This window comes from Pleurodeles waltl, chromosome 4_1, assembly GCF_031143425.1.
Source record: "Pleurodeles waltl isolate 20211129_DDA chromosome 4_1, aPleWal1.hap1.20221129, whole genome shotgun sequence".
NCBI classification, from domain to species: domain Eukaryota; kingdom Metazoa; phylum Chordata; class Amphibia; order Caudata; family Salamandridae; genus Pleurodeles; species Pleurodeles waltl.
In genome coordinates this window covers 837,232,237-837,520,594 of record NC_090442.1, presented here as the reverse complement: position 1 = coordinate 837,520,594, position 288,358 = coordinate 837,232,237, and the positions used below count along the sequence as shown (strand labels likewise).

The following is a 288,358-nucleotide window of genomic DNA, read 5'->3' as shown; positions in this document are numbered from 1 at the left end:
GCCATATGCAAATCAGTCTTGACCCTGTTCCTCATGGGAACAGTCCAGACCGAACTGCCAAGCCAGGTCCTCACTGGACCGGAAACAAGCATCCTGGGACAGGTTTCGGGGTTTCACCCCTCATCAGCCAGGCTAGCTTGAATCCAGTGGCATGGGAAGCACGGGACCCACATCTGGGCATACCCTTCCCACTTAGGGCAACAAAGCAAAAACAGCAAGTGATGGACGGAATGCTGAACATTGTCAAACACTCACCCCCAGTCATAGATCTGGGTTTAATCCATCATTCTTTTGCTCACCATGCCACCCCAGTTTGGACCCAGCCATATGCAAATCAGTCTTGACCCTGTTCCTCATGGGAACAGTCCAGACCGAACTGCCAAGCCAGGTCCTCACTGGACCAGAAACAAGCATCCTGGGACAGGTTTCGGGGTTTCACCCCTCATCAGCCAGGCTAGCTTGAATCCAGTGGCATGGGAAGCACGGGACCCACGTCTGGGCATGGGTTTAATCCATCATTCTTTTGCTCACCATGCCACCCCAGTTTGGACCCAGCCATATGCAAATCAGTCTTGACCCTGTTCCTCATGGGAACAGTCCAGACCGAACTGCCAAGCCAGGTCCTCACTGGACCGGAAACAAGCATCCTGGGACCGGTTTCGGGGTTTCACCCCTCATCAGCCAGGCTAGCTTGAATCCAGTGGCATGGGAAGCACGGGACCCACGTCTGGGCATACCCTTCCCACTTAGGGCGACAAAGCAAAAACAACAAGTGATGGACGGAATGCTGAACATTGTCAAACACTCGTGCTTCCCATGCCACTGGATTCAAGCTAGCCTGGCTGATGAGGGGTGAAACCCCGAAACCGGTCCCAGGATGCTTGTTTCCGGTCCAGTGAGGACCTGGCTTGGCAGTTCGGTCTGGACTGTTCCCATGAGGAACAGGGTCAAGACTGATTTGCATATGGCTGGGTCCAAACTGGGGTGGCATGGTGAGCAAAAGAACGATGGATTAAACCCAGATCTATGACTGGGGGTGAGTGTTTGACAATGTTCAGCATTCCGTCCATCACTTGTTGTTTTTGCTTTGTCGCCCTAAGTGGGAAGGGTATGCCCAGACGTGGGTCCCGTGCTTCCCATGCCACTGGATTCAAGCTAGCCTGGCTGATGAGGGGTGAAACCCCGAAACCGGTCCCAGGATGCTTGTTTCCGGTCCAGTGAGGACCTGGCTTGGCAGTTCGGTCTGGACTGTTCCCATGAGGAACAGGGTCAAGACTGATTTGCATATGGCTGGGTCCAAACTGGGGTGGCATGGTGAGCAAAAGAACGATGGATTAAACCCAGATCTATGACTGGGGGTGAGTGTTTGACAATGTTCAGCATTCCGTCCATCACTTGTTGTTTTAACTTGTTTAAAGTGCCAGGGAATTTGACAGAATGAGTTGGAGGATATCGCAAAAGGAAACAAACGAACCTAAATGGCCACAAATCTGTCCATCACAGCTTAAGGTGAGGCATACTATTAGTCCTATTTAAACTGGAAACATCTCATGGGCTTAATTTCATGTGCCCACCCCATTTTTTTCCTTTCTTTTAAACGTTTTCAGACCAGTAAATATGCATGCCATTTGTACATTTTTTTTGAACTCGGCTACATCAAAGTTAAACTTTTCCTAGCCCATTGAATGAGTCGGACATTATTTTCCTGCACAGACCTTTTTGTCTGGGTCAGCTCTATCTTTATGCACTAATTAACGATGATGCAATTGAAGAATACTTGCAAGTAAGATGAAAAGGATACCAAATAAAATTTCTGCTCTCCAATTAAATATCAGTATTAAAGATACTTGACAGGTGTGCCCTCGATGTCCTCTACTTTTTCATTTGTCTTTATCTTTGGAACACCTTGTAGAAAAATTACATAAAGGGAGATCAAGTAGGGGCACAATAATGCAAATACGCTTGTGACTTTCACTGATACCCTAATTTGTCTGCATTCATTTTTGGAACTATTTACACAAAATTGGCGAATTTTCAGGCTATTTAATTATTTGGTCTAAATAAAAAAAGAATGTCCATTTCAAGAATGCTCGATAATAAGATACAATATTCCATTTCATTAGGACTCTCAACACTAAGGGGGTCATTCTGACCCTGGCGGTCTTGGACCGCCAGGGTCAAGAATGACGGAAGCACCGCCAACAGGCTGGCGGTGCTTCAAATGCCATTCTGACCGCTGCGGTAAAGCCGCGGTCGCCCCGCCGGGGCCGGCGGTTTTCCGCCGTTTTTGCCGCGGCTGGGAGAATCTGCCAGGGCAGCGCTGCCCTGGGGATTCTGACCCCCTTACCGCCAGCCTGTTTCTGCCGGTTTTCACTGCCAGGAAGAGGCTGGCGGTAAGGGGTGTTCTGGAGCCCCTGGGGGCCCCTGCACTGCCCATGCCACTGGCATGGGCAGTGCAGGGGCCCCCTAACAGGGCCCCGGACAGCTTTTCACTGTCTGCTTAGCAGACAGTGAAAAGCGCGACGGGTGCAACTGCACCCGTCGCACGGCCGCAACGCCGACGGCTACATTCGGAGCCGGCTCCTGTGTTGCGGCCCTCATTCCCGCTGGGCCGCCGGGCGCTAACTTGGTTAGCGCCTGCCGGCCCAGCTAGAATGTCAGAATGGGGGCCGCGGAATTTTGCCCGCATGGCGGCCAAATGGCGGTGACCCCCTAAATATTGGAGATAATGTTCTCCAGTGTAATTTAATGATAATTTAATATCATTTAACTAGATTTCCAGACCAAAATGGTCTAGATATAGCTAGATGGCATGAGCTGGTCCTCAGGCGTTGCACCAGAGTCAATATAGTAAAAATGTATCTGCTGCACAGAATTTATTTTTATGTACTGAACTCTTTATATTTTGCCTTATAAATTTGTGTACAGGGCATAGGAGTAGTTACTTTTAAGTTTTTGTTAGTGGTCCAGAAGTTAAGCAGTCCTTCTCATGTAGCAAACTTAAAATCCCAGCTGCTAAGGGTGGATATAGTTTCCCTGGTATTAGGAATTACCATTGGAACTTTATTCTGCTAATTTCTGTCTACACTAGACTCTGAAAAACATAAATGGATGCACATAGCACCAACAACCATTCATTTTAATAGTCAACTTATTCAAAATCACTCCTCTGTTACCTTCTGTTAGATAAATGATACTTGTGGCCTACGAATGAGTTGTACACTTACAGTGTCTACACTGAGCAGTAGTGTCATTAATTTAGTAAAATGTCATACTGCTAAGCCGAAAAACCTACTGTACTGTTAAACTTTAACAACGTTTACTGCATAATTTACTAAGCTTTAGAGATATAATTCGGATGATAACTTGCAGTCTTCACAAATCTAAAAGTGATTAAGAAAAAGAACGTGAATTGGAACTAACAGAAGATATTTGGTTGAGTGAGTAATAGGAGAAGAATTCTAAATGATAGCACAAATAACAGTTACCTCTGAAGATATCAATTCTTGGATTAAAAGTATACTCACATTGTTGGAGATAAACATCACACCATGCAAATCTGTCTCACATGTTGTCGAAGTGTAAAGTGTCTGCCAATCTTTGCAGACTGTACTGGGGAGCATTGCATGTGCTCACGTAGTCCCCTCTCCCCAAACTCTACCCGTCTAAAGTCCCAACCAATGCTAGCATCAACTACCACTTTAGGACAAACCTCAGTTGTGTTTGGAGTTCATTCAATACTTGTCTCTGCTGTTCTCCCTCAGTGCATTGGCTATGTTTCCTGGGATTGTAACTCTCGATCTGTAGCCTTCTGCTGCTCTTCCTCCTTCTTATTGTCCTTGTGAAATGGCATCTTATCGTAGATAAAGATTTAAACTGAAACTAAACAAAGTTAGTCTCAGCATTTTCAATCTCCAAGTATGGGACTAATTGTTTTCACATATTACTCTTCCGTAGAGTTCATGATTTGACATAAGGAGTGAGTATCTTTAAATTAGTTACTCTGTTTTCCGGCAATACATCCCAGCACTGGCTGGAGATCCTTGTTTATTTGTCTCATTGATACTTGCCCAAGTTGAGATATCCTATGTTCCTTGACTCCTGAAAGGGGTGTCTTCAGCTCGTAGATTGAGAAGCTTTCACAACTTTCACTGCAGCAGTTTTAGCATCAACAATCAACATGAATCGGAACCCCCCTTAAGGGACATACATTTGCTGTTCTAAAGTTATTTTTAAGACTCTCCAGACAAATATCCTAAAATAATTGCTTTTTCATTATGCAGCAGTTTCATGAGACTTTGAGTCACCTTGCGCAGAGTGTACCAGGCAGGTCAGACAGTGTTGTCTCATCTGCGCTCCTCTCCCCAGTTTTAATCAGTGACTCGTACCCCATAGAGGCTCAGTAGAGTCACCTGAACCCTGTACTTCAGGCATCAGCAACCATCACTCGGTCTCATCTTAGAGCCTCGCCTCACAATATTTACTAGTTCTGAATATACTTATTATTTTGGGGTGTTTTAAGGGCTTATATGTGCTTCACAGGCGATTGTTCAGAAACAGCCTGCATTGCACAATAGTCTTAGGATGGAAGAAACTACAGTTTTCTCCGATAATGTCCTTTTAGATTGAGCCTAGATGGGGCCACTAAAGAATGAAACTGTTGTTTTAAGAGATAATCTACCAGATCAGTCCATTATGGTCTTCATTGTTAGTTTAGTAATACCAATTACTTCTTGTCTTGAAAAAAGGAAAGGTAAGGGATTCATGTCCAAACAAGGAATGCTAAAGTCAAAATCACCCACATGGCTCCTTTTGAAAGTGTGCCTCAAGTTAGCAGATCTCGGTTTGAGCTTGAGGAACCCAGGTGAATATGGCAGTTTCAACCAATAGAATAATCACTGTGTATGCATTATCCTTGTGTCTTGGAACAGATGGAAAGAATACAGATAGGCAGCTATCTTCTATTGGCGCAAAGGACTTCACAGGGTCTCAGAGGGCATTGGATAAATTCAATATGCAGCTGCTGCCTTCTTGATTTCTGACATTCTTCCTCTTTGAAGCCATAAAAACATCTATCGTAACTAGTAGTGATGTCCCTATGAAACCGAGTTTAACTTATCCTGTGATTGCTCTTACTTTGGTGGTGTATTTTGCTAGCTAGTGCTCTTGGCCCCTTAAAAGAAAAATGAAGCTCCTGAATCAGAAAACGTCATTGGTGGGTCTATCCACTTTAGGCCCTATGGAAATGCACTGTATTTACTTCTTTTCAGAAGTATTGCAGTATTTCAATCCAGACCTTTTTTCCTCTAAATATTGGTTTTGTTGTTGTTGACTTTTGTCATTTGTATAGATTTCCTCAATGTGGCTATGCAACACTGTAGCCTTGTTTTTTAAATTGCTACCGGGAACTCACATCCCTTGTCCCCTTGTTTGTATGAAGGAGATCCCTGCCTTGTTCGGTGTAGTTTTACATCAAATGCAGCTACGAGACCATTGATAAAACCACCCAGTTTCTCTTCAATGGCTTGTAGGCGAGTTACTATAGGGTGTAGTTTCTTAGAGAACTCATCTTTGATATGTTCTATTATATAATCAGCTGCTGAACGATCGTCAATAGATGCTTGAGCTAGTATGTGATCCTTATTCCGAGATAGTGCGCCAAGATTGGGGCCATGATTAGGGGAGCTCAAAATGCGGGCCCGTTTGTTCTTTTAATTTACCTCACCTCGTTTTCTTTTACCCTTTGTGATATGCTCTGGTTTGGGTACGGACCTGTCTAAGGGCGGCTGTGTCAATTCTGGTGGCTGGGTAGCATTGTCCTGGATCTCCACAATAGACTCTTGGGTAATTGGAGGTGAGATAGGCAGAGGAAGCTGTAAATCGGATGGGTAAAGGGGTTGTGTTGGAATTTGCAGTGGGGATAAAGACAGACGATTAGCTACCATCAGTGGCGGGGCAGTTAAACGGCGCTCCACCATTTCAATTTCCTTTTCTAATGCTCCAACCGCTTTTTGGAGAAATCCATCTAAGGTCTTATTATTACCGGCCTTCTCCAAGGGTGCCCCCCTTCCGTCTGCCCATCTTGTCTCTTTGGATTTCTTTTAGGCAGCAGGTGGTTCTTTCCCTTTTTTTTGGCTCCTTCGACAGCCTTTTACTATAGGCACTTGCTTCCCCTGTTCCCACCCTAATTCCACCCACTGGGGCCTTATTGGGAGGACTGGAACGTCAAACAGTACAAATACGGAACATCAAAAAGTGCAAATACGGCTCACCTATAGCAGTGTATTGGCCTCACGTCTGCGGTAGGTTCAAGCTACTCAGGTTAAACTGTGCAGTTTTTTTAGGTGACAGCTAGGCTCTTTGCTGCAGACGAAAGAGGGGGGGCCCAGCCCAGCCTCCTCCGGGCTCTGACGGGCACAGGATGGGCCCGCCCTTGGCCAGGGCTTTGCCCGGGCGCTTCCCGTGAAGCGGGAGCGCTAGTTGAAATTTAAAGGGCTCCTGGTCTTGAGGGTGCTGGTGCTGGCACTGGCGTTGGCTCCCTCTGCCCCCACGCGTCACAATCGGTGCTTCCCGCGAAGCGGGAGCGCTAGTTGAAATTTAAAGGGCTCCTGCCATTGAGGGTGCTGGTGCTGCCGCTGGCGCCGGCGCTGGCACTGGCTCCCTCTGCCCCCAGGCATCACGAGCAGCTCTTCCCCAGTTGTAAACTTACTAGTTGCCAAGAAATGCAAAGGAGCAGGGCTGTACCTGCAGACACATTTAGCTTGTGATGCAAACACCTCTCAAATCTCTTCCCTTTGGATTGTGAGGCACCTCTAGTATTTGCTTTGAACACGGGGTTCCCACTTGATAGCCCCTAAAACTCTCTCCATTGAGAATCATTTGTTGCCACTTATTCGTTATAGAATAAAATCCTCCCTTAAAGAGAATATTTGTCTGTATCTTTCAGTCTTGGTAGGAAGATGTGTATTCTTAAAGTTCCCATAACCACCCAAATTCTGAACAGTGGCTGCTTTGAATATTGTTTTTTTTTTCTCCAATTTTTGACCTATTAATCAACTGCAGGCATATGTTCAACTAACGTTTGCTGCAAGGGGTACAAGACATTCTAACATTTGGATATAGTTGAGTGTGAGATATAAACTGTGTAAGCTACTTTATATAGAGCATTTAATTAAACAAAAAGTTATGTTTAAGGTTAAAAAAGTATTGTATACAATTTGATATTTAGAGCTAATAGCATTGACTGAAACCTTAAAATGTTCTTGCAAATTTGGCATTGCTGATTCTGTCCTGTACTAAAGCGGTAACTGTTAAATCAGACTATATTAATTTTACTTTGACTTTTTTCTAGCCTTGGCTAGCCTAACATTATATGCTACAAACTGACACATTACCTTTGTCACTTGTTAGTTAACCCATCCAAAACCACTCTTCTTGGGGTTTTTTGGTGGGTTTTTGTTTTCTTTCTTGTTTTTTTACAGGCCACGTTTTATACTAGGGCCTTATGATTCAGTGATCCGGCCTATTAATTAAGCACACTGTGCTACTCTGTTTATCTGCCTGACTAACTAGAGCAAGGCAAATATTGTGACTGTATGAGAAGGGTCCTCCACCAATGAATGGGAAAGATGTCTACCGGGGTCTTGCACAGGAAACTGAGAGGTGAAGACCTTCAACAGACCCAAGCACCTTCCCTGGGTAAACAAAGTGGAAGACGAAGCAGATGAGTGGACTTGCTGAAGCTGAATACCTCTGAAGGGGGCTTCTTGAAGAGGTGTAGCGGAGACCTGAAGCAGACATCTTTATGAGACAGACAGGTTGGGACGAACAAAGACAAAAAGGGCATCATTCTAACTTTGGCGGGCGGCGGTGGCCGCCCGCCAAAGTTCCGCCGCCAGAAGACCGTACCGCGGTCAAAAGACTGCGGCGGTCATTCCGACTTTCCCGCTGGGCTGGCGGGCGACCGCCAAAAGGCCGCCCGCCCAGCGGGAAAGCCCCAGCAACGAAGAAGCCGGCTCCGAATCCAGCCGGCGGAGTTGCTTGTGTGCGACGGGTGCAGTTGCACCCGTCGCGATTTTCAGTGTCTGCCAAGCAGACACTGAAAATCTCAATGGGGCCCTGTTAGGGGGCCCCACGACACCCGTTACCGCCATCCTGTTCTGGCGGTGAAAACCGCCAGAAACAGGATGGCGGTAAGGGGGTCGGAATCCCCATGGCGGCGCTACTTGCAGCGCCGCCGTGGAGGATTCCCTGGGGCAGCGGGAAACCGGCGGGAAACCGCCGGTTTCCCTTTTCTGACCGCGGCTTTACCGCCGCGGTCAGAATGGCCCCAGAAGCACCGCCAGCCTGTTGGCGGTGCTTCCGCGGTCGTTGGCCCTGGCGGTCCATGACCGCCAGGGTCAGAATGACCCCAAGAGTGTCTTGCTGTGTTTTGTTTTGTGAGACAAACACGGCACACTAACGTACACAGTGGCTTGGGACGTTGCATTTGTAGTTTCATGTTACCAATCGGATTACCTTAATTGAAATGCCTTGGTAAATGTGACTTTGTTTCCAGTATGTTATAAACAATTTGTTATTTGGCTGCAGTATTTCATCACATCACACTCTTAATTATGGACTGATAGAAATGGGGTATTTGGTTGACAGTCAGGTTACCCCCTGTTCAAGCAAGGACCCTCACTCTAGTCAGGGTAAAAGAGAATCACCCTCAGCTAACCCCTGCTTACCCCCTTGGTAGCTTGGCAGAGCAGTAGGCTTAACTTCAGAGCGCTAGGTGTAAAGTATTTGTGCCAACACACACAGTAACTTAATGAAAACACTACAAAATGACACAACACCGGTTTAGAAAAATAGGAAATATTTATCTAAACAAAACAAGACCACAACTACAAAAATCCGACATACACAAGGCAAGTTATGAATTTTTAAAGACTAAACTAAAAAAAAGCGCTTAGAAACAAAAATGCTTCGATGAGATGTTAACACGGCGTCGTGACGGAGTCATTCCCAACAAGCCGGCACCAGCGGCGCTGGACACGGAGTCGTGTAGACCCCCAAGTACAGTACCTTTGGTGAAGAGTGAAAACAAGCCAATGCGCAAAGTCGGGGATCGCAGCATCTGAGTGAAATGTTGAATCTGTGCACTTAGAGCGGCGTCAGTCACGACGTGGTGCGGCGACTTCCACGGAGTCGCGGACTTCAGCGGGGCTGCTGCGGCCTCGGGCCTGCGAAGAGCATCGCGTTCCAGCGAAGGTCACGGCGTCGGGTGCAGGCGGCGTTACCAGATTCAGCAGCGGCGTCGGTCTGGAGTTGTCCGAAGTCGATTTCCTTGGATTTCCACCAGCTTTCCTTTCAAGGGCACAGGTACTGGATAGGGCACCACTTGTCAGAGCAGGAGTCTCTCCAGAGACTCCAGGTGCTGGCAGAGAGAAGTCTTTGCTGTCTCTGAGACTTCAAACAACAGGAGGCAAGCTCTAAATCAAGCCCTTGGAGATTTCTTCACAAGATGGAAGGCACACAAAGTCCAGTCTTTGCCCTCTTACTCTGGCAGAAGCAGCACTGCAGGAAAGCTCCACAAAGCACAGTCACAGGTAGGGCAGCAGTTCTTCCTCAGCTATCAGCTCTTCTCCAGGCAGAGGTTCCCCTTGGTTCCAGAAGTGTTTCTAAAGTCTGTAGATTTGGGTGCCCTTCTTATACCCATTTTAGTCTTTGAAGTCACCTTTCTTCAAAGGGGACTCACACCTACTTGTGAAATCATGCCTTGCCCAGGCAAGGCCTCAGACACACACCAGGGTGTTGGAGCCGGCATTGTCAGAGGCAGGCACAGTCCTTTCAGATGAGAGTGACCACTCCACCCCTCCCTCCTAGCAGAGATGGCTAATCAGGAAATGCAGGTTACACCCCAGTCCCCTTTGTGTCACTGTCTAGTGCGAGGTGAAAAACAACCCAACTGTCAAACTGACCCAGACAGGGAATCCACAAACAAGGCAGAGTCACAGAATGGTTTAAGCAAGAAAATGCTCACTTTCTAGAAGTGGCATTTTCAAACGCACAATCTCAAAATCAACTTTACTAAAAGATGTATTTTTAAATTGTGAGTTCAGGGATCCCAAACTCCACATGTCCATCTACTCACTAGGAGGATCTACACTTTAATCATATTTAAAGGTAGCCCCCATGTTATCCTATGAGAGAGACAGGCCTTGCAACAGTGAAAAACGAAGTTGGCAGTATTTCACTGTCAGGACATATAAACCACATTACTATGGGCCTCATTCCGACCCTGGCGTTCCTTGACCGCCAGGGCCGGGGTCGGCGGGAGCACCGCCAACAGGCTGGCGGTGCTCCTAAGGGCATTCTGACCATGGCGGTTTGGCCGCGGTCAGACACGGAAAACCGGCGGTCTCCCGCCGGTTTTCCGCTGCCCTGAGGAATCCCCCATGGGGGATTCCGACCCCCTCACCGCCATCCTGTTCCTGGCAGTTTTGACCGCCAGGAACAGGATGGCGGTGAGGGGTGTCGTGGGGCCCCTGGGGGCCCCTGCAGTGCCCATGCCAATGGCATGGGCACTGCAGGGGCCCCCGTAAGAGGGCCCCACTGAGAATTTCAGTGTCTGCATAGCAGACACTGAAATTTGCGACGGGTGCTACTGCACCCGTCGCACACTTCCCACTCCGCCGGCTCCATTCGGAACCGGCTTCCTTGTGGGAAGGGGTTTCCCGCTGGGCTGGCAGGCGGCCTTCTGGCGGTCGCCCGCCAGCCCAGCGGGAAACACAGAATAACCGCGGCGGTCTTCTGACCACGCAGCGGTATTCTGGCGGCTCCCGCCGGCACCGCAGTTACCGCGGCCGGCCGGAGTCGGAATGACCCCCTATATGTCCTACCTTATCCATACACTGCACCCTGCTCTTGGGGCTACCTAGGGCCTACCTTAGGGGTGCCTTACATGTAAGAAATGATATTCAACAGATATCAAATAGCACACCAATATTAGACTCTCACCTACAAATGGTCATACTTAAGGGACAACCTAGACAGAAAGTGCTTATCATTATGCACGGTTCCAAAGCCCCTTAGCTGACTAATCTACAGCAGTAGTGTGACATAAAAAAGTAAAGACACAGACAAGCAAATCTACTAAAACTTACCCCACCATCATGCAAATAATATCGCATCATACACACTCTTACGAAGGATACTTCTTACTGCGGATTTCTCATCTTGTGATTATTCACCCCCTCAAGTGTCTGACTGGATCAGTAAACTCAAAAGCAGTAGTTCCGATTGCTGGTAGGTGGTGTTGTGTGGCTTAGCTTTGATATATTTTGGCTCCAGAAGTGACGAGTGAGAAGACTGCATATAAGCACCATCTAGGTGCGCTGAAGTCTGTTCTTTTCTTTCCTCACCTTCAGACGAGGACCTGGAGCTGTACTCACTTCTCTGATAAGTTATTTTTTTCAAAATGTATCTTTTCTTTCCAGTCTGCAAGGGAAATAGGACTTCTCACAAAACAGGGTTTAAACTCTGTAGGAACTGTTGCAAACAACTGTCTGTGACAGACTCCCAGGAGGTATGCCTGTGGTACCTGGGGTTGTCACACAACTCCAGGGCCTGCGACAGCTGCGCCCAGTTAAATCCAAAGGCCTACCTGAACTGTGAAGGTAACATCAGAAGATTCTGCACTGCAGTATGTCACTGTCAAAAGTTGGGTCCTGCTCTTGCTCCTCAATTTATCCCAGGAATAGATCCTTGTGGTTGACGTTTTCTGGTCAGTCAAATAAAAAGCTCAAGAAATCGGGGGGAAGTTGCACCTTACTGCTTGAAGGCCAGAGAGCACAAGGGGATCAACATGACATACTGTCTTGCTTCCAAACTTCTGAAGAGCTGATTCGGAGTTTGGTCCCGGTGCAACCCAAGTTTACAAGTCCATCAGTGACGTTGCTGCAAATCGAGGCCCCAATGATCTGTAGAGTCCTCCAGTTGGTGTCCAGCTGGCAGGTTGGCCATCCATGCCATCTGTGCCTCTTGGACGTGCTTTGGGTTCTGAACTGGCTTTGGTTTCAGCTTCAGTTCCCTGGGCCACTTCCCTAACCAGTTCCATTAACATCGATATTGAAAGTGGATCAACAGCCTATAGAGGTTTACGGCTCTAAGCCAGCCTCATCTCAACATAGGCTGCATTCTGATCCCACCTGAGCACAGCCCAAATCTAACACTTCTGACTCCGTTACACTGCATTAACCATGCATCATACTCATACTTTACCCCAGCTGTTTGTCTTTAACTATTACTGAGACAGACAGATTTGTCCCACAGTATGATGACAATTGGTATGCAGAATTATAGGTTGCCAGTGGTCTAGACACCTCCCCAGAATGTGTACTTGTCTCTTCGTCTGGCCCTGCCTTAGAAGACAGTGTATTTTTTGTCATCGGCATGTGTCCTTGACCTGCTTCTCCCTGCCATGAAAGTAAAGACTAATACCCTGATAGAGGCTCTCCAACCTGGCTAGGCATAGACTGAACTTCTGCCATTCAACATGGCCCCTATAGAGTCTGCTTTGAGCAGTAGAGTTGAGGAATCAGCAGTTAGAGTAGCCACAAGAAAGTGCATTACTGAATGTAACTTCTTCATCTGAATTGTGATGCAAAAATTGAAAATGCGATGAACGAGCTGAGCCATGGACAGCTGACCCCCCAATATAGAGAAAAGTGGATTAGTTTTTAGTTTTTGTACATATATGCACCCAAAACACCACAATGTGCTTCCAAAATAGAGCTCTCTTTACTATGACAAACTCACACAAACCTTTTCATACATAGTGAACAAAATTGGAGGAGAGGTGCAGGGGGAACAGAGCCTAGCCACCGTGCCTTGAGGCCGCGCATGGCTTGAGCTCATGGTCGACTGCAACCCCCGGCCACTAGCAGCCATTGCGCACCTCCCATTCACCTCACAGCATTGGACGCGGCACAAGCTGGCAGCCCTGCATTGCTAGCAGGGACGACAAAACAGCCAAACGCGACCTTGCTACAGCTGAATTGTGTCTCCGCCCTGGGCACAACAGAGTATCACCTGATCTGGGCCTTAATTGGGGGGCGGGTCACTTTGTTGGGAAACGACGGAGCCCCGTTTGGGGGTGCGACCTGCTGCAACCAAGATGACCGCACCGCTGGAACTGCGGTGGCCATGAAGACATCAGATGCAACTCCCGAATGAGGCACCATGCCAGATGGAAGCCCCTAGTGAGACAATAGCTGTAAGTACCATCGATGGGGTGCCCCATACCCTTGAGGACTTTGGGAGAGTCGCCGGGGGCCATTTGGCAGCATCTGTGCGCTGGGTGGAGTCCTCTTGCATCCCTAACGTCTGTGCTACAGATTGCTGGTGATAGCACCGGAGACGTTCCCAGGCGCTCTGGCTGTCAGGGGGGGGATCAGGAGGATCGGGGGTGTGGGAGAAGCATCTGGAGTATCCTTAGTTATTATGGCCTTCTGGAGAGCAGGCTGTTAATACTAACTTACCTCTACTGGGCTTTGGTCTTTTCCTTCCCACTATTGTTCTGGTAGCGTCTCCAGTTTAACCCCTGCACTGCCTAGGGTCAACCCTTCAGGTTGTTGTTAGCTTGAACTCTGGCATTGCTCTTCACTGTCTTGCTGGTAACTGTTGTTTTGGGGGCAAAAATCGCTTGTTGTGGCCAGCATATACTTTGTGGTTCATGTTGCATGCCTGGTGCTGGGGGTGATAGGGCTGCCGTTGTCCACTGAAGACTGGGGATCGTGGTTGGTGGCCAGGGATACGATCATCTGGCACTCCCAGGTGGCTGTTAGTATCTTGCCGGTAGCCTTTGCTGCTATAGAACCGCTTGCTGTTGGGCAGTGGTGGTCTGACTGCCCTTTATCCTTGTACCCTGCGGCGGCTCTCCTTCCTTCACTTTTGGGGCTACCATGGGTCGTACATAGCAGACTAAGGAGGATGTGTCCACGAGCCCCTCCCAGGAGGGGACCAGGCAGGGTGCCAGTGGTGGTGATTTGTCGCATATTAACAGTAAGTAGACCTAATCTGAGAGAACTCTAGGAAACTATCTGAGAGGATTAATGCACTGGAGGTCACTGTGCTGCAATCGTTGGCACCAGCTGTTCAGTCGGTAGATCTCCACCTTAACAAATTGGAACCTTAAATACATTGGTTGGCCACTTGGCTAGATGATCCGGAGGGGAGGGACCACCGGAACACTGTCCTAACTTTGGGCCTCCTGGTGCGTTTTGGGGGTGACTCTGTGCTGGCCTTCTTGGAGGACTGGCTCCAGGAGGTGGTAGTCCTGGACGGGTTCTCCAAATTCTATGCCCTGGAGTGGGCTCACCAGGTGCTGGCACAGCTACCCCGCCCAGGGCTTCACCTGGTGGTTGCCTGCCTTCTGTATTTTCGAGACTTTGTGGTGGATAATGCCAAAGTGTCTCTGTATCCTGATTTTACCCACCAGGTACAGGGTGTTGTTCCTTGCAGATAAGAAAGGATTGTGTGAATTGGATTTGCTGTTCGTGGCCCGACTGAGAGTCAAGATAGATGATCAGATGCACTTCTTCACAGATCAGGCTGTGGGATTTGCTGGAGTTGTATGACAAGGGTACGAAGCAACCGGAACTGACAGAATAGCAGCAGCCTCGTGCAAGATGTGCCTTTGAATTGGATTTTCTTTTTTTCCCCTTTCTCCTTCTTTGTCTGGCAGCTCTATTCCCCCAAACATACCTTTTCAGTATGGAAAAAGTTGGTCTCATCTTGGGATTTAGTCTGCTCCTTGGCGGCCCTGGATTGCTTGTTACTTGGTCAGGATGTTTCTATGTCACAGTCCTGGGGACATGTTAGGGGCTTGCTGTTTGGTTTTGTTTACTTTTCTTTCATATTGTTTTCTTTCAGTGAGGTGAGTATGGCCACACAAGTTCTGTTGTGAAACTAGTGCGAATGGATAGGATCGACTGGGTGGGGCTGTGTGAATGGGACTAGTGGGTCTCTACCTGGTGTGGACTGAATGGCAGCCAAGATTAAACTTATGCCATGGAATGTGTGGGACCTCTCCCCCTCTAAACATTCTAATGTGTTGGCTTATTTAAAGTGTACAGGAGTACAGATTGCATTTTTGCTGGAAACCCACCTTATGGAACCTGATGGCCAGACTTTCTGTAGGCGACGAAGGGGACAGTTGTACAATACTACTTACGCTGACAGAGCGCCCTCATTTGGGTCAGGCCTGGTGTCTTTTAATCTACATAGGTCAGTTATTGACCCAGAGGGTTGTTATGTGTTGGTGCTGGGTCGATTGGATGGTAGAGATGTTGGCCTGCTGAATGTTTATTCCCCAAATGTAGACCAATCTGACATTCTCACTAGCTTTTCCCCCTCTCCTTCTGTTGATTCTTCCCTAATTGTGGATAGTGGGAGGCGACTTTACCTGCGCAGCGGACCTGGGTTTAGATAGATTGCACCAACCCTGCATACCGCACCAGCGTTTAGGTTGGCAGAATCTACTCGAGTCTGAGCTGCACAGTGGGACCTTATAGATTGGTGGAGGGCGTGGAACCCAGAAGCCCAGGTGTATTTCTATTGCTCTGGAGTTACAGAGGGCACACCACCCAGCCCCTAGAGACAGTTTGGGGAGGGGGTGCACGAGGCTGAGGGGACCAGGCAAGCTGGCCATCTCAAGGTCCAGATGTAGCAGTAGCATTTCTACTAGTGCCCTAGCAGGTCCCTGGTCAGCACAACAGGGCAACTAGTGTCCAGTCCTTAGAGTGTCCATCAGTGTCTAAAAATGTGGGGGAAGACCCCTGGTGCTTTTAGTCATTTTGCGCAGCCTCCACATGAGGGGGAGAAGGGGTTCCATCCAGTACTAACTAGTTCCAGGAGTGTCCCCTTTCTCCTCCATTTTTGGCTCCAGACATAGTGTGGAGTACAAAAAGCCCTTAGTGTGAGACCAGGGCACAGCCTTTACAAATGCAGGTGCTCCGCCTCTCCCTCTTCTAGCCCAGGAAGACCATTCAATATAGAGATGCACTCTTGTGACCCCTCCACCCTCCCTGTGTACAGGCTATCTGAAAGGTATGCACAAAACCTAGCTGACCCTCTGCCCCAGACGTGGTTTGGAGGGAAGCAGCAAAATACCAGAGTCATAAGCACAGAGAAATGATCACTTTCTAAAAGTGGCATTTCTATAATGGTAATAAAAAATTCACCTACACCAGGAAGCAGCATTTCTCACTGCTGTTACAACCATACCAAACATACCTACACCACCCCTCATAGATCAGACAATACCACTTAGACTTATATTAGGGCATTTCCAATGCAGTCTTATGAGAGACAGCACTCACAGTAGTGAGAAATCAAATAGTCTGTCACTACTAGGACATGTAGTACATAAAGACAAATGGCCTTCCTTTTACATACACAGCACCCTGCCCATAGGGCTAACTAGGGCCTATACTAGGGGTTACTTAAATGTAGTAAAAGTGGAGTTCCAGGTCTGGCAAGTAAATTGAGATGCCAGGTCCCTGTAGCAGTAAACTGCGCATGCAGGCTTTGCAATAGCAGGCCTGATACAGGTTTGAAAGACTACTTCTGTGGGTGGCGCAAGCTGCGCCACAGGCCCAATGGTAGCATTCAATTTACAGACCCTGGGTATGGGGATACCACTGTACAAGGGACATACAGGTAGATGAAATGTGCCAATCAGGTGTAAGCCAGTCATGCCAAGTTCAGGAGGGAAAGCACGTGCACTTTAGCACTGATCAGTAGTTTTTTTATCAGGACAGGTGAGGAATCACTAGGAATTTTGTGGATCCCAGCATATTCCTGTAGTTTGTGTGACAGAAATGCAAGAAAAATAGTTTGTATTCAACATTTCAGCTTTGCAGGGTATTCTGGATAAGAAAGCTTTGGGGAATCCTCATAAGTCACACCTCTGTGGACTCCCCCCGGATGTCTAGTTTCCAGAAATGTTTGGGTTTAGTATGTTTCCCTATTTGGCCGCCAAGTCCAGGACCAAAAACACAGGTGCCTGCCTTACAAAACCAGTTTGTTTTGTGATAGATAATTTTGATGTCTCCACAATACGATTTGGGCGGTGGAATTTGGTGCTGAACTAAATTGGGGAGCTCCAAGTCTGCGCCATTGTCCTGTCCCTCAGATGCTGTCTCAGTATCTGATCCTATGTCAGAGCTGTCCTCTATAACACGAGTGAGGGCGTCAGCAGCAGTTATCCAACGAGATGCCATCTCTGCTACACGCTAAACTTTTGCTCTAAAACACTAGCCTACGTAGGCAGTCACAAAATTGCTGGTGTGTGTGAGATAAGTGCAACAGTAGAGGTCACCTTACCTGCGCTTCTTCCATCAATCAGCACATTCTTTCAAGACACAAAAAACACCTTGTCACATACCATTCGTCGCAGTCTTTAGCACCTTCTGTGCCCAGTCCAACAATCATTATTGGTGCTCCCACTCCCATGTCCTCCTCCTCCGATTCCCTCATTACCACCCATCAAAAGTGCCCTTCATCTTTCCATAGCTGCCCCTCCACCCCCGCACATACATTTCATTTGTATTATAGCGCAGGTAATGGCTGACTTTACTAATGTACTCAGCTATTTACATAAAATACAGATTTGCTCTTTGCAGTAGGCATATAAACCTTCTGCGCTTCTTTATGGCACTAAAACTGCCGCTGTATTGACCTCAGTTTCTTCTTTTTCAGGCCATCAGCGTGGATCCGGATCCAGATCCCATCAACCATTTTTTTGCCTGCCCTTTTTCAACTTTTCTGTCAAATTCGACCAGTGTGCCTTTTTTTGCACCTGTTTTTTTAAAACTATGTCCCCAAAGAAACTGACTGGTTTCAAGCCTTATGGTGCCTCTCACAACAAAATGTCTGTGATGGACTTCCACTTAGTATGTCTGTGGTTCCTGGAACGGGACCACAACTCCACAACCTGCGCGAATTGCAGGACCATGAATCTTAAGGCTATCCAGGAGCGGGACATGAGCTTTTGGTTCCTTGCCATGAGATTCTGCACCTCTCCAAATCCTGTTCATGAGGGTTGTCCCGAGACTGCTCTAAGTCACTGGCACCCTTCATTGTCACAATCTTGGACTTCTTCAGGTAAATCCATAAGAAGAACTCCAAGAAGTCAAAGCCCTGTTCAACTTCTCCGCGTTGGTCCTGTTCATCAATCAAAATGCAGTAACAACAGCATGAATCCAGCCCCACTACCAGGTCGTCCCTTTGGCGTCTGCGCCAGACACGGGGCCCACTCCACTCTTCCCTGAGTTTCCCAGACTCGGAACAACCCCGACCCAACTCAAAGAATTTTATGAGGCCACTTGGTATGAGGACGTGGCAGAAGTGATCTGGACCCCTCACAAGACGCTGGCCTTCTCTCTCCCACTGCAGTGGTTACGGAGGAGGGGGCTTTCTTTGCAATTGTGATTTGGAGGGCGGCTGACGTCCTAGACCGTCAGCCTCCCAGGGTTGAGGTCAAGAGGTGCTTCAACCTGGGGTGTCCACCTCAGATCAGTTATAAGTATGTAGGTTAGACAGTTTTGACAAATGCTAAATGATGTTAAATTAGAGTAAATCTCCAGTAAGTAAAATGTTAACAGTGTGGTGAGTTGAAATTTATTGGCATGGTTTAAATTTTGTAGCCTTGAAAATGCCCCAGGCCTGCATGGTACACCGGGGCAAGAAACGTGTTGGCTGGCTCATCCGCTTGTGAACATATTTCTTTCTAGAGGTTAACTCTAATCTAACAACTTTAGCATTTGTTAGAACCGTCTACCCTACATACCTCTAACTGGGCTTTCTTCCATGGGCAATAGGGGTATTACTCACTTTTGGGGTATAACAATTCCAATTAAAATTGTGGCAATTGAGGGGTAGCGTTACTTCTGGACTTTATCTCTTGTTCCCCTCTTGAGCCTTTTCCTCCCTTTAATGAAGCCTTTAGTGATGTCCTGCTTGTGGGCCTGGGCCAAGCCCTGCACAGGCACTCCTGTACACAAGGGCTATCTCCTTCCGCCATCGCCTTGTGCCTGGGGACCTTGCCTTCCTCTCCCAGCATCCCACCCCAGCTGTCAACCTCCAGGGTAAATCATGGCATGTTCCCTAGCACACCACTGTAGAGGGGATCCAAGAAGCTGGATACCTTAGAAAAATATTTTTTTCCTTCACCAGCCTAGCACTGTGGTCCATGAACACCTCGTGTTTTTTGAGCTGTTATTCCCATACTGTGTGGGATACGTTGTGCAAGTGCTGCATATGGTTTCAAGGAAGCCATAGCCTTTCTCCCCCAAGCTATTGCTGTCTGAAGAGCTGCAGCAAAGTTCACCATCAGATGTGGATTGGATACAATTGACTTGCTGAACAGAGCCATTGCTTCGATGGTGGCTTTCAATGTCACACCTGGCTTTTCAGGGGATGTTCAGGCATCCCTTATGGGCATGCCCTTAAAATGGGGCTTGCTTTTTATGGTGACAAGGTGGATTCAGTGTTAGAGCGATGTAAAGACAACAGGGTCACTCCTTTGTCGTTGTGGATCACCATGGCCCTGCGATAGCTGCATTCCGGCTTCCAACCCTCCTATGGCTACAGTATCCGCCATGTCTCTTCCCCCTAGCCACCAGGCACCAAAGACCTTTTATGGTTGCGGCTTCTGCAAGCTTCAGAGAACCAGAGACAGTGTTGACCCAACTTGTTTCTCCCCCACTCCCCCCCTCCCCCATCCCAGCAGCCCTCCACAGCAGCCTCATACCTCAAAGGCTCTTTAGCTTGCTCTCATACCATCATGGGCACCCAGTTGGTGGCAGGATTGCACACTGCCTGTCCCAATGGTGGGAGATAACTTCGGACAAATAGGTGCTTTAGATTGCTTAGTAAGGCTATTTCCAAAAGACCCCACCACCTTTGCCACCGCCCATTGATCGGCCGACAGAGGACCATCTTTTGCACTTACGACAGGAAGTACTGGCTATTCTAGCCAAAGGAGCTACCAAGATGGTGCCGGAATCAGAAGTAGGCTGTAATTGCTATTCCAAACACTTCCTGGTGCTGAAAAGGATGGAGATCTCCATCCTGTACTCTGTCTGCGTCCTCTCAACTACTTCCTGAAAAAGGAAAATTTAAAGATGATAACTTTGACCTGAGGTACTTTTGGCCTTCGACCTTGGACACTGGATGATAATGCTGGACTTGCAGGATGCTTACTTCCATATCCCTGCCCTGTCTGCCCTCAGGCATTACCTCTGGTTCATGATAGGCCAAGAGCATTATCAGTTCGCTGTCCTTCTCTTTGGCCTTACTGGAGCTGCTCGGGAGCTTACCAAGGTATTGGTGGTGATGCAGCACATATATGAATGTGAGGGATTCCACTCTTTGCCTACCTTGGCAACAGGCTGTTGGAGGCAGAATCCCCCACTCCCACCTGCAGACAGCCTGCATTCGCTAGAGTTCACTATCAAATTGCCGAAGTCGCACTTAATCCCATCTCACTCTCTTTTATTCCAGCTATTCTGGGTATCCGGGCTATGATTCTGTTTTTTCAGCCTGTACCTAGGATTTCTGTGAGACTGGCTCATACCCATTGACATATGCGTGCTCTGCAGTGGGATCTGAAGTCCCAGTGAATGCAGCATCAGGGGAATCTCTCCGACCTCGCCCAGATATCAGAGGGAACTGCCAAAGATCTACAGTGATGACTAACAGGCCACAATTGGGTCAGTGGTATACCCCTCTCCCTTCCCCACCCAGAACTTTAAAGATGTGTTTCTACTGGGTTGGCACTGCCTTCTTGGAGTGGGGGAGATCAGAAGACTCTGGTCTCTGCCGGAATCACAGCCCCACATCAGTCTGTTGGAACTGCAAGCCAGTCATCTTGAATTTAATGCCTTTCTTTTATCCCTCCAGGGAAGGCTGGTCCAGGTTTTCACAGACTACCGGCTTGTGGCATTTCAACAAGCAGAGCAGTGTAGGGTTGTAAGCCCTGTGTAAAGAAGCCCTACATCTATGGACATGGCTGGAACATCAGGACATCTTCCTGATGGTTCAACACCTGTTGGGCTCTCTAAATGCCAGAGCAGACAAACTCAATCATCGATGCCTTGCAGATCACAAATGGCTGGGGGTTGTTCAGTACAAAACTGTTTGAAATAGTAAGTAAATCTAACGATAATCCCACTCCTGATTAGAAATATAAGACGGTCTGCATGAAGCTAATATGAATTTATTCAGTGCAGATAGGTCTTCACAATTGGCACACAAACTCCCAGTGAAAAACGGCCAACACGTATTTCGCCCGCTCCTGGCTTGGAAGCCTGGGGCATTTTCAAGGCTGACAACACATAGCACATGTTAAAGCAAAATCCAGGGACACAAAAATACCATATTAAACCATAATCCAAATGTGCACGGTGTAAAGAAAGGAATGAATAAAATAAACAATGAAAATCGGATCCAGATAGAATGTGGAGGACCCAACAGGGAGATAAGAAAGATAAATCTAACACAGAATTTAAACGGCCCATTGTCAAGCAGCATATAAATGTGTTAGGGAGACAGCATGTCAATTACCAGATAAGTACAACACAGTATATAGCTTGTAACTGCAGCACAGAGGTTAACCATATAGTTCAAAGTATTTTGTTGAGCAGTTTGTAGTGGCAATGACACCCATCAACATTTGCTCATAAAATCACATGCGTTAATATACCATAGTAATTTGTTCAATGCCAATAAGACACACATTTTCACAAAAGAAAGGTCAAAAGCAACCATAATCCAAATGTTCAGCTATCACTATGTTCCATGATTGAAAGTAATAGCACACAGAATCATAAAGACATGTATTAATATGTAAAGTGTATCGTCCTATGATAAATACCGTTCGATGTGAAGCCCAACAACATCAAACGAATGGTAGTGTTTATTGTCCAATCAAAAGGTGGCAAGCAGGAAATGCGTCACGAAAATAGAAAAATACAGAAAGGGATTTTAGTATAATCAAAAGGTCTTGGCGAACGCCAGGCCTGAGAATAAGTGTAAAGTAGAGCTTTCTTGCATACAGAATTAAATCCAGTAATAGGATGACAAGTGCATGGAGGCCAGTGAGTATATTTATCAGTTAGGAGCTGTTTGGTTGACGAGAGAGCACTTAAAATGCAAATGCAGCACTGAAGGAAAAACGGGTTAGGAAGCCATGTTAGTTTGTGAATTAGAAGCATTGCAGTGTGTGTCTTCGTGTACACCTGAGCTGCCACCCCTTATTTTCACAATACCAGGTCCATTTTCACAACCACAGATTTTGTGGTTGTTTTCTCCAGACGAGCTTTTTGTTGGAGAATTCCAGGCAGTATGCAGCAGCAGCCAATGTACGATAAGCTCGTGTATCCTCCCTTCAAACTGTGTACTGTGATGTGGACTTCTGGAGAGGGGTGGCATTCCAGTATTTCTGATAGCTTAAGGAAATCTGCATGTGCATCGTCTAGACCTGACAGCACAGAACAGAAAGCCTGGGATGCGGGGTACCATGCTACCACCCTCCTTCTGCCTCTCCAGGTATATGAGTTAGACCCTTGGTGCATGCTCCTGGTTTGGCTTCATGGGGTCCCCGTAGGTTTTGCGAAGCAGGTGAAAGGATTTACCTCTAAAGAGACTTCCCTTCTGCCGGTATAATGACGCATGAGGTACGCCTGAGTAAACTACAAAAAGGCTGCCCTCCTAGGGTGAGCTTCCCTCATTTTAGGAGTGGGCTGAAGTGGCAAAGAAATGTACTGATTGAAAAGTGGGGGATGTGACCTTTCCAGGACAGTCCCTTTTGATGTTTTCTAATCTTTCATCTCCAATAGTATATCTTCATTGCCTTTCTAAAAGTAGTTTCTAACTGCATGTTAACCAGTGCAACAATACACTTTTACTTACATTAAATACACGATTCCTCTCTTGCCTCTCCAGTTCTACAACCTTCAATCACGCGGGGCGTTTACTCACTTCAAACTATGATGACGCCGCTTCTGTAAATGATGGAAAATGTAGACCCCCCAAAAATCTTTATCTAAAAACACACACTTTTTAGCCTTGGACAATGCTGAGTCCTTCTTCACTCAGAATATCGTCTCCACACTGCAAGCTTGCCCCAGAAAACTGGCACGCACATTCAGATTGTGAGAAACGTGAACACGTCTGCCCTAATCACAATTACACTATTGTTTTATCTCTGGTGATGTTTTTTCGTCACAAAACGTTTATTGATTGAAAACTCAGTAGCCTCTCCGGTTTTTGTTCTTCATGGAAATCACTGTTTCATCCTGGCTCAATAGCATCCTAATTCTACTCTAATTAACGCCCCAAGAACAACCCAAAATCGTATAGACCTTTCAGTTTTGTTTATTGCAAATTATATTCCAGACTAATTATGAAGCCCCTTGAAGATTGAGTGGAGGAGCAGAACATGCTTAACCCTGTTGAAGGATGGTTCAAATGAGAGCTAACCCCGCTTGGCCAAACGTTTGTTCTTTTATACATTGTACATAAGTAGAGTACCCCGAAATAAATAGCACTAAACGTGTTTTTTTTCAATTTCACCACAGCATTCCCTCTGACCAAAACTTTCTGACATAAAAAATAATAATCATACAATGATGTATACGTTGCCTATTTTATGTTTCCTAAAATCTTTTGAAGAACATCCATTATCTTATCACCTTATGTAAAGTCGAACATCATATTTGCTTTTGGTATGTACACGAAATCATGTCATCACAGTGTTGTATTAATAACAAATGACAGCGTTTCTTAACCTTTTTACGTTTTTGGACCTCCACTAAATCCTTGCTGGAATCAGGGGACCCCCGCTGAGTCATCATTGGAAGCTAGAGACCTCTGGCCCAAACAATTTGAACCTCAAAACAATATACAAAAACATGTGTACACCAAATAAAGGGTCAAATATTGAAAACGTTTATTTAATTCACAATCAAATATAGAAAGGTTTTTCACATACATTTTCAATTCTGCTTCTTTAATTGTGTAAACTTTAAAAATTTTAATCTATTAATTTTAGTATTGTTTATTTTTGTAACAGCCACGGACCACTAGGGTCCTTGGACCAGAGTTTAAAAACCACTACTATATAATATAATTCTGACATACCTTATTTAAAAATATATATATTTCATGCTTCACTTAGCCTGCAGAAAAAGGTTGTACATCATTTTACATACAACTCGGTAGCTATGCCCTGCCTGCAAGTGTGGCCAAACCCTTGGTCAACTCCTTCCTAGCTACATTACATAAGAGGTAAGGTGTGGTAGGTGGTTAAAAGACCATATCAAATGTTGTTCCTATATTATTCTGCTGTTTGTGGTGAGGCCCATTCAGTACATTTATAAAATGTGGTTTACAACAGATATGTTGTGGTCGGATTAATACTATTAAATACTAACTATTGAAAGCTGATATTTTATTCTTCAGGTAATTATTACAAGGTGATTTTACAGTGATCACATTTATAATTTTTAAATAAACTGTCCTAAGCTAACATTTTTCTTATTAAAGAAAAAGTGTAAGAGCCTAAAGGGCACCCTGGTGCAAACAATATGATTTGCTGTGTAAACCTCAGTATGTAACTGACATACAGGCCAACCACAGAGCAATGAGAAAGGCTTAAATCCACTCCTATGCCATGACAATCAAGGAGGCACACCATTCTACTTCTGACATTTTTTCTATTATTAAAATCTTCCTGGACCTTTGGGTAAGGCTCCCTTTATTTCTACATCTGATAGCAGATTTAATGAATTTGCCTTATTCTTCCTGCAAACAATTACTGATATTTATAGTACTTTTTCTTGTGAGGCCAGACCGTTGTGGCACCCACAACTGACAAGCCCCTGCCTTTTTTCGGTTCTTTGTCCCTATTACCCTGGGTGTTTTTACTACTATGATTAAGTCCATCAAATTTGGCTCCCCACTTTACCCGGCCCCTGTGCATGTTACAGGGAAAAGAGCGCCTATAATCTATCCTGTTCTAGTTGAAGTTTTGAATCTTTCCATCTCCTCAGACCCACAATTGTGGGAGCATACTGTAGTCATACCACTGTTAACAAAAAAAACCCTTCCTTGGACCCCTCCAAGTTAGAATATTTCTGTTAAGGAGGATCTGCTGCACTAATTTTTCTTGATCTCAGCACAGCCTTCAACACTGTCTCTCACAGTTCTTCATTGCAGAGACAAAGCGATTGTGATGTATGTAAGGACTGTTAGACATTAGGGTGGTCTTCCCCTCAAAGTGTTGCCTGTCTCCCTCCATTTTCAGACCTTGTTTTTGCTGGGTTTAGGACTCTTTGCACTTTACCACTGCTAATCAGTGCTAAATTGCTTGTGCTCTCTCCAATTGGCATATTTAATTTACACAAAATTCCCTAGTTAGTGCACTACATGTGCCCACAGCCTGTAAATTAAATGTTACTTGTGGGCCTGCAGCACTGATTGAGCAACCCCCTCAAGTAACCCTCTAACCAGGTCTCAGGCCTGCCATTGCAGAGCCTGTGTGCAGTTTTGCACTGCCGTGTCAACCTGGCAAGATAAAACTCTTTATACAATGTCACCCATAAGGTAGACCTTATATGACACACATAACAGGGTTCAATGCATTTAAAAGAAAGGACATGTACTTCTAGGTTTGTACATGCGCTCGTAGTAAAAACACTAAAAAAAATCATTTTTCACTACTGCAAGGCCAATATCTCACCACAGGATAACATTGGGATTACCTTATTGGATCTTATAAGTGCAATTCCCAATCTGGAAGAGATAGGTTTCTCAAGTTTGGCGTCTCTGATCTCACTAACAATTTAAAATCACAACTCATAGTAAAATCAGATTTTAAATTGCAGTTCTGAAAATGCCACCTTTAGAAAGTTGGCATTTTCTTACTTTAGCCATTTGGTGCCTACTTCCTGTCTCTAATACACGTCTGGGGTGGGATGGCAACTGGGGTTGTGCAGTCCCGCTAGGCAGCCACACACCAAGGGAGCTTAGGTGTGACTGATAGGCTATCAACATCCTGATGGGCTATGCTGGAAAGGATGGTCTGACAGTTACACCTGAAAAGGCAGTGTCCTGCCATACACAAAGAACCGCATACCCCCCTGTAGTGAGTCTGGAGTCAGGACAGGAAGGAAGGGCTTCTGTGAACTTCAAAGACCCTTTTCTAAAGTCTCTCCCACTTTAAAAGCACTACCTCTGATACCACCAACTCAGTACACTTCTGGGCCTGTGGATACTCTCCCAGGAAGAAGGACTATTGTACTGCTATATGGACTGCAACTCTGCTGAGTTGCTACTCTTCTGGACTCCAGCTTTGCTGAGATGACCTGCCGCTCTCCTGCCTATAAGTGAGAAGGACTGGACCTGCACCTCTCCATCCCAGAACCAAAGTGATTTCAAGGGCTTGCCTCCTGTTTCGTGAAGTCTCGGGGACAAAAAATACTTCCAGCACTCATGCTACAGCTCCTAGACTTGTCTTCAACCAGCTGCAGACCCCCAAGATGTGCCCCTCCAGTTCTGTACCATCTAAGTATTTTTCTTTGGCTCCTAAAATCCAGCTTGTGGGCTCTTTGTAACCACGAATGGGCCTGCTAGCACCGGAACATCGCCTCTCGCAGGAAGGACTGTACCTGACCCACGTTTCATTATGATCGGCCTAAACCTTTGGATTTCGGCCCAGATAGCCCCAGTTGGAGCTTTGTACTATTAAGGACTATATTGCATTTTAATTTTCAGAAATTCATATTTCAGCTTCTACTTATTGAATTTTTGTTGTCATGGCCTTCCTTTACTTATAAAATTAAGTTCTATTTTTCTAACCAAGTGTGGTGTCTTTTTGTGTGGTGTTTTCACTGTTTTACTGTTTGAGGTGTTGCACAAATACTTTACACATTGCCTCTTAAGCTAAGCCTGCCTGCTCTGTGACCAGCTACCAGAGGGTGAGCAAAGATTAATGTATAGTGTGTATCTGGCTTACCATAACTAAGATTTTGAGTCCTGCTTGACAGGGTGCATAACTCTGCCAACCTGAAACCCAAATTCTAACAAGAACACATTGATTTTTTTTTCTTTCCTCACAGATCGCTCTTTTCAAGTTTCCATTAAGCTGTGTTTCTCTGCTAGGCTCCTGATCTTCTGTGGTGTGGCTCAGTGCATGTCCTTGAGTCCGATGCTATTAAACATTTACTTGCATCTCTGGCAGAGATTGAGTCGTTTGGCTTTGATTTAATGACTCATACTGAAGACACACAAGTTGTTAGCTCACTATCTCAAGAATAAAGTACTAACCCTCTCAGTTCCACAACTGCCTGACTTCAGCTGCTGATTGAATAGGCATGCATTGCCTCAAACTGATCAGCAGTAACTGTCAGGAGGATGGAAAGCAACTTTAGCTTCTGGACTGCTAGTTGGTAGCCAGGCTCCCCTATCCCAAGTCGTCAGTGAAAAATATTGGTTTTTGGTTGGATTCTAATCTCACTATCTACCATCGTATCAAGCTGGTCTACTGCCCATTGCTCTTCTGAGATGCCTAAGAAATCTGCTACCATTGTTCCCTCGTATAGCATAGAAAATCTTTGTCCAGGCCACTGTTACCCTTTGCCTATACTATAGCAATGTCCTCTAACTGGACATTTCTCAGACTCTTGCGAGGTGTCTCCAAATCATTCAAAACGTGGTAGCCTGCCACCTTCTACAAATTCAGAGGCACTGTTCCATCTCTATGCAGCTTAAAGCTTCAAAGGTCAGCACAGGTTTGCGTTACCTAACGGGCCCTTTGCTTCTACAGTGTTTAATATTTAATTCATTGCTAAATCAATTCTAGCGCTCTTTCGTCCTCCTACCTTTAGTTGGCTACTATTTCGATAATTCGGATGGCCAACTATGGTGATCAACCTTTCAGATACCTGGCTCCTAAACTGTGAAACAGCTTCCTGCCTCATCTCGGATGGAACCCTCCCGAAGATGTTTTCAGGAAACATCTGAAAACTTGATTGTTTTAATTGAATTTCATCTGGTTGGTGAAAGAGGTTCCATGTGGTTACACAATTTATAAATCCCAATTCATTGATCCATTCATTCATTCAAAACGTTCACTACGCATCTCAGGCTGTTTTTCAGCGAAAAAACAACTGAATAGTCCAAGTTGCATATTTTCAGACAAATCAGAGAATTTCCAGAATATGTTCAAATAATGTGTTGGGACAATATATGTTGGCTTCAGAATTTATTTTTATTTTTCAAATTAGTTGCCATTTACTCCACATTATGGTCCATGATTATTAGGGTGCATTGATGGGGCTCTGCTATGGAATTCATTTAATTCTGATGCCGGGGCATTTCATGGCTGTTTTCTCTGTTGTTTTTGTGCAAACTGGTTTCTTGTGACTATGATGCACTTAACTGAAGCATTTGTGAAAATTCATATGAAGATAATTTTGTCAAAGGGTCAGGAAAAAAAGAATGCTTTCAAGACCTTTGCAAATTTTGTAGCTTCTTCGTAAATCCTTGTAAATCTTACATAATCTTTGCATTGATTGGCCACCAGGACAGTTCAGTTGAATTGCGACTGTTGTCAGTGTATTATTTCATGTCAATCTAGAGAGGATCGTCATTCTGAAGGTCTTTAAGAGGTAGTCGATATTTTGCCAGCCATCGACTGTGCCAAATCTTCACCCCCTTGAATTAAGTGGTTTTTATATAAGAAAAAGGCAAATTGTTACCCTTGACCAGAAATTATGATTGCAAGATTGATTTGGAATCGGGTGCACAAACTCCTTGAAGTGGAGTATATGCACCTAATTATTCAGAGACAAAATATCTTAGTATCAAGATGGAAATCTGGCAAATGGGTTAATTATTCCATTAACTTTTTATATTCTACCCCATTATGTTTTGTTCCCAGGCATGTACAGACTACAGAGCCCACAATAGAATTACAGAGATGATTTGTAACCCTCTGCCATTAATATTGGTTCTATTTGATCAAATCGAAAACTAAGACACTTATGAAGTTAGAACTTAAAAGATTGTACCATGTAGTGTGGGTCCAAGAAGGTGATGTATGTGCATTGAAGTTCTATATAGTTTTGATAGTTCAAATACCAGCGTATGCCATTTAGAGACTGAAATGTTCCCTCAGCATTTCATGTTTCTATTCATGAGGCAATGAGGGAGTTTTTGGATGTCTTCTGTATTGTCTAATCAGATGATATTTTGATTTAATTTGACACCAGGCAGACTCGAATATCATATTTTCAGGCAGTATTGCAATGGTTAAGAGAACACTGCCTTTTTGCTAAAATATGTGAATGTCTTTTTCATGTCACAACATCATTAGCACTTGAGAACATTATAATGGATGAAAGGAAGGTAGCAGTGGTAGTTCAATGATCTACACTAACTTTGGTTAAGGCAATTCAGAGTTTTTGGTTTTGCCATTTTTTTATTGAAGGTTCATTCATCAGTTTTCTGAAATCATAAGACCCATTACCAAGTTACCACTTAAGGGAGTACTTTTTGTTTAGTCAAAAGAAGCAGAACAGGCATTTAGGCGGTCATTCTGACCGCGGCGGGCGGCGGTCGCCGCCCGCCATGCGGTCACCGGTCGCCGCCCGCCATGCGGTCACCGCCAAATGACCGCACCGCGGTCAAAAGACCGCATCGGCCATTCTGGCTTTACCGCTGGGCCGGCGGGCACCCGCCAAAGGAGCACCCGCCGGCCCAGCGGGAAAGACCCTGCAACGAGGAAGCCGGCTCCGAATGGAGCCGGCGGAGTTGCAGGGGTGCGACGGGTGCAGTAGCACCCGTCGCGATTTTCACTGTCTGCTAAGCAGACAGTGAAAATCTTTGTGGGGCACTGTTAGGGGGCCCCTGCACTGCCCATGCCATTGGCATGGGCAGTGCAGGGGCCCCCAGGGGCCCCACGACACCCGTTCCCGCCATCCTGGTTCTGGCGGTATAAACCGCCAGAAACAGGGTGGCGGGAAGGGGGTCGGAATCCCCATGGCGGCGCTGCAAGCAGCGCCGGCATGGAGGATTCCCTGGGCCAGGAAAAAACCGGCGGGAAACCGCCGGTTCCCCTTTTCTGACCGCGGCTTTACCGCCGCGGTCAGAATAGCCCAGGAAGCACCGCCAGCCTGTTGGCGGTGCTTCCGCTACCCTCCGCCCTGGCGGTTTCAAACCGCCAGGGTTGGAATGAGGGCCTTTGTTTTTTGGGTAAAAATACTTTCTAGTGCCCTAGTATTGCAGCACTTTGTAATACCCTAATGAAGAATGCCCTTCAGTTGTTGAGACGGGTGATTCTTATCAAGGTATTGGAGATGTAATATTTAATAGAACCCCAAACACTGCTCAGTTTCAACCAGTAGCTTACTTTTCTGACCAGAGCAGAATTAAATTATACAATCAGTGATTGAGAGCTTTTGGCCATTAAAAGGACTTTTAAAGAATGGTCGTGTTATTTGTTGGGCCCGATCACCCTAGAAGAAGTATATACTGATCAGAGAAATCTTCAGCAACTGAAGTCAGATAGTTATGTACACATGTTAAATTTCTGCCCAAATTATAAGCGCTTATATATTAAACCAATGGGATTGAGACCTTGCCTGCTCAACCTGGACCTTGGCGTACAGTGTAAATGTATTTTATTGTAGAATTCACATAGTAATTATAGTGGTTGTTGGTCATTGAAGATGGGCGATCTTACATACCTACTTGGTTTTCCCACCTCTGAAGAGTTAGTACAGAGTTTTTTCATAACCTATTATTTGAGTGTATGTTATTCCATAGATTTTGATTACTGAAAGAGTCCCAATTTTGTTCAAAATTCTGGTACGCCCTATGTAATGAACTAGACATGGAAATTCATCTGTACACTAGTTGTCATTTCTCAGATGGGTGGACAGATTAAAAGTCTAAATCGATGTGTGGCACAATATTTGAAGCCTTGGTACAAGAGGAGGATTGGAGCTAGATGTGATTTACAGGATTAACATGCAGCAACAGGGAGCATTCATCAATTGGAATGTCACCTTTCTTTTGTATATATGACCATCATCCTCATATATATTTTATTGATAATGTTTTGTATACATTAGTTCCATCTATTCAAGAACACTTAACTGTGTTAATTAACACGCAGAAAGCTGCAAGGAAAGCTTTGGGAAAAACGAAATATATGTATATGTTTTACACTGATGATATGTGAATTTCAGAACCTCAGTATCTAATAAGTGAGAGAATTAGTGGTTGCTCATTTGCATTTGAAAACATCTAAGTTGCAACCCAAGTTTGTAGGTCCATTTCTGATGGAACAGATTATGAATATAGTTAGTCTAAGACTCCAATTTCCTTATGCTAAGAAAACCACCCAGTTTGTCATATATCTTCGTTAAAACCTCTTGAAAAACATGCCCTGCTTCACATCCCCTGCCAGTACTGGTGAACTTCAAAAATGCATGTGTGGTACATAGTATTTTGGATGGATGCAAGAACTGTAAGTAACAGCTTGCTATATTCTGTGGATTGCTAGGGCTTAGTCCTAAAGAACAATTGCAGGACTCTTCTTCTAATCTCCATACCCCATATTTGTTGCAATACATTTATGCAAGATATCCTGATAAACCAGCAGCCCTATCGCTAAGAAGGCAGCCTTTGGTGGGGGACACTGTCAGGAAATGGGGCTGGTGACACTGCTTACCACTTAGAATGGATCGAGTGCATGCGAGGATACTTCAAGCATGCTTGCACCAATTGTGTTTTCAGGGAAGAAAGGGCTGGGTGTCAGTGCTGTCTGGACTGAAGCTGTTATTAAACAGTAGGTCTTTCTGACACAGGTTAGTAGTTTTTCTTTTGATGATACGGCCTGCTTCTTTCCAGGTCTAGTCTCGTACCTAGAAGAACCAGGACACATAAAGAAGCTTAGAAGCAGAGCAGAGCTAGAAATCAAGAAGGAAATAACTGATACGATGTAAAGACTGAGTCTGTTCGATTACTAAGCATGATAAATAATGGTAACATCAATTGCCTTCACCTCATGAAGATGCTCTTTCTTAATTATTGGAATATAACGGTCTTTTGCCCAATTCATATCCATATATATATTGTAGTCTCCGAAGTCCACCAATACAAGAAGAAAGTAATATTTGCTTAGAAAGATCAGTTTACCTTGTAAAATCAAAAATGCTTGATGATTAGGTCAGCTTTCTGGCAAGGCTACTTGCTTCTCACTAGTCTCTAATCCCTCCACTAGAGCGGCGTTGTTTCCCAGATTCTTCCTTGGGTGATTTGGATGAGCAGGACATGTGACAAGAAACTGTCACTTTAATTTGAAGTATAATCACAGACCCAACCTGCGACGTCTTTCTCTTTCCTCATCAGACAATGGTCCCATATTGAGACCTAATTGCATTGCCTCTTTCTCACTTGCAATTCCTTTGATAATGGGTTTAACAGACGTCTGAATGAGGGATAGGTATTTAATTCTTTATTTATTGCGTGCCTTCTTGGATTCTGTTGTCACTTTGAACTGATAAAGTTACTAAATCGATCAAGGAAGCTGGCCTTCACATCCTTGCAAGTTCATCTTTTATTTCCTCATTCAATCCATTTTGAAATAAAGTGAATGATGCTGAAGGGGGCAAACTGTAATACCCAGTTGAGGTCTTAAAACGACTAACGTAGGATTGCAAGGCCATAGATCCTTGTTTTAAATTCAGAATATTTTTCTGAGCAAGATAAATCTGACCATGTTGGTCACAGTTCTTCTTGAATTCAATTAAGAATGCAGGAACAGTTTGAAGTAAAGGACTTGCTTGAGGAACCAAGGACATGACCCAGGCAAAGGCAATACCGTGGGTATTGTAACTACAAAAGCTACCTTAGCTCAATCACTGGCATTGATATGGCCTTTGAACGTGAAGCTATGTGTCGTGAAGAAATAATTTGAAACTGTGTGGATTTCTGTCAACTGTTTCTTTGGTTAAGCCAATCAAGGAAGGATCCAAGGTACCTTACCGTAGTATTGATAAGGACTGCCTTAAGGCAGCGTTTTCAGTTGTAAGATTCTGAACTTGTGTGGTGAGAATTACCACTTCTAGTGAACCTTCTCCTTCAGCCACGCCTGCATCAAGATGGCATTCCAGTCTACCAAGAGCAGGTTTTCTTAGCAGAGCACGCTGGTTTGCTTCTTTCTAGGTCCAACGAACCCTAAAGCAGAGGAAATCTGGAGTTCAAGAAGGAAAAAAAGTATATCCCCATTGGAAAATAAACCCTTGATTAATACGGTCCTGTAAAAAAATAGAGTTCCTGAAGAACACAGGGACAGCAGCAGCACCGTAGAGTTCCAAAGGAACAGCACATAAGAATTCCACCGAAGCGAGCCAGGAGCTGCATAAACAAGGCTGTGATGCCCAAAAGACTCCATCTATCTTCCTTTTATAGGGTGTAAACGTAATGAACAACCTGGGTGTTCTGAAAAGGAAGATAGAAATCGTTATCTGCTGGCAGCTTAAACCAGGAATTGAGTAAACAGAAAGGTAAGGTTGAGAATATCTTCCAAATTACAAAAAACAGACATTGATTTCAACCTTCTTTTTAGAGCAGGAGTGGATTGTGGAGAGTATAGCCACACCTCTTAGGATGCTTTGTATGCTCTGAACCAGGAATGTGGAGACGGGTGAGCAGCATAGGAATTTTCTACCAAACAATGAGAAAGTCTTGTGTCCCAAAACAACAAGCTGACTGCCACAAATGATCCAAATCCATCCTTGAAAGCTAAAGCCCTGCAGTAAATTGTATTGCATGCAGGAGCTCTGGAAAATGTAAGCAGGAGTGCGTTTTTCTGTACAGTAGAAACAGGAGCAGGTCTCTGAAAAAAGCCTTACTCTGCTTCCTATCATATAAATGCTGTCTTAATCCTAATTTCTTCCCACTCTTGAAAGCTGCACGTGTAAGGCAAACACACCATGCAACAGCTTTTTAACAATGAACTACAATTCCCAGCTACAGTGTCCACCTGGCAAGAAGGCAAATTCTAGACAGTGACAGTAAAGATTCAGTACAAAGAGTCAAAATTCAGGACAAAAGGTAATTTTTATAGAAAGGATTGAAAAAGAGATACAGAAATATGACAGTTAAAGATGAAACAAGCATTTTTTCCATTATGCTTCTTAAATGAAAAAAATGTAAATATATGCAACAAGTTGATCAGCAAGCCTAAAAGCTACTGGGAAACCTGTCTTTTACTGTGTGAAGTACATTTGTAGCTCCAGCTTACCAACCAGTTGAAGAATTTGCAGGGGTCAACAGCTTGCCGTTGCTTACCTCTGGTTGTCTTTATTATCAGTCTATTTGCTCGCTTCTTGTTCAATGGCTTTCCTTGTCCCAGCTTGTCTAGCTTGTGCCTGTCCCTGCCTTGGAGCTTAGCCTGCTTACCATCTCTCTCATTAGCTAGCTTCTATTTGTCCACTGGGTACTTTCAGAGAACCTTTTTTTCCTTTTGGGTGAAGCACTCCATAAGAGTTTTAACTCTTTCCTTCTCACTTCTGTGTGCTTGCCTCATATTCACACCCTTGTGCTGTGTTTCTCTCTTCTGTACTTCTCACCCACCCTCCTCACACTCAGTATTGTTCTCACCCTTGGATGCTTCGCTGCCCCTGATGCTGTCACTTTTGGGTGCTTCTCACTTTCTTCAATGCTTTTCCCTTCTGTGTTATTCTCTACTCTACCCCCCTGTGCTGTCTTGTGTGCTTCTTCCCCAACTGCCAGTGATGCTCACTCCTGTGTGCAATGCTTCCACTTCCTCACCCCCACTCTCTCCTCTGTTTCCCCAACCATATGTAATAGGCTCCCTAAAAAGAGTCCCACATTTGCAGATTGCAACCTTTTGTGAACCATTACTTTGTTAGTAACAGGTGATTAATTTGGGAGAGCTTTGTGGTGAATAAAGCCTTTTATAACCTGTAGGCCAGTTATACTCAATAGGACTGAACACTTTCCACTGCACCTAACCTGCTGGCCTACTTACTCTCATCTGCAGGACCATGAATCTCAGTTTGCATGTGCTCACTCTCAAATCCTTGTGTCTTCTCTCTGTTTCTAGGTCCTGAAGCTCCTGTTCATTCATGGGGATCCCAATTGTCTACAGTTGTACAGACCCCAAATTGTGATGTTCATCCTTAGGACTGAATTCTATTCACTTTGAAGAACCTAAGACAGTGAGGCTTTTGCTCATCATCAATTAGTCCTAAAGGTACCCACTCATCCGCAGGACCCTAAGTTTATTTCCACTCTCCGGTCCTCTGAGACTCCTGCTCAGAGACACATCCCTGAGCATCCTACTGACACAAGGACCTGAAAAGAGTTCTGCTCAGTTGTATTTGTCTTTGCAATCCAGTTCACTCCGTGGTGTTAGTAAATTCTGCTCAACACTAGTTCCTCTCTGTTCACGGTTAGGTCCTGTATCTCTTGCTCACTCTTACCTGGAACCTCCTGCTTACCCCTAGGTTAGGAAAGACCATGAGATTCGCCAATGCTTCTGTTTACTTCCTGCTCTCCTGGTGCTCTTCACCCAGAAAGGCCCTGAAGTTCCCACTCACCACTAGATTTCCAAAGCTCCTGTTGATCCCTAATCCTCACAGGCTCACTCTTAGGTCCCCAGCTAATGCTATGCTCAGTATAGGTCCCCAAGGCTCCCGCTTACCTTCAGGCCTCAGAACTATGGCCTCAGTCTTAGCTCCCAGAGACTCCTGCTAACCTTTAGTTCCAAAAGGCTCCTGCTCACCCTACTTTACTTTATGTTTTGTAACACCCCTCACTCGAAGGTTCTGAATCTTCTTTTCACCTTCAGCCCCTTAGGCTACTGGTCAACTGTGGGTTATTAAAGCTCCTCCTGTTTTTCCAGTCCTTGAACCTCCTGTTCACACTGCAGATCACTGATCTTCCTGGTCACTTACATGTCCACAAACTCCATGCTGATGCCATTTACTCAAAGGCTCTACATAGTCTCCAGGGTTACCTTTACTCACTTTCCAGGTATTTAACAAAATGTCACTTCTATGCATGAAAATACCTTCTGCTCATCCTCATGTATAGTAATGTTGCAGGACCTCAGGCTGTTTGTCCTCTGAACAGGCTGTGAGATCTGCTAGGTTCTGTCATCAGCCCCTTATAATTGGCTGCCTGTAGATGGAAGCGACTCATTTCCAAGTCAGTGGAGTCACTGAGAGTGACCAAGAGTGATACTTGTCATCTTCCCATTTGAAGGTATGCAGCAAACTACAGAAATGCCTACTAATTGCAGTCTGATATACTAGAAAGTGATGAACATCACAGGTCACCCAGAACAGATTAATTATGTTACTGAACAAACATGGAAAAACCCAAAATAATTTGTGTCTGTTGCGGATGTTTCTGTGCACATTTTAGGTCGTAGTTTGGGCTCTGGCAGGGCCAACTCATCCCTTAAAGACTTAAAATTATTACCACTGAAGAGAGTACTGCCAATTAATATATAAACAAATTAATGATTGTCATTGTTAAGCAGCTGCATGTCTTGTAAGACACCTCTAGTTATGCTCCAAAGTGACACTTCATTAAACCCTGTCTCAGAATGCAATGCTCCAGGGGCATAGTAAAAAATACCAGGGCCAACCCCCTGCAGAATGTGGTGAGGGACCCTAAACCTCCCATATTCCACATATATTCACATACCTTGGGCTGAAAAGGAGCAGTCTGAAGGGAGGTGCCCCACAGGAACAGAATAGCCTTGCATTACTCCCCTGCAATGCTCTATTAGTTGAAAAACAGATTGACAAAATGAAACTAGGATGGCATGGAGACACCTAGCAGCTATGAAAGAGAGTGAAACCCGGTTTGCCCTCTTGCCATCCCTCTTGCTATACCTCCATCATCCTCAACAATCAGTCTCTTGGTAGCACTCTATAGTAAGATGAGTTATCTCAAGAATGAGGCAGATAAGCCTGGTCTTGCTAGCTTAAAGAAGCTCTTCTAGCACACATTGGCTCCAATCCTGATTGGCATGGCTTTGAAAAAAAAAGTAACACAATACAGTGCATAGCACTGCATTACATTACCTTCTGTCATGTAGGCGTTACATGGGAGGTGCATAGCTGTTCCTCTGCTTTCACCCATGCATTTTGATGTAAACCCATATTTACAAAGACTTGTAAAGATAGGTCTTTGCCAAAATAGTGCGTCTGTCTGAAGCTGGTGTAACAAGGAGAAATATCTTTATTTTTCCTCATTACTTTCTCTGTGCATGTTTGCTGCATTTTGCAGCACACATGCAGAGAGGAGATGCCCTCAAAGAATAGTTTTCTTTTTCTGTTCAAAATCTTTACTCGACCACCACATTTTGGCACTAGGCATCCACAAGTTCACAGTGCTAGGAGAGAGCAGAACTGCTCCAGATCTTTAAAAATAGGAAGCTGTTCGGCTCTTCCCATTTCACACAAAACAGCAACTTCACTCGCTCTGCTGTGTTGAATGGAATGTTAGTAAATATGCTCCTCAATGATTTAACACAGGTGTCCTTAAATAAATGTTGTCTTTGACCTTGTACAGCGTTCTGCTGCCTTTTGACTGGGGTCACGCTACAGAAATAACATATACATACAGACAGAAAATCCTTGTTTGTCAAGAAAAGGCTATTTTTCAGATAATGAGAAAGAAATCCATCCAAGTCTCCAGCTTGAGACATTTGTCTGGCAGGTGCAGTGTGGCATTAGAAGATTTTGTGATTAGTGCACACTGGATATTATTACATTAGGCATTCCTCATTGTCTTCTTCGTTTTCCATTAACTGGAAATGTTGAAATAAAAACTAGATAGAAACGGATTACAGTTGAATGAAATCCCTCCATTCATAGGCTGCTTACCTAACAGTCCGTCCCACAATCAGCTCCTGAAGTGCTCTTGCCTTAAGGCCTGGTGCACTGCACAGCTGCAGGAATGATAGTCATGCCCCCTGGCATGGCGGGCTATAGTGCTGGTTTCACCCAGTGCGACAATCTTTGTTAGCACACCCCTCCACCCCCACCAAAGACCTTTTCTCCAAGGATTCCCTCAGTACCACCATTACACAGTGCCCCTCATCTCTCTCCATAGACCCTCTCTCACGTGTATTTCATTTCTTTTATAGTGCTGTTCATCTCAATGTACGGTTTCAAGAGCACTTTACATCACACACATATTATTCAGAGACAATAGCATATAAGTGTGGTAATCAATCTATAGGAAATGCTACTTAAAACAATGTGGGTTGCAAAGTGTAGTAGTTACGTCGTGACATTTATACTGGTAGGAATTATATGCAGGGCCACTGGAATTACGTGGCATGGGAGGACCAATTTATGTGGCAGGGTTGACTAAATTATGCAACATAATGCGGCACATTTATGATGGTATTACTTCATTATTTAAAAAAACAAATAGACATGGTAATACTGTCTGGGCAAATATTTCACAGCATTAGTACAAGCTTAACAACTAAATACAGAAATAAGCAACTGAAAGATGACCAGGTAACCTTTGTAAAGGACCTTTCACTGTGTGCGAACACAAGTCATAATTGTTTTGGTAACTTTTGATCCATTTGACCTAGAAATTTTTTTTGTCAAAATCTGCAGATTATGCAACAGATGATGGATTATGTGGCAAATGTGACAAATAAAAAATTATGTGAAGAAGCTGCACCACAGAAGTGCATAATTCCAGTGACCTTGATTATAGGTTACGAGTGCTTGTTCTGGACAAATACAAACCCAGGGTTTAAAACATAACATAGTAATTGGGGTGATCCATACTAATAAATATGTATTATTATCCTAAGGAACCCACTGTACTATCCACTTAAAAACACTTCTTTGATCTGCATGTTACACTTTGTGCTTTGCCACACATTATCCCTCTGCTCTACTTTATGATGAGTCAAAACTTAGACTAAACTCAGATGTCTCTCCAAGAGTTACATTGACATTTTTATGATGCCCTGAAAATTCTAATTAGGCAACGAACTCAGAAATCTTTGCTTTTAGCCCTGTCTGATATTTCAAAATGCAGTACAATCGGAACCTCACTCCTCCCCTAAGCCTGGCTCCTGTTTCAGGGACACCGGCCCCTCGACTAGAGCAGGATGCCATGCCCTAGGCCATGCAGGAACAGTAGCAGCGCACACTATAACTACAGCATGATCTGTTGTTGTTCGGTATGTGACAATTGGCTGCAGACAGAATAACAATGGGCCGAGGAGCTGTTGAAGCCTCTTCAGTTCCCAAATGTGCGAGCTGACCCCGACTGTGAGTGCTTTAAAACTCATGAGGCTTCTTGGGGGCGGCACAGATTGCTGCCATCTCCAGAATTACGGGCAAAAGGGGTCCATAAAAGCAATTATGATGGACAACGGATTTGACACCCCAATAATTAACGGCCTATGAAAATTACAGATATAATTAATGTGTATTTATGTTGACGAACACTGGGACCACAGGGAAGTATGCAGTGGGCTGCGATAAAAACAAATTCCCTGAGCATTTATACGAACTCTTCCAAAACTGAGGGTTGTTACATTTTACTGGAGTTATTCTGTAATGGGACAGAGTATTTTGTGGAAGATGGGTTGACTTCTGTAGAACTGCAAAATAACCAGTACTGTTAATATCCTGGTGGTCCTTAATTATAGCAATTATATATGCTTACTTATATGCTTATTACTTTATACGTTACTTTTGTAAATCCAAGATGGTCACTGCCTCTCTGGGACATGTGAGAGTTCGTGGAAATCATAGTTCATAGCAAGTATGCTGCTGCAGAGTGTGTCCTCACCATGCACACAGCTTCAGTACAAAAGGCATCAGCAATCCATGATGGCGGCTAGCCTCTTCTTCTCTGAATGGAGCCTAGCGTGAGCAGACCTGGAGTACTGCCTCCAGTCCTGCCTCCTGACAACAGGGAGAAGTACTAGTGTAAATATATCTGCGGTACTCATTCTTTGGGTGTTTAGGTTTCAGGCATTACAAGTTCTACATCAAATTCCAGAGAGCTCCTTACAATAATATTTTACTAAAGTATTTACTCCAATAATTAATTACAGAAACTTCTGTGACAAGTTACTTAAGATATTCTTGTAGATATCCACTATATCCTTCAGATATCATTGATCAACAGAAGCGACGAGTCAGAGTGGTGGAGTTCAGTGTCTCTGTTGTCTCGCTTATGCCATTTTCTTTTCTTTGTTTCTAATGCTGGCCCTCATATCTCTGTGTATGTGATCATAGGTGGAGGTGTGAGAGACAGAAAAGTAGATCCCTCTCGATGGGATTCTAGCACAAAGGTTAGGGCACCTTGACAAAGGGTCTTTTAAATTCTTATGTATGCCTGCTTTTGCAAAATAATGTATCTAGAAAGACACCCCAGCCCTGTTAATGTTTTAACTGTTTTTGATCACCAGCATACACCAGAAATCCTTCACAATTTCCAATCAATCAATGCAACTCTTGTTGCCTGGCTGAAAAATCTTTCTGAAAAGCCCTTGAATAATCTAACACAGAACCCGTGAGCTGTACAATTTATTAATTTTTAGGATTGCCCATTAGGCAATCATACTATGTACTCATTTGAAAATGGAGTGGCTGTGTAAATGTGTGGATGAAAGAGGCAAAATCGTATTGCACCCTTTACCTAATGTCTCTATAATCCTACAGTGTGAACCCGAATTAGTGTTATCTCAGGCACACGTGCATCAGTAACTAACTTCCCTTTTGGCTCTGTTGTGAATGGCCACTGAGGAAGATATTAACCACAAGGGGCCCGGAAGGGTGAGCTTCAAATGAGAACCAAGAGATCTTTTTATTGGCTTTTGTTGCAGATAGACAAAAATGTACAAAACAAGTTGTCTGGTCCGGGATCCCATAGGTACAGGGAAATGGTGATGCAAAAAGAGGAAAGGGGCAAAGGCAAACAGGAAGGAAAGAGAGTCAAGTGGCACTTAGGTGTAAATGTGTTTGTTAGCGCGCCTGGTCCTTAGTAAGTAAACTTACAAGGGGACGCGTATAAGTCGATGAACCTTTTGGATCGCATGGAATATCCTAATCATGTAGTGACCACTAGTATCAATAATAAGCATAACCAACCATTAATAGTTATCGACAACGTCTAAAACCATCTATTCATGAATAACCACAACTCAGTAAAGAGTTAAACAATTTTATTTCCCTATTGGTTACAATACTAAATCATTGAGTTAGACCAAACTTTATTCAATCAGCTCAGAATTAATTTATTAATGAACATCAATAACATGATCTAATCAAAACGTAAGAAATCATATGCTTGAATGCTTTAACATAAGCATGTAAATGAATACGCAACATCAATAGCAGAGTTCAGAAATTAGTTTGTCAGTCAATTGTCACTGTCAACGTCACCCCTAGGAACCTAACTAAGATATGCATTTAGCATGTGGGACTCCATGCAAAAACAATTTAGGAAAACATGAATTTGGAAAACATCTAAGTGAAAATCTATAAAACAGCGCAGTTGGTACCTAGAAGAAAAGGTACACGTTAGTCAATCACATTTTCATAGCTACCTATCCACAGAATGGATCAGCAATAAAGTCAGTCTTCATCTTCAGGTCATCAGTGGATCAGCAATACATCAGGCCCTCAAAGTATGAGCCCAATGACAGAATCTCGAACAGTGTCTCTTGACGTCATCAACATCTCACTCCTAATCTCCTGCATTGGCCTAAATTCTGACATCTTAGCCCCTTGTCATAACTTTTTATTAGGGTCTCCCAGTCCATCCCCCTAATTCCCAATTGGTCAGTCAGTCAGCAGATATGCCTTTAACCTATATTAGAACATTCGAATGTTGGCATGTCCATTGAAGACAATGGACTGCTGCGGGCTTTTACAGGTCGGTAAAAGCCCGCAGCGCCAACATTCCAATGTTCGCTTTGTTCACAGCAACAGCTGTGAACAAAGCCTCATGGAGCCCGAGGGGATTTAAATCGCCTCGGGCTCCGTGAACATTTTTTTTTTTTAATAGAACATTCTGCCCTGTGTGGCAGAATGTTCTAATAGCCTTAGAACCCGCCGTAGGGGCTCTACCGGCTATTAAAGTCCCTCTCCCTTGTTAAATGCCCTCGCCTTCGGCTCGGGCATTTAACGCGGGGAGCGGGCATTTAATAGCCGGTAGAGCCCGCTACGGCGGGTTCTAAGGCTATAATATTAGTTTACTAAATCTATAAATGTTAATATTAGTCCTTTCACAAGACGCTGATTGGTCCACTATATGATTTCCTCATCATCCGGCTCTTCAGGTATCGAAAATGTTGCATATTCCTCTTCAGTCAGTGCTTCTATTCTTCAAGTCCTGGGAAAGTACATTTAGCCTACTCTACACATAATTGTATCAAACTGTCTTCATCATCTCCTGTCCGCCGGTACATTGCAGAAAATTCTAGCTAAGCAACTTTAACATTGGGTGGCTCAAGGACAGGTCATGCATCAGCTTCTCTACAGCGCGTTAGTGATTCAGCCTAACTCTACAAATCAATATAGGACATAGGTTATACATTTCAATATGACATATTACTACAATATTCTTATATATTTTCATTAATTCACACATCTTTAGTTGTTTTAGCATAATTTTGTGTAAATGGCTGCCACTTCCCGTGGTCACAATTTCAAACGTGCACTTTATTTTCTCTACAATTAATTTATCTATTAGCTTTTCATTAATCAAAACGCATAAACATCATTAATAATTTTCTAATTAGCATATTTGCGTCAGCAGTCCCTCCTCTGATGACTAAATATGTCATCACACCTTTCTTTTACCATATTTCATAATTCTGTCTCATTTGTATTTTGTCTTCTTCTCAAATTTCCCCTATAGATTCTTCCCCTGGGTTGTTCTTCCCTCCTCTGATTATTTTTAGATCTCCTCAATTTAAATTGTTGCCATAATTTGCATATACACCCCATAATCCTAATATACAAGCCATCACAGTTAATATTCCCTGTACAATTTTTAATACGTTCCAAATTTGACCAAACCAGTTGCCCACCGAAGCAAATCCTTTTCCAACCCCCCAAACCCCTGGTTCCTTCAATTCCTTCAAATCCTTATTTGAATTAGTTAAGTTACGGAGTAAGTCCCTTATCTCTTTATCATTATTAGGTATGAATAAACAACAATGCCTAGCAGTAATCATCCTACAGACTCTGCTGTCTTTCGCTAAAATTATGTCTAAAGCAAGCCTATTTTGAAGCGTCATAGCTCTATGCGCAGCTAGTTCAGTTTCTAACAGGAGTATTGCCCCTGTAAAATTTGTCAGTATGTTATCCACAACTTCCGTATCTTGATTGCATTCAAAATAACTCCCACAGATGGAATTACTGCACCAAAAATATCTCCCACAATTGCAGAAGAGGTTTTCATCCTCTGTCGCTTATGATGTAATTCAGTCATTTTCTGAAACTTCTTCAAATCATCTATCTGATAAATTTTAGGGAAAACTATCCCCAAATAGCATGTCCCATACCATCCTCTAGGAAGATGGTAATAAGCTTTAAGTCCACAAATATAATAGATCCCAGGAATTGCAGGGTCCTGACCATTCAGCATAAAAGTCCATTTACTCTGAACCAAAAACACTTGCCTATATTCACTCATTCCAACAAATAAAGTGGCAGTGCGTGATTTTGGCCTATATATGCAAAGCTTCCCTACATGTACTGCATCCAGAGCTAATTTCCCTTGGGTTTTAATAGCAGTGTAAGCATAATCATTTTTATAGGTTTGTTTCTCCAATCCTTTCTCTAATTTTTCCTTCAATGCCTTTCTCCTATCATCAGTATGCCCTATAAAGCTCTTTTCTAAAGGTGTAAGCAAGCATGTTAGATTTTTCTTGTGCGTGTATGCGGTTCCAAAAGTTAATGTCGGTTCAAAGAAACCTCTAACTAGTACTATATCATGCTCCTTAGTTATTTTACTCAGATAGCTAATAATAGGAACAAATGAAAACACTAAGGGGGTCATTTTGACCCTGGCGGTAAAATCCGCCAGGGCCAACGACCGCGGGAGCACCGCCAACAGGCTGGCGGTGCTCCCTTGGGCATTCTGACCGCGGCAGTACAGCCGCGGTCAGAAACGTAAAACCGTCGGTGTACCGCCGGTTTTCCGCTGCCCTGGGGAATCCTCCATGGCGGCGCAGCTTGCTGCGCCGCCATGGGGATTCCGACCCCCATACCGCCATCCTGTTCCTGGCGGTTTTGGGCGCCAGGCACAGGATGGCAGTATGGGGTGTCGTGGGGCCCCCGTAACAGGGCCCCACCAAGATTTTCAGTGTCTGCCATGCAGACACTGAAAATCGCGACGGGTGCAACTGCACCCGTCGCACCCCTTCCACTCCGCCGGCTCCATTTTGAGCCGGCATCCTCATGGAAGGGTGTTTCCCGCTGGGCTGGCGGGCGGCCTTCTGGCGGTCGCCCGCCAGCCCAGCGGGAAACCCAGAATACCCACGGCGGTCTTTTGACCGCGCAGCGGTATTCTGGCGGTTCCAGCCAGGCCGGCGACTTCTGCCGCCGGCCGGGGTCAGAATGACCCCCTAAGTCATTGTTCGAATAAAAGTATTGTATATACTCTTGGTTATAGAATCTTGTGAGTAGCAAACTACAGCTTGTGCCATAAGTTAGAGGGAGACTATGGTACGTAACTCCTTCCTCTACTGGTGAAGGAATTTGCATACACACAAGACAATTCCTCGCATCCATCGTCTCAACATACTCAACAAGCAATAGAAAACATTAGAAGAAAGCTCTCCTTGGGCATTAGTATAATCATGCAAGTATTTCTCATGTAGCTTAAACCTTTCTATAGCTGTTAATGTCGTAGTTTCAGGAGCAGAAGCAATAGTAGCCTTTTTCATATCATGAATAGACATTCTGACAATCATTACTATAAACATTATTCCACACATAACTGCCACTCAGACACTCAGATATCTACAGTACTTAATATTTCTAACTTGGTTATTTAGCTCAACCAATGTCTGTAAAGAATCAGAAAGCAGAAGTAACTTTTGGATAAATGCAATAAAAATCAAAAATGAAGAAAAATTATCTTTTCACAGTTCAGTTTCACATCCAGGAACCCCTTTTTTCTTTTGTCAAAATCGATTAGCAGCTTGTCACATCCGGGTTTTCAATAGTCATACCAGGTTTTCAATGTCTCTTTCAGTTTTATTTCAACAAACTCTTTATTAAGTTATTCAGATCAGCTCAGTGATTCAGTTATTTGATCACCTTCAGATTACATCAAAATACTGACTCGGAACTTCTCTATCAAAACAAAAATACATAAACTCGTGTTGCCATTCATTGGTAGCTGCATATGCCCACTCAGGACCTGCATATCTTCGACTTGCTATTCTCTTTCTTTTCAACCTTCGGTCACCACCCAATTCTCCTTCACTCAGTTCTTCCTTTCTCGTAGTATCCACTTCTTCTTCTATTGTTTTGTTTATGACCAATTCCTTTTTCTTCCCAATCTGTGATTCAGACCAATTATCTCCTTTCCGTCAATATTCTTCTCAAGGTTGGATTCTTCTCCTTTTCTTTCTCTATGGTGTTTTCTCTTGATGGACCTGCATCGGGCTCAGGAGGAGTCGAATCACCTTGACTTTGATCCGTCTCAACTCTTTCACTCTCTTGGTCTGGCACTTGCTCTGTCTGTTTTTCAGCACCGTCTACTTCTGGGAGAACCTCTGCTGCAGTAGGCTCTGCTGCTATGTCTGTTGAGATAGGTTCTTGCGCGCCCTCCTGTAATTCTTCACTTTCGTCTCTTATGGGGGTGATAGACCCATCTTCCACAAGCTCAGGTTCAGTTGGCTCCTGTTCTGGTTCAAGTGTGGCAACCTGTTTCTCTGTTGTTGGTGCTCTCAACAACACTTCTTCATGCTCTGGTGGACACACCACTCTCTTTGAATGACTTGCATGTATCCAGTTCGGGAGTCCTGCACACTTCACAGCTGTCGTAGTCATTAGCTGTCACAGTGTCCTTTCCTCGGGATCTGCACGTTGCTGAACAAAAGGCCCTCCTCCTGGCGTCACCAACTCAGAAAGCTATTATAGCAGAGAGTTATGATGAAGCCAGTCGGGGGGAAGGGAATTAGGGTAGGGAACAGCAGGGAGAGAGATCTGAAAAGAAATGGTTAGAACAAATATGCACTTACTCATTCATAGCAGTATAACTCATCAATAAGCTCTTGACTAAATGCGTCTCCGGGATATCAGATGGAGACCCCTTTTGAAGTGAGGGCAAAGCCCCTTTCTTTGAATCATGGAACAAGAACAAACTACAACCTCAGAACTAAGAGATGACAAGAGCTTTGGACTAGGATCATACTCTGAATATCAATCCTGTAACATCTATGTATTCATAACATAAACCTTTGATCATGGGCTAGAAAATCTCAAAACATTAAATGTGCTTTTCACGTATTATGCTTTCCAAAAAACAATTAAAACTATAATTTGCTTAGCTCCAAAAATGCCTTCACATTCACAACTATAAGGCCGAAATGTTTTTACTCATTGAACTTGAAGCGCTTTGTTCCTTATGCCAGATAGCGCTTTCATTTGTTTCATCTGAAGCGCTACGCTCGTTATGCTAAGGGGCGCCTTCCTCATGTGGCCTGGATCACTTTGATTGTTGTACCAAGAGCTTTTTATGCATGTGGATTGAAGCGCTTTGATTGCCGCACCAAGAGCAATTTACTCATGTGAACTGAAGTGCTTTGATTGCTGTGCTAACGGTGCTTTACTCATGTGGACTGAAGCGCTTTGATTGTTGTGCCAAGGGCACTTTACTCATGTGGACTGAAGCGCTTTAATTATTGTGCCAAGGGCGCTTTACTCATGTGGACTGAAGCGCTTTAATTACCGTGCCAAGGCTGCTTTCCTCATGTGGACTGAAGTGCTTTAATTACCGTGCCAAGGCTGCTTTCCTCATGTGGACTGAAGCGCTTTATTTTCCGTGCCAAGGACGCTTTACTCATGTGAACTGAAGCTCTTTAATTATTGTGCCAAGGCCGCTTTCCTCATGTGGACTGAAGCAATTTAATTTCCGTGCCAAGGCCGCTTTCCTCATGTGGACTGAAGCGCTTTAATTACCATGCCAAGGGCACTTTACATATGTGTCCTGAGTCGCTTTGCTCGTTGTACTAAGGGGCGCTTTACTTCTGTGCTCTGAAGCACTTTAATCGTCGCGCCAAGGCGGCTTTACTCTGAAAACTGAAAACGCTTTGCTCGTTGTGCTAAGGGGCATTTTACCTTTTGGAAGTAACAACTCCCTTCAAGATTTGGCCCATCAAAACCTTACTGCTACGAGTATGACCTACTCGTATCTGAATTCACCATGGAAACAAGGGTACTCCGATTTGCTGTCCATCTGCCATGCAGGAAATCTGCTCTTCTTCAGAGGAACCCCCACGAGGTCTGACTGCATCGAAGTCTTCAAAATAGTGAGCAACGTGCTTGGGTGTGTCTGGGCTTTATGGGCCTGCCACACCCCAAGATGGCTGCTGCCTCTAAAAACATGGAAATTGTAGTCTCTTCATGGAATAGCACTGATAAGTGCATCTTGTCTACCAATGTCCTGAACCTGCAGCTCTATGAGCTTTGCCACAGGGCAGATGACGCTGATGACCCCCTTTAGAACAAGAGGGGATGACAAGTGGTGTGCATAAAGCGCTGCAAAGCCACACAGTGCAGTTTCGGGCGGGACCTGGACCGCGCATGGCCTTATTCCTGACATTAGCACCACCTGGTAGGGGCCCTTCCAATGCGGTTCCAAACAGGTCTTGCAGACATGCTTTTTGATGACGACCCAGTCTCAGATTGTGACCTGGGTCATGGATTGGTGGCAGGGTGGTGGCCTGCACCTGCTGAGAGAAAGAGCGAACCACATCAGCCAGACCCTTGCAGTAGTCCAACACCATATCATCTGTAATATTGACAAGTGCATTGGCTGGAACTGCTGGCAATCTCATTGCTCTACTCATGAGTTTTGCGTTGGGCGACAGCCCTGTCTTCCTGTCAGGTGTGTTTCTGATTGACATCAACACCAAAGGTAATGCGTCTGGCCATTTCAGATTTGTAGCAGCACACATCTTGGCAATTCTTGATTTCAAGGTACCATTCATCTGTTCCACTAGTCCTGATGCTTCAGGGTGATAACTACAATGCAACTTCTGCTCAATGTTTAGTGCTGCACATAAGAGTTTTATCACTTCGTTATTGAAGTGAGTTCCCCTATCTGATTCTAATGAGATTGGAAATCCGAAACGTGGTATTAACGACCTAAGCAACAGCTTTGCTATTGTGAGACTTTCATTTTTTCATGTGGGGTATGCTTCAGTCCAGTGACTAAAGACACACACAATCACTAATACGTACTTCAAACCTCCACAGGGGGGCATCTCAATGAAATCCAATTGCATTCTGCTGAATGGACCTCCTGCTCTTCCAATGTGGCTCAGATTCACCACTGTCCCTTTTCCCACGTTCAGTTGCTGACAAACTATGTATCGATGACATACTGCCTCTGCTGCTTACCTGAATTTAGGATTAAACCAATCAATCTTGAATAGTATGACCACGGCATCCCTTCTAATATGTGCCTGGCCATGTTAGTACCTGGCTATCTGAGACAATAAACTATTGGGCAAGACCACCTGACCCTCCTCAGAAATCCAAATTTCATCAGGTCCTTGGACACATTTTAATTTAACCCAAAGTCGTTTTTCTTCCTTGTCTGAATTATCTTGCAATGTTTTCAATTCTTCGAAGGTATCAATCACTTTTAATGCAAAACTTGCACAGGTACTATCTTCTTCAGGCATCAATTCCCACTTCTCTTTAAACGATATACAGTTCAATGCGCAAAACCTTGCGACTTGATCTGCGTATCCATTTCCTACTGAAATGTAATCCTGTGCCTTTTGATGTGCACTGCATTTTACCATGGCAATTTCTTCAAGTAACTGTATTACATACAACAACTCTTTCATCTTGTCGCCATTTCTCACTGGTGTACCAGTAGAGCTCAGGAAACCTCTTTGCGACCACAATTGACCAAAATCATGAGCAATTCCAAATCCATATTGGCTGTCTGAATAGATTGTGACTCTCAGTCCCGCAGAAACATGGCATGCCCTAGTAAGAGCTACCAATTCCGCCACTTGTGCAGAATATACACCTTGAGCCAGGAAGCTTCTAATGTGCCTGTGATTGTGCATACCGCGTATTTCTGCTCTCAGTGTCCCTGTACCATCTCTGAGACATGAACCATCAACAAAGACAATTTGGTAATTTTCCTCCAATCGTGTGTCTCTAATATCAGATCTCGTTTTTGTACACAGTTCAGTTACCTCAAGACAATCATATTCAATCTCTTTCTCTTTTTCAGTTTCAACAGTATCACTCGGAAGCAATGTTGCTGGAGTCAACACTGTACATCTTTTCAGTGTTACATTTGGAGCACCCGATATGCTCGTCTCATACCTCGTCAGTCTTGCACCAGTCAAATACTGCGTTTTTGTCCTTGTCAGTAAGATCTCAACAGAGTGTGGTACTGTTATCGTCACAGGGTATCCCATCACTAATCCCTCACATTGAGAAAGACTTTGACCAACTGCGGCTACTGCACGCAGACAACCTGGTAAAGCTGCTGTGATTGGGTCCAAGTTAGCTGAAAAATAGGCTACTGGGCGAAAAGCACCTCCATGGACCTGTGTCAACACAGACAAAGAACAAGCATGACGTTCACGACAAAACAATGTGAATGGCTTTGTGTAATAAGGCCTTCCCAGTGCTGGAGCTCTGCACAAACTCTCTCTCAATTCAGTGAATACTTTCATCTGAGCTTCATCTAGGGTAATGGGGTCTGTAACTTCATTATGTGTCAATTGGGGTAATGGATTAGCAATCTCAGAAAAATATGGAATCCACTGTCGACAATACCCTACCATTCCCAGAAACATTCTGACATCTCTTTGTGAAGTCGGGGAATTTATCTGCAAAATCATGGTAATTCTCTCCCTGGAGATTCTCCTTGACCCTTTTTCAATCTGGTGTCCCAGGTATTTTGCTAATTTCTGACAATACTGCAATTTCAAAGGTGACATCTTATGTTCGAATTTTCCCAAATGGTTTAACAGGGCAACCGAGTTGTACTTACACTCATCCCTTGTCTTGGATGCAATCAGCAAATCATCAATGTATTGAACTAGAGTCGATTGGTACGGTAACTCCAATGACTCCAGATTCTTTTTCAGGATCTGATTATACAGTGACAGTGACTCCATGTACCCTTGTGGAAGCCTGCACCAGCTGTAGACTCTGTCTAGGAATTTGAAACTAAAAGGAAACTGACTATCCTCATGAAGAGGCACAGAAAAGAAAGCTTGTGACAAGTCAACCACTGTGAACCATTCTGCATCTCAAGGGATCTGAAACAGTATCACTGATGGATTTGGCACTACCGGACAACACTTGACCACCATGTCGCTCACTTTTCGCAAGTCCTGCACAATGCACACTTTTCCACATGGCTTCTTTAAGCCCATTATTGGTGAATTACATGGACTGCTTAACACCTCTTTAAAAACCCCTTGTTTTAGAAATCCTCCAATTATATGCGCCACTTTAATTAGGACACCTTGTATCATGTTATACTGTGGTAGCTGCGGGAATACTATGTTTGGCTTCAAAGTGATCTTAATCAGTTCTACTCCTTTAATCAAACCCACTTCTTTTCCTGTCAAGTCCCACACATTTTCCTACACTGTTCCTTGTAGATCTGCATGCAGTTCTTTCACAGTAAACATTGGGAAAAACTTGATCAATGGGTATTCCTCATTAACATTGTTAATCATGGTCTCAGACACCTGTGCTTCTTCATCATCACTATTAGTTTGTACCTGAGAGTGTAGCTCCTGTGTCCACTAAATATGAAACCCTGTAACCCATCACCTTTCCTTTCACAAAGGGTCCTATCTGATCTACTTCTAGGGACGCTGCAAGCATACACAGTCCTTCATCTGAACTGTCACTCATCCATTCTTCGTTTATTTCATCCTCACTATGGAATGGGAATTGGTGTACTGTGTCATTACTTCTGTTTTGTCTCTGACCTGTGACCTGCTGAGTAAGCACCATCTGTTGCTGTTCCATCGGGGCTTGAGGTATCTGCATTTGCTGTATAGGTACCATGGGAACCTGCTGCTGTATTGGTTGTAATTGTGTCAGTTTTGCACGCGGCACTTGCACCTGCTGCATAGCTTGAAAACTCTATACCCAGTTCTGAACATTTGGAATACATCCTCACATTTTTGGGACTTTCACAGTTTGAAATGTACTGACATCACCAATTTGCTGAACAACACCATCCTGCACCATCAACGGACACTCCCGCTTCCAGTGTCCCACGTTTCCACACAAGTGACACAGTAACATCTTTTTCATTCCCTGCATGTCATTCTGAATTACCATGGTACCCAAATCCTGACAACGTGTCATGTCAATTCCACGACCTCTACCTCTCATCTGAGGCTCGAACATAATAGTTCTCTGCTGCTGCGGCATCGGTTGTACTAAAGCCCCTTGCACTCCTGTCTGAGCTGGATTTATTTGCATCACCATTGCTTTTACCTTCAACTTTTTCTGTTTCAATTCAATCTCATAACTACAGTATTTTGCATGCTGCAACACCTCATCAATCAGCTTCGCTTGCCAACAAATCAGATGACTTCTAATCATCTGCCCTACCTCTGGTCTCAACCCTTCAACAAATCTGAATACAAATCTGAACACAAAATGCAACATGTCTTTCGGCTCAATTGCTTCCTTACTACTGTACTCTTGAAATGTTTTCAGCAATCTCTCATAATAGGTGTGTATCAACTCCTTAGTTTCTTGCACTGCCCTGTCAATTCTCTGCCAATCAATATTTTTAGGCGAAATTCTCATCTTCAGGAATTCAATCACCTTATAATAATGTTTCACCACCTCAGGTGAGGTTGCACCTGTAACTCTATCCCTTTACGGTTCACTTGTCGGCCAATCCACTGCCCTTTTGCATTCGACCCAAAAATCAGCCGGAACCACTATTTCCAACAATGTATTCAAGTCTTCCCACAGACATTTAGAGAGTTTCACCAGTCTGTCCCTCTGCTGATACCACTCAACCGGTTTCTCTCTCAGTTTTAGGTAATCATTTGTGAATGACAGTGTATTGCTCCTGTGCCATGGGACAAGAACAAACTGCCCTCCTGGAATTTCTCTCATTGGTAACATTTTTACCAGATCCTTTTCGTCCGGAACACTTTCAGACCCTTCTTGTGAGTCTCGTTTCCGTTTATCCTTCTTCTTTGCCCATCTACCTTCCCACTTCTCTAATGCTCCCCAGATCTGATCACTCTGCAACAACTCTTTTAAGTGAGCCTTCATTTCTGCCAACTTCATGTGCTCAAAATCCTTTGCCCCGAAATCTAACCTGTTTCAAATGTTTTGTTTTCTCAATCTCAATATCATGTTTTTCTGCCAGCTCTGCCAATTTCTGATGTATTCTACTCACTTCCCTTGTAATCCTTAGACTCAAGTACCTCCGCTCTTCTTCTGTGTAGGATCCTAACCTGTTCACTCCCATAGTTCCCTCAACTAGCTCTGTTACTTCTGTAGCTAGCCTTACATGATTTATCTGCTCTTCACCTTTGGATTTATTTGGAGGTGTATTTAAACTGACCAACCATTCACTCAATTGCTGAGCTGTCAATCCCTGTAACAAGATGTTACTTGCATTTGGCACTGGTACCTGTTGCATCGCTGCACCTGGAGTTTGCGGGGTCAAACGTTTCAAACTTTGACTCACACTTAGACCATTTACTGCATCTGGGAGCGCTACAAGTGGACTAAGATCCATTAATGGTCTAGATCCATTAAAGGTCTGACCCATAGATGACACCATCTGCACATGATCACTCACTCCCCTCCTCACGAGGCTTTGTGACATTTCACTCTGATCTCCTACACTCGCTTTCTTTCGTGCAAATAGAGGTACCGCTGGACCAACAGTAATCGGTAACGATATTGCAGCTGGAGCTGCCCTGACACTTGCAACTTGTGGAAAAGTTACCCCCATAGTCTGATTCATCACTGGGGTGACATCTGACTGTGTCCTTGTTATCGGTGTAAACTTTGGCAAACCCTGTGGCTGTGCCAGAGGCAATAACATTGGAGTCACATAGTCTGAACTAGCATTGGTCTCTGGAGCATTTGCTCCGATGGCACCACTAAGTTCGAGATCGTCTCAAGAATTGGTACATCTGGATAAATTCTCTATCAATGGTGGGTGCATCTGCGCTTGGACCACAGAAATAATCTCTGCATTAGGAGTACTCTGCACTACCCCTTGTACCTGCCCACTGTCTGCACTGGTCCCACTGTCCCTGATGCTTGTGCTGGAGCAGTTGGGGCAGAACTAGTACTTGGACCCCTGCATAGGTCGCATATGGCGGAGGTCGATCCCTCTCCTGTGTAATAAGATCCTCAACATTTGATTCTTCTTCTTCTACATAAGTCTTTGTCCCTGAACTCTCATTACCCTTAACAGTGTTTTCCTTATCTGACTCATCTTCTTCTGTAATTGCAGGAAATAATTTAATTCCTTGTAGTGTCTCTGTTCTCCACCTTTTCTGCTCCCAATCCCACCTTGCTTCTGCCAAAGATCTTTCCACCTTCTTTATTCTCCTCTGAAATTTTAACCCTTGTTGCTTTCTGGCTACCAGCTCCCAAACCGCTAATGCCTCAAACTGTGCTGGCCTCGGTAATGGCTTTGTCTCATATAATGTAATTCGCAATTGATCCAAAATTCTCAAATTAAACGTTCCATGCTCTGGAAATGCTAAAGCTTCCTGTTTCTCAGTCAGTATGCACCACTGTTTTAACTAACATGGCGAGACACCTCGCTCTTCCATTACAATATATGCTGGAGAATTTTCCGGTGTGGTTGGCTCCCCCACTGTCGCCTTAATGTAAGAATCACCCTTTATGGCACTTCTAAACGCATTGAAAAACTTCATTTTCTCTATTGTGTTTATTTCAATTCAATAATTAAATTACTTTTACTCCCAAGATTCCTTTCACCAGCTAACTCAACCAATTGCTTCTTGCGGATGGCTGCCAGTCCGCTCGCCACTCTTCTTACTAACCAACCTATCCCAGCGCGGCACACTCTGACGGCACACTCACTGTGGCTGACAAAGTCTTGCGGCTTGTCCTCCTAGACTTCAACTCACACAAAACTAATGCACAATATTGCGAGCACCAATAACCAATACAAATCAGCTGGTTTACTACAGGAAGGTACACAATCGCTTCAGAGACCTTATGGATTTTCACTAATGGCCCTTTTGCTCATGTAGCTATTCCTCTTTTTCGGTCTCCCACATTCGCAAGCAAAATTCGACCCGCGAATTTCACTCTCAACTGGTCAATGGGCCTGTCCTGGTGCACATAGGACTCGCCAAATCTCAGTCGAAAAATTCCTCTTACTCATTTAACTCCCACACCGACTTGTTGACCACGCCCAATCAACCTACTAAACCCGGCAGATTACAATATATAACCAAGTGTCTCTTACACTTGTCAATATACTCCGGAGTCTTAGACCACGCAGGGTCCATACATCACCAACAACCACATGGACAATTTTTTAGCACAAAGCGCCACACACATATGAAGTTCGACGACTTCCCTACTCAGACTGCGGAGTACGCACACTCCTACTAACCTCAACTGGACTACGCAAACTCACTCCTTTACCTCACATACATCACAATTCACCTGCGGTTTGCTTAAGCGTCTGCAAGCGCAACCTACCACTTTCATACTATCTCAAGAATACCGAGAACATACCCATCTTTACTAGCGGGATCCAGGATCTGGGAAAGTCATTTCTGGGCTTAGGGGGACATCATCTTTGCTACAATTGCCATTTCAGAAAAACAAAATTAGAATCTCATAAAATATGAACAACTAATCCTAACTCAAACTACCACCATAACCAGTAACCACCACATAACTAGTTTTCCAAGGAAACTAACCATCAAGCTGCTACAAAAAACTGTTAACGCGCCTGGTCCTTGGTAAGTAAACTTACAAGGGGACGCGTGTAGGTCGATGAACCTTTTGGATCGCATGGAATATCCTAATAGTGTAGTGACCACTATTATCAATAATAAGCATAACTAACCATTAATATTTATCGACAACTTCTAAAACAATCTATTCATGAATAACCACAACTCAGTGAAGAGTTAAACAATTTTATTTCCCTATTGGTTACAATAATAAATCAGCTCAGAATTAATTTATTAATGGACACCAATAACATGATCTAATCAAAACTTAAGAAATCATATGCTCGAATGCTTTAACATAAGCCTGTTAATAAATACGCAACATCAATAGCAGAATTCAGCAATTAGTTCATCAGTCAATTGTCACTGTCAACATCACCCCTAGGAAGCCTACCTAACCAAGATTCGCATTTAGCATGTGGGACTTCATGCAAAAAAAAATAGGAAAACATGAATTTGGAAAACATCTATCTAAGTGAAAATCTATTGAACAGCGCAGTTGGTACCTAGAAGAAAAGGCACAAGTTAGTCAGTCACATTTTCATAGCTACCAGGCCACAGAATGGATCAGCAACAGTCAATCTTCGTCTTCAGATCATCAGTGGATCAGCAATACATCAGGCCCTCAAAGTATGAGCCCAATGACAGAATCTCGGACAGTGTCTCTTGACGTCATCGTCTCACTCCTATTCTCCCGCATCTGCCTAAATTCTGAAATCTTAGTCCCTTGTCATGACTTTTTATTAGGGTCTCCCAGTCCATCCCCCTAATTCCCAATTGGTCAGTCAGTCAGCAGATATGACTTTAACCTATAATATTAGTTTACTAAATCTATAGATTTTAATATTAGTCCTTTCACAAGATGCGGATTGGTCCACTATACGATGTCTGATACTTTCCATGACCACCCTCTTTCAACTCCTCATTGTTAGGCTGTAAATTAAAACCCACTTCTTTCCTCTTGATATAACGATTACAGCACACACATACCGTTTTTTAATGTTGGGACATATGTAAGATATGGATGTATTATCCTTGGCTGTGCATTAATCTGAAAGTGAGGCTGAAAGAATGAATAGATGGATGTAACTAAATAGAAAATATGCAGCTTTTATATGGCATGGTAGGTAATCAGTTTGAGCAAGTGGCTTTCCCTTCACTCGATCACTTCACTACAAGCCTAGTATTGCACACAGATGTGTATACATTTAGAAAAGGTTTTGCATGGTTAGCCTCCCTACTTTGCAGGCAGCAGGTAAATGCAACAGTAGAAGTAGCAGCAGCAGCAAAGGAGTCATTTTATTTTTCAATCTGTGTTAGATGAGTTTGTGTGTGCACAGGGGCAGGAGGTGTTTATTAATGGGATCTGTGGCTACAATATTTCGTTACCCGCGGAGACAGAAAGAAGAGCCTTTTGCTTCGAGCTGAGCGCATTGAAACTCAGCTTATGTATTTACCAGTCAAGTAGCCTCATTTGATGAAATGTTACTTCTTAGGCTGAATACTTTTGAACGTGATTGCAGACATCTGTCATCAAACTAAAACCTTTGTTGTGGTAGGGGTGCCCAAATCCTCAATGGCCCCTTTGAAAGCAGTGGTACATACTTCATAAAACTGTACCCATATTTCCCAATACTAATCCATCACTAATTCTTGTTGGGTTCCGAAGTAGCGTGCTAATCGCCGAAAAGCGCTTCGCCGCCTCGTCAGGGGTAGTAAGCGCTATATAAATACTATTACGATACAATACAATACAATCAGGCTTATGGTGGGTGTCAACAACTTCAATCACAACTCCTATTCTGTGCTGCCTCCTTAGACCCCTCCATAAAATCTAGGGTTCTATTTATGTTGATCTGTTTGGCTTATACAGGCAACAAACACCCTTAACCAACGACCTTATTCTAATCAAACATGCAATTATAAGAGGGCAGACAGCACCACAGAACGAACACCTTCTCTGACCTTAGATACTTACTTTTTATAGCTGTATAGCTGTGGGAAAGCAACTGTGCTTTGGGTCCCTCCCTCCCCCAATTCCCCGTAGTCCACCGTTAACAGAATTATCTGTTTCACAGCTACATGATGATACCCTGATCCCTGGGTTGTTTGGTATCAAACTACGCAGAATGATAAATCCAAACTGGTACCAGCATTGGATTTATTGCAAAATGTACCCAGGGGGTCACCTTAGAGATGCCCTCTGCGAAAGCTAACTACCCTGGCATGGTTGCTGGCCAGTCACAACCAGCCTGCCACCACCAGACAAGAGTCTGACTCCCTAGGGTGAGAGATCCTGCTCTCTGGGATTTAGAACAAAGCTCTACCTGGGTGGAGGTGCAAACACCTCCTTCCTCAGGAATGTGCACTGCCCTAATAGCGAGCTTCAAAAGGCTTACTGCCCTTGCAACTTGACCCCCAGGCCTGCTGCAGGTAGCAGATGGCCGCCCCCTTTGTAGACCCCCACTTTTGGGGGGAGCAACAGCGGAAAACAGACAAAGGACAGAAGGAGTGGTTATTCCTGGCTTGCACCACCCCTAAGGTGTTGCATGCAGCGTGACCTCTCCATTTAATTTTCCCCTATCTTGTGTGGAAGGAAAATAGCTAATCAGGTGTAGGGAAGTAACATCTGCTGACAGGAAGTGGTCACTTAGTGGATGTAGCCACCCTAAGGTAGATAACCCTTTGGTAACTACTAGGTTCCCCCTAAAATGCCCACTAAATACAGTATTTAGTGGGCACCCCTAGACCAAGAAATCAGATTCTAAGGAGAAAAGAAGACCCAAAGCTTGAGAACTGAAGTCCTGCTGCACCAAGAAAAGGTGCCAAACTCTGCCTGCTGCACCCAGGACTCGACCATCACCGCTGAGGGTTTGCTTGGATATCAAACAGATTCTACAAAGCCCCAGAGCACTCCACTCTTTGAAAAATGACAACGATCTCCCTCCAGAGTAAAGGCATCACTCTATAACTTCAATGAACCAAAGACTTAGTGAAGGCCACTTCACTGACCAGCTGCTGAGCAAGGAACCGGATGCCGCAGCTGGTCAAACTTCACCTGTTACATCCTGAGGACAAAACCTACCAGTGTGCCAAATTTGGTGGCACTGTGACCCCCCAGTGGCCAGACTGTTTTATAGCCCCAGGTACTGGTCACCTAACGTCGGACACCCAGAAGGACAGTCTATTCCGGACTGAAAAAGGACCAGGATGAAGTCCCAGTCAAGGGACTTCAGGAACCACTGGACCTTCTACCAGAGTGCCCCTTCTGACCTGCAAGCGGCCCTCAAAGTGACCAATCTCTTTCTTCGAAGGGCACCTTTGCGCACAGCTCCTGGCTCAACAATTCACTCTGCACCCAGCCACCCTGCGCCCTGCACCGCATATCCGACTGTGCCCTAAGGGTCCCACACCCCTTGTGACCTCAACACCCCAAGGGGACCCACTGGACTTACCTTTAAGTCTGCCTGTGCAGTACGTTTCCAAGTGGTCCCTTGCAATGGCCTGGCACGAGCTCCATCGACTTTCTGCAGCTGCTTCCACCGGAACCGAGAGTCACCCCAACTTCTCCAGCTGGTCCAGGGTACCCTTTGATGACCTCGACATACCTGCAAAAGGAGACATTGGTCAAAACATGGCCTGATTTACTGTGAATTTTCAAAGTATTTCTCCATTGATTCCAATGTTGTGTATTTACGCACAAAAAAAGACTAACTTTATGAAAAAAATTCAAATTCATAACTTAAAAAGTACTTACCTGATTTTGATGATCTTGGTCTTAAAAACTTTATAAAAATCTGAAGTATTTTTGTAAATTGGCCTTGAGTTATTCTTTTGAATTTGTGTCGTGCTTTATTGATACTGTGAGTTCAACAAATGGTTTGCACTTCTCCAAAATTAGTCTAACTGCTCGACCAAGCTAACATAACAATTAGAGCATTAAGTGATTTAGTTTTTACCTCCCTAAACCAAAGTGTGGTTGCCTGGGCCCCTGCACAGTGTGCCTAGCTTTGCACACCACATAGAGGGCCAGCCTCTTACATTTGGTGAATCAGTGGTGGAATAAAGATTTTGCATTAGCTGATACCACTTTGCCAACGTTGTGAGCACATGAATAGCTCTCTAAATTGTCTTTAGCCTAATTGTTTTTATTTTTTAATTGTCTAGAAGTTTTTACACATTTTTAAAATAATTGTTAGGGCCCAGGTTAGGTCCCTACAACAATAGCAAAAGTTTAAAAGTCCTTACTTTAGTTGGCCTTATCCAAAAAGGGGTTCCACATTTTAAAAAAGGTCCCAGCTTCAGTAAATTAAACATGTCAGGTGCTGAGACCCAGAGCCAGGAACTCGACTTGGCCCCTTAGCAGGCATTTTCTTATGACCAGTTAAGGAAACTCTTCAAGCTGTACAACATTCATATTGTAAAGCATGCCAACACAGATAAGTTTTTTTGGTGTCTGGTGGCCCAGCATGAGAAAGAATACCAGACAGATAGAGTAACTGAGGAAACTTCTGGGAGGGGAGAAGACCCTGTGGAAAATGGGGATGAGGGTAGCTCCTCCTCCCAATCCCCTAATGCACCCCCAGAATAAGACATGGCCTTAGCCAGGCTGACCAAAAGACTGGCCTTAGAGTGTCAGCTTTTGCATACTGAAAAACAAATAAAGGAGTCAGGCATAGGACCCACTCCTGGTGGCAGCATCCAAATATTAAAAGAGAAATCTTTCGATATTAACCTCCAAAAGGAGTTGTACTTCCCTTCACAGAAGGGGATGATATAGTGAAATGTTTTTCTGCCTTTCAAAGAGGCTGCATTGGTTGAGAAATTGAGAAAAACACTGGGGCACACTGTTGTGGGAATTATTCTCAGGAAAGTGCAGGGATAGGCTCCTGACACTGAATGAGGCAGATTCTAAATCATATGACCTCATGACGGCTACCCTGATTGAGGGCTTTGGATTTATAACTGAAAAGTACAGCATAAAGTTCAGGGAGGTTAAAAAAAAAAACAGAGACAAACTTGGGTAGAGTTTGTGGACTATTCAGTAAAAATGGTTGGTTAGCTTGTAACAAGGTACAAGATTATGATAGGCTGTACAACCTATTCATGAATGAGCGTCTGCTAAGTAATTGTTACAGTGAGAGGCTACATCGATACCTGGTAGACCAAGGTACACTTTCCTCTCAAGAGTTGGGAAGAAAGGCAGGCCACTGGGTCAAGACAAGGGTGTCCAAAACTACCAATGGTGGGGAGACCAAAAGAAAGAGGCCACCCCCCCCCAAAGGAAAGATGGGAGCCAAAATAAAACTAACAAAGAGACTTCTCAAGGCCCCATAAAACCTGCAATGGCGGTTGGGTCTAGAGAGTCCTCCCAGTCAGGGGGTGGTTACAAAGGAAAACACTTTGATCCCAACAAGGCTTGGAGCTATTACTGTTGAAATATAGGGCACCCAACTGGAGATCCTGGCTATAAAACAAAAAGAATGCCTCTAGTCAACCTGCAGTAAATGCAGTTGCTAACCTCCAGATGGGATCAGAGGTGTACCCTGACCATGCCAGTAATCCCACAGCAACATTAGTCACTGAAGGTGGGGTAGAGTTATCCTGTGCTGCCTGATCAAGTAACGTGCAAAAATACAGGCAGCCCCATTTGAATAATGAGGATAAAGTGCAAGCACTGAGGGACACAAGGCCTAGTGTTACCATAGTGACACAGCACCTGGTCCACTCAAATCAGTACCTGGTAGGTAAGTCTTATCCTGTCCCCAACGCTGACAGTGAGACAAAGTTCCATCCCACGGCTATGGTAACCTTTGATAGGGGGGAGGAGTAGGAAGGCAGAAAGAAGTAGTTGTGTCCTCATCCATCCCAGTAGATTGCCTGCTTGGAAATTACAGTAGAATTGAAGACTCATGCAGCGATGCTTGGGATCCCAGAATGGGCATGTGTCAAGACTAGGGCACAAAGCAAACTTCAGAGGGAAAAAGGAGAGCTGGATCCTGAGATAGTCGACTAGCCTCCTAAGACAAAAGTCAAGAAGACGGGGTAACCAGTTTCACAACAGATCCAAGAACATAACCCCTCTTTCCAGGAAAAGGACTCACCCTTCCCGGAGAGAACTGAGCCTGCAGAGCTGGGGCCTTACCACGCAGAGCTTTTGGCCCCAGGGGGATCCTCCAGGGAAGTTCTGTGCCAGGGGAAAAGAACCTGTCCCACTCTTGAAGGCCTGAGGCAGCAAGCTGCACAGGAAGAGCCAGGAAATTTCAGCGGTGCTTGCAGGGTTTATTAGGAGGAAGAGCTCCTGTGCACTGAGGCCAGAGACCTCAAGCCTGGTGCAACCAGGAGGGTGGTAGTGCCCCAGCAGTTCATAGAATTTCTCTTCACTCTAGCCCATGACATTCCCCTAGCTGGGCACTTGGGCCAAAATAAAACTTGGAGTAGGTTGATTAACCACCTCTACTGGCGAGGAATGCCACAAAAGGTAAAGGACGTTTGTCACCCTACACTACCTGCCAAGCCAGTGGCAAAGCAGGTGGACACTTAAAGGCCCTCTTAATGCTACTGCCTATGGCTGGGGTTCCCTTTGAGAGGGTAGGGGTAGACATTGTTGGCCCTTGATCCCCAAATAGCATCAGAACACAGATATATACTAGTGGTAGTGGATCGTGCCACTAGGTATCCTGAGGCTATACCCCTTAGGACCATTACTGATCCTGCAGTTGCACAATCCTTCCTGGGTATTTTTACCAGAGTAGGGTTCCCTAAGGAGGTAACATCAGACAGAGGTTCAAACTTCATGTCTGCATATTTAAAACACATGTGGAACGAATGGGTTGTGTCTTATAAGTTCACTACCTCATACCATCCTCAGACAAATTGGTTGGTTGAAACATTTAACCAAACCCTAAAAGGCATGATTGGAGGACTCCCTGAAAAACTCTAGAAGGAGATGGGATGTTTTACTACCATGTCTGCTTTTTGCCTGCAGGGGAGTGCCACAAAAAGGAGTAGGATTCTCTCCATTTGAGCTTTTGTTTGGGCATCCTGTTGGGGGACCACTAAGTGTTGTTAGGGAAGGCTGAAAGAAGCCTCTCAAAGAGCTCAAACAAGGCATTGTTGGCTATGTACTGGGCCTACTTTCAAGGATGGCAGAGTGCATGGGCAAAGCCACCAAAATCTTCAGGCCAGCTAGGAGCTGCAAAAGCTCCTGGTATGAACAAAAGGCTGCTATGGTTGAGTTTAAACCAGGGCAGAAAGTTTAGGTATTGGAGCCTGTTGCTCCAGGGGTCCTTTAGGACAAATGGTCTTGGCCCTATCCCATACTTGAAAAGAAGGGGGAAGTTACTTATTTACTTGACCTAAGCAGTTGCAAAAACCCAAAGAGAATTATCCAGGTCAACCGCCTAAAACCCTATTATGACAGAGCTGATGTAACCATGCTCATGGTTACAGATGAGGGACAGTAGGATAAGATTGAGCCTTTCCCTGATCTCTTCTCCAGCAACCCACAAAATGGTTCTGTAGATGGTGTGGTCTTATCAGACACCCCCAAAGCACAACAGCAGACCGATTGCAGGCAAGTCCTCAACCAGTATGCTGAGTTATTCTTCCTGATCCCTGGAAATACAAACTGGTGTACCCATGATGTGGACACTGGTGACAGCTTGCCTGTCAAAAACAAACGTTACAGACTGGCAGAACATGCCAGGGACAGCATCCAAGCAGAAGTTAAAAAGATGCTAGATTTGTATGTTATTAAACTCCCAGAGAGTCCCTGGGCTATCCCAGTAGTTTTAGACCCAAACCTGACTCCAAAGGAGAGAAAAAGGAAATTATGTTTTGTGTGGATTACAAGGGCTTCACTTCTGTTACAAAAACTGATGCACACCCAATTCCAAGAGCTGATGAGCTCATAGACAGATTAGGGGCTGGCAAATATCTGAGTACTTTTGATTTAACATCTGGGTATTGGCAATTTGGCCTGACACCAGGAACAAAAGAGAGGTGAGTATTTTCTTCTCCTACTAGGTATTATCAGTTCACTCTTATGCCCTTTGTACTAAAGAATACATCTGCCACCCTCCAGAGGCTGGTGAATCAAGTCCTTGCTAGACTGGATTCTTTTAGTGCAGCTTACCTTGACGACATAGCTATCTGTAGTTCCACCTGGCAGGACCACCTGATCCACCTAGAGAAGGTCCTTGGGGCTCGGCAGAAGGCAGGCCTCACTATCAAGGTAAGTAGGTGCCAGATGGGGCAGGGTAAAGTTGTTTACTTGGACCACCTGGTTTGTGGAGGCCAAGATCAACCCCTCCATCCCAAGATCCAGACAATTCTGGCTTGGGAAGCTCCCATAACTCAAACACAGGTCAGGGCATTCCTTGGTTTGATTGGGTACTATATGAGGTTTGTGAAGGACCGAGGTACCATAGTTGCCCCCCTCACAGAACTTACTTACATGAAAATGCCCAAAAAGGTCAACTGGACAGTGAGTTGTCAAAGGGCATTTGACACTCTGAATAATGCTATGTGGTCAGCTCCAGTCCTACAAGCTCCAAACTGCGCTGGGTAATTCATAATCCAAACAGATGCTTCTGAAATAGGGCTAAGAGCGGTCCTAGCCCAGAAAAATTATGAAGGACATGACCAGCCAGTTGCTTTTATAAACAGGAGATTACTCTTTAGGGAACAAAGATGGAGTACCATAGAGAGGGAAACCTTTGCTGTGGTTTGGGCCCTAAAAAAGTTGAAACCATGTCTGAGTGGCTCTCACTTTATATTTCAGACTGACCACAGACCTCTCGGGTGGCTACTACAGATGAAAGGTGAAAACCCCAAACTGCTTAGGTGGTCTATTTCCCTACAGGGAATGGACTTTCAAGTGGAACACAGACCTGGGAATGCCCAAGCCAATGCATATGGCCTTTCCAGGTTCTTCCACTTAGATGATGAAGACTCTGTAAGGAAAGGGTAGTTTAATTCTCCTTCATTTGGTGGTGTGGTGTGAGAAAAGGCCTCTTTTGACATGGTTAGCCCCCCACTTTTTGCCTGGTAAATTATGTAGCCTCAAAGTTGTTAGTGCCCAGGGCCCCTGATAACCAGGTTCCCTGGGCCTGATCTCTTTCCCCAAAACTGTTGTGATGTATTGGCACAACTGGAGATACCTTTAGCTGCCACTGTAAGTCCCTAGTAAATGGTACTTGGGTACCTTGGGCATTGCGTACTAGGATTAGGCCCCTGAGGGCAGCAGCACTGATTATTCCCCCCTCTAGGGCCATGCATTCAGGTATACCCAGCACTGCCATTTGAGGCTGAGTGTCCTGATGCAAACCCAAAAGACAAACTCAACATGACACTCAGCCTGGGTGTCCTGTCCACCATACACTTCACACCCTATAGGTAAGTCACGCCTCTGGGAGGCCTTCCAGCCCTAAGGCAGGGTGCACTATATGGTATGTGTGGGCGTAGATGCATGAGCAATATGCCCCTAATGTGTCCTTGCCAAACCTGGGACATAGTAAGTGAACAGGGCAGCCATTTTAATACATGTGCTGTACACTGGTCAGTACAGGTTTCACGGCTACATGATGGCTGCCCTAAACCCTGTGTTGTTTGGTATCAAACAACTCATAATGATAAATCCAAAGTGATATCAGCATTGAATTTATTGCAATATGTACCCAGGGGTCACCTTAGAGATGCCCCCTGCAAAAGCTAACTACCCTGGCATGGTTGCTGGCCGGTCATAACCAGTCTGCCACCAACATACAAGAATCCCTGGGGTAAGAGATATTGCTCTCTTGGATTCAGAACAAGTCCTTCCTGAGTGGAGGTACTAACACCCCCTTTCTCAGGAATGTGCACTGCCCTCATAGCAAGCGTCAAAGGGCTTACTGTCCTTGAAACCTGCCCCCCTGGCCTGCTGCTAGCAGCAGATGGCCACCCCCATTGCAGACTCACACTTTTGGCGGGAGCAAGGGTGGGAAACAAGACAAAGGACAAGAGGAATGGTTAGTCCTGGCTTGCACCACCGTTAAGGTATTGCATGCAAGGTAACATCTCCATTTCATTTTCTTCCATCTTGCATGGGAGGAAAATAGCCAATCAGGTGTAGGGAAGTGACCTCTGCCCACAGGAAGTGGTCACTTAGTGGGTGTAGCCACCCAACGGTAGATGACCCATTGGTCACTACTAGGTTCCCCATAATACGCCCACTAAATACAGTGTTTAGTAAGCATCCCTATACCAAGAAATCAGATTCTATTGACAAAAGAAGACCAGCAACAAAAAAGACCCAAGATGCGAGAACTGAAGTCCTGCTGCACCAAGAAAAGGTACCAAACCTTGCCTGCTGCACTCAGAACTCGACAATCGCTGCTAAGGGGTTGCTTGGATGTCAGACTGACTCTAGAAACCCCTAGAGGACCTCCACTCTTTGAAAAGCACCAAATATCTCCCTCCAGAGTGAAGGCATCACTCTACAACCCCAAGGAACCAAAGACCCAGTGAAGGCCACTTCACTGACCGGCTCCTGACCAAGGAGCCGGACACCACAGCCAGATCAAACTTCATCCATCAGACCATGAGGACAAAACCTACCAATGTGCTAAGTTTGGTGGCACTGCGAGCCCCAGTGGCCAGACGGTGCAATAGCCACAGGGACTGGTCATCTCACTTCGGACACCCAGAAGGACAGTCCATTCTGGACTGAAAATGGACCAGTAAGAAGCCCCAGTCGAGGGACTTCATGAAGCACCCAGACCTCCCACCAGAGTGCCCCTGCTGACCTGCAAGCGACCCTCAAAGTGTCCTACCTCCTACTTTCATGGGCACCTTTGTGCACAGCTCCTGGCTTACCGATTTGCTCTGATCTGGCCGCCCTGCACCTTGCACCGAAGATCTGGCTGTGCCATAAGGGTCCCACACAACTTGAGACCTCAACACCGACCCCCTGCACTTACCTTTAACTCGGCCTGTGCAGTGCTTTTCCAAGTGGTCCCCTGCAGTGGCCTATCACCAGCTCCATGGACTTTCTGCAGCTGCTCCCACTGAAACCGGGATTCGCAGGAACTCCTCCAGCTGGTCTAGCGTATCCTCGACATACCTGCAAAGGAGACATTGGTAAACACATTGCCTGATTTACTGTGAACTTTCAAAGTATTCCTCTATTGATTCCTATGGTGCGTAATTATGCACAAAAAAACTAGCTTTATTACTATTTTAAAAATTCATAACTTAAAAAGTACTAGCCTGATTTTGATGATCCTGGTCTTAAAAACTTTATAAAACTGAAGTATTTTTGTAAATTGGTCTCAAGTTATTCTTTTGAGTGCGTGTCTTGCTTTACAGATTCTGTGAGTACAACAAATGCTTTGCACTTCTCCAAGATTAGCCTAACTGCTTGATCAAGCTACAATAAAAATTAGAGAATTAGGTGGTCTAGCTTTTACTACTGTAAACCAATGTGTGGTTCCCTGGACCCCCTGCACAGTGTGCCTAGCTTTGCATACTACATAGAGGGCCAGCCTCCTACACCTCAGGAAAAGTAAAGTCTCTGAAAATTGCACTTGATAAAAATCTCTTGCTCAAATACATGCAGTCTCAACATCATGCTCCCACAGACTGATTTTTTTTCCACAAAGTTCCACCTTCTTTGCCCTCTAAACTACAGGTGCAATTAGTGTCCGCTTCTATTATTTATAGAATTGACTACTGTAACATTTTGGGCCATATTTATACTTTTTGACGCAAAACTGCGCTAACGCCATTCTGAAGCGCCATGCGGGTGCCGTATTTATTCAATGACGTTAGCCGGCGTTAGCCGCCGGCGCTGCCTGGTGTGCGTGAAAAAAACGACGTACACCAGGCAGCGCCGGCGTAGGGGGATATGGAGCTTGGGCGCCAAAAAATGGGGCAAGTCAGGCTGAGGCAAATTTTTCGCCTCAACCCGATTTGCGCCATTTTTTTCGACTCCCAACCCCCATAGAAATGACTCCTGTCTTAGCAAAGACAGGAGTCATGCCCCCTTGCCCAATGGCCATGCCAGGGGACTTCTGTCCCCTGGGCATGGTCATTGGGCATAGTGGCATGTAGGGGGGCACAAATCAGGCCCCCCTATGCCACAAAAAAAAAAAAAACACTTACCTGAACTTACCTTAATGTCCCTGGGATGGGTCCCTCCATCCTAAGGCGTCCTCCTGGGGTGGGCAAGGGTGTCAGGGGGGGTCCCTGGGGGCATGGGAGGGCACCTCGGGGCTCCTTCCGAGCCCACAGGTCCCTTAACGCCTGCCCTGACCAGGCGCTAAAACGTCATTTTTTTTGACCCGCCCACTCCCGGGCGTGAATTTTGCCCGGGAGTGTAAATACGGTGCACATGCCTCGGAGTCAATTTTTTAGACGGGAACGCCTACCTTGCATACCATTAACGCAAAGTAGGTGTCCACGCTAAAAAATGACACAAACTCCATGGACTTTGGCGCTAGACGCGTCTAAAGCCAAAGTATAAATATGGAGTTAGTTTTGCGTCGGAATTGCGTAAAAAAAAACGACGCAATTCCGGCGCAAACAGAGTATAAATATGCCCCTTTATATCTTGGATTTTCAGACAGTTACATAGTTGCAGCAAATCCAGAATTTAGCTGTGCAAACCGCAGCACACCTTTAAAGAGAGAACTGTTAAAACCAGAATGCAGCTTCACTGGCTCTCAGTCAGACAGATGAACTCTTTCAGAACTCTGCCTTATGATTAAGATCTAATATGACAACGAGAAGTGATGCCTTTGTGATCTATTTAGACCCTAATTGCCAAGAAGAACTTAGCTACAACACTAACTTTCCTGATACTCACACCTCGCTTCAAGAGATTTCCTATGTGAGTGTGACTTCTCAATATTTTGGTCCCTCAAACTGTGGAACATCCTCACATCACATCTAGAACTATTCACTCACATCTGGCCCAGGGAAATTATTAACACCTTTTTTTATTTTGTTGATGTTCTTTGCAAAGGATCTATTTTTCTACATGGTTTTAGTCTCCTCTTTCTTTTTGGTGTTGCTGACCGCAATGTTTTTTACTTGAATAGGCTGCCCTGTGTTCTCAGTACTTAATTTGTAAAAATATAAGTGTTGAGCTCCAACCCTTTTGCTTACAATCCCACGCCCAGCGCATTTGAATGCCGGCACGCCATTGCTAACGCGTCCCTTTATGATAATTTATTACACATTAGGACTCGTTTTTAGGCCAATGACTATTTTGACCCAGTTGAGAGACACCTTAGGATGAGATAGCTAATCAATATGTCAATCAACACGTCAATAATGTCATCAATATTTATTACCACAATGCATTTACTTTAGTCAAAGGCATTAATCGATTCAAGACAACACCATGACCTTGCAGTCATGAATAACCACACCAGTTTAGTAGAATTTTACGAATTTTATTCCCTATTTATTACAATTATAAGAGCAAATGCGTTAATCTCAAGACCAAGAAACAAAACAGCATAGTCACGATATGGCAATTTTGATAAGATTTAATTAAATCAAGAATCGCAAACATCAGAACATAACACAGCGTGTACATAGATCAACTTTAGCAGAGTATCATCAATGCGTCAGTTCAACAAAGCATAGTTTCAGTCGTTTGTCAATTTGCGTCAATTTTAGTGAACCCCTGTCCTAACCACTGATTAGCATTAGCATGTTGGGCTTCATGCAAAACAATTTAGAACACCAATTTGTAAAACATCTAGCTACGGTCTCTGTCAAAAGTAAGGAGTTGGTACCTAGAAAGGAAAAGCATACAGACAAATCACAATATCATTGTCATAGTTACCCTCCAAGGTTTAGGTCAGCATTCAGATTCAGTCTTCGTCTTCAGGACATCAGTCGATTCACCATCAGTCAGAACTCAGCTCTGGGGCAAAAGGGGCACTCCCCTCATAAGGGGGCAAAGTGTAAATGGGCAAATCTAAGGAAAAGGATGGTTCTAAGAAAATCAGAAAAGTCACCAAACAGAGTCACAAAGTTTCTGGATAAAATCAATAGCATTCCCTAACCCACCTCCAAATGGCTCCCCGTGTCATGGGTTTTTATCCCTTTTTCGTTGTACATTCCCCTAAAATTTCATTGGCTTACGGTTTTACCCCACTATCTTTACCCTATTAGAAAACGGTTTATGTCATTAATTTTTCACCCCATCTTATTTTACAGACATTTTATTGGTCCATGTAATTGACGTCTTCGGAGGTCCGGTATGATTTCATCCTTCTGTAATTCTTTGCACATCTTTTGGTCAGTAGCTCCATTGTCTTCACCGGTTTAAACGACCTTGTACATTACAATAATTTACACTGTTGCTTTTTGTCTAATATTTTCTACAAGCAATGTGAATTTTCATGAGAACGGGTCCACTATGGTTACATTCAGCTTCTAGTTTAGAGAAAAACAAGAGGTCATGTCCTTTTGCGTGTCAGCACACTGCACGTTAGGAAAAATACATTTGATATGAGAGCCAGGCAGCTAATCTTCGGCTCATGCTAACTTAAGGCCTACAAGATTCATTTAGCATTATTGTAATAACATTATCATTAGAAATTAGTACAAAACCACACTTTAATATCATTTTTATCAACATTAGTAATTTCTATTAGTTCCCGTATACATTGACGGCCACTCCCAGTGGTCACATTTCATGTGCATGTTTAAGCAAAATGTATTAATGCAATTTCTATGCGGCATTATCACATATTAGTTCATAACATTTCATGTTAATATAGATTATATAAGCTACGCTCTCTCAGTCCCTCCTCTGATGACGCTCGTCATCACACAAACCTTTCCCTTCAACCTTTCACTTTTCATTTTTTACTTTACACATAATGCGCATTTCAACATCTTGTCGTTTGTGTGAACTCTCCCAAATTTCATTAAACATCTTCTCCCTTTCATGTTCTTCATTCCTCTTGCTACGATTGGTCCAATTTCTTTTAATTCTTTCAATAATTTTGCATGCTCCCCATAAACCTAATAAACAGAGTAGAACAATTAATAGACCCCCTAATATTTTTGCAAGAACCCATTCCAAATATTACTAAACCAGCTCCCTACTCTGGTAATTCCTTTTCCAACTTTCTCCCACACTCCTGGTTCTTTCAAATCTTTCAAATCTGCACGATATCTAGTTAAGTTAGTAAGCATATCTCTAATCTTTTTACTATTATCCGGTATAAATGAGTAACAATGACGCTCGTTGAGCATCTTGCAGACTCCGCTCTTTGCTAAAAGAATGTCTAAAGCAAGCCGATTTTGAAGAGTCATAGCTCTTTCCGCAGTAAGTTCATTATCCATCAGGAGTATAGCCCCTGTAAAATTTGTCAGCATGTTATCCACAATAGTAGACAACTTTCGAATCTTTATGGAGTTTAAGATAACCCCCACTAAAGGAATTATGGATCCAAATATGTCACCAACGACAGCAGCCGCTGTCTCTCTCTTTTGTCTTGCATGTTGTAATTCAGACATTTTAGGTATTTGTTTTAAATTATCAATCTGGTAAATCTTTGGGAAAACTATCCCAAAATAACATGTCCCATACCATCCCTTAGGGAGCGGTAATAACCATTAAGTCCACATATATAATAGATCCCAGGGATCGCTGGATCCTGTCCATTTAACATGAATGTCCACTTACTCTGAAACAAAAACACATGTCTGTATTCACTCGTTCCCACAAATATAGTGTCGTGATCAGATTTTGGCCTATATGTACAAAGTCTACCTACATGTAGTGCATCTATAGCTAATTTGCCTTGCGTCTTTATGGCAGTGTAAGCATAATCATTTGCATATGTGCGTTTCTCTAGCCCTTTTTCTAATCTTTCTTTCAGTGCTTTGCGTCTATCATCAGTGTGATGTAAGAAGCTTTTCTCCACAGGTGTTAATAAGCAGGTTAGATTGTTGCAGTGTGCATAAACTGTCCCAAATGTCAGTGTTGGTTCAAAGAAACCTCTAACTAATTTTATACTATGCTCCTTAGCTAACTTATTCAGAAACTCAATCACAGGCACAAAGGAAAATACTACATCTAAATTAGAATAAAAATATTGCACATGTTCCTGGTCATAGAATCTTGTTAGTAGCAGACTACAGCATATTCCGTAAGTTAAAGGAAGACTATGATATGTGACCCCCTCCTGCACTGACGAAGGAATCTTTGTACACACATAACAGTTTCTTGCATCCATCGAATCAACATACTCATTCAGCAAGCGATAGAAAACATTAGTGGAGAATTCCCCCTTTGAATTATTTCCCTCATGCAAGTCTTGTGTATCTTGCTCAAACCTTTCCCACTCAAACCTTTCCCACGGTGTTAGTCTCAGGTTTTGAAGCATTGTTAGTCGCTTTCTTATCCAACCACGGCATTCCCACAATCACACCCACAATTATTATTGCACACACAATACCCAATATAACACTTAACCAACCACACACTTTACCCCTTTTGCTACTACTTCGATTGTAAGCCATGGTCCGTAAAGAATCAGATAGCAGAATAACTCGAAGCAGACAATCAACTTAAAGACAATTTAAAAGCTCTTTTTTTTTCTTCTCAAAGTCTCTCTTTCTCTCTGCGTATATTTACAGCGTTACGCTCACCCCAGGACCCTTTTGTCAAATCAGGTTAGCAGCTTGTCACATTCGTTTTTTTTCAAAGTCAATTCAGGTTATCAGTGTCACATACGGTAATTTATTAGTCTCTTCAGCTTTCAGTTTTCAATTTTCAATTTTAACACAGTCTTTTTCTCAAAGTGAGTTCAGGTACCGTAGTATTGGCCTGGTACTTCTCAATCAAAACAGAATGCTAAGAATTCTTGTTGCCATTCAGATGTCATTGCATACGCCCATTCAGGACCTGCGTACCTTCTATTTGCAACTCTTTTTCTTTTCAGTCTGCGTTCATTTTGCAATTCTCCTTCACTCAGATCCTCCCTTCTGGTTGTGTCGATTTCTTCCTCTATTGTCTCACCTGGGACAATATTTTCTCTTGCAGCTTGTTTCTTTGGCCAGTTATCACCTTTATGCGTCTTCTTCCTGCTCGGCCTTTCAGGACGCTGAACAGCACCCTCCTCTTGTGCTATGGTGTTTTCTCTTGATGGACCTGCAACTGGCTCAGGAGATGCTGGTGTGCTTTGACTTTCCTCTATTATTTCCCCTTCTTCCTCAGGATCTGTAACGGGCTCAAGCTCTAACCCGTATCTGTCTACTTCTGGGAGAACCTCTCCTTTACTTGGTCCTCCTGCTGCCTCTACTGAGATAGGCTCACCGTCACCTCTCTCGGACTCGTTTACTGCTTGAGGGACTAAGCCGTCCTCAGTGGGCTCTCCTGCAGTCTCAGCTTCCCTTTGAATACTCTCCGGCCTTGCGACATCCCCTTCTAGAGCTGTTGTTTCGGGTACTTCAAGTTCCTCATAAGTCAGACATGTCACCTTCTTCGTGTGACTGGCATATATCCAGTTTGGAACACCTGCACATTTCACAGCAGTGGTTGTTGTCAGTATTGCTTGATATGGCCCCTTCCAGCACGGCTCCAAACACGACTTCCTCACGTGCTTCTTGACAACCACCCAGTCACCGGTTTGCAGGTTGTGACCTGGATCACTGATCGGTGGCAATGTGTTGGCCTCCACCTGGTGGGAAAAAGAGTGGACCACATCAACCAAACCTTTGCAGTAGTCCAACACCATATCATCCGTGATATTCACAAGAGCATTTGCAGGTACTGCGGGCAACCTCATAGCTCTGCCCATGAGGATCTCAAAATCTTTAATCTGTTCGCCATTTTTTTACTGGTGAACCAGAAGAGGTCATGAAACCCCTCTGTGACCACAATTGCCCAAAATCATGTACAATCCCAAATCCATATCTGCTGTCAGTATAGATAGTGACTTTCAGATTTTCAGCAGCGTGGCATGCCTTAGTAAGGGCAATTAATTCAGCCACTTGTGCGGAATACACTCTTTCGAGCCAGGAAGCTTCTATAATACCAGCCATTGTACACACAGCATAACCTGCTCTCAGTATTCCGACTGAGTCTCTCAACCATGATCCATCAACAAACATAATGCAGTCATTTTCTTTTAACTGCGTATCTTTAATGTCAGGTCTGGGTTTGGTACATAGTTCTGTTACCTCAAGACAGTCATGCTCCACTTCCTCTTCATTATTAATCTCAGTATTTTCAACAGGAAATAGAGTTGCTGGGTTCAATACAGTACATCTCTTAAATGAGACATTAGGTGACCCCAAAATAATTGTCTCATATCGGGTAAGTCGGGCATTTGTCATGTGCTGAGTCTTAGTTCGAGTCAACAAAATTTCAACTGAATGTGAACCATTACTGTTAAGGGATGTCCCATCACTATGCCTTCACACTGTGTGAGGCTTTGACCAACTGCTGCAACTGCACGCAAACAACCCGGTAAGGCTGCTGCGACTGGGTCCAAGGTAGCTGAAAAATATGCTACTGGGTGGTTTGCACCTCCATGGACCTGTGTTAAGACAGACAATGAACAAGCATCACGTTCATGACAAAACAGTAGAAAAGGCTTACCCAAAGCTGGTGCCCTGCACATGCCCTCTCTCAATTCCAAGAATGACTCAAGCTCTTCCTCGGACAAGACTATGGTATACGGTTCATCCTTAGTTTCCTTGCCTGTCAGCTTTATCAATGGTTTAGAGGTAATCGAAAAGTTAGGAATCCATTGGCGGCAGTAGCCCACCATTCCCAAAAACATCCTGACATCTCTCTTTGTTGTCGGGGGGGTTCATCTGCAGTATAGCTGTCACCCTTTCTTTTGATATTCTCCTGGACCCTTTCTCAATCAAATGTCCTAAGTATTTCACCTCTTTTTGACAGTACTGCAACTTCTTTGGGGACACTTTATGTCCGTTCTTTCCCAAATGGTTTAGTAAGGCAATTGTGTCATACCTGCAGTCGTCTTTTGTTCTGGACACAATCAGCAAGTCATCAATATATTGTACTAGAGTTGAACTGAAAGGCAGTTCTAAAGACTCCAAGTCCTTTTTTAATATCTGATTGAAGATAGATGGTGACTCAGAAAACCCTTGAGGAATTCTGCGCCAATGGTACACCTTGTCCAGGAATTTGAAACTGAATAAAAATTGGCTGTGACAGGTCAACAACGGTGAACCACTCTGCATCACACGGAACCTAAAACATAATCACTGCTGGATTTGGTACTATGGGGCAACATTTTACCACAATCTTGTTTATTTTTCTCAAATCCTGCACAATTCGAACCTTTCCACAAGGCTTTTTCAGACCCATTATTGGTGAATTACATGGGCTGCTCAATACCTCCTTCAGAACTCCTTGCTTTACAAAGTCCGCAATTATCTGCAACACCTGTATAAGGACATCTTGTGCCATTTTGATACTGCAGCACCTGGGGAAACACTGCATTCGGCTTCACCTGTACTTTAACCGGTTCTACTCCTTTTATCAGTCCCACTTCCTTTCCTGTTAAATCCCACACTTTCTCTGTCACTGTTCCCTGTAACTCAGCTGGTAAGTCAGTCACTGTAAGCATCGGGAATAAGGTTATCAACGGGTAATCCTCATTTGCGGTTTCTGTCTCTAACTCTGAGAACTGACCATCATCCCCTTCATCATCACTGTTTGTCTGCACCTCAATTCCATCATTAGAACAGGTAATTGAACACTTCGTTTTGCACAGTAAGTCTCTTCCCAGTAGGGACACAGGACTTGAATCGCAGACTACAAACTTATGCAGTCCCTGAAAGTTTCCAATCTCAACCTAAACTGGATCAGTAATTGGATTTGTCAAGTACTGGTTTGCTACTCCTACCACTCTTATGGTACGTCCTGATAGTTGCAATTTCGGAACCTCTGCACTTCTGAGTGTAGAACTTGTAGCTCCTGTGTCGACCAAGAATGAAACCTTGTGACCTATTACTTTTCCCTCGACATAGGGTCCCCTCTGATCTACTTCTAGGGATGCTGCAAGCCTGCACTCCTCATTGTCTGAACTATCATCCGACCATTCATCATTCATTCCATCTTCACCACGTAATGGGAACTGCTGTACTGTATTATTTTGACTCATCACTTGACCTGTGACCTGCTGAGGAAGCATCACCTGTTGCTCTACTATTGGAGCTAATGGCAACTGCATTTGCTGTCTAGGTACCATAGGAACCTGCTGTTGTACCTGCTGCATTTGTGCTGGTTGAACACGCGGCATTTGCATTTGCTGCATGGGCTGTAAACCCTGCATCTGTACCATGTTATTTTGGAAGTTCTGATTTTGACCTCTCATTTTTGGGCCTCTCACATTTTGAAATGTACCGAAATCAGTGCTTTGTTGAACGACACCATCATGCACCGAATTCGGGCATTCCCGCTTCCAATGCCCCACGCCCCGCATGCGTGACATGGTGACATCTTTTTCATCCCTTGTACATCATTTTGAACCACAACAGTATTCAAGTCTGGACCACGATTTACAAAACCTCGACCTTGGCCTCTCGGTTGTGCCTGAAACACGTTATTCCCTTGCGGTTGCTGTTGTACCATCTGCTGGATTCCATTCCCTTGCATACCTGCCTGTGCTGCCCTTATCTGCATCACCATCACTTTCTCCTTCAATTTTCTCTGCTTTAGCTCTATCTTGTCACTACAGTATTTTGCATACTGCAACACCTCATCAATCAGCTTTGCTTGCCAACAAATCAAATGATTCTTAATCATCTGGCTAACCTCTGGTCTCAGCCCTTCAACAACTCTGAACACAAGATGGTTAATTTCTTTCAGCTCAATAGTCTCAGTACCACTGTAATGTTTGAATGCTTTCAACAACCTATCATAGTAAGCATGGATTGATTCTTTATCCTTTTGTGAGGTCCGGTCGATTTTCTGCCAATCAGTCACTTTCGGCGACACCTTTTGCTTCAAAAACTCAATCACTTTATGATAGTACTTCATCACCTCCTCAGATGGTGCTCCAGTCACCTTATCCCTTGCCTGCTCCTGTGTTGGCCAGTCTACACCTCTCTTGCACTCAAGCCATAAGTCGGGTGGAACAATAATCTCAAACAAGGTATTCAAGTCTTCCCAGAGACACTTCGCAAGTTTCACAAACCTGTCGGTCTGCTGATACCACTCTATCGGTTTCTCCCTCAATATGGGGTAATCATTTGTGAAAGACAGAATGTCTCCCCTGGACCACGGTACATGGACTAAAACCCCTCCAGTGGTTTCTCTCATTGGTAATATCTTTACTGTCCCAGTATCCGGTGAAGCTTTAGTCGGACTTGATCCCGGACTGTCACCTTTTTCCTTATCTCTTTTCTTTGCCCATCTGCCTTCCCACTTTTCTAAGGCTCCCCAAATCTGTGCACTCTGCAATATTTCTTTAAGATGCGCTTTTATTCCGGCTGACCTCATGTGATCAAAATCCTTAGTGTCAAAATCTAATCTGCAACTCCTTTTCAAATGTTTAGTATTCTCAATGTCAATATTGTATTTGTCAGCCAGGTTCGCCAACCTCTGATGCACTTTGCCCACTTCTTTAGTGATTTTAGGGCACAAGTATCTCAATTCTGCTTCTGTGTATGATTCTAATCTGTTTACCCTTATTGTCCCTTCCACCAGTTCAGCAGCTTCCACACCCAGTCTTACAAAGTTTAGGTAGTCATCCTTCCCAGATTTTTCTGCCTTCTCTGCAGTTACTGCAGTCTTTTGTGAAACATATGTTTTTTCTAACCACTCATTTAATTGTTGCACAGAGAAACCTTGCAACAAAATCTTCCCTGCATGCATCATTGGCGACTGTGAAGCATTCGTACTTATTGTATGTGAGGTTAGCATACCTAGCCCTGCCTGTCTTATTGCCTCCAAAAGTGTTTCGACCGGGCTAAGATCTTGCAAGGACCGTGGTCCTTCAACTGATTGCTCTCCCGGGGCCATTAACTGGGGAGTTCCTATAGACCCTCCTCTTATTGCATCTTGGGTCATTACTCCCTGATCACACATACCAGGCTTACCTTGCGCATACAATGGCACCGGTGGACCAACAGTAATCAGTAGTGATATGGCAGCTGGTGCCTGACCAGGTCCCAAACCCCGTGGAGCAGTAACTCCTAAGGCTTGACTCACTGAGGCTGGGGCAGGTATTAACAGAGGTCCTGCTGCTGGACTATACCCTGGTATCAGCTGTTGCTGCGGCTGAGGCAGCAATTGTGGAGTTGGCTCAATCTGCACTAACCTCGATTTTGTATATATCGGGTCAGGCGGCACTACCAGATTCGTAGTAGTCTCTTGTACTGGGACGTCTGGATAGATTCTCTGTATCTGCGGTGGAGGTTGCAACTGTATCTGCATGTCTGGCGCAATGGGTACACTGACACCATTCTGTATCAAACTTGTATCACTAGTCTGTACTGTATCAGTAACTCCTTTCTCCTGCGTCTGGTTCCCAGGACCCGCACTAGTGCTCGGGGCATCGTCATCTACTGCATAAGGTGGCGGGCGATCATTTAACAACTGATTGAGAAACTCTTCATCATCTGAGTCGTCTTTCTCTATCCAAGACCTCTTAGTTTTCTTTGGTTTACTAGAGTCTATATCTGTCTTACAAGTGGCTTTCTTTCCCTGTGTTTCATCTCCCTGTGTTATTGCTGGGAACAATTTAAGTCCGTCGACTATCCCCCGTCTCCACATTTTGCTCTCATTGTCCCATCTAGCCTCAGCTAAGGTCTTTTCTGCCCTTCTCATTCTCCTCTCGAATTTCTGCTCTCTTTGTCGTATGGCCATTAAATCCCAGACTGCTAATGCCTCGTACTGAGCTGGCCTCAGAGGTGGCTGTTGTACACTTAACATCCACCTCAATTCTCTAGAATTCTTGTATTGAACGTTCGTGCTCCGGAAACGCCAAACATCCCTCCTTTTCTGTCAATTTGCGCCACTGTTTCATCCATAGGCAAGGCGCGACACCCTTTTCCTCCATGACTATAAAAGCTGGAGCACCCTCAGGCGGTGTAGGCTACCCTTCACTCGCTATAATGTATGCGTCTCCTTTCAGAGCGCTTATAAAAGCTTTGATAAAATTCATCTTTACGTCTTTTTATTCTTGTCTGTATTTAATCAGGAAGTGACTTTAATTCCCAGGACACTTTTCACCCACCTTTCTTAACCTATTGCCTCTCACGGACGGCTGCCAATCCGTGCATGACCCCTCTCGGCAACTGACCTATCTTAGCGCGGTACCACTGACGCCACACTCACACACACTGCAGCTGACAAGGTCTTACGGATTTTCCGCCCCTCACTGGATTCACACCAAACTAATGCAACATATTGCGAGCACCTTTAACAACAACAACTCAAATTTGCTGGTTTACTACAGGAAGGGTACACAACCGCTTCAGAACTTTACAGAGAATTCACATGAGGCCGCTACTCTCTCCTTCTCAGTTCCCACACCCGCAAGCAGAATTCGACCTGCAAATCCTACTCTCGACTTCTCAATGGTTTGCTGTGGTGCACTTTAGAACTTGCCAAATCTCCATCGAAGGTTCCATTCACACAATTGACTCAAACTCGACTTGTCAACCACGCCTGATTGACCTATTAAACCGCACAAATTACAACATAACCCCAAGTGTCTCCTACACTTGTCAATATACTCCGGAGCCTTAGACCGCGATGGGTCTGTACAATGACAACCAACCACATGGATAATTTTTTTGCACAAAGCGCCACACTCACATGAAGTACGCCGACTTCCCTACTCTCATACTGTGGAGTATGCCCACTCCTACTAAAACAACATTACCTGGCCTAAATACACACAAACTTCACAAATCACCTGCAAAATGCATAAGCTGAGCAAGCGCAAATCCTACACCACACATGCTAAAACGCCAAGAACATTCCCAACTCACTTAGGCAGGCTCCGAGATCCCGGGAAAGTCAAGGGGAATTTAGAAACACATCATATGTCCAGTTTGCATTATCTCTGAAAAACAATCTAAACAATAATTCTCCGTCCTAGGGCCCCAAGGGCCAAACTGTCGCTCTGCTACCAGAACTGCTAACGCGTCCCTTTATGATACTTTATTACACATTAGGACTCGTTTTTAGGCCAATGAATCTTTTGACCCAGTTGAGAGACACCTTAGGATGAGATAGCTAATCAATATGTCAATCAATACGTCAGTAATGTCATCAATATTTATTACCACAATGCATTTTACTTTAGTCAAAGGCATTAATCGATTCAAGACACTACCATGACCTTGCAGTCATGAATAACCACACCAGTTTAGTAGAATTTTACGAATTTTATTCCCTATTTATTACAATTATAAGAGCAGATGCGTTAATCTCAAAACCAAGAAACAAAACAGCATAGTTACGATATGGCAATTTTGATAAGATTTCATTAAAGCAAGAACAGCAAACATCAGAACATAACACGGCGTGTACATAGATCAACTTTAGCAGAGTATCATCAATGCGTCAGTTCAAAAAAGCATAGTTTCAGTCGTTTGTCAATTTGCGTCAATTTTAGTGAACCCCTGTCCTAACCACTGATTAGCATTAGCATGTTGGGCTTCATGCAAAACAATTTAGAACACCAATTTGGAAAACATCTAGCTACGGTCTCTGTCAAAAGTAAGCAGCTGGTACCTAGAAAGGAAAAGCAAACAGACAAATCACAATATCATTGTCATAGTTACCCTCCAAGGTTTAGGTCAGCACTCAGATTCAGTCTTCGTCTTCAGGACATCAGTCGATTCACCATCAGTCAGAACTCAGCTCTGGGGCAAAAGGGGCACTTCCCTCATAAGGAGGAAAGGGTGTAAATGGGCACATCTAAGGAAAAGGATGGTTCTAAGAAAATCAGCAAAGTCACCAAACAGAGTGACAAAGTTTCTGGATAAAATCAATAGCATTCCCTAACCCACCTCCAAATGGCTCCCCGTGTCATGGGTTTTTATCCCTTTTTCGTTGTACATTCCCCTAAAATTTCATTGGCTTACGGTTTTACCCCACTACCTTTACCCTATTAGAAAACGGGTTATGTCATGAATTTTTCACCCCATCTTATTTTACAGACATTTTATTGGTCCATGTAATTGACATCTTCAGCGGTAGCACGTCCGGTATGATTTCATCCTTCTGTAATTCTCTGCACATCTTTTGGTCAGTAGCTCCATTGTCTTCACCGGTTTAAACAACCTTGTTCATTACACTAATTTACACTGTTGCTTTTTTTCTAATATTTTCTACAAGCAATGTGAATTTTCATGAGAACGGGTCCACTATGGTTACATTCAGCTTCTAGTTTGGAGAAAAACAAGAGGTCATGTCCTTTTGCGAGTCAGAACACTGCACGTTAGGAAAAATCCATTTGATATGAGAGCCAGGCAGCTAAGCTTCGGCTCATGCTAACTTAAGGCCTACAAGATTCATTTAGCATTATTGTAATAACATAATCATTAGTAATTAGTACAAAACCACACTTTAATATAATTTTTATCAACATTAGTCATTTCTATTAGTTCCTGTATACATTGGCAGCCACTCCCCGTGGTCACATTTCATGTGCACGTTTAAGCAAAATGTATTAATGCAATTTCTATGCGGCATTATCACATATTAGTTCATAAACATTTCATGTTAATATAGATTATATAAGCTACGCTCTCTCACCATATACTAAGGCTGGTTAGCCTGTAACTTCCCTGCTATAAAGGGACCAAGACTACATGGAGTGGACCTTCTTTAAAGGTAGAATAAACTATTGTACTACGTTTGGAGCATCAAACACAATATTGCATAAAGGGGACACAGGCAAATTAATACAACACTTTTACACACATACCTTTGCCTAAACTTGATTAATGAGAGGAAAACGTACCAAAGCCCTAGTTTAAATCATATGTGCCGAGAAATATCAACAAGCCAATAAAGTATTTTTTCATAGGGAATAGCTGACAACTTGTAGTTCATCTGAATATATATATGGACATATTGATTGCTAGATTACAGCATTAATGTCTTCTTTTATACAGTTTTTAGGTGATATATTTATGTTTTGTTTCGTTTTAAACATAATAAGAATCTCCTGAACGTCTATTCAGTGAATCGAAAATATATTAAGCTAATTTTGGACAAGAAAAAAAGTGAATCCAGGGGCTTAAGTAATGTGCATATTTCAGTATATGTAGTAATTGAGACAGCTCTCACATTCACATTATGGTATTTTTGACCTTTCATTTTTAGAAGTGATTTATATTTTACTGTGATAGTATATAATACATTTTAATTAATCAATACATTTTATTACTAATTATGCACATTTTAAAAACCTGTAGCAGACAAATGGTGTTCAGCAAAATATATGGATTTTTTATAGTGTCCATTAAAACGTTTGATGGCATTCAGGCGTCTAATCCTACTCCATATGTAAATAAAACTATAGGCGCATGTTACCCCATATATTAAAAGTATAAAATTCATTGATGCAAAACTTACTCTTTTGTAAAGACATTTCTGTGTGCATTTGTTCAGATCACGTGTGAATATTCTACTGCTCCTCTATGTGAAAAAGACAGTTGGCTCTGATGGGAGTGGTGGTCCAAGACAGCTCCTTTGAGGTCCCTTAGAATATTTGTCATAATTATTGATTTTCCATTGTATTTCAGTGTGCCCATTTTTACCTTTCAGACGTGGTAGTGAAATCTTCCGTTTTCTCAGTCTTTTGAACCCTTCATTTTTTTCTCATTTTTCTTATTAAAGTTGTATATTTTATTAAAACATGTGGGCATTGTAAATTCGTTATTTCTTCCTGAATGTGTGTTTGGTTAGCTTGATAAATACCTAGATGTATTTTCCATTAGGATTGCCTTTTGCTTAGGCTGGTCTTCCTAAAGGGAGGCAAGGTTGTGCTCACTGAGCCCTATTTGCTGTCAAGTGTTCTCCTACTTCGGCAATGTAGGAACTTAACAGCTTCTCATACCAAGGCAGTGATATGTTTCATTGAAGGCGTAATTCCAACAATCCCTTTCTTAGTCACTGCCTACCTGAAGTTGAGTTTCCCAATATTATTTCCAAAGGCAACAAAGCTCACCTCCCTACTAGTGTGAATTTATTTGGCTTTGCCAGTACTAGTCCAGGCAGTTCCCCACAAAAGGTGAGGGGTCACGCTTTTAGTGCATTGAATAATTGTCTCCTTCCAAATGTAAAGAGTGCATGATTCACAAATAGGAAAGTGGGTACAATGACAGAGAATTGATCCATGGCTCTTAGTATCATGGTGTCCAACAATCACTCCCCAAACTCTAGTTCGTGTCACCCTATGTTTGCACCACATTTTATGTACCATTCGGTATTCACACACCTGTAAAAACACGTATTCATCAGCATTTATTGCTGGTGATAGGGTCCTTTATTTAAACCATGATGCTGCTTCTGTTGGTGCTTTAGGCAGGGAGGGCTGTGAGGCAACAACACATATCCGTGTTAATCACATTTCTGCTCCAAGCCTGCAATGCAGTGTGGGGGCAGGAATGACTGAATGAGAATAAGGTGTGCCAAAAATCCTGTAGGCCGATGCAGTACTGCAGAAATCATTCATGCACTAGATGTTCCAACACACACACTGAGATAGTGTCTCGAACAATATCAGCTGTCTTCGCATGGTCTCCTGGAGAGCTAATATCACACATGGACACAAAGTAAGATGGAAACCCCTGGAAAGAGTTGGGTTCGCTCTTGTGTTTTGAGGCTCAAGGCAATAAACGACCACCAACGGTTTTACAACCTCCCTAGAGTTATTTGTGTATGTGGTAGAGCTGGTCTGGATACTGCCAGGCTGTAAGCCTTGTTCCTTCCATGGTTGGCAAATCAGTGATGGGTTGAAACCTTTACAACCCACTCCAGACACTTCAACTTCAAGGCATTTCTCACTCGTAACATTATTCCAAAGATGGCTGGTTTCTGTGCACATCAGTGCAGTGTAACGTGTGAAAACAATATTGCAGCATAGGTGTTAGTAAAATATTTTAAATCTTATACCTCATCTGAGTATAACATTTTTATCTAGACACCAGAAAATGCGTATAGTTCAATCTTGTTTCTACATAGGATGGGCTTAGTTTCAATTCACAGAAGAAGGCCGGTATTTCTAAGCTGTCCTACAGGTTTGACAAGATGAAAAATGCTTTGATCTCACTGGGCCACAAAAAAAGGAAAACATTTAAATCATTTCTCTGTGTTACTGTCCTCACGTTAGATAAACAGACATTTACCAATTTAAAAGTGTGCTTGAAAACTTTATTATTTGCAGTGATGCAGGACAGAAATATATTGCAATATAAATGAAAGAGAATAACAGAATCAAGTCCAGCCAACACAGGACACATACGCAAAGCCAACATTTAGAGCATTGTAAAAGCAACCACAGCGCCTGCTAATGATCTGCACATAGTATCAAATCTGCATTATTGTCATCGCTTAAGAGGATGAAAATAAGCATCCAGAAAAATAGTTCAAGTGGGTATTCTTAAAAATGGTTTAAGGAATGATGCATAGCAGAATGATTATCATTTTGTTGTTTCTTGTAACAAACGCTTGTGATTAATATCCAGCAATTTATAGTTCACAGCCTTTGATCCATTCAGAGAGATCTTTTTCTTTGCAATACGTATTCCATGCAACCCTGTAGGACAAAAAATATGTCTGGTTAGACTCAATCACATGGAAAAAAACAGAGAAGAAATAGCACATAAAGAAATATCGTTGTACTGAATTAATAAATTCTATGAATACCTCAAGAGCCAATGAGAGGGCAAATTAAACACTTATTTTTAAAATGGGGCACATTGTAATGATGTACAGGACAATTCACAGACAAACTAAAAATAAAACAATGCTGCCTGCCTCCTTTCTCCTACCAAGTACTTATTCTCAACTCTTTCATATGCCTGGGATGAGCTAGCTACTCATACAATTGTTGGTGATGGAGCTGGTTATACGCATCATCATTAGATCCCTATCTAATTTGAAAGTGAACGTGCAGGCTGGTTCATTGTTGTTGCCAGTAGCCTGGGAAAGAGTCATGGATGGCCAAATGTAGGTTGGGCAAATAAATTCCTAGAAAAAGTGGAATTATTATGTAGTGGATGCGATGTGAAAAAGTGGGGCTTTATTACTGTAGGAATTCCCCATTTAAAAGATTTTTTGAATAAAACAAACTGGTAAAACACCTCATTACACACCGTGTGCTGATGCAGAGTTCTTGGATGAACTCAGTGAGTCATGATTTCCCGCACTGTTCTACTTACTGTATTCCTCTTCTTCAACAAATACATTTATGCAAATAAGAGAAATATCGTGTCATACCCTGGTTTGCCTGTGCTGTCTGTTCCCTATTGTTGTCACTGTTTTCTATTTGGGCACGTGCTATGTACTCTGCTGTGCTTTGTTCAATGTTTTCTGATTGGGCAGGTGCCTTGTACTCTAATACTCGTGCTTCACCTTTTTCTAGTTGGGCAGGTGCCATGTACTCTTCTGTGCACTTTTCACTGTTTTCTAGTTGGGCAGGTGCCATACACTCTGCTATGCACTATATTTAGGTAAGCTATGCACTTTAGTTGGAGTGCAATGTTACAAGATCCGTTGAAGTGCAAATACTCAGAATTTTTGTTTGAACAAACAAGTGGTGCTTTTTAGTTAAAAGCGCTGTTTCCTGCTGACCTCAAGCTTTCCTAGTATGCTTGCTTGTTGTTTATTTGTTCCAATAACCTGGATATCTTCACCTGAAAGTTGGAGTCATCAACCATTCTCGGGAACTCCGTCTCTTCGAGACAACTTTGAACTATTTTGAACCCTGGAACCTGATTGATCAGCTGGTGCCACTGTGCCCCCATTGCCTTGACTACAACCATTTTTTGCTGTTGTTTAAGGTCCATCTATTCCAGCCCGCTACACAGACCTGAGGTTAGTGCACTAACTGGGCACTTCTAGTTTTGGTATCCCCGTTTTCTTCAAGGACACCCTAGCAATTTGAGTTTGAATAAGAACGCCTTGGCTAAAGAAAAAGGACTAGTTGCGTGAAGTAACACAGCAGCAAGGAAGATAAAGATTTCAGTATATTCTGAGCAGAGGGGAAAAATATATAAGCTCAGGATTCAGCAAAGGGGTCAGTGCTCAAGGGCCCTTCACTCGAATTTCTTCTAGTAATTCCTGTTTGGTATGTTTCATTAAGATCTCACACTTTCAGGCTGACTGTAAAGCATTCATGTATGGTTGTCTAAAATGATTGTGTTCTTGCTGCAGATACCTCTCCTGGCTGAAGGAGTGTGCCTTGCCACTAGAACTGCACACCGATGAGGGACTCGCGGCCTGCTAAACCGTCACCCGCGACTGCAACTGGTGAGCGCGCCACTCAAGGCTGCGGGCCGGCTCCACCCCCCCGGCCCTGGGCTGCGGGGAGCTAAGAGGCGCTGGGGATCAATCGGACCCGCGCCCCGGAGGCTGCGCTGCGTTGAAGCACTCAAGTGCGCCCCCCCCGAGACTGTGGCTCCAGCGTAGCGCTGAACCCGGCTTGGGGCCCATGTTACTTTCTCTTCGGCTGGACACCGCCTCCCCTTTTTTTTTTTTTTGCCCGGTAAGCTCCGGTAAGGGTGGATGAGGCCCCCGCGGCGCTGGAATATCACACCTGTGCTGAGCTGGGCCTGTACAGGCTGAGGCCCCCCAAGACTCGACGAGTGGCCTGCGCGCTGCTGTGATGAGGCCACCAACGCGCCTGCACCGACCGGAGTAACCAAGTTGGAGGCCCCTGGCAGGGCCCCAAGCGCCTACACAAGGCTGCAGGGGGCTGCACACCCTTCGGCGACACGGACGAGTCGCTGTGTGGCAGCAGACAGCTATCCCTCCCCCTTTTGGAGCCTGCCCATGTGTAGTGAACAGCAGCGGAACTGGGTCGCGAGAGTCACTATCGCTGGCCTCCAAAGGGGCGTCTATCTCATCGCTGACCCGCTTCTGCACCGACAAACCACTGTATACAAGGCATGCTGAGGCACTGGGTTGGTGCGCCCACTGCCTACACAGAGTACTCCTCACATCCTGGACACATCGCCGCCCTGGCACTGGGTTTGTCATCACAGTGTGTCATAGCACTGGCACACGATATCCGTAGATAAGGTGAGCACACTGCGCAGCGCTAAAATACAGCACCAAACACTGGGTATCAAATAACATGCCTCACTAGCACTAATTTCTACGCCTGGCACCGGAAAGGTAAGGTGGTAACCCCACCCTCTGCAAGACATTAATGGCCTAATCGTGCTTATACTACTAGTTGCCCCCCCAGTGCTGTGGACACTAAATGGGTAAACCGAAAACCCCACCTGCACCCCCGGGCAATATGGATATCAGCGCCCCCCCTTCTTCAGAGGCCCAATGTGCCATGCAACTAGCTCTGCAGAAGATGGAGCTAACCTTGCAAACACACACAACACAGTTCGAAAAGATTTTACAAGCTATCCTTGACACTAAGTCCACCCTGGAAGCCAAAATTGGCTCAGTGGCAGAAGAATTCAACGTACTGCGTGCAGACCAACATGCGTTGGCTGACAGGGTGAAGAAACTGGAAAAAGACAATGTATCCCTCCCTTAGAATGTGAAAAACCTTCAAGCACAGGTGTCTCATCTAACAACTGAAATCGAAGACTTAAAACGCAGGGCAGAGGACGCAGAGGGAAGATCACGACGTAATAACATCCGACTAGTTGGGTTCCCTGAGCGTGCAGAGGGCCCTTGCACGGAACTGTTTGTGGAACAATGGCTCGCAGACACAATTCTCAAAGATAATATCCCGAAGTTCTTCTCAATCGAGCGTGCCCACAGGGTCCCGGGCAGCCCCCCCCGCCGGGGGTGCAACCCCGACCGCTGATAGCAAGACTCCTGAACTATCGTGACAGGGACCTTATCCTACAACTATCCCGTAAATTAGGGCCCATAAGATTTGAAAATGCCGAGATTACATCTTATCCAGATTACACAGGGCAGGTGCAAAAGAAACGTAGCTCCTTCTACCAGGTTAAGGAACGTCTTCATGAACATAACATCAAGTACGCACTGCTGTTCCCGTCCAGACTACATGTGCAAGACGACACACGTACACTCTTCTTCACTACACCAGAAGACGCTTGGACCTGGCTACATGCTAAAGGCCTGGCCGACCCTGTGGTCACCAATAACCCCATGGAACAATGGTCCTCTCCCAAAACTCGACATAGGCAAAGTAAAAAACACAGCGCCAAACTGACACTCGAACAATCTTGTACTGAACGTTCTCTCCTCCTGCAGGCTACGACCCGCTTTGTCAACACTTCACCGACAACCCTGTCCACTCAAACCGAAGGGGAACTAGACCGCGAAGTAAACTCAGATTCGGCGGATTCTGATCAAGGCCCTACTTTTACTCCACGCACGGCAGACGACATTTGTTAAACAACTAAGAACTAACCCCCCGAGTGCCTGGCGCTGTGCTCAACCCACTATGCCACGACCTGCTTGGTTGAGTTGTCTGGGGCCTGTGAGGTGAAGCCACGAGTCCCTTAACATAACATTTTAGTCAATCATGGTCCTGGATGGCAAGTCCCACAGCAAGTGCAACTCGTGCCAGGCAACCCAATGTCTTGGAACCAATATTCGCCAGCACCCCCCACTCCATATGGACTGTTCCTTCACATTGGCAACTACCAGAACTTTTTCTAGCCTTGCCACAACCTCAGTTGAAGTTATATATAGTTATTGTTTACTTCTTCATTCATTGGTCTAATCCCACACTGTTCAGCAGGGACCACGTTCATATTAAACCATGTAACACTTGCCATACCAACAAAACCATGCTTACCAATAAAAGAGACGTGATCTGGCTAACCCCGGAGGGCAATGGGCACATCATCAACACAAGAGGGGGGGATGGCACACATCACCGTCACCCAGCCAAACCTAAAAAACCTCCATGACCTTACAAACTCAACAATATACCCCAAAATATAAGATACTTACATGGAATATTAGAGGCATGGCAGCAACGCGTAAGAGGCATCCGATTTACACTATTCTTAGGAGACATCAGGTACACATAGCCCTAATGCAAGAGACACATCTATCTCAATCCAAACTGGAAAGTACAAGATCAAAATGGAAAGGGCAACTATATGGCACCACCTCTTCAACATTTGCTCGTGGGGTGGTGATTTGGATCGCTCCAGGGGTCCCATACGCCATGTCTCGAACGCAAATCGACCCAAACGGTAGATACGTGATATTAGAAGGCGACCTAGATGGCTCTCCTCTAGCACTGATAGCGCTATATGCCCAGAATACAAATCAACGTGACTTTCTGAGTACACTTACCACTGGCAATCTTAGTGACCCTATGGTGGATTGCATATGGAGAGGGGACTTTAATTGCGTCTTAAACACTCAAATAGACCGCTCATTTCCCCGCTCAACACTGCTCCGTCTACCCATGCATCTACGGATCTGTCTAAGTGGGTCTCCAACAATGGCTTGAGAGACGTTTGGAGATTGGGACACCTCACTAACCGTTTATATTCCTTCTATTCCCCTGTACACAGATTGTATACCAGGATGGACATGCTCTTTACATCCGTATTCGTAACTCCAAAAGTAAATGCATCCGAGTACCTAGCCCGCTCTATCTCCGATCATAACCCGCTTTATATAACTTTAGATTGGGGCAGCACCCACACTCGCATACCAACTTGGCGGCTGCAAACAGAAGCCCTCACTGAACCTCCCTTTCACGCGGAACTAGCCAAGTGTCTAGCTGACTATTTTTCCCTGAACAAAAACACAACATCAACTCATGCTACTGAATGGGATGCCCACAAAGTTGTAATAGGCGGACACTGCCTTGCAGCCACAGTGGGGGTTAGGAAGACACTAACCAGAGAACTGCAGGCACTAGAGACCAAGCTCCGCAAAGCTGAGGTAGAAGCCTCCCGGAATGAGTCTACATTAGCTGCACTCAACTCGCTCAGAGCTAACTACAGAGAGGCAGACTCTAGGTTAAGCAAACATGACTATAGACACTACATGACGAAACAACATGCTGAGGGAGAGAGGTCAGGCAGACTGTTAGCATGGTTGATTCGCCAACCAACACAATCCTCCCCCATAGGCGAGATACATTTGAATTTGGGTAACATCATCAACACCCAGGTAGAAATAAATGAGGCCTTCTTTGCATACTATTGTGCTCTATATACACCTCCTCCCCAGCCAACTGGACAGCAATTAGCTGAAATTCTGTTGGTGGTTCCCCTAAATCAACACATCATCGACAATATAGATACTAAAGATGGTCCCATTACTATAGAAGAACTCCGCCTAGCCCTATCACAAATGGCTCGCAGTAAAACCCCAGGATCAGATGGCTTGCCGGTAGAGTATTTTGGCTCCCATGCTGCTCTCCTCCTACAACCACTATTAGAGGTATTCAATGAAGCACGAAATAAGCTACAACTCCCTGATTCCATGCGCGAAGCCCTGATAGTCGTTCTCCCAAAACCAGGGCTGACCCCCTAGACGTGAAATCGTATAGAACACTTTCCCTATTAAACACAGACTGTAAATTGTTAGGGAAAATACTGGCTAATAGGTTACTTCCCTTCCTACCAAATCTGATACATTCCAACCAGTCAGGATTCATCCCGGGAAGGAGCACCTTTTTAAATATTAGAAGACTAATTCACATTATGAATCACGTTACGGAGGCAGAAGCAGTGGCCCTGTCCCTAGATATAGAAAAAGCGTTTGATACGCTGAGCTGGGACTTCCTCATGCGCACGCTTGAAGCAATGGGCTTTGGACACGGCTTCTCCAGCTGGATCAAAACGTTGTACTCTAAACCTATAGCCCGTGTCAAAACGGGTCAAATTATATCTGAAGCATTTCCTATAGACAGAGGCACTAGGCAAGGTTGTCCACTATCCCCCTTATTATTCGCAATAGCCATGGAACCATTAGCAATCAAATTACGTAGCAACGGACGCATATGGGGCATCTCAGAATTTAACTCATATCACACTATATCCTTATATGCAGACGATGCCCTAATTTACCTGTGCAACCATTCCACTTCCATGGCAGGGGTAATGTCATTACTGGATTCATTCGCGCTAGCCTCCGGATTGCGCATAAACTGGTCAAAGTCATGCATCTTCCCACTTACTCCAGTGACAAGCAAATCTCACCTAGCATTGACGCAATATCAATTAGCATGGTCACACACAACTTTCAAATACCTAGGAATACAAATTAATCACTCCACAGCCGACCTAAAAGAGGGCAATCTCGACAGAGTGCTGAGATCCACCTGCGGTTTGTTGCCATTTTGGTGCTCGCTCCCCTTATCCCCTATGGGTCGGGTAGAGATAGCCAAGATGCTCATCCTACCCAGATTTCTATACTACTTTACAGCCCTCCCGCTGTCCCTGCCTCGCTCGTTCTTCCATGGGCTGCACTCTCTGTTGACGGACCTGCTCTGGGGTAGGGACAGACGCTGAGTGGCGCTATCTATAACACAATACCCACAGGAGGTGGGAGGATTGGGCATGCCAAACTTCGAACTGTACTATGCTGCCGTACAGTTGTTCTGGCTCACTACATGGCTTAGTGCACCTCTATCCCCAGAAAGTGAAGCGCTGCGCGCATACACTGCACCTCTAACGATTCTAACTTCGTTGTTGGCTGACCCTCCCCACCCGCCGTTAAAATCCATTCTGCTAGAAGCTGCGAGATTTTGTTGGGACAGATACGTTCAAGGCAAGTCCCCCTCATCTCCTTACTCCCCTCTATTGCCGCTAACTCAATTACCGGGGGCCCAAGCTCTCTCACAACACCATGATACGCGAGTCGTACACACATTGAACGCAGGGGATTTCTACTCAAATTATACAATGCGCACCTTTGAGGAACTTGTAGCGGCAGGGATCATGCAATCAGGAGCCTTCTTGACATACAATGCCACCAAAAGTCTACTTATTAACCTATGGGGCACCGGCAATAATGAACCACGTGAGTCCCATCTGCTCACAGCAATTCTTTCTATAAGAGAAACAAAAAGCATCAGAACCAAATTATATAAAGGACTACTAACAGAGGCCTGCCCGGAACTGATACGTGCAAAAGCCCGTTGGGACGCCGTCCTCTCTACGCCATTATCTCAAAAAGCCTGGGACGCAGCCCTCACACTGGTTAAGACAGTGTCCCGCAACACTAGATTGGAGTACACCCAATTTATTTATGTCCACCACTCATACTTATCTCCGGCTCGCATACAACGGAGATATCCGAACACAAACCCAGTGTACCCTAGATGTGCCACTCCAGTGGCTGACTTTTACCATATGGTCTGGAACTGCCACTCCATTAATACGGCTTGGCAACAAATCACTAACATCACAGCAGATATTGCGAACCATACTCTCACTCCCACACCTGAATCCTGCTTACTCAGCATACGCCACCGAGCCAAGGATAGCAAACACCCACATAGATTTATAGACTTAGCATTCGCAGTTTTTAAAAGCCTGATTGCCATGCACTGGAAGGCTCCGCACGCTCCCCGACAGTCCGCCTGGCTTCGCGACTTGCTTAGTCACTCGCAGGCTGAGACGCAAACACTACGCCAATTACAACAGAAGGGCCTGATACAGTGTGGTGACGAAATCTGGGACATCTATGTGGTGAGCATTGAAGCCAGAGATGATACATACCCTCCCTTCCCCTTTCCACCCACCCCTCCGATTGACGTAGCCCATACCTACTTCCGAAATTGGTACGCGCATGTTGGTATTCAGTTGTGACTCTAACCACCAGTTACACAGTTTTAAGTTATATTTCAACACAACACAATGCAATAGCACCGTACTAGAGTATAAAAGTATGTAGACGGATTGTAAAATCTTGAATGCTTTAATAGTGTATTGTGTTGATGTTTATGCACAATGTTTAATAACCAGATATTTTTTTTAAATCATCATTCATCAGCCAGGGTAGCTTGAATCCAGTGGCGCAGCAAGCAACTGACCCACGCCTGGGCATACCCTTCCCACTTAGGGCAACTATAGTAACACAAAAGGATGATGGACGGCGTGTTCAAACTTTTCAAACACCCACCCCCAGTCACAGATCTGGGTTTAATCCGTCGCTCTTTTGCTCACCATGCCACCCCGGTTTGGACCCAGTCATATGCAAATCAGTCTTGACCCTGTTCCCCCTGGGAACAGTACAGCTCGTACTGTCAGGCCAGGTGCTCTCTGGACTGGAAACAAGCATCCTGGAACCGGTTTCAGGGTATCACCCTTCATCAGCCAGGCTAGCTTGAATCCAGTGGCACAGTGAGCAAGGGAACCACATCTGGGCATCTCTTAACATGCTGAAATTGTGATTTGGCCCGTTAAGAAATTCAAAAGGCCTTTGTACAACAGGCCCTATCTACCACAGTGTGGAAAACATGATTGCTAAGCTTTGGGGGTGAGAAGCTTCATCCTTAATATGAAAAGGCCAAGCTTCCTCAAAGTGAAAACAACATAATTCCTAACAAAAGAAGCAGAATTGTGAGAGGAATCTCAAGCTTGCCATTGGTTGCTTCTCAGAAGTGAAAAGCCCTTCTCCAAGGAAGGTGGTGCGTTAACACCAACATCAAAAGAATATTGCAGTTAAAATTTAAATATTTTAAGAAGGCCATATCAATTTCTGTAGTTTAGGAGGAATACAATCTAGTTAATAAATTTACACCAAAAATATGAATAGCAAGCAAAAAGAAACTAAAATGTCAGTGTTATCCACTGGCCCACACTCCATATTGTGCAAGTGAAACACAGTCACTGAATCCCCCAAAATGTATAAGCGACGAAAAAGTGGCTCTAAAACAGTAGCAGTGAACACTGCCCTTCGTTTGCAGTACCATAGCTAAGGCTTTCCTCTAAAACACGAAACAAAGTGGGCAAAGCACATTGGCTTGAGGCCTTGCCTTCTTCAAATATTCAATTATCTATAGATCAGCAAGAAAAGTATCATCTGAGGTGGTTAGCAATACGGTTGTAAATTTTGAGGGGGATTCATAACGGTTTTGTTCAGGTTGAATCAGACACTTACCTGGAAAAAGTGTTATTGTGACTGTGTGCACATTATGCATGAGTTGCACAACTATAATGTGATATTTGTGTGTAATGTATGTGCTGCATGCATTTATAACACACACTTACAGTTGTACTTACTACAGAAAAGTGCATTACTGGAGTATTGTTGGTGAATTGGTATTGGAAAATTAAGAAATGTGTGCATTCTTAGAGCAGAATCAGAGGATGGTCAGAAGCAATGAACCTCACATTACTTCACCACAAAGTTGTAATTTTTGGTGCACTGTCACACCTATCTGAGCACTTAACCTGCACACAAGCTGACTATATATAAATCATGCTGAAGGTGTGAAGAAAGTGCATCGTTGTGTCCAGCTTTACAAGATATCTGTTGGAAGATGGGCCATTTATGTTACAGTTAGTTTATAATAAAAAACAACAACTCTAAAAATGAAGTTATCTAGTTGTCCTAACCATTGCATATGGTGTGAAAAATTGTCATTATAACCTTACCTAAATGTACTCAGGAGCATAATTAAGCTTATTACCAAGAATTAACAAAGATTTGTTGCTCAGGGCCATTGCCAAGGTTTGCTAACCAAAAATGAACACCAAACGTTTAACAAGCATTGGCAAAGTCAAAAGCTCTGGCCTTTGCAAGATGTGCAATAGTTATTTTTTTCTTTTTCATTGCAAGCATATGCCACAAAAAGAACAAAATACAACTTAGTTGGCTGCCACATGTTTGCATTAAAATGTAAAATGAAAAAAGATCACTAATATGGCTATTTTACTAGTGATATTTTTAAATCAGCCGTGCAGTTGTGCCGTGGATTTTATCATTATTGTTATTAGTAAAAGAGGCATGAATAAAACACCTCATAATCAAGTACTCAAATTGAAGACAACTAAAACGTTACTTAAACATGGTATAACTTTAAAAATGAGACATATAATAAATCACCATCTGAATGGGCATCCAAAGTGCAGGCTTAATAAATAGCTGGTATTTAAAGTTAATATACAAAGTAAAATATAAAGCACTCTTAACAGCAGTTTAATCATGAAGAGAAAGAAATTATTTTTAGGCAGAAGTGAACAAGGTGCAGACACTTTTTATAGCCCCTCAGAGTGAAGGGAGCCACGGGGTAAAGTGGGCTGACCCACTGCCCCATATGCCCAATCCTGTTGTGGGGAGTCTCAAAATGTGATTGACAATTTAACGGGCTTCAACGATGGTTGAAGCCCTTTAAGCAAATGTCACTCTGTTAGACCTGGCATCCTTGGTGTGGTTTCCCCTAGACTTTTTGCCTTCTGAGCTCCTGTTTTGCTTGCTTCATTTTTGCTGCCTTTAGGATTCTGGGCACTTTACCACTGCTGACCAATGCTAAAGTGCATATGCTCTTGTCCTAAAATATGGTAACAACCAGTATATTTAATTTACTTGTAAGTCCCTAGTAAAGTGCACTACATGTGCCCAGGGCCTGTAAATGAAATGCTACTAGTGAGCCTGCAGCACTGATTGCGCCACCCACTACAGCAGCCCTTTAAACAGGACGCAGGCCTGTCATTGCTGACCCTGTGTGTGCAGTTTTAAACAGCTGTGTCCACCTTGCAAGTTAACCCACTTGCCAGGCCCAAACCTTGCTTTTTAATACATATATGTCACCTGTAAGATAGGTCCTGAACAGCCCCAAGGGCAGGGTGCAGTGTATTTAAAAGGTCGGACATCTACCTTTAGGTCTTACATGTCCAAGTAGTGAAAAACTCTTAAACTTATTTTTCACTACTGCAAGGCATATCTTTCTCATAGGTTAACATTAGGATTATATTATTACATTTTATAAGTGTAATTTCTAATTGGGACAAGATAGATATTTTGAGTTTGGAGTCTCTGGACTCACAATTTAAGATCACAACTTATGGTCACGTCAGATTTTAAGTTGTACGTCTGAAAATGCTACTTTTATAAAGTTGGCATTTTCTTACTTTACCCATTCTGTGCCTTCTGCCTGCCTCTGAGTACATGTCTGGGGTAAATGACAGCTGGGATTTGCGCATTCTCTCTAGACAGCCACACACAAATGAAACTGAGGACATCCTGATGGCCCATCACCAGGCTGATGGGTCTTCCTGAGCTAGATGGGAGGGAGGAACTGACACTTGCACCTGAGTAGGGTTGTGCCTCTTCCCACAAAAAGAGCTGCTTAACCCCCTGTAGCGTGTCTGGAGCCAGGGAAGGAAGAGCAGGGACTTTGCACACTTCAAAGGCCTCTCTTTGAAGTCTCCCCCACTTAAAAGGCACAACTGGGTATAGGTAGTGAACCCCAAACCCATCCCCATCAGTACACTTCTGCACCTGAGGACATTCTACCAGGAAGAAGGACTGCTGTGCTGCTGAAAGTACTGTGATTCTGCTGGACTCGGCTAGACTTGCTGGACTCCTGCTTTGCTGAGCCTGCCCTGCTGCCCTCCTTGCCTGGTACTGAGAAGAACTGGATCTGAATTCTTGTATCCCCAGAACCAGTTGATTTCAAGGGCTTAATGGCTTGCCTCCTGTTCTTCTGCAGTCTCGGGGACATCAAAGACTCCCTGAAAATCTACAACAGCACCTTGACTCTTCCATCTGTAAGTCCTACCCTGCCAAGAGGTGCCAAACCAGTACAGGCCTGTGCCCTTGGAAGTGGGTTCTGCAGCTGTAATATGAGAAAATCCATGCATTGCCATCACTGCATTAATAGAAACTGCTGCATCTCTCCTTGACGGCGAAGCATCACCGCTGAGGATGAGGACTTTGCATCACTGATTGCGTATCTCAGGATCGATGCATTACCATAGGCCCGGTGCATCAGCTTCGCATAGCCAGCTGTGCGGCTCAGCGACGACGTATCCCCTTTATCGCAAAGGGTTTGATGCCCCACCTCGAGGACATCGCATCAACGACTGTGCGACTCAACAATTATGCATTCCTGAGTGCACGGATTGGAACCTACACATCGTCTTTGCATTGCCTCTCCTGCTCCTCGCATCAGATCATTGACACAGCCCTCCATACAAGGTACTCTTTCAGTTGGACAAGTTTGGTCCCTGTAGCCAGCCCATGCTCCATTGCAGTCAGCCTGAACTTTTGAATTTACTCCAGGCTAGCTTGACCACATAGCCCCTATCGACACTTTAGGCTTTCAAGCATCCCTTAAGATTGCATGATGGGTCTGCTGAGGCCTTGGATGTGCTTGAGACAGGAGATGACCTGATGGGACAGGATAACACTAAGACCCCCTTCCTGCCCCCTCTACCACTTCCCCTCTCCTTCACCCCCTCCCCAGTGCCCTAACTGGATAGGTTGACACAAGCAGAGCCTTAGCAGATGATGGGCGGTCGGGATCATGTGAATGTGGTGTGGTGTGGCAGGTCCAGCCTCCCAGAGTGGTGTGCATGTGGATGTCCATGGCCTTACCCTGCCCCCCATATACTAGTTTGGTCCCAATCTACCCCCCTCTGCCAATAGACTGAATATGCCCCACCCCCCAAAAAGCCCCAAGTAGGGCAGGATGCTTTTAGCAGTAATATTCCAGTGCTGCAGTTTTTTCCATAACTTACATGTTAAATTTAGGGTTATACACTATGCAACACTGTTTGAGTGCACTATTATGAGTAAAGCCTCAGTTGTGTATTGTTTCAAAATGCCAATACAGATTTTTGTTTAATCGCCCTACAGATATTCTTTAAAAAGTCATATCTCAACTTCTACTTATTGGATGTTTGTCATTTTGGTCTTACTTTGTTCATTAAATTAAGATCTATTTTTCTAATCTTGTGTGGATAGTCTTGTGTGGTGTTTTCACTGTTTTACTGTATTAAGTGTTGCATAAATACTTTACACATTGCCTCTTAAATTAAGCCTGACTGATCTGTGCCAAGCTACCAGAGGGTGAGCACAGATTAATTTAGGGTGCGTATCTCACCTACCCTGACTAGAGTGGTGATCCCTACTTGGACAAGGTGCGCACGTCTGCCAAATAGAGTCCCCATTTCTAACACACTCTGAGTGTGTATAATATATATTAATATTTTGGAAAAATATTTTGCTGGTGAGACAGCTAAAGCCCCTCAAATTCCAGACATAAAAGGGAAGGAAATAAAGATATGGCAAGGAAATATAAAACATATGCAAATCAGGGGTTGAAGAAAAAAGAAGGGGAAAATGACCCATGCTGTTTTCTCAGAGTAATGATAGTTGGCAATGACTCTTGGAAATAATGTATGATAAAGATGCTTGGTGAGGTTTTTAAATATATTGCCCCAGCCCCATCCGTTCCCCCAGTTTGGTTTCTAGTTTAAATCATATTCTCCTTGCATCCTTTGCCTGATAGTATCCATGTTTCTGTAATGGATTTCAGTCACTTTTATTTGGAAGCAAGACATTATCAATGAACATTCCTTTTGTTAATGCCCATACTCAGCATTAGCTATGTGTTCCTATTCACACACACAATTAACATAGAGTGCAGGCAAACAACAGTAATTACCCACAACATTCTAGGAATTCTGTTTTTTATAGAGGGTGCTAACAGTATGTTACTATCAAGGATCATTACCATGGGTCATTAACAATCAACCGATGCTCATCACTGAAGCTGGTGGGAGATGCAGATTGAATGCTCATTACCATGAGGATGAACTATCAAGCCAAATACTTATTGTTTACATATTTCCAGGCGCCTGACCTATTTATCTAACCTTTTCAGGATACTCTAGCTTCTCAGTTATTTGGTGCTAGACTACTTACAATTGTGGCTGGTTATAATGTATGGCAACCTACCTCTGACTATACATACATCCAAAGCACTATCATATATTGTTGAGGCACATAGCATTATCCTAGCTACAAACTCTCTCATATCATGAAGGTCATCATTTAGATCTTCTTCTGTGGGTAGTGTGAGGTCATTGAGATGGTAATTTATCCTGTGGGGTTGTCTGATCCTTTTATTGGGAACTTCCTCATCAAGCTCCCCTAAATGACTAATAATACACATAATGAGGTGGGAAAGAGAGCATGGAGTATCAACAAAACATATATTAGATACGCGAATAGTGCACGGATCAGTTAGGAGAGATTATGTACATAGTCTATGGAGTCTCTTCTGCAATTCGTAATTGAGTTGCCCTGCTTAAGTTAGAGAAACCAGAATATAAAACAAATGCGTTGTTGCTTTCCCATTCTTGGCACTAGTAAGCACCAATGGAGTCTAGTTTTTCAGTTGAGAAAATCGTAGCTGGAAGAGGACTTCAGTAACCTTAATACAGTTTTGCAAAAGCACAGGAAAGCTATTTTGTATTTTAGAAAGGGTACTTATTTAAATAAAAAGATATAGTAGATAAAGAACCAGCCCAAATAACTCTTTCACCTAGTACAAACCTTTAATAATCTATGCTACCTAGTGCCTCAACCTACTCTTTCATTAATATTCAAGGTACCCACAGTTCTATAGCAATGACTCAAGATGTAATGGTGCTCTCATACTCTTGTAAAGGAGAGGGAGCTAGAAGGGACCATTGAAACACTTCACTTTAAGAAACGTTTAAATTGTGGAAATCAAAGTCATGCTGATAAAAAAGTCTTCATGTTACAAATATGATGCTTTAACAGCCATTCCTATTTCAAACATAGCCCAGCGTAGCAAGGTATGGTTCCTCAATGGCTGAAAAAACACTGTATTCTCCACTGTTATTAAAAAAAACTTAAGAGGTTTTTGCTATTATTAAATCTACAATGGTTCATTTTACCAAAAGTCCCTCCATGGGCATTTTGGCAATGGAATTGTTGGAGTGGGAAGAAACAGGGAAGCACAAATGGTTTATATTGTTCCAACTGCTGTTTACTGCCTGAATGATGAAAGCTAGGAACTGAAAGAAAATATCAGGCCCACCTTGTTTATGTGGTTATTGAAATGGTAGGAAACTGTTGCATTGGATAGGTTGGTTGATAGGAAGGACAAAAACAGTTTTCTAACAATGAGGATTCCAGTATTTAAATACATGACATGAGAAACCACAGAGTTTCCCAGCTCCTCTGAGACTTAGGGTGCTCAGATTCTTTGACTGAACTGCATCTGAGTCTGTTTCATCTGAGGGCTTCACAGATGCATGATGGATCATTGTTTTACTCAGAGTTATCTGTAATGGGGGTGGGATGGGCGAAGGAGGGATGGGTTTTGTTAGCGAAGGGGTCGAAGAAGGTTAAAGTTTTATGGGAGATGTACATACTTATATTTGCAATGTAATTTAACTACTTTTTGTTAACCAACATTCTTTGAATCAATGAAAACAAGTTACAGAAAAGTTTCACTTGACTCAGAAAACATTCAGAATCATTGACGAATAGCAGGTTGCCTAGATTTTAAAAAATGTGCAGAATATTGTAGCATTCTAGCTTCAGAAACATTTGAAACAGCACCAACAGTTGGACAATTACCGGTCAGGTTTTCAGCCTCAACATGGGACCAGATAAAGAAGAGCTTTCCTTCCTAATACTTCTTGATCAGCCAGCTGCATTTCATGTGGTGTATTTTGTACTCATACCTATCTTCAAACAATTTTAGGGGCCTTAATCAGGACTAAACTGGATTATGCAAATGCACTGATTTGGGTTGCCCCAAAATCTCAGATTGCTTGGTTACAACTGGTGCAGAATGTGGGCACTCATTTAGGGACAGATGTATAATTATTACCAATAGCGATTACCAAATTGCGAATCGCAATTAAGTAATCGCTATTGGAATGTATGAAACTCCAGGAGTTTCATATAGTGATTCACAAGGGCTCGCAAATGGACCTACCTCATTAATATTAATTAGGTAGGTCGCAATTTGTGACTCATTGCGAATGGCTACAGTCACAGGGATGGTGGACTGCTGGGCTCAGCAGACCACCATGCCTTTGGTTGCTTTTCAATAAAGCAATTTTTTTTTTTTTAATGCAGCCTGTTTTCCTTAAAGGGAAATGGAATGTGTTTAAAAAAGAAAAATTAAAACCACTGCCTGCTCTTAAAAAATGTTTTTCGCATGCATCCACAAAGGGGAATGGGTCCCTTGAGGACCCCTTTCCGTTTGCGAATGGGTTACTACCGACTTCCAATAGGCAGTAAAATGCGAATGTTTTGCGACCGCATTTGGGTCACAAAACATTCCTACATACGTCTGCGATTTGGTATTAGCAAAGGACACCCTTGACACACCCATTCCGAATACTGAATCAGTATATAGGGCCTGATTACAACTTTGGAGGAGGTGTCAATCCGTCCCAAATGTGAAGGATATACCACCAGCCGTAATACGAGTTCCATAGGATATAATGGACTCGTAATATGGCTGGTGGTATATCCGTCACATTTGGGACGGATTAACACCTTCCTCCAAAGTTGTAATCAGGCCCATAGTCATAAACCCAATTTGCAATTCGGTAACAACTTACCAAATCTCAAATTGGACTTGATACATACCCAAAATGCATTTTTGCGATTGCAAACGGCCCAACTATCGCAAAAATGTTTGATACATCTGGCCCTTAGTTCTGAACATCAGTAGGTTTACCAGTCTAGAGTGCTTATAGAGTTCTTGTAGAGCGCGTGGCTACCCAAAGGTCTACCAGTGCTAGAACAGACAACGCAGTATCTCATTAGGGCTTGAGACACTTCACTACATATCAGTTTCTAAAAGGATTACTTTTCATATCTTGTGCATTGTGTAGAAATGTGTGTATGGAATACCCCCTGTATTTATTTAGAAGAAAACACTGCAAGCTACCTGTTATCTGTTTTGAGATCAAATAGTATGGGATTACTACCGGCCCTGCATCAGGCCAAGGCTGCACTTGGATGAATGGAAGGTGTTCAGGACAAATTCATGGTGAATGAGAGATGTGCGGTATCTCCTCCTGCCACTTTCCTGGCATCCCCCCAAATGTAAAATCCACATGTGGGCAAAATGTATTTGTACAATGCGTAAACATTGAGGATGTTTCTTTTTCTTCTTATGTTTTTCTTCTGTACTGATGTTTATATTTATGAAACTTCTAAAGGAATGATATAATATGGAAAGAGTTGTTTATGGAACAATAACAATAAAGCAAGTATTACGAATGAACATGAGTTGAGACGCATTCTGTATTTTTCATTATAAGCAGTGGCGGCCGGCAGCTTTAGAAGGGAGGGGGGCGGGCGGGACACACACACACACACACACACACACTCATTCTTTCACACACAGACACGCACGCACATCCATTAACAATACTCATACCATTCAAACATGCATTCACGCACCAAACATTCATTTTAAAAGATCGCACACACTCATTCTTCCACACACGCACGCACATCCATTAACACTCAAAACACACAAACTTGCACGTGCGCACCAAACATTCAATTTAAAACATCACACACACACACATACACACACACACTTACCTTCAGCCTCCAGGTCTCAGGAGGTTTGGGATTGCTGCCTTCCCTCATTGGCTGACCTTAGGTCAGCCAATGAGGGAAGGCAGCAGTCCCAGCCTCGTCACAGAGTGGGATGGGGTCAGTGAGACTGCTGACCCAACCCCACTCTGTGACGAAGTATCACTGATTGACACTCGCCAAGGGCACTTCAGGGCTTAAACCTGAAGCGCCCTGGGAGAGTGTCAATTGGTGACGCTTTCCTCATCACCCAGGGGAGGGCCTCGAGGCACCTTTGCTGAGCCGAGGAGGTCACGCCCATAGGAGCTGAGACATCCTCAGCCCAGCAAAGTTCAGCTCAGGCAGCCAGGAGTCTGCGCAAATCGCGCATGTCTGCTCCTGGCTGCCTGAGCTGAACATGGAGAGTGTCTGTCAGGCTGACCATTGTTCAGCCTGACAGACACTCTTCATGAGGGGCAAAAGGTGGGGGGGGGCGTGGCCCCTCCGACCTGAAGGACGGGCCGCCACTGATTATAAGCACAAGGTTCGAAAAGGAGGAATCCATACTGAGGCTAATTAAGAGCGCGAGGAGAAACCCTATACCGAATCAGGTGTAGTGCATTCTACAAAACTTATGTGTGGCATACAAATTAAACACGCACAAGTTTCCCTGTGTGAATTTGTGCATGCAAAAATGCACTGCTTTTACTGACCTGAGCAGGTCGGGCAAGAAGAATTGTGGATAAGACATTTGGTGTTTATGATGCTCGGTTCTCTTTAACTGTAAAACTTTAATTAATTTGTTCAATTGTTTTGTGAAGTGCTTCCTGGTGACAGGACGCCATTTGTAAAGAAAGGGGTATTCTTTGGAAACCTTCCCATACTATGAAGCTATTTGTCGATCAGATTTGTCCTAAGAAGAGAGATTTCCCTTGACATATTATCTTTGACCTTTTAGTGAATCCTTGTTTGTGTAATGCCGGCCACCACCAGCATTATTTAGTGTTTAGTCGGCAGCCCGGTGTCTTGACTGTGACGTCTGCCATCCTGGCAGATGAGCGAACACCATATTTAGAAATCGCCCCTGTCCCACAGAGAACTCTGTGTCTGAGGATGAGCTGCTGCATGGCAGCTCTTGTTAAGGCACTGTTACTTTGCTGAGCTGCCGCCATGTTTAATGCATCCCCTCAACCATTTTATTTATAACAGACTTCCAAAGAAAGAGCTTGTTTTTGAAAAACAAAAAAAACAATAGCTGTGACACCCAGAAAGTCAGAGTGTGGGGATCATTTTAATCTTTTCCTGTTCGGGGTCACCAGACTTGATGGCCCGGAATAGGAAAAAATAATGTTGGATCATCCGCTCTAATGACCTCTATTCCCTGCTGGTCCCATAATCAAGGTTGCGTCAGCCAATGTTTTCTCCCGGCAGAACCAGAGGAGACTCCGCCAGTGGATCAACAGTTCGCAGGCGCAGAGGGTACTGCACCACGTTTTGCCCTGTCAGCCAATTCTAAATGAGAATGTATGTTTCCTATCAAGGCCGACTTTAAGGGAGTGTGACCGGTGCGGCAACACTGGGTGCAGACCTGGAGGGGGAGCGCTGACCTGGGGGTGGAGTTGGAGGGGCGTTGTGTTTAGCAATAACTTACGATATGAAAACACCTGAAGCAGAGTTTCATGTGCGTCTAGCTAAATAACAATAAAAATGTCAAGATAACTGATTAATGTTCCTGAGAGAGATATGGAGTTTTGTCCAATGGCAGTTTTGACTCGTCATAAGGGTTAATATGCCTGCTGCAAAGAACAGATTTGTATTTTATGTGTATAGCTGAGTGGCTTAGTAAAGCCCTGCTTTACCAGCTCTTTAAATCAAATGAAATGTATATGAGCGAGAGGCTTTGGAGAGATGAGGGGAACTTTTGCCCGGTGGTAGAACACAGTGCTTGAAATGGAAAAAAATAAGTGCAGGTACTCTGTATAAGAGTACCTGCTTTTTCTGAGAAGTGCCAGTACTCTCCAATTAAAAGTATTACGTTTTTCTTGAAAAGAGCAGGTACTCTCCCTCTCAAAATAAAAAAGTGCCGGTACTCAGTACCGGCCCATTTAAAGCACTGACATGGTGGGGCAAAAAAGATTGTCGCACATGGCGCCACCAGCGCTAAAGCTGACCCCGTTTCCTATTTTGTTTTCTCTCTTGACAATCTATAGAACCGTGAGGCCTTTACAGCACTTCGATATGTTATTTTTGCCATCACCAGGAGATGGCAATAACGTTCCTTCCTAATTTTATGAAAAAAAGTTGCTTAATTTAGGTCGTAAGGCAAGGCGATTTCTTGCAGCCCGCTAAAAGTGTACCATGCTATGCCAATGCCTAAAAAAATGTGTTGGAATAGAAAAGCCTTCTTAGGCAGGGACCACATAATCCTTATGTGTATACTGTCTATTGTTTTCTTCTTTAATATAGAACATGCCGGTTTTTGGTAAATTTGTAGTAGCACGTGTCAAGCACAACATATTCTGCCAGTCCTGTTGCATAGATGGTGGGAAAGCCAGGTGATGACTTTGTAGCTTAATGTTAATGTTTGTAGTGCCTAGATAACTAACCGGTTGCCTAGTGTTATTTCCTTTGCTTTAAGCAAAATCCGAAGTTAAAGCTTCTGAAACATCAAATTTACTTGCTCATTTGAAAAACTTAGTTTTTCCATAGTAGGGATATATACACACTTTTGTACCTACGTTTTCAAAAGCCACAGATAACACCGTCCTGCAGTTTCATATACATTTTAGTAGGAATTATTACCCAACTAAGTGATGTTTACGTCACCCATCCTATAACAATGAAACGCCTGGGTAATCCCCCAAAAGATGTGAACATGTAAACTTATGGTTACTCTCAGTATGCGGCATTAAGAACATTGACCATCAAGTTATCTTAATAGCTGTATCTGCTGGCCAAGTGTATTAGGTTTGAAGGCACCTGCTGCAGAGATCTCTGTGTATTCATCACCTTTTATGGTATATTTGCAGGTTTAAATAATCATCAGAATCTTAGAGGGTTAATATACCTGCTACAGAGCAATGTGTGCAAATCAGCTGGCCACAATCTTAATGAGATGGCACGGGAAGGGTCCAGTGTTTTTGCAGATATACTTGTCTAACATCTGAAAGTAAACATTTGTTACATCCGTGGCAACAGTCATGTCAATATCCTACCGAAAGATGCATGCATTAAAAAAATAAAGGGGCGTTCATTGCAGTGGCGTAGCGTGGGTTGTCAGCACCCGGGGCATGGCAAGTAATTTGCGCCCCCTAACCCGGGGCAAGGCAAGTAATTTGCGCCCCCTAACCCGTGGATTTTAGCACTCGAGTCTCTTCCAAGATGTTGCGCACGTTGCGCACGGTGCGGCCGGCCCCCCCTGCACCCCCCACGCTACGCCACTGGTTCATTGTACTGAAGGTCTGCGTTTTCCTGGAACAACAAACCCAGTAACCACTAAGCACTTGAGCCGCCCAGACCGATCTCATCTCATCTCTGCGTTCACAGTCACATGGAGGGTTGATCCACAAGTCACCTGGCAAACCAGCCACGAAAGGCAGCAGCTGGGACCTGCGATCCTGCATGAAAGAGTATGTTGAACCTGGATTCTCCTTTGATACCCAAATGAACAGCATGACCGTCGGAAAAGGATTGTGAACAAACCTAATAACCAGCTCCTTCCTATAGGACAGGAAGAGTTCAGTGGCTTGCTGATTTCTTAGATTCTCATGTTTCAGTCAACAGCTACAAGATTGCCAAGGAGATTGTTTCCCTTTTTATGGATTTTGCTTCCTCACTTGGAAGTTCTTAAGGAAATACTTGAAACCTTTCAAGTTTACTGTTCTGTACAAGGTGGTGCTATGGCTATTGAGAGGGGGGTAACATGCTGCCCCCACCCCGCCAGCAGCGGCAGCTGCAAACCTTTTAAAATAAAACAATAATGAACTACGGTTATTATCGTTTTATATTACAAGGGGCAGGGCATTGGGGGTGATGAGCCCTGAGGGGAGTCCACAGAGCACTCCCCTCAAAGCACATGAATGAATGTTTGGCTGGCCGTCTTGGGCCGGCCAAACACACATGCGCACTGGGTTCTCTCCTGCCTGGCACTGCGCTGCCGGGCCTCAGAGAGCAGGCACAGGCTCCCAGTCTGCCTGGAAGCGCCCTGGCTGGGCGCTCCTAGCCAATCCTAACGCTGCTCTGAGCAGCGTCAGGCTTGGCGGCAGGGCAGGCTGGGAGCCTATGCCTGCAGCCTGAAGCGACGACGGAGGAGTGGATCAGCACGGTGCGGAATTAAGGTACATTTTTATTTGTAATTTTATCTTATTCCCCCCGCACTGCCCTGCCCGCCACTATATTAGTCACCAATTGGCTACATACCAAATTGCACGCTCTTGCTGCCGGTGCCGATGGAGGAGTTAGCGACCAGGACACCCACAAATTTCTTTAGCAAAGTTAACCATCACACTCCAGGAAGTTCTTATATCAGCTTTTTATTGTTGTTTCATAAAACAGTGCTTCCACCACCCAACACGCTTCGACCTCAAGCAAGTCTTGATCACAGACCTGCTTGAGGTCAAAATGTGTTGGGTGGTGGAAGCACTGTTTTATGAAACAACAATAAAAAGCTGATATAAGAACTTCCTGGAGTGCGATGGTTAACTTTGCTGAAGTTATTTATATATATATATATATATATATATATATATATATATATATATATATATATATATATATACACATATATATGTGTGTGTGTGTGTGTGTAAGGGAGTTTTTACGATTTTGTGTGGGTAGGGGTATTTGGGTGGCAAAGGTATTTTTAGGGTTCAGGGTGGGTAACGGTATTTGGGTAGTATGGTTATTTTTAGGGTTTAGGATGGGTATGGGCATTTGGGTGGTAAAGTTATTTTTAGGGTTTAGGGTGGGTAGGGGCATTTGGATGGTAAGAGTGTTTTAAGGTTTAAGGCGGGTAAAGGCATTTGGGTGGTAAGGCTGTTTTTAGGTTTTAAAGTGGGTAAGGGCATTTGGGTGGTGTAGGAAAGTGCCACTACTGGCATACTTCCCCCCTCACGTTTTGCCTACGTGTTGATGCCAACTTTGATTGAAAGTGTGCTGGGACCCTGCTAACCAGGCCCCAGCACCAGTGCTCTTTCCCTAAAACTGTACCTTTGTTTCCAAAATTGGCACAACCATGGCAAACAGTTAAGTCCCTTGTCAAAGGTACCCCTGGTACCAAGGGCCCTGTGGCCAGGGAAGGTCTCTAAGGGCTGCAGCATGCATTATGCCACCCTAGGGGACCCCTCACCAAGCATATACATACTGCATTGCAGCTTGTGTGTGCTGGTGAGGAGAAAAAGACAAAGTCGACGTGCCCACAAACCACTTCCTGTGGCATAGGTAAGTCACCCCTCTGGCAGGCCTTGCATCCGTATGGCAGGGAGCACTATGCCCCTACAGCGTCTAAGTCCATTCTTAAGCATTGTAAGTGCAGTGTAGCCTTATTGAGTATATTGTCTGGGAGTCTGGCATTACGAAGTCCACAGCTCCATAATGGCTTCACTGGATACTGGGAAGTTTGGTATCAAACTTATCACCACAATAAACCTCCACTGATGCTAGTGTGAGATGTATTGAAAAATGCACACAGAGGGCATCTTAGAGATGCCCCCTATATGTTAGCCAAACTGCTAGTGTAGGACTGACCAGTCTGAACCAGCCTGTGTGTTTCAGACAAGTTTCTTACCACATGGGGTGAGTGCCTTTGTGTACTCTGTGGTCAGAAACAAAGGCTGTCCTGGGTGGAGGTGCTTCACACCTCCCCCCTACAGGAACTGTAACACCTGGCGGTGAGCCTCAAAGGCTCAAGCCTTGGATTACAGTGCCCCAGGGCACTCCAGCTAGTGGAGATGCCCGTCCCCCGGACAAAGCCCTACTTTTGGCAGCAAGTCCGGTGGGACCCCTGTGCACCTGACGCCCACAGCCCGTGTCCAGGTGGTCCACCAAGCAAAAGAGGGTCCCCAGGCAATTGCAAGCAAGTGCCCACCCTGGGTTGACTTCTCCACCCCTCCATGACAACAACTGCAGAGGGAATCCCGAGGACCCCCCTGACCTCGAAGCTCCGGACGAAGATATCCAATGCCTAAAGACACACTGCACCTGCAGCCCCCAGGCCTTCGAGAAACCGACACCCGGTGCATCTACATTCAGTAGGCGGTCCTCCTCCCTGTCTGACTGGTGGTGTGCTGGAGACACCCTCCTGGACCTCGCTTGCAGCCTCTGAGTGACCCGGGGTCTCCTCATAGACCAGCATTGGAAATCTGACGTCCTGTTTGCACCATGCACCCGGCTGCCCCTGTGTCACTGAGGGTGTGTGTTTGGTGCCTACTTGTGCTCCTTCAATCCTCCCTGGTCTGCCCTCTGAGCCGTGGGTACTTACCTGCAGGCAGACCTGATTCCAAGTACCCCACTGTCTCCATAGGAGCCCACGTTAAAATTGCTCAACTTTGACCTCTGCACCCCGCCGGCCCCGTGTTACTGGTGGTGGGTGTTTGGGGTTAACTTGAACCTCAACGGGTGAACTTCCTAAAATCCTGAGACTGAAACTGTAAGTGTTGTACTTACCTGTAAAACGATCTAACATTTCTTCCCCCCAGAAACTGTTTCTGAAAATTGCACTGTGTCCATTTTTAAAATAGATTATTACCAATAATTCAAAAACTGTATTACTTACCTATTTCAAACAAAGTACTTTTGATACCTGTGTGAAATACATATCTATTGAAGTACTTACCTGCACTTGAATCTTGTGGTTCTAAAAATAAATTAAGAAAATATATTTTTGATATATAAAAAACCATTGGTCTGGAGTTCAGTCATTGAGTGTGTGCTTCTGTTGTTTGTGTGTGTATAACAAATGCTTTGCACTACCATCTGATAAGCCTACCTGCTCGACCACACTACCACAAAAGAGAGCATTAGTATTATCTACTTTAGCCTCTGTTAAGCCTCTGGGGAACCCCTGGACTTTGTGCACACCATGGCCCTCATTATGACATTGGCGGTAAAACCCACTTACCGCCACACTGACTGCCACCAACATAGCTCCACCACGGCGGATATCCGTTCACCATGTTATCACACACACACACACCAATCCGTCACCATTCAGCCACATACACAATTCCGACACACCAAAGGTCAGTGATAAACTGGCGGTATCAAAACCCACACCTTTACGCCAACAGAACAACGGCCATCACATTATGACCCACGAATCACCACGGCGACATTCAATGGCGGTAAACCATTGGCGGTACATACTGCAAGGCTCAAAATGGACACAAACAAAACAACACCACATTGGACAATTTAAATAACACACACCAGACACCCATACACACCCACACCACTATAAAACACCCACCCACATTACCCACAACCCTTTACAACTCCAAACCATTGGTACGAGACAGACACCAATACCACAGATAAAACCAGAGCCACACTCTACTTACACCTATATACCACCCACGCACCCCACATCACACACCCCAACACATTACCCTACACACCCTCACCTACACACCTCACACAACACCCATGGCACCACAAAGACACCCCCGAATCACAGAGGAGGAGGTAAGGGTCATAGTGGAGGAAATCATCAGGGTAGAGCCACAGCTATTTGGAGCACAGGTGCAGCAGATATCGATAGCTAGGAAGATGGAGCTATGGCGGAGAATCATGGACAGGGTCAACGCCATGGGACAGCACCCAAGAACTAAGGATGACATCAGGAAGAGGTGGAACGACAGGGCAACGCCGTGGGACAGCACCCAAGAACTAAGGATGACATCAGGAAGAGGTGGAACGACCTACGGAGAAAGGTATGTTCCACTGCAGCACGACAGCAACTCCCTGTACAAAGGACTGGCGGTGGACCCCCACCTCCTCCCCCACAACTAACAGCATAGGAGGAGCAAGTCTCAGCAATCATGCATCCTAAGGGCCTGGCCGGAGTAGGAGGCGGACTGGACTCTGGTAAGTGAACTCTTTACTACTATCACCCCCCTACCTGCATGCCATCACAAACACCCACCCTCACCCTCACCCTCACTCCCATCACTCCACCACGTTCCACATAGCCCACCATCGCATCTCACTCATCCCAATGCCAGGCCCTGCATGCCATACCAATGCATGGACACCACTCACAGCCCTGCATGGACACCTATCACTAAAGCATGCACACTAGAGAGAATCTGCTATCCCACCATATACCAACTTACACAAATGAAAGCTGCCAGGGCAAATACAACCAAAGAGGGCAAGCCACGGATGCACAATATGCCAGACACAGAAACAATAACACATCATTTAAATCCCCACAGGTATCCCAGCCAATGTCACCGGACAGAAGGTGCCAGCACTATCCAGCCCCCCAACAGAAGAGTCCCACAGTGATGACAGTAACTCTGGTCTTCAGGATCTGGATGACCAACGTGGCCCAACAGGGACCTCTGGACAGCCTCCCCCATCAGGAAACACCACCACAGCACCCACCCAGCGTACCCATACCTCTGTCCCCAGGACACGTCAATCAGCAGTGTGTCCACCTCTACATGGACCCAGGCCACACCTCGCACACAAGACAATCAGGGACCTGGGGTCAGTGGCAGTTGGCATACGGTTCAGGGGGCAGAGGCACATACCACCAGGGACCCTGGGAGGAGTTCTGTGTGCCAGGGGGAGGACAGGCCCAGGGAACTGACTCTCCAGGAGGCACTTGCAGAGATCCTGGGAGCATATCAACATTCCCAGGACACAATGGGCCAGATCCTGGACAATGAGCAGGAGAACAGGCAGCTGCAGGAGGGACAGTACCAGGGGATCAGGGAGTACTTGCAGGCCATTAACACCACTCTGGTCTCCATAGCAGGGGTACTGGCAGACATGGCCAATATTATGAGGGAGGCAGTCACACAACAGCAGGCCCCTGCCACTAGCCAGACATCTGAACAGCCTTCCACCTCAGCTGCCACTAGTGGACAGGAGGCCATGCCACAGGACCAACAGGCCACCAGCACCCCTCCCCCTGCAGAAGGTGAACCACCCCGCAAACGTTCCCTGCAATCCAGACAGAAGCAAGAGATACTTGCCGAGACCCCCGCCAGGAAATTAGACTCTCCTGATTGTCACCCTTGTGTCTGACCCTGTCAACCTGTCCACCTTGATCTGCCATTGCTCCCCTTCCTATGTCCCCTTGGACAATGCACTTGTACTACAGACTGGAACAATACCCTGGACTTTCCTCCATTATCACCCCATCCCATTGCACTTGCCCCTCAATATTTTAGCACTTCAATAAACACCATCGGAAACAAAAAAAGTATGGAGTATGTCAAATGGTTCAAGTATGTATTCATTTAAACAGGTACAAACATTGCAATTCAACTGTACAGAAAATGAGCATAGGTTAATGACCTGTAGCTGGCTGCAGTGATCACACCAAGAGCATATATGAGGTCACCAACATCTGTAAAATGAATTGCCAAAGGGTACAGTAAGTGGCCATAGAAGTGGAAAATAACAGCATGGCAGTGCCACAGAAATTCCCAAAAATGTCATTGAAATGTGAAGTAACACTGTCTTACCTGTTTGTCATTGGAAGTATTGTCTGATGACTGATGTTCTGTTGTCCTTATCCTCATCCGCTGCCTCCTCATCCTCACTGTCCAGAGGGTCCATTGCTGCCACACAGGCATCTCCAGCCTCCTGCAGAAAATTCACATGGCGTCTCAGGGCAAGGATGTGCAACATGCAGCATGGCACTATTATCTGGCAGACCTTCTTGGGTGAGTAGCACAGGGATCCACCTGTTAGATGGAGGCACCTGAACCTGGCCTTTAGGAGGCCAAAGGTCCATTCTATAATCCTTTTGGTTTGCCCATGTGCCTAATTATAACGTTCTTCTGCCCTTGTCCTGGCATTCCTCACAGGGGTCAGCAGCCATGATAGGTTGGGGTAACCAGAGTCACCTGCAATATTGAGGGACAACATTTAGCCACACACTATCCCATATGGCCCACACCATACCCATACACCAACATATACTGGGTGGGGACCAGGGCTCACCTATTAGCCACACCCTGTGCCTCTGTAGTTAGCCCAGCACATTTTGGATGCTGCTATTCCTCAGGACAAAGGCATCATGCACCTACCCAGGATACTTAGCATTGACATGGGAGATGTACTGGTCTGCCAAGCACACCATCTGTACATTCATAGATTGGAAACTCTTCCGATTTCTGAGCACCTGTTCAATTTGACGGGGGGGGACAAATGCAATATGTGTTCCATCAGTCGTGCAAATTATGTTGGGGATATGTCCCATTGCATAGATCTCGGCCTTCACTGTGGCCAAATCTTCAAACTGGGGAAATACAATGTAGCCGCACATGTGTTTAATCAGGGCAGACAGCACTCTTGTCAGCACGTTTCAGAACATTGGCTGTGACTTTCCTGTTGCCAAGCCCACTGTCACTTGGAAAGAACCAGTTGCCAGGAAATGGAGCACTGATAGAACTTGCACAATAAGGGGGATCCCAGTGTGGTGACAGATAGCAGATATCAGGTCAGGCTCCAAATGGGCACACAGCTCTGTGATTATGGCCCTGTCAAGTCTATAGGTGAGGATGATGTGCCTGTCCTCCATTGCTGCCAAGTCCACCAAGGGTCTGAACACGGGGGTATGTCACCATCTCCTATTCATCCGCAGCGGTAGCAATCTATGGGACAAAAGAGTGAGGAGCCGGTCACAAACTGAACAATGGGGCTACAACAGAACTTTGCATGCTGTTAACTTGTAATGGGTAAGTGTGAATTGTCCCGTATGTCCAAATTTAACCAGTGACGCAGCAAAAATACTGTGCCTGCCACCCCACACTCCTGAAACGGCGTCCGCCTGTCCTGTGTGGAGGGACAGGTGGAAGTGAGGTAATTCCACTGACGTTGTATGCCGTTGTGGGAGGCGGTCGGGAAACGCTGTCCAACTCCTCATTGGTTATAATTAGGTCCTATGTGTTAGAGTGGCCAATGGTGATCTACGCAGGCAGTGACGGTATGCACTGCCGCTACCGCCGTTTTCTATCTGATTTCTCACTTGCTACCTGATCTTCAACAGGAGAGGACCTACACTGCATGTGCTGCTGTGACCTGTGTCTGAAACCTACCATGGACCGTGTGACTGGGGAAAGAGCCCCAGCCTTCAATTCGGCGGAGTTGGAGAGGCTGGTGGATGGGGCCCTACCCCAGTACGGACTGCTGTATGGGCCTCCAGACCAACAGGTGAGTACACTGTGGGCACGATGCATGTGGTATGAATGCATGGCGTGGTGTGTGAACGCCTCGTGTAAGGGGCATGGGTAGATGCCCTCTGGGCTGTGTATTGATTATGTGCTGGGCCATGTGTGTGCAAATGGTGATGTGAAGAGGTATGGTGGGCCATAAGTGTAACAGGCAGGACTGTTTGAATATTTTCCTGTGTGTATTTCCTTTGCAGATCAGCGCCCATCAAAAGAAGGGTATATTGCGTACCATCGACAAGGACATGTGGGCCCTGGGGGTCTAAGGCAGGCAGAGCACCCACTGTCGGAAACAGTGGGAGGACCTGAGACGCTGGGTACGGAAGACAGCGGAGGACTAGCTGGGGCTAGCTTCCCAATGAGGAAGGGGTGCCCGTCGAATCCTGACCCCCTGATGGCCCGCATACTGACAGTGACCTATCCAGAGCTGGATGGGCGCTTGAGGGCATCACAGCAGCCACAAGGGGGTGAGTACAGTGCCCATCATTACTACTTACACCTGGTGGGGTGGTATCCGGGTGGTGGATATGTGTCAGTGGGTGCCCCTAGGCCAGGCCTGACATTGCAGCGTAGGTCCCCTGATGCCTAGTGTTCTGAAGGGATAATCCTGCTACCTAGCTCGAAGGCATCCACTGGTCAGGGCTGCATGGGTCCCAGGTGTGCTGCATTTGCTGGTGTGTGCCCCTCCCCATGCCTTGGTGGCTAGCAATTTCTTCTATGCATAGTGCGTAGGCCTCTTCCCTGTATGTGAGGGTGCTGTGTACGCCAACGGTGGTGTTGGTGCAGCCACTGACCAAGTGTATCCTTTGTCTCTTCCCCCCCTTATTGTTTTGTCACCCTGCCCTTATGTGCATTAGCATCATCTGGTGGAGGAGCAGAGGCACTGGCAACAGAGGGGGCTGCATCCCACAGGACCCAGGAGGCAGAGTCCACGATGCTGAGGGCACCAGTGGGACAGAGGGCGAGGGGAGCAACACAGTGGAGACTGGAGGGGACAGTTCTCACACAGATGCCTCCTCCGATGGAAGCTCCCTGGTGGTGGCAGACACCTCTGTGACCACCCCAACTACAGGTACAGCCGCCACCCCCGTACCAGCACCACCCTCCCAGCAGCCCCTCATCGAGTTGCCCGTGCCCACTCACCCAGGAGGGAGGGCATCTCATTCGCCCTAGGCACCTCAGGCCCTGCCCCAGTGAGGAGGCTATTGACCTCCTGAGATTTATCTCTGTAGGGCAGTCAACCATTGTAAATGCCAGCAAGGGGCTGGCAGCCCAGATGCAACAGACTAATGCATTCCTGGAGGGCATTCACATTGGCTTGGCAGCCCAACAGAGATCGATCCAGTCTCTGGCCTCCTCTCTGATGGCAGCCATTGTCCCTGTTTCCACCCAACCTCTTCCCAATCCCATTCTCCTCAACTCCAACCTATCCCAAGGACACAGGCAGACGAGCATGCACACAAGACAACACACAAGAGTGGTACAGGCAAACACAAGCACCACACTTCATCTCACAGGCACTCACACAAACACCATCCAGATGCAGACATACCAACATCTACAATTTCCACTGTCTCCCCCTCCTCCTCCTCAACCTCCCCCCCAGTTCTGTCTACACTCACACCTGCATGCACTACATCATCATCCACTACCAGCATCACCACCACACCAAGCAGAACACACACCTCAGTGGCAGATACCTCCACAACAGCCATGCACATGTCCCCTGAGTCCTTTCCCACTGTGTCTGTCCCCACCTAAGGTACACAAACGCAAGCACTCAGACACCCAACAGCCATCCGCCTCACAAAGGCATCCAGCCCATGCACCTGCAGCAAAAATCAGCAGACACCTCCTACAACCACTCCCTCTTCCTCCACTCCCAAACTTTATCCCTCTTCCCACCCCAATGTCCCTAAAAAATTGTTCCTATCCACCACTGACCTCTTCCCTACCCCTCCCGCTCCCCCCCCATCCTGCATGTCTGGCCAGGGTGGGAAGAACTCAGCCAACCACCTCAGCCACCCAGTCCACGGTCCCAGTCGTCACCACACCCACTTGTGGTGGAAAAGGATCCAAAGCACATGTCCTGAGGGTGAAGGAGCCTGCACCAATCAGTCTCAAGGGAAAGGAGGCTGCCATAGCTGCCAGAAAGAGCAAGAAGCCTGCCCAAGCTGCTGCCAGGAAGACAAATGAGCCTGCCCCAGCTGCTGCCAGGAAGACAAATGAGCCTGCCCCAGCTGCTGCTAAGAGGTTAAAGGAGCATTCCCCAGCTGCCAGGAAGACTAAGGAGCCTGCTCCAGCTGCCAGACAGACTAAGGAGCCTGCCCCAGCTGCCAGGAAGAGCAAGGAGCCTGGGGCAGGAACTGTGACGAAGCCCCTACCTACAACCAGGGTTGTGCAGCCGTCAGAGGTTGCATGGGATGAGCAGGAGCCTTCTCCCCTGCAGCAGCACCACCACCACGAGTAAGCGGCCGTCTGAGGTTGCAGGGGATGGGCAGGAGCCCCCACCAGCAGCAGCATCACCACCACCAGTGAGCAGCCGTCCGAGGTTGCAGAAGATGGGCAGGAGCCTCCTCCCCCCCAGCAGCAGCACCACCATCACCACCAGTGAGCAGCCGTCTGAGTTTGCAGGTGATGGGCAGGAGCCCCCCCCAGCAGCACCACCACCACCACCAGTGAACAGCCATCCGAAGTTGCAGGGGATGGGCAGGTGCCTTCCCCCATTGGCAGCACCACCTCCTCCAATGAGCAGCTGTCCAAGGTTTGAGGGGATGGGCAGGAGCCTCCCCCCCAGCCGCAGCACCACCACCAGTGAGCAGCCGTCTGAGGTTGCAGGGGATGGGCAGGTGCCTCCCCCCCAGCAGCAGCACCACCACCTTCAGTGAGCAGCCGTTCGAAGTTGCAGGGGATGGGCAGGAGCCTCCCCCCACCAGCAGCACTACCACCTCCAGTGAGCAGCCGTCACCGCCGGCGGACGGTATGTAATCCTGTCTCCATGGGCTGCTGTGCGGCCTGCCCCCTGAAAATCCAGTGGGTATGACACCCACCTGAGAGACTGACCTTGCACCCCCCAGGCTCAAGAGCACAGGGCCCAATGCCCCCTCCAGAACCAGTGGGTAAGACACCCACCTACCCCAGACTCCCCGTGATCAAGAACACAGGGCACAATGCCCCCTCCAAAACCAGTGGGTTAGACACCCAGCTGCCCCAGACTCCCCAGGATCAAGAACACAGGGTACGATGCCCCCTCCAGAACCAGTGGATATGACACCCACCTACCCCAGACTCCCCGGGATCAAGAACACAGGGCACGGTGCCACCTCCAGAACCAGTAGGTAAGACACCCACCTACCCCAGACTCCCCAGGATCAAGAACACAGGGCACTTGCCCCCTCCAGAACCAGTGGGTATGACACCCACTCGAGAGACTGTGGCCTTGCACTCCCCAGGACAAAGCAATGGGCATGTTGCCCCCTCCAGAGCAAGTGAGCAAGTCACCCACTCGAGAGACTGTGGCCTTGCAATCCCAGGACCAAGCACAGGGCATGTTGCCCACTCCAGAGCATATGGGCAAGTCACCCACTCGAGAGACTGTGGCCTTGCACTCCCCAGGACAAAGCAATGGGCATGTTGCCCTCTCCAGAGCAAGTAGGCAAGTCACCCACTCAAGAGACTGTGGCCTTGCACTCCCCAGGGCAAAGCAATGGGCATGTTGCCCCCTCCAGAGCAAGTGGGCAAGTCACCAAGACTAAGCACAGTGCATGTTGTCCCCTCCAGAACCAGTGGTCTTGTTCCATCTGCTGGATGAGGTACCCGCCCATCCCCCTTCCCCCTGAGGTGCTTGTCTATTTCCCAACTGATGCCCCTGCAGCGTTCTCTCCGTGTTGAAGCAGATGCCATGTGTGGCCTTGGACTTTGGCCTGTGGCCATGTCGACAACGTACATTGTGGACTGGGCTGTGTCCCTTTTTACGTACATATGTATATATCTATTATCTTGCCTCACTTATTTATCTTGATGTGTTGCTCTCATTACATTCACTTTTTCAAAATCGATTTGTCCTTGCATTATTCATCTGAGGTACTGGGTAAAAATGTTTTAGTAATGCAGCTGATTGTGTGTATGGTGATGGGGGTGTGTGTGGTGCATGTGTGGGTCACTCTCCTTTTCCTCCCCCTTCCCTTGTGTGCTAGACAGCTGTACTTACCGTCGTCCTCTTCGTCAGCGTTGGTGTTCGTGGTGGAGCTGCACGTAGAAGATCATGGTGAGTTTTTTTCCCTTCTGAGCTCTGTTTCGCCAGGCTTTTGATGTCGTTGGTACTGCCCCTGAAAAGGTGGTGGTTTCCTGGGTCATAATATGGTGGACGGAACATTGACTTCCGCCTGGCTGTAGGCGGCTACCGCCGTGTTGCCTGTTGTTTCCGCCCTGGCGGTCGGTGTGATACATTGGCTGTCTATCAGAGATCTTTCCGCCATGGTCATAATTTGGCGGTAATTACCACCAGTCTGTTGCCGGTATTACCTCCACTTTAACACTAACTGCCAGGGTTGTAATGAGGGCCTATATCTCATTTTGATATAGGATATACAGAGCCAGCTTACTACAGGTGGTAAGGGTGTTTTTAGGGTTTAGGATGGGTAAGGGCATTTAGGTGGTAAGGGTAATTTTACAGTTTTAGGTGGTTAAAAACATTTGGGTGGTGAGGACATTTTTATGGTATAGGGCCAGTAAGGGCATTTGGGTAGTAAGGGTATTTTTATGGTTTAGGGTGGGTAAGGGTTCTTGGGTGGTGTAAAGTATTTGTGGGATTTAGGGTGGATAAGGGGATTTTGGTGGTAAGGATATGTTTAGGGTGGGCAAGGGCACTTGTGTGGTAAGGGTATTTTTAGGCTTTAAGGGTGGGTAAGGGTATTTGGGTGGTAAGGGTGTTTTTAGGGTTTAGGGGTGGGTGAGTTTAGGGTTCAATAAGGTGACATATACATATATATTCACTTGTATTAAAAAAACATAGAAATTGGGGGGGATTGTTTCAACACCATACAAGATGGCCAGCTGATGCGGGCGCTCCCACCGTGCTACGAAAAATTTTAACCACTGCGTCGCCTCACACTTAGAAAATGAGGTAAATAGTTCATACCTCTTGTCCTTATAACCTAGACAGTTCTCTGGTCGTACATTGGTGAAGAAAACGGCCACCTTCTTCATGGTATTCTTCAGTTCCTCGGTGGCTGTGGCGTTTTCACAATGCGCCCGCCATTTTGAGACTGCAAATGTTGCCAAGTAAACAGGAGAACTCTTCATTTGATCTGAACTCGCTAAGGAAGACGTTTTTCCCAATTATTTGAGGTACTTTCTTCAATATTGACCTAAGAGTTTGACATATGTGAGCAGTTTTTAAGTAGTAATGCTTTAAGGATGTAACTTATTAGGAAGTCCTTCACACATTTGACTGAAACTTATTCTTCATTTGGTGGGACTATCTATAGACAAGGAATTCTTTGTTGGTGGAGGTGCCTACTTGTGAGCTCCTATCTATTTACTAAAAGAGATACATTTTCTATGAAGAGATATTTTTGTCAAATACCAAGGATCTGCTACTCCTATAGTTTGGGATCAGTCATTTTGTACCCTTTGCCTCTAAATATCAATTCTTTGGTTGAGTGCCCTCATATAGGAAGATTGAAGAACTTTTCTCATACTTGTAATCTAAAGTATACCCAAAAGAAGTATACTTTTATTGGAAACTTAAAGATAGATAATCCAACTCCCTCTGAAGCTGTACACTCAACTGATTCTCGTAATGGTTCTTCAGCTGGCTCATCTAGCAAATCTCAATCACCAATTTCTACGAAAAAATACTAAACCCCCCAACACAAGACAAAGGGGGTCATTCTAACCCTGGCGGTCCAAGACCGCCAGGGCTAAAATGACGGGGGCACCGGCAACAGGCTGGCGGAGCCCCGCTGGGCATTCTGACCGCGGCGGTTCGGCCGCGGTCAGAAGTGGAAAACCGGCGGTCTCCCGCCGGTTTTCCGCTGCCCAAATGAATCCTCCATGGCGGCGCAGCAAGCTGCGCCGCCATGGAGGATTCTGACACCCCATGCCGCCATCCTGTTCCTGGCGGTTCTCCCGCCAGGAACAGGATGGCGGTTTGGGGTGTCGCCGGGCCCCTGGGGGCCCCTGCAGTGCCCATGCAATGGCATGGGCACTGCAGGGGCCCCCGTAAGAGGGCCCCAAAAAGAATTTCAGTGTCTGCTTTGCAGACACTGAAATTCGCGACGGGTGCAACTGCACCCGTCGCACCTTCCCACTCCGCCGGCTCAATTCTGAGCCGGCGTCCTCATGGGAAGGTAGTTTTACACTGGGCTGGGGGGCGGCCTTTTGGCGGTCGCCCGCCAGCCCAGTGTAAAACACAGAATAGCCGCAGCGGTCTTCCGACCGCGGTGCGGTATTCTGGAGGGGGGAAGTCTGGCGGGCGGCCTCCGCCGCCCGCCAGACTTAGAATCACCCCCAAAGTGGTTAATTATATCTCTATGGAATTGCTTTTGGAGGAAATTAGAGCTCTTCGACCATTTGTTGAAGAAACCAATAATCTAATTCAACACTGGGATGTCAAATGATCTCAAATGGATTAAAAAAATTCTGTATTGGAGCATCATGTGCCAGCTGTACAAGATAACATTAATAAAATTGCTGTCTTGGAAATGGAAATCAATCAACTTAAGCAACTGATGGAGGATCTGGAAGACAGAAATAGGCATAACAATTTAAGGATCTATGGATTACTAGAAGGAAATGAAGGTCCAAAACCCGTTGTCTTTTTCATGTCTTTTATACCAAAGATACTGGACTTTCCATTTTTAATATATAGAGAACACGCAGGCTAGGACCTCGTTTGACTAATTTGTCTTCCCCTTCCAAGCCTAGAGGAGTAATTTTATTTTTTCTGGAATTCACAGCCTTATTAATAGTTCTAGACACAGTGAAACACAAAAACAGGTTACTTGGTCTGGAAATAAAATCTTCATTTCCCAAATTTCCTAATGTCACAGCTCAGAGAAGGAAGGAATTTTTCACACTTCACCCGATGTTGAGATCTCTGGGTGCTCGTTATGGATTGTTCCATCCTTGTACATTCAAAGTCACATACCAAAATAAGACTACTACATATACTCATCCAGCTGAACTTAAGAAATGTATTGACCTACATATATCGTAAAAAACGAATACTATCAGTTCACCTTCTGATTAAGTCCTATTATATGATCACATGCATAATTGTTTATTACTGAATTCTCTTACAATATATTGATGTTCTACCTAAGATAAAATTAATTTTATTCTCTCTTGCAGAATCATTTCTGGAAGAGAGAATAAAATTTTCCCCTTCTACCTTTGTTTGGTTTTGTTGTGGCAGTGCTCCTTTATGTTAGTATGCCATCGTCATCTGTGTGTCACCACCCCAACATTGTGTGCGTTCTTATTTAACCAGGCACGTAAATCAGTCATCTTCATAGACATGTACTGTCTCTCTTTTTCATCTCTCTTTCCTGTTCTTTTTTGTGTCTTCTCCTATTTTTCCCTTTTCCTCCTTTCCTATCCCTCCTATTGTTTGAATAATTATATCTCATTGTTTTTCTATTTTTTTTATACATGGTGTTTTTTGCTTCTTCAGAATATATTAATCCACATTACTTATAAATGTTTTTATACTTTTATCATTCAGAGTTACTTCATGGAATGTGAAAGGTTTTAATAATCCTGTTAAAAAACAGAGAATTTTATCTCATTTAGCTAAGCTTGCCCCTGATATTGTGTCATTACGAGAAACACATCTTGATAAAACAGAAGATTTGAAACTTATACGTAGTTGGGCTGGTCATGTATTCGTATCCCCTGCTGACAATAAGAAAAATGGTACTATTATTTTATGTAATAAACATCTACAGTATAAGGTCCTCTCACAGGAAACTGATCAGAAAAGTAAATGGATTATTCTACGATTTATGATCAATAACATTCTGGTAATTATCTTTAATATTTATGCTCGACTCAGAATGATTTTAACTTTTGGCCTATGATCTCTCATAAATGTCTTCAATATTTTGGAACACATATGATTTTAGGCAGTGATTGTAATCAAATTATGGATCCCCTTTTAGATTGGCATGCTCCAATTAAATTTTCTTCTCATAAAATGTATAAACATTTTTTTTTCTACTATAATGAGCTCCTCATTTATAGATTCCTGGAGCATTGCTAATCTCACTTCACGTGACTACACATTTTACTCACATACACATGGCTTACTTACTAGATGAGACCATATATTCTTATCTAAACCTATAAATCAGCATATAATTCAATCTTTTATTGACCCTATAGTACTTTCGGATCATGCCATGGTGTTCACAGATTTGGACTTGGCTCCCTCAAATACTCAATCTCATAGATGGCGCTTTAATAACTGTTTGCTACATGACTCACACTTTTCTAATTTATTTCTTTCATTTACCTCAGAATTTTGAAAGATTAATGATCACCCTAATTTGTCACCCTCTATTATTTGCGACTAATTTAAAGCAGCTGATTATTCTTCCAAAAAAAGAAACTCCACATTAAAGAGCATAACTTCCTGATATTTAGAGTTTGGAAACTAAATATCACACATCTGAACCACATACAGATTTAAATAATTTTCTTAAATCTAAGTTACAATTTAACACTCTTTCTACAGAGGAAGTCTCTTCCTTTCTTTTAAAAAGTAATACCTGTTATTATGGTAGAAGGAATAAAGTTGGCAAGCTATTAGCTAATTATCTTTAAGATAGAAAACAATGATTTCAAATAGAGTCAATTTCTAGACCTGGTGGTACCATACTGAAGAAACATGATGATATTTTGAATGAATTTGTTAATTACTATCAGACATTATATTCCCAAGAAACACAGACTCATCATTCTCAAATTGATGAGTATTACTTGCACACTCATGTTGCTAATTCTTCTAATCTAAATTTTGCTTCCTTAGAAACTGATACTTCAACTACAGAACTTTTACCAGCCCTAAATACATTTAAAAAAAGGTAAAACACCTAGACCTGATGGTTTTACTGTAGAATTTTATTTGCATTTTTCACATATTCTTATTCCTCACTTGTCCTCTTTATTTAATTACTTTCTTGCATCTGAAAACACTTCAGGTACTTTTCAAGAAGCTACAAAATGTTTAAAACCGAAAGAAGGATAATACTCTTCATTATGTTAGAATTATGGCCTATTCCCTTGATCAATGTTGATTATAAAAGTTATGCAAAATCACTAGCATTAAGATTAGAATCTTTCCTTCTGCAACTTATTGGAAAGAAACAGTCAGAGTCTTTAAAGGGTAGGTTAGCTTCTGGCAATACCAGATTATTCCTTAATATTCTCAGTAAGGCCGTCTTTCTTAATAAACCTTTAGCTGCCATAACTATTGATGCAGAAAAAGCATTTGATAGAATTAATTAGGATTTTATGATTAAAACTTTATCATGGCACGGTTCTGACCCTAATTTTTTTTCTTTTATAGTGTTAATATATAAGTCCCCTCGAGCTTCGGTTCTAGTCAATGGTACAGTATCTCCGTATTTCTCTCTTAAACGTGGTGTTCGACAAGGTTATCCTGTCTCGCCCTTATTGTCTGTTTTAGCTCTTGAACCCTTTCTCACTCGTATTCATCTAAATTCTGATATTTCTGGTTTTCCATATGGAGAAAAACAGTTAAAACTGGCTGCATATGCAGACGATATTCTCTTTCTGCCCTATTAAATGAAATAGATCTCTTTCCGATGCCTCTGGTTATAAAAATAATGAAGATCAAACTGAAGTCCTTCCACTAAATACATTTACTTTTAAACATTCATTTGTTGATTCTGGTTTTCAGTGGCCCCCCTTATCTAAGATTAAATATTTAGGTCTTTGGTTTACTTCTTCTGTTAGAGAAACAATTCATATTAAGTTTAAAGAACTCCGTCATAAGATTGACCACTTAATTTCCTCCTGGAATCCTTTTTATTTATCTTGGTGGGGACGCTTTGATTCTATAAAAATTATGATTTCTCCATTATTACTTTATACTATTTCTATGCTACTGGTATCTATTCCAAATACTATTTTTAAACCAATATATTCTATATTGTCCAACTTTTTATGGAAAATAAAAAAAACAAGGATATCTCTTGCTTGCTAACAGAAATTGAAATCTAAAGGCGGGATGAATTTTTAAAATTATGCTAAATATCATGCTGCTTTTCGTTTATGTCAAGCTATTTTTTGGCTTTCTGAATCTGTTCATCTCTTTTCTCCATTATGGTTACAAATTGAATCAACCTTGTTGAACCCCTTCACGACGAATGAGATTTTGTCTTTTACGTCAAAATGTTCTCTTATTTCTACTCCAGTTTTTAAATATTCACACTCTTTATTGCTGTCATTCAATCAGCAATCATGTCAGCAATCATTAACTCCTCTTATTTTCTTCGCATAATCTTTATGGTAATATACTCTAGTTACAATCAACAATAGACCTATTTTGTTGGCGTACTTGGAAGTCTAAAGGCATTATATGGATTAAGCACTTTTGAGGGGATTGTTCCTCTCTCTTTTCTCAATTTCAGTAGAAATGTAACTGCCCCTCCTCATTCCAAAATCAGTTCAACACTTTAATTGATGTAGTTCTAGATTCTTTGCTTTCTATACAAACTGAACCTGCTGTAATTTCCCATCCTTCTGCATTCACTACTTTAGTTAGCTCAACACCTAAAGCTTCCACTATTTATAACGTTTTATTACCTCTTAATACCAATCGAGCCAAGTTTAAACCTGACCTCTCATGGGAACAAGATCTGGGAGTTGATTGGGATGTCATTTTTTGGAATAAGATTTGGTCACTTATTTGTAAAATATCTAGAACAGCTAACATCACACAAACTTATTTTTTTTATTTATCACAACCTTTACTTTACACCCCTTCAATGTTCAACATTTTTGCCCTCCAATTTACCTAAATGCTGGCCGTGTGACTTTCCCAAAGCGGATCTAATGCATTTTTATTTTGGTGCCCGAACACGTTATCTTTCTGGCATAAAATATGGTTACATCTGACTCAGATATTCAAACTAAAACACTGTTTTAACATTTAATATATTTTTGGGGTACTTTATCTAGTGAATTATTTCATAATGCGTCAGAGAACAAAGTATTTGATATTTTTCTTGCTATTGCTTTTCAACAAATTTTATATAATTGGAAATGTTCTTCTAAACTTTCATATATGGCATGGTGGAATAGTGTTTTGCATCATCATAAATTAGATACTTTATTTTTACATCAATGTTCTAAGGATCATAATGCTTACAAGTTATGCTCACCAATAACTAATTTTTTTACATAGAATAGCAAATTTTGCTGCTGTGACAGATTGCATATTGTCAGAAAATGTTCATCTTCCGTGAGCTTATCTCTCTGTCATTTAAACTTTAGTTATATCCACTACATTTCTAAGTTATTTTTCTACTATATTGTTCAAGTTTGAACATTTCTTTTAATCTGTTTCAAATGTGAGGATATCTTTTTTTTTGCCCCTATTTATAGTTACATGATTAATACGTTCCCTTTTTCCCTGACCTCTCCTTTCCTTATTTTCCCCAGAAAAACTCCTAAAAGACTTTTATTGTATTTTTCAATGTTTCAATTTAGATTGTTTAGTAAGAAGTCACATGACTTTTCTATGTTTTTCAAAATGTCTAAATAAAATCTTTTAAACACCTAAAAAACATAGAAATTCACTTTAGAAACCAAAGGTTACAGGGACGTTATAGTTAGGTTATGAATCTACTCTCACAAACCCATAGAAATTCAGCAGTTATATATAGAGTTATTTCAAGTAACTATAACTCGCCCCCTAAGGTAACTATAACTAGCATCCTCACCATGCACAGTTTTTTCATCAATTTTTTACTGCAAATGTTGCAGTGATAATATCAAAGATGCCACAGAAGGTGTCATCAATGATATAATATGTGGAGTGATTAGCTGTGCATGGCGAAAGAGTGGGTTGTAGTTACCTTTGGGCGTTAGTTATAGTTACTTGAGGTAACTCTAACTATAACTGCTGCATTTCTATGATTTTGTATGAGTAAATTCAGAACCTAACTATAACGTCCCTGTAACCTTTTTTTCAGTGAATGTCAATATTTTTTTAATGTGAAGTAATTTTAATTACTATGCATAAACCTGACCACTGACAAAGGGCGTGCGCGTCGGGGGTTGGCCACAGGGCCTTATAAACTACCCAGCCCAGTGCTGTGCACGATCTTTGGCCATGCGCAGCAGGGTTTGGCCATAGGCCTGTCTGTGTCAGTGGATCTGTGAGTTGTGTGTGTGTGTCCTGAATAGGTCTGAAAGTGGGTGCGTGAATCTATGAGTGGGTCTAAGTGGGTACACGAGTGTCCAAGTGGGTGTGTGAGTGGGCACATGAGTCCCTGGGTGAATGAATTAGTCTATGAATGAGTCTGTGAATGTTTCTATTACATTTTATTTCACCATGTGTGATATTTGCAAATTATTCACTAATATTCTCAAGTAATTGGGGAAAAAAATCATTTTAAACCCATAATTTGACTCTCAAATAAACCTATATAACACCGCTGAGGTCAGGTCCACCCTAACCCATTACTACTTTTCATTTAGTTTTTCAGTCCCAGGGACTGTGTCCCGGGACATAAAAATGGTGGCCACAACTTTCTGTTCAGGTTATGACCAGCCAATTACAGCACCTCTAGATAGCTATATTTCTTTTTCTTTTACTATCTCAAATACTACTGAACAGATTTACACCAAACAAGAAAAAGGCTTCTTTCTGGACCAAAAGCTAACTTTCTGCCAGATTTGGAGAAATTCCGTTCAGCAGTTTTTGCTTTAGTCATGTTCAAAATCCCCACTGGAATTAACATGGGAAACACAACTTTTTTGGCCACTCCTATTTCTCAGTCCTCGCTTGACGCATCACCCCGAAACCTCCCATGCATAACAAGATTCTCGAGAACACTTTTTGGGAAAGTTGGTGAAAATTTGTCAAATGGCGCCAAAGATGTGGGCAAGTCAAAAAATGCTTTTTCTATGGAAACATGGTCCTAACGATAACTACCTACTTGCGAATATATACATTTTTTTTGTTGTTGTTGAATATGTTTATTAAATTTTAAATGTTCACACAATTAGGGTTACACAGTTACATTATTGTGCCGCCTCTCCTCTGCTTCCGAGGAGGGGCGGTCACAACAGGATAATCAATAGTGTAACAGACAGTACTCGTGCAACAACATTAACATACTGAAATCCCACCACCTTACACATAGAAACACTTGGGTCATTTTTTACTACAATCTGTCCTGTTAATTGCCACGTGACTTTGGGTAAGCGTGTTTATTGGCACTAGTGGATCCTAACTCTAATATTGTGTGTTGTCTGAGTTGAGAGGATGGGGGGGCGCGTTTATTTCTGGGTATGTGTGTGACTCGGTGGTGTGCATTATTTGCATGTTACTGGTGCGTGTGTGCATTCCTCACCGGACCCCTATTATTACTTGTGCTGGCTTCACTGAGGGGGGGGCGGGTTCCATCTCTGCTAAGTGTTGTGCTCCGAGTTTGGTTGCTTGATCTGGCGCTCAAGGGGTGTCTAGTAGTTCTTTGCTTTCCCTTCCTCACCGTCTGTGTCATGGCGGCCTTTCATCATTTTTGGCAGCTAGTCGGGTGATCAGTGTTTCCCAGATCTCCTCGCCTGTGTGGTTTTGTCCCGCGCGTGCAAGTTTACTAAGCACCAGGGCCTCCGTCCTGGTCCAGCACAACGTAAGGGAGCGCCAGGCCTTCAGGTCAGGGGCCCTGGGGGCCTTCCAGTTCATTGCAATCAGCCTTTTGTATAGCACGAATGCTAGGTCTGCAAAGTTATGTTTGTGTCGGTATTTCTTTTCTCTGACTCTCAGCCCTAGCAGGCAAGATTTGGCGTCTGCTGAGAGTGTCAGGCCTGTTATTTCCGCTACCTCCTCTGTCAAGCCCCTCCATTCCCTGTGTATGTGGGCGCATTCCCATACCATGTGGTAGAAATGCGCTCCTGAGGCGCCACACTGCTGGCAGGTCGGTGTCGACCCTGGGAACATGCGGTATATCTTGGCTGGGGATAGGTATGTTTGATGCATATAATTGAATTGTGTGTAGCGAAACCTGGAATTTCTGGACACCCCCCTTATGTGATAGAGGGCTTTCAGCCACTCCTCTTGCGAGATCGGGTCGGTGAGGACTGCATTCCACCTGTCCCTTGGTCTCTCTTGGTTGAGCTCGGAGGGCTTGTTCAGAGGTTTGTACAGATTGTTTGGCTATCAAAATTCAACATGTGGTGAAATGTGGGGGAGCACTCAGGTTCCGAGTCCCCCGTGGCCCACGTCTTTTGGATCAGGTGGGCAATTGCATAATAGGACAGAAATTGTCCGGGGTTCACTGCTGTTAGGGCCTGGATAGCTTCGAATGTCATCAATTTCCCGTCTTCGAAGCAGTCCCCAACCGTCATTATCCCGACCTCTGTCCAGGTCTTGAGTGTATGTGAGCCCACCGTATCCACGCAGCCTGGTATCAATCCTAGTGCTAGGAGTGGCGAGTATGGGAGTGTCTTATGGTCTTTTTGTATGTATCTTTGCCCTCATAGTTGCGTTACCTCAGTAAGCGGGTTGCCGGGGGTCCCCTTTGGTGTCTTATTCATTAACCATGTAATCAGCGGTGCCCCGTCCAGCCGCGCTAGAAGCCATTTGGACTCCGCCTATGTTGGCCTGTGCAACCAGTATCCACTGTAATTGTGCAGCTGCATAATACAGTTCGAAGTTAGGGGCTCCCAGTACACCCGCATCAAGCGGGCACTGCAGGGTGGGAAGTGCAACCCTTGTCCTACCGCCTCCCCATATTAGTTGCAGTAATACTGTGTTCAGGCCTTTGAAAAAACTCCTGGGGACCCAGATAGGCAGGGCCGCGAAATAATATAATAACCTAGGCAACAGCAACATATTTGCCACCGCCACCCTGCCCAGGGGTGACAGTGAAAGTTTATTCCAGAAACTTAGTGACCCCTTCATGGAGGTCAGTGCCCTCCCTAGGTTCCCATCTCTTAGGTCTTCTTTTTTGTGGTATATATGTACCCCCAAATATTTAAATGTGTCGAAGCACCATTTCAGACAGCCAGCCGTGGCATTCTCTTGTCTTGCCGGGGACCATATGGTTAACGGAAATAGACATGATTTGTCCCAGTTTACCACCAACCCCGATAAGTCCCCGTATTTAGTTAGCAGTGACATTACCAAAGGGATTGTCTCAGGCCCTTTTCGCACATATATTAAAGCATCATCTGCATACAGCGATATGCCGTGATACAAACCGCTCCTGACTACCCCCCATCTCATCTGCACAGCACGTATGCAAATGGCCAGCTGCTCCATTGCCATGGCAAACAACAGGGGGGACAATGGGAAACCCTGTCTTGTGCCCCTTGTGATTGGGAAACTATCTGATATGACCCCGCCTGTTTTCACCCTGGCGTGTGGTTTGGTGTACAGTGTCCGCACCCACTGTATAAAATTCGGCCCTATTCCCATGCATTGCATTGTGGCAAACAGGAAGTCCCACTCCAGAGTGTCAAATGCCTTCTCGATGTCTAGCAATAGTACCACCTCATCATGAGCCTCCGGGGGGGTATCCCCCAGTACTCCCAGGAGTCTGTGGATATTTAAGAAGGTGTTGCGTTTTGGGATGAAGCCGTTTTGGTATTCATGTATCACAGTGTGCATTAGCGGGGCGAGCCTGTTAGCGAGGATCTTGCCTAAAATTTTACAGTCTAGGTTCAGGAGTGACAGTGGTCTGTAGGATTTAACATTGTTGGGGTCTCGTCCATCCTTGGGGAGAACCACCACCATAGCATCTCTCAGTGTAGGTGGTAGGGTTGTACTGAGCCATGCCTCTTCAAACACTTTCTTCAAGTGTGTTTTCAGGTGCAACAAGCATGTGGAGTAGTACTCTATTGGTAGTCCGTCCGTGCCTGGGGCTTTATTCCTGGGCATCTGCAGCACTGTTCTATCGATTTCCTCCATTGTGAGTGGGGCGTCTAGTTGCTGCCTGTCTGCTAACGATATTTGTGTCATTGGAGAGTCCTCCAGAAAGGACCTCAGCTGCAGGAGAGTGCACGTGGTGCATTTGGTGTATAACTTAGTGTAGTACTCCCTTAAAGCCCCATTAATTTCATCCTGCGTAGTGAGCATTTTACCTGCTTGCCCTTTTATAGACCCAATCGGAGAGTGTTGCCGGTTCTCGCGGAGGAGCCATGCTAGCATCCTACCAGACCTGTCTCTCTCTGCATGTAGTCGCATTAAGCGATATTTATGATCGTGTTTTCGGAGGCGGTTGTCTATTTCGTTATATTTCGTTTGTGCCTCTTTCAGTGTTGAGTAAGGAACTGCTTTATTTGCCATCGCTTTTTACAAGTCTCCCATTTCCTTCTCTAGTTTATTTATTTCTGAGTGCAACGTGCGCCTAACTCCCCAGCGGCGAATATATACATATATATATATATATATATATAAATATATATATATATATATATAGATATATAGATATATAGATATATATGTATAGATATATAGCTATATATATATATATATATATATATATATATATAATAGGGACTTTATATGGCAGTCAGTTCACAACTGTTTAGAGTGAGGGTAAGGACCCTCACTCTAGACAGGGTAAAGGAATCCAATACTTATATGCATTTCTGCCTTTGAAGTAGGCAAACGTCAAAGGAAAGCCTTTGTAGTGCACAAGACCCTTCCTCCTCTCCATGTCCTGACCCCAGACACACTCTAGAAGGTTAGAGACTGTATTGTGTCAGGACAGGCACAGCCCTTTCAAGTGCAGGCGTCAGCTCCTTCCTCCCACTCTAGGTCCAGGAAGATCCATCAGGAAATGCAGGACACAGCTCAGCTCCCTTTGTGTTATTGTCTACAGTGAATTCACATACAGCCCAACTGTCAGTATGACCTAGATGTGGATTCAGCAGCCAAGCAGAGGCACAGAATGGTTAAGCAAGAAAATGCCCACTTTCTAAAAGTGGCATTTTCAAACTGACAATCTAAAAAACAACTTTACCTAAAGATGTATTTTTAAATTGTGAGTTCAGAGACCCCAAACTCCACATCTCTGTCTGCTCCCAATGGGAAATAACACTTAAAATTTAATTAAAGGCAATCCCCATGTTAACCTATGGGAGAGATAGACCTCAGGACATGTAAAACACACCTGTGCATGTCCCACCTTTTAAATACACTGCACCCTGCCTATTCAGCCGCTTTGGGACTACCCCAGGGGTGACTTTTATATCGTAACAGGAAAAGTTTGGGCCTGGCAAGTGGGTACACTTGCCAGGTTGAACTCATAGTTTAAAACTACACAGACATACACTGCAATGTCAGGTCTGAGACATGTTTACAGGGTGATTATTTATATATATATATATATATATATATATATATATATATATATATATATATACACACATATGTATATATATATATTTATATATATACATATGTATATATAGATATATATAGATATATAGGTATGAAACAGAGGTTTTACTTTCCTGATATATCCTTACGATTTCACTATAAAGGCATGTGTGGTAAAGGCATATGCGTGGTAAAGACTTACGCAGTAAAGGCAATACGTGGTAAGGGCATGCATTGTAATGACATTTGTTGTAATGTCATACAGCCATTGGGAGAAGTCTGCAATCATAGAAGGGACTGTTGTTATTATGTACTATATAAATGGCTATTATAAGAAAGGTCATTATTTTAGAAGTGCTCCCTCCACGTTTACCTATTTGGTATTGCTGGCTTTAGGACTCTGTGTGCTACCACACTGCTAGTTAGTGTCAGAGCATGCATGCTTTCCCCCTCAAACAAGTACTATGCTTTAGTTTTGCCTAACTGGCTTACGTAGCGTGGAATTTAAGTGTCATACGTGGGGTTAGGTTGTATTTTCACACCCACATATATATGAAAAAAGGGTGTTAGGTGAGCACCATTGTGCTCAGTCTGGGTTGAAGTTTAAAAGCACTGGTTTGTTGCTTGTCAAGTAATAGTGCCTTTGCCAGATAAAAAAAACCTACATTGCTATATTAGCTATGTCACCTCAAAAGTATGTCTTTTAAGTCTTCTGGCTGGGTGCTCACTATATAAAAGTAGGGCATGCTAGAAATTAAGCAAACATATGTTCCTACAGGTAACAGTTAAAAGAATGGTTGCCAAAAGTGGGATGCGTGATGGCTATCTGGACTTCAGCTATCTGACATGGCTACCGGATCGCCACCCTGGAAACTCCCTGCGGTTCTACACCTCTTTCACCCCCTCCCAAATGCGAGGACACCTGCGGAGCTCCTGCTGTGCACGGCCCATCGTTGTTACCACAGGTGTCTGCGTCTCAAGCGTACGACCGTCCCTTATGCTCTGGCACTGGCACTATTGGGCACACAGCAGGGTTCCCGACTCACAACCACTGCTGAACTGGAGCCCTGGCACGCGGCTGATTTACACACACTGGGCGATCTCTATATTGAAAGTAAACTTACTCCATTTGACATACTAACAACGGAGACAGGCCTACCAGCAGGGCAGATTCTGCTGTACAACTCCCTGATAGCGAAACTGTCGCGTCGCTGGGGAGATGTGGCATCTGAACCCCAACACACTTACATGCAGGTCATGGGACAGGGCAAACACCTATTACAGTGTTTCACCGACGCACTCAGAACGCACACACTACACACTTGCACTGCGCTGCGTGCCAGCTGGGAGGAAGATTTACTTGAGCCCTGCACTGATAAAACATGGGATGCAGCGCTGTCCAGCCACACTAACGCAGCTCCAGATTCGACCTCATCCAATTTTATATTTTCCACAGAGCATACCTCACACCAGCCAAGATTAACAGATACTTTGGCCATGTGGATGCTGCCTGCCACACGGCAGTAAATTAGTGGGGAGGAACTCCTCCACATGCTGTGGTCTTGCCCCTCTTTAAGCACTTATTGGCAAGGCTTATCAGCTTGCACGTCGCGCCCACGGTTATCTGCTTGGGAATCTTGTATCCTGAGTCTTTTTCCCACAAGTTAAAAAACACAGAGCCTCAACAATATTTCTAGACCTTGGCCTCCTAATGGCCAAATGCTTAATCACTAGGAGATGGAGGGCCACTGAGCCCCCATCCATTGATGCATAGGAGGGTTCTTTCCTGGTATGGGCAGAGGCTGAGGGGGTGGCACTGAGATGAGAGGACACCTTGGGCTTGCGTAAATACCCCCTGTCCGCCAGTTGGAATGAGATGCTGTCTCGATTGTGAGAACCGGAGCATGGTACAAACATGGAGAAGGCAGGCGCCCACACTATGGAACTGGTGATGGAATAGGCCGTTCATGCGCTGGGTTTGCAGACTAAGCCCTTACTGCTGCGATCCCCTGTGATTGTTGCCTTTGATTGAAGCGGGTTCCCTACAAATTACATTAACAGTGGCCCCTGGGGCCGGGTGAAGGGAGGTGCGAGTGGATACGATGGGGGGCTCTTTTAGATTGCAGGGTGGAAGCGTTGCAACCGGACTCCAAGTTTGTTAACTGTTTTAGTAACCTTACAGTTTTATATAATGTCAATGCTGAATCTTCACATTTATAAGCGGTTATCTATATATGCCAATTATTATATAGATGCTCCATGGAGACTTGTTATCCATGGGAGTACACTTGCTGAGTGAAGGATGAAATCAACCCTACTCCCAGCTTATTTATATTTATCGTTGCATGTAAAATCCAATTGAGACTTGCCAACGTTTGCTAGTATAACCCACATGTGCTGTGAATATTCTCTTGACTATTCCACTGCACTGTATCCAAATGTTTTGGCAATGTATCAGTATTATGCACCTATACTGTAATTTCAAATGTTGGAACCACAAGGTACGGAATTCAAAAATAATAATAAAAAGATACACACAAAAAAAAATGAATGGTTGCCAAGGTTTAGGTAAAGTTACACTTTCAATAAAAATGGCTCGTTATGAACAAAACCCACTTTATTGTAAATTAGCCTGGGGAAAAATACTACAGTTCCCATTTATCATTAAAAGTCTCTATTAAAAACAAATTTCGGATTCCAGCAGGCAACCGTGGGCTAGAACTGCTCTCCAAGAATCAAGTGTTTGGCCTCTTGTTGCCGCTATAGGGACATGAGAAGCAAAAGAGCTTCTGGCCCCAAGAAGGACCAGCTGAACACAGTAAAATAGACCCTGCAAGAGTCCTAGATGACGTAACCTGGTGACTAGAACATTTCTGAGGACCTGGGGCTATTATAGTGACCAGGAGGTTCTTATCCAGTAATGTGAGGAAATTGGAACTTAGTCATTCTTTCCACCTCTCGGGAACTGACACAAGGTGCTGAGGCTTCTTGAGGGAGGGTGTCCCCCTGGAGAATAAGACATACAGGTTTGTACCACTCCGACCTCTTCACCATGAAGAAAAGTATTCAGCGGGATCTCACAGTGAAGTTAAATGACCTCATAGATGGCTGCACAGTTAAGCTTCCAGCCTTATCCCGCTGGAGGAATTTGAAAAACAAAAAAAGTCAGAAGGTGAAACCTTGGACTAGAGTGAGGTGGCAAATCTACTCCAGTGGTGACCTTGGCAGCTATGAAATCCTGCTTTATCCTGCTTGGAGTGTTTGGTGCCAAAACTGGAGGCTGACACAGGGGCATTGCTCAATTTATCTGACTGTATGGGTTCCTCACCAGTTTCAGAATTTTCCCTAGCTCACTCAATTAAACACTTTTGAGCTCCAAAAAACAGTGACCCGTGTGATTTGCTTCATTTACCCACCTCTGCCCCTTTGCTGTTGGCCTGAAAATGCACCTTTGTCAACCATGAACTGGGGCTTTCAAATGGCATTTTTAACTTTCTAGGAGCCTTACTGACATGAAATGTTCAAAATTTATATTTCGGTTTCCCCTATTCATTTTTTATAAATTTGGCATATTGTTGCGTAATACATTACACTTGATTTTTCTGAATTGGTAAAGGAATTTCATTGTCGTGCATTCTTGAGTAAGTTCGACTGATAGAATGTAACACATATTTCTCTGAAGAATTGCCTGCTGCTTGTGTCATTGCTACCGGGGGTTGAGTTAAGATTGTCTTAGAGCTGCATTGCAACCTAACTAGAATATGTTTATTAGGTTGGTATGGGTAACCCCCTCCCAAATTAATAGCCCATTTCTGACAGCTATTATTAGGCTTAAAGCTGGGCAAAAAAAAGCTGAAATTCAGGCTACTGTATAAAGCAATACAAATATGGCCAATCCAGTCACATTCTGGCTAGCAGGCAACTCTATTTGTAATTGACACTCAGCACATGAGTAGTAGGGGTAAAGGAGTTACTTTGGCAACAAGTGGATCCAGGTTATGTCAACTCTGCACAACAGGGGCCTGACCCACTAGCACTTCTCTTTTTTGTTTATGGGGTGAACAAGGTCTTAATATTAGTTTTTATGAATCACTAAGCAATTCTCATTTTTGCGCTACATTCACTTACCCATTGAATTGTTCTGGTTTTACCATTATTCACAGCATAAACATGCAATGTTGTACGGTGATTTTGAACTGAAAACTACAATGTGTAATTCCAAGGTCCAAAAAGTTACCCATTGTCAGGCCTATGTGTGGCATCTCCAGCTAATCTGTGCTTTTTGCTAAAAGGCCAGGACTGGCAGATGTTGTACTTGACATGGGTCCACATTGCAGTTATTAGTTAGTGCAGGTTTACATAGTATGCCTCCAATGTGTTTATAGCCAGTATCTCAGTAGCCTGCTGTAGTTAGAGTGGCAAGCCCTCTAGAGTCTACTCACACATGCCCTGGAGTCTGCTATGTTCATGGTACAGAAGGAAGATGGGAGGAGGCTAACAACAGAAAGCTACTAGGTCTACATGTCACTTATATGTTTTTGGACTACCACAAAATAAATTCTATGGGCCTGATTCACAAAAGTAAGGTTAGATGAAAAATCTATCTTAAACCAAAAGTCTAACTTTACTACTTTTCGGTATTCACAAAGATAAAGTTAGACCAAATGTCTAAGTTCGACCAAAAGTCTAACTTAGACCAAAAGTCTAACTTTATTACTTTTCAGTATTCACAAAGGTAAGTTAGAGCAAAACTCTAACTGTACTTGTAGTAAAGTTAGACTTTTGGTCCAAGTTAGGCTTTTTGTCTAACATTACCTATGTGAATACCGAAAAGTAGTAAAGTTAGACTTCTGGATTAAGTCAGACTTTTGGTCTAAATTAGACTTTGGGTTAACTTTACCTTTGTGAACACTGAAAAGTAGTAAAATTAGACTTTTGATCGAAGTTAAACTTTTGGTCTAACTTTACCGTTGTGAATCCACCCATATTGTTTAAAAAGCATACCTTTAGAAAGAGATGGACTCAAATTCAAACTGAAGAATTTGTGTTATTTTCACATTCTACATGCTATTATTTAAGAACGCATTGCTTGTCACCTTATACATACCATTCACTCATGCCTTGGGATGACACAACGGTCTTGGCACATTGCACAGCTTGAGTGATGTTATCTTGAAGAAATGCTACAAGTAAATCAAAATGGAAATTCATGTCAATACTTGCATTCAGAGTAATTGATCTTTGTTTTACTGGTCAATAATAGTTATAAAGTATCAGTAATAAGCATATGGGATGTATGCACCACTTCACTTCAGTGAAGTGGTGCATACACCCCATATGCTAAAATTTACCACAGGACTTCGTACTATAAGGGCACTGAGTTAGTTCAATTGAGCCTGTTGCCCTATGACACCCTTAAGTAACAATTTGTAAATGGATGTCCAGGACTTGAAAAGTGTGTCTCCATGATAAAGAATTATATAGTAACTCCACTCCCGATTCCCACATTGGGAAAGATTTGTACGTCTTGAAGGACAGTGACTCTCTTGGCCAGTATTGTGTCTCGCAGTTGGAAATCTTCTTTTTTTCTGCAACATATTAGCCTATCATCTTAAACCTTCTCATCACACTCCTAGGGACCATTGGAGAATGGGATTTCTTGGTATGGTAGACTCCCTTTCACAAGAAGTTTGCATTCCCAAGAGTGCTAACAAGTTCTCTCTAAACAAACTCCCCTTGACCATCACCTGCTACATGCAAAACAGCAGTAAGTCTTTAGGGGGACAGCCCCCTGTACCTTACCCAGGTGCTTCCCCACCAGTATCTAAGGATCAGTCTCAATTTAGAGTACTTTGGAGCCCAATGGTTGGCACTGGACCCTACAAAGCCATTTGTACTCCAGTGTATAATATACAAACTCTAATGCCGCTTTTTAATGATGAATTCTGCTATACTTTTAAAAAATATCTTTTTGACATATATTTTCTATAAGAAATCATATTTACTAGGTGCAGGTGCACATTTAAAATACTACACTTAATCCTGTCTAAATTGGTTGTAATTGTGCTCTGGGAAGATTAAGCCCAGCTACATAATAATCTAATCTGTATTGTAAACTGTGTACAAGCTAACATTAAGAATGTAACTTTTTATTGAAATGTCAACACAGCCAAAACATAAACAAACCCAAGTGAACGGTAGGGACCTAAAAAAGCAGAAAAGAATCACCTTCAGGTAAAAAAGACCCAGTCTTTAGAATCTGTTCACCAGTGTAAGTCTCTGGTAGGTAACCAGTGCAGTAAAGGCATTCCACACATATGTCTAGAAAACAGGTTTATTCCAGAGAAATGAAGAGCAGCTTAACATCCACATGGATTTATCAACCAATCTGCCTCAACTGAATAAAACCTCATTCTAAATATAATAATTCTCCACTAACATTCTAATCTTTAAATTGAATACCCCCTTGTTTTAACAAAAATAATGCAATAAATAAATAAACAAAGTTAAAGACAATACATGTACACAACTTAAAAATGAATAACAAATAACAATTAACACTTTAGATAGTTTTTAAACTTCCACACATGGGACTGGAAAATGGGTTTATTCCAGAGAAAGAAGAGCAGCTTAACATCCACAACGTTTAATCAGTTGATCCGTCTCAACTGAACTTAAGTTCATTCTAAAGATAGCAATTCTACATTTTACACTAATATTCTAATCTTTAAAGTTACATAGTACATAAGCAAGACATAAAACACCTTCCCCCTTTCTACAAAACAAAATACAACAGAAACACATAAAGAAACAAATATATACAGAGATGGATAAATGTACATGACTTGAAAATTAATAACAAGTAACAACTAACGTTTAGTTAGTCTTTAAACTTTAAAGTGACAGAGCACATAAGCAATACATAGCAACCAGCATTTGAAAGGAGGGAAGGAGAAAACAGAAAGCCAAATGACATCAAAGGAGATCAGAAACATAAACATATTGAACCCTTCATATGTCCTGCTAAAGTACCTGGGGAGTTGACACAGATGGAAGACAAATCCAATTTGATTCGCCAAGCATCTTCTGAGGCTGCTCCTCTGATACAATTGAAGAATTGTAGGCCTAGGGCCCTCCACTATTGCTCTTAGCCTTTTTGAGGAATAACTTAGCAGAGCCCATCTCTGTGTAGGAGTATCCCTTCTCCTTGTAGTCCACCAGGGAAAGGTGCACAACTTGAGCTGGTATTTTTTTCTCTACATTGAGCAGAGCCATCTTTGCCTCCAGCGTAGCCAAGTTCAGATCCGGGAACAAGAAGAAACAATGGCTGACAAACATATTACTTATCCACTTGATTGCCTCTTTCAGGATCAACTCCCACAGTTCAGCAGTCCATTATATTGCCATTACCTGTCCACTGACATCCTCCTCAATAACCAGGGCTTGGCAGGAAGCGTTCTTACTCCCTTGATCCATGTGAGAATCCTCTTCGCATTGGGCTCTGCACGATGGGTGGAATATGGAGCCTACCTCAGTCTCCAAATCAATGGATAGGACTGTGACAGGGATCCCCAAGATCTGTAGCACTGATCCTCACTGCAGGTTATCTAATGGCTCTATTTTGTGGTTCATTTGCAGCACGTTCTCTCCTAAACGTCTCTTGTCTGCTTCTGATTTCAAAGAGGAATTCAATTAACAGCATCTTGTCCTGCGGCAACAAATCGCATTTTCATTTTCTCTTGTGGTTTCCTAACTCTCACTGCTTCTCTGATAGTGAGAATACATTTATTTTCTGTGCATATACCCCTGTTGTGATATCCTCTGCCCTAACTCTGAGATCTAAATGAAGAGTGTTTGTAAATTGTAGTATTGCTTTTTTGATGTGTGTGAAATTTACCTCCTTCACCATAGATTGCAAGGCTTTTCCACACTGGCCTGTCTGATGTGTTGCAACTGGGTTAGGTTGTTGTGTCTTGTTTAACATGTTGATCAGCGATACAGCCTTCTAGGATGTCTGCTGCTTTAAAGAAATAAGCTTGGTAAGGAATGTTCGGAAATCCCCAGACTTGAGATGTCTCCAGATTACCTTGGAGGCGGGCAGTAGTAGACATAGGTGGCAGGGCTTTCTCCCTTTTCTGGGTGCCAGGTATTGAAATCCCTCAATTTCAAAATAGCATGTTGCCATCCTCTCCAGCAGCTATCTCATCTCTGTCATATGGCCTTGAAGAGGGCATGTGTTTTGGCTCTGTTCCCCAGGTCACTAAAGTCAGCAGTCTGTGAAAAGTTTTTATGAATGTACAAGAGTGAAAAACTAATGTGGAAAGCCATGCCGACATGCATTTAAATGTGCCATTTGATTATATTTCAGAATTTGACATAGGTGCCTTTTTATTTTAATCACATGTTAGAAGGGTAAAGTTGATGTTAAAGTGTAATTTAGACTCTAAACTAATAGCCAATGTCAACATTTATTTGCACTTCTAATGTTTAGTGAAAGAATAATGACTTTGAAATGACTTGCAAATGAGAAAATGCAGTTCTCTATTGTACTTAATGTAATGCAATATCATAGGTTTTACAATATTATAATGACATGTTTACCTTTACTGATGAAATATTGACAATGATGAATTTATAATGTTTGCATATTATGTGTCTTTCATTAACAAGTATTTTTCCAATACTTTATATATTTCCTTGAATTAGCATAACTAAGGCCTACAAAGCTTGCATTTCGCAGTAATGTAAGCATGGTGAATTGTTTTGTCATAACATGAATTCCTACTTTGGATTCCTTTCCCATGAGAAGCAAAGCCCTACTTGTATAAAGCCTACTGTTTAACTGTAAAAGAACTGTGTTGAGTTGTACCTGAAAATGGATATATTGCAGGAAAATGGCCTACTTTTGTTTCAAACCCATTGGAGTCACAAGGGAATAGGAGATGTTCTCATGACAGACCTGAGAAAATACAGACTGTTGCAACCTGAAGTTTCCAAATATTTGATTGGATGATGCCCATTTTTTTCGTAATATGAACTCCATGGAAAACAACTGGAAAATTTCATGTGAATTAAAATACCAATGGACATTGGAGCTTTGGTCAGTCCCAGTTCAGCTTTTGTTCTGTCTTGGCCTGAGAAAGACACTCTCATGATCCTTGCAGATGCCTTGCTGACCTAATACTTTACTAATGAAGATTCCCTGAATGCAGTATCCCTTGGAGAGGTATCTTTCTCTCTGCCATTTGCCCTTGCAAGTGGAAATGCCCTTTTTAGGTGAGACTCTCCAGGGGCTGAAGCTTATTTTACTTTTTCATAGTTAGTGTCCTGTAACCCGAGGTATTCTATTTCCCAAATTAGTTTTGTTCCTTTTTCTATTTTTATATTTTGACCGCATGTTTTACTCACCATACATGTATGTCCCTAATTTGATTAGCCATAGGGTTGACTTGTGCCCAGCCAATGTTTATTGACTTAATTAGTTTTGAATTGAGTATATGAGCACCACATGATTTCTGTGTCTCAGATTTTTTTGTTAACTTTATTTATCATTCTTCTTGAATGTTTAGTTTTGTTAATGTGTTAATGTTAGTAAGCCTGAACCTATTTCATCGCCTTGGACCACCCTTGATGATTATGTATCTTTATAACTTGGCTTTGCGTATATTCTACATGACTTTGAGCTTGTGTTTGTAATAAAGCTTTGAACTGTATTCCTGACTGGAGTTTTGTTTCCGTGGCCACATTGGTCATGGTGTCTAAATTATTGAGGTGATGTTGAATAAATTGTTTACGGTTCGCCATACATCTTACAGGGTAAAAAGGTTTGTCAATCTTGCATTTGATTCCTGCGAAGGATGAAAAGATGTGTTTGCATCCTCACATGCCATCCAATGTGTCTCCATGGCCCATTATCACCTGCGGGGCTCTTTCATCTGTACTAGTTCTCTCTACAACAGATGCCTCTGAATTGCTGGTGCTGTAAGCCTCCCACAAGCACAAGCGGGAGGTGCCACCACTACCTTCCTGCCCCCGAGCCACTGTTTGGCCTAGGTAGACGGTAGATGTGATACCTCTATGAGACCCTGAGGGACATGCCTCTAGTTGACAAAACTCACATTTGTATGCATCACACTCCAAAGCATTACTACTACCAATATCTAGGTTTCACAGGCAGTAAGACTGTTGCAGGGGTGGGGAACATAAGTGATATCATGAACGTCCCAAGAGTACACATGAAGAGTGCAGCCTCGGCAAAGTTGCATCTAAATAGTGTAACAAGATCTTAGATGCTACATTTCAAGTAAGATGCTCCAGTCAGACTTTTTAAACTACGTGAGATGCTCTAACCTATTTTTGTTGGATCCAGTTAGGAGATAGCTGTAGAAATAATTGCTGAAGCATACAAGCATTAACAGAAATAAACATTATTAGTCAACTCAAATGTTTATTACTTATTCTTCAAATGTGACTATTATCAGTAACCACATTTTGTCTTTACTTTTAAACATTTTACTGAAATTAATACAGAAAACCATAGAAGCAAACATCATTCAACAAATAAAGAAAACAAAACCCTTTTCTATATAACACCCCTCACATTTATGTATTTATATATGTATGTATGGCTTCATGTGAAGTGTAGCCAATACCCCATTTATCTTTTTTGATGCCACAATCGTTACTGCTACAATCTTATCTCCGCCTGGCTTCTTGAAAACTGCTTAAAAGACTTAATTTATGACAGGCCTAATACTGACTTGTCTTTTTTAGAAAGATGATTCTATAGAAGCTTGATATTTTAAACTCTTTTCAAATCCTTAGCCCAGATTGTTTTTATATAATGCACATATCTTTTAATTCAGTTAGAGTCTTACCAGCCCATGTTTTATAAGCAGGATGTTTTACCCAATGTCCAATTTACAGTGGCTTGACCTTTCAACGTTCTGCAATGTGTAGTATTGCATTGTTCAAATAATTTTATGAACTCTGTAGATTTAGAAAATTGGTCTGCATTTTCTCTCCCTCCAACTGAAGACTGTGGTGCTCATTCTGAGTTTGGCGGTCTTGAGACCGCCAGACTCGGGGTAGCCATCGGATCGCCGCAGTAGTGGCGGTCCGATCTGCCAAATTCCGACTGCAGACGAAACGCTGCGGTAATACTGCCAACACCGCCACACTTCCCGCTGGATTACGAGTTCCATTCCACCAGCCTTTCCATGGTGGTTCACACCACCCTGGAAAAGCTGGCGGAATGGGGTTGCTGGCACAGCTCCATTGTGCATTTCACTGCCCGAATTATGGGCAGTGAAATGCGTGACGGGTGCTGCTGCATGCGCTGCACCGCCACCTTGGCGCCGGCTCAATCCCCAGCCGGCATCAATTTTAAGGCCCTCTTCACCGCAGGGTCGGCGGGCGGAAATCCCTGTTTCCACCCGCCGGCCCTGCGTTGAAGTCATAATAGGGCTGATGGTGTCCTGACGGCACCAGCGGTCTGCCGCCCACCAAACTCAGAATGAGCACCTGTATCGCCTGTCTATGTTGGGGAGAAAAGGGTGACAGAAAGGTTGTCTACCTAATTTACCCTAGCTGATCCTAGTACATTTTCGGTATCATGCAAATATATAGGTTTTTAGGCTGCACTTCTTTGGGGAAGACAGTGCAGATCACAAAGTACCCCACATACTATTATCTTGTTGAGATGTGTATCTGTTTTACTTTTTTCCATATGTCCATATTTTAAGTACCCTCATGTATGCAGCATAATAGTACTTTAATGTCTGGGCACACTGGGCTGTCCCTTTACTTGGAAGCCATAAATATCTTAGAGACTGTAAAGGCAGCTATAGATATAGTGTATCTTAGCTCCGTTTCAAGCACTTCTAAAATTCCTTATCTTCTTTTGCAATTCCTATACCTCTTCATGGACACTGGTACTGGTAGGGCCTGAGAGTGGGAAATACTCAGTGAACAATATTAATTGTCATTATATTGATTCTCCTCTCGTATAATATGCATAAATGTTTCCATTTCATTAAGTCTTATCGCTTTTCAAGGTTGGCCAGTTAGCCTACACAAGTCACTTACTGAGTTAATGAGATTTACGCCTGATACAGATGATGGTCATCTTTCAGTTTCTCTTCCAGGTTATTGATGCCTTCTGATCCTACTCTTAAAGTAAATATTTCTATCTTGTAAACATTCATTTTGAATTACTTCGCAGCTGTAACCTGTACCAAACTCAGTAGTAGACCTGCAAATAAGTTTATTTTATGGGACTTCCTTACAAATTACATTTCCTTTATAGTTTTGTTTAATTTTGGATTCTAATTTCCAGCTGCTCTATTGAGGGGAAAAGCACAATAGGTTGGAGGGAGCACCCCTTAATGATTCACTTTCCCAGAATTGCCACCAGTGTCTTTCAACTATTTGCTTGGACCCTAACTGTTGGGTGTGGAAAGTCAACCATAATCGAGCTAATTGTTGGTCTAGTTTCACCTTCACCAATGTTGCATTCAGAAAACTCCAGATCACCATAACAAATTCTTCCTGAGTGTCTTGTGTCACTAGTACATTTGGCATTACTTTAAGCCTATTTTTTCCATTATAAGGTATAACACCCTAATGTTAAGAGGTTTTACTAAGTGAATTGCTTTCTTTACATTCTCCTCAGGAATAGGTTAATTTTGTTCTACACTATTTTATTGTCAAAGTTGAAGTGAAAGGTGGAAACTAATTGCTTAGCCAGACAGTAGATTTATTTGCTTGTGAAAATGTCCTTTTTTTAAAAAAATACCTTCTTGTAACTGGTTGGTCTCTTATTTATATTTTCTCCTTTCCAAACAGCCCATCACCTTCAATCCCCAACCCCACCCTTAGGCCCATGGGCCAGACACAACCTTCACACCCACACCCATTCCTGGTGGTTCTACTGATAAGTCATCTTTAGTATGTCCTATTTTTCAACTAGTATGTATCATGGTCTTCTGCATTTTCTATTTTCCCTAACTTGCCCCTATCTACTTCAATGTAAACTTTTACCAAACATACATGCCTATATGTTTTCTTGTGAACAGTTTTCTTTAAAATTCCATTGATTTCTACAGTTAACTTCCTCCTGTCTGTATCTTTTTTCCGTCATTTTTGTTAGTAACCCTTTTCTCGTCCTTCTTTTACATCTCTTGTGTAATTAACAGAAGATTGTCAGTGATGTAAAAAGGAATCGATGCATTAGTATTTACAAAATGTAGGTTGACAGAAGGCTTTGCTGAGCAGTCAACATTACATGAACTGAGATGGTCATTATTGGCCCCAAAAGGATGTCATACAAGATTCCATGATGTTGTGACAGTGCAGATCAGCAAGACACCACCAATACCTTATGTCATTTCAATTCCCTTCCACCTCTTACATGTTTTTCAGATCCGTTTGTAGCCATGTCCATCTATTATGAAAAAATATTATAACATGAGATGGATGAATACTTGTTTTTTTGAAATGTCAAGTAAACCTTTGAAAGAGATTCTCTTTAGATAGAAGATAGATACATATAACCTAACATTAGTAAATTGTTGTCTTTAAACTTGTGCCAATGGTTGCAGGTATCTAAATATGTGTGCTATATTTTTGTCTAGACCAAGACATACTCCAGGTGCCTGAGGAGGAGAAGATCAGCATCCTGTGGAGGGGTAATGAGCGACGGCTGGGACAAGTGTTCTCAATGTCAACTACTACATTTGTTAAGGAATTAATTCAAGCTCAGTTAGAAATCCCTTTATAATTTATGCTGACTCCTATATTCTTGTCTCATCCTCTCTTGGATTGGTGCAGAGTGTCCACTCAATTACCAGTTCCTCCTTTCTTTGTAGCCCAGCCAGCTCAACAATTATGTTTTAATAGCTCCCATTACTGTTCCATCTTCTACCTTCTATTAAATGTGTGACTAAGCCTACTAGTACATGATGAGTCTGCCACCCAAAAAATCCATATCCAAACCTTTACCCAATCAAAGCCCCATAATATTTATAAATTACATTTTGTTGAACATTATTAGGGGTGGAGAGTGTAGTATGTGACTTTGATGACATGACATTAACTATCCTCAAAAACATGCGCTGCCAACATGCTGGGAATTACCCAGAGTTCTCTCTTCTTTTTTGCATAATTTATGCGTCACTCTAACCCTGAAAGGGATTTGTTTTGACTTATACTGGGTGCTCACTTTTGTCTGGACGAAGCCCTCTGAAGACCTATAATGAGAGTGAAACATTGTCAGGAGTTGCTTTTACTCTTTCCAGGTTGGGTTGGATGGTATTTTACCAGTCTAAAACTATAATACTGTGCCTGGAGTGGAGAATGGCTTTTGTCATTTTACAACTCTGCGATGATGGCACTGGGTCAATCCTATGCTTAAAGATTTTGTTGTACAAATGGCAAAAATTTTGTCCATATCTAATTCAACGTGGACAGCACTGCGCTAATCCTATGCTTAAAAACTTTGCTAGATAAACAGACATTTGAGGTGAGCAAATTTAGAGTGTTGCTGGTGTTGCAGGGTGCTCCTTAATGGAGCTGCTCTCCACTTAAACTTGGGAACTACCCAGAGTTCCCTCTTCGTTTTTGCATATATATATATATATATTTCGACATGCGGGGGGACCACCCGGTCTGATCACGCCATATAATGCGTGGCAGCCTGTGCCCCCCCCACTGCCCCGGGGCAAAACTCTAATTGCAGCGAGGGGGCCATGCAGCCCCCCCCTGCTACCCTGGGGACCACTCCCCCCCCCCCAGGAAAATCTTTCAAAAAAAAAAAGAAAGGGTGTTCCTATGGAACCCCCACTAGCCCCAGGGACCACCCCACCGGGCTATCTTCACTCGCGGCCTGCCTCTTGGAGCCACTGATGGCACTGGGGATCACCACCCCACAGGGTCGGCTCCTGCTATGTCCTGGGGTGCCTACTTTGGGTTTTGACAGCACGACCTGTAAAGCAGGTCCCACTGTAAAAAAACTGATCTTTCATCTCTGTCCCCTGCACACGTGTAGCAGACAGAGATGAAATGCTTCAGCAAGCTCCCCTGCGCACGGTGAAGGTTGTGCACAGTGCAAGGTTGATCGCACCCTCGCCATGTACTGCTAATTACCCCACAAATTACGGCACTCATGACATCTTTGATAACACCGTTGATAATATCAATGTAACATTTGCAATAAAACTTTTGCTGAAAAAGCTATGCATGGCCGGGGTGCGAGTTATAGTTACCTTAGGGCCGAGTCATAGTTACATGAGGTAACTCTAACTATAACAGGTGAATTTCTTTGTTTTCATACATTTAAAATGTGAGCCTAACTATACCATCCCTGTAACCTTTGTTTTTTTAAGTGAACAGATATATGTATATAATATATATATATATATACACACACACACAGGAAAACCACGACAAAAGATGAAGTCGGCATTCCAACGGGGTGAAAACAACTACATTTATTTGACAAAAGGCAGGGGTGTCGGCTGAAACACATCAATGTTTTTTGGGACCTTGCTTAAATAAATTTCTCTGTTTCACCCGGTTTGAGTGCCGTCTTCATCTTATATGGTGGATTTAACTAATTTCAAGGTGCAGTAAGCTGAGACACCATTCTCAGCATCACCGGCAGTTAGGCGCATGCAGGAGACTGCTCCATCTTTGTAACATATATTATATATATAATCACTCGCCAAACTTGAGATGTCAGACCAATTACCCAGGTCATCCTCGGTTGTTTCAGAAGCACTATAATCTTTTAGTACGAAGTGTTGGTTCATTTTCTATCCATGTTTTGAAACAACAAGCTGGTAATTCTGACTGTGGTAACTGTGCCAGCTGCACAGAAAACATGGTGTTAGCATTGGCTACTGGGCATGTTTGATACTTTTTTGCTAGCTTGCTGGGCTCTGCCCAATGTGCCCTCTTCCCACGCCAATAGGTCAGTTTGTCTTGATCCAAGTACACCTCTGTTGGTGCATCTAGATAGTCTTAGACCATCTTCTCAATTGGCATTGGCGCTGCCATGTGCTGTGTCTGTGTTGTCTGCACCTCTGCAATCGACTTAAGTCTTGCTGATTGAAGGCATCCCATTGAGGAGGTTGGCAGGAACTTGAAGCGGTTGTTGCTGTGGTTTTTGGAGAAGCTTGTGATGGTGTTGGTTGCTGCTGCAGAGACTTTGGGTCAACAGGACCACTCTTTCTGATGGGTGAAGATTGCACCTTAGAACTTCTGCCCTGGACTCAAATTTACAGTTGTTCGTCATCTTGATCACTCACTTTATTGGGGAACCAAGTCTTGTAAACTAAGACATCAGTTTCTGTGAAAGAAATTAAAGTGGGCAGTTCTTTTTGTATCATGGATCCAGTATTGTGACACAGATGTAGTCTCTGTAGGACTCAGGCCCTCATTCCAACCCTGGCGGTCATGGACCACCAGGGTGGAGGGCCACGGAAGCACCGCCAACAGGCTGGCGGTGCTTCCAGGGCCATTCTGACCGCAGCGGTAAAGCCGCGGTCAGAAAAGTGGATCCGGCGGTTTCCCGCCGGATTTCCCCTGGCCCGGAGAATCCTCCATGGCGGCGCTGCTTGCAGCGCCGCCATGGGGATTCCACCCCCCTTCCCGCCAGCCTGTTTCTGGCGGTTTACACCGCCAGAAACAGGATGGTGGGAACGGGTGTCGTGGGGCCCTTGGGGGCCCCTGCACTGCCCATGCCACTGGCATGGGCAGTGCAGGGGCCCCCTAACAGGGCCCCACAAGAATTTTTACTGTCTGCATTGCAGACAGTGAAAATCGCGACGGGTGCAACTGCACCCGTCGCACCCCTGCAACTCCGCCGGCTCCATTCGGAGCCGGCTTCATTGTTGCAGGGCCTTTCCAGCTGGGCCGGCAGGCGATATTTTGGCGGTCGCCCGCCGGCCCAGCGGGAAAGTCGAAATGACCCCCGCGGTCTTTCGACGGGGTTACTTAAAGTCAGAATGACCCCCTCAGTCTCTTTTTTCAGCCTTTGATCAGTGTTCAAGAAAAGGATTAATCAATCCACCAAAGAAGCTGTTTTTTCATTGACATTGGTGAACATTTTTTCCACCTTTGACGATCCTGCTTCCATGTTGCACTCTCCCTTCCCCGAATGTCACCAGTCCGCTTGCATCAGAGGGTTGGCATTTTCAACATCTAAAAGCCAATCATCTGTATGTATTCCCTCTGTGGTCCCCAGGGGTATGATTCTTAGGGCCAGATGTAGGTAGCTGTTTGCATGTCGCAAACTGCGAAAAACGCAGTTTGCGCCATGCAAACAGCCTAACGTGATGCACATCCCCAAATTGCAAATCGGTACTGACTCGCAATTTGGGGATGCGACTCGCAAATAGTAAGGGGTGTTCCCTTCCTATTTGCGACCGCATCGCCATGCTGAGTTGCTTTGTGACCGCGAATGCGGTTGCAAACCAACTCGCAGTTACCACCCACTTGAAGTGGGTGGTAACTCATTCGCATGGGACCCTTTCCCCTTTGTGAATGCCAAAAAAAATGTTTTTTCAGAGCAGGCAGTGGTCCTATGGACCACTGCCTATGGACCACTGCCTACTCTGAAAAAAACAAAACCAAATGGTTTTGGAAGTTTTACTTTTTGCAACTCGTTTTCCTTTAAGGAAAACGGGCTGCAAAAAGAAAAAAAAAAACTGCTTTATTAAAAAAGCAGTCACAGACATGGAGGTCTGCTGTCTCCAGCAGGCCACCATCCATGTGAGTGCATGGACTCGCTATGGGGTTGCAAAATGCGACCCACCTCATTAATATTCATGAGGTGGGTCTTTGCGACCCCATAGCGAGTCGCAGGTGTCTGAGACACCTTTCTGCATAAAATGTTGCGAGTTGCAAATTGCGAGTCGGTATGACTCGCAATTTGCAACTCGCAAAATTTTACTTTGCTACATCTGGCCCTTAGTCCTGCAAGGGAAAAGCAGGACAAGTGATCGTCGGGCTCTCAGGGCCCTGTCACAATGTCATAATTTAAAAAGAGAGTAACATTTAAGATCAGGCAATCCACTATGCCCCTGTTTGTTCAACTCCATTGTCACGGCTTTGGAAGTTGGAGTCCCCTCTCCTTTGATTTACATAATGGTTGCTAGACTTGTACTACTGAAACAGGTGTTTCAGCATGTAGTAGGTTGTGTTCCAACATATTGGTACGTCCTGTATGAGAGCTTGTACAGATAGTTTATTAGTACGGTGAATAATTGTTATCTGTTTCCGGGCTTCAAATGAATGATGGAAATGAGTATATATATTCTTCAGCAGATGGCCAGTATGTTGCTGACTTCATCTTTTTTTAAAGAAAGTCCTGCATGATTAGGTTGATGGAGCATGCTATGCACATGAGACTGCAAAATCAACCGTCAGCCATGGCTTTGACTATATTACTGCCATTGTCAGTGGGAACAAATCCTATTGTGACATTTCTCAATGGCAAACATTGCAACTGTTACATGCAGCTGAATGCCCTGAAAAAGTATAATAAGGGGTAAGACCAGCAGCTAGTCTTTGCTTAGCTCCCTGGAAAGAAATCCAGTATGCAGTGATGCACATGGTCCACATGTGGGTCATGAGGTAGAAGGACTGAACAGCATTCTACTTCACAGCGTTCCCAACCGATGGCAGCACTTCATGGTGCAGTGCCAGCACAGGAACTGTGACAAAATAGGTCCAGCTGGGAACCTTCCATTTTGGGCAAAGGGTCTCTACAAATTCCAGAAAATCCAATATTTCCACAAAAGAAAAAGAAAGGAAGTCAAGCACTAATATTTTAGCCAGCTTCCCATTGTAGAAATGGGCTTTTTCATGGTTTTGCTAGTACAGCACCTCCTTGGGTACACCTAGCCTTAATAGTAGACTGTTTTTGTTGTGGTACTAGTGCCACAAGCGACATACATGTGCCAGCAGTATGTAGGCTGCTTGGGTGTTTTTCGGTGGAAGTCACTGTATCCCTTTGTTCCTTAACCAATGCAGAGGACTCCTCATTGTGCCCTACCCTTTTCAATATTTACATTCAGCCATTGGCACAGGTCATTAAATCTTCAGGGCTTGTGCTGGTGTCATATGCTGATGACACCCAGCCAATTCTTTCACTCTGAAAATTCCACGCAAGACAAGGACATCTTTCAAAAAGGTATGCTTCCTGCGGCAGAGTGGATGAGCAACAGCTGTATATGCATGAACGCAAATGTAACAGAAATACTGGTACTAGGCAAATATGTCCACTCCTGGGTGACCACCGTTGGCCTTCTTTCCTTGCCCCTCCCCCCCCCCCCCCCCCCCAAGCCATCCATAAAAAATTTAGGAGCCTGGATGGAAAACACCTTGTCTATTGAAGCTCAAGCCAAAATGGCGGGCAGTTCTTGCTTTGCACTTTTGAGAAGTCTCAAGCCCATCCTGAGCCTTTTTGACTCCCGCATCTGACAAACCATATTCAGGTGGTAATTTTGTCCCAATTAGATTACTGCAACAGTCTTATCTGGGAGCCAACAAATCAGTCACAAAAAGACTCCAGCTGTCCCAAAATGCTACAGCGTGGCTGCTATTCTTCTTCCTTAAAGTTTGCCCCAACCTCTGGTCTCCTTTGCAAGCTTCATTGGCTCCCTGTGGACAAGTGCATTCACTTTAAAACCATGTGCATCACTCACAAGACCTTGCACTCCCAGGGGGGCCCTATCCTGTTCAACCTCATATCACCATACCAACCCCTCCGACCCTTGCACTCAGCCGGTCTCAACCTGGCTATTGTACCCCGAATAAGGACAGCAAGAGCTGGTGGTTGCTCCTGCCGTGCTCTTTGGAACTCACTCCCTCTCTGCCTTGTGAAGACCCAAAATCATCTGCCTTTTAGGAAATCTCTTAAGACTTGGCTCTTCTCCATCTAGCCCTCCCCCGCTCCATTAGGTGCGGGCAGCTGCAGCTCTTATGTCGTCTGGGTCCAGTGCCGGGGAGCCGTGTATTTGGGGCAGCTATATACTTCACAAGCCCCTTAACATAACATACTATAACAGAGGTTGCTGTGTTGTTCACATGGGAGGAGACTTACAAGGCTGCTTTGTGGAATGCTGCTGGCATCCTCTTCTTCCTCCTCCCCATCTCCTTTAGAAGTTGCTTCTCTCTCACCAACAACAGTATTGTTTTTAGGGCTATTCCCACATGAGTGCATACAGCTATTTCAAATGGGATAGTTAGCCTCTGATACCATAGTGCCTACCTAGCTTACAACTACACGCTTTCTTGTGGCAAATGGAGCATATTGTGATGTTATCCTCATGCTAGTTAAATCAAAAGGAATTCCAAAACTGGAGATAAGAGCTTTCTTATTGTGCTGAAGCCTGAAGAACAGGAGGTTAAGCTAGGTGGTTGTGCAGTTTGCCTTTTCGTAGGGCATGCTTCAACTGTTGTAGAGGTGGTGGTGGAGGCTGCAGGTTTCTGGGGCTTTGCAAATACGCAAGCAAGGGGGCATGTGTGGAACCAAACACCTCTGAGCAGGTTGAGTACAGGAGAGCCGTGCTTCCCCTGTGCCACTCTCCAGAGACAATCTCTGGCTCAAAACCCTTGTCATCACCACCTTCCTCACCTGCCAGGCCTTCAGGTTACTTCCTTTTCCCTTGTCTCCCAGACTCTGCCATGGTCCAATCTATGTCCAGATCATCAGAAGAAGGGCTTGTAGAAGATAGGGGAGTACTCTTTCTTTTCCTTGCTGAAGATTGTGAATCTGATGAGGGAAGAGCCTTCTTCTCATCAACATTTTGCTCATCAGGAAGATGAACTTGCTCTTCTGCTCTTACTTCCAGAAGATCTGTTTTCTACTGTGGCTCCTGTTTGTGACTTTCCTGCAATGATTCTGTTTGTGGCTGGAACACTTTAATTTCAGATTCACTGCTCTCTATGACAGCAGTTACTGCAGCACTGAGAGGCATGGCTTAGGCTTTGGTGCTGTTGATGCAGGGAGGATCCTCCCAGCCTCTTTCCATCCAGAGAAGGGTGCAGTAGGTACATCATGTTCCTGAAAAAAGATGAGGGCTTTATACTACCAGTGGCAACAGGCTGCTTCTTCTCCTCCACGTAAGTCACTTTCTTGTCAGGAACCTCTTTCTTAGTGGGCATCTTTTTAGCACTCGCATTTGGCACCAAACAAGAGCAGAAGCACTTAGCAGAAGATAACCAAGACATAACTGTCAGCTAATTTGTATCAATACTATGTGTAATGTCTTACTGTGAACCTGCAAGCAACATAAAAAGTCAGTGAAACATAGGCAATCAGAATATAGCCAATGTAACAAGAGTGGAATCATCATCATAATCATCTCAAACACTTAACAATAGTTTACCAGAACCATGCATAAACTATTTTTTTCACAACAACATTACACAGGAAAAAGGTTAATTTGTGTCCCTCCAGAGCCATGGGATCCCTATGCGAGGCAGGCCATGCAGAGAAAATTAATAAATGATTTAATTAATTGCTGTTGTCCATCCAGGGTCATGTGACCCCCTATAGGAGGACGGAGGTGTAGGGAAAACATTATGGGGGTGATTCTAACCCTGGCGGTCGGTGATAAAGCGGCGGCCAACCCGCCAACAGGCTGGCGGTCCAAAAATTGGAATTCTGACCCTGGCGGGAACCGCCAACACAGCCCGCCACATTAACACTCCGACCGCCACGGCGGGACCGACAAACAGCGCGGCGGTCACCGCCAACAGCCAGGCGGCAGACAATGTACCGCCCACACTATCATGACCCACCAATCCGCCACCTTTTCCGGGGCGGGAGCCCCGCCGATAAAAACACGGCGGAAACAGACTACGAATGTGAAAACGCTCACCTCTACGCACTCCACGAGTACGGAGGACAGCATGGAACCCGAATATAACATCATACCTGCTCTCGTCTACCTGCTCATCTACCACGAGTACGAACTCCGGCGCAGACGTCAACGGTGAGTACAGCACCTACGACACACGGGAGGGGGGAGGACGAAAGGTTACGGGCACACACATATGCAACCCCCCCCCCCAATATGTACACACCAATGCAGAGCAACAAGTCACAGTGACACCAACCAAACCCCCGTAAAAAATGCAATGACATTTCAAAATTGACAATAAATATTTATGTCCAAAATAGCCTCCGATAAGTATTGGTCAACTAGCCAGAATATTTACATTTAAAAAGTCTATATACACAGCAGTGGACAACTGAAGAAATCAGTCCTGCACATTTTACGTAGTAACGATTTGTCCGTGGGACAAAGTGTAGCAACACAAGGGCAAAGCCCACACACGAGACCTGAGTCCTTTGGAGAGAACACTGCAGGGGCATCTGATGACAAGACTACAGGCACCTCAGGGGGAAGGGAAGGGGGGGCACCTCAGCCACATGAGTCCACGACGCCAGACCCACGAAGGGGCCACCATGCCCACTGCCATATCCTGGGGAGTGCAAAGCCACAGTCTCTCAATGTCTCTACAGTGGTTGGATTGCCCACTGCCATATCCTGGGGAGTGCAAAGCCACAGTCTCTCAATGTCTCTACAGTGGTTGGATTGCCCACTGCCATATCCTGGGGAGTGCTTGACAGGAAGGGCCCAGCGGAGCGGTGCTTGACAGGAAGGGCCCAGCGGAGCGGTGCTTGAGACGGCGGGGCCCAGCGGAGCGGTGCTTGACAGGAAGGGCCCAGCGGAGCGGTGCTTGAGACGGGTGCTTGTCAGGAAGGGCCCAGCGGAGCGGTGCTTGACAGGAAGGGCCCAGCGGAGCGGTGCATGAGACGGCGGGGCCCAGCGGAGCGTTGCTTGACAGGAAGGGCCCAGCGGAGCGGTGCTTGAGACGGCGGGGCCCAGCGGAGCGGTGCTTGACAGGAAGGGCCCAGCGGAGCGGTGCTTGACAGGAAGGGCCCAGCGGAGCGGTGCTTGAGACGGCGGGGCCCAGCGGAGCGGTGCTTGACAGGAAGGGCCCAGCGGAGCGGTGCTTGACAGGAAGGGCCCAGCGGAGCGGTGCTTGATAGGAAGGGCCCAGCGGAGCGGTGCATGAGACGGCGGGGCCCTCTTCAGCGGTGCCTGTCTTCACGGTGGGGCACTCTTCAGCTGTGCTCTTCTGCACGGCGGGGCCCTCTTCAGCGGTGCTCTTCTGCACGGCGGGCCCTGTTCAGCGGTGCCTGTCTTCACGGCGGGGCCCTGTTCAGCGGTGCCTGTCTGCACGGCGGGGCCCTGTTCAGCGGTGCCTGTCTTCACGGCGGGGCCCTCTTCAGCGGTGCCTGTCTTCACGGCGGGGCCCTGTTCAGCGGTGCCTGTCTTCACGGCGGGGCCCCCTTCAGCGGTGCCTGTCTTCACGGCGGGGCCCTCTTCAGCAGTGCTCTTCTGCACGGCGGGGCCCTCTTCAGCGGTGCCTGTCTTCACGGCGGGGCCATCTTCAGCGGTGCTCTTCTGCACGCCGGGGCCCTCTTCAGCGGTGCTCTTCTGCACAGCGGGGCCCTGTTCAGCGGTGCCTGTCTTCACGGCGGGGCCCTGTTCAGCGATGCCTGTCTGCACGGCGGGGCCCTGTTCAGCGGTGCCTGTCTTCACGGCGGGGCCCTGTTCAGCGGTGCCTGTCTTCACGGCGGGGCCCTGTTCAGCGGTGCCTGTCTGCACGGCGGGGCCCTGTTCAGCGGTGCCTGTCTTCACGGCGGGGCCCTCTTCAGCGGTGCTCTTCTGCACGGCGGGGCCCTCTTCAGCGGTGCCTGTCTTCACGGCGGGGCCCTCTTCAGCAGTGCTCTTCTGCACGGCGGGGCCCTCTTCAGCGGTGCTCTTCTGCACGGCGGGCCCTGTTCAGCAGTGCCTGTCTTCACGGCGGGGCCCTGTTCAGCGGTGCCTGTCTGCATGGCGGGGCCCTGTTCAGCGGTGCCTGTCTTCACGGCGGGGCCCTCTTCAGCGGTGCCTGTCTTCACGGCGGGGCCCTCTTCAGCGGTGCTCTTCCAGGAAGTCTAGGGAGCCAGACCTGGGCTGGACACCCTGCTCACTCGCCCTCCGACTGTGCAGTGTCAGGCCCCTTCGGGGACGGAGTCCTGGGCCCTTTGCTGTCGTCCCTTGCAGGCGGGATGGGGCTTGCGGGGCCCTCCAGCTCCGCGCTCCTGATGGATGACCTCTCCGCCCTGCTGCCCTTTCGCTCCTTAGATGGGGCTCTCGGGCCCTTGCCTCCCCTGGCTGTTGTGGCAGGTGAAGTGGCCGTTGTTGGCTCCTTGGGGGCAGCCGTCTCAGTCCTCTCACGGCGGCCCTTCAGTTTACGTGTCCTCTTGCCTGGGGGTGGGCTGGATGTCCCCTTGCTGCTCAGTGAAGTGTCACTGCCGCCAAAGGGTGGACTCCAGAAGCCATGCACCACTTGGACACTCGAAGCTGGGCTGGTGGTGGCTGAGGTGCTCTTGGGACTCTTAACCGATGGAGGGGGTGGGTCAGGGGAGGGAAAGAGGTTAAGATTAGAGAGGTAATATTTCTTAGGACCAAGGTAAAGGGTAGGAGTAGTGGTGATGGAAGTGGAGGAAGAGGATGTGGTTGTAGGAGAGTCAGGTGTGCTGTCTTTGGGTGCAGGTGACTGAGGCGTAGGCTGTCGTGAGGTGGTTGGCTGTTGTTTGGGTGTCTGCCTGCGTTTATGTGTCTTGGGAGAGGGGGTGACAGACACAGTGGGAGAGGACACATGGGACGTGTAGATGGCAGTGGGGGTGGTGACTGCACGTGTGAGGACTGTAGTGGAGGGTGTGCTGGTCATGGAAGCACTGGCTGATGGTGGTGTGCATGCAGGTGTGAGTGTAGACGTCACAGGGAGGGAGGAGGGAGACGAGGAGTAGGGGGACACAGAGGTGGTAGTGACTGTTGGAATGTCTGCATCTGGGTGTTGCTGGGGTGAATGCTTGTGTGTCCTGTGGTGCTTGTGTCTGGATGATCTGGCCTTGGGTGTTGAGGTGTGTGCAGGCTGGTCTGATGGTGTGGATGGCATAGGCTGAGGGACAGGAGACAGAGAAAGGGTGGAGGCAGTTAGAAGAGGGAGGCTGGAGACAGGGACAATGGCTGCCGTCAGTGCTGAGGCCAGAGCAGTGAACGATCGTTGAAGGGCAGCCTGACCCGAATGAATGCCCTCCAGGTAGGCATTGCTCCGATGAACCTCCCTTTCCACCCCCTGGATGGCATTCAAAAGGGTAGTCTGCCCAACAATGAGCGTCCTCACGAGGTCAATGAGCTCCGCACTGAGGGCAGCAGGGGTAACTGGGGCAGGGGCTGAGGTGCCTGGGGCGAAGGAGACGCCCGCCTTCCTGGGCGAGCGGGCACGGAGCGAAGGCTGAGGGGCTGCTGGGAGGGCGGAGCTGGAGCGCTGGGTGGCGGCTGTACCTGTGGAGGCAGGGGACCCGGATGTTGCCGCCCCCGCTAGGGAGCTCCCAAACGAGGACGTGTCCGTGTCGCTGGTGTCTTCACCGGTCCCCGTTGTGGTGTTCCCCTCGCCCTCCGGATCACTGGTGCCCGCGGTGTCTGTTCCAGTGCCCACCGGGGCATTGTGACTTGCAGCTCCCTCGTGCTCCGACGCCAATTCTCCTCCGCCTGATGATGCTAATGCACAAGAAGACAAAGAATAAGGGTGGGGTGAGAAATAAAACAAAGTTGAGTGTATGCCTTGTCAATACCGTTGGCGGAGAGGACAGACACAGGTGCCTCATGCACTAAGCCGCGAAACTGGGGTACACTACTCAGTACTTCTGACTAGGCCAACAGGTCTAGGGACAACAGACGCGCACATGGGTGATGCAGGACCATGGATAGCTGTACTTGGCACCCTACAGAGGTGGGGGGCGGGGGCACAGGGCCATGTCTAAGGGAGGGGACTACACTACAGAAAGCGCCCTGGCCTAGTGTCACCCACGGCCCTCCTCCCCCACCCAGACGCCTCAACTGCGCTTAAGGATAGCAGAATGTGCATGTACTTACCCCCTTGTGTCTGCTGTGATGTCCTCAAGCGCCCATCCAAATCAGGGTAGGCCACCGCCAGGATCTGGGACATCAGGGGGGTCAGGGTACGACTGGCACCCCTCCTAGGTCGGGAGGCCATCCCCAGCAGTGACTCGGCGGTCTTTCGGGTTCCGCAGCGGATGTCCTCCCACCTCTTGCGGCAGTGGGTGCCCCGTCTGGTGTAGACCCCCAAGGCCCGGACTTCCTTGGCGATGGCACGCCAAATGTCGATTTTCTGATGGGCGCTCACCTGTTAGACATGTACAGGGTGGGAAAGAGAAAACGTGAGATTTCGGCATGTTTGGAGTACATGCCCCCCCCTCCCCAACCTTGCCATGTGGCCCATTCTCTCATCTGTCGTGCGTTGCAGTCCTCATTTTCTCCCCACCCCAACAACTTACATCCACCCCACTCCACACAGGCATAACCCATTCAATGTGCACTCAGTGTACTCACCTGTTGGTCTGGAGGACCGTAGAGTAGCGCATACTGGGGGAGGACCCCGTCCACTAGTTTCTCCAACTCTTCAGACGTGAAGGCAGGGGCCCTTTCCCCAGTCGCAGCAGCCATTGTCACTTCCAGACCGAGGTCACAGCAGCACTTGCAGTATAGGTCCTCTCCTGTGGATGATCAGGTATCGAGTGATTAGGCAGATAGAAAATGGCGTACACGGCCGCGGCGGTGCGTACCGCTGCGGTGCGTACCGCGACCACCGGCGCACATCGTCATTGGCTCCTGAATCCCATAGGGTTCAATGTTAACCAATGCGGGTTCGTATAGCGGTCTTCAACCGCCTACCGCCACGGTGTGCCACAACAGCGCATTGACCTCACATCCCATTGTCCCACTTCACCGGTCAGGCAGCCGCCATTTCAAGGGCCCACATGGCTTAATTTCAACTGCGTCACACAGGCCTAGGCCTTGCATTGCCACACATCCAAACATAGCCATCCATACCTTTTCGTGTACTGTGCATGCAGTGGTGAACGTACCTGTGACTTGCTTGACTCTGTGCTCCATGTTGTCCTTCCTAGGCACCGTCCGCTGGGACTTGCGAGGAGAAGGATGAATCCTCGCGTGTACCGCCCGCTGGTGGACCTGTCAACAATGGAAGAACGCCACATCATACTACGATACCGACTTGACCGAGCCACTATACATGAGCTGTGTGCCCAGCTGGAGCCAGCCCTGATGTCCCCCATCCGCCAACCCACAGGAATTCCCCCTCTAGTGCAGGTTCTGTCAGTCCTCCATTTTCTGGCAAGTGGCTCATTCCAGACAACAGTGGCCATGTCATCTGGAATGTCTCAGCCTATGTTTTCAAAGATCTTGTCTAGAGTGTTGTCTGCCCTGACGAAACACATGCGGCGCTACATTGTATTCCCTGAGGAGGTCGATTTGGCCACTGTGAAGGGTGATTTTTATGCCCTTGGACATATTCCCAACATAATTGGTGCCATTGATGGGACCCATGTGGCTTTAGTACCCCCAAAAGACGATGAGCAGGTGTACAGAAACAGGAAAAGTTACCATTCGATGAACGTTCAGGTGGTCTGTTTGGCTGACCAGTACATCTCCCATGTGAATGCCATGTTCCCTGGGTCAGTGCATGACGAGTATGTGATGCGAAATAGCAGCATCCCTTATGTGATGGAACAGCTACAGAGACAACGTGTGTGGCTAATTGGTGACTCTGGTTACCCCAACCTGCCTTGGCTATTGACCCCAGTGAGGAATCCCCGGACCAGGGCAGAGGAACGGTACAATGAGGCCCATGGGCGAACTAGGAGGGTCATTGAAAGAACCTTTGGCCTCCTGAAGGCCAGGTTTAGGTGCCTACATATGACAGGGGGATCCCTGATGTACTCACCAAAGAAGGTGTGCCAGATCATCGTGGCCTGCTGCATGCTTCACAATCTGGCATTGCGACGTCAGGTGCCCTTCCTGCAGGAGGATGGTCCAGATGGTGGTGTTGAAGCAGCTGTGGAGCCTGCGGAGAGTGAAGAGGAGGAAGACGAAGAGGACGACCCAGACAACAGGGACAGAGTTATCCATCAGTATTTTCAGTAGCACACAGGTAGGAATCACCCACGCCATTTACCATTTACTGAATGCCCCCTGCATCTTTACTTTGTGTATATCCCCCCAGTTCTTTTAAACTGAAGTTTACTTTTCCCTTCCCTTTTCAGTGCTGTATGACCCTCTGCGTGACTTCTGCTTGGTTAGCCCATGGACTAATGCTTATTGACATCGGTATGTTGTCCACACATAAATAACAGAACATTATTGATAAGTAATGTGTTATACATTTGTAAATAATACAGGCTGACTCCAGAATGATTTATGTGCAATGAGTGATTTATTTTTAGTGCTATATTTTGGTACATGAGATTAAAACGGTGAAGGGTGAGGGTGGAGTTATGTCCATGGCAGCGTCCAGTTCTCGGTCGCACAGGTGCATTGTTCATATGGCTGTGGAAGGATGGAGCAGGGGCAGTTCAAGGTTGGACAGGGTGACACTGTGGGACAGTGGAATGACATCCGGGGGGATATTAGACTGGCGGGGGTCTTGGCATCCTACTCTGTCTTCCTTTGAGATCTCAGGTTCCTCTTGCGGGGTGGTTGTTCTTCAGCAGGAGGTGGGGTTCTGGTGGCCCGTCGTTCTGTGGGGGCCTCCTGACCACTAGCGCCGGCGGAGGTGGTAGGCTGTTCCTGGCTAGTGACAGGGGCCCTTTGCGGTGCCACATGCTCCCGCAATGTGGTTTCTATCCGGTTGAGGGCCTGGACTATGGTCCCCATTGCGGTAGCGATGTCCCGGAGTTCATTGCTGAACCCCATGTACCGTTCCTCCTGCTGTGCCTGGATCTCGGTGAACCTGGCCAGTACCGTCGCCATCGTCTCCTGGGAGTGATGGTATGCTCCCATGATGGTGGTGAGGGCCTCTTGGAGAGTCGGTTCCCTGGGCCTGTCCTCCCCCCCCTGTCGCACAGCAGCCCTCCCAGTTGCCCTGTTTACCCGGGCCTCTGTCCCCTGGACGGTGCCCACTACCAAAGCCCCCAGGTCCCTGTTGTTGTTGGGGTGTTGGGTCAGCCTGGGTGCCCTGTAGTGGCAGACACACCGCTGATTGACGCGTCCGCGGGACAGAGGCATGGGCCCGCTGGGTGGGAGCTGTGCTGGTGTTCCCAGAGGGGTTTGGGTCTGCTGTGGCCTGTGTCTGTGTGTGGGGAACCGACTGTCCAGAGGTCCCAGATGGTCCGGGCTGGTCGTCAGGTTCGAGGTCGACAGAGCTGCTGTCCTCGCTGGGGGCCTGTTCTGGGTGTGGGATGGACATCTCTGGACCCTCCGTGGCGGTGTGTTGGTGTTCGGGCCCTGCAGGGGTGAGGGAGTATGGTTATTGTTTCTGTGTGTGCCATGGCGTGCATTGTGGGTGCCCTTGTCCCCCAGTGCTGGCATTCCCTTGTGGGAGGTGTTGTGAGGGTTTGGGGGGGGTGTATGGGTATGTGCTATGGTCATGCTTTGGTGGTGGCTGTCTATGGTTTGTGTTGGCATTCAGGGGGTGGGGTTGTGTAGGGTGGGTTGTGCTGGTGAGACATTGGCAGGGAGGTTATGTGCTGGGGGGTGATATTGGGGGGGTGGGGGGTTGGCATGCTGGTGGTTGGGGGGGGTGAAGTAGTTGAGATTCGACTTACCAGAGTCCATTCCTCTGTGTACTCCAGCGAGGCCATCAGGATGCAGGATGTTTACCACCTCTTGCTCCCATGCTGTGAATTGGGGTGGGGTGGGTGGGGGTCCGCCGCCAGTCTTCTGCACAGCGATGTTGTGCCTGGAGATCATCGAGCGCACCTTCCCCCGTAGGTCGTTCCATCGCTTTCTGATATCTTCCCGATTTCTGGGATGCTGTCCCACAGCATTGACCCTGTCTACGATCCTTTGCCATAGCTCAGCCTTCCTTGCTATGTTGGTGTGCTGCACCTGTGTGCCGAAGAGCTGGGGCTCAACCCTCATGATTTCCTCCACCATGACCCGGAGTTCTTGGTCCGAAAACCGTGGGTGTCTTTGGGGTGCCATGGGGTGGTGTGGATGAGGTGTGGGGTGGTGTTTGTGGTGATGTGCGTGGTGATATGTGGTGAGGTGTGCGTAGATGTGGTGTGGGTGATGAAGTTGGGTTCCTGTGTGTGTTGGGGTTTTCTAATGCTGTTCTCGCTATATCTATCTCTCTCGCTCTCGCCTTCGCTCCGATTTCCAACTAGTGGGGGTTTGTGGGTGATGTGGGTGTGTGTTTTATAGTTGATTGGATGTGTGGGAGCGTTGTTTGTATGTGTCTCAGGTGTGCGTATTTCAAAATGTCCAATGTGGCTGTGTTTTGTAGATGTGTGTGTATTTTGACCGCGGCGGTGTGTACCGCCAATGGAATACCGCGGTTGAAAGACCGCCGCGTGGATTCGTGGGTCAGAATGGCATGGGCGTGTTTGTGTTGGCGTGACGGTGGAGGTTTGGTCATCTCCAGTTTTCCGCGGCTCGCTGATGTGGCGGCCTTCCTTGGATGTCGGATTTTTGGCGGTTTCACAGTTGGTGGTCAGAATGACCGTGGCGGTCTACCGCGGCCGCGGCGGTAGTATGGCGGACTTCTGACCGACGGTAAGGGCCTTTTACCGCCGAGGTCAGAATGACCCCCTATGTAATTATTTTTTTAATTGCTGGTGTCCACCGAGGGCCATGGAACCCCTATGGGAGACAGGGGAAGGCAGGCAAAGATAATAAAAACAATAAATAATTGCTGATGCCCCACCAGGACCATGGGGTCTCTATGGGAGGCAGCCCAAAATGACAAAATACAATAAATACTTGGTAGCGCCGCTTCAGGGCCCATGGAGACTCTGTGGGAGGTAGGCAAAAATAAACAATAAACATTAAAAAATTGCTAGTGCCCTTGGGGACTCTATAGGAGGTGGGGGGGGGAGGCAAAAATAAACACATGAATACAAAAACAACAGTGCTGTACTACAATCAGCCACAAGTACGCAAACAGAAAAATGAACAAACATAGCCCTTTTTTACCAATGTTCCAAAAAATGGCTTATAAAAGTTCAAGTAAAGGACTGAAACACACCCTGACTAAATAATGATGGTAGATAGCTCGTAGAGGCATGGAGAACAAGACAATATAGCTACCAAACAAACATACTTAACTGGCTCCACAAGATGGTGGCCAGTGCATGGCCAGGAAAGAAGGAGACATAAAGAACAAAAGACAAATTGGTGGCCTATGTTAAACACTGTACACACTGGCTCACATAACAGTCAATGCACCGTGGCCGGCAAGGAAGGAGGCATGGAAAACAAAGGAGACAGTTGCCCTGTCTTGCTTGGAGCACCTTCCCACTTATAAATATCGTGTAGCATTGCAGGGAAAGGACAGAGTCGATATTATTTACCCAATGTGTCTGGGCCCACAGTGCAACTGCTCTTTACCCAGCACCGTTAAATCATCAATGCCAAAAACGAAAATTAAATTAAAGTTTTAAAATTCCCCAACTGCAATATATCAACCATGTCACACATACAAAGTACAAGAAATATTGTGTGGAAGAAGGTAGCTGAGAACGAAGGAAGATATCTGGCTATAGTGCGGATAAAAAATAACACACATTTTGCATTTAATCCAAGGGTGTCCACCAAAATTCCCTAAACGTTTTAAACAAACATATAGCACAACAGCAGTGAGAAGAAAATATGAAAAAATACCGCCTAAGCATAATGCATGACAGACTAAACTCTAAACAGTAAAACAACATCACAGCAAAATAAGCAAATCACTGCAAAATTAACAAAGCCCACACAATGAAATGGATAAAAGTATTTATTTACACCTGACATCCATTATTAAAAAATTCAAACATTTTTGCTTAAAAAAGTTATTCTCACGTGAGCCCCTACTCCAGTCCAAACTCCAGACCACCCACCAACAAAGATGAAAAAAACAAAAAAGGAACAACATCTTCTGGTGCATATCCTCCCTCAAACACCATTTTATTCTTAAATGTGCTGCACTGAACTTACTTGAGTTTCCTTAAAAAGATATGATTACAAGGGTGTGGATGCAGCAGAGATTGCCGACAAACAGAGTGATTCTTTCCCTCCAAAATCTGTAACCATGCATCACAAGAGTAAAGAGAAATTACCAAATTACTCCTATTTCTCCAGCATAATTAAAATTACGACCAGGCCTATTATATACTTGGTAGGTGCTCCTGCTTCGTGGTTGCAGAAACGAAAAGCGGCTTTTTTCCTATTTATCTGTCAGCAGCTCACCCTTTTGTTCTTCATGGTCACTACATAGTCCTTATTCTGCCTTAGAAGTAATGTTATGAACCCAGCAACTAGTCTTATCATTCTCTTTTTTTTCATAAAAACATTGTTTCAACAATTCAGTTGTTCAGTTTGAACAAAGTGAGTTCTCTTCATCCTTAACCGGGTGAGTTGCTCCCTAATTTCATTAATCAGTCTTTGGCTTGAATGTTTCATTTTATTAGCGTGTGCCAAATAAGTTACAGGCATATTTATGGCCCCACTTGCTTTGCGTTTGCAGGACGCAACGTGGTGCTTGTGCGATGCAACTCTTAAGGCAGATTTAACGCAATGGAGTGCCAATTGCTGCATTGAGTTACTCTGCCCTGGCAAGGTGTTTCATGGGCATTGCATGGGTGTTCCCACACAACTCACATGGATTTTGATTCATTCCCAGATTTACCAGAACTGGTAAACCTGGAAATGCGCCAAAATGCTATGCTTTCCCAGGGGAAGTGTTACAAGGAGAATATCTGTATTGGTCCTCGTTACTTCCTCTTTCTATGTGTGCTGCATTCTGCAGCACACATTGATAGAGGAATAAGCCTCAGGGGATTCCTCAGGGGATTGTTTTTGTGCAGGAAGGTGCCCCTTACTGCACAAAAACAATCCTGCATGCAACAGAGCAACCCTTGCACCATGCTGCAAGGCTGCCTGCATTGGCGCTAGGCAGCCAAAAAGGCACCAGTGCAGGTAAAAAGGCAGGAATGCACCCTATTGCCTTAAATTCAGTGCATTCCTGTCATTTCCCTGCCATGCAGTGCAGCACAGTGACTTGCTGTGCTGCACTACATGACTTGGCCATAAATATGGCCCTTAATTCTTTAGTCAATTGCCCCCTACTATTGCTCTTTGGGCCCAATTTATGGGTTACTACCTTCACTCCAAAGTTACTCCACCCACCATATTTAGATATGTGTTAGGCCAGCGGACATATTTAACATTTCCAGGAACCACTGCCACAGCGATTCCTCGAAATCCACTGAAAGTTTGACTCTGTCAACAAGACGAAGCGGTACGTCAAACATTCCAGTTTTTTTTTATTTTCAATAACAAAACCCCAAAGTGGCATCTTGTTTTTTTAAAATAAGAAAAACAATACCTCCACCACTAGGGGCTATCTCCCATGGCGAGAGGGGAATTTTGCAGTTTTTACTGCACTTTGCCACAAGGGTATTCCTGGCTGCAACAGGCAGTGAAAAGTGACATGCATGTTCGCTCATCTAAATCAGGTGAACAGACATACAGGTCAACCTCGGACAGCTTTTACTCCATCCGAGGGGTGTATCCACAGCGCAACATCTGTTGGGACCGAGTACCCTTTCCGCCAACATATCAATTAGGCCCTTTGTCTTACTATTCGCTGCTAGGACAACAAATTCTCCCACTTGTACAGGCCTTCAGTGCATCCCAATTTGATGCTAGTCTCCCTTTTCTCATCAAGGTAAAAACAATCTGTAACTCCTGTTACCACCTTACATAAATTAGGTACCTCAGTATAGCCTCATTTAGCCTCCATTTATAAGGACCCTTACTGTGTTCTCCACCTCTCCATCTGATCTCCACAGGTGTATAATCAGATATCGATGTAAAGATAATTTCTGTTTTCTGAAAATCCATTATCAACTTTCCTGCAACAAAGATGTAATCTATCCTAGTGTAGACTATGTACTTATGAGAAAGAATAGAAATCTTTAATGTCAGACTATAGGTATCTACAAGAGTCAATGAGTTCCAACTTTTGGATGAGGTATTTTAATTTTTTTGATTGAAGCCTTGACAGAAAGGCTATTGTAATTGGATTAGTCCCCGTCAACAGTAAAATCCCACCAATTAAAAGCTCTCCTTCTGTCTACTGGGTTAGTTTAGGCAGAAGGTTTGTTAAGAACTTATCTCGACTGCCATTTGAAATGTATGAACTGACTAGCATCTATCCTCGTACCATTCAAATCTACAGTAATCTTTATACAGCTCCCATTTTGGACCCTTTCATATTGTTAGGCTGAATTACTTTCTGGGTACTTTCTTACCAAGCCTTATCTTGGGCGCAGTGCTATTATTTTTTTTATGTTTGCAGTCATGCTTGTTGGGAGGGGTTTGGTCTGGCCACGATCCCATACTCTTGTCTGGTTATTGGCTCCCGCGTTGACAGAGTGTGCTGTCTAGCCCAGCTCAACAATAGTGGCAGTAGGTAATTCAAGTAGGAGGGAGGCGAACAGGCCACACACACACATCTCACACATCTACATACACACTCACTCACACCCCCATGCATACACAAGCATGCAAACATACACTCATTATTCACAAGCAAACACGCACACACAGTCTTGTAAAGCCTGACATTGCGCTCCACACACCCATTCACAACAGGCACTCAGAAATACACATACATTCGTACATACACACATGCACGCACATATCAAACATTAAAATAAAAAAAAACTTCCTGCTTGCAGCAGATATTTTGGCCTCGAGGTACTTGCAGGATTAGGACTTCCACCTCCTCTCACTGGCTGACCTTAGGTCAACCAATGAGAGGAGGCGGTCATCCCTACCTCACCACAGAGTTGGATGAGGTCAGTGAGACTTGCTGACCCCACCCTAGTCTGTGATGAGGAGCCACTGATAGACACTTGGCCCTGGGCATTTCAGGGCTTGCTAGAGATGTCTGCGTTTTCATATTCTTATTTAGTCCAAGACACACTGGTTCTTGTTATTGCTAAACAAACAAATTGCTAGAGATGTCAACATTTTGTTCCTTTAATAGATTCCATTAGAGGAATACCCATTTGACATTCCCAGCAACTCATTCACCTACCAAGTTGCTGATTAGTTTCAGAGCACCTAGTAACTTCCTTGTACTTGCTGCTAGGTCCCTGCTGAAATGCTAATTCAGTGCATCTAGAAACTTTGGTAAAGACAATAAATCCAGTTTATAACTGCCATTTCGAGCCAGACCTATTGGATTTGCCAATACTTTTTATTTGGCGTTGAAAGAAAGCTTAACCTTTAATAAGAAATAGAGAAATAACACATGGTCCTAGCCAGACTTCTATTATATTTGCCTGTTTCTGTTCCTTACTCGTTTCCTGGTCTGCCCATCATCTGTCATCTTTCGTGTAGATACGCACTTCAGGCACTGCATCCAGATCCTTGTCACCTAACAGTATCAGTAGACCGTTCCCCACCTCTGCCGATGTTAAGGTGCTCTCTGTAATTCTACATTTCTAATACAGACTTCAGGGGAAGAGGGATCTCTAACTGGTGTGTTTTGTTCCACCACTAGGATGCAATACTGTCTTCTCTTCATGAGCCTGATGCTTACATGTCCTGGAAGAGCAACACTCGACTGTCTTCGAAGTGTACATGAAATATGGATCTCACATTCAGTATTATTCATTCTTCTTTGGATATCTTCACTAAAATGTTTCTGCAGCGATCTGTCTTCTTTATGCCTTTTGTACCCACCGTTTGTGCCCTTGAAGTTCCAATCTGGACTGATTCATAGTGTAGTATTGCTCTCCAGAGCTTACCAAGCCAGGTTTGGTGATCCCTGCCTTCTATGTGTCCTACCACACTGAGGAATCTTTTATTCTCCATTATTAGCATTTTCTCCAGGTCTTCAGATCTATCGAAAAAGTAGGCGGGGTTTCATGCATGCTATGGATGTCATGGCAGTATTTCCCCTGCACAATAAGTAAAGCAGAGGCCCCAACTGAGAGTTGTGCAGAACAACTGTGTGGAATTCAGCTCTGCACAATTATAAGTGCCACAGTGTACCTGCATCTGCACCTGCATTAGAGAGGAACTCTTGACTCTATTTTACCAACAAAAAAAACAGCCAGTAAAATTAGACTTTAAATGGGCTGCAGTTGAGCCTGGTTCCAGTGTCTCGCCCATGCCTAACACTCTACCAAAGCACAGGAGAGAATGTTAAAGCCAAGGAACATCTTAATGTTCTTTCAATCAACCTTTTCTCTCATCCTACTGCACTGCACTTCACCGCCCTGCACTGGACGACTCACAGACATTTGCCACTTACTGAAAGCAAGTTGTAAATGTCTACAATTACCCCCATAGAATTGTGAATTCCATGTGGAACACCACTGATAAATGCAGGTCCTCCCCATTCCGGGAGTTTAACTTTCCAGATTTTTTTTAATTGTATAGTGAAAACTTGACCTGAAGGTACTGGAGTGCTTTACATGACCATCAGTTATGTTACACAAAGACACATTAATTTTTGGTAGTCACGGGGAGATTAAGGGGGTCATTACGAGTCTGGTGACCACTAGACTGCCAAACTCGCGGATAGCTGTCGGACCACCGCCAATGCGGCAGTCCGAGCATTGGGGCCGCCAGGGAACCGTCAGCTCCACCAGACTTGCAGATAGCCGTCAAACCACTGCCAATGCGGCAGTCCGAGCGGTGGGGCCCCCAGGGAACTACCAGCTCCGCCAGGAGGTGGTGGCGGTTCTTATCTGCCAGGACAGCGCTGCAAGAAGAGCTGGCCTGGGGATTATGACCCCCTTCTCAGCCAGTGGTTTCATGGTGGTACCACCGCCATGAAAATGCTGGCAAGGAACGGGTGAAGATGGCCCCGGGAGGAGGCCTACATTGTCCATGCAGTTGGTATGGGCAGTGCAGAGGCCCTCCTGGCCAGCACCCTCGCAATGTTCTCTGTCTGCTTTGCAGACAGAGAACATTGCGAGGGTGCTGGCGCGCCCTGCAGGTGACAGCATTGCCGCCGGCTCGATTACGAGCCGGCGACAATGGTGTAGCCTGTTTTTCGCTAGGCCAGCGGGCAGAAACTCAGGTTTCAACCTGCTGATCTAGTGGGAAGCTCTTAATGGGGATGGCGGGGAGGTACCCTGTGTGGCAGCAACCTCCCCGTCGGAAGTCCGGCAGATGGTAAAAACCGTCCGCCGAACTCATAATGACCCTCAAAGTGTCTGATTTAGATCTTGTGGCGGGGTTACCCTGTCACAGTTCCGTAGGCTATAATGGAACTGTAATACAACAGACGAGATATCTGTCATGTTTGTGATGGAGTAAAGGCCGTCGCCAAGATCTAAATCAGGCTCCAAGTTATTTACTGAGAATCACAGGATGCTGAGTAAATGCTGAGACTCGAATTTAGTGCCCCAGCTCCACAGGAGGCATCTCTGTCCTTACCACTTCCTCTCCCTTTGTAATAAAGGCCATTATGTGCAGAGATTCCGGCCAGTAGCGGAAATTCCAGCAACCCAGAATCTCTGCACTTAATTCCTCCTTTGTAATAAGGCTCTTTGAGTGGCATTATCTTAAAAAGTATTGCTTAATAAACAAACATTTCGAAATCGATGTGTAGATGATAATAAATACAAAAAAAAACGAAGGGACACCAGGGAGTAAACAAAGAGGAGCAGATGCACGCCACTTAAAAAACGAGAAATGTAGCAATCAATTAAAGAAAAAGAAGAATGGCCTGCAGTATGACAGAAGGGTATCAGGACCTACAGAGACTGCAAAGAGAGGCGGCTCAAATATGATAAGGGGAAAATAATGCAACAGCACTTTTAAGTTTTTGTCTTTATGTTTTCCCTAGACAAACCTCCTTTCCCCATCAAATATGGGAATGTTACTAGCTTGTTCCCACAATGAAAATGCCATGCTCACTTAGCAGGAGCACTTTTTAAAAGTGTTTCCATGGTAGGAAACTAGACACAAGAAATATCTGAAAAATCACAACTCGTAAGGTTCTGGCGTTCACCTACTGTTGCAGTAAAGATCTCCCATAAAGGACCACAAACTCATCCCAATCCTAAATTTGTGATCGCAGTAATTCTGGTGGAAGTACTGATAAAGTTCTCAAAAATGACAGGTCTGCTCTTGCTCACCATATGTTGTTCTTATTTGAATAGCGTGGTCACTAGCCTCTGTTAAGCTACTTCAAAATACTGTGGATTGTTTTTCTCATTTTTATTTGCCACATAATTGACATTATTTGAAAAATACATCACACAAAAAGATGCATTCATGGCTTCAGTGCATGTACATAACACAAATCAAGAGAAAAGTAATTTTTAGTTGTTTTTCAGACCCTCTCCCACTTTATTAGTGGCATTTGTCATCAAAGGGAGTTATGGGCTCAACCATATTCTAGGGAGATCTTCTGATATTAATCCTCCAAGGTCTTTAGAATAAATATAGTCAGGGACACCATGATTTCCCTTTAATCTTAAGTGCCCTTGGTATGGTTAAAAATATGTGCGTGGATGTCCGTAAGATATAGGCCCTCATTATGAACACGGTAGTCGAAACCCCTGTGTTCATGCTGGCAGTCAAACTACTGACCGCCAGTGCCCCCTGATCCCTGCCGGCCGTATAATGAACATTCCTGTGGGCCGGCGGGCGTAAACATTGTTTCCGCCCGCCGACCCAGAGAAATGCCTGGCCGGGACATTGACAACGGCTCCACATGGAGCCGCCGCCAATGTCTCTGTGCGGCGGGTGCAGCTGCACCTGTTGTGCAGATCACTGCCCGTAAATCGCCAAATGCATGAGCAGTGCAGGAGCCCCCGGGGGTGCCCCGGAGCACCCCTTCTGCTAGCCTTTCCCTGGTGGGGTAACCCGCCAGGGAAAGGCTGGAGGCTTAGGGATCATTATCCTAGGGGCAGCACGGCTGCCCTGTTGGATAATGATTCCGACCACCGCCAGGCTGCCTGACGGGGGTTCATTATGTGGCCCGCCATGCCGGCTGGCTGGTTTTCCCGCCGGTATGGCGGGCCACACCGCCAGGTTCATAATGACCACCATAGTGTCCATTTCAGCCTTACCTAAGTGGCCTCTATGGATCCAACAAGCCTTTCTTCAGGACTGTCTCTAGACCATAGTTAAAAGCCGGACATACAACATGAAACATAACATGCATGTAGGCATTCTCCCCCCTTCAAATGAGCATGTCATAATGCCCTAAGCTAGTATTCTGTAATACTTCATAAGAAGTAGGGGGTGCATGACTCTGTAGTCACACTTTCCTCGAGGGTGGCATGTCCCATTATACACTTACATTCCACCCCCAATCTCTTCCGGTCTGCCCTCGTTATTTAGGAAAGTCAGAAAAGAAGCAATAAAAAGTGAGAGATGAATACACCAACCAAATATAGTGCTTGATCTGAGCCAGTGGTTGCTGGTAGGGGCCACCAGCGCTTATTTCTCCTCATCAGATGTTTCCGGAAGCCAAGAGAGGGAACAGACACAAAGGGGAAAGAACGAGGAAGAGAAAGATGGAAACACTGTCACAAAGGGAGAGAGCAGGACCCTGCAGTAGTGAGGTAAAGTGGGATGAGTGTCTGGTAGGGTATTAAAGAGGCCTGAGGTAGATACTAGACTATGCTGCCTTGGTATTTAGCGCACTGTGTTATACATTACTGGCCGTGGGCTTCTGTGCAGAGCTTTGGGCAGCAGCAATCACAAACAGAACTCCAAGCAGCTTCGATGTTTACTTCGATGTTTACTTAAGGCTTATACAGTTTTATCAAAATAACAAATTATCAGGTTGTGAAAAGTGACACGTTTCAACCTATACGGTCTTCTTCATTGGCCCAAATCGTTACAGAAGCCCCCCCCCCCTTAGAAAATATACCATTAACCATCATAGGCTTGAAAGAAATCCTTTATACCTCCAAACACATACACAGACTGGACCATAACCATTATTCTCAAGACTTTCTATATTGGGATACTATTACCAAAACAAATAAATTCAAAATTTATATTGATTACACTAATCTAAACAAACCTCCTGGTGACATCAACCCAGCCATTGGTGGCCACATTCTAGTAGGTCCCCTCTTTTTCAATTTTTAGTTTGGAGTGCCATTTGTGAACTGTGTTATTTTTTGGATTTATTACGGGTCCTGCGCCCGTAGATGTGCACCGACTCTGCGAGGCACAATCAGGAAGAACAGCAGGAACTGTGTATATATATATATGTATATATATATATATATATATATATATATATATATATATATATCTCCAAAACACAGCTTGCCGGTATATCCTGAGGCTGAGTCTGCAGTGATTTGATCAGGGTTTCGGCTACCCTTAATATCGCAATCACACTTTCCCAGCAAGAAAAGAATCACTCAAATCTCCTTATGAGTGCAAAGGGAGAGGCTTCATTAAAAAGCACCTTTGCACTCATAAGGAGATTTGAATGATTCTTCTCTTGCTATGAAAGTGTGTTTGCGAGATATATATATATATATATATATATATATATATATATATATATATATATATATATATATATATTTATAGTGATTGTGAACCTCTATGTTTTTTTTTATTCCTGAATTTTTTAATGCCTTCATATTGGCCACATGAAACAACAAATTAAAAGTTATGGCAGTTTTCTTGAACTTCCGTAGATTAAAACAATGTTTGGTGGGGGAAAATTAGACTTACCACTGCATGGGGTGCGGCAGATATTGTGACTTTTTGGCGTACGGTCATCTTTACACCACCGACGGCTATTAATTTGGAAAATTCCGTAGTCCGTGCTCTTGTCACCTGGATTAAAGTTTACTGCGCCTGTGTTGAATCCACTTTCATGGTATGCAGTGCACACCCCTGTGAAAAAGTACAACATTAAAATATACAATATATTTAATTGTGCAGTAGCTCCACGTTTACGGACTTTGGTGGCAGACTATGTAAGATTTGCCGCCATTTTAAGGTGTCTACATAAAAAAGATGAACGTTGTCTATTAATTTCAATGTACAAAATCGTTCACTGCTTACTGCTTATTACACATTCACACTGTGCTTCTGTAAGACCGAGTGGTGCACCTGGTGTGCCATTTTGTATCAGCAGGTTACACTGAAGGAAGCTAAAAAGATTTCCCATCTTGCTCATTCGCCCCTCCTGTCACTTGTTTGACCTGGGTCTGTGGCAGGGCTTAGGGGGTTTAGAAACAGTATTTCTCTAAGGCTTGAGTTAGTCCTACTCATTCTCTACCCTTGTTACCCTTGGGCAAAGGTAGAGATTAATGCCCACATCAAGACCGCTCCCAGGCAACACAATATCCTAACCCACCCCAGACATGCTACCTGGTCTTAGTGGGCCTTTGATCGAAGCTCCCCTCCACCCGCCCTTCTTTCAGTAAGAGTCTGAGACCCTGGGTGGAGGTGAAAGGTCGCAGTTTATTAACATTAAGTCATAAATCATTAGATGGTCATAAATCATCATAACAGTGATCGATGATTGATACACACCGTAAATCCTTCAAGAACATCATAAATCAATTAATAGTCCTAAATAATTGATCTCCAGCCTTAAACCAATTTGGCACCACCGAAAATCATCTTTGATAGCACCATCTGAAACAAGTTCCTGTACAGCCGCTGGATGTGAAGGACCCTCGGGTTGCATGCAGCAGCTTCTAGGCTTCCCTTTCTACCGATGAAGGCCACTTCGGGCTATGCCTGGGCTGCAAGTACTATGTCTGCTTTTGCGAGTATCTCCTCTGACTCTCTCTGTTGCCCCCCCAGTGTCCCAGCTGTGAGGCTTCCATAGGACCACTGTTGGCAACTCTTTCCTTTTTCACGGAATACCGGCTGCTCTTATGTGTTAGTGATGCAGTTGAACTGTGCTGTCTCCGCCATGCAGCCAGTGGTTTCACAACCAATGGCAGCTCCTCCTTTTATCACTAGATTTCCTTTGCTCCAGGGCATTCCCATAGTTTGACAGCACCCGTATGTCCGTAACTACTCTATAGCTTCCTCTCTTGCCCCATTCTGTTGACCCTGCCATCAGCCATCCCAAGGTCTACCAGTTTGGCAACCCTATTATTCCCAGGTCTTTTGCCCATATCGTGGTTCATTTACTTATATACATTATGGGGGTGATTCTAAGTCTGGCGGGCGGCGGAGGCCGCCCGCCAGACTTCCCCCCTCCAGAATACCGCACCGCGGTCGGAAGACCGCTGCGGCTATTCTGTGTTTTACACTGGGCTGGCGGGCGACCGCCAAAAGGCCGCCCGCCAGCCCAGTGTAAATCTACCTTCCCACGTGGACGCCGGCTCAGAATTGAGCCGGCGGAGTGGGAAGGTGCGATGGGTGCAGTTGCACCCATCGCGAATTTCAGTGTCTGCAAAGCAGACACTGAAATTCTTTTTGGGGCCCTCTTACAGGGGCCCCTGCAGTGCCCATGCCATTGGCATGGGCACTGCAGGGGCCCCCAGGGGCCCCGCGACACCCCATACCGCCATCCTGTTCCTGGCAGGAGAACCGCCAGGAACAGGATGGCGGTATGGGGTGTCAGAATCCTCCATGGCGGCGCAGGGGAGGATTCATTTGGGCAGCGGAAAACCGGCGGGAGACCGCCGGTTTTCCACTTCTGACCGCGGCCGAACCGCCGCGGTCAGAATGCCCAGCGGGGCACCGCCAGCCTGTTGGCGGTGCCCCCGTCATTTTAGCCCTGGCAGTGTTGGACCGCCAGGGTTAGAATGACCCCCTATATGTTGTTTCCCAAAATCACATAGTGCTGCTGCCTCCTGAGAAGGGAGGTGGTCATTTAAGGAAATGACTCGTTTGCATGTTCCCCCCACAATTTTGGACAGATGGTTTATTGAGTCTGAGTGCACTGAGGCCTGCTAACCAGACGTCAGTGCCAGTGTTCAAACCTATTATGAAGTATTAGTCAAATTGTCTATTCCCGCTTCGCTTAGACTGAATAACATATAAGTCCCTAGCATGTGTAAAACAAAGTGTCCACCCAGGGTTGCAGCACTGATTTGCTACCCTGTGTGCCTCAAAGAACAAAAATGGCTCCCAGCCTACCACTACAGACTAGCAGGGCAGTTTTTAAAACTGGTAATTTGACTTTGCTCGGTATCCGATGCAAGCGCTCACGCCCGTGCATAATGGCTAAGCAAATGTGCAATCAGCTAGGCAGCAGCGATTGGGAGTCAGTGATCATCCCCAGCTGTGTCCTTAGACTGAGGACTAATGGGCAGTTCATCATCCCTCCTTTTATCTGTCTGCTAAAGTGCTTGATTACTGACACTCCCTCCTCTTCAGATCCTAAGGCCCACCTGCCCCTGCATGCCATTATGGGAAAATTACTACAGGAAGGTGAATGCATTTGGTGATCTCAAAGCTGCTCTGTTCTTTCCAGCAATGGTAAGTTTTGTGTAATTGTACTTGTGAAAGCACATACCAGGGGCCTTATGTTTTATGGAATCACTTGTAAATAGGCTAGGGCCTTGTTACAACAGGCTTCAGAGCCACCCCTTGACAGGGAGTGAAAGGATGCAGGATTTTTCCTCATATAATGCCATATTTCGCGATGGTTGGATGAAGTTTTAGTACACTGGTTTCAATGTAATCCTGAATACCGCAAGCAGTGACTGGAAAGCAAGTGGTTAATCTTTGGCCCTTGATGTGCTCCTGCGCAGACATGGAAGGCTGCAACTTTAGTGACTTCTGTTCCATACACAGTGTAGCTTGCGCCAGAGATGATGCGTTATGTGGCAGGTGCTTGCCGTATAATCATATGGAATACAAGAGCGGTGCAGATTTGTGTAAGGCGAATGACCTTTGACACGGAGCTTTCCCGATGTCCGACTCTAGAACTAATTGTATTCTCATTAACCTAAAGGCATATGGATGTTCCTGGGTAGGCATCAAAGTTTAACTCGCCTGTGAGGCATTCATTGAGGTCATACTTCCCTCTGATGCTTGCATCAGTCCCCAAATTGAAGTAGCATGCGTCATTCTGACAGGGCTATTACCTGCTATTCCATTTCATCACTGGAATTCAGGATTAGTTCTGACACAGCCACTGAGAATAGTCTGCTGCTTACCATGCCAGCAGTTGCTCCTCTGTGTAAGCATCGCACTTTCAGTTATGGCGCAGTGCCTGCAACTCCTCTGACCAACTAGAACACTATGCATATGCCCCAGTTCTATAACAGCCCGAAACTACGGGAGCTAAGCATTCTTTGGCCGGTGGCATTTCCCCAGCTACATGTGCGAGTCTGTGCGCATTCTCTCACTTTCCATCGCGTGCGTACCGTTAAACTAATAAAAGGAGATCTTCATCTCTGTTGCCTCATCTCAGTACAATTCCCCATGGTTACCTCATTGGGTGAGTTGTTACATTTCTGGCCTAGACCATGGGTGGAGTGTGGTAGACCATTCAGCATGGGAGTTCACAGTGATGTGATCTCGGCAGAGAAGAAAGTGCCAGAGGTCAGACACCAGAAGGGAGCCGGGTGTTTCAATAATAGATGTTCAAATGAACCCCAGAATGTGACCCGCAGCATAACTCACTCAGCAAGTATCTAAGCATTTCAAGGTTTGTGGAGGAAAGGAGACAGGGGTCCGAGACTCAAAATCACTGAAATTAAGAAGTCTGGAAACATGAATTATTTGATGATACTAATGCACTTTCTTTCGTTGTGCATGACAAATGTTTTTTTTAAAGTTATTATGAATGGCTCATCCAGCAGGGAAGCAGATTTTCAGCCAAATTACTGACATTTAATGCAGAAGAACTCTGCAGTCAGAAACTTGAAATTGTACATAAGAATTAACGAGCGTTCGACACTAAAACAACCGGTCACCCTTTAGCAGGGTGCTCCGTCAATTTTAGGAGGGAACGTAGGATGGATGACTTGCTTCAGAGCAATATGAGACAAACTGGTATTGGAAGGACCCACGCTGAAATCAGTCCTCTTCGTCTTACTTGAGGAATAAATATTAGAGGCAGTAATTCAATTTGCAAAACGAGTGTGTTCACTATAAAGCATGCATCTAATTCCAGCAAGCGACGCTAACGTGCCTACGTATGCCCACCGTGCTTACATATATTTGTCCCTTATTTTCGCACAAACTGCTTTATGCTCAGCTTTATGGCAATCAGCGATTATGTTTGAACATAGACAGTCAAGGGTGTAGTAGTGAGTAATGTGTCAACAGCATAGTATGTCACACTAAGTCCTTGAAATCCTACAGTTTATGAAATTTGCGAATTTTGTAGTCCTTCGTTGAGGCATACAGGGTGTTACTGCACGTACCTGCATACATGCCAACAGACCTGACTGAAGCGGAAGACTCACGAATTTCAAAACCAAAATGGCTTTATTGAGCTGTCCACCATCTGCAATTGCATCTTCTTCAATAAAGGTCAATGGGGGAATAAAAAATGCTTTAGCTTATGAGATAAGAATTTTCAGTTCTATAAAGGACACAGAGACGAGGATTATGCTTCTCTTTTTTTTTACTGTAGACATTTCAGCAGCCAATCACAATACAATAAACAAAAAAACTACATTACCCATGTAGTCAATATATCACTCATATCACATGCCCCAATCATATTAGACCAGCCCATATAAGTACAGATAACTCCATTTTGCATTCTCTTTCTTTGCAGGATAAATCATATAAATACAGAATTCTCTAGCTTGAATAATAACCGTAACTTCTAAAAGTCAATGCAATCCAAACAGCGATCTTCAATTTGCAGATCATCCAACAGGGATGTCGAAGCAGACCCTCCCAAGACTTCTTCTGTTGTTAGTCTTGATTGTGACTAGACCAAGATACGTCTCGTGTGAATCAGACCACTTCAATTATGTTTCTAGTTGGTAACTGTGAAGCCAGGAAAAAAGCCACAATATCCATATCCATATCCAGGAAACGTTTGCAGAATGGAAAATAATGACATGAAACACATAATTATAAACTTAACATACAGGACAGGAACCCGATAGCTCACAATTTGACAATGTCATACATAACACAGATATCAGGATAGGATGATCCTCATCTCTGTTTCCTTAATAGAATTGAAAATTCTTACTGCATAAGCTAGAAAATGTTTTATTCTTAGTCAGGACCAGAGGCTCTGAATATGCTTGTTCAAAACTGTGCCACCACCACTGAAGCCACATCCACAATGGGTTTATAATAAAAGGACTTGAGAGTTGACTCAGGAGACCAGTCTGCTGCTTTCAAAATATCCTCTAACCGCGAGCCCAACGTGAAAGACTTTTAGGCCATAGCACTGCAAGCTGAGTGAGCTCCAAAAATGGAAACATCAATCCTGGTTTTGTCAAGTAATCAACGTATCCACTAGCCAAAGTGGCAGCTGAGACAGGTTTGAATGGCTTCTGCAGAGCAATGAGTACTTGTCCTCTAGGATCTCCCCTAAATTCACTAGTCACAGCTTCATAAGCTTTAAGGCAATATACCACGCATAGTTTAGTGTTAGTAAGAAATGCCGGATATGCTACTGTCCTAGTGTTAGACTTAGTCTGCCCAGAAATAGAAAAGGGAACGCCATCATGGGAGAAAACCCTACCAGAGAGCTGAACAGCATGGACGTCAGACACTCTTTTACAAGAGATTAAGCAAAGAAGCACAGTGAGCTAGGCAGAGAGATGCTTGCGGAACAGGTATTTATCCTCCGGCCATCTTTCTAAAAAAGGTAAAACCACATTAACATCCCAAAGAGAAGAATATCTGGAGTGTGGGAGCTTACACAAGTCTATGCCTTTCATGAGTTTGCACACTACTTTGTGTTATCCCACAGGCATCCCTACAAGGAGAAGATACCCCTCCGAGATGGCATATTTATCATTGTTAATGGACCTGAAAGTCAGGCTTGAAGATGCTAAAGAAGAAAGGGAGTTGATCACCAAGCTGACCTCTGCCCTAGCGGGATCTGAGTTTCATTCATCACACCAATGGACCAATCGATGCGATGCTGAAGCATAACGTTTGTGAGTGCCATACGCCCATGCCTGGTTGATGTAGAAGGAAGCCTGTGGAGAAATGGCTGCCACTTGCCTTCTAACACGAGAACCCTCCAGGCTACTAAGCAGAGTTGTCCCGGTAGGATCAAGGGAAAGACCTTGAACTCGAAGCAGCGACTGAGCCAAGTGAATTGTAGAAATCAAGGAAGAGGAAGGTAGATGGGGATCGTCAAGGATGCGTCTCGCAGGTCCAAGCAGACCATTTAATCGCCTTCCTGCAGAATATCCCGTAAGAGATGGACCCCCTCCATCTTGAAATGCGGGTATATTGAAAGGCGTTGAACTCCTTTAGATTTAAGACTAAGCGGGAACCGCCTCCTCTCTTGTGGACCAAGAATATGGCTCTGATGAAGCCTCGGGGATGAGGGGAAGAAAGGTCAATGGCCTCTTTCTCCAAGAGCAACTGAATTTCCTTTGAGATTACCTTTTGCTCTTGTAGGTAATAATGTAGTTCTGGGTGGGGGGTGATTCATTTGGGAGGGAGAGTGGTAAAACGCCAGTTTGTAGCCTTGGATAGACTCGTGAACCCAGGGATCCTGGGTCATCAGTTGCTAATTTATCAAAAACAACTTTGTCCTGCCCCCCAACGTTTCTTTGTCCTGCCCCCCAACGCTTCCTCGGAGAGAGGAATAATTCTCACCGGTGTAAGTGGAGGCTCCATGTTGACGACTGTTGTAATCTTTCAAAAAGCATTGTTGTCCCACATGAGATTGTGTGGGGTAGAAGGTACATTCAGCTGACTTTTATATTGCCCATAACCACGTCCGTGGTAGGAGAAATCTCGCTGGGGGCCCTGATGGAAGTTACGGCCTGACGATCAGCCTCTAAATCGTTCAGCCCTCCGAAAAAGAGTATTGAGGAATACTTTTTCCAGGGACAAGTGGGCTTTGCCCATACAGTTGAACGTTGCTGTGAATTCAGCTAGATCTTTAATAAAAAGACCACTGAAGAGGAGTCCCTGCACCACTGACCCCGCTTCGGAAAAGGCTAAATCGTTTAGTTGTGGTTCAATTTGCATCAAAATGGAGCAATGGCGTTCAGTGGGAAAAGCCACATTAGCATTTCCCATCTAGCAGATGGCATGCTGCACCCAACCAACAAAGAGCTCTAGGTCAATGGGAGTGCTGGTTTCTTTAGCATGGAAGGCTGACTCCAAAATGTTTGTAAGAGGTCCAGAGATGTCCAGGAGCTTGTTCTGGCAAGAACACCAGGCTCGATGGAGGCCCTTCATAAGGGTCCCTTGCACACTTTGTTTTAGAATGTCACCATTGTAGGGTCCACTTCTGGGGTCTCAGTGACCTTCCCTGCTATATCAGGCCTGGGGCAATCAGTGTGCAACCTGGCACACATCTCATTATCTAAGCTTTGCTGGATGAGTTCTTAAATGCACTTGGCAACCTCCTGTTGAGGGGGCCCAACTTCAGGACTGAGAATGTATGATCTCTTCAGGATTGAACATCAGCACTTAATGGAGTCTTGGAGCATGTTTCTGAGGGATGCTCGCAACATTTCCTTTTACTGGGCCCAGGGGTATTGTCTTGTTCACAATCACTGAGATCTGCGGACGAAGAGTCCGAATCAGCCGACTTGGAAAGGTCCACAGAATCTTCCCACTCCTGGGATTGAGGAACACTATGACCCTGGTCATCCATGACTGTCACTGACTTTTTTTGACTGTCTCTTTGTGTGGCTACCTTTTTGCCTGAGCTTTCCCTTTAGAAGGCTTGCCCAGAGGGACTTATGGATCCTCTGAAGAGTGACAGGAGGAAGCCAACCCTTTTGCTGGGCAAAACTCCTAAAGTGCTTGTTGAGGAGGCCCAAAGCCTTGGCCAGGGCTTTATTGACTGACATTTGGACACTATTATCCAGTGCACCTACCAAGTTTTCTTCCAAAGAGGGTTGAATGTCCTCCTAGTAATACTCCTTGTACTCAAAGGCTTCATATTGGGCCATGTTGCACCACATTTGATGTAAATAAGGCAGCAAGGTGCCACAGTAAGGATAGCCAAGGACTACAATCGGGGGAGTGCAAGAAACCAAGCAGGTGAAGTTTATTCAAATCATTTTTAAAGTGTGGAGGGAGCCACCTGCATCACTCTAGGCAAAGTCTATGCAATTTTACTACCCTGGGCGCACTCGGATGCACAAGGGTGTGAGGGAAGCATTAATATTTATAATTGATAATCTTTTTCTGGGCCCAGAAGTGGGAAGAAGTGCTGAACGCTGTAGGTAGGCATTTCTCTGAAAGTATTCAGGGCCAAACTCACCAGGCCCAGAAGCCGGTAGGAAGCGCCACTCTCGCTTTATTTGAAGTTGCAACCACGTTCAAATGAAGGACGGTGGCTCCACATAGGCGGGTGAGTGCTCGGAGACCTGCAGGGCTAGAAATAGGACTGCGGACATCAGGCTGAGGGAGGGGCCCGCTCCCACTCCACTTATGAGAGCCCAAGAAGAATCGCCAGCTTGGGAGGTCGCAGCTCTCCCTCAGTAAGGGAAAAAAGGTTAAATGCAAGTTATAATACTTCTTACTGAAAAACAGCAGGTGCTGCGTCTGACCAGCGACACTGAGCACCATGTACGTAAGCTAGCAGTACTTGTAAAACGCAAGCTGCGAAATGCACATACTCATGAAGTAATAAAACACAAATCCAGCAATATCATATGAGGTAATAAAAGCACCTAACTGTCTGTGAAGCAGGAAAGAAAGAGGACACAAAAGTGAGTCATCTGTACCTATACGGGGTGCTCTAATATGATTGGGGCATGTGATATGAGTGATATATTGGCTACTTGGGTAATGTTGTTTTTTGTATATTGTATTGTGATTGGGTGCTGACATTTCTACAGTAAAGAATGAGAAGCATAATCAGAGTATACGGTGCTGACACAGAATTATCTTCTCCTGATTCCTGTTTCAAAATTCTTCTACTTTCCTCCCCTAACGTTTTGGCACACATGCAAATGTCCTTGTAGTGAAAGGTGAATTAATGCTATGAAAATACACTTAGGTAGCATTCCAGCAGCCTAAATGAAGGTGTAATCTCTGTTCCAGGGCTCCTGGTCAACCCAGTCCTCCCTAGGTCACTATAACCATTTGGAGGACTTCATAAACTAAGAATATTGTGGAGGCAAACCAGCAGCTTGTGCACTGACTTCAATTACTAAATTAAGAATGATAGCAGCTAAGAAGAACCCTCGATTTTGCTAGGTTACAGCTGAGGCCGAACTCCACAGTCTGATATGTTTTGGGTATTGCACGCCCCTGACATTTTGTGGCTATAACATGCCCAATTGTGACACCTCAAAATCGCAAAAGTGCTTGCTGCATCATGCCTTAGGCGCTGACTACATGCAGCACTGCTGAAATCAATGGAATACAAACACATGCATAAAACAGCAATGAAATTAATTGATGCGGTGACTGTGGACAGATTTCTCTCTATTTTTTATTGTTCTACGGGAGTGAGAGGGTATTTGTTCAATAAATGTGTTGGTCTGGACAAAGAATAATTTTCTTTGCTGGCGATTGGAGGGAGAGGGGGGATTCCTGCACGCTCTAAGTAATGGATGCACTCGAGTGGTTATCCATTAGGCCCCAGTGAAACTCCAATTGTTTTCTTTACGTATAGTGGTGATGCTGAGAACAACATAGGCCCATGTCTGTGTGAGAGCGTGTATTTTTAAATATGTTTATTTTTGGTTTTCGTATTAATAACGAGTGATGAACTAATGTGTAAAACGAGAAAACTTTTAAAGTTGTTGTTTTTCTGTTCTTGGTTGAGCAAAATTATATTCAGATGCTGTAGTTATTTTCCATGATTCGAAGCTTCAAAATAATAAATGTTTTCAAGCTTGTGTAGATGTATCCACAGCTACCCCTAGCCGGTTGCGGTGACATGTCTTACAAGGTCATATATTAACTGAGCGTTGCATACGTTGAAATGTTCTATTGTTTGAGAATGTTACTAATATCTGGTCTTTCCTCAAGGATGGAAGTAAAGTAGCAGAGAAAGTTTCTTCCTGAGAACAAGATATGCGAGAGGCGAATGAGACAATGGGGTTACAGACGAGACGGAAGGAGAGTGTATCTACCGAAAGAAAATGTTATAGTTAGCGTAGGTTTGTCAAGTTTAGGTCATCAAATTAGTTGTTGATTGGCTGAAATGAAAACACCCCATACATTGACCAATCAGGAGTTGATTAGATTTTAGTATAATAATCTGTGTAGACTAACTATAGAGAGAGAGAACTTCGAGTTCGTTGGGAATGCGTGAACTGAGGGTTCGTTGTTCCTTGATAGCAGACAAGTGTTGAGATTAGCTGTCGTTAGGCCTAAAACTGTTGATGGTGTCCTCAAGTGGAAGCTGATCATTTGCTGTTACTACTATTGTGGTAATGTATGTTTTTAACTGTGAATTGTGTCTCTCTTGCTTTTCAGGTACCAACTGCAACTAATAATTATATTGCTGCACATTATTAGTTATATATATATTAACATAATTGAGTTAAGTATTTTTCTAAATGAGTGTTTCTAAATTCTTTTCACATGAAGCCCAACATGTAATGCTGATGTGTGGTTAGTTAGGAAAATAATCATCTATTGCTTTTGATCTGGTTTGAATTCATTTGATGCTGAACTTATGTATTCCGTACCACCATTACCGGTTTTTGTATTATTAATAGGTGTGGTTCTTTTGGAGATAATTTGTTTAACTGTATTAATCAAATTGAGGTGCATATGTTGTTTTAATGAGCTGCTATTGATTCTATATGCTTATCGTTTGTGTTTGAGAGTTATCTTTTTGACCTTAGCATTGTTAATATAGGGAAATAAATGTATGTATTCTTGTTACAAAACTGGTGTGATTATTGACTGGAGCTTTATAATATTGAATATTGTTGATTTGTTATTGATTTTTTTATTTTCACAATTCCCATTGGTGACATCCCCTCAAACCTATGTCGTTTTGATCCATCGTCCTCTAGCGAAGGATCCATTATATAGTATTGATAAAAGTTTGGATCCCGTAACGCGCTCGCACTGTATCACTTGAAAAAGAAGACTGAACAGGCTTTAAGTGAATGCTCGGTTGCCACAATAAGCAGCACAAGTTTCAACTCTTAGGTTACAGAATGGCAGCTTGAATGCCTGGCTCTGATAAGGACTTTTGATTGGTGCCCTTAAGTTAAACCATATGAGGCTACTTACAAACACACCTGCTTTCATATTATTCTTTATGCCCTCCTATGAAGACTTGGATGTTCAACTGAGCTGTATAACATACAATATGAGCAGGTTTACCAGAAGCTCACAGCAGCTTCAATTACAGTTGTGTTTCTGCTTCCACATCGCTACCGTTCGCCCAGCCAGCAGATGGCTGCCCTTGTGAATCCACGTGCATAGATCATGTATTCTAGTAACAAGACTGTATCGCTGGGACATTATTAGTTCAGGTAAGTGGCTCTCCATTTGGCATACCCACTTTAAAAGGGAGGGGCTAAACCCCGACAGTTTCAAAGGTGCAATAATCAAGGAAGAACCACAGCACTCAATATAATTTCAATGTAGTAAGATTAACAATGATGAAGTCACACAAATTCCAGTCTGATCAAGTCTCTTTAATTGATGAATGCCATTTTCTTCTTACAAATCTGATTAATATCACCAGTTTCAATAAGGTAAACAAGTCCTTCATATGCCAAATAACTCATTGACATCCAACATGTGTTTTGTCATGACATATGACATTTTCAAGGCAACCAGTAGCAAAATAGGATGCGGCAGACTGTATACAAGAATCATCCATATCAAAGCAGCTGTTCGCATAAGACAAGGTTCTCTGGGATAAGTTTTAGTGGTACATGTCGCCTCTTCCTGGGCACCTCCATTCTGGCTGCAGGTGTATGACGAGCCTGGTGGTCCCTCCTGCGCCATGTCTGCAACTCTTTATTTTATGGGAGGGTGGGGGTCACTGCCTGGGGCACAAGGCCCTGCATCATAGTGTTCGGGGACCACATTTGAGTTTGGCAACTGACTTCTGACTCCAGTCTCTGCATTTTGGTGTCAGACGGGGTTTACACCCTCCTCCTGGAATTGGTTCAGTTAATCATGCATGTGGGTTTTCCCGCATCAAGGTATGGCTAGCTGTGGACACCAAAGGGGAGGTGATGAAAGTGTATGCTTTCTGTTTCCATGCCCCACCTCCATGGCCTGCTCTTCTTCTACATGAGAAGCACCACATGACCATGGATTCCAGGACCAATAGATCAATGACATTAAAACTGCTTACACATAATGGTTTATACATCTAACACTGCTGCCGATTTCTGTTTTCAGGATTGCTGAAGAAAACTTTTCATAACATAGGGTGTGGTCTCTTTCAGAGTGCCTCGATTCCCTAGCTGTAGTGAGAGCCTGGCATTTGCTGCAAAACCCAACTTGTTCATTGATTTGGGATGGGTTTGGTCGACATGAGGACCAAGTCGGTCGCTGAGATGCCAGGTGTGATGGTGGGACTCAGCAATTTGTGCTGCAGCAACGAAAGATGAACCTGGGGCATATCTTCATGTTGTGGTTGCTTATACACTTTGCTGTAGCTTGAATCAACAGACAAAATCAGGTCCTGGATACAAAGGATTTGCTCGAATATTAGGCTACAGTTCCTCTACGATTTGTGGTGTAGAAAACCTACCTTAAGAAGCTCGTCCTTTCAGAGATGAAGTTTTGTTTTTGATTAATTGTTCATTTACTCATTTCAAATTGCACAACATTATGGGGTACATTTAACATTTCATCTTTTAATACGTTTTAACATTTATTGTAAAAAGGGGCGGGAAGTGCACAGTTTCGGTATGAAAGAGTATGTCCTATGGAAAAAATTATCTTAATATCCTGCCATACATCACAATCTACCTCACAGAAAACTGAGTTTCGAGAAGGGGAAATATTTTCTTATAGGTCAGAATTATCTGGTTTCTTTCACCAGAGTTGTGACTGATCAACCAAATATTTGTACACGTTTAGATACTTATGAAAAAGTAGGCCTGATGTTAAAAGTTAACGGTGGGTTAGAAGGCGTACGTTTTAACTTACTGAGGCTATAATGCCGCATTCCAAGTGCGTTCATTTCTATAATTATACAATATTCCACCAGCGAGATGAACCAAAACCATTTTCCTGCCGATCTGTGTATCAGTGAACGTCAGAGTGAACGCTGGGCTGGGCCTGTATATTTGTATCATACAATAATAGGACATCATAGCCTGTTGTCACACCCCATCACTGCTGGCAATGTCAGAGTCACTTTGTGCGTCATGATCACCACTAAAGTGTATTTTGGGACAGAGACCATAAAACCACATGTAAATAAACCCAATGACATATGTGCACACATAAAAAATAACTATGCAACAAGTTATTTGAAACCAGCTATAAACACAATTACAACAAGGAAAGTGTGCTTTTTTAGACTATATCATTTGATCATGAACAAAGAACAAGACGCAAGGACTCAGCACAATGAAATCTGAAGGAGTGACTGCACAATTACTCTAATGGTCTGAACTGTACAGACACAATGCATATCATCTTAAATTTGCAGGCATCCCAGAGAACCAAGAAAAAATAACTAATACAATTACTGCGCTAAATGTATATGCTTCAGAGCCTTCAGACTGCCCTTACTGTGACCTGCAATGTCGGATCTGGGGCTGACCCTACAGACGATAAGGTTACAAAAACATTAATGTTCAAAATGTCTGAAAAAAAGAAGTCTTCTATTTATTATGGAGATACGGTTGAGTGACACATGGTTTATAGAGGGCTGCCCTGTCTTAAGAACATTAAAGTATGCAGAAAGTGATGGATGGAATGCTTGAATTAAACTCAGCCACTGTTGATTACCTGGGCCGCAACTCCACCCATGTTATTTTGCACACTGTGCCACAGTTTCGACCCAGCTTGGGTTATGACTGATTTACACGTGTCGGGTTCAAGCTGAGGGGGCATGATGTGCAAAATAACGATGGAGTGGTATGTGGCCGAGTAACTATCTGGGGCTGAGATTAAATCCAGAATTCCATCCATCACTCTTTTGTATTCTTTAGTGTGTTGCCCTAAGTGTAATGGATATGCTGAGAAGTAAGCCCGGTGCAAATTGTCTCACTGGTTCCAAGCGATACCTGATTGATGAGCTCATAACTAGGGCGAAACCGATCCTGGGTTGTTTTTCCGGTTCAGGGAGAACATGGATTGGCAGTTCAGACTGGACTGTTCCCATTGGAGCAAGTTCAAGACTGATTTGCATTTGGCTGGGTACACACTGAGGTTCATTGTGTGCTAAATATCGCAGGACATGGATGCAGCCCCAAGAAATTACCACTGGCTGAGCTTAATCCAAGCATTACAGCCATCATGTTTTTCTGTACTTAGGTTTGTCATCTTAAGTGGAAAGGATATGCACATAAGTGGGTCCCATGCACACTGTGTTACTAGAAACAAACTATATCCGGCTCGTGAGCCCTAACTAGGCTAAAACAGGCCCTAGGTTGCTTCTGTTCAGTCAAGGGAGGACCCGGCTTGGCTTTTCATCAGGGCTGCTTCCATTGGAGCAGGGTCAAAGCTGATTTGCATATGGCTATGTATAAACTGAGGTGGTATAATGTTTCAAAATAATAATGGACTGGGAAGCACCCCAAGTAATTACCAATGGCTGCATTCCAGCATTTCATCCATCACTATTTATATACTTTAGTCTGTCTCTAGAGAATGGCAAAGGTGCCTGGGGAAATAAGCAGAGTTTTTTTTTCTACTAAGAAGTTAGTTCATATTATTTACTGCAATAGATTAACACAGTTTATATCATCTACCTATTCACACGTTGAATTTTGTGATATTGTAAAAGAGGTCACTCTTCTCTAGTCACTTAGAATGGCTCTCTTGGGGAAATCGTCCATCTATTACCATAGATTGATGATTCGGTGTTACTGATCATACACTAGTTGTGAGATCTGTAATTGTGAATACGTTATTCACATTTTTGCATTCTACTTAGGGTGCATTTTGAGTTTTGCTGATGTGGGACGTCTTAATAAACTGTGGAGCACAAGGGAGAGCTGTGCAGGCTTTCCTCATTAAATCTATACCAACAAACAGGTGCGGGCTTTTCCCGTTATACCTATATCAGCAAACAGGCCTTTGCAAGTAAGCAATGTCATTCATTTGAATAAGTACATTATTCTACCCCATAATGTCACCATCTAACAGTGGGACAAAAAATACAAAAGGTATTGTTTAGTTATTCGATCTTAGTCATAGCTTAGTCTGTTCCCTGCACCACATCTGGCATATTTTTCAAACAAAACCAGAACCTGCTTGCAAATTGAGCTGAACTGCTGGTGAGTGAGGATTCGAATGTTGCCTTCAGCTGAGCAAGGAACCTTAATGTGGGAAAACTAAATGATGTAAGTTCCTGACACTCCAATCCCCTAGCAGCAGGAAGGCGCAAACAATCACCAGGCACGCAGTGTCACAGTATTTCCATGTGTATATAACATACTGTGGAGGGAAGGATGGAAAAAGTAGAACCAGAGCTCATCCTACCCTTCAACTTAGTACCATAAACTTTGGGTGCCCGGGAAGGGAATCAAAAATAGTTAAACCTTGTGCAATATCTCATGGAAAAGTATGATATTTAAAGGGCGAGGGCCCTCACCCATCCAGAGGCAGCATGCTTCATCAGAAGATCCCTCCTCACATTGGTAGAGCATTCTAACCATGTGAGGTGCAACCTCTAGAAGGCAAGATAGTACTTCCAGGCCCAGCTGAACCAAGGTCTTTGCAACATGTGGCCCACTGCCAGTGCTTGTGTCTGTCCAATAGCAGGACAGCTTGGACCATCACGGGGATAACTGTGTAGTGAAGCTCCATCGCAATGAGGACCGGGCCAGATGCTTTGTTAAAAGCAGCTTGGTGCATAATCACCAAGCTGCTTCCTTGCAAGCCAGAGTGAATGGAAATCCCCTGAAACCATTCCACAGCAGCATTTCCTAGATTTCTCCCTGTGCCCCCAAAAGAGTAAATGGCCTCTCCAGGGACACCAATAGTTTGCCCAACGAACAATAAGCAGCAGAAGTCCTGCGCTTACATCCTGCTTCATTTGCTGGTAAATCTAGATGGAATATTGCAATCTGAGGGGCTGACTTAAATTTTGGTGGACAGATTACTCCATCTCAACGGTGGCAGATATCCCTTTGACCGAAAAAAAAATTGCATTATTTCCTATGGGATTTATATTTCGGCATACAGGTTATCCGTTACCGTTGTGATGGAGTAACATATCCGCCAAAGTCTAAATCAGGCCATAAATCACTGGTAGAGTCACTTCGGGTGCAAATAATGGCACATTTTCTGGGGATCCAAGAAGGCAAACAAATGAAAAATATATCAAGACATGAACATCAAATATATGTCAGACATAGTATCAACAAGGGATGCAGCACTGGCTTGCTCTACTTACTTTTTAAAAAAATAGATACAAGTATATATTTAATAATAATATTTAATTCGTAAACAAAGTGGCAAAATGTATTTTAAAATACAGTAGAGGCTGGTATTACTGATTGAAATTTGATATAAAGAGCAATCCACAATCTGCTGAAGGTTATTCCTAGGGAGGAGTTTGAAAAATAATGGCAAGTTGTAAATTCTAAGGCACACATGGCCAGCAAGAAATTAGCAAAATGTGGTATGCTTTTAAGATTTGGGAGATCATCTGTCCTAAAGAATTGTGACACAAGGTGTTTTTGAAGCACATTACATCAGAAATTCGGTGAAAATTGAAAGGACATAAAGGGGTAAAGTGGCCTCCCTCAACCCTGTATTTAGGAAATGTAATCAATAGTTTGCTTTTTAAGAGACATTTTGCTGTTAACACTCGTCAAACATAATAGGGTCTAAATTCTGTTACATAAGGAATTCTGGAGTTCTATCGATAATTGTTTGGTATACTTAGTGGCAAATGGCCAGCTGTTAGAGCAAATTTGAGAAACAGTGAAAGTTTGAACTTAGCTACCTCTGAATATCATGACATTACATCCCACATGTTAAATTAATAACATTTCATATGTATGTCCAATTATAGGCACCTGTAAATCAAGCGATTTGACCAGTATCATACTATTTCCCTGTAGCCGGGATAGGAGCTCAAGATCTCTGGGTTCCAAAATCAGAAGCTTAGCACAAGACCAGAAGAGACTACTATAGCAAAAAAGGGTGCTACATTCCATTCTTTTTTTAACTACTACAAAGCAGTTACCAGAAGTATAAACAATAAAAGAGTCATCATAAGGTGAGCAGAAGACCAACAAAATGGAAAGTTGGCAACAGGTTCTTAAGGTTAACAAAGGTATGGGATTCCATGTATGGATTCAGTGCATTTTAAGGTTGACGCACAGAAAAACCCATCATTGCACAAATAAGCCAAACACTTTCAGTCTCGGGCCATAAACGATGTTGGTACAACTTTCAAATCACTGGTGTTCACAATGCATGGGTTAGCATACTGTACTTTGCAAGCTTTCATAATACTCCTATTATGCACTTGTGCTAAACTCCCTAGTGGTCCAAGTAGAACATTGTATTGCATTATAATTGTATTTGCATGTGTAGAACACTACAAGTTTTCAAAAGGGCCCCTGTAAGCACATGCGGTAGTCTTCCAGAATTTCCCATCTAGTCAACTGTGGAGTTATAATAATAACAAATGTTGCTAATTCTTCAGTCAACACACTCTGAAAACTTCATTTTCAAGTTCCATTTTGTGACAGCTATCACATTTTGAAGTCTTTGATCCAACTTTTGCGCGGCATACTTTGCCCATTTTATAATGTTGCAGTTAGCAGAATACATCATGTTCCCCAGGCTGCAGGGCTGTGGCACACTTGATGTTCTATCAGACCACACCCAGATGTTAAATCAATGGATAACAGTGAAGAGAAACATAAAACTTAAATAATACAGCAATGCGTTTACAAAAATCAGTCCCTAGAGGTGGACTATATCTGCTGCATCACTGCATAGTCTCCTTCCGTACACAGAAACATGAAAGGGAGTTACACAGCCTTATAGTTTCTCACCTAATGGATCTTGCAGACTCGTTTGGAGACTTCAGCAGGAAGCTTGTGGAGATCACAATGCGACACTACAAAGGTTGCATCGGTGCTCTTTAGGGCCCCAGGATCCAGGAAACATTGGGCCCAATTTACAAAGGTAAACGTAAATGTTTGGTCTAAACTTAGACCAAACGTCTAAGTTTACGATTCGTGGTAATTCACTAAGGGCATTTACGAGAAGCATCTTTACGTCCACACTCGGGGCTGTCTTCAACTAAGTTTAGACCAAACATCTACGTTTACCTTTGTGAATTGGCCCCATAGTGTTTCTGCCTTATGTGGTCAGCAGAGGAGGCCTTACTGCTGATGAGACTGTGACTGTGGCAGATGCAGCCAATGGAAAAAGCTGGGTTTCACTCTCAGGTGCAAAGCTCAAGGGTCTCTGGACTGAAGTTTGAACTGGACCCTTTGAAACCTGCACCCAGTGAAACAGACTGTACAATTGGCAACTGATATGCAGCCCAGCGACCAGAATGAGAAGCTTGTGAATGGAGTTCCCAAGAGAAGCAGGCCTTGATTGAACTTAGTCTCTAGTGTCAGAGAGGTTTTAGTTCCTGTAGGGCCCTTACATCCTTGGACAGGAACAACATGGACTGGCTGGAAGAAGTTGTCTGGTACCAGGAAATAAATAGTCTTGCAACCAGGTACTTTCATCTTCCCTAAAAATACTTACAACACTTGTGTAGGTCCAGAGTAGGGGACACCTTGTGGCCTAGGAAGGGTGAAGCCTCTCTATCTCAGTAGTCGAAATGGTACTCTGAGACCCTGTACTTACATCCTCATTAGCATTCCTAGTAAAGAAAGAGTAGGACTCCTCTAGAATCTGTGCACCCTTACTTAGCATTCCAGGTCTGGTGCCTCACTGGACTAATACATCCACTCTTGGAATCTGTTTTTGATCTCGTGGCCACAGATTTGAATCCTGGTGGGTTCACTTAGCATATCATTCTTCCAAGGTTGATAACATGACGCATACTGAGTTGGGTAACTCTAAACATCTGTTAGTTCAGTGCCAAGATACCCCTTAGGGTGAGCTTGCTCTTTACAAATATATATTTTATACAAGATAGGGGTTTCTAGAGAGACCGCATACTAAATGTACCACAGAGTACAGGCTGCACTGGATGGCTGCCCCAAGTTATTTGTTTTTTGTGGTTGAATTGCTTCACCCAGAGAGTGACACAACATGTATTGCTTAATTCTGGAGCTCTATTTCATAAGCTCCCCAACCGGAGGAAATAATTGGCTGGAGCAAAATAAAGCAGACAAAAGGAATCCGAAAAGTTAAAGTGGTATTGTGGCAGGGACCTCCGTTTAGATTTTGCTGAGTGCAGAGGAAGCTGATTCTGAGCCAAATGGTTCAGTGGAGAAAAAACATAAACTAAGGGTGTGTAAATACAAAGGGTTGGGTCTATGATGTGAATGACAAATACATAGGGGTGCCGTACCAGCACTCAAGTTTCTGAAATTAACTGCTAAGGAAGTATTTTCTAATATTGGCCCTCATTATGAGTCTGGCGGTCTTGAGACCGCCAGACTCATTGTGGCCGTTGGACCACTTTGGTTGTGGCATTCCGACTGCCATATTACGACCGTGGTGGAGTCGTCATGGTCAGCCCGCCGACTCCGCCAGGGTGCTGGCAGCCTGGTGGTCCCGGCAGATGTAATCCGCAAGGGCAGCACTGCCCTCCAGATTATGAGTCCCCATACTGCCCACCTTTCCATGGCAGTTCCACCACAATGGAAAGGCTGGCAGAATGGGGGTGTCTGTGGCCTCCTGGGGTCCCCTGCACCTGGCATGGGCATGCACAGACCCGCTGCGTATTCCACTATCCCGAATTATGGCAGTGGAATGTGCGACAGGTGCTGCTGCACCCGCTGCACTGCCACATTGCCGCCGGTTCGATTACGAGCTGGCTGCAATGTTAAGGCCCTGTTCACCGCTTGGCCGGCGGGCAGAAACACTGTTTCTGCATGCTGGCCCTGCGGTAAACTCCAAATAGGGCCAAAGGTGTTCGGACCGCATAGACGGACTCTTGACGGTTTGAGTTTGGAGGGAAGCCTCTGCCACCCACCAAACTCATAATGAGGGCCATTGTCACCAAGCAGCAAGCAGCAGGATATTTATATATTTTTTTAAGTTTTTTTAAAGGGAAAGGGTCAGGATGTAAAAAGTAAAGGTAACTACACAGATCCATGAAAGTCAATTCACCAAACTGCCGGGGGTAGCAGAAGTGACATCACATGCCCTTTGACATCAGTTTCACTCACACACACTTATGCTTACACATAAAAACATACACACACACACTCTCTCTCATGTAAACACACAATCACACCGAAGGAAGCACACAACATACATTAAAAATCATTTTTGCTTACCACACCTGCCAGGGAAGGTTATGTTTCCCAGCTAATTGAACTCCATTATTTAATTACACGAATAGTGAAGAATGAAACATCATTAACTATAAGTGTAATAAAACATTGAGAGAAAAACAAAGAGAGTAGAAGCCTAACTGACGGACGAGCAGCCACTGTGTTAATGAAACTGATTTTGCTACCTCTGAGGGCAGAAGTCGCAACAACACTGCTAGGAGTCGCAAGGCGCAAGCCAGGGGTTGCAGGAGCGATCCCTAGGGGGCCTTAAATGACATCCACGAACAGATCCTGCACAAATATTTTGAGGTCTGCTACTGTGTCACTCTTGGGCCACTTACGGTGACCTCCTTAGAGAACCCTTCAAAGTGAACTCCTCAGAGCCCATCAGTTGCCCAGTCTGTTCCTCTGCAAATAGTTTACCCTCTTTTACCAGCTTTTGCGAGTAACTGTGCAGCATTGATCCACTTTTGCCTGTAAGGTTTTTGCACAGACAAATCGACGGGTGTAGCCTAACGCTAATGAAGTAGGACGTTCATCTATGGTGCTCCGGCCGAGCTTCACCATGCTATGCCATCCTGAGTCACCCAGCTGATCTGAGCCCCTGAGAAACAACTAGAAGTGACCCCTAGGTGCCCCCTGACCTGTGGCCGTGAAGTCCATGCTAAACCAGAGCAAATTTAAATGGCCATGGCTGCTAAACAAAATGGCAGAGCAGCACTGCCCTAACCGTGCTCTCTGGGTGGGACCTCAGGAGCGGTGCCGGCTGCAGTGAGCCCCCCGAGCCTCCCCTGAGACACACAAAGAGCGCAGGAGCAGGATAGCCGGGTGGGGGTGGCCTTGAGGTATTGGCAGGGTCCCTGAGAGTAAGTGAATTGGTGCGCCTGGGAGACATAGTAACCGGAATGCGAGGTTCTCTACCCTGCAGTGAAAGCAATCTGCGCTGTACGACCGAGGGAGGCTGCGCACTGCTGCTCGAGCCTCCCTCCTGTGTGCAAGTCAAGCGGACAAAGCCACGTGATTAGTGGCTCAGTAACAAATGAGCATCTGGCGCCTGACCGCAACAGCTGTGGGGCGAGAGGAAGACCCCCAGCTACAACCGGCGGACGGACCGGTGGCCCCCCAGAACTTGTGGCACACCTTGTTGGAGGAGATTGGAGCTGTAGGATGGAACACTGGCATGAGGGAGGCTATATTGCTTCAGGTCGGGCTCCCCCTTTGCCTCACTGCGGGAGTTGATCGGTGTGGTGCAGAACCCCATAAAGCCCCAAGCTTTGTGGAGATATGTGGAGCATATTAATCTAAACAACCACCGGGGCGAGGGCTAATACATAAAGTGTGCTCACTACCGTGCACCCGAGACCCCCCCACCACCTTTTTGTATCCACATGACTGTATTTTCATGCCATAGAAGTACGAAGCCTGAAAATTAATGATCCAGGGGGCCTTCCGGTGATTTTCCACTTCCTCGGCCCCAAAGGAATAACCTGCAGTGCTGTGAACTGAGCTTTGTGGGTGATACAAGTAGTGCGGGGAGACCCTTGCTACACATGCTGTATTGCGCTGCCGCTAAATGGCAACTCTCCCTTTGACCCAGAACTAAGGAATAGAAGCTTCAGCATACACTGGGAGCTCTTCCCCCTGGTAGATTGCGGGGTGTGTTGGAGTGGAACCCCCCAAAAGATAATGCTCTGCATGCAGCACCGGAGCCCACTACCTGGAGGGCCAGCGTCACCATGGGTCAAAGGTCAAGGTCAAAGGAATCAAACGACCCAGCCCGTTCCTAAGAAACTGTCCCCAATGTATCGGGTGACGTGACCATGGTGCCCAAGACGAGCAAATGGGAGCAACACTAAACACAATATTGCACACTACCGTGGCATCATGTAAGCCGCTCAAACTCAAGATAGACACCTTTGGCCTCCTGAGGGATGACCACAAACGGCTGACGGAATGAGTAACTACTGCGGAGCACATAATAGGAGATGTACATCCAGAAGTCAGTACCCTGTGAGAGACAATGGCCACAATGGAACATCATGTAAAGACTTTAGAAATACGAGCAGAAGACACAGGGCCAGAAGGAGCAATATAGACCTAACTGGACTACCTGAATGCATTGAGGGGCCAAGCGCAGAAATGACCTTGTACCTGGAAACATGGTTCTGCATTGAAATAGCTCCAAAGAGCCTCTCCCCTTACTTCATGCTTGAACACATACACTGGGTGCCTGCATGGCCTACGCAGCCCAGAGCAGGCCCCAGATCTGTAGTTGCCAAGGTTATTCATTTTAAAGATCGGGATCACATCCTCACTCAGGCCCGAAACAAATGGGAAATAAAAGTTGAAAATAGAAAAGTGATGATATTTCCCGACTTCACCGGGGACATGCAGTTACAACATGCATCCTTCAATGAAGCTAAAAAGCGTCTTCGTAAGTTGGGTATTAAATACGCCATGTTTTTTCCAGCTCTCCTTAGAGTTGCACATGATAGCACGAAAAACGTTTTCACCTCCCCACCCAGCTAAAAAGTATCTCCCCACCTAGACCTGGGACTGGATAGATCAATATCTGCCAGATTAGCCAGGCATGAACTGACCATAGTGGGGATCTATGTGCCCAACACCCACAGGAGGGTTCTTTGCAGACTTATCTGGAAATCTGGCTCTACACCTATTCCAATCTCTCCCATGGGCAGGGTCTACAATAACATGGCTGACCCAGTCATTGACCGCACCCACCCACCTCTGGCCAACTCCCCGGTGCTCAGAACAGCTAGGGTCTTTAGAGATTGGCAACAGAGGTTGGGGCCTTGTAGACTCCTGGAGGCAGCTGCACCCTGGACAGCAAGACTATTCTTTCTTCTCAGGGATGGATGATTTACATGTCCGGTTGGACACCTTTCTGTGTTCCCCTGAGGTACAGGGACATCTACATCATGAGAAATATCTCCTTTGCACGATATCTGATCACAACCTGATCATGATAGTGTTAGATTGGCACAGAGAGCATCCTCTGAGTCCAGCTTGGCGTCTTAGAAACCCTAAAGAAGGTCTCATCACCCTCCAAGAGATCATACACCTATTAAAACCATGGCCTGGGCAAAGTTCCAGGGATGATGGGTTCCCAGTGCAATTCTACACCATGTTCCTAAAAGAATTGATATTGATATATATGACTCTGCTCGAGAAGCTGGTAGACTTCCACCTACAACCAGGGAGGAGCTAGTGATCCCATTTTAAAGCTGGGCAGGTCCCTTCAGTATGTGTGTTACTATTGACTGTTATCATTATTAAATATGGACTTCCAGATATTGAGGTGCATCTTGGCCACTTGCCTTCTCCCACATATGTGCACACTTACTGATCAGTGTGGCTTCAAAGCTGGGCGCAATACAGTCTTAAATGTCCGTTGAGTATTATCGATCATGGAGACACACCCATCGGAGGAGGATGGAGCAGTGATTGTATTGATTGACATCAAGAAGGCATTTTATGCCTCCGGTGGGACTACTTATACTGATTACTGGATAGAATGGGGCTAGGTGGGGCTTTCAGCCAGTTGCTATATACCAACCATACTGCATGGGTACGAAGCGGAGAGGTGATATCGCACAAGTATTCAGTAGTCAGGGGCACAAGGCAGGGTTGTCCTCTCTCCCCACTACTGTTCGCAATTGTGATCGAGCCACTGGCCAGGGGAGCATGAATGGGGAACCTCTACTCTGGACTGGACTGTCCCATAAAAAAGCTCTCTATGTAGACAATTTGCTCCTCTTTTTGAAAAACAAAAAGTGGACCCATCTGGGGAGATTTCCTTGCTGAGGCAATTTGGAACCCATTCAAGTCTCTGCATTAACTGGCAGAAGTCACTAATTGTTCCACTTACGCACAACATGCCTATCCTGCACAAATTGCATGGATTGTCATGGGAAGTCTCCTGCATGAAGTATTTAGGAGTTAGAATGTATCTTGACAGGTGAAATGTCCTAGATGGCAACATAGGTGCAGTGATTAGAGGGTTACACTCCAATATAGGTCGAATATCAATGTAAAAAATGGGGACGCTCCCCCACCTGCTTCGTTTTTACACTACACTGCCCCTTGTTATCCTCCGCAAAATGTTCGCTGAAATGGACACATGTTGGTGGAACTGATCTGGGGAGCAGGGAGACACCGGTTGGCATTAGCTAAACTGTGACGGACCACCTCAGACAACACCCCGGCGGCACCTGACTTCAAAGCATATCACCTGGCTGCCCAGGTTCCATAGTTCAACTAGTGGCTAGACACTCACTTACATCCCCCACAGGTTGTGCCGATTGGCGTGCCTGAACTTTTGCTGCTCTCCCAACTCCTCTTGATCCCCACACACCTTACGCTGGGGTGCTCTGGGAAATACACACTGTAAGACATTCCTGGTGGCGCTGCTTGCAGCATACTCAATTCCACTGACCTTATTCACCAGTGCAATGCCTGGCCACGAAGAGTGACAATGGAGCATTATAGAGGATTTATGACTGGGTGGAGCTGGGAATTACCAGACTAGGAGACGAGTACCAGGGTGAAACCCTTCCGAATCGCTATCCAACCAATATGAATTACCCTGGAGACAGATCTTGCCCCATCGAGCGGTAGTGGCACCGCACTATTGGAAGCCCCTGCCCATTTCAGCAGTTAAGTCCCCTGGACCATTGACATTTTACTGGGACATACCCCATTTTAAATATTTTGTGTGCTTTCAGCCTCCTTCCAGTTAGTGACCAAAATGGGTGAGAAACCAATGCTGGATCCCAGAAAGCTAAACATTTCTGAAAAGTAGACAAAATTCTGCATTCAGCAAGGGGTCATTTGTGTAGATCCTACAAGAGTTTCCTACAGAAAATAACAGCTGAAATAAAACAATAATGAAATTGAGGTAAAAAAACAGCCATTTTTCTCCACGTTTTACTCTGTAACTTTTTCCTGCAATGTCAGATTTTTGAAAGCAATATACTGTTACGTCAGCTGGACTCTTCTGGTTGCGGGGACATATAGGGCTTGTAGGTTCATCAAGAACTCTAGGTACCCAGAGCCAACAAATGAGCTGCAACTTGCAATGGGATTTTATTCTATACCGGGCATACAGCAATTCATTTGCTGAAATATAAAAAGTGAAAATTGGTATCAAGAAAGCCTTTGTATTTCCAAAATGGCCACAAGATAAGGTGTTGAGAAGCAGTGGTTATTTGCACATCTCTGAATTCTGGGGTGCCCATACTAGCATGTGAATTACAGGGCATTTCTCAAATAGACATATTTTTTACACATACCTTACATTTAGAAGGAAAAAATGTAGAGAAAGACAAGGGGCAATAACACTTATTTTGCTATTCTGTATTCCCCCAAGTCTCCCGATAAAAATGGTACTGCACTTGTGTGGGTAGGCCTAGCGCCCACGAAAGGAAATGGTTCTAAACACAACGTGGACACATCACATTTTTTCACAGAAAACAGAGGTGTTTTTTGCAAAGTGCCTACCTGTGGAATTTGGCCTCTAGCTCAGTCAGCACCTGGGGAAACCTAGCAAACCAGTGCATTTTTGAAAACTAGACACCTAGGGGAATCCAAGATGGGGTGACTTGTGGGGATCTGACCAGGTTCTGTTACCCAAAATCCTTTGCAAACCTCTAAATTTGACCAAAAAAACACTTTTTCCTCTCATTTACGTGGCAGAAAATACTGGAATCTGAGAGGAGCCACAAATTTCCTTCCACCCAGCGTTCCCCCAAGTCTCCCGATAAAAATGGTACCTCACTTGTGTTGGTAGCCCTAGTGCCCACGAAAGGAAGAAATGGCCCAAAACACAACATGGACACATCACATTTTTTCATAGAAAACAGAGGGTTTTTTTACAAAGTGCCTACCTTTGGATTTTGGCCTCTAGCTCAGCCGGCACCTTGGGGAACCTAGCAAACCAGCGCATTTTTGAAAACTAGACACCTAGGGGAATCCAAGATGGTGTGACTTGTGGGGCTCTGACCAGGTTCTGTTACCCAGAATCCTTTGCAAACCTCAAAATTTGACCAAAAAAACACTTTTTCCTCTCATTTCGGTGACAGAAAGTTCTGGAATCTGAGAGGGGCCACAAATTTCCTTCCACCCAGCGTTCCCCCAAGACTCCCGATAAAAATGGTACCTCACTTGTGTGGGTAGGCCTAGCGCCCACGAAAGGAAATGGCCCAAAACACAACGTGAACACATCACATTTTTTCCACAAAAAACTGAGGTGTTTTTTACAAAGTGCCTACCAGTGGATTTTGGCCTCTAGCTCAGCCGGCACCTGGGGAAACCTAGCAAACCAGCACATTTTTGAAAACTAGACATCTAGGGGAATCCAAGATGGGGTGTCTTTTAAAATTTTACAAAGAAATACTTTTAGCACTCTTTATTTTTTTTTTTACATTCTCGTCGTTCATTTTCAAACAGTATCTAAGAAGTACATCGCAGTACAAGCAATAACAGAAGGTCAGCCCTAAGTCTGGGCATAAAAGCATCGGGGACTGAGGGAACTAGGTGGTCCAAATGGAGGACCCCCGTGTACCAGGAATCTATGCACATTACATATCATTTGTCAGCTGTACCAGAGCCTTCAGACTGCCCTTACTGTGACCTGCAATGTCGGATCTGGGGCTGACCCTACAGGCGATAAGGTTACAAAAGCATTAATGTTCAAAATGTCTGAAAAAAAGAAGTCGTATATTTATTATGGAGATGCGGTCAGGTGACACATGGTTTATAGAGGGCTGCCCTGTCTTAAGAACATTAAAGTATGCAGAAAGTGATGGATGGAATGCTTGAATTAAACTCAGCCACTGTTAATTACCTGGGCCGCATCTCCACCCATGTTATTTTGCACACTATGCCACCTCAGTTTCAATCCAGCTTGGGTTATGACTGATTTACATGTGTCGGGTCCAAGCTGAGGGGGCATGATGGCAAAATAACAATGGAGTGGTATGCGGCCGAGTAACTACCTGGGGCTGAGATTAAATCCAGAATTCCATCCATCACTCTTTTGTATTCTTTAGTGTGTCGCCCTAAGTGTAATGGATATACTGAGAAGTGAGCCCGGTGCAAATTGTCTCACCAGTTCCAAGCGATACCTGATTGATGAGCTCATAACTAGGGTGAAACCGATCCTGGGTTGTTTTTCCGGTTCAGGGAGAACATGGCTTGGCAGTTCAGATTGGACTGTTCCCATTGGAGCAAGTTCAAGACTGATTTGCATTTGGCTGGGTACACACTGAGGTTCATTGTGTGCTAAATATCGCAGGACATGGATGCAGCCCCAAGAAATTTCCACTGGCTGAGCTTAATCCAAGCATTACAGCCATCATTTCTTTCTATACATAGGTTTGTCATCTTAAGTGGAAAGGATATGCACATAAGTGGGTTCCATGCACACTGTGTTACTCGAAACAAACTATACCTGGCTCATGAGCCCTAATTAGGCTAAAACAGGCCCTAGGTTGCTTCTGTTCAGTCAAGGGAGGACCCAGCGTGGCTTTTCATCAGGGCTGGTTCCATTGGTGCAGGGTCAAAGCTGATTTGCATATGGCTATGTTTAAACTGAGGTGGTATAATGTTTCAAAATAATAATGGACTGGGAAGCACCCCAAGTAATTACCAATGGCTGCATTCCAGCATTCCATCCATCACTATTTATATACTTTAGTCTGTCTCTAGAGAATGGCAAAGGTGCCTGGGGAAATAAGCAGAGATTTTTTTCCACTAAGAAGTTAGTTCATATTATTTACTGCAATAGATTAACACATTTTATATCATCTACCTATTGACACGTTGAATTTTGTGATATTGTAATAGAGGTCACTCTTCTCTAGTCACTTAGAATGGCTCTCTTGGGGAAATCGTCCATCTATTACCATAGATTGATGATTCGGTGTTACTGATCATACACTAGTTGTAAGATCTGTAATTGTGAATACGTTATTCACATTTTTGCATTCTACTTACGGTGCATTTTGAGTTTTGCTGATGTGGGACGTCTTAATAAACTGTGGAGCACAAGGGAGAGATGTGCAGGCTTTCCTCATTAAATCTATATCAACAAACAGGTGCAGGCTTTTCCCGTTATACCTATATCAGCAAACAGACCTTTGCAAGTAAGCAATGTCCTTCATTTGAATAAGTACATTATTGTACCCCATAATGTCACCATCTAACAGTGGGACAAAAAATACAAAAGGTATTGTTTAGCTATTCGATCTTGGTCGTAGCTTAGCCTGTTCCCTGCACCACATCTGGCATGTTTTTCAAACCAAACCAGAACCTGCTGGCAAATTGAGCTGTACTGCTGGAGAGTGAGGATTCGAATGGTGCCTTCAAATGAGCAAGGAACCTCAATGTGGGAAAACTAAATGATGTAAGTTCCTGACACTCCAATACCCAAGCAGAGGGAAGGACGGAAAAAGTAGAACCAGAGCTCATCCTACCCTTCAACTTAGTACCATAAACTTTGGGTGCCCTGGGAGGGAATCAAAAATAGTTAAACCTTGTGCAATATCTCATGGAAAAGTATGATATTTAAAGGGCAAGGGCCCTCACCCATCCAGGAGGCAGAATGCTTCATCAGAACATCCCTCCTCACATTGATAGAGCATTCTAACCATGTGAGGTGCAACCCCTAGAAAGCAAGATAGTACTTCCAGGCCCAGCTGAACCAAGGTCTTTGCAATAAAATGGAAAGTTGGCAACAGGTCCTTAAGGTTAACAAAGGTATGGGATTCCATGTATGGATTCAGTCCATTTTAAGGTTGACGCATAGAAAAACCCATCATTGCACAAATAAGTCAAACACTTTCAGTCTCGGGCCATAAACGATGTTGGTACAACTTTCAAGGCACTAGTGTTCACAATGCATGGGCTAGCATACTGTACTTTGCAAGCTTTCATAATACTCCTATTATGCACTTGTGCTAAACTCTCTAGTGGTCGAAGCAGAACACTGTATTGCATTATAATTGTATTTGCATGTGTAGAACAGTACAAATTTCCGAAAGGGCCCCTGTAAGCACATGCAGTAGTCTTCCAGAATTCCCCATCTAGTCAACTATGGAGTTATAAATAATAACAAATGTTCCTAATTCTTCAGTCAACACACTCTAAAAAACTTCATTTTCAAGTTCCATTTTGTGACAGCTATCACATTTTGAAGTCTTTCATCCAGCTTTTGCGCGGCATACATTGCCCATTTTATAATGTTGCAGTTAGCAGAATACATCATGCTTCCCAGACTGCTAGGCTGTGGCACACTAGATGTTCTATCAGACCACACCCAGATGTTAAATCAATGGATAACAGTGAAGAGAAACATAAAAATGAAATAGTACAGCGATACGTTTACAAAAATCAGTCCCTAGAGGTGGACTATATCTGCTGCATCACTGCATAATCTCCTTCCTTACACAGAAACATGAGAGGGAGTTACACAGCCTTATAGTTTCTCACGTAATGGATCTTGCGGACTCTTTTGGAGACTTCAGCAGGAAGCTTGTGGAGATCACAATGTGCCACTACAAAGGTTGCATCCATGCTCTTTAGGGCCCCAGGATCCAGGAAACATTGGGCCCAATTTACAAAGGTAAACTTAGAAATTTGGTCTAAACTCAGACCAAACGTCTAAGTTTACGATTCGTGGTAATTCACTAAGGGCATTTATGAGAAGCATCTTTACGTCCACACTCAGGACTGTCTTCAACTAAGTTTAGACCAAACATCTACGTTTACCTTTGTGAATTGGCCCCATAGTGATTCTGCCTTATGTGGTCAGCAGAGGAGGCCTTACTCTTGATGATACTGTGACTGTGGCAGATGCATTCAATGGAAAAAGCTGGGTTTCACTCTCAGGTGCAAAGCTCAAGGTTCTCTGGTCTGAAGTTTGAACTGGACCCTTTGACCTGCACCCAGTGAAGCAGACTCTACAATTGGCAACTGATATACAGCCCTGCGGCTAGAATGAGAAGCTTGCGAATGGAGTTCCCAAGAGAAGCAGACCTTGATTGAACTTAGTCTCTAGTGTCAGAGAGGTTTTAGTTCCTGTAGGGCCCTTACATCCTTGGACAGGAACAACATGGACTGGCTGGAAGAAGTTGTCTGGTACCAGGAAATAAAAAGTCTTGCAACCAGGTACTTTCATCTTCCCTAAAAAACACTTACAACACTTGTGTAGGTCCACAGTAGGGGACACCTTGTGGCCTAGGAAGGGTGAAGCCTCACTATCTCATTCGTCAAAATGGTACTCTGAGACCCTGTACTTACATTCTCATTAGCATTCCTAGTAAAGAAAGAGTAGGACTCCTCTAGGATCTGTGCACCCTTACTTAGCATTCCAGGCCTGGTGCCTCACTGGACTAATACATCCACTCTTGGAATCTGTTTTTGATCTCATGGCCACAGATTTGAATCCTGGTGGGTTCACTTAGCATATCATCCTTCCAAGGTTGATAACATGAGGCATACGGAGTTGGGTAACTCTAAACATCTGTTAGTTCAGTGCCAAGATACCCCTTTAGGGTGAAATTGCTCTTTACAAATATATATTTTATACAAGATAGGGGTTTCTAGAGAGACCGCATACTAAATGTACCACAGAGAACAGGCTGCACTGGATGGCTGCCCCAAGTTATTTGTTTTTTGTGTTTGAATTGCTTCACCCAGAGAGTGACACAACATGTATTGCTTGATTCTGGAGCTCTATTTCATAAGCTCACCAACCGGAGGAAATAATTGGCTAAAGCAAAATAAAGCAGACAAAAGGAATCCAAAAAGTTAAAGTGGTATTGTGGCAGGGACCTCCGTTAAATTTTGCTGAGTGCAGAGGAATCTGATTCTGAGCCAAATGGTTCAGTGGAGAAAAAACATAAACTAAGGGTGTGTAAAAACAAAGGGTTGGGTCTATGATGTGAATGACAAATACATAGGGGTGCCGTACCAGCACTCAAGTTTCTGAAATTAACTGCTAAGGAAGTAGTTTCTAATATTGGCCCTCATTATGAGTCTGGCGGTCTGGAGACCGCCAGACTCATTGTGGCGGTCGGACCGTTTCGGTTGTGGCGTTCCGCCTGCCACATTACGACTGTGGTGGAGCCGCCATGGTCAGCCCGCCGACACCGCCTGGTTGCTGGCAGCCTGGCGTCCCGGCGGATGTAATCTGCCAGGGCAGCGCTGCCCTCCGAATTATGAGTCCCCATACTGCCCACCTTTCCATGGCAGTTCCACCACCATGGAAAGGCTGGCGGAATGGGGGTGTGTGTGGCACCATGGGGGCCCCTGCACCTGGCATGGGCAGTGCAGGGGCCCCCATGCACAGACCCGTTGAGCATTCCAGTGTCCGAATTATAGCAGTGAAATGCGCGATAGGTGCTGCTGCACCCACTGCACCGCCACATTGCCGCCGGTTCGATTACGAGCTGGCTGCAATGTTAAGGCCCTGTTCACCGCAGGGCCGGCGGGCGGAAACACTGTTTCTGCATGCTGGCCCTGCGGTGAACTCCAAATAGGGCCAAAGGTGTTTTGAACGCTCAGACGGACTCTCGACGGTTTGAGTTTGGAGGGCGGCCTCTGCCACCCACCAAACTCATAATGAGGGCCATTGTCACCAAGCAGCAGGATATCTATATATTTTTTTAACTTTTTTAAAGGGAAAGTGTCAGGATGTAAAAAGTAAAGGTAACTACACAGATTCATTAAAGTCAATTCACCAAACTGCCAGGGGTGGCAGAAGTGACATCACATGCCCTTTGACATCAGTTTCACTCACACACACATGCTTACACATAAAAACATACACACACTCTCTCTCATGTAAACACACAATCACACTGAAGGAAGCACACAACATACATTAAAAATCACTTTTGCTTACCACAGCTGCCAAGGAAGGTTATGTTTCCAGCTAATTGTACTCCATTATTTAATTACACTAATAGTGAAAAATGAAACATCATTCACTATAAGTGTAATAAAAAATTGAGAGAAAAACAAAGAGAGTGGAAGCCTAACTGACGGACGAGCAGCCACTGTGTTAATGAAACTGATTTTGCTACCTCTGTGGGCAGCAGTCGCAACAACAGTGCTAGGAGTCGCAAGGAGCAAGCCAGGGGTTGCAGTAGCGATCCCTAGGGGCCCTTAAATGACATCCACGAATAGATCCTGCACATTTATTTTGAGGTCTGCTACTGTGTCACTCTTGGGCCACTTACGGCGACCTCCTTAGAGAACCCTTCACAGTGAACTCCTCAGAGCCCATCAGTTGCCCAGTCTGTTCCTCTACAAATACTTTACCCTCCTTTAGCAGCTTTTACTAGTAACTGTGCAGCATTGATCCACTTTTGCCTGTAAGGTTTTTGCTTAGACAAATCGACGGGTGTAGACTAACACTAATGAAGTAGGACGTTCAACTATGGTGCTCCTGCCGAGCTTCACCATGCTATGCCATCCTGAGTCACCCAGCTGATCTGAGCCCCTGAGAAACACCTAGAAGTGACCCCTAGGTGCCCCCTGACCTGCGGCCGCGAAGTCCATGCTGAACCAGAGCAAATTTAAATGGCCATGGCTTCTGAACAAAATGGCAGAGCAGCACTGCCCTAAACGCACTCTCTGAGTGTCGGCAGAACTGAAGCGGCCCGACCCCACAAGTGGTACCTCAGGAGCTGTGCCGGCTGCAGTGAGCCCCCCGAGACTACCCCGAGACACACGAAGAGCGCAGGAGCAGTATAACCGGGTGGGGGTGGCCCTGAGGTATTGGCAGGGTCCCTGAGAGGGCCCAGACCACGAGATCCAAGTAAGTGAATTGGTGCGCCTGGAAGACATAGTGACCGGAATGCGAGGTCCTCTCCCCTGCAGTGAAAGCAATCTGCGCCATACGACCGAGGGAGGCTGCGCACTGCTTCTCGAGCCTCCCTCCTGTGTGCAAGGCGAGTGGACAAAGCCACGTGATTAGTGGCTCCGTAACCAATGAGCTCCTGGCACCATGACCGCAACAGCTGTGGGGTGAAAGGGAGACTCCCAGCTACAACCGAGCACCTCGACGGAGGGACCGGTGGCCCCCCAGAATTTGTGGCACACCTTGTTGGAGGAGATTGGAGCTGTAAGATGGAACACTGGCATGAGGGTGGCTACATTGCTTCCGGTCGGGCTCCCCCTTTGCCACACTGCAGGAGTTGATTGGTGTGGTGCAGAACCCCATAAAGCCCCAAGCTTTGTGGAGATATATGGAGCATATTAATCTAAACAACCACCGGGGCGAGGGCTAATACAGAAAGTGTGCTCACTACCGTGCACCTGAGACCCCCCCACTTTTTTGTATCCACATGACTGTATTTTCATGCCACAGAAGTACGAAGCCTGAAAATTAATGATCCAGGGGGCCTTTCGGTAATTTTCCACTTCCTCGGCCCCAAAGGAATAACCTGCAGTGCTGTGAACTGAGCGTTGTGGGTGATACAAATAGTGTGGGGACACCCTTGCTACACATGCTGTATTGCGCTGCCTCTAAATGGCAACTCTCCCTTTGACCCAGAAACAAGGAATAGAAGCTACAGCCTACACTGGGAGCTCTTCCCCCTGGTGGATTGCGGGGTGTGTTGGAGTGGAACCCCCCGAAAGATAATGCTCTGCATGCAGCACCGGAACCCACTACCTGGAGGGCCAGCGTCACCACGGGTACACATACAAGGTCAAAGGAATCGAACGACCCAACCCGTTTCCAAGAACCTATCCCCAATGTATCGGACAAAGTGACCATGGTGCCCAAGACAAGCAAATGGGAGCAACACTAAACACAATATTGCACACTACCGTGGCATCATGTGAGGCGCTCAAACTCAAGATAGACACCTTGGGCCTCCTGAGGGATGACCAGAAACGGCTGATGGAATGAGTAACTACTGCGGAGCACATAATAGGAGATGAACATCCGAAAGACCCTACCCTCTGAGAGACAATGGCCACAATGGAACATCATGTAAAGACTTTAGAAATACGAACAGAAGACACAGGGCCAGAAGGAGCAATATACACATAACTGGACTACCTGAATGCATTGAGGGGCCAAGCGCAGAAATTATCTTGTACCTGGAAACATGGTTCTGCATTGAAATAGCTCCAAAGAGCCTCTCCTTTCTTCATTCTTTAACACATACACTGGGTGCCTGCACGTCCTACGTAGCACAGAGCAGGCCCCAGATATGTAGTTGCCAAGGTTCTTCATTTTAAAGATCGGGATCACATCCTCACTCAGGCCCGAAACAAAGGGGAAATTAAGGTTGAAAATAGAAAAGTGATGATATTTCCTGACTTCACTGGGGACATGCAGTTACAACATGCATCCTTCAATGAAGATAAAAAGCGTCTTCGTAAGTTGGGTATTAAATACGCCATGTTATTTCCAGCTCTCTTTAGAGTTGCACATGATAGCACGAAAAACGTTTTCACCTCCCCACCCAGCTAAAAAGCATCTCCCCACCCAGAACTGGAAGGATCAATATCTGCCAGATTAGCCAGGCATGACCTGACCATAGTGGGGATCTATGTGCCCAACACGAACAGGAGGGTTCTTTGCAGATTTATCTGGAAATCTGGCTCTACACCTAATCCAACCTCTCCCATGGGGCAGGGTCTACAATAACATGGCCGACCCAGTCATGGACCGCACCCACCCACCTCTGGCCCACTCCCCAGTGCTCAGAACAGCTAGGGTCTTTAGAGATTGGCAACAGAGGTGGGGCCTTGTAGACTCCTGGAGGCAGCTGCACCCTGGACAGCAAGACTATTCTTTCATCTCAGGGATGCATGATTTACATGTCTGGTTGGACACCTTTCTGTGTTCCCCTGAGGTACAGGGACACGTACGTCATGAGAAATATCTCCTTTGCACAATATCTGATCACAACCTGATCATGATAGTGTTAGATTGGCACAGAAAGCATGCGCTGAGTACAGATTGGCGTCTTAGAATTTATGACTGGGTGGAGCTGGGAATTACCAGAGTAGGAGACGAGTACCAGGGTGATACCCTTACGAATCGCTATCCAACCAATATGAATTACCCTGGGGACAGATCTTGCTCCATCGAGCGGTAGTGGCACTGCACTATTGGAAGCCCCTGCCCATTTCAGCAGTTAAGTCCCCTGGACCATGACCGGTAGGAGTAGAGAGGTCAGCCTCCTCTACCAAGTGATAGGAGCAGATATCAACTTGCCCCTAGGAGACCTACAACGGAAGTGGGAGGAAGATCTAGGGATCCCTATCTCCGATTAAAGCTGGTCCACAATATTGAATCATTCATATAAGGTTTCCCAAAATGCTAGATTTAAGTTAATCAACTTTTATGTTCTACATAGATCCTACCTAACTCCAGGGAAAATTAGACGTACATTCAGCGCGCTCGATGCGGCATACCCTAGATGTGGAGATAGAGGTTCAGAAATGGTCCATATGGTGTGGGACTGAGTTGGGTAACTCTAAACATCTGTTAATTCAGTGCCAAGATACCCTTTAGGGTGAATTTGCTCTTTACAAATATATATTGTTAGAAATGGGGTCTTTGGTTGACAGTCAGGTTACCCCCTGTTCAAGCAAGGACCCTCACTCTAGTTAGGATAAAAGAGAATCACCCTCAGCTAACCCCTGCTTACCCCCTTGGTAGCTTGGCAGAGCAGTAGGCTTAACCTCAGAGTGCTGGGCGCAAAGTATTTGTACCAACACACACAGTAACTTAATGAAAACACTACAAAATGACACAACACCAGTTTAGAAAAATAGGAAATATTTATCTAGACAAAACAAGACCAAAACGACAAAAATCCAACATACACAAGTCAAGTTATGATTTTTTAAAGGTTTAAAATAAAAAGAGTCTTTAGGTAGTTGTAACAACACACTAGCGCTGCTAGCGTGTAAATGTACCTGGTTTGCGTCAAAAATAACCCCGCACGGGCTGTGCGCGTCGAAAATAACCCTGCACGGTTATATGCGTCGAAAACAACTCGGCACGGCGATGCGCGTCGAAACAGCCAGCCACGCGACGGTCCGAAAGTCCCGCGGCGCAGGTTGCGATCTCTCAGCCTTCGTCAGCGATGCTGCGCGTCGTTTCTCCTGCTCCGGGCGTCGATTCTCCGGTCGCGTTTCCTGCGGCGTCGTTTCTCAGCTGCGGAGCCGGCGTCGCGTCGTTTTCTCAGCCGCGATCGGATTCGCGTCGATCTTTTCTCCGCACGGCGCTCGGTGCGTGTATTTTTGTCCTTAGGCTGCCAGCCTCTCCTTTCAGGGTCCCAGGAACTGGAAGGGCACCACAGAGCAGAGTAGGGGTCTCTCCAGAGACTCCAGGTGCTGGCAGGAAGAAGTCTTTGCTATCCCTGAGACTTCAACAACAGGAGGCAAGCTCTACATCAAGCCCTTGGAGATTTCTTCTTCAAGATGGAAGGCACACAAAGTCCAGTCTTTGCCCTCTTACTCTGGCAGAAGCAGCACTGCAGGAAAGCTCCACAAAGCACAGTCACAGGCAGGGCAGCACTTGTTCCTCAGCGATCAGCTCTTCTCCAGGCAGAGGTTCCCCTTGATTCCAGAAGTGTTTCTGAAGTTTGTAAGTTTGGATGCCCTTCTTATACCCATTTTAGTCTTTGAAGTCACCTTCCTTCAAAGGGGACTCACACCTTCTTGTGAAATCCTGCCTTGCCCAGGCAAGGCCTCAGACACACACCAGGGGGCTGGAGACAGCATTGTCAGAGGCAGGCACAGTCCTTTCAGATGAGAGTGACCACTCCACCCCTCCCTCCTAGCAGAGATGGCTAATCAGGAATGCAGATCACACCCCAGCTCCCTTTGTGTCACTGTCTGGTGTGAGGTGAAAAACAACCCAACTGTCAACTGACCCAGACAGGGAATCCACAAACAAGGCAGAGTCACAGAATGGTTTAAGCAAGAAAATGCTCACTTTCTAAAAGTGGCATTTTCAAACGCACAATCTCAAAATCAACTTTACTAAAAGATGCATTTTTAAATTGTGAGTTCAGGGATCCCAAACTCCACCTGTCCATCTCTTCTCTAGGGGAATCTACACTTTAATCATATTTAAAGGTAGCCCCCATATTATCCTATGAGAGAGAGACAGACCTTGCAACAGTGAAAACGAAATTGGCAGTATTTCACTGTCAGGACATATAAACCACATTACTATATGTCCTACCTTATCCATACACTGCACCCTGCCCTTGGGGCTACCTAGGGCATACCTTAGGGGTGCCTTACATGTAAGGAAAGGGAAGGTTTAGGCCTGGCAAGTGGGTACACTTGCCAAGTCGAATTTACAGTGTAAAAATACACACACAGACACTGCAGTGGCAGGTCTGAGACATGATTACAGAGCTACTTATGTGGGTGGCACAACCAGTGCTGCAGGCCCACTAGTAGCATTTGATTTACAGGCCCTGGCACCTCTAGTGCACCTTACTAGGGACTTACTAGTAAATCAAATATGCCAATCATGGATAAACCACTTACATACAATTTAAACAGGAGAGCATATGCACTTTAGCACTGGTTAGCAGTGGTAAAGTGCTCAGAGTTGAAAAGCCAACAGCAACATGTCAGAAAAATATAGGAGGCAGGAGGCAAAAAAGTCTGGGGATGACCCTGCAAAAGCAAAAGTCCAACACGACCCCCTACCAGCCTAAAGCCAGGGGAGAACAATCAATACCTTGATGTACTTCCCTGATTGGGGCGATAGAACAGGGACCCAGGCCCACAACAGCAGGGGCATGCTCCAGTTCTACGCCTTCCTGACTCCAGTTGGATCCCTCTGTCCATACTCTCAGGGCCCACTAAGCTAACCCATGGGGAACCCTTCTCCACATCTACAGACACCATCTGTGCAACACCTAACTTTACTTTGCTCACAGATGTATTGCAATGGGCAGATAGTACCACCAGGGCCAACACAATGGTGTTGCCCACTCCACCCCTGGGGTGTGACTCTCGTCCTTCCCCCCCCAGGGGCAACTCTGTCCACCAGGACAGCAAGCCACAGTGGCCCCAGACAACTGTCAGGGATGAGAGCCCGACCTCAGGCCTCTCTAACCACTGTGACTGTGGAGAGTGGGGGGTGGTAGCCCCCGGTGCCTGGCACCCTTTGACCACTCTCTCTTCCACCAGGTCAGGGATGACAACCTGACCCTGGTCCTCCCCTCTGGGGCTCTGTACCCTCCCTGCAGAAGCGGCACCCCCAGAGTCAAAAACTGTCAGGGTGCTTGTAGAAGCAGTCCTGCACAATTCTTCCATCAGTGCAGGGATGTTAACCTGCAACTGATCCTCCAACCTGGGGTCTGTACCTTCAGGTTGGACCAGGGCCAGGGGTGAGGCTTCCCTCCCCCTGCCCTCTCTTCTGGGGTTCTGAACCACCCAACTAGGAGCGGCCCCCCCAGAAGACAACATGGTAGGGGCACTGTTAGCAGTAGCCCCTTCCTCCAGGTCAGGGGGGACACCCTTAACCTGGCCTCCCAATCCATGGCCTGTACCCACAGACTGGATCACTGCCTGGCAACCCAGGACTTCCTGGGGGGCATACCTACCCCCTACCAGGTCAGAGTTTACCCTCTGAACCTGGTCATCCAACCCAGGGTCACCACCCTGCGGTTGAACCACTGCCTGGCACACCAGGACTTCCTTGGGAGCACACTTACCCCCCATCAGGTCAGAGTTTACCCCCTGAACCTGATCATTCAACCCAGAGTCACCACCCTGCGGTTGAACCATTGCCTGGCACACCAGGACTTCCAGGGGGGCACACTTACCCCCCTCAAGGGACACACTGTCCCGAAGGGCCACACAAGAGTCTGGCTGGCGCAGGTCTCCTGACCTCTGCCCATCTGACAGAGTCTGGATTCCCCCCAACCCAGAAATGGTCTCACCAAGGTCATTCATGGGGGGCTCTGCTCTCAGAGCTGACCCCTGACCCTCCAGGTTCTCCACTGGGGTCCGCAACCCCCTCTCAACCCTCTGTCTGGACTTCTGCAACCCCTCACTAGGAGTGGTACTGCCAGACACCAGAACTGGTGGGACGCTGGCTACAGCCGCCCCCCCAAGTTCTCCTGACACTGTGGGGTCTCCCTCAACAGATGGCCCTATGGTACAGGCTAGGCTCCCCTCCTGGGGTTCCCGCAGGGAACCCTCCAGGACCTGGGACCGGATCTCGGGCACCTTGGGCCTCAACCCATCCCCATTCCCTCTCCTCTGAGACTGGACATGGGGTCCCTCACCCATCCCACTACACTGGGACCTACCTGGGACACTACAATCCTTCCCTACCTCACCTGGTTGGGAACTACCTAGACCACTCCTCTCAGGAGCACCCCCAAATGCCTCTTCAGACTCTCTGGTACTCACCCAGAAGTCTGCCTCCATTGTAAGCTCCCTGGGGTCAGAGAACTCACACTCCACCTGGTGTTGGCATAGCTCTGGAAAATAAGGACTAGACATCTGCTCTCCAGCAATTACATCACTCAGCCCCTCACATGAATTAACCAAAGTACCCTTCACCCAACCATCCAGTGACTCTGCTTTGACAAAGCACCCCACATCACCCTCCTGAGACTGGTGAGACAGTACCTGACTGTCCCTGACACTCAACCCACACTCTTCTGGGATGTCTTCACACTCCATAACCAGGACTTCTACTTGGGGGGAACCCCTCTCCCTGTCACTCTCACCTAGAGTCAGTAGAGTGTCCCTCCCACCAGTAGGAATATGACTCCCCATGCCAGTTCCCCAATCTACCTCAGAGACCCTGTGCATCACTGGAGCTACCTCATACCCCTGAACCTCCTGGCGTGTGTTAACTCCCTCCTTCAAGTAGGGCACCACCTCTCTGGGCATGTGCACTTCTGCAGCATCACTGGATATACAATTGTTGCTGCCACCATTCCAGCTGGACTCAGCCCTCATGACTTCCAGCTCTTTCAATTTAAGCTCGTAAGCATAAATCATTTTTTTAATCTCTAAGTCCCTCCTCCTTTCTGCCAGGACTAAGGCTCTCTTCTCCTCGGCCCTCTTAAGCTCTTCCAGACTCCGGATTCGAGCTAGGAGCCTATCATCTCTTTCTGTTCCCTCCTCAGGGCCACTGCCCTCCTCTTTGGAGTAGTCCTCCTCCTCAGAGTAGTTATCCTCCTCAGACTCATTTGGTGGTGTTGCCTGACAACGTTTCAATTCATCCTGAAACAGGGCTGACTCAAGATCCTCCCTTCTGGATTCCTTGTTCACAGCCAGTCCCCTTTCCATGCAGAATGCTTTAAGCTGCCACTTTTTATACATAGATAGGTGCCAGAAATTGACTTCCATTTCTGCAAAGGGTTCACAACCAAAAACCAAAGTCCAAAAATATTAGCAATACTTCCAGGAGGACATCAGAGAACAAAAAGCAGAATCACAAGACAAGTAGTATGTGGTCACGTAGTGGTCTGAGATCAAAAACAGTAGTGTACACTCAATTACTGTATGTCAAGTACAAATACAAGTCCAAATCCCGACCGCTGGTCACCAATGTTAGAAATGGGGTCTTTGGTTGACAGTCAGGTTACCCCCTGTTCAAGCAAGGACCCTCACTCTAGTTAGGATAAAAGAGAATCACCCTCAGCTAACCCCTGCTTACCCCCTTGGTAGCTTGGCAGAGCAGTAGGCTTAACCTCAGAGTGCTGGGCGCAAAGTATTTGTACCAACACACACAGTAACTTAATGAAAACACTACAAAATGACACAACACCAGTTTAGAAAAATAGGAAATATTTATCTAGACAAAACAAGACCAAAACGACAAAAATCCAACATACACAAGTCAAGTTATGATTTTTTAAAGGTTTAAAATAAAAAGAGTCTTTAGGTAGTTGTAACAACACACTAGCGCTGCTAGCGTGTAAATGTACCTGGTTTGCGTCAAAAATAACCCCGCACGGGCTGTGCGCGTCGAAAATAACCCTGCACGGTTATATGCGTCGAAAACAACTCGGCACGGCGATGCGCGTCGAAACAGCCAGCCACGCGACGGTCCGAAAGTCCCGCGGCGCAGGTTGCGATCTCTCAGCCTTCGTCAGCGATGCTGCGCGTCGTTTCTCCTGCTCCGGGCGTCGATTCTCCGGTCGCGTTTCCTGCGGCGTCGTTTCTCAGCTGCGGAGCCGGCGTCGCGTCGTTTTCTCAGCCGCGATCGGATTCGCGTCGATCTTTTCTCCGCACGGCGCTCGGTGCGTGTATTTTTGTCCTTAGGCTGCCAGCCTCTCCTTTCAGGGTCCCAGGAACTGGAAGGGCACCACAGAGCAGAGTAGGGGTCTCTCCAGAGACTCCAGGTGCTGGCAGGAAGAAGTCTTTGCTATCCCTGAGACTTCAACAACAGGAGGCAAGCTCTACATCAAGCCCTTGGAGATTTCTTCTTCAAGATGGAAGGCACACAAAGTCCAGTCTTTGCCCTCTTACTCTGGCAGAAGCAGCACTGCAGGAAAGCTCCACAAAGCACAGTCACAGGCAGGGCAGCACTTGTTCCTCAGCGATCAGCTCTTCTCCAGGCAGAGGTTCCCCTTGATTCCAGAAGTGTTTCTGAAGTTTGTAAGTTTGGATGCCCTTCTTATACCCATTTTAGTCTTTGAAGTCACCTTCCTTCAAAGGGGACTCACACCTTCTTGTGAAATCCTGCCTTGCCCAGGCAAGGCCTCAGACACACACCAGGGGGCTGGAGACAGCATTGTCAGAGGCAGGCACAGTCCTTTCAGATGAGAGTGACCACTCCACCCCTCCCTCCTAGCAGAGATGGCTAATCAGGAATGCAGATCACACCCCAGCTCCCTTTGTGTCACTGTCTGGTGTGAGGTGAAAAACAACCCAACTGTCAACTGACCCAGACAGGGAATCCACAAACAAGGCAGAGTCACAGAATGGTTTAAGCAAGAAAATGCTCACTTTCTAAAAGTGGCATTTTCAAACGCACAATCTCAAAATCAACTTTACTAAAAGATGCATTTTTAAATTGTGAGTTCAGGGATCCCAAACTCCACCTGTCCATCTCTTCTCTAGGGGAATCTACACTTTAATCATATTTAAAGGTAGCCCCCATATTATCCTATGAGAGAGAGACAGACCTTGCAACAGTGAAAACGAAATTGGCAGTATTTCACTGTCAGGACATATAAACCACATTACTATATGTCCTACCTTATCCATACACTGCACCCTGCCCTTGGGGCTACCTAGGGCATACCTTAGGGGTGCCTTACATGTAAGGAAAGGGAAGGTTTAGGCCTGGCAAGTGGGTACACTTGCCAAGTCGAATTTACAGTGTAAAAATACACACACAGACACTGCAGTGGCAGGTCTGAGACATGATTACAGAGCTACTTATGTGGGTGGCACAACCAGTGCTGCAGGCCCACTAGTAGCATTTGATTTACAGGCCCTGGCACCTCTAGTGCACCTTACTAGGGACTTACTAGTAAATCAAATATGCCAATCATGGATAAACCACTTACATACAATTTAAACAGGAGAGCATATGCACTTTAGCACTGGTTAGCAGTGGTAAAGTGCTCAGAGTTGAAAAGCCAACAGCAACATGTCAGAAAAATATAGGAGGCAGGAGGCAAAAAAGTCTGGGGATGACCCTGCAAAAGCAAAAGTCCAACATATATTTTATACAAGATAGGGGTTTCTATAGAGACCGCATACTAAATGTACCACAGAGTACAGGCTGCACTGGATGGCTGCCCCAAGTTATTTGTTTTTTGTGTTTGAATTGCTTCACCAAGAGAGTGACACAACATGTATTGCTTAATTCTGGAGCTCTATTTCATAAGCTCACCAACCGGAGGAAATAATTGGCTAAAGCAAAATAAAGCAGACAAAAGGAATCCAATAAGTTAAAGTGGTATTTTGGCAGGGACCTCCGTTTAGATTTTGCTGAGTGCAGAGGAAGCTGATTCTGAGCCAAATGGTTCAGTGGAGAAAAAACATAAACTAAGGGTGTGTAAATACAAAGGGTTGGGTCTATGATGTGAATGACAAATACATAGGGGTGCCGTACCAGCACTCAAGTTTCTGAAATTAACTGCTAAGGAAGTAGTTTCTAATATTGGCCCTCATTATGAGTCTGGCGGTCTTGAGACCGCCAGACTCATTGTGGCGGTCGGACCGCTTCGGTTGTGGCGTTCCGCCTGCCACATTACGGCTGTGGTGGAGCCGCCATGGTCAGCCCGCCGACACCGCCTGGTTGCTGGCAGCCTGGCGGTCCCGGCGGATGTAATCTGCCAGGGCAGCGCTGCCCTCCGGATTATGAGTCCCCATACTGCCCGCCTTTCCATGGCAGTTCCACCACCATGGAAAGGCTGGCGGAATGGGGGTGTCTGTGCCACCATGGGGGCCCCTGCACCTGGCATGGGCAGTGCAGGGGCCCCCATGCACAGACCCGTTGAGCATTCCACTGTCCGAATTATAGCAGTGGAATGCGTGACAGGTGCTGCTGCACCCGCTGCACCGCCTCATTGCGGCCGGTTCGATTACGAGCTGGCTGCAATGTTAGGGCCCTGTTCACCGGAGGGCCGGCGGGCGGAAACACTGTTTCTGCACGCTGGCCCTGCGGTAAACTCCAAATAGGGCCAAAGGTGTTTGGAACGCACAGACGGACTCTCGACGGTTTGAGTTTGGAGGGCGGCCTCTGCCACCCACCAAACTCATAATGAGGGCCATTGTCACCAAGCAGCAGGATATCTATATATTTTTTAAACTTTTTTAAAGGGAAAGGGTCAGGATGTAAAAAGTAAAGGTAACTACACAGATCCATGAAAGTCAATTCTCCAAACTGCCAGGGGTAGCAGAAGTGACATCACATGCCCTTAGACATCAATTTCACTCACACACACTTATGCTTACACATAAAAACATACACACACTCTCTCTCATGTAAACACACAATCACACCGAAGGAAGCACACAACATACATTAAAAATCATTTTTGCTTACCACAGCTGCCAAGGAAGGTTATGTTTCCCAGCTAATTGTACTCCATTATTTAATTACACTAATCGTGAAAAATGAAACATCATTCACTATAAGTGTAATAAAAAAATTGAGAGAAAAACAAAGAGAGTGAAAGCCTAACGACGGATGAGCAGCCACTGTGTTAATGAAACTGATTTTGCTACCTCTGTGGGCAGCGGTCGCAACAACAGTGCTAGGAGTCGCAAAGAGCAAGCCAGGGGTTGCAGTAGCGATCCCTAGGGGCCCTTAAATGACATCCACGAACAGATCCTGCACATATATTTTGAGGTCTGCTTCTGTGTCACTCTTGGGCCACTTACGGTGACCTCCTTAGAGAACCCTTCATAGTGAACTCCTCAGAGCACATCAGTTGCCCAGTCTGTTCCTCTGCAAATACTTTAGCCACCTTTAGCAGCTTTTACCAGTAACTGTGCAGCATTGATCCACTTTTGCCTGGAAGGTTTTTGCTTAGACAAATCGAAGGGTGTAGACTAACGCTAATGAAGTAGGACGTTCGACTATGGTGCTCCGGCCGAGCTTCACCAAGCTATGCCATCCTGAGTCACCCAGCTGATCTGAGCCCCTGAGAAACACCTAGAAGTGACCCCTAGGAGTCCCCTGACCTGAGGCCGCGAAGTCCATGCTGAACCAGAGCAAATTTAAATGGCCATGGCTGCTGAACAAAATGGCAGAGCAGCACTGCCCTAACCGCGCTTTCTGAATGTCAGCAGAACTGAAGCAGCCCGACCCCACAAGTGGGACCTCAGGAGCGGTGCCGGCTGCAGTGAGCCCCCCGAGACTCCCCCGAGACACACGAAGAGCGCAGGAGCAGGATAACCGGGTGGGGGTGGCCTTGAGGTATTGGCAGGGTCCCTGAGAGGGCCCAGACTACGGGATCCAAGTAAGTGAATTGGTGCGCCTGGGAGACATAGTGACCGGAATGCAAGGTCCTCTCCCCTGCAGTGAAAGCAATCTGCGCCGTACGACCAAGGGAGGCTGCGCACTGCTGCTCGAGCCTCCCTCCTGTGCGCAAGGCGAGCGGACAAAGCCACATGATTAGTGGCTCCGTAACCAATGAACACCTGGCACCATGACCGCAACAGCTGTGGGGCGAAAGGGAGACTCCCAGCTACAACCGAGCACCTCAACGGAGGGACCGGTGGCCCCCCAGAACTTGTGGCACACCTTGTTGGAGGAGATTGGAGCTGTAAGATGGAACACTGGCATGAGGGAGGCTACATTGCTTCAGGTCGGGCCCCCCCTTTGCCACACTGCAGGAGTTGATCGGTGTGGTGCAGAACCCCTTAAAGCTCTAAGCTTTGTGGAGATATGGGGAGCATATTAATCTAAACAACCACCGGGGCGAGGGCTAATACATAAAGTGTGCTCACTACCGTGCACCTGAGACCCCCCCCACCTTTTTGTATCCACATGACTGTATTTTCATGCCATAGAAGTACGAAGCCTGAAAATGTATGATCCAGGGGGCCTTCCGGTGATTTTCCACTTCCTCGGCCCCAAAGGAATAACCTGCAGTGCTGTGAACTGAGCGTTATGGGTGATACAAATAGTGCGGGACACCCTTGCTACACATGCTGTATTGCGCTGCCTCTAAATGGCAACTCTCCCTTTGACCCAGAACCAAGGAATGGAAGCTACAGCATACACTGGGAGGTCTTCCCCCTGGTGGATTGCAGGGTGTGTTGGAGTGGAACCCCCCGAAAGATAATGCTCTGCATGCAGCACTGGAACCCACTACCTGGAGGGCCAGCGTCACCACAGGTACACATACAAGGTCAAAGGAATCGAACGACGCAGCCCGTTCCCAAGAACCTATCCCCTATGTATCGGACGAAGTGACCATGGTGCCCAAGACAAGCAAATGGGAGCAACACTAAACACAATATTGCACACTACCGTGGCATCATGTGAGGCGCTCAAACTCAAGATAGACACCTTGGGCCTCCTGAGGGATGACCAGAAACGGCTGATGGAATGAGTAACTACTGCGGAGCACATAATAGGAGATGTACAACCGGAAGACCCTACCCTGTGAGAGACAATGGCCACAATGGAACATCATGCAAAGACTTTAGAAATACGAGCAGAAGACACAGGGCCAGAAGGAGCAATATACACATAACTGGACTACCTGAATGCATTGAGGGGCCAAGCGCAGAAATGACCTTGTACCTGGAAACATGGTTCTGCATTGAAATAGCTCCAAAGAGCCTCTCCCCTTTCTTCATTCTTGAACACATACACTGGGTGCCTGCACGGCCTACGTAGCACAGAGCAGGCTCCAGATATGTAGTTGCCAAGGTTCTTCATTTTAAAGATCGGGATCACATCCTCACTCAGGCCCGAAACAAAGGGGAAATAAAGGTTGAAAATAGAAAAGTGATGATATTTCCCAACTTCACTGGGGACATGCAGTTACAACAAGCATCCTTCAATGAAGATAAAAAGCGTCTTCGTAAGTTGGGTATTAAATACGCCAGCTCTCTGTAGAGTTGCATATGATAGCACGAAAAAAGTTTTCACCTCCCCACCCAGCTAAAAAGCATCTCCCCACCCAGACCTGGAAGGATCAATATCTGCCAGATTAGCCAGGCATGACCTGACCATAGTGGGGATCTATGTGCCCAACACGAACAGGAGGGTTCTTTGCAGACTTATCTGGAAATCTGGCTCTACACCTAATCCAACCTCTCCCATGGGGCCGGGTCTACAATAACATGGCCGACCCAGTCATGGACCGCACCCACCCACCTCTGGCCAACTCCCCAGTGCTCAGAACAGCTAGGGTCTTTCGAGATTGGCAACAGAGGTGGGGCCTTGTAGACTCCTGGAGGCAGCTGCACCCTGGACAGCAAGACTATTCTTTCATCTCAGGGATGCATGATTTACATGTCCGGTTGGACACCTTTCTGTGTTCCCCTGAGGTACAGGGACACGTAAGTCATGAGAAATATCTCCTTTGCACAATATCTGATCACAACCTGATCATGATAGTGTTAGATTGGCACAGAGAGCATCCTCTGAGTCCAGATTGGCGTCTTAGAAACCCTGAAGAAGGTCTCATCACCCTCCAAGAGATCCATACAGCTGGTAGACTTCCACCTACAATCAGGGAGGAGCTAGTGATCCCATTTTAAAGCTGGGCAGGTCCCCTCAGTATGTGTGCTCCTATTGACTGTTATCATTATTAAATATGGACTTCAAGATATTGAGGTGCATCTTGGCCACTTGCCTTCTCCCACATATGTGCACACTTACTGATCAGTGTGGCTTCAAAGCTGAGCACAATACAGCCTTAAATGTCCGTCGATTATTATTGATCATGGAGACACACCCATCGGAGGAGGCTGGAGCAGTGATTGTACTGATTGACATCAAGAAGTCATTTTATGGCTCCGGTGGGACTACTTATACTGAGTACTGGATAGAATGGGGCTAGGTGGGGGTTTCAGCCAGTTGACCAAGTTGCTATATACCAACCCTACTGCATGGGTACAAAGCGGAGAGGTGATATCCCACAAGTATACAGTAGACAGGGACACAAGGAAGGGTTGTCCTCTCTCCCCACTACTGTTTGCAATTGTGATCGAGCCACTGGCCAGGGGAGCATGAATGGGGAACCACTACTCTGGACTGGGCTGTCCCATAAAAAAGCTCTCTATGTAGACGATTTGCTCCTCTTTTTGAAAAACTAAAATTGGACCCACCTGGGGTGATTTCCTTGCTGAGGCAATTTGGAACCCATTCAAGTCTCTGCATTAACTGGCAGAAGTCACTAATTGTTCCACTTACGCACAACATGCCTATCCTGCACAAATTACATGGATTGTCATGGGAAGTCTCCTGCATGAAGTATTTAGGAGTTAGAATGTATCTTGACAGGTGAAAGGTCCTAGATGGCAACATAGGTGCAGTGATTAGAGTGTTACACTCCAATATAGGTCGAATATCAATGTCAAATATGGGGACGCTCCCCCACCTACTTCATTTTTTCACTACACTGCCCCTTGTTATCCTCCGCAAAATGTTCGCTGAAATGGACACATGTTGGTGGAACTGATCTGGGGAGCGGGGAGACACCGGTTGGCGTTAGCGAAGCTGTGAAGGACCACCTCAGACAACACCCCGGCGGCACCTGATTTCAAAGCATATCACCTGGCTGCCCAGGTTCCATGGTTCAACTAGTGGCTAGACACTCACTTACATCCCCCACAGGTTGTGCCGATTGGCGTGCCTGAACTTTTGCTGCTCTCCCAACTCCTCTTGATCCCCACACACCTTATGCTGGGGTGCTCTGGGAAATACACACTGTAAGACATTCCTGGTGGCGCTGCTTGCAGCATACTCAATTCCACTGACCTTATTCGCCAGTGCAATGCCTGGCCACGAAGAGTGACAATGGAGCATTATAGAGGATTTATGACTGGGTGGAGCTGGGAATTACCAGAGTAGGAGACGAGTACCAGGGTGATACCCTTCCGAATCGCTATCCAACCAATATGAATTACCCTGGGGACAGATCTTGCTCCATCGAGCGGTAGTGGCAACCATTAGAGGCCTCTGGTGCACCGCACTATTGGAAGCCCCTGCCCATTTCAGCAGTTAAGTCCCCTGGACCATGACCGGTAGGAGTAGAGCGGTCAGCCTCCTCTACCAAGTGATAGGAGCAGATATCAACTTGCCCCTAGGAGACCTACAACGGAAGTGGGAGGAAGATCTAGGGATCCCTATCTCCGATTCAAGCTGGTCCACAATATTGAATCATTCATATAAGGTTTCACAAAATGCTAGATTTAAGTTAATCAACTTTTATTTTCTACATAGATCCTACCTAACTCCAGGGAAAATTAATTCAGCGCAATCGATGTGGCATACCCTAGATGTCGAGATAGAGGTTCAGAAATGGTCCATATGGTGTGGGACTGCCCTGCTCTCTGTGACTTCTGGGACAGGGTGGTGGCCTGCATAAATGAAGTGACAGAACGGATGTGGCTGTAAAGTCCACTAGCATGTGTACTGGGAGACTTCCATCATCCCACTAAACACAAATTCATAGATCTTGCCCTGATATTGGCAAAACGTGAGATAACATTAAAATGGAAGGCCACTATTAGCCCCCAAATCCATAAGTAGAGAGAGACCCTACTGCTATGGGCGGGATATGAAGATGCAATCATATTCCTGGAGATGAGAAGGGGGGCACCACGGTGGATAAGGCCAGAGCTTGGGACACTCTGGTGAAATGCATGTGCATACAGTGCATACAGTCACTGATTCCCCTGATAACTCCATACTTATAGATCAAACCCTGGGAGACGACTAGTAACCAGATGAATGTATGAGATGGGCGCTGAAAGCTTAGGGTTGGTTGCACAAGCCTGTATGACGGCGCCCCTTAACCCAGGAACGGCTTTTGTCAAACTATTCCTGTACAAACTGGGAGGGGTTGGTTGGGGTGGGGATGAAGGGAGTGAATGTTTCATAACTAACTGTGTGGGGTTTGAATCATAATTAAACACTGAAAACTGACTGGTCTGTGAATACTCGAGTTTTCCAACGTATTCCGAATGATATAATAGCACTGGTACACCATATGCCTTCTATGTCGCAATAATTGGTTTAATCACACAGTCAACGATTGAATATGTTGAAAACTATAAAATTCTGTTAAAAAAGCGGTATCTAAAAATGGATTTGCATTGCATAGCGCCAAGTCCCTGTTAATGAGAGGAAGGGGGAGTAATTGGTCAATATATATTCAGTAGTACAACCATCGACGAGCAAATTTAAATACGGAATTGTAGTGGGGGGAGGCACACCAAGCAGTCTTTTTGATGGCACAATCTTACATAAAATATTATTATTATCATTATAAAAGCTCTTCCGGTATTAACTGCACTTAACAATAACGCTAGAGTCGCTCTCACAGACTCTGTGATGACAAAAGCACACAATATAATTACGAGTTATGCCACAGGATCCCCGCTGGACCTCAAACATAACCTGCTTTACTGTTAGATGTAAAGAAAAAAATCCTAAATGTCCTATTCACACCGTGCAGTTAAAGCATGTATAAGGAATTGAGGAAATGGAAAATTAAAAACAAAGAGGAACAACTTCTCTTTACTGAAACAACTGCAGTATCGTAAACGTTTCTCAGAACAAATCACTCCTATATTGAAATTTCTGCAACCCAACCAATTTTAAAGGCTGGGGGGTCTCCTAGTGGCATTTTTGCAGCACGACAGGTCTGACTCCGAGCCATGCGGACGATACTTACAGTTTGGAAGGCTGTATCCTGTGTATCCATCGAGCTCCATCCTCTTCATGATGCTTGCCAGCTCACACCGCTCAAAGATTTTTCCATGCGCTGCTGGAAGGGTGAGGCAAAGGCCCAGGATCAGTATCAGGGGCAGCATCCTTGGTCCAGCGGCGCGCAAATACGACCTCTTGGGAGTCTGTTTCCGGCTACTGAGATTTACCGTTTGCACTTTCTTTTGAGTTCTTAAATACGGAACTCCACCTCCTCTACAGTCATTTACCACTTCTTTGTCTCGTACTCTCTCACCAAGCATTATTATCGTTACTCATATTTCATGTTTGTTGTGGGAGGGGGGCTGGGGCAGAATGGATGCATCCTAAGAAGCGTAACTGGGAATCTTATCAGAGTGGAACGGACTACATAGTTAACCCCTTCGCTGCCAGACCTTTTCCCACTCCTGTGCCGAGCCTTTTTTTGGCTATTTGGGGCAGTTCGCGCTTAGGCCCTCATAACCTTTTGTTCACATAAGCTACCCACCAAATTTGCGTCCTTTTTTTCCAACATCCTAGGGATTCTAGAGGTACCCAGACTTTGTGGGTTCCCCTGAAGGAGACCAAGCAATTAGCAAAAATACAGTGATTTATTTTTTTAAATGGGAAAAAGGGCTGCAGAAGGCAGCTCGTGTTTTTTTCCCTGAAAATGGCATCAACAGAGGGTTTGCGGTGGCAAGATCACCATCTTCCCAGCTTTCAGGAACAGGCAGACTTGAATTGGAAAACCCAATTTTTCAACACTATTTTGACATTTTACTGGGACATACCCCATTTTAACTATTTTTTGTGCTTTCAGTCTCCTTCCAGTTAGTGACTGTAGAGTCCAGCTGGACTCATTCTAGTCTTTCTGCCAGCCACTCTGCTGAGGGCTGGTCTTACAGATGTAACCCACACCCACCCAACACAGGCGTCACCAGTCAGGTGACCCTGCCAATAAAAGGGGCCGGGCGCACGTGCCCGAGGCCAGTTCAGTACCACCCTTAAACCGTGTCTGCGTCCCTTTACTTACCAGCATGAGGGCCTAGGGCCCCACATTACATTGGCGACGAGTGGGATCTGAAACCCCACGTGGTCGCAGACATGGGCTCAACTTGGTGAAGAGGAGAAGTGAGGCCGTGCAGTCCCAGCCCCATCGGTAGGAAAGAAGGGGTGAGTGCTGTCGATGACAGCGTCCCGCAGCGCTGCCAAAACGGCTGCAGTGCTGAAAGTAAATAAAGCGCTGTGAGGCTTGTGTTCCCGGTGCCCCCAGAAGGAATTGCCCTGAGCGCGCCCTCCCCAGAGTCAACACATATGTAGAAGGCGCTGTTGCGCGCGACGTGAAGAAATAAATGTCCAAAAGAAAGGAAAAAATGATTGGGGCCGTCGCCCGTTTTATCTTAAATAATGGTGCTCCCGCGCACCGAAGAAAATAAAGAGGAATGCCCAGGGCCGCCCCTCTGCACAAGCGCTCGGTGCTGACCTGCACCGGAATGGAGAAAAGCCTAGGGCCGCCCCCCAACCCCCCCAGCGAAGAAAGTGTGAAAATGTGGCCGGGGCCGGTCGGCCCAGGAAAAGAACGCGGTCCGCAGCGTGTTCCGTGCTGCTGCGGCCGCGTGTGGTGAACATGGTGCAATCGGCACCGAGCAAAAAGAAAATTACCCGGGCCGTTTCTCCTTTTACTTTTAAAGTGGCGCTGTCGCGCGCCGTGCACCGTGAGAAGGTGCCAAAGTGTGGCCGGGGCTGGTCGCCCCTTTTCATTTAAGAATGGTGCACTCGCGCACCGAAGAAAATGCCCAGGGCCGCCCCCACCACAAAAATGCCGGAAAACGGCTGCAGCACGGAGGACTGCTGCGGCCGCAACGTGAGATCCCCGATGGTGCTGGAATGCACCTCAAAAGCAACGAAAATGCCCAGGAGCTGCCCCCCTTTGTCCCGGCAGGAATTCAACCATGAGGTGCAGACACGCACCATACGAACTAGAAATAAAATGGTGCATCCACGCACCAAAGCAACAGGTGCCCAAGGCCTCCCCCACCTCCAACAAACTTATAAGTAGAGAGGTGCTCACACGCACCTAGATAGAAAAACAAACAGTGCCCGGAGCCCCCACACCCCCACGCTGACTGAGCCCTCTACACGCCTCTTCAAACGAGGCTGTGCAGGTTGAGAAAAAAAAAATGGACAGAAAGAAAAAAAAACAAAGAGAAGAGAAAAGGGAGAGAAGATAAATAAAATAGCACTTACCGGCAGCCCCCACCAGCATGACGAAGTCCTCCCAGCAGCATGCCCTCCTCACCGGCATCTGTTGAAATAAACGAGGCCGGTAACAGGAAAGACTGTCTTGAAGCTAGAAAAAAAAGTGCACTACTGGCATCCAGTGGCCAGAGTTGGTATTGCACCCTATTTCTGTTTTAAAGGAAAAACAAGCTTGGAAGAAGGCAAGTTTACAGCAGTACCTTCAGAAAGTGACTGATACACATCAAGAGTGCGCCTGTGGACAGAAACGGCGCAGAAGATGGAAACAGCGAGGAAGAAGAAAGCGACGCGGGCGACGCTGCAAAAGGGAAGGAGAAGACTGCAGCTGTCCCAGCCAAGCTGCAACGGTGAGAAACGGACGCAAGTGCCACGTGAGGTACGAAGAGAGCGCGCATGGTCTGCGCAGCCCCTGGTGGCTGTCCGCCACCACTGCCAAAAGAACGCCACATGCCCCAGCAGTGATGGACATCACCGCAGGACAAGAAAGGGACATGCCAGGCGTTGCCACAGGACGCCCAGAAAAAAAGAGACTGACACGTGCACAGCATGCACAGAGAGCTGCGCCAGAGAATGTGACGACATGGGGAAAAGTGAAGATGGAGAGAGTACCCGAGAGCGTGACGTAACGCACGGGAAAAGAGGCCATGTCAGCTGGCCGCGCAGCGACGGAAGATGGCCACTGTTGGCCCATCAGTGAGCAGGTCATCTGAACTGACCGACCCTGCCAGAGCAGATGGCAGGAGTGAGCGCCGTAACAGCGCAGCCTCGAGGCGCAAGAGCGGCGCCCTCGAGTGAAGAGAAGGAGGAAGAGAGCGGGACCCTCCTGCCAGAGAGAGGTCCAGCGTGAGGATCCGGGAACGGACCAGACCGGGAGAGGTCTGCCTGAAGAGCAGATCATGTCCTACCCGCAGGACTCAGCCCGTGAGAGGCTGCGATCGAGCAAGATGCACCAGAGGAGGTGCAGTGATAGGTCCATGTGATGCAGCATGCGACCTGTGGCACAACGCCACATCGAGGACGAAGAGGAAGATGCACCAGCGACGGTGCAGTGATAGGTCCGTGTGAAGCAGCATGTGACCCGTGGCACAACGCCACGTCGAGGACAAAGAGGAAGATGTACCAGCAGAGGTGCAGCGCAAGGTCCATGTGCCGCAACATGTGACCTGTGGCACGATGCCACAGCAAGGAGAAGAGAGAGTGGCACGATGCCAACAAGAAATGAGGAGAGGAGTGTGACAGACCGGTCACACCACAGATCAACTCCATCGCAGGTGTGAAAGTGGAAGGAAGTAGAGTGACACAACTGAGGACTCGTGCGAGCAGATGAGGAGGTACCCATCAGTACAAGACAGTCACCGGGGTGAGTAGACGTCACTGAAGACAGCGATGCGGGTGGTCCCCCACGCTTCCCAGTACGACCGACCTGTCACCGGCTGCTTGGCTGTGATGGCATCCCTGACGCCGACTGCACAGGCCACACAAGACCCGCCGTGGCCACTATGTCCATCAAGTGGTCCTTCCGCTGACGAAGCCGCCGCCACCTGTTTGATCTGCATAAGGATGAAAAAAACATCATCATCATGATGAGGTGCATCGTCCAATCATCGAAGGAGGAGCACAGCACCACCTGAGTGGAGACAGTCAGCAACAAGAACCGACGCTGACAAGGCATGTCTGGCAACGTAGAAACTTATCATCTGAACACTTGCCATGAGCTCCGTGAACCAGACACCTGCCGGTGAGAGCAGACCAGATCATTTGGATCATCCACCCTTGGGGTTGCACAAGACTAGGACGTGGCCCTGTTGGGAGTTCAGAGAGACTCCTTTGGCGTGGCCGACGTTGGCCCGCACAGCCCACGCAGTTCCGCAGCAATCCAGGGACCAGGGCCTCCAACAAATTCCTGTGAGAGCGGAATATCGCTGAGAGAGAATGCATCTGACACAGCTCCACGTCAGGCATCCGGAAGCACGGAGGTCTCATATCGAGAGACTGGTCACCTGAAGACTTTGCACTATGGCCAGAGCACCTGAATCCAGATGGCTTGAGCAAGCGGACCCTGCATCAACAACCCTTGTGGCTCCATGCGAGACTAGGATGTGGTCCTGTAGGCTGTTCCTCTGAGACATCTTTGCTGGGCCTGAGATAGGCAAGCACAGCCCACACAGTCCTGTGGAAGCCCGCGGAAGGGCCTCGAGGAGACTCCTGCTTGATGGAGGTCGGGCACGAGAGGGAAGACTGCTGCTGCTCTGCCGCTGGACTCCCAGGCGCCCCAGGCCGTCACGTCATCTGCAGTCTTAGGAGGTAGACAATCTCCAGAGTCAGAATGCCGTCCAGAACTGTGTACAGTGGACTCACCACTGCTCCAGATGCACCCGCATCAGAAACTGTAAATAGACTTTGACCACATGAGCCCAGGCAGGACCGGATCGACTATATCCAGTGAACTGTGAGGTCGTGGACAAGCAACTGAAGTATCTGGACTTCATCCACACTGTGTTCGTGCCCAGCTGTACCTGGTTAAATTATGGACTCGTGCGGAGGTGACCGGATGCTCCCAGCTGCACCATGTCCACTGCAATTCTGCAGTCTGCCTTTTAGAGGCCGAGAGACTGATTGTGGTGCTTTGTTATTGTTTCTTTTACAGGTTGGACTTTTGTTTGGTTCCTCAATAAAGTTTGGGAGGGATGTAGAGTCCAGCTGGACTCATTCTAGTCTTTCTGCCAGCCACTCTGCTGAGGGCTGGTCTTACAGATGTAAACCACACCCACCCAACACAGGCGTCACCAGTCAGGTGACCCTGCCAATAAAAGGGGCCGGGCGCACGTGCCCGAGGCCAGTTCAGTACCACCCTTAAACCGTGTCTGCGTCCCTTTACTTACCAGCATGAGGGCCTAGGGCCCCACATTACAGTGACCAAAATGGGTGAGAAACCAACACAGGATCCCAGAAAGCTAAACATTTCTGAAAAGTAGACAAAATTCTGAATTCAGCAAGGGGTCATTTGTGTAGATCCTACAAGTGTTTCCTACAGAAAATAACAGATGAAATAAAACAATATTGAAATTGAGGTGAAAAAAACAGCCATTTTTCTCCACGTTTTACTCTGTAACTTTTTCCTGTGATGTCAGATTTTTGAAAGCAATATACCGTTACATCAGCTGGGCTCTTCTGGTTCCGGGGATATATAGGGCTTGTAGGTTCATCAAGAACTCTAGGTACCCAGAGCCAATAAATGAGCTGCACCTTGCAATGGGTTTTTATTCTATACCGGGTATACAGCAATTCATTTGCTGAAATATAAAAAGTGAAAATTGGTATCAAGAAAACCTTTGTATTTCCAAAATGGCCACAAGATAAGGTGTTGAGGAGCAGTGGTTATTTGCACATCTCTGAATTCCGGGGTGCCCATACTAGCATGTGAATTACAGGGCATTTCTTAAATAGATGTCTTTTTTACACACTGCCTTACATTTAGAAGGAAAAAATGTAGAGAAAGACAAGGGGCAATAACACTTGTTTTGCTATTCTGTGTTCCCCCAAGTCTCCCGATAAAAATGGTACCTCACTTGTGTGGGTAGGCCTAGGGCCCGCGACAGGAAATGCACCAAAACGCAACGTGGACACATCACATTTTTTAAAAGAAAACAGGTGTTTTTTGCAAAGTGCCTACCTGTAGATTTTGGCCTCTAGCTCAGCCGGCACCTAGGGAAACCTACCAAACCTGTGCATTTTTGAAAACTAGAGACCTAGGGGAATCCAAGATGGGGTGACTTGTGGGGCTCTGACCAGGTTCTGTTACCCAGAATCCTTTGCAAACCTCACAACTTGACCAAAAAAACACTTTTTCCTCTCATTTTGGTGACAGAAAGTTCTGGAATCTGAGAGGAGCCACAAATGTCCTTCCACCCAGCGTTCCCCTAAGTCTCCCGATAAAAATGGTACCTCGATTGTGTGGGTAGGCCTAGCGCCCATGAAAGGAAATGCCCAAAAACACTATCTGGACACATCAAAATTATCAAATAGAAAACTACCTGTTTTTGCAGGGGGGCACCTGCGTTTTTGGTCCCGGGCTCAGCAGCCTTCTAGGGAAACCTACCAAACCCAGACATTTCTGAAAACTAGACACCCGAGGGAGTCCAGTGAGGTGTGACTTGCAAGGATCCCCCAATGTTTTCTTACCCAGAATCCTCAGCAAACCTCAAATTTAGCTAGCAAATCTCATCTTTCCCACATTTTTGTGTGGGATCACCGCACTGGGACACATTTCATAGCACCCAATGTTCCCCTCAGTCTCCCGGTAAAAATGATACCTCATTTGTGTAGGTGGGCCAAGTGCTTGTGAAAGGGAAGAGCCAAAAACATGTCGATATTGAGGGGGAACAAAGGGGTCCAAAAGGGCAGTTTCAAAAAAACATTTTTAGGCTGACAAGTGCAGCATAATTCTTAGCTGTATAGATGAAACAATGCTGGGTGGTAAGAATTTTGTGGATTCCTGCAGATTCCTGGAAGGTTCCATCACAAAAACGTGGGAAAAATGTGTGATTTCCAGCAAAGTTGGAGGTTTGCAGGGGACTGTGGGTACAAAAATGGTGCAGGGTGCATGTGAAACACACCACCCTGGAATCACCCAGATGTTTAGTTTTCAGATGTGTCTAGGTCTTGTGGATTTTTCTACATGGCAGAGTACCAAAGTCCATAAAGTGCAGCCCTCACCATTCCAAGTGGTACAATTTTGAGAGTAAGCCAAGTTCTCATGGCCCAAATGTAAAACTAAAATCCAAAATAATCAAATGTCTTCTTGCTTGCTGTGGGACAAGATGTTTTAGAGTGCGGGGGAGAGCTGAAAGACTGTTACCCCCTTTAGTTGAGGTGGGGGCGTAACCAGGCCCATACTGGTTGGTAGCCACCACCCCAATATTTTTTTTTTTTTTTTTAATTCCCTGGCATCTAATAGACTTTCCGCCCCCCGGGGTGTGGATCAGGGGTAATTGCCCCATCTGCCCACTGGTGGGCAGAACAACTTTGGCCCCATTTATTTGGGGTGGGGGTATGGCCATACCCCACCCTCTTATTTTTTAAATAAAAACTTCCCTGGCCTCTGGTGGGCTTTCTGCCCCCCCTTGGGGGCAGATATGGCCAACAGTAATATGCCCCCATGGGGAGCGACCCTTACCCAAGGGGCTGCCCCCCTAAAGAAAACACACGCATACACACACACCAATTCCTAGTGCCTATGTGGTTTCTGCCCCCAAGGGGGCAGATTGGCCTAACATAATCGGCCGATCTGCCCCCAAGGGGGGCAGAAATGGTCTAAATACAATTTGCCCCCCAGGGGAGTGACCCTTGACTAATGGGTCGCTCCCCATCTCTAAAAAAACAAACAAACAAAAAAAAACACACACAAAAAAATTACCACTGGCGCCTAGAGGTTTTTGCCCCCCCGGGGGCAGATCGGCCCTATAACAATAGGCCGATCTGCCCCAGGGGGGGCAGAAATGGCCTAAAATATATTTGCCCCCTCAACCCCTCCGGGGAGCGACCCTTGCCTACCGGGTTGCTCCCCTTGTGTGACATTGGCGCAAAAAAAAGATCCCCGGTGCCTAGTTGTTTCTGCCCCCCTTGGGGGCAGATTGACCTAAAATCGGGCGATCTGCCCCCAAGGGGGGCAGAAATGGTCTAAATACAATTTGCCCCCCAGGGGAGCGACCCTTGCCAAATTGATCGCTCCCCATCTCTAAAAAAACAAACACACAAAAAAAAACACACAAAAAAAAAAATGCCCTTGCGTCTAGAGGTTTCTGCCCCCCCGGGGGCAGATCGGCCTAATAACAATAGGCCGATCTGCCCCCAGGGGGGGCAGAAATGGCCTAAAATAAATTTACCCCCGTGGAGCGACCCTTGCCTACGGGGTCGCTCCCCTTGCGTGACATTGGCGCAAAAAAAAAGATCCCCGGTGCCTAGTGGTTTCTGCCCCCCTTTGGGGCAGATTGACCTAAAATCGGCCGATCTGCCTCAAAGGGGGCAGAAATGGCCTAACTACAATTTGCCCTTCCAGGGGAGCGACCCTTGCCTAAAGGATCGCTCCCCTTATGTGAAATTCACGTAAAAAAAAAAAACTCTTCTGAACTTTCTGTCACCGAAATGAGAGGAAAAAGTGTTTTTTTGGTCAAATTTTGAGGTTTGCAAAGGATTCTGGGTAAGAGGAACCTGGTTAGATCCCCACAAGTCACCCCATCTTAGATATCCCTAGGTGTCTAGTTTTCAAAAATGAGCTGGTTTGCTAGGTTTCCTCAGGTGCCTAGTGGTTTCTGCCCCCCTTTGGGGCAGATCGGCCTAATTAAAATAGGCTGATCTGCCCCCCGGGGGGACAGAAAGGGCCTAAAATTAATTTGCTCCCCAGGGGAACAACACTTGCCTAAGGGGTCGCTCCCCTTACCTGAAATTCACGTAAAAAAAAAAACTCCCTGGGGTCTAGTGGTTTCTGTCCCCCTTGGGGGCAGATCGGCCTAATTAAAATAGGCTGATCCGCCCCCCAGGGGAGCAGATATGGCCTAAATATAATTCCACACAGGGGAGTGGGGGGTCGGGGGTGGAAGGGGAAGGGCTTCCCCTTCCATCCCTGCCTTGGGCCCTGTACCCAGGACGCAATGGTCAAAAAGATTGGAAGAAAGTGAGTGTAATACGATAAAACAACATGAATAAGTGCATCACAATACAAACATATATACATATTTACAAATGGAGGGACACAGCCCAGTCCTCAATGTCCGTGGACAACCAGGCCACATCACATAGGCCAGGCCCCACCTCACTCCTGCAACAACACAGAGAGAACACTGCAGGGACATTAGGTCGAAAATACACAGGCACCTCAGGGGGACAGGGAATGGGGGGGGGCACCTCAGCTGGACGATGGTACAATGCCACTGGTCCTGGAGGGGGCTACATGCACATTGCTCTGTCCTGGGGAGTGCAAGGCCACAGTGTAGGAAGTTGGCTCTGTATGCACTATTTCAAAGTAAGGAATAGTATGCACAGAGTCCAAGGGTTCCCCTTAGAGGTAAGATAGTGGCAAAAAGAGATAATACTAATGCTCTTTTTTGTGGTAGTGTGGTCGAGCAGTAGGCTTATCAAAGGAGTAGTGTTAAGCATGTGTTGTACATACACAGGCAATAAATGAGGAACACACACTCAAAGACAATTCCAGGCCAATAGTTTTTTGTATAGAAAAATATATTTTCTTAGTTTATTTTAAGAACCACAGGTTCAAGATTTACATGTAATACTTCAAATTAAAGGTATTGCAGGTAGGTACTTTAGGAACTTTGAATTAGCAAAATAGCATATACAGTTTTCACATAAATGACATACAGCTATTTTAAAACTAGACAGTGCAATTTTCAACAGTTCCTGGGGGGGAGTAAGAGTTTGTTAGTTTTTGCAGGTAAGTAAACCACCTACAGGTTCAAGTTTGGGTTCAAGGTAGCCCACCGTTGGGGGTTCAGAGCAACCCCAAAGTTACCACACCAGCAGCTCAGGGCCGGTCAGGTGCAGAGGTCAAAGTGGTGCCCAAAACGCATAGGCTTCAATGGAGAAGGGGGTGCCCCGGTTCCAGTCTGCCAGCAGGTAGGTACCCGCGTCTTCGGAGGGCAGACCAGGGGGGTTTTGTAGGGCACCGGGGGGGGGACACAAGTCCACACAGAAAGTACACCCTCAGCGGCACGGGGGCAGCCGGGTGCAGTGTGCAAACAAGCGTCGGGTTTGTAATAGAAAGCAATGGGAGACCAAGGGGTCTCTTCAGCGATGCAGGCAGGCAAGGGGCGGGGGGCTCCTCGGGGTAGCCACCACCTGGGCAAGGGAGAGGGCCACCTGGGGGTCACTCCTGCACTGGAGGTCGGATCCTTCAGGTCCTGGGGGCTGCGGGTGCAGTGTCCCTACCAGGCGTCGGGTTCTTAGAAGCAGGCAGACGCGGGCAGGGGAGACTCGGGATTCCCTCTGCAGGCGTCGCTGTGGGGGTTCAGGGGGGGCAACTCTGGCTACTCACGGTATCACAGTCGCCGGGGAGTCCTCCCTGAAGTGTTTGTTCTCCATAAGTCGAGCCGGGGGTGTCGGGTGCAGAGTGCCAAGTCTCACGCTTCCGGCGGGAAACATGAGTTGTTTCAAAGTTGCTTCTTTGTTGCAAAGTTTCAGTCTTTAACAGAGGCGCTGTCCTCGGGAGTTCTTGGTCCTTATAGATGCAGGGCAGTCCTCTGAGGATTCAGAGGTCGCTGGTCCCTGGGGAAAGCGTCGCTGGAGCAGTGTCTTAAGAAGTGGGGAGACAGGCCGGTAGAGCTGGGGCCAAAGCAGTTGGTGTCTCCATCTTCTCTGCAGGGTTTTTCAGCTTAACAGTCCTCTTCTTCTTAGGTTGCAGGAATCTGAGTTCCTAGGTTCTGGGGAGCCCTTAAATACTAAATTTAAGGGCGTGTTTAGGTCTGGGGGGTTAGTAGCCAATGGCTACTAGCCCTGAGGGTGGGTACACCCTCTTTGTGCCTCCTCCCTGAGGGGAGGGGGGCACATCCCTAATCCTATTGGGGGAATCCTCCATCTGCAAGATGGAGGATTTCTAAAAGTTAGAGTCACCTCAGCTCAGGACACCTTAGGGGCTGTCCTGACTGGCCAGTGACTCCTCCTTGTTTTTCTCATTATCTCCCCTGGCCTTGCTGCCAAAAGTGGGGCCGTGGCCGGAGGGGGCGGGCAACTCCACTAGCTGGAGTGCCCTGGGGTGCTGTAACAAAGGGGGTGAGCCTTTGAGGCTCACCGCCAGGTGTTACAGTTCCTGCAGGGGGAGGTGTGAAGCACCTCCACCCAGTACAGGCTTTGTTACTAGCCACAGAGTGACAAAGGCACTCTCCCCATGTGGCCAGCTACAGGTCTGGTGTGTGGCAGGCTGCTAGAACTAGTCAGCCTACTCAGATAGTCGGTTACATTTTCAGGGGGCACCTCTAAGGTGCCCTCTGGGGTGTATGTTACAATAAAATGTACACTGGCATCAGTGTGCATTTATTGTGCTGAGAGGTTTGATACCAAACTCCCCAGTTTTCAGTGTACCCATTATGGTGCTGTGGAGTTCGTGCATGACAGACTCCCAGACCATATACTCTTATGGCTACCCTGCACTTACAATGTCTATGGTTTTGCTTAGAAACTGTAGGGACACAGTGCTCATGCACTTGTGCCCTCACCTATGGTATAGTGCACCCTGCCTTAGGGCTGTAAGGCCTGCTAGAGGGGTGACTTATCTATACTGCATAGGCAGTGTGAGGTTGGCATGGCACCCTGAGGGGAGTGCCATGTCGACTTACTCGTTTTGTCCTCACTAGCACACACAAGCTGGCAAGCAGTGTGTCTGTGCTGAGTGAGGGGTCCCCAGGGTGGCATAAGACATGCTGCATCCCTTAGAGACCTTCCCTGGCATCAGGGCCCTTGGTACCAGGGTACCAGTTACAAGGGTCTTACCTGGATGCCAGGGTGTGCCAATTGTGGAAACAAAAGTACAGGTTAAGGAAAGAACCTAGTGCTGGGGCCTGGTTAGCAGGCCTCAGCACACTTTCAATTCAAAACTTAGCATCAGCAAAGGCAAAAAGTCAGGGGGTAACCATGCCAAGGAGGCATTTCCTTACACACAGTCTATCAAGTGGGTGGTTTGCCCACTGCTTTGTCCTGGGGAGTGCAAAGCCACAGTCTCTCTAGTGGGTGGTTTGCCCACTGCTTGGTCCTGGGGAATGCAAGGCCACAGTCTCTCAAGTGGGTGGTTTGCCTACTGCCTGGTCCTGGGGAGTGCAAGGCCACAGTCTTTCAAGTGGGTGGTTTGCCCACTGCTTGGTCCTTGGGAGTGCGAGGCCACAGTCTCTCAAGTGGGTGGCTTTTTCCACTGGTTCTGGAGGGGGCATTGTGCCTAGTGTGCTTCATCCTGGGAAGGATGGGGTGAGTGGATGGCTTCTTCCACTGGATCTGGAGGGGGCATTGTGCCCCGTGTTCTTCATCCTGGGAAGGATGGGGTGAGTGGATGGCTTCTTCCACTGGTTCTGGAGGTGGCATTGTGCCCTGTGATGCAGATCTTGGGGAGTGCAAGGTCACAATCTCTCACCCTGGTGTCACACCTACAGGATTAGGGGCTGCTGGGAGGGCGGTGCTGGTACGGGGGGTGGTGGCTGTACCTGTAGTTGGGGTGGCCACAGAGGTGTCCGCCACCACCAGCGAGCTTCCATCGGAGGAGGTATCACTGTCCCAACTGTCACCTCCTGTCTCTGTTGTGGTGCTCCCCTCGCCCTCCGTCCCACTGGTGCCCTCACCATTGGTGGATTCGGCCTTCTGGGCCATGTGGGATGCAGCTCCCTCCGTCGCTGGTGCCTCCGCTCCTCCGCCAGATGATGCTAATGCACAGAAGGATAGGGTGACAAAATAAAAAGGAGGGGAAGAGACAAAGGATACAGTTGGTCACTGGCTGCTCCAACACCACCGTTGGCGTACACCACACACACACACACACACACACGAAACAGCCTTACGCATTAGGCAATGCACTACCAGTCACAATACTAGTCACCAGGCCATGGACAGTAATACCTAACACCAATAACAGCATACCTGAGACCCACAGACCCCTGCCCAGTAGTGGATGTCTCCTAGCTTGGTTGAAGGTGGTTCACATCATACCCTACCCAACATGGGACCTACCCTGCAATGTCTGGCCTGGCCTAGGGGCACCCACAGGCCCACATCCCCCACCCGGAGACCACCCCACCACGCACAAGTAGTATATTGGGAAACTACTCACCCCCTTGTGGCTGGTGTGATGCCCTCAAGCGCCCATCCAGCTCCGGATAGGCCACCGCCAGTATGCGGGCCATCAGGGGGGTCAGGGTTCGACGGGCACCCCTTCCTCATTGGGAGGCCATCCCAAGCTGGGCCTCCGCCGTCTTCCTTGCCCAGCGTCTCAGGTCCTCCCACCGTTTGTGACAGTGGGTGCTCCACCTCCCATAGACCCCCAGGGTCCGCACGTACTTGGCGATGGCACGCCATGTACCCTTTTTCTGATGGGTGCTGACCTGTAGAAATATACATGTAGCAAAGGTATCAGTCAGGCCATCCGGCCTGTTACACTCATGTCCCACCATAGCCCTCCCATCCCCTTACGCACAGACATTGCCCACCATATATGCAGTACGCAGCCCAGGGCCCTTCCACCAACCCCCCCCCACACAAGGACCTCACACACAGCACTCCATGCATTCATGCCCCATGCATCCTGCTCACAGTGTACTCACCTGTTGGTCTGGAGGCCCATACAGCAATCGGTACTGGGTTAGGACCCCATCCACCAGTCTCTCCAACTCCGCAGCGGTGAAGGCAGGTGCCCTTTCCCCAGTGACACGAGCCATGGTCGGTTCCAGACACAGGTCACAGCAGCACTTCCAGTGTAGGTCCTCTCCTGTTGAAGGTCAGGTAGCAAGTGGGTCAACAGATAGAAAATGGTGGTCACGTCCGCGGCGGTGCATAACATCACCACTGGCCACTGTCACCCATAGGGCCCAATGGACCGCCTCCCGCAACGGCGCACAACATCACATGTCCACATGTCCCTCCATACAGGACAGGCAGATGCCATTTCGGGGGGGGGGGCAGGCCATGGCACCTAACTGCGTCACAGTACACATAGGCACCATTTGGGCATATATAGCCATATTGTGTTAGTCACAACATGTAATGCAGTGTAGTGTTTGGAAATATGGAAAACGGATTAGCTACTCACTGTTTGCCCGCTAGATTGCAACCGCTGCGGATGACTAATAGGTGGAGACATCCCCCCCTGTACAAGGCCCCCTGGTGGACTTCGCAACAATGGCGGACAGGCACATCATCCTCACCTATAGACTGGACAAGGCCACAATCACAGAGCTGTGTGCCCAATTGGAACATGAACTGATATCTGCTATCCGTCAGCCCATCAGGATCCCTCCTCTTGTACAAGTCCTATCTGTGCTCCATTTCCTGGCAAGTGGCTCCTTCAAAGTGACAGTGGGCTTGGCAGCAGGAATGTATCAGCCAATGTTCTTAATAGTGCTGACTAGAGTATTGTCTGCCCTGATTAAATACATGTGCAGCTATATTGGTTTCCCCCAGGTGGAGGATTTGGCCACAGTGAAAGCTGATTTCTATGCTATAGGACATATCCCCAACATTATTGGGGCCATTGATGGTACACATATTGCATTTGTCCCCCCCGAGAAATGAACAGGTGTTCAGAAATCGAAAGAGCTTTCACTCGATGAATGTGCGGATAGATAGTGTGCCTGGCGGACCAGTACATCTCGCATTGTCAATGCAAAGTATCCTGGGTCTGTGCATGATGCCTTTATCCTGAGGAATAGCAGTATCCCATGTGTGATGGCTCAACTCCAGAGGCACTGGGTGTGGCTAATAGGTGAGCCCTGGTTCCCACCCAGGGTTTGTTGGTGTATGGGTATGGTGTGGGCCCTAAGGGTTAGTGTGTGTCTAACAGTTGTCCCTCGATATTTGCAGGTGACTCTGGTTACCCCAACCTCTCATGGCTACTGACCCCTGTGAGGAATCCCAAGACAAGGGCAGAGGAACGTTACAATGAGGCACATGGGCGAACAAGAAGGATAATAGAAAGGACATTTGGCCTCCTGAAGGCCAGGTTTTGTTGCCTCCATCTAACAGGTGGATCCCTGTACTATTCACCCAAGAAGGTGTGCCAGATCATTGTGGCAAGCTGTATGTTGCACAACCTTGCCTTACGTCGCCAGGTGCCTTTTTTGTAGGAGGATGAGGCTGGAGATGGGCGTGTGGCAGCAGTGGACTCTGTGGACAGTGAAGATGAGGAGGCAGAGGATGAGGACAACAGAAGTACTATTATAAGACAGTACTTCCAATGACACACGGGTAAGACACTGTTATTATATGACAGTTTTGTATTTGACATTGTCACTGGCAGGCTGATTTTCCAAATTCTATGGCCACTTACTGTACCCTTTGGCATCTCTATTTTCAGATATTTGTGTCCCACTATCGCTCCTGATGTGTTGACTGCAGCCAACTACAGGTCATTCCTATGTATACAATACTGTACAGTTATATTGCAGTGTTTAAAGCTTGTTAAACGAATACATGGTTAAATGATTTGACAGACTCCATACTTGTATTTATTCAAATGGTGTTTATTTAAGTGCTAATGATTAGAGGGGGATGTGTAATGGGCTGGGGTGATGATGAAGGAAAGTCCAGGATAGAGTCCAGTCTATTTGTATCCCAGATGCATTGTCCAAGGGGGCATATGAAGGGGAGCAATGGCAGTTCAAGGTGGACGGGGTGAAAGTGTGGGACACAAGAGTGACATTCAGGAGAGTCTTATTTCCTGGTGGGGGTCTTGGCAATGTTCTCTGGCTTCTGCCTGGATCGCAGGGACCGTTTGCGGGGTGGTTCCCCTTCTGCAAGGGATGGGGTGCTGGTGGCCTGTTGTTCCTGTGGTGGGACCTCCTGTCCACTAGCAGCAGCGGAGGTGGAAGGCTGTAAATCGGTTTGGCTAGTGTCAGGGGCCCGGTGGTGTGCCACTGCCTCCCTCATGGTGTTGGCCATGTCTGCCAGCACCCCTGCAATGGCGACCAGGGTGGTGTTAATGAACTTCAAGTCCTCCCTGATCCCCAGGTACTGTCCCTCCTGCAGCCACTGTGTCTCCTGCAACTTGTCCAGTATCTTTCCCATCGTCTCCTGGGAATGGTCGTATGCTCCCATGATGTTTTGAGTGCCTCCTGGAGAGTCGGTTCCCTGGGCCTGTCTTCCCCCTGTCACACAGCAGTCCTCCCAGCTTCCCTGTTGTCATGTGCCTCTGTCCCCTGAATCGTGTGCCCACTGCCGCTGACCCCAGGTCCCTGATCATCCTATGTTTGTGGGGTGGCCTGGGGTCCCTATAGTGGTGGACACACTGCTGATTGACGTGTCCTGGGGACAGAGGTATGGGCCCGCAGGGGTACTGTGGTGGTGTTTCCTGAGGGAGGAGGCTCTGTGGTGGTATGGGACTGTGCCTGGGTTACCGACTGTCCGGAGATCCCTTATGGGCTAGGTTGGTCATCCAGATCCAGGCATCCAGAGCTGCTGTCCTCACTGTGGGCCTCTTCTGAAGGGACTGGATGTTGCTGGCACCTCCTCTCCGGTGACGCTGGGTGAGGGACCTGTGGGGATGTAAATGCAGTGTTATTGTTTCTGTGTGTGTCATCTTGTGCATGGGTGTGCTGCCCTGTATGGTTGTTATTGCCCTGGCAGCTTTGCCTTGTGTGAGTAGTGATTTTGTGGGCTAGGTGATTCTCTCTAATGTGCATGTTTTAGTGATGGGTGTCCATGCAAGTTTGTGAGGGGTGTCCATGCATTGGTGTTGCATGCAGGGCTTGGTATTGGGATGGGTGGGGTGTGTGTAAGGTGGTGGAGTGATGGGAGTGAGGGTAAAGGTGGGTGTTTGTGATGGCATGCAGGTGGGGGGGGGGGTAATAGTAATAGAGAATTGACTTACCAGAGTCCAGTACCCTTCCTACTCCAGCCAGGCCCTCAGGATGCATGATTGCCAAGACTTGCTCCTCCCATGTTGTTAGTTGTGGGGGAGAAGGTGGGGGTCCAACATCAGTCCTCTGTACAGCTATTTGGTGTCTTGCTGCTGTGGAATGTACCTTCCCTGTAGGTCGTTCCACCTCTTTCTTATGACATCCCTTGTTCTTGGGTGCTGTCCCACGGTGTTGACCTTGTCCACGATTCTCCGCTATAGCTCCATCTTCCTTGCAATGGACGTCTGCTGAACCTGTGATCCGAATAGCAGTGGCTCTACCCGGATGATTTCCTCCACTATGACCCTTAGCTCCTCCTTAGAGAACCTGGGGTGTTGTTGCGGTGCCATGGGTGTAATGTGAGTGGTGTGGGTGAGGGTGTGTGGGGTGCTGTGTTGGGGTGTGTGATGTGGGGTGCATGGATGGTGTATAGGTGATGGTGGTGTGTGTCTGTGGTCTTGTCTGTGGTTTTGCTATCGCTCTTGTCGCACTTGTTTGTAATGGTAAAGGGTTGTGGGTAATGTGTGTATGTGTTTTATAGTGGTGAGTGGGTGTGGTGTGTATATGGGTGTCAGGTGCGAGTAGTTTGAATATTCCAATGTGGTGGTGTTTTGTATGTGTGTGTGTATTTTGAGTGCAGCGGTATGTAGCGCCAATAGTTTACCGCCATTGAATGTCCGCCGCGGTGATTCGTGAGTCATAATGCTGTAGGCATAGTTCTGTTGGCGTAACGGTGTGGGTTTTGGTACTGCCAGTTTATCACTGACCTTTGAGCTGGTGGACTTGTGTGTGTGTGGCTCTATAGTGACGGATTGCTATGTGTGGGTCATAATATGGGTGGCGGTAATCCGCTGCGGCGGCAATACGTTGGCGGCAGTCAGCATGGCGGTAAGTGGGATTTACCACCAATGTCATAATGAGGGCCATTATCTTTTGTGCGCTGCATAGTTTTATCACTAAAACTGTATGTCTGTGCAAATGTAATGGTCATTTCAACTGAAGATGTTTTGTCTGTAATGGCAGTGCTCTACCACACCACGCATACTCCACTTTAGCCCACTCCACTCTACTCTGCACCAGTCGCGGCTCACAGTGCACGGAAGTTACGGGGTGGTGTGCAGAGGGGGGGAGAAGGGAATTATACATTAAACCAATTTTTTTTAAAAGCCCACTTACCGGCACACCGACGCCCCGCTCCTTCGTCTCCTCTGCTTTGGCACTGCAGGCACAGGCTCCCAGCCTGCCCTACGGCCAGTCCTGACACTGCTCAGAGCAGCGTCTGGATTGGCTAAGAGCCTATGCATGCTCTCTCCAGCCCAGCAACTGTGTTGCTGGGCTGGAGAGAGCCTACTGCGCATGTGTGTTTGGCCAGCCCGAGATGGCCGGCCAAACACACAAGTGCTCTGAGTGGGAGTGCGGTGCATTCCCCCTCACTGCTCGTCACCCCCATGGCCCCACCCCTTTACAAGAAAATGATAATAAATATTTTCTTTTAAAGGTTTTGCAGCTGCCTCTGCTGGCGGAGGGAAGCAACGCTCCTCCACCCTAACGGAGGAGCTGCCCCTGCTGTGCACTACTCCATGCCACTGCACTCTATCTCTGCACAACTCTACTCTGCACCACTCCACTCGAAACCACTTCACTCTATGCCACTTCACTCTGTGCTTCTCTACTCTACTATGCACAACTCTATGCAAATGCGCTCTACCACACTCTACTATACTATGCACTCTGTCACTGCCCTCTACACCACTCCAGTGTAGGCCACTTCACTGTATTCTGCTCTCCACTCTAAGCCACTTTATCCTGCAACACTGCAGTCTATGTCACTGCACTCTACTCTGTACTACTTCACTCTATGCAAATGCACTCTATGCTACTCTCATCTACTCTGCACCACTGCACTCTACACCACTGCACATTATGGTATACAATCCACCCTGCACCACTCCACTCCACTCTACTGTGCACCACTCCACTCTACACCACTTCCCTCTAGTCTGAAACTATCTACTCTATGTCACTGTACTCAGTGCCACTCCACTCTGTGCCACACCACTCAACTGCATTCTACACCAATGTAATCTATGCTGCACCACTCCACGTCACTCTACTCTGCACCACTCTACACCACTTTACTCAAAATGAATGCACTCTATGCCACTGCACTCTATGCCAATCTACTCTCCACCACTGCAGTCCACGCCACTATACTCTCCTCTTCAACACTATATGCCACTGCACTCTATGCTGCTCTATTCTACTCTGCAACACTGTAGTCAACACCACTGCTCTCTACGCCATTCTGCTCTGCGCCACTCCACTCTACGCCACTGTACTTTACACCTCTGCAATCTATGCTCTGCCACTCTGTGCCACTCTACTCTACACCACTGTACTCTATACCACTGCACCCTACGCCGATGCACTCTACACCACTTTAATCAAAACCAATGCACTTAGGTGGTCATTCCAACCTCGGCGGTAAAAGGCGCTTACTGCCGTGCAGAAGACAGCCATAACACCGCCGCGGCTGCGGTAAACCGCCACGGTCATTCTGACCTACAACAGGCAAACCGCCAAAATGCAGACATCCACAAAAGTCCGCCACACCAAAGGCCAGCGAGAAACTGGCGATGACCAAACCTCCACCGTCACGCCAACAGAAATACGCCCACACTATCACGACCCACGAATCCACGCGGCGGTCTTTCAACCGCGGTAATCCATTGGCGGTACACACCGCCGCGCTCAAAATACACATACACTTACAAAACACATCCACATTGGACAATTCAAAATACACACACCTGATTCACATACAAACAACACTCCCACACACCCAACACAATATAAAACACACACCCACATCACCCACAAACCCCCACTCCTAGAGATTCGTGAACACGCACAGAGAAAAGAGACCCGAGCACCCAGACGCGCAATTCACTGTCACCCAGCAATATTACCACGCACTTCAAGCTACACACCAATACACATCACCACACTTAGCACCACACAATCCACCCCACACATCACCCACACCACCCCATGGCACCGCAAAGACACCCCAGGTTTTCTGAGGCTGAACTCAGGGTCATGGTGGAGGAAATTGTATGGGTAGAGACACAGCTCTTCGGGACACAGGTGCAGCACACCACCATTGCCAGGAAGATGGAGCTATGGAGCAGAATAGTGGACAGGGTCAACGCTGTGGGACAGCACCCAAGAAATCGGGACGACATCAGGAAGCGGTGGAACGACCTACGGGGGAAGGTGCGTTCCATGGTATCCAGGCACAACATTGTGGTGCAGCGGACTGGCAGCGGACCCCCACCTCCTCCCCCAGAATTCACAACATGGGAGGAGCAGGTCTTGGCAATCCTGCATCCTGAGGGCCTCGCAGGAGTATCTGGAGGAATGGACTCTGGTAAGTCAAATCTTAACTACTTCATCCCCCCCACCCCACCAGCATGCCAACTCATACCCCCACCCTCACCCCCTCCCCCATCACACCTACTCCTTGCAAATGTCTCACCATCACAACCCACCCATCCCAACACCAAGCCCTGCATGCGACCACAAAGCATGGACACCCATCACCTAAGCATGCCCACTGCACATACCCATCCCCCCCCAAACCACCGTCACAAAAGCCCCCACACAGGAATGCAAGCACAGGGGTACACGGGCACCCACCCATTGCACGCTATGGCACACACAGAAGCAATAACCATACTTTTATACCCCTGCAGGACCCGAACGCCACATCACCGCGCAGGAGGGTCCACAAATGTCCACTCCACCCCCAGAAGAGGCCCACAGTGATGACAGCAGCTCTGTCTCCCTGGATCTAGATGACCAGCCCGGCCCATCGGGGACCTCGGGACAGTCGGTTCCCCTCAGACAGCCACAGGCCACAGCAGACCTTCCCCCCTCTGGGAACACCAGCACAGCACCCACCCAGCGGGCCCTTATCTCTGTCCCCAGGACACGTCAATCAGCGGTGTGTCCACCACTACAGGGCACCCAGGTTAACCCACCACCCCAACTACAACAGGGACCTGGGGGCAGTGGTAGTGGGCACACGGTCCAGGGGACAGAGGCCAAGGAACACAGGGGAACTGGGAGGGCTGCTGTGCGACAGGGGGGACAGGCCCAGGGAACCCACTCTCCACGAGGCCCTCTCCTCCATCATGGGAGCATACCACCACTCCCAGGAGACGATGGCGACGGTCCTGGCCAGGTTTCAGGAGATCCAGCTTCTGCAGGAGCAACAGTATATGGGGTTCAGGGAAGAACTAAGAAACATCAGTTCCGCCATGGGCACCATCGTAGTGGCTCTGAATCAGGTAGTCACCACATTGCGGGACACTGTGGCACCACAAAGGGACCCTGTCACTAGCATGGACCAAGAACTGCCTACCACCTCCGCCGGCGCTAGTGGACAGGAGGCCCGACACAAGACCAACAGGCCACCAGAACCCCACCCCCTGCAGAAGGAGAACCACCCCGCAAGCGGGCCCTGAGATCCAGGAAGAAGACAGAGTAAGATGCCAAGACCCCAGCCAGGAAAGGATACCTCCCTGATTGTCATCCCACTGTCCCACATTGACACCCTGTCCAACCTTAAACTGCCCCTGCTCCACTTTCAGCAGGCATCTGGATAATGCACCTGTGATACTGATAGTCTGGACTCTGCCATGGACAATCCTCCACCATCACCCCTCAACGATTTTCAACCACCCACCAATTTAGAGCACTGTAATAAACACACTTATTTCATAAAACAATCTGGAGTCTGGCTGTGATTTTGTACAAATGTATTAGACATTACCGTGCCAAATGACATATTCACATTGTGATGCCAACATACCACTGTCACACAGCTGTAGTCCATGGGGAAACAAAGCAGATGTCACGCAGTGGGGCCCACATCTCAGTTACCATACACTGGGGGAAAAGGTCAGACAGTAGAGCGGTAGTAGGGGTTAAGTATATGTAATATGCCGGTGTGGATTCTTACCTGTGTGTCATTGGAAATACTGCTGTATTACTGTGTTCCTGTTCTCTATGTCGTCCTCTTCGCCTTCCTCCTCTTCACTCTCCTCAGGCTCCACAGCTGCTACAACACCACCATCTGGACCATCCTCCTGCAGAAAAGGCACCTGGCGTCGCAAAGCCAGGTTGTGAAGCATACAGCAGGCCACGATGATCTGGCACACCTTTTTTGGTGAGTACATTAGGGATCCACCAGTCATATGGAGGCACCTAAACCTGGCCTTCAGGAGGCCGAAGGTCCGCTCGATCACCCTCCTAGTACGGCCATGGGCCTCATTGTACCGTTCCTCTGCCCTTGTCCTGGGATTCCTCACTGGGGTCAGTAGCCATGACAGGTTGGGGTAACCAGAGTCACCAATTAGCCACACACGGTGCCTCTGGAGTTGACCCATCACGTAAGGGATGCTGCTATTCCGCATGATGTACGCGTCATGCACTGACCCAGGGAACTTGGCATTAACATGGGAGATGTACTGGTCAGCCAAACAGACCATCTGGAAATTCATGGAATGATAACTCTTCCTGTTCCTGTACACCTGTTCACTCCTGCTGGGGGGGACCAAAGCAACATGTGCCCCATCAATGGCACCTATGATGTTGGGGATATGTCCAAGGGCATAGAAATCACCCTTCACTGTAGCCAAATCCCCCACCTCAGGGAAGACGATGTAGCTCTGCATGTGTTTGAGCAGGGCAGACAACACTCTGGACAACACCTTGGAAAACATGGGCTGGGACATCCCTGATGATATGGCCACTGTTGTTTGAAATGACCCACTTGCTAGGAAATGGAGTACTGACAACACCTGCACTTGAGGGGGGATCCCTGTAGGTTGGCGGATTGGTGACATCAGGTCTGGCTCCAGCTGGGCACACAGTTCCTGTATAGTGGCTCGGTCAAGCCTGTATGTCAGTATGACATGTCTTTCCTCCATTGTCGACAGGTCCACCAGCGGTCAGTACACGGGAAGATTTCTCCATCTCCTCGCATGTCCCAGCGGACGGTGCCTATGAAGGACAACAGCGAGCACAGAGTCAATCAACCCACAGGTACGTTCCCACAGCTTGCACATAACACGATTCCCAATGCATTGTATGGCTTGTATGAGTGAGGTATGTGTGACGCAGTAGAAGTTAAGCCATGTGGGCCCTTGAAATGGCGGCTGCCTGACCTGTGAAGTGCGACAATGGGATGTGAGGTCAATGCGCTGGCGTGGCACACTGTGGCGGTAGGCGGTCGAAGACCGCGGCGCAAAGCAGCATTGGTTAACATTGAACCCTATGGGTCTCAGGAGCCAATGACGATGTGCGCCGGCGGTCGCGGTACGCACCGTCGCGGGCGTGACCGCCATTTTCTATCTGCTTAATCACTCGATACCTGATCTTCGACAGGAGAGGACCTACACTGCAAGTGCTGCTGTGACCTCGGTCTGGAAGAGACAGTGGCTCATGCGACTGGGGAAAGGGCCCCTGCCTTCACTGCTCAGGAATTGGAGAAACTTGTGGATGGGGTCCTCCCCCAGTATGCGCTACTCTACGGTCCTCGAGACCAACAGGTAAGTACACTGGGACCATGCTTTGTGGGCAATGCCTGTGTTGAGTGGGGTGGATGAAAGATGGTGGAGAGGGGAGCGATTGAGGCATGCATCAAACGACAGATGAGAGCATGTGCCACGTGGCAAGGGTGGGGATGGGGGGGCCACTCACATCGAGCATGCAGAAGGTGATGATTATTCTTCTCTCCCTGTACATGTCACATAGGTCAGCGCCCACCAGAAAATCGATATTTGGTGTGCCATCGCCAAGGACGTCCGGACCCTGGGGGTCCACCAGAGACGGGGCACCCACTGCCGGAAGAGATGGGAGGACATCCGCCGCTGGAGCAGGAAGACGGCGGAGGCTCAGCTGGGGATGGCCTCCCAACGTGGGAGGGGTGCCAGTCAGACTTTGACCCCCCTGATGTCCCGGATCCTGGCGGTGGCCTACCTCGATTTGGATGGGCGCGTGAGGACATCACAGCAGACACAAGGGGGTGAGTACACTCAAATCCTGGTGACTTTGCGCGCAGTGGAGGTGTCTGGGTGGGGGAGGAGGGCTGCGGGTATCCCTAGGCCAGGGCGATATCTGTAGGCTAGGCCCCTCCGTAAGGCATGGCCCTGTGCCCCCGCCCCCCACCTCTGTAGGGTGCCAAGTACCGCTATTCATTGCCCTGTGTCATGTATGTGTGCAGATGTCGCCCATAGGCTTGTAGGCCATGTCCCACGGATTGCGTAGTCGACCCCAAGTGCGCGGCGTAGTGCAGGGGCTTCTGTGTCTGTCTTGTCCGCCAACGGTGTCGCCAATGTATGCACTCAACATTTCTTTATTTTTCCCCACCCCCCTTTTTTGTTGTCTTCCTGTTCATTTGTGCATTAGCATCATCAGGCGGAGGAGAAGTGGCATCGGAGCACGAGGGAGCTGCATCTCACATGGCCATGGCGGGCCATGCAACGGAATAGGAATTCACCAGTGAGACGGAGGGCGAGGGGAGCTCCACAGCGGGGACTCGTGCGGATGTCAGTGACAGCGACTCGTCCTCTGAAGGGAGCTCCCTTGTGGTGGCGGCAACATCTGTGCTCCCCGCAAAAACAGGTACAGCCGCCACCCAGCGCACCAGCACCACCCTCCTAGCAGCCCCTCAGCGTTTGCCCCGTGCCCGCTCAACCAGGACGGTGGGCATCTCCTTCGCCCCAGGCACCTCGGGCCCTGCCCCAGTCACCCCTGCTGCCCTCAGTGAGGAGGTCATTGACCTCCTGAGGATGCTCATTGTTGGGCAGTCTACCCTTTTGAATGCCATCTAGGGTGTAGAAAGGGAGGTGCACCAGAGTAATGCATACCTGGAGGGCATTCATTCTGGTCAGGCTGCCCATCAGCGATCGTTCAACACTCTGGCCTCAGCACTGATGGCAGCAATTGTCCCTGTCTCTAGCCTCCCCCCCTCCAACTTCCTCCACCCATACCCAATCCCCTGTACCTTTGCCTATCCCAGACACACCATCAGACCAGCCTGCACACACCTCAACACCCAAGGGAAGCTCAGCCAAACATAAGCACCACACATCACAAAAGCATTCACACAAGCAACATCCACATGCAGATATACCAACAGCCACTGCCTCCACTGTGTCCCCCTCCTCCTCGTCTCCCTCCCTGTGACGTCTCCACTCACACCTGCATGCACAACATCTTCAGCCACTACGTCCATCACCAGCACACCCACCAGAACCCCCCGCACACGTGTAGTCACCACCCCCACTACCATTCACACGTCCCCTGTGTCCTCTCCCAGTGTGTCTGTCACCCCCTCTTCCAAGCTACACAAACGCAGGCGGCCACCCACCCAACAGCCATCCACCTCACGACAGCCTCCAGCCCAAGCACATGCACCCAAAGACACCAGACTGAAAACTCCTACAACCACAACCGCTTCCTCCACTCCCATACCGACTACACCTACCCGTCCCTCTCTTCCTAAAATTCTTTTCCTTTCCAAACTTGACCTCTTTCCAACAACTCCCCCACCACGTCCATCTCATAGGACTCCAGTCAGCACCTCAGCCACCACAAAAGCGGGCCCTGTGAAGACAGTCTGCCATGGACTGTGGAGTCCCCCACCCTCAAGGGCAGCCAGTTCAGTAGGGAGCCAAGGCACGGCCAGCCCACCCTCACAAAAACATGCGAAGATTGTCAGTGGCCGGCGCAAGAGGCCTAAAACACCAGGGACCAAAATCCCTACCATGGCTCCGGCAGGGAGTGTGGTGCCAGCTGGCACACCGCCAAAGGTGGGGAAGGGCCACAGGTGAACAGGGAAGGCTGGGAAGGGCAGCACGCCCGACAAGACCGCCAGCAGCCCAGCTGTGCAGGAGGGCCCCGCAAGCCCCATCCCAGGTGGGCAGGAGGACACCAACAGGCCCGGTACTGCAGCCCAGGAGGGCCCCACCAGCCCCATCCCAGGTGGGCAGGAAGGCACAGCCAGCCACAGGTCAGGTGGCGAATGACCTCCACGCCATGGGCGGATCCGCTGAACTGGGCACTCATCCAAAGCACCGCTGAACAGGGCACCGCCGTCTCAAGTACCGCTGAACAGGGCACCGCCGTCTCAAGCACCGCTGAACAGGGCACCGCCGTCTCAAGCACCGTTGGCCCATTGGCGGAAGGGGCAGGCACGCATCTGTGACGGGCAGGGCTGCACAAAGCACTCTGGGCACCAGTCCCCCTCCAGTACCAGTGGAGACTGTTATCCACTTGTGAGACTGTGGCTTTGCACTCCCCAGGATGGAACAGTGGCCATGGAGGCCCCTCGTGGATCTGGCGTCATGGACTCATCTGGCTGAGGTGCCCCCCCTTCCCTTCCCCCTGAGGTGCCTGTAGTTTTGCTATCTGATGCCCCTGCAGTGTTCTCTCCGTTGGAGTCAGGTATCCTGTGTGGGCTTTGCCCATGTGATTTGGGCCCAGTGGTCCACGGACAATGCCTGGTACAAATATCGGACTAGACAATTTATGTATATAAAAGTTTTCGATGTGTGATATATTTTTAAGCCAGTGATACAATATATTCCAATGTTTATAATCATTTCCTTTTGTCTTTGCATTCTTCCGGGGCGTTTGTGGGGGGGGTTACTGTGATGTATTGTTATGCATTGATGTGTGTGTTGTAGTGGGTGAGGGTGAGGGTGGGTGTGTCACGTATGTGTGTCCCCGTAATTTTTTGCCTCCCCCCTCCCCTGTGTCGTAGGTGCAGTACTCACCGTTGTCTTCTGCGCCGGGGTTCATGCTCCTGGTAGAGGAGCAGGAAGACAATCGCTGGGAGGATGTGGAGTTCGGGTTCCATGCTGTCCAGATTCCTCGTGGGGTGTATGGAGGTGAGCGTTTTCCATTTGAAATGGCTGTTTCCGCCGTGTTTTTATCGGCTGGGCTACCGCCCCGGAAAAGGTGGCGGATTGGTGGGTTGTGATAGGGTGGGCGGTACATTGACTCCCGCCTGTCTGTTGGCGGTGACCGCCGCGCTGTTTGTTTGTGCCGCCGTGGCGGGCGGTGTGTTGAAGTGGCGGTCTCTGTTGGCGGTTTCCGCCAGGGTCGGAATTATTTTTTTTTCACCGCCAGCCAGTTAGCGGTTTTGCCGCCGCTTTAACACCGACCGCCAGGGTTGGAATGACCCCCTTAATGCCACACCACGGTACACCACTATACTCTACTCTGCAACACTCTACGCTACTGCACTTCATGCTTCTCTACACCACTGCATTCTACATCACTGCACTTCATATCACTTAGTTCTACTCTGCACCACTGCTCTCTACACCACTCTACTCTGCACTACTCTACTCTACACTACTGCACTCTATTCCAATTAACTCTACATCACTGCACTCTCTTTATACCACTTCACTCTACTTCACTCTACTCTGCGCGCCTGCACTCTCCGCCACTGACCTCTTGCCACTGACCTCTCTACTCTGCACCACTGCACTCCACGCCACTGCACTCTACTCTGCACCAGTCTACACAAATGCACTCTACGCCACTATACTCACCAACCTCTACTCTGCATCATTCCACTCTGCACTCTAAGCTACTCTAAGCTACTCTGCACCACTGAACTCTATGCCACTGCACTCTACGCACACCTCTGCACTGTACCCTGCGACACTCCACTTTACCATACATCAGTTCACTGTACACCACTTCACTCTACTCTGAAACAATCTACTGTACACCACTCTACTCTAAACCTCTGCACTCTACCCTGCACTCCTCCACTCTACCCAGCACCACTCCATTCTACTCTGAAACAATCTACTCTATGCTACTGCACTCTATGCCACTTTACTCTATGCCACCCTACACTACTATGCATCACTCCACTGTATGCCATTGCAATCTACACTGCACCACTTCACTCTACTCTGCACCCTCCCTATGCCACTTCACTCTATGTCACTCTACTCTATGCCACTGCACTCTATGCCAATGCACTCTACACCAATTTACTTAAAACCAATGAACTCTACACCACTTCACTCTATCCCAATCTACTCTACACCTCTGTACTTTATGCCAACTCCCTCTAGGCCTCTCTAGTCCACTCTACAACACTCCACTCTACAACACTCCCCTCCACAATACTCAACTCCATGATGCTCCATTCCACTGAACTCTAAACCATTCTATGATGCCCTACTTGACTCTATGCCACTCCACAACACTGTACTCCACTCTACAACACTACTCCAATCTACAGACCCTATCTACGCCACTCAATGCCACTTTACTCCACTCTATTCAATGACACACTACTCCATTTGATTCCACTCCATGCCACTCTATGCCACTCCAACACTCTATGCCACTCCACTCCACTCTACTGCATGACACACTACTCCACTCTATGACAATTTACTCCGCTCTGCTGTACAACACTCTATACAACACTGTCTATGCCACTACTCGACACTCTATGCCACTCTACTCCACTCTGACATCCTACGCCACTCAACTCCGTGCACAGAACTCCACAACAGTCTACGCCCTTCCACACCACTCCATGACACTCCACTTCACTCCCCGCCAATTAACTCTATTTTACACCACTCTTTGCCACTTCATGACACTTTATGCCACTCCATAACACTCCACTCCACTCCTTAATACTCCACTTTACCCAACTAACTTTTAGCCATGCTGAACACCAGCCATGCTGTTGTACAACATGGCTAAAACATTTTGGCAAACCCAATATCTCTTGCAAAGCTGAGACCTATTGGCTTTATCCATGCTTGTTTAAGCGCTTTACCATCCCACTTGGATTAGAGGTGATTTCTTCTAGTCTCTACACAGATTCAATCATCCCCTTTATGTCCTGTCAGAACGCATGCAGTTTCTTCAGGTTACATTGCTTGTGATTCAATTCTACTAGCAGGTATTGATTCCTTCCACTGTGTTTAACCCACCAGTGATTTATTCACTCTCTGAGTGTCCTTTTATTGAGCCCTCCTCCTGTTGGTACCAATTAATCCTTCTTGTGACTTCTTTGCCATGTCTCTCCAGGGTACGATTATTCCCCTTCTTCCCTCTTTAATATACATTCCTTTATTGGTCTTTTTAACTGTAGTAACCCTTTGGAACAGACAGGTGTTCCTTCATTCATTGTTTCTGATTTATGCAACTAATGGCTATTGGTCTCTTTCAACAGGTTGGACCCTCTAGTGTTTTTCTTACACTGTGTGATGGACTATATTGATTTCTTTAATTGATGGCACCATTGTGGATTTCGATTTCTGGTCCATATGTCCAGTATGAATTTTCTGAGGTAATAAAATGCCTCCCATTTGCCTCTACCACATCTGTAAACACATAAGCTTGATTTTCTCTAAATCTGCAATTTTTCCTTATAAGATAGCTCAAATGATTATCCCCCATGTCAGTAAAACCATTTTGGTTTTTTTCTTGCTTGGGCCTAGAACTACTCCTTTACTTTCTACTGATTCAGTTCCTCTCCCAAACAGAATTCACTCAGTTTGAACTCTCCATGGTTCAGACTCTTCCTCTTATGTACTAAAGCCTTGGACCTGGTGAGTTCTTTTGCCCTACTTATTGCAATTTCAACTAATTATCATATTTTATAAAAATAATTCTCCTTGTTATTAATTTTTATTTTTAGAACCAGTGCTCAACTAACCCCTTCTGTCCTGATGATGATTGATTTCATAGTAATTCTAGAGGGTGAAACTCTTTTGACAACAAACTCTAGGCTCTATTGACCCCTACTGACATAGGTTTTATTGACCCGCTATTATAAAATACTCTCAGGAGTTATGTGTCTTTTTTATGAGTAAACACTTGTCACTTCTTCAGTTTTTTTGCACTTTCTAAATTAAGCTGAAAAAATCTGTTCTGTAGAAATAAATGTATCAAATACTTCTTTATTTGGCTGTTCTTTAGCAAGGAAATAAGTAACTTACCTCTAATTGTAGTTCTCTAGTATTGGAATCTTTCATAGATTCACATGCTTGAATCATTGCCTGTCATCGAGATGGGAGCCTTAGGTCTTGTAATTTAGTACCATATCACAGTCATTATTGAAAAAGGACTAAACTTAACAGTCAACCAATCAGGAGACACCACCATGTAGAACAGTTTAGTTTAGTTTAGGAGAGGTATAGAGCACAGGATACCCGGAGGCTTGCCAGCGCTAAAAATGTAAGTCAAGGCCCAGAGCATAAGCCCAAGAAAATATCTATGATGAGAATAAAAATGTCTTCAATTTCTTACGAAACAGTAGTTCTAGATGATCTTGGCGGAGTTCTAAGGGGAGGGAGTTCCAGAGGTGTGCGGCTTTGACTAAGAAGGAGTTACCACCCCATATAGTTCTCTTTAAGCATGGAGTATGAGCCAGCAGGGCAGCAAAGGATCTCAAAGGCCTTGCTGGAACGTAAAATGAAATGCTTTGCCTAAGAAATTTGGGGTCCTTTTTATGAAGGGCTTTGTGTGTCATACATAGGGCCTTAAAGTTGATCCGCTGCTTTATAGGAAGCCACTGAAGAGAGGTTAAAGCAGGTTTGGCCGATATATATCTGGGAGTATTCTTGAATAATCGCGCGGCCACGTTTTGCCCTACCTGCAGCCTCCTTATCACATAACCAGGGGAACTGAGAAAAAGGGAATTGCCATAATCCAGTCGAGACAATATCAAAGCCTGAATAAGAAGTCTTCTGGTAAGAAAAGGCAGAAGATTGAGAATTTTCCTCATAGTTCCTAAGAGGCAAAAGCAGGATGAGGCAAGCTTTTTGGATTGATGATCCATCGTGAGGCGAAGGTCTAGCCACAAGCCTAGGCTCTTTATATTGTCTTTAGGAGGCGGAAGATTTTTAAAATCCTCCGGGAATAATGCCGTAGAGTTGGAAAGGGCGCAGTTGCCCACAATCATTACTTCTGACTTTTCATTGTTGATTTTGAGTTTAGACTCAGTCATCCATTTTGCTACATCCACCAAACAGGATGAAAGATTCCATTGGGAGGTATTCTCTGCATTTCAGAGCGACACTACTAACTGAGTATCATCAGCATATGAAACCAAAGAGAGGTCATGGGTTCCACAACTTTGGCCAGAGAAGAAAGATAGACATTAAAAAGAGTGGGGCTCAACGAGGAGCCTTGGGGGACACCGCAAGTGAGGGAACACATATTAGATAGGAACGAGCGGTCGAGAACTTGGAACGTTCTAGCTTTCAAGAATGAAGAAAAACAACTTAATACTGTGCCTTCCATTCCTATAGCAGAGAGTCTTTGAGGGAGAATGTTATGATCCACAGTGTCAAATGCGGCACTGAGATCTAATAAGATAATAGCTGCTTGTTCAACACGGTCTAACAGTTGGCAGGTGTTTTCCATGACCGCTAGTAAGGCTGATTCTGTGCTGTGCTGGGGTCTAAATCCCATTTGAGAGGGGTGCAGAAGTTCATGATCTTCAAGGAAACATGTTAGCTGGTTATTGACATGTTTTTCCAATATCTTAGACAGGACAGGGAGAAGAGCAATAGGTCTATAGTTGCTCAACTGCATGGGGTCGAGTTTAGGTTTATTCAATAAGGGTTTAACAACAGCATGTTTCAGAGACCGAGGTATAGAGCCAGAGGTTAAGAAATGGTTTAGTGTTTGCCAATATAGGAGATATTATGTTGGAGGCCAACGCTAGAATATAAGGTGGAGCGGGGTCTAGAGGAGATCCCGATTTTATACTGTGCAAGTAGTTAGTGACAAGCGCCTCAGTCACAGGATGAAAGACTGCGAGCTAGACGGTTGTGACTTGGGAGTCTTTGTGCAAATATCAATCCATTTCTTGACCGGGAAGTAAGAATAGATGTCAGTGATCTTTTTTTGGAAGAAGTCTGCCAAGTCATTCCTATGGACTATGGAGGCCTCTATAGGAGTATTGCCAGAAGAGGTATGAGTGAGTTCTTTAAAGATCATAAAGATCTTCTGGGGGTTTGCAGATTGTTCTATTCTAGAACTATAAAATATAGGTTGAGCAGATTTAATTCCCTCATGAAGGCTCTAATAGCTGCCCTATATTGTTTTTTTGAAGCAATGCTGTAATCTCTTCTCCACCTTCTTTCTAGCTTCTGAAACTCTTTTTTTGTTCAGACAAATGAGATGTAAACCAGGGTTTGGACTTATGATTAGCCCTTCTAACAATCGTCTTAACTGGAAGGAGAATATCTAGGGAAGTAGAGATCCAGTTATTAAAATTTTCTATGAGGCTAATGCCTAACTCATCGTGGTTGGAGGATGAAAGGTGAAGAGTGTCCTGCCAATCCCTGGAGTCCAATTTTGACCACCAGCAGGAAGTTGACTTTATGGGAGGTTGGTGGGGAAAAGGAGACCCACGGGGTAGTGTAAATGACAGTAAGTGGTGATCTGTCCAGATCAAAGGAAGAGGTGTGTAGAAGAGAAGATTAGAGAGGTTGCTGAAAACTAAGTCGATAGTATGGCCTTTGATATGGGTGGGTCCTGTAATGAGCTGAGTCAGATCGAAGGAAGCCAAGTTGGAGAGGAGCGTTTTAGTAGATGAACAGTGTATGTCGTCTACGTGAATATTGAAGTCTCCAAGTATGGTGAAATTGGAGGTTTTGCAAGAAATACTAGCTACAAAGTCTGGCAAGGCCTGTACAAAGCTCCCATAGGGGCCGGGAGGGTGATAGATGAGTATTCCAGAAAGAGTGAATGTCACATTGAAGGTTGAAGAAAAAAGCAGACTTTCAGAGTCAGGGATGTCTAGTGGTGTGGTAGAGCATTTGATGGAATTCTTGTGGATAATGGCAATACCTCCACCCCACGCATGGGATCTATCTAAGCGGATAATTGAATAATCCTGAGGTAAGGGCCTTACTACTTCGGAGGAAGAGTCTTCGTTGAGCCAGGTTTCCGTCAAAAACAGGATATCTGGAAGGCATTTTTCTAGCTGTGAAAAAATTTGTAAACTGTGCGCTGATAAAGAGCGGCAGTTAACCAGGAAAAATGTACCCAAATGTTCATTGATGTTCATAGAGGGGGGTGGCAGGTCAAAAGAAGGAGTCCAAGTGCAGTTGTGACATGCCCAGTTCGCAGAGTCAGGAGTGCAAACAGAGTGGACTGTGTCTAGATGAACATTGTTATAGGCCAACAACTGTTGGCGTGAATAAACTAACCTTTTGGAGTCCCCACCAGCAGTATATGTGGCCACTGATCTGCCGGGCACGGATGGGAGCAGATGAGCTTGCCTTAGGAATACCTGCTGCGCGCATCTGCTGCGCACCCGGCGTGTAGGGTCGCTTATATTGAGCATCTAAAAATAGATGCCGACAACTAGACAGCCAACCAATATGGCGGGCGGGAAAGGAACTACCAAGTGGAGCAAAAAGGGTGGGCAAACAAACGTGAAAAGGAACAAGAGAGGGCTGGGAAGAAAAGAGTTGTCTAGTAAGTTGGCGTTAAGGTGCTAAAAATTATTATGAGGTCTAGTGAGATCGCTGTTTAAAAATATGTAGAATTAGAAGAATGCTGCCGTGTGCCTCTGAACACGGGCACCGGCAGTGAAGAGAAAACATTGTGACAGCAATAAAGCGGCTAAAAGTGGTTAAAAAATACAACAAATATTGATAATAAAGTAAAACTGAGGCTATTAGCTAAAGCAATTACATACCTAGTGATATTCAAAGTACAGCCCGGGGGCAGCATGCGGCCCTCCTGACATTTACATGCGGCCCCCAGGTCAACAGCAGCACTGTGCTGCTGTTTATTCGATGCAGCACTGGCACTAAAAATTGTTAAATAAACTGGCAAGTATTTATTTGGGGTCTAATTGAAGTTAAAGAAAAGGTGTAACTAGGGTGTTCTGGAACTCTTAACTTTAGAAACCCCTTCATTATTAAAGACATCTTTCAGCAAAAATATAAAAGTATGGTCTGTATGAAATTCAAACAGTACATTTCATTAACATGCAAAACCATTTCACCTTGGTACACAATATTGTATCAGTGCATTGAGAAGTGTTTTTTAAAGTGATAGTTTTCAAAAATTAATTTAGAAACTTTCATCCCCTTCCATCCTACACACCCCGACAACAATGTGAGCTGTGAACTAAAAGGCAGTTGTTATTCGAATTCTTTGGGAGGGCTGGGCTTCTATAAAACTTGAACAACATTATAGTTTATTAGATCAGACAGAGAAGGATTTATACACCATACATCCTGAAGACATATTTTAAGGTTCTTATATGTGATGATGAAAAAAAAGGAAAAAAGGAGGTAAAGTGAAATAAAACATTTGCCTAGGATCACACAATATGGTTAAGTAGAGAAGCCAGGATTTACACCCAAGTTTCTGGTTTCACATTGGGCAATTCAGATCCTAGATGTATATGCTTCACTTCCCTTACACACACTTTACCACTACCCCTCCCAGCCCTACCCCTAGCCCTCCGACCGCCACCATGCTGGAAGCAATGCGGCCCTCGGTCACATCAAAGACCAAACAGTGCAGCCCCAGGGAAAATATTTGTGAGTACCCATGCTGTAGAACCTACCTGAGAGAAGCCCCAGTCCCTCCGATTATCCAGCACTGGTGCTTAGAGAAAGAACTGTACTGAGAGAGATAAAAGTGAGCTTCTAATGGGAGGTGAGTGGGTCGCATGTGAATCTATGAAAGATTCCAATACTGGAGAACTACAGTTACAGGTAAGTAACTTATTTCCTTTTATTGGAACGTTCATAGATTTACATGCTTGAATCAGAGTAGTATTGAACACATTTTCTCATGCACAGAATTTGTTATGAAGCAAAAATAATACATATAATTACATATATATATATATACACATCCAAGTAGAAAACAAAATGCGCATAATAGAATAGCTAAGCGGATGTTGGGTAAAAAGGTAATGGCTCACCTTTATTGAAATAGGTGCCTTAGAACTGCTTGTCCAACTGCTGCATCCTTGAGGACTTACGAGTACAAGCAGTAGTGTTGTGTGAACGTATAAGCATTCTTCCAGGTTGCTGCTCTGCAGATATCTGGTAATGCAGCCCCCAGAAACAACGCCATGGATGTGGACATAAACCTTGTGGAATGAGTTCAAACTTTTGAATCCAAAAGTCTGCCATCTTTTTGATGACAGAAGAGAATAGCACTAGAGATCCATCTGGAGATACTTTGTTTTGTGAGAAGACCCTTTCTAGGTGCGCTGTATGTACAAAAAGTTGGATGGAATCACGAAAATTCTTAGTTTGGTCCAGATAAAACTTTAAGCACCTTATAATATCCAGAGTTTGCCATGCTCATTCAGCCAATGTCTGAGGATTTGGCAAAAAAGATTTCAGTATTACAGGCTAATTGAGATGGAAGTCCGATGGGACCATAGGAATGAATTTAGGGTTTGTGTGTAGGATAACCCTATTGTGTGTGAATTGAAAAAAAGGTTCCTGGGTGGTGAAAGCCTGAATTTCACCAACTTGTCTAGCTAACAGGAGGCCAAGTAGTAGAGCTACTTTCCAGGAAAGGAACTTTATACCCACTTTTTGGATAGGTTCGAAAGGATGTTTCATCAATTGTGAAAGTTATGTGTTAAGCTGCCACAGCCGAGGAGGAGTCTTCACCATTGGAATGTATGGAACAATACTTTAAGGAATTCTTCAATGAGCCTCACTCAACAAGGAGATGGCGTTTTTGGTGAACTCCTGAGAAATGGCTGCAAGATATACTTTAATAGAGGAATGCGATAAGCCTGGCTGAGCAAGGTGTAACAGGTAAGGTAAAATCTGTTCAGGTGACGAAGAGATGAGATGTATTCTTGCTGTCTGACACCATATGCAAATCCTTTTCCATTTTAAATGATATGTCCTGTTAGTACTGCCTGCCCCGCTCTGGCTAGTATCTCCCTACAGTATGAAGGAATGGTCAGGTGTCTGAATTCTTGGAACTCAGGAGCCAGGCAACTAACCGAACAGACTTGGGGTCTGGATGTTGAACTTGTCCCTGGTTCATCCTTAATAACAATGGGATAAGTTTCAGTGAAATGTGCCGCCGTGTTGAAAGGATAGGAAGTTCCGTGAACCAGTGCTGGTGCAGTCATGCTGCAGCTATCAGTATCATCTTTCAGGGCTCGGCCTTCATCTTCCTGATGAATTTTGGAAGGAGAGGAATTGGAGAAAAGGTGTAGGCAAATACGCTAGACTATACTTTTGAAAATGCATTCTCTCATTGTAGGAAAGTCCCCTCTTTTCGCTTGATTTCAGTGTGCTTAGGCTATTTTCACTAGGATCCAAAGCTTTAAGGGGGCCGACCATTCTTCCCTTAATGGAAGTTATGAGAGTAAATATTACCCCTGCATTGGTCTATGGTCAAAAATTCTGTTGGGCAAAGGTTCCTGCCTATTTAATAGACTGCTTAATAAAATCTATAAGAGTGTCTTCTATGTTGCACGCTTTGCCTCACCTGCACAGGTACGTTGGAATTTGGGCTTCCGGATTTGGCAGAAGTTGGTGCCAGTGCTTTTTTGAACCTCTGTCATAAGCTGCGCAGTGCCACAGATGGCCGCTTAGATGCAGTCCTGTGGCAAGAAATCAGTAAGTCCAAAATCAAAGGGATCATACATTTTTTGGCCGAATGCAAATGTTGACTGGTTGTTGATGATCTATGGGAAAGTAACCCCTCCCATTCTCTGTTCAAATTAGGCGTAAAAAGGCTTGTTCAACAGTATTCGTATCACTCAGATCATTCCCTCCTTCTTCAACGGAAGCATGCCTGGTCAGTAATTAATTCCTTTAATCCCTTTGCTGCCTGGTCTTTTCCCCCTCCTGTGCCAGGCCTTTTTATGGCTATTTGGGGCAGTTCACGCTTAGGCCCTCATAACTTTTTGTCCACATAAGCTAGCCAAGCCAAATTTGCGTCCTTTTTTTCCAACATCCTAGGGATTCTAGAGGTACACAGACTTTGGGCGTTCCCCTGAAGGAGGCCAAGAAATTATCCAAAATACAGTGAAAAAAAAATCCTTTTTTTAAAAAAAATTGGAAAAAGTAGCTGCAGAAGAAGGCTTGTGGCTTTTCCCCTGAAAATGGCATCAACAAAGGGTTTGCGGTGCTAAGACCACCAGCTTCCCAGCTTTCAGGAACAGGCAGACTTGAATCAGAAAACCCAATTTTTCAACACAAATTTGGCATTTTACTGGGACATACCCCATTTTTACAATTTTTTGTGCTTTCAGCCTCCTTCCAGTCAGTGACAGAAATGGGTGTGAAACCAATGCTGGATCCCAGAAACCTAAACATTTCAGACAAAATGCTGAATTCATCAAGTGGTCATTTGTGTAGATCCTACAAGGGTTTCCTACAGAAAATAACACCTGAAAAAGAAAAATATTGAAATTGGGGTGAAAAAAACAGCAATTTTTCTCTACGTTTTACTTTTTCCTGCAATGTCAGATTTTTTAAAGCAATATACCGTTGCGTCTGCTGGACTCTTCTAGTTGCGGGGATATACAGGGCGTGTAGGTTCATCAAGAACCTTAGGTACCCAGAGCCAATAAATGAGCTGCACCCTGCAGTGCGTTTTCACTCTATGCCGGGTATACAGCAATTCATTTGCTGAAATATAAAGAGTGAAAAATAGCTATCAAGAAAACCTTTGTATTTCCAAAATTGGCACAAGATAAGGTGTTGAGGAGCAGTGGTTATTTGCACATCTCTGAATTCCGGGGTGATCGTACTAGCATGTGAATTACAGGGCATTTCTCAAATTGACTTCTTTTTTACACACTCTCTTATATTTGGAAGGAAAAAATGTAGAGAAAGACAAGGGGCAATAACACTTGTTTTGCTATTCTATGTTCCCCCAAGTCTCCTGATAAAAATGATACCTCAGTTGTGTGGGTAGGCCTAGCGCCCGCAACAGGAAATGCCCAAAAACACAACATGGACACATCACAATTTTTGACAGAAAACAGAGGTGTTTTTTTGCAAAGTACCTACCTGTAGATTTTGGCCTCTAGCTTAGCCGGCACCTAGGGAAACCTACCAAACCTGTGCATTTTTGAAAACGAGAGACCTAGGGGAATCCAAGATGGGGTGACTTGTGGGGCTCTGACCAGGTTCTGTTACCCAGAATCCTTTGCAAACGTCAAAATGTGGCTAAAAAAACACATTTTCCTCACATTTCGGTGACAGAAAGTTCTGGAATCTGAGAGGAGCCACAAAGTTCCTTCCACCCAGCGTTCCCCCAAGTCTCCCGATAAAAATGATACCTCACTTGTGTGGGTAGGCCTAGCGCCCGTGACAGGAAATGGCCCAAAACACAACGGGGACACACGACATTTTTTTAAAGAAAACAGGTGTTTTTTGCAAAGTGCCTACCTGTAGATTTTGGCCTCTAGCTCAGCCGGCACCTAGGGAAACCTACCAAACCTGTGCATTTTTGAAAACTAGAGACCAAGGGGAATCCAAGATGGGGTGACTTGTGGGGCTCTGACCAGGTTCTGTAACCCAGAATCCTTTGCAAACCTCAAAATTTGGCTAAAAAAACACATTTTCCTCACATTTCGGTGACAGAAAGTTCTGGAATCTGAGAGGGGCCACAAATTTACTTCCACCCAGCTTTCCCCCAAGTTTACCGATAAAAATGATACCTCACTTGTGTGGGTAGGCCGAGCGCCCGCGACAGGAAATACCCCAAAACACAATGTGGACACATCACAATTTTTGACAGAAAACAGAGGTGTTTTTTGCAAAGTGCCTACATGTAGATTTTGGCCTCTAGCTCAGCCGGCACCTAGGGAAACCTACCAAACCTGTGCATTTTTTAAAAGTAGAGACCTAGGGGAATCGAAGATGGGGTGACTTGTGGGGCTCTGACCAGGTTCTTTTACCCAGAATCCTTTGCAAACCTCAAAATTTGGCTAAAAAAACACGTTTTCCTCACATTTCGGTGACAGAAAGGTCGGGAATCTGAGAGGAGCCACAAATTTCATTCCACCCAGCGATCCCCCAAGTCTCCCGATAAAAATGATACCTCACTTGTGTGGGTAGGCCTAGCGCCCGTGACAGGAAATGCCCCAAAACACAACAGGGACACATCCAATTTTTTTAAAGAAAACGGAAGTGTTCTTTTGCAAAGGGCCTACCCGTAGATTTTGGCCTCTAGCTCAGCCGGCAAATAGGGAAACCTACCAAACCTGTGCATTTTTGAAAACTAGAGACCTAGGGGAATCCAAGAAGGGGTGACTTGTGGGGCTCTGATCAGGTTCTGTTACCCAGAATCCTTTGCAATCCTCAAAATTTGACTAAAAAAAACACATTTTCCTCACATTTCAGTGACAGAAAGTTCTGGAATCCGAGAGGACCCACAAATTTCCTTCCACCCAGCGTTCCCCCAAGTCAGCAGATAAAAATGATACCTCACTTGTGTGGGTAGGCCTAGCGCCCGTGACAGGAAATGCCCCAAAACACAACGTGGACACATCACAACTTTTGACAGAAAACAGAGGAGTTTTTTTGCAAAGTGCCTACCTGTAGATTTTGGCCTTTAGCTCAGCCGGCACCTAGGGAAACCTACCAAACCTGTGCATTTTTGCAAACTAGAGACCAAGGGGAATCCAAGATGGGGTGACTTGTGGGGCTCTGACCAGGTTCTGTTACCCAGAATCCTTTGCAAACCTCAAAATTTGGCTACAAAAAACACATTTTCCTCACATTTCGGTGACAGAAAGTTCTGGAATCTGAGAGGAGCCACAAATTTCCTTCCACCCAGCGTTCCCCGAAGTCAACAGATAAAAATGATACCTCACTTGTGTGGGTAGGCCTAGTGCCCGTGACAGGAAATGCCCCAAAACACAACGTGGACACATCACAACTTTTGACAGAAAACAGAGGAGTTTTTTTGCAAAGTGCCTACCTGTAGATTTTGGCCTCTAGCTCAGCCGGCACCTAGGGAAACCTACCAAACCTGTGCATTTTTGCAAACTGGAGACCAAGGAGAATCCAAGATGGGGTGACCTGTGGGGCTCTGACCAGGTTCTGTTACCCAGAATCCTTTGCAAACCTCAAAATTTGGCTAAAAAAACACATTTTCCTCACATTTCAGTGACAGAAAGTTCTGGAATCTGAGAGGAGCCAAAAATGTCCTTCCACCCAGCGTTCCCCCAAGTCACCAGATAAAAATGATACCTCACTTGTGTGGGTAGGCCTAGCGCCGGTGACAGGAAATGCCCCAAAACACAACGGGGACACATCACATTTTTTTAAAGAAAACAGAGGTGTTTTTTGCAAAGTGCCTACCTGTAGATTTTGGCCTTTAGCTCAGCCGACACCTAGGGAAACCTACCAAACCTGTGCATTTCTGAAAACTAGAGACCTAGGGGAATCCAAGATAGGGTGACTTGTGGGGCTCTGACCAGGTTCTGTTGCCCAGAATCCTTTGCAAACCTCAAAATGTGGCTAAAAAAACACATTTTCCTCACATTTCGGTGACAGAAAGTTCTGGAATCTGAGAGGAGCCACAAATTTCCTTCCACCCAGCTTTCCCCCAAGTTTACCGATAAAAATTACACCTCACTTGTGTGGTTAGGCCTAGCGCCCGCGACAGGAAATGCCCCAAAACACAATGTGGACACATCACAATTTTTGACAGAAAACAGAGGTGTTTTTTGCAAAGTGCCTACATGTAGATTTTGGCCTCTAGCTCAGCCGGCACCTAGGGAAACCTACCAAACCTGTGCATGTTTTAAAAGTAGAGACCTAGGGGAATCCAAGATGGGGTGACTTGAGGGGCTCTGACCAAGTTCTTTTACCCAGAATCCTTTGCAAACCTCAAAAGTTGGCTAAAAAAACACATTTTCCTCACATTTCGGTGACAGAAAGGTCAGGAATCTGAGAGGAGCCACAAATTTCCTTCCACCCAGCGTTCTCCCAGGTCTCCCGATAAAAATGATACCTCACTTGTGTGGGTAGGCCTAGCGCCCGTGACAGGAAATGCCCCAAAACACAACAGGGACACATCAATTTTTTTTAAAGAAAACGGAGGTGTTCTTTTGCAAAGGGCCTACCTGTAGATTTTGGCCTCTAGCTCAGCCGGCACCTAGGGAAACCTACCAAACCTGTGCATTTTTGAAAACTAGAGACCTAGGGGAATCCAAGAAGGGGTGACTTGGGGGCTCTGACCAGGTTCTGTTACCCAGAATCCTTTGCAAACCTCAACATTTGGCTAAAAAAATCAAATTTTCCTCACATTTCAGTGACAGAAAGTTCTGGAATCTGAGAGGAGCCACAAATTTCCTTCCACCCAGCGTTCCCCCAAGTCACCAGATAAAAATGATACCTCATTTGTGTGGGTAGGCATAGCGCCCGCGACAGGAAAGGCCCCAAAATACAACGTGGACACATCACAATTTTTGACAGAAAACAGAGGTGTTTTTTTGCAAAGTGCCTACCTGTAGATTTTGGCTTCTAGCTCAGCCGGCACCTAGGGAAACCTACCAAACCTGTGCATTTTTTAAAAGTAGAGACCTAGGGGAATCCAAGATGGGGTGACTTGTGGGGCTCTGACCAGGTTCTTTTACCCAGAATCCTTTGCAAACCTCAAACTTTGGCTAAAAAAACACGTTTCCTCACATTTCGGTGACAGAAAGGTCGGGAATCTGAGAGGAGCAACAAATTTCCTTCCACCCAGCGTTGCCCCAAGTCACCAGATAAAAATGATCCCTCACTTGTGTGGTTAGGCCTAGCGCCCGCGACAGGAAGTGCCCCAAAACACAATGTGGACACATCACAATTTTTGACAGAAAACAGAGGTGTTTTTTTACAAAGTGCCTACCTGTAGATTTTGGCCTCTAGCTCAGCCGGCACCTAGGGAAACCTACCAAACCTGTGCATTTTTTAAAAGTAGAGACCTAGGGGAATACAAGAAGGGTGACTTGTGGGGCTCTGACCAGGTTCTTTTACCCAGAATCCTTTGCAAACCTCAAAAGTTGGCTAAAAAAACACGTTTTCCTCACATTTCGGTGACAGAAAGGTCAGGAATCTGAGAGGAGCCACAAATGTCCTTCCACCCAGCGTTCCCCCAGGTCTCCCGATAAAAATGATACCTCACTTGTGTGGGTAGGCCTAGCGCCCGTGACAGGAAATGCCCCAAAACACAACAGGGACACATCACATTTTTTTAAAGAAAACGGAGGTGTTCTTTTGCAAAGGGCCTACCTGTAGATTTTGGCCTCTAGCTCAGCCGGCACCTGGGGAAACCTACCAAACCTGTGCATTTTTTGAAAACTAGAGACCTAGGGGAATCCAAGAAGGGGTGACTTGTGGGGCTCTGACCAGGTTCTGTTACCCAGAATCCTTTGCAAACCTCAAAATTTGGCTAAAAAAACAAATTTTCCTCACATTTCAGTGACAGAAAGTTCTGGAATCTGAGAGGAGCCACAAATTTCCTTCCACCCAGTGTTCCCCCAAGTCACCAGATAAAAATGATACCTCACTTGTGTGGGTAGGCCTAGCGCCTGCGACAGGAAATGCCCCAAAACACAACATGGACACATCACAATTTTTGACAGAAAACATAGGTGTTTTTTTACAAAGTGCCTACCTGTAGATTTTGGCCTCTAGCTCAGCCGGCACCTAGGGAAACCTACCAAACCTGTGCATTTTTTAAAAGTAGAGACCTAGGGGAATACAAGAAGGGTGACTTGTGGGGCTCTGACCAGGTTCTTTTACCCAGAATCCTTTGCAAACCTCAAAAGTTGGCTAAAAAAACACGTTTTCCTCACATTTCGGTGACAGAAAGGTCAGGAATCTGAGAGGAGCCACAAATTTCCTTCCACCCAGCGTTCCCCCAGGTCTCCCGATAAAAATGATACCTCACTTGTGTGGGTAGGCCTAGCGCCCGTGACAGGAAATGCCCCAAAACACAACAGGGACACATCACATTTTTTTAAAGAAAACGGAGGTGTTCTTTTGCAGAGGGCCTACCTGTAGATTTTGGCCTCTAGCTCAGCCGGCACCTGGGGAAACCTACCAAACCTGTGCATTTTTTGAAAACTAGAGACCTAGCGGAATCCAAGAAGGGGTGACTTGTGGGGCTCTGACCAGGTTCTGTTACCCAGAATCCTTTGCAAACCTCAAAATTTGGCTAAAAAAACAAATTTTCCTCACATTTCAGTGACAGAAAGTTCTGGAATCTGAGAGGAGCCACAAATTTCCTTCCACCCAGTGTTCCCCCAAGTCACCAGATAAAAATGATACCTCACTTGTGTGGGTAGGCCTAGCGCCTGCGACAGGAAATGCCCCAAAACACAACATGGACACATCACAATTTTTGACAGAAAACATAGGTGTTTTTTTGCAAAGTGCCTACCTGTAGATTTTGGCCTCTAGCTCTGCCGGCACCTAGGGAAACCTACCAAAGCTGTGCATTTTTGCAAACTAGAGACCAAGGGGAATCCAAGATGGGGTGATTTGTGGGGCTCTGACCAGGTTCTGTTACCCAGAATCCTTTGCAAACCTCAAAATTTGGCTAAAAAAAACACATTTTCCTCACATTTCGGTGAGAGAAAGTTCTGGAATCTGAGAGGAGCCACAAATTTCCTTCCACCCAGCTTTCCCCCAAGTTTACCGATAAAAATGATACCTCACTTGTGTGGGTAGGCCTAGCGCCCACAACAGGAAATGCCCCAAAACACAATGTGGACACATCACAATTTTTGACAGAAAACAGAGGTGTTTTTTGAAAAGTGCCTACATGTAGATTTTGGCCTCTAGCTCAGCCGGCACCTAGGGAAACCTACCAAACCTGTGCATTTTTTAAAAGTAGAGACCTAGGGGAATCCAAGATGGGGTGACTTGTGGGGCTCTGACCAGGTTATTTTACCCAGAATCCTTTGCAAACCTCAAACTTTGGCTAAAAAAACACGTTTTCCTCACATTTCGGTGACAGAAAGGTCGGGAATCTGAGAGGAGCCACAAATTTCCTTCCACCCAGCGTTCCCCCAAGTCACCAGATAAAAATGATACCTCACTTGTGTGGGTAGGCCTAGCGCCCGTGACAGGAAATGCCCCAAAACACAACGTGGACACATCACAATTTTTGACAGAAAACAGAGGTGTTTTTTTGCAAAGTGCCTACCTGTAGATTTTGGCCTCTAGCTCAGCCGGCACCTAGGGAAACCTACCAAACCTGTGCATTTTTTAAAAGTAGAGACCTAGGGGAATCCAAGATGGGGTGACTTGTGGGGCTCTGACCAGGTTCTTTTACCCAGAATCCTTTGCAAACCTCAAACTTTGGCTAAAAAAACACGTTTTCCTCACATTTCGGTGACAGAAAGGTCGGGAATCTGAGAGGAGCCACGAATTTCCTTCCACCCAGCGTTCCCCCAAGTCACCAGATAAAAATGATACCTCACTTGTGTGGTTAGGCCTAGCGCCCGCGACAGGAAATGCCCCAAAACACAATGTGGACACATCACAATTTTTGACAGAAAACAGAGGTGTTTTTTTGCAAAGTGCCTACCTGTAGATTTTGGCCTCTAGCTCAGCCGGCACCTAGGGAAACCTACCAAAGCTGTTCATTTTTGCAAACTAGAGACCAAGGGGAATCCAAGATGGGGTGACTTTTGGGGCTCTGACCAGGTTCTGTTACCCAGAATCCTTTGCAAACCTCAAAATTTGGCTAAAAAAACACATTTTCCTCACATTTCAGTGACAGAAAGGCCGGGAATCTGAGAGGAGCCACAAATTTCCTTCCACCCAGCGTTCCCCCAAGTCACCAGATAAAAATGATACCTCACTTGTGTGGGTAGGCCTAGCGCCCGTGACAGGAAATGCCCCAAAACACAATATGGACACATCACAATTTTTGACAGAAAACAGAGGTGTTTTTTGCAAAGTGCCTACCTGTAGATTTTGGCCTCTAGATCAGCCGGCACCTAGGGAAACCTACCAAACCTGTGCATTTTTGAAAACTAGAGACCTAGGGGAATCCAAGATTGGGTGACTTGTGGGGCTCTGACCAGGTTCTTTTACCCAGAATCCTTTGCAAACCTCAAAAGTTGGCTAAAAAAACACGTTTTCCAAACATTTCGGTGACAGAAAGGTCGGGAATCTGAGAGGAGCCACAAATTTCCTTCCACCCAGCGTTCCCCCAAGTCTCCCGATAAAAATGATACCTCACTTGTGTGGGTAGGCCTAGCGCCCGTGACAGGAAATGCCCCAAAACACAACGGGGACACATCACATTTTTTTAAAGAAAACTGAGGTGTTCTTTTGCAAAGGGCCTACCTGTAGATTTTGGCCTCTAGCTCAGCCGGCACCTAGGGAAACCTACCACACCTGTGCATTTTTGAAAACTAGAGACCTAGGGGAATCCAAGAAGGGGTTATTTGTGGGGCTCTGACCAGGTTCCCAGAATTACACAGAATACTTTGGAAACCTCAAAATGTGGCAAAAAAACACATTTTCCTCACATTTCAGTGACAGAAAGTTCTGGAATCTGAGAGGAGCCACAAATTTCCTTCCACCCAGCGTTCCCCCAAGTCACCAGATAAAAATGATACCTCACTTGTGTGGGTAGGCCTAGCGCCCGCGACAGGAAATGCCCCAAAACACAACGAGGACACATCACAATTTTTGACAGAAAACAGGTGTTTTTTTGCAAAGTGCCTACCTGTAGATTTTGGCCTCTAGCTCAGCCGGCACCTAGGGAAACCTACCAAACCTGTGCATTTTTGGAAACTAGAGACCAAGGGGAATACAAGATGGGGTGACTTGTGGGGCTCTGACCAGGTTCTGTTACCAGAATCCTTTGCAAACCTCAAAATTTGGCTAAAAAAACAAATTTTCCTCACATTTCAGTGACAGAAAGTTCTGGAATCTGAGAGGAGCCACAAATTTCCTTCCACCCAGCGTTCCCCCAAGTCACCAGATAAAAATGATACCTCACTTGTGTGGGTAGGCCTAGCGCCCGCGACAGGAAATGCCCCAAAACACAACGTGGACACATCACAATTTTTGACAGAAAACAGAGGTGTTTTTTTGTAAAGTGCCTACCTGTAGATTTTGGCCACTAGCTCAGCCAGCACCTAGGGAAACCTACCAAACCTGTGCATTTTTTAAAAGTAGAGACCTAGGGGAATCCAAGATAAGGTGACTTGTGGGGCTCTGACCAGGTTCTTTTACCCAGAATCCTTTGCAAACCTCAAAAGTTGGCTAAAAAAACACCTTTTCCTCACATTTCGGTGACAGAAAGGTCAGGAATCTGAGAGGAGCCACAAATTTCCTTCCACCCAGCGTTCCCCCAGGTCTCCCGATAAAAATGATACCTCACTTGTGTGGGTAGGCCTAGCGCCCGTGACAGGAAATACCCCAAAACACAACAGGGACACATCACATTTTTTTAAAGAAAACGGAGGTGTTCTTTTGCAAAGGGCCTACCTGTAGATTTTGGCCTCTAGCTCAGCCGGCACCTAGGGAAACCTACCAAACCTGTGCATTTTTGAAAACTAGAGACCTAGGGGAATCCAAGAAGGGGTGACTTGTGGGGCTCTGACCAGGTTCTGTTACCCAGAATCCTTTGCAAACCTCAAAATTTGGCTAAGAAAACACATTTTCCTCACATTTCAGTGACAGAAAGTTCTGGAATCTGAGAGGAGCCACAAATTTCCTTCCACCCAGCGTTCCCCCAAGTCACCAGATAAAAATGATACCTCACTTGTGTGGGTAGGCCTAGCGCCCGCGACAGGAAATGCCCCAAAACACAATGTGGACACATCACAATTTTTGACAGAAAACAGAGGTGTTTTTTGCAAAGTGCCTACCTGTAGATTTTGGCCTCTAGCTCAGCCGGCACCTAGGGAAACCTACCAAAGCTGTGCATTTTTGCAAACTAGAGACCAAGGGGAATCCAAGATGGGGTGACTTGTGGGGCTCTGACCAGGTTCTGTTACCCAGAATCCTTTGCAAACCTCAACATTTGGCTAAAAAAAACACATTTTCCTCACATTTTGGTGAGAGAAAGTTCTGGAATCTGAGAGGAGCCACAAATTTCCTTCCACTCAGCTTTCCTCCAAGTTTACAGATAAAAATGATACCTCACTTGTGTGGGTAGGCCTAGCGCCCGCGCCAGGAAATGCCCCAAAACACAATGTGGACACATCAACATTTTTGACAGAAAACAGAGGTGTTTTTTGCAAAGTGCCTACATGTAGATTTTGGCCTCTAGCACAGCCGGCACCTAGGGAAACCTACCAAACCTGTGCATTTTTTAAAAGTAGAGACCTAGGGGAATCCAAGATGGGGTGACTTGTGGGGCTCTGACCAGGTTCTTTTACCCAGAATCCTTTGCAAACCTCAAACTTTGGCTAAAAAAACACATTTTCCTCACATTTCGGTGACAGAAAGGTCGGGAATCTGAGAGGAGCCACAAATTTCCTTCCACCCAGCGTTCCCCCAAGTCACCAGATAAAAATGATACCTCACTTGTGTGGGTAGGCCTAGCGCCCGTGACAGGAAATGCCCCAAAACACAACATGGACACATCACAATTTTTGACAGAAAACATAGGTGTTTTTTTGCAAAGTGCCTACCTGTAGATTTTGGCCTCTAGCTCAGCCGGCACCTAGGGAAACCTACCAAACCTGTGCATTTTTTAAAAGTAGAGACCTAGGGGAATCCAAGATGAGGTGACTTGTGGGGCTCTGATCAGGTTCTTTTACCCAGAATCCTTTGCAAACCTTAAAAGTTGGCAAAAAAAACACGTTTTCCTCACATTTCGGTGACAGAAAGGTCGGGAATCTGAGAGGAGCCACAAATTTCCTTCCACCCAGCTTTCCCCCAAGTCACCAGATAAAAATGATACCTCACTTGTGTGGGTAGGCATAGCGCCTGCGACAGGAAATGCCCCAAAACACAACGTGGACACATCACAATTTTTGACAGAAAACAGAGGTGTTTTTTTGCAAAGTGCCTACCTGTAGATTTTGGCCTCTAGCTCAGCCGGCACCTAGGGAAACCTACCAAAGCTGTGCATTTTTGCAAACTAGAGACCAAGGGGAATCCAAGATGGGGTGACTTGTGGGGCTCTGACCAGGTGCTGTTACCCAGAATCCTTTGCAAACCTCAAAATTTGGCTAAAAAAAACACATTTTCCTCACATTTCGGTGACAGAAAGTTCTGGAATCTGAGAGGAGCCACAAATTTCCTTCCACCCAGCGTTCCCCCAAGTCACCAGATAAAAATGATACCTCACTTGTGTGGGTAGGCCTAGCGCCCGCGACAGGAAATGCCCCAAAACACAATGTGGACACATCACAATTTTTGACAGAAAACAGAGGTGTTTTTTGCAAAGTGCCTACCTGTAGATTTTGGCCTCTAGCTCAGCCGGCACCTAGGGAAACCTACCAAAGCTGTGCATTTTTGCAAACTAGAGACCAAGGGGAATCCAAGATGGGGTGACTTGTGGGGCTCTGACCAGGTTCTGTTACCCAGAATCCTTTGCAAACCTCAACATTTGGCTAAAAAAAACACATTTTCCTCACATTTTGGTGAGAGAAAGTTCTGGAATCTGAGAGGAGCCACAAATTTCCTTCCACTCAGCTTTCCTCCAAGTTTACAGATAAAAATGATACCTCACTTGTGTGGGTAGGCCTAGCGCCAGCGCCAGGAAATGCCCCAAAACACAATGTGGACACATCAACATTTTTGACAGAAAACAGAGGTGTTTTTTGCAAAGTGCCTACATGTAGATTTTGGCCTCTAGCACAGCCGGCACCTAGGGAAACCTACCAAACCTGTGCATTTTTTAAAAGTAGAGACCTAGGGGAATCCAAGATGGGGTGACTTGTGGGGCTCTGACCAGGTTCTTTTACCCAGAATCCTTTGCAAACCTCAAACTTTGGCTAAAAAAACACGTTTTCCTCACATTTCGGTGACAGAAAGGTCGGGAATCTGAGAGGAGCCACAAATTTCCTTCCACCCAGCGTTCCCCCAAGTCACCAGATAAAAATGATACCTCACTTGTGTGGGTAGGCCTAGCGCCCGTGACAGGAAATGCCCCAAAACACAACATGGACACATCACAATTTTTGACAGAAAACATAGGTGTTTTTTTGCAAAGTGCCTACCTGTAGATTTTGGCCTCTAGCTCAGCCGGCACCTAGGGAAACCTACCAAACCTGTGCATTTTTTAAAAGTAGAGACCTAGGGGAATCCAAGATGAGGTGACTTGTGGGGCTCTGATCAGGTTCTTTTACCCAGAATCCTTTGCAAACCTTAAAAGTTGGCAAAAAAAACACGTTTTCCTCACATTTCGGTGACAGAAAGGTCGGGAATCTGAGAGGAGCCACAAATTTCCTTCCACCCAGCTTTCCCCCAAGTCACCAGATAAAAATGATACCTCACTTGTGTGGGTAGGCATAGCGCCTGCGACAGGAAATGCCCCAAAACACAACGTGGACACATCACAATTTTTGACAGAAAACAGAGGTGTTTTTTTGCAAAGTGCCTACCTGTAGATTTTGGCCTCTAGCTCAGCCGGCACCTAGGGAAACCTACCAAAGCTGTGCATTTTTGCAAACTAGAGACCAAGGGGAATCCAAGATGGGGTGACTTGTGGGGCTCTGACCAGGTGCTGTTACCCTGAATCCTTTGCAAACCTCAAAATTTGGCTAAAAAAAACACATTTTCCTCACATTTCGGTGACAGAAAGTTCTGGAATCTGAGAGGAGCCACAAATTTCCTTCCACCCAGCGTTCCCCCAAGTCACCAGATAAAAATGATACCTCACTTGTGTGGGTAGGCCTAGCGCCCGCGACAGGAAATGCCCCAAAACACAATGTGGACACATCACAATTTTTGACAGAAAACAGAGGTGTTTTTTGCAAAGTGCCTACCTGTAGATTTTGGCCTCTAGCTCAGCCGGCACCTAGGGAAACCTACCAAAGCTGTGCATTTTTGCAAACTAGAGACCAAGGGGAATCCAAGATGGGGTGACTTGTGGGGCTCTGACCAGGTTCTGTTACCCAGAATCCTTTGCAAACCTCAACATTTGGCTAAAAAAAACACATTTTCCTCACATTTTGGTGAGAGAAAGTTCTGGAATCTGAGAGGAGCCACAAATTTCCTTCCACTCAGCTTTCCTCCAAGTTTACAGATAAAAATGATACCTCACTTGTGTGGGTAGGCCTAGCGCCCGCGCCAGGAAATGCCCCAAAACACAATGTGGACACATCAACATTTTTGACAGAAAACAGAGGTGTTTTTTGCAAAGTGCCTACATGTAGATTTTGGCCTCTAGCACAGCCGGCACCTAGGGAAACCTACCAAACCTGTGCATTTTTTAAAAGTAGAGACCTAGGGGAATCCAAGATGGGGTGACTTGTGGGGCTCTGACCAGGTTCTTTTACCCAGAATCCTTTGCAAACCTCAAACTTTGGCTAAAAAAACAAGTTTTCCTCACATTTCGGTGACAGAAAGGTCGGGAATCTGAGAGGAGCCACAAATTTCCTTCCACCCAGCGTTCCCCCAAGTCACCAGATAAAAATGATACCTCACTTGTGTGGGTAGGCCTAGCGCCCGTGACAGGAAATGCCCCAAAACACAACATGGACACATCACAATTTTTGACAGAAAACATAGGTGTTTTTTTGCAAAGTGCCTACCTGTAGATTTTGGCCTCTAGCTCAGCCGGCACCTAGGGAAACCTACCAAACCTGTGCATTTTTTAAAAGTAGAGACCTAGGGGAATCCAAGATGAGGTGACTTGTGGGGCTCTGATCAGGTTCTTTTACCCAGAATCCTTTGCAAACCTTAAAAGTTGGCAAAAAAAACACGTTTTCCTCACATTTCGGTGACAGAAAGGTCGGGAATCTGAGAGGAGCCACAAATTTCCTTCCACCCAGCTTTCCCCCAAGTCACCAGATAAAAATGATACCTCACTTGTGTGGGTAGGCATAGCGCCTGCGACAGGAAATGCCCCAAAACACAACGTGGACACATCACAATTTTTGACAGAAAACAGAGGTGTTTTTTTGCAAAGTGCCTACCTGTAGATTTTGGCCTCTAGCTCAGCCGGCACCTAGGGAAACCTACCAAAGCTGTGCATTTTTGCAAACTAGAGACCAAGGGGAATCCAAGATGGGGTGACTTGTGGGGCTCTGACCAGGTGCTGTTACCCAGAATCCTTTGCAAACCTCAAAATTTGGCTAAAAAAAACACATTTTCCTCACATTTCGGTGACAGAAAGTTCTGGAATCTGAGAGGAGCCACAAATTTCCTTCCACCCAGCGTTCCCCCAAGTCACCAGATAAAAATGATACCTCACTTGTGTGGGTAGGCCTAGCGCCCGCGACAGGAAATGCCCCAAAACACAACGTGGACACATCACAATTTTTGACAGGAAACAGAGGTGTTTTTTTGCAAAGTGCCTACCTGTAGATTTTGGCCTCTAGCTCAGCCGGCACCTAGGGAAACCTACCAAACCTGTGCATTTTTTAAAAGTAGAGACCTAGGGGAATCCAAGATGGGGTGACTTGTGGGGCTCTGACCAGGTTCTTTTACCCAGAATCCTTTGTAAACCTCAAACTTTGGCTAAAAAAACTAGTTTTCCTCACATTTCGGTGACAGAAAGGTCGGGAATCTGAGAGGAGCCACAAATTTCCTTCCACCCAGCGTTTCCCCAAGTCACCAAATAAAAATGATACCTCACTTGTGTGGTTAGGCCTAGCGCCCGCGACAGGAAATGCCCCAAAACACAACGTGGACACATCACAATTTTTGACAGAAAACAGAGGTGTTTTTTTGTAAAGTGCCTACCTGTAGATTTTGGCCTCTAGCTCAGCCGGCACCTAGGGAAACCTACCAAACCTGTGCATTTTTTAAAAGTAGAGACCTAGGGGAATCCAAGATGAGGTGACTTGTGGGGCTCTGACCAGGTTCTTTTACCCAGAATCCTTTGCAAACCTCAAAAGTTGGCTAAAAAAACACGTTTTCCTCACATTTCGGTGACAGAAAGGTCAGGAATCTGAGAGGAGCCACAAATTTCCTTCCACCCAGCGTTCCCCCAGGTCTCCCGATAAAAATGATACCTCACTTGTGTGGGTAGGCCTAGCGCCCGTGACAGGAAATACCCCAAAACACAACAGGGACACATCACATTTTTTTAAAGAAAACGGAGGTGTTCTTTTGCAAAGGGCCTACCTGTAGATTTTGGCCTCTAGCTCAGCCGGCACCTAGGGAAACCTACCAAACCTGTGCATTTTTGCAAACTAGAGACCAAGGGGAATCCAAGATGGGGTGACTTGTGGGGCTCTGACCAGGTTCTGTTACCCAGAATCCTTTGCAAACCTCAAAATTTGGCTAAAAAAACAAATTTTCCTCACATTTCAGTGACAGAAAGTTCTGGAATCTGAGAGGAGCCACAAATTTCCTTCCACCCAGCGTTCCCCCAAGTCACCAGATAAAAATGATACCTCACTTGTGTGGGTAGGCCTAGCGCCCGCGACAGGAAATGCCCCAAAACACAACGTGGACACATCACAATTTTTGACAGAAAACAGAGGTGTTTTTTTGTAAAGTGCCTACCTGTAGATTTTGGCCTCTAGCTCAGCCGGCACCTAGGGAAACCTACCAAACCTGTGCATTTTTTAAAAGTAGAGACCTAGGAGAATCCAAGATGAGGTGACTTGTGGGGCTCTGACCAGGTTCTTTTACCCAGAATCCTTTGCAAACCTCAAAAGTTGGCTAAAAAAACACGTTTTCCTCACATTTCGGTGACAGAAAGGTCAGGAATCTGAGAGGAGCCACAAATTTCCTTCCACCCAGCGTTCCCCCAGGTCTCCCGATAAAAATGATACCTCACTTGTGTGGGTAGGCCTAGCGCCCGTGACAGGAAATACCCCAAAACACAACAGGGACACATCACATTTTTTTAAAGAAAACGGAGGTGTGCTTTTGCAAAGGGCCTACCTGTAGATTTTGGCCTCTAGCTCAGCCGGCACCTAGGGAAACCTACCAAAGCTGTGCATTTTTGAAAACTAGAGACCTAGGGGAATCCAAGAAGGGGTGACTTGTGGGGCTCTGATCAGGTTCTGTTACCCAGAATCCTTTGCAAACATCAAAATTTGGCTAAAAAAACACATTTTCCTCACATTTCAGTGACAGAAAGTTCTGGAATCCCAGAGGAGCCACAAATTTCCTTCCACCCAGCGTTCCCCCAAGTCACCAGATAAAAATGATACCTCACTTGTGTGGGTAGGCCTAGCGCCCGTGACAGAAAATGCCCCAAAACACAACGGGGACACATCACATTTTTTGAAAGAAAACAGAGGTGTTTTTTGCAAAGTGCCTACCTGTAGATTTTGGCCTTTAGCTCAGCCGGCACCTAGGGAAACCTACCAAACCTGTGCATTTTTTAAAACTAGAGACGTAGGGGAATCCAAGACGGGGTGACTTGTGAGGCTCTGACCAGGTTCTGTTACCCAAAATTCTTTGCAAACCTCAAAACTTGGCCAAAAAAACAAGTTTTCCTCACATTTCGGTTACAGAAAGTTCAGGAATCTGAGAGGAGCCACAAATTTCCTTCCACCCAGCGTTCCCCCAAGTCTCCCGATAAAAATTATACCTCACTTGTGTGGGTAGGCCTAGCGCCCGTGACAGGAAATGCCCCAAAACACAACAGGGACACATCACATTTTTTTAAAGAAAACAGAGGTGTTTTTTTGCAAAGTGCCTACCTGTAGATTTTGACCTCTAGCTCAGCCGGCACCTAGGGAAACCTACCAAACCTGTGCATTTTTGAAAAGTAGAGACATAGGGGAATCCAAGATAGGGTGACTTGTGGGGCTCTGACCAGGTTCTGTTACCCAGAATCCTTTGCAAACCTCAAAATTTGGCTAAAAAAACACATTTTCCTCACATTTCGGTGACAGAAAGTTCTGGAATCTGAGAGAAGCCACAAATTTCCTTCCACCCAGCTTTCCCCCAAGTTTACCGATAAAAATGATACCTCACTTGTGTGGGTAGGCCTAGCGCCCGTGACAGGAAATGCCCCAAAACACAACAGGGACACATCAATTTTTTTTAAAGAAAACGGAGGTGTTCTTTTGCAAAGGACCTACCTGTAGATTTTGGCCTCTAGCTCAGCCGGCACCTAGGGAAACCTACCAAACCTGTGCATTTTTGAAAACTAGAGACCTAGGGGAATCCAAGAAGGGGTGACTTGTGGGGCTCTGACCAGGTTCTGTTACCCAGAATCCTTTGCAAACCTCAACATTTGGCTAAAAAAATCAAATTTTCCTCACATTTCAGTGACAGAAAGTTCTGGAATCTGAGAGGAGCCACAAATTTCCTTCCACCCAGCGTTCCCCCAAGTCACCAGATAAAAATGATACCTCATTTGTGTGGGTAGGCATAGCGCCCGCGACAGGAAAGGCCTCAAAACACAACGTGGACACATCACAATTTTTGACAGAAAACAGAGGTGTTTTTTTGCAAAGTGCCTACCTGTAGATTTTGGCCTCTAGCTCAGCCGGCACCTAGGGAAACCTACCAAACCTGTGCATTTTTGAAAACTAGAGACCTAGGGGAATCCAAGATGGGGTGACTTGTGGGGCTCTGACCAGGTTCTTTTACCCACAATCCTTTGCAAACCTCAAACTTTGGCTAAAAAAACACATTTCCTCACATTTCGGTGACAGAAAGGTCGGGAATCTGAGAGGAGCAACAAATTTCCTTCCACCCAGCGTTGCCCCAAGTCACCAGATAAAAATGATCCCTCACTTGTGTGGTTAGGCCTAGCGCCCGCGACAGGAAGTGCCCCAAAACACAATGTGGACACATCACAATTTTTGACAGAAAACAGAGGTGTTTTTTTACAAAGTGCCTACCTGTAGATTTTGACCTCTAGCTCAGCCGGCACCTAGGGAAACCTACCAAACCTGTGCATTTTTTAAAAGTAGAGACCTAGGGGAATACAAGAAGGGTGACTTGTGGGGCTCTGACCAGGTTCTTTTACCCAGAATCCTTTGCAAACCTCAAAAGTTGGCTAAAAAAACATGTTTTCCTCACATTTCGGTGACAGAAAGGTCAGGAATCTGAGAGGAGCCACAAATTTCCTTCCACCCAGCGTTCCCCCAGGTCTCCCGATAAAAATGATACCTCACTTGTGTGGGTAGGCCTAGCGCCCGTGACAGGAAATGCCCCAAAACACAACAGGGACACATCACATTTTTTTAAAGAAAACGGAGGTGTTCTTTTGCAAAGGGCCTACCTGTAGATTTTGGCCTCTAGCTCAGCCGGCACCTGGGGAAACCTACCAAACCTGTGCATTTTTTGAAAACTAGAGACCTAGGGGAATCCAAGAAGGGGTGACTTGTGGGGCTCTGACCAGGTTCTGTTACCCAGAATCCTTTGCAAACCTCAAAATTTGGCTAAAAAAACAAATTTTCCTCACATTTCAGTGACAGAAAGTTCTGGAATCTGAGAGGAGCCACAAATTTCCTTCCACCCAGTGTTCCCCCAAGTCACCAGATAAAAATGATACCTCACTTGTGTGGGTAGGCCTAGCGCCTGCGACAGGAAATGCCCCAAAACACAACATGGACACATCACAATTTTTGACAGAAAACATAGGTGTTTTTTTGCAAAGTGCCTACCTGTAGATTTTGGCCTCTAGCTCAGCCGGCACCTAGGGAAACCTACCAAAGCTGTGCATTATTGCAAACTAGAGACCAAGGGGAATACAAGATGGGGTGATTTGTGGGGCTCTGACCAGGTTCTGTTACCCAGAATCCTTTGCAAACCTCAAAATTTGGCTAAAAAAAACACATTTTCCTCACATTTCGGTGAGAGAAAGTTCTGGAATCTGAGAGGAGCCACAAATTTCCTTCCACCCAGCTTTCCCCCAAGTTTACCGATAAAAATGATACCTCACTTGTGTGGGTAGGCCTAGCGCCCACAACAGGAAATGCCCCAAAACACAATGTGGACACATCACAATTTTTGACAGAAAACAGAGGTGTTTTTTGAAAAGTGCCTACATGTAGATTTTGGCCTCTAGCTCAGCCGGCACCTAGGGAAACCTACCAAACCTGTGCATTTTTTAAAAGTAGAGACCTAGGGGAATCCAAGATGGGGTGACTTGTGGGGCTCTGACCAGGTTCTTTTACCCAGAATCCTTTGCAAACCTCAAACTTTGGCTAAAAAAACACGTTTTCCTCACATTTCGGTGACAGAAAGGTCGGGAATCTGAGAGGAGCCACAAATTTCCTTCCACCCAGCGTTCCCCCAAGTCACCAGATAAAAATGATACCTCACTTGTGTGGGTAGGCCTAGCGCCCGTGACAGGAAATGCCCCAAAACACAACGTGGACACATCACAATTTTTGACAGAAAACAGAGGTGTTTTTTTGCAAAGTGCCTACCTGTAGATTTTGGCCTCTAGCTCAGCCGGCACCTAGGGAAACCTACCAAACCTGTGCATTTTTTAAAAGTAGAGACCTAGGGGAATACAAGATGGGGTGACTTGTGGGGCTCTGACCAGGTTCTGTTACCCAGAATCCTTTGCAAACCTCAAAATTTGGCTAAAAAAACAAATTTTCCTCACATTTCAGTGACAGAAAGTACTGGAATCTGAGAGGAGCCACAAATTTCCTTCCACCCAGCGTTCCCCCAAGTCACCAGATAAAAATTATACCTCATTTGTGTGGGTAGGCATAGCGCCCGCGACAGGAAAGACCCCAAAACACAACGTGGACACATCACAATTTTTGACAGAAAACAGAGGTGTTTTTTTGCAAAGTGCCTACCTGTAGATTTTGGCCTCTAGCTCAGCCGGCACCTAGGGAAACCTACCAAACCTGTGCATTTTTGGAAACTAGAGACCAAGGGGAATACAAGATGGGGTGACTTGTGGGGCTCTGACCAGGTTCTGTTACCCAGAATCCTTTGCAAACCTCAAAATTTGGCTAAAAAAACAAATTTTCCTCACATTTCAGTGACAGAAAGTTCTGGAATCTGAGAGGAGGCACAAATTTCCTTCCACCCAGCATTCCCCCAAGTCACCAGATAAAAATGATACCTCACTTGTGTGGGTAGGCCTAGCGCCCGCGACAGGAAATGCCCCAAAACACAACGTGGACACATCACAATTTTTGACAGAAAACAGAGGTGTTTTTTTGTAAAGTGCCTACCTGTAGATTTTGGCCTCTAGCTCAGCCAGCACCTAGGGAAACCTACCAAACCTGTGCATTTTTTAAAAGTAGAGACCTAGGGGAATCCAAGATAAGGTGACTTGTGGGGCTCTGACCAGGTTCTTTTACCCAGAATCCTTTGCAAACCTCAAAAGTTGGCTAAAAAAACACCTTTTCCTCACATTTCGGTGACAGAAAGGTCAGGAATCTGAGAGGAGCCACAAATTTCCTTCCACCCAGCGTTCCCCCAGGTCTCCCGATAAAAATGATACCTCACTTGTGTGGGTAGGCCTAGCGCCCGTGACAGGAAATACCCCAAAACACAACAGGGACACATCACATTTTTTTAAAGAAAACGGAGGTGTTCTTTTGCAAAGGCCTACCTGTAGATTTTGGCCTCTAGCTCAGCCGGCACCTAGGGAAACCTACCAAACCTGTGCATTTTTGAAAACTAGAGACCTAGGGGAATCCAAGAAGGGGTGACTTGTGGGGCTCTGACCAGGTTCTGTTACCCAGAATCCTTTGCAAACCTCAAAATTTGGCTAAGAAAACACATTTTCCTCACATTTCAGTGACAGAAAGTTCTGGAATCTGAGAGGAGCCACAAATTTCCTTCCACCCAGCGTTCCCCCAAGTCACCAGATAAAAATGATACCTCACTTGTGTGGGTAGGCCTAGCGCCCGCGACAGGAAATGCCCCAAAACACAATGTGGACACATCACAATTTTTGACAGAAAACAGAGGTGTTTTTTGCAAAGTGCCTACCTGTAGATTTTGGCCTCTAGCTCAGCCGGCACCTAGGGAAACCTACCAAAGCTGTGCATTTTTGCAAACTAGAGACCAAGGGGAATCCAAGATGGGGTGACTTGTGGGGCTCTGACCAGGTTCTGTTACCCAGAATCCTTTGCAAACCTCAACATTTGGCTAAAAAAAACACATTTTCCTCACATTTTGGTGAGAGAAAGTTCTGGAATCTGAGAGGAGCCACAAATTTCCTTCCACTCAGCTTTCCTCCAAGTTTACAGATAAAAATGATACCTCACTTGTGTGGGTAGGCCTAGCGCCCGCGCCAGGAAATGCCCCAAAACACAATGTGGACACATCAACATTTTTGACAGAAAACAGAGGTGTTTTTTGCAAAGTGCCTACATGTAGATTTTGGCCTCTAGCACAGCCGGCACCTAGGGAAACCTACCAAACCTGTGCATTTTTTAAAAGTAGAGACCTAGGGGAATCCAAGATGGGGTGACTTGTGGGGCTCTGACCAGGTTCTTTTACCCAGAATCCTTTGCAAACCTCAAACTTTGGCTAAAAAAACACGTTTTCCTCACATTTCGGTGACAGAAAGGTCGGGAATCTGAGAGGAGCCACAAATTTCCTTCCACCCAGCGTTCCCCCAAGTCACCAGATAAAAATGATACCTCACTTGTGTGGGTAGGCCTAGCGCCCGTGACAGGAAATGCCCCAAAACACAACATGGACACATCACAATTTTTGACAGAAAACATAGGTGTTTTTTTGCAAAGTGCCTACCTGTAGATTTTGGCCTCTAGCTCAGCCGGCACCTAGGGAAACCTACCAAACCTGTGCATTTTTTAAAAGTAGAGACCTAGGGGAATCCAAGATGAGGTGACTTGTGGGGCTCTGATCAGGTTCTTTTACCCAGAATCCTTTGCAAACCTTAAAAGTTGGCAAAAAAAACACGTTTTCCTCACATTTCGGTGACAGAAAGGTCGGGAATCTGAGAGGAGCCACAAATTTCCTTCCACCCAGCTTTCCCCCAAGTCACCAGATAAAAATGATACCTCACTTGTGTGGGTAGGCATAGCGCCTGCGACAGGAAATGCCCCAAAACACAACGTGGACACATCACAATTTTTGACAGAAAACAGAGGTGTTTTTTTGCAAAGTGCCTACCTGTAGATTTTGGCCTCTAGCTCAGCCGGCACCTAGGGAAACCTACCAAAGCTGTGCATTTTTGCAAACTAGAGACCAAGGGGAATCCAAGATGGGGTGACTTGTGGGGCTCTGACCAGGTGCTGTTACCCAGAATCCTTTGCAAACCTCAAAATTTGGCTAAAAAAAACACATTTTCCTCACATTTCGGTGACAGAAAGTTCTGGAATCTGAGAGGAGCCACAAATTTCCTTCCACCCAGCGTTCCCCCAAGTCACCAGATAAAAATGATACCTCACTTGTGTGGGTAGGCCTAGCGCCCGCGACAGGAAATGCCCCAAAACACAACGTGGACACATCACAATTTTTGACAGGAAACAGAGGTGTTTTTTTGCAAAGTGCCTACCTGTAGATTTTGGCCTCTAGCTCAGCCGGCACCTAGGGAAACCTACCAAACCTGTGCATTTTTTAAAAGTAGAGACCTAGGGGAATCCAAGATGGGGTGACTTGTGGGGCTCTGACCAGGTTCTTTTACCCAGAATCCTTTGTAAACCTCAAACTTTGGCTAAAAAAACACGTTTTCCTCACATTTCGGTGACAGAAAGGTCGGGAATCTGAGAGGAGCCACAAATTTCCTTCCACCCAGCGTTTCCCCAAGTCACCAAATAAAAATGATACCTCACTTGTGTGGTTAGGCCTAGCGCCCGCGACAGGAAATGCCCCAAAACACAATGTGGACACATCACAATTTTTGACAGAAAACAGAGGTGTTTTTTTGCAAAGTGCCTACCTGTAGATTTTGGCCTCTAGCTCAGCCGGCACCTAGGGAAACCTACCAAACCTGTGCATTTTTGCAAACTAGAGACCAAGGGGAATCCAAGATGGGGTGACTTGTGGGGCTCTGACCAGGTTCTGTTACCCAGAATCCTTTGCAAACCTCAAAATTTGGCTAAAAAAACAAATTTTCCTCACATTTCAGTGACAGAAAGTTCTGGAATCTGAGAGGAGCCACAAATTTCCTTCCACCCAGCGTTCCCCCAAGTCACCAGATAAAAATGATACCTCACTTGTGTGGTTAGGCCTAGCGCCCGCGACAGGAAATGCCCCAAAACACAACGTGGACACATCACAATTTTTGACAGAAAACAGAGGTGTTTTTTTGTAAAGTGCCTACCTGTAGATTTTGGCCTCTAGCTCAGCCGGCACCTAGGGAAACCTACCAAACCTGTGCATTTTTTAAAAGTAGAGACCTAGGGGAATCCAAGATGAGGTGACTTGTGGGGCTCTGACCAGGTTCTTTTACCCAGAATCCTTTGCAAACCTCAAAAGTTGGCTAAAAAAACACGTTTTCCTCACATTTCGGTGACAGAAAGGTCAGGAATCTGAGAGGAGCCACAAATTTCCTTCCACCCAGCGTTCCCCCAGGTCTCCCGATAAAAATGATACCTCACTTGTGTGGGTAGGCGTAGCGCCCGTGACAGGAAATACCCCAAAACACAACAGGGACACATCACATTTTTTTAAAGAAAACGGAGGTGTTCTTTTGCAAAGGGCCTACCTGTAGATTTTGGCCTCTAGCTCAGCCGGCACCTAGGGAAACCTACCAAACTTGTGCATTTTTGCAAACTAGAGACCAAGGGGAATCCAAGATGGGGTGACTTGTGGGGCTCTGACCAGGTTCTGTTACCCAGAATCCTTTGCAAACCTCAAAATTTGGCTAAAAAAACAAATTTTCCTCACATTTCAGTGACAGAAAGTTCTGGAATCTGAGAGGAGCCACAAATTTCCTTCCACCCAGCGTTCCCCCAAGTCACCAGATAAAAATGATACCTCACTTGTGTGGGTAGGCCTAGCGCCCGCGACAGGAAATGCCCCAAAACACAACGTGGACACATCACAATTTTTGACAGAAAACAGAGGTGTTTTTTTGTAAAGTGCCTACCTGTAGATTTTGGCCTCTAGCTCAGCCGGCACCTAGGGAAACCTACCAAACCTGTGCATTTTTTAAAAGTAGAGACCTAGGGGAATCCAAGATGAGGTGACTTGTGGGGCTCTGACCAGGTTCTTTTACCCAGAATCCTTTGCAAACCTCAAAAGTTGGCTAAAAAAACACGTTTTCCTCACATTTCGGTGACAGAAAGGTCAGGAATCTGAGAGGAGCCACAAATTTCCTTCCACCCAGCGTTCCCCCAAGTCTCCCGATAAAAATGATACCTCACTTGTGTGGGTAGGCCTAGCGCCCGTGACAGGAAATACCCCAAAACACAACAGGGACACATCACATTTTTTTAAAGAAAACGGAGGTGTGCTTTTGCAAAGGGCCTACCTGTAGATTTTGGCCTCTAGCTCAGCCGGCACCTAGGGAAACCTACCAAACCTGTGCATTTTTGAAAACTAGAGACCTAGGGGAATCCAAGAAGGGGTGACTTGTGGGGCTCTGATCAGGTTCTGTTACCCAGAATCCTTTGCAAACATCAAAATTTGGCTAAAAAAACACATTTTCCTCATATTTCAGTGACAGAAAGTTCTGGAATCCCAGAGGAGCCACAAATTTCCTTCCACCCAGCGTTCCCCCAAGTCACCAGATAAAAATGATACCTCACTTGTGTGGGTAGGCCTAGCGCCCGTGACAGAAAATGCCCCAAAACACAACGGGGACACATCACATTTTTTGAAAGAAAACAGAGGTGTTTTTTGCAAAGTGCCTACCTGTAGATTTTGGCCTTTAGCTCAGCCGGCACCTAGGGAAACCTACCAAACCTGTGCATTTTTTTAAACTAGAGACCTAGGGGAATCCAAGACGGGGTGACTTGTGAGGCTCTGACCAGGTTCTGTTACCCAAAATTCTTTGCAAACCTCAAAACTTGGCTAAAAAAACAAGTTTTCCTCACATTTCGGTTACAGAAAGTTCAGGAATCTGAGAGGAGCCACAAATTTCCTTCCACTCAGCGTTCCCCCAAGTCTCCCGATAAAAATTATACCTCACTTGTGTGGGTAGGCCTAGCGCCCGTGACAGGAAATGCCCCAAAACACAACAGGGACACATCACATTTTTTTAAAGAAAACAGAGGTGTTTTTTTGCAAAGTGCCTACCTGTAGATTTTGACCTCTAGCTCAGCCGGCACCTAGGGAAACCTACCAAACCTGTGCATTTTTGAAAAGTAGAGACATAGGGGAATCCAAGATGGGGTGACTTGTGGGGCTCTGACCAGGTTCTTTTACCCACAATCCTTTGCAAACCTCAAACTTTGGCTAAAAAAACACATTTCCTCACATTTCGGTGACAGAAAGGTCGGGAATCTGAGAGAAGCCACAAATTTCCTTCCACCCAGCTTTCCCCCAAGTTTACCGATAAAAATGATACCTCACTTGTGTGGTTAGGCCTAGCGCCCGCGACAGGAAATGCCCCAAAGCACAATGTGGACACATCACAATTTTTGACAGAAAACTGTGGTGTTTTTTGCAAAGTGCCTACCTGTAGATTTTGGCCTCTAGCTCAGGGGGCACCTAGGGAAACCTACCAAACCTGTGCATTTTTTTAAAGTAGAGACCTAGGGGAATCCAAGATGGGGTGACTCGTGGGGCTCTGACCAGGTTCTTTTACCCAGAATCCTTTGCAAACCTCAAAAGATGGCTAAAAAAACACGTTTTCCTCACATTTCGGTGACAGAAAGGTCAGGAATCAGAGAGGAGCCACAAATTTCCTTCCACCCAGCGTTCTCCCAGGTCTCCCGATAAAAATGATACCTCACTTGTGTGGGTAGGCCTAGCGCCCGTGACAGGAAATGCCCCAAAACACAACAGGGACACATCAATTTTTTTTAAAGAAAACGGAGGTGTTCTTTTGCAAAGGACCTACCTGTAGATTTTGGCCTCTAGCTCAGCCGGCACCTAGGGAAACCTACCAAACCTGTGCATTTTTGAAAACTAGAGACCTAGGGGAATCCAAGAAGGGGTGACTTGTGGGGCTCTGACCAGGTTCTGTTACCCAGAATCCTTTGCAAACCTCAACCTTTGGCTAAAAAAATCAAATTTTCCTCACATTTCAGTGACAGAAAGTTCTGGAATCTGAGAGGAGCCACAAATTTCCTTCCACCCAGCGTTCCCCCAAGTCACCAGATAAAAATGATACCTCATTTGTGTGGGTAGGCATAGCGCCCGCGACAGGAAAGGCCCCAAAACACAACGTGGACACATCACAATTTTTGACAGAAAACAGAGGTGTTTTTTTGCAAAGTGCCTACCTGTAGATTTTGGCCTCTAGCTCAGCCGGCACCTAGGGAAACCTACCAAACCTGTGCATTTTTTAAAAGTAGAGACCTAGGGGAATCCAAGATGGGGTGACTTGTGGGGCTCTGACCAGGTTCTTTTACCCACAATCCTTTGCAAACCTCAAACTTTGGCTAAAAAAACACATTTCCTCACATTTCGGTGACAGAAAGGTCGGGAATCTGAGAGGAGCAACAAATTTCCTTCCACCCAGCGTTGCCCCAAGTCACCAGATAAAAATGATCCCTCACTTGTGTGGTTAGGCCTAGCGCCCGCGACAGGAAGTGCCCCAAAACACAATGTGGACACATCACAATTTTTGACAGAAAACAGAGGTGTTTTTTTACAAAGTGCCTACCTGTAGATTTTGGCCTCTAGCTCAGCCGGCACCTAGGGAAACCTACCAAACCTGTGCATTTTTTAAAAGTAGAGACCTAGGGGAATACAAGAAGGGTGACTTGTGGGGCTCTGACCAGGTTCTTTTACCCAGAATCCTTTGCAAACCTCAAAAGTTGGCTAAAAAAACATGTTTTCCTCACATTTCGGTGACAGAAAGGTCAGGAATCTGAGAGGAGCCACAAATTTCCTTCCACCCAGCGTTCCCCCAGGTCTCCCGATAAAAATGATACCTCACTTGTGTGGGTAGGCCTAGCGCCCGTGACAGGAAATGCCCCAAAACACAACAGGGACACATCACATTTTTTTAAAGAAAACGGAGGTGTTCTTTTGCAAAGGGCCTACCTGTAGATTTTGGCCTCTAGCTCAGCCGGCACCTGGGGAAACCTACCAAACCTGTGCATTTTTTGAAAACTAGAGACCTAGGGGAATCCAAGAAGGGGTGACTTGTGGGGCTCTGACCAGGTTCTGTTACCCAGAATCCTTTGCAAACCTCAAAATTTGGCTAAAAAAACAAATTTTCCTCACATTTCAGTGACAGAAAGTTCTGGAATCTGAGAGGAGCCACAAATTTCCTTCCACCCAGTGTTCCCCCAAGTCACCAGATAAAAATGATACCTCACTTGTGTGGGTAGGCCTAGCGCCTGCGACAGGAAATGCCCCAAAACACAACATGGACACATCACAATTTTTGACAGAAAACATAGGTGTTTTTTTGCAAAGTGCCTACCTGTAGATTTTGGCCTCTAGCTCAGCCGGCACCTAGGGAAACCTACCAAAGCTGTGCATTATTGCAAACTAGAGACCAAGGGGAATCCAAGATGGGGTGATTTGTGGGGCTCTGACCAGGTTCTGTTACCCAGAATCCTTTGCAAAACTCAAAATTTGGCTAAAAAAAACACATTTTCCTCACATTTCGGTGAGAGAAAGTTCTGGAATCTGAGAGGAGCCACAAATTTCCTTCCACCCAGCTTTCCCCCAAGTTTACCGATAAAAATGATACCTCACTTGTGTGGGTAGGCCTAGCGCCCACGACAGGAAATGCCCCAAAACACAATGTGGACACATCACAATTTTTGACAGTAAACAGAGGTGTTTTTTGAAAAGTGCCTACATGTAGATTTTGGCCTCTAGCTCAGCCGGCACCTAGGGAAACCTACCAAACCTGTGCATTTTTTAAAAGTAGAGACCTAGGGGAATCCAAGATGGGGTGACTTGTGGGGCTCTGACCAGGTTATTTTACCCAGAATCCTTTGCAAACCTCAAACTTTGGCTAAAAAAACACGTTTTCCTCACATTTCGGTGACAGAAAGGTCGGGAATCTGAGAGGAGCCACAAATTTCCTTCCACCCAGCGTTCCCCCAAGTCACCAGATAAAAATGATACCTCACTTGTGTGGGTAGGCCTAGCGCCCGTGACAAGAAATGCCCCAAAACACAACGTGGACACATCACAATTTTTGACAGAAAACAGAGGTGTTTTTTTGCAAAGTGCCTACCTGTAGATTTTGGCCTCTAGCT

General features: G+C 45.9%; 1 protein-coding gene across 1 annotated transcript; it reads right to left on the bottom strand.

Moving 5' to 3' along the window:
• Positions 1 to 83,697: 83,697 nt before the first annotated feature.
• Positions 83,698 to 223,425, bottom strand: LOC138288212 (lysozyme C-like). Its single transcript, XM_069229591.1, has 4 exons — positions 223,116 to 223,425; positions 171,839 to 172,003; positions 136,111 to 136,186; positions 83,698 to 84,096 (listed from the first exon to the last, which is right to left on the bottom strand). The coding sequence occupies exons 1-4, from the start codon at positions 223,408 to 223,410 to the stop codon at positions 84,030 to 84,032; spliced, it is 603 nt and encodes a 200-aa protein (XP_069085692.1). The 5' UTR covers positions 223,411 to 223,425; the 3' UTR covers positions 83,698 to 84,029.
• Between the last annotated feature and the right edge of the window lie 64,933 nt (positions 223,426 to 288,358).

Coding starts and splice junctions, on each gene's coding strand:
- LOC138288212 (XM_069229591.1), bottom strand. CDS start 223,410: ATGCTTGGTGAGAGAGTACGAGACAAAGAAGTGGTAAATGACTGTAGA. Junction 136,187..171,838: donor CTGCCGCACCCCATGCAGTG/GTAAGTCTAATT, acceptor ATTTACTTGTAG/CATTTCTTCAAGATAACATC. Junction 84,097..136,110: donor TCCCAAGGCATGAGTGAATG/GTATGTATAAGG, acceptor TTTGTCCTACAG/GGTTGCATGGAATACGTATT.